Raw genomic sequence first — 288,358 nt, 5'->3', positions numbered from 1 at the left:
GATGGAGAGCAGGAAAGATTGATTGTAAAAGTGTGACGATTATGGAGTGGAAGGTAAGGGTTAAGGTTTGGGTCATTGAAATCTCTCCACATCAGCTGTCTGGTCTGCAGAGCAATTTTATCGCTGCTTCGTATTTCCAGGATCTGCAGTATTTTGCTTTTCGAAGGCAGACGACAGTGGGGCAGGTAGAACAATAAAGGATGGGTATCAATGTGTAAATGGAACAGAAGAATCAATACTTGACCTTGATCTCTCAGGAAGGCGACATCCATCATCAGGGACCCCCACCATCCGGGCCGTGCCCTCTTCTCGATGCTGCCCTCAGGCAGGAGGTACACGAGCCTGAAGACCCCACACCTCAAGGTTCAACAACAGCTTCTTGCTCTGACCTAAAAAAACTGATCTGAAAACCCTAACACTACCTTAGACTATATTTCTTTTTCTCTCTCTCAACTAGTGTTGTTATTTTTATTTTGTTCTTTATTTTGCACACCTGTAAGTAATGCACAGTTTATGTTAATTTAAGTTTATGTTAACTTATGTTTGTCATGCTTGTAATGTACTGTGCTGCTGCAAAAATCTAATTCTCATGGCATTTATACACTGGGTATGTATGCCTGTGACAATAAACTTGAAGTTGAATTTGAGCTTGAACTTGAACTCATTGCTGAGCCCAGAAGACTGTCATGTGCCTGGCTGAAAGTCAAAGTGCTGTTCCTTGAAGTTCAGATGAATTAACTGGAATGGAGTCGGGAGAGGAAGGACGGAGAGAGAGCGGATCAGTGAGTTAAAATAACAGTGACTGGAAACTCGGGAACACACTTGCGGAGAGAATGAAAATGTTTTGCAAAGTGTTAACCCTATCTGCAATGTAAAAGAGACGACATTGCAATCCATATATTGATTCAGCATAGTCAAAATATTCTTCTATCTTGGTGTTAAATATAACTTTATTTATTATGGAACAACCTTTACTGAAACAATTTCTCAAGCTCAATCAAGCTTGTTTCACAATTAACTAGTTTAAATTTCCAGCAATTACCGATATATTCACTATCTCAATCTTTGTCTATTATTTATTGAAATAGTCAATGACTGAGCTGACATTATGATAGATGGTTGATTTTTCTTGACTGTGCCCACAGATCAGGAATCCATGGCTTTCAGATCTAGCTCTCTCTTGTTCCCTTCACATAATTATTTGTGTTCCTCTGTCGAGTTCTGCCTTTGTGTTTTTTGTTATTCGTACTCTCTCACTGACTTTCAGATAGTTCCCCTGGAGGTTTAGGTACCCTGGTGTTTACTTTTGATTGTAGTTCTTGTTTCTGTGAACCTCTCCTTCCACTCTGCACTGCAATGTATCTCTGTGAGTTCTGTTACTATTCTTTGCTCATTTTCTACCACCAAATGTGGTGGGTAAGCTGGATAATTAGTCATAGAATCATTAATGCATGTGAACAGGCCCTTCGGCCCACCGAGTCTGTGCTGACCATTGAACACCGATTTACACCAATTCCATTCTATTATCCTCACATTCTCTTCAATTCCCCTCTCCCCCTGCCTCATATTCTACCATCCACCTGCACACCAGGGACAATTTATGGTGGCTAATTAACCTACCAACCCACACGTCTTTGGGATGTGGAAGGAAACCGGATCACCCGAAGGAAATCCACACGGTCGCAGGGAGAACGTGCAAACTCCACACAGACAGACAGCACCTGAGGTCAGAATTGAACCTGGGTTTCTGGTGCTCTGAAGCAACAGTTCTACTAGGTGAGATGGGCACGGGGAGCTGGGAGGCTGCAGAACCCCAGGGGTCATCACCCATAGCTCAATGTTTAGCATTTTGAGTCAGGTTGTAGGTTCAAGCCTGACTGCAGGCACTTGAGGATAAACTCTAGTTTGGCATCTCTGAGGGAGTGCTACACGGTCAGAGTTACCATTTTTCAAAAAAACCTTGCACTCAACATCAGCAAGACCAAGGAACTGATTGTAGACTTCAGGAAGGTGAATTTGGGAGAACACACACCAGTTCTCATTAAGGAGTCAGCTGTGGAAAGGGTGTGCAGTTTCAAGTTCCTAGGCTTCCACATCTTGGAGGATCTATCCTGGGCCCGACACACTAATGCGATCATGAAGGCGACACACCAGCAGCTCTACTTCATGAGGAGTTTGAGGAGATTCAGTATATCACCAAAGACTCTTACAAATTTCTATAGATGTACAGTGGAGAGCATTCTGACTGGTTACATCACCGCTTGGTGTGGAGGCTCCATTGCACAGAATCGCAAGAGGCTGCGGAGGGTTGTGGACTCAGCCAGCTCCATCACGGGCGCAACCCTCCCCACCATCGAGAAGATCTTTAAGAGGCAGTGCCTCAAGATGGCGGCATCCATCACTAAGGATCTCACTATCCGGGACATGCCTGCTTCTCATTACTACCATCGGGCAGGAGGTACAGGAGCCTGAAGACCCACACTCAATGATTCAAAAATAGCTTCTTCTCCTCCGCCAACAGATTTCTGTATGATTCATGAACCTCGTTATTCCTTTTTTTTGCACTATTTATTTTTGTGTCTTTTATATAGTACTTTTATGTCTTTGCACTGTACTGCTGCTGTAAAACAACAGATTTTACATCATCTAAGTCAGTGATAATAAATCTGATTCTGATGACAGATGAAACTCCTAAAGTAAATATCTTGGACTTTTCATGAAAGCATTAGCTTAACTCTACTATAACAATATGAATAGGAGTAGAACTATCCTAATAAACCCAGATTTATTTTGAAAGTTCAGTAGTCTGAAACACTAACTCTGTTTTTCCCTCCACAGATGCTGACTGACTTGCTGAGTGTCTCCAGCATTTGCTAGATTCTTTACAAATCTGATTTTGTCCGTAAGCAGTTGGTTAGGGCTTTGGTTAGAGTTAAAGCCCATCAGATTTTTAGGAAATATTAATCAGATCTGACATATCAGATGGGCTGTAATGTTGGTTATGTTCTGTCAAGAATTAACATAAAAATATGTTGATTTTGAAATTCCGAACATTATCCCACAGCCTCTCACTTCTGCCCCACCCAGGGTAAGTGAGGGCAAATTACTACAGATATGTGAAGCCTAAGATAAAAACAGACAATACTACAAACACTCAACAGGTCAGGCAGCATCTGTGCAGAGAGAAACAGAGTTAATATTTCAGATGACTGAACTTTCAAACGAACTTTGGGTTTATTCTGATAGTCCTATTCTACTGTTGGAGTCCAGCTAATGCTTCTGTGGAAAGTCCAAGATATTTACTTTAAAAGTTTAATATGTCATTTGAAAAATGGTAACTCTGACAGTGCAGCACTCCCTCAGAGATACCAAGCTAGTGTTTATCCTCAAGTGCCTGTAGTCAGGCTTGAACCTACAACCTGACTCAAAATGCTAAATGTTGAGCTATGGGTGATGACCCCTTTGGTTCTGTCACCTTCTCGCTTCCTGTGCCCATCTGACCTAACAGAGCAACACACAAAGTGCTTGAGGAACTCAGCGAGTCAGGCAGTATCTATGGAAGGAAATGGACACTTGACGTTTTGAATCGAACTCCTTCATCTGGACTTGCGTGTTGCTCCAGATTTCCAGCATCTGCAGTCTCTTGTGTCTTCATCTAGTAGAGCCGCTGCTTCACAGCACCAAAGACCCAGGTTCGATCCTAATCTCGGGTACTGTCTGTCTTTGTTGAGCTTGCACATTCTTCTTGTGACTGTAGGTGCTCCAGTTTCCTCCCACATCCCAAAGATGTGTGGGTTAGTAGGTTAATTGGCCACAAAATTGCCCCTAGTGTGTAGGTGAGAATGTGAGGAGAATCAAATAGAATTAAAAAGAAATTAGTAATTGTATTAGAAAGAAGTAATGTTCTGGACAATGCAAGGAGACCAATGCAATAGACTGAAGTGTCTGGGGAGTAATGTCAAGCTCCCGATGCACTATAAGTACATACATGGGACCAATGAGCTTCTGAAGGCAATGAGGTGTGGCCTTAATGCAATGACCAGTCAGAATTCCAGCTTTAAAAGAAACCTAATCTTCTTCCAGATGCAAAGCATGAGGCAGATCTCTGCAGGTGAGGCAGTGATTCATTCACACTTCTTCCAGTTTAGTTGTCCTGCGTTCGATGGTCACGGTAGGGTGAAGGAGGTCTGGAAAGATTCCCTTGATGGTGGAAAGGAAAGAGCAATGGGGAAACCAAATACAGATGTGGTGCACTAGACACCGAGGGTCTGGGTCCTGTGTAACTGCCCCACCAACACCAGAGAGGACTATTATCCAAAGAGGCCACATGAATGGCATTTGTGCTTTGTACATAGAATGTATTAACTTGATGACACTGCAAATGTGCAGACCAAACAACACTATGAGTGTATAGACTGGACAAGACTGTAAATGGAAAGAAATCTATGCATATCTGATGCTCTGTGCCTGTGACGCTGCTGCAAGTAAGTTTTTCATTGCACCTGTGCACACATGGACTTGTGCATCTGACAATATACTTGAATTTGACTATATTCTACATTCTGTTATTGCTTTTCCTTTGTACTACCTCAATATACTGATGTGATGGATGGCATGCAAACAAAGCTTTTCTCTGCATCTTGGTACATGTGACAATAATAAACCAATTTTCAATAAGTCTTAGTGTCCACCCATCTCTCCTAGTATCCACCTCTCACAGAATTTTCCTTTCATTTTCTCCACCGCTCCTCCCTTTTTCAGCAACTTTTCTATTTCGTGATGAAAGGTCATCGACCGGAAACCTTAACTTATTTTTCTCTCTAACAGATGCCACCTTACCTGAAACTTCTGTGCAGATGCTTCTGACTTTTGCTGAATTGTTTGCATGCTCCTTTTTATTCAAACTGTGGACATTGGGATGTGAGTCCATAGATGATCAAAAGACATGGGATAAAACAGCCTGGCTGGTTGGTTTCATGGTGGCTCTGAGTTTGCTTGTGGTTGTCTTGAGGACTTTGCTGATTGGTTAAAGCAGGTGGCTGGTCGTGATGATGACTCACCTCCCATAACTCCTGTGTCACAGGCACTGATTAATAGGATACTTTATCCATTCAGCATAGTTTCCATTTAGTTAATGAGACATTTGAGCCAAACAGCACATTAACCTAACAGACTGTGGTAAACTGAGCTAATCATTATTTCATTTTATCCTGCTGACATCCTTAAACTTTAATACCCTTTAAAATGTAACACATCACTCATGTGCTGAATGCAAAGCCTTCATTTATATACTTAACTGCTTCCAGAAGCTTGAATATATTGCTATACTTGATCCATACTTATAAATATTTTTACGAGTGAACCTATTAGGTTTGAAACACAGGAAAATATGTTAAAGACAGAAAAGCATCACCTTCATCTTCTCCATGCCTCTCCTCAGAATATTCAGAGTTTTTTAAAAAGACAAATTTTGCTGAGATTTCAAATTTTACAATATTTCCATCCCAAGTTATCGTCATGTGAAATGGATGCAGTGAATAAAACAATAGGTAAAATAAGTAAATAAAAATCCAATTCATCTCCTAACTGTTATGAGAAGACCAGATATGTTGATGTATGCAGTTTATTGCAGTGATGATGCCTAACTCATAACTGAATGACAAACTGCAATAGAGGTAAATTAAGTTCTGTCATTTTACACTCACTGCTCCTTTGAATTGGTATCTGGTAGATTAAATTATTAGCACTTCATATGCTCTTTGGGACAAGCTAAGAATCTGAAGGGCACTTTGGAAACGTAGATCTGTGTTCTTATTTCTATTGGTGCCTCCGTTAGCAATTTCCTCTGTACCACTGGCAGAAATTCTGCTCTAAATGCACCCGTTCCTTTTTTTTGTGCATCTCCCAGATGGAGCACATTCTGCACAGCTCCAGGAGTTCTGTCCCTGTGACTCTGAACAGCTGGAACAATAAGCAGTAATTGAATGTACGTTAAAATCCAATTTGGGTACTGAACAGATTTCTGTCTGTAGTTTGCTTAAGGTCCACTGAATTGTAAAATGGTTGGTGCAGTCACACAGACGTTAATGCCTCCAGGCTCTTTCACTGCCTTTATTACTCTACATTTACATATTTGCAGGAGATTTTCTGTGCACGGAACGAGATGGCACAAGTTGTCATTTTTGTCATTGTGTCATTAGCCTTTCTCAATAAAAATACTTCAGCACTGCAATTACAGCTCATTAATGTTTGAGCAGAAAAGTATTATAGAGGAACCTTCATTGGACTTTATTCTTCCTGCTGTTTAAATGCAACACTAATATTTAAAACTACAGTTATGAATCTTTAATGGTATTCAAAAGTATTATTGTTAACTTCCATCAACTCTATGTAGCTTGTGTTCTCAGAAATTCACCTCTGATTCTTGCAATGTAGTCACATCAATGGGTTTGACACTGCTTCCAAAATTCATTCCATTGACTTCAGTGGAATGACTTTCAGCAGGAAACCACGGTGCACCATTGAGTTTCTATTGCACTTAGAAGGCACCTTGGTAGCTAACATCCAACTCATATGGAATAGGTTAAAAAAGCTAATATCATTAACAGTGATGAATTAAGCAGACTATCATAAAAACTCAGTTGGCTTTCTTGTGCCTTTTGGGGAAGGAAATCTTTTTGAATTGAATTGGTTTATTATTGTCACATGTTCCAAGGTACAGTGAAAACTTGTTTTGTATGCCATCCATACAGATCATTTCATTACATCAGTGCATTGAGGTAGTACAAAGGAAAACAATAACAGAATGCAGAATAAGGTGTTACAGTGACAGAGAACATGCAGTGCAGGTAGACAATAAGGTGCAAGGTCATAACGAGGTAGATTGTAAGGCCAGGACTCGATTTTATCATACAGGGGAACCGTTCAATAGTCTTATAACAGTGGGATAGAAGCTGTCCTTGAGCCTTGTGGTGCGTGCTTTCAGGCTTTTGTATCTTCTGCCCGATGGGGGGGGAGGGGTGAGAAGAGAGAATGTCCAGGGTGGGTGGGGTCTTTGATTATGCTGTCTGCTTTACCGATGCAGCGAGAAGTGTAGACAGAGTCCATGGAGGGGAGCCTGGTTTCCATGACGAGCTGAGCTGTGTCCACAACTCTCTGCAGTTTCTTGCGGTCTTGGGCAGTGCAGTTGCTGTGCCAAGCCGTGATGCATCCTGATAGGATGCTTTCTGTGGTGCACCAGTAAAAATTGGTGAGGGTCAAAGGGGATATGCCGAATTTCTTTAGCCTCCTGAGGAAGTAGAGGTGCTGGTGAGCTTTCTTGGCCGTGGTAATAATGTGGTTGGACCAGGACAGGCAGTTAGTGATGTTCACTCCTAGAAACTTGAAGCTCTCAGCCCTCTCGACCTCAGCACCGTTGTGTGGCTCCCGACTCCTTGGCATAGTTAATGTTATAACATGCTGCAGTTGTGCAGCACAGGAACAAGTCAGTGGCAGCTGTCAAGTACCCGTCTATACTAATCCCATTACTTCGTTCATGAATTACTTTGTCATGGTCCTACTAGCGCTCATCATACTGATCTTTGCCTCACTTGCCCTCTGAAATTCCCCCTGTAAACCACTACGTTCAGGACAATTTAAGAACAGAAAATCCTTAAAACACTCGGGATCCTGGTCTCAGATGAACTGTTAACTCTGATTCCTATTGCACAGATGCTGCCTGATCTGCTGGGTGTTTACATCATTTTCTGTATTTATTTCAGATTTCCAGCATCTGCAGAAACAAAGGACTGCATATGCTGGAATCTAGATGAAAAACACGATGATGCTGGTGGAACTCAGCAGGCCAGGCAGCATCCGTGGAGAAAAGCAGGTGGTCAATGTTTCAGGTCAGGACCCTTCTCCAGGACTCAAGAAGGGTACTGACCTGAAACGTTGACCACCTGCTTTTCTCCACGGATGCTGCCTGGCCTGCCGAGTTTCTCCAGCATCATCGTGTTTGTCTTCCTGCATCTGCAGTTTGTTTTGATTCTCAAGAAGAACTAAGGTGTAAGATAAATGTTGGCTTTGCCAGTGACATCCACATCTGAATTAAAACAGTTTATCTGTTCTCTTGTACTTTGTGTGTGGGAGATTTCTGTGCTGAGCCTGGCTATCAGATGTCCTACATTACAACAGAGATTGCACAGCAATATAACTTAATTGGCTGGAAGTTGTTTGGACATCCTGAGGTTATGAAAAATGCTGCAGAGTTGGAATTTTTTCCCCTGTTTTAACAGCTAAATGTGCACATAGGCATTGTTATGGAATATGTCAATGCTTTTAACAACGGCGAATTGGCCATGTGTACAACATAATATTGTCTAAAACACAAATGATACCCTGACTGAGCTAAGATCATTTTTATAATTAAACACACACAATGGATATATGCTCTAATTTCAGGATAATGTTCACAGCCAGAAGTATACATTTGCCCATCAAACGATCTCTAGTGGAATACAATTGTGCTTTTCAAAATATTTATCTTGTCATACAGAGGTAAGTTCAACTTGATTTACACAAGTGTACAGACAACATTGTTGCAGCAGAATATCAATTATATCAAATGAATTTCTGAGCACTCATGGATTTGGCTGGATATAAAGAAATAAAACAGCTTTTACTCGGAGATGAACTTAAACTTTCTGGGCTTGGTGCCTTTGTCAGAATTTAGCCTGCCCTTCTTCCTGATTTATTACAAAGTTTCCATTACTGAAATTGGTAACTGGCAATTGGTTTATTATTATCACGCACCCAGATACAGTGAAACACTTTTGATTTGCATGGAATCTGTACAGATCATTCCAAACATAAGTACATTGAGGTAGTAGAAAAGGAAAAAAAAAGCAGAATGCAGAATATAGTGTTACAGTTACAGAGAAAGTGCAGTGCAGGTCGGCAAACAAAGGGCAAGGGCCACAATGAGGTAGATTGAGAGATCGAGAGTTCAGCTTTATCGTACAAGGGGTCAGTTCAAGAGTGTTATAACAGTGGGATAGAAGCTGCCCTTGAGCCTGGTGGTATGTTTCCTTAAGCTTTTTTATCTTCTGCCTGATGGAAGGGGAGAGAAGAGAGAATGACCAGGGTGGGAGGGGTCTTTGATTATGTTGGCTGCTTTCCCGAGGCGGCGAGGTATAGGCGCAGATAATGGATGGGAGCTGGTTTTCGTGATGGACTCTTTGGTGAAGTTGACTCTTCAGATGCCTGAGAACCAGCCCATTGGACCACTGTGTTAGTTGCATGGTCATTAGATGCTGTAGGGTTGCCTCTTCCAGAGAGTGGGAACTTGGAAACAGATGGAGATGGAAGCCTAGACTGCTGATGAGGTAGGTAAACCATACACCTCAATGCATTGGAGAGCTACCAGTAATGTTGTCTTGCAAAATCCTCCACGTTCACTGGCAGGAGAAACAAACCAATCCCAGGGTCCTCTCCCAGGCCAACACTCACAGCATCATGGTCCTAATTACACCCGGCCATCTTCAATTGGTGGATCAGATCACTTGCATGCCTGATACCAGTTTCCACCACCCGGACCTAGGAGCCACTCTTTGACCACTCTGCCTCATGAAACTGTCATAGCAGTGAACCCATCCAATGCCCCATCTCTGGAAGGGTCTACCATTTGCACATTGGACTCATCAGCCATGTCAGGGCCCAGGGAATTGAAGTGTAAGGTAGTCATTGCCCATCCAGAGCAAGTGAGGAGCAACGTTTAACGTTTTACAGTTTGGCGGCTGTCAAAGATTCGTGCAATTGGGACAACTCAAGGGTAGAGCAGGACAATCTTGATCAGGCCCAATAGATTGTCAATGTGATGGATGGACCTCGGTTGTTGGTAGAGCTACCTCTTGTTATACACAAAGGTACAACCTTGGGAGAGGTCTGAGGTGTGTGTGGATAAGACGTAGAACTGAAACTGATGTACTAAGTACTGGTCACCCAGAAACACCACCTTTGCTGGTATGTTGGCAATGTAATCTCAAATGATCCTTATCCTCCTATATACTTCTGAGGCTTACATCAGGCACCTGAAGACACTGGGGAGATACCACCAACACCATCTCTTCAAAATTCTCCAAATCCTTTGCTGGGATTAGTGTCCTATACAAGGCCTGGAACACCTTCCTCAGGAGGCTAAAGAAATTTGGTTTGTCCAATTTGGCACTCACCAAATTCTATCGATGCACCATAGAAAGCATCCTATCTGGATGCATCACAGCTTGGTATGGCAACTGCTCTGCCCAGGACTGCAAGGAACTGCAGAGAGTTGTAGACACAGCCCAGCGCATCACGGACACCAGCCTCCCCTCCTTGGACTCTGTCTTTACCTCTTGCTGTCTTGGTGAAGCAGCCAGAATAATCAAAGACCCCACCCACCCGGGTCATTCTCACTTCTCTCCTCTCCCATCAGGCAGAAGATACAGGAGCATGAAGACACATACCACCAGACTTAAGGACAGCTTATACCCCACTGTGATAAGACTATTGAATGGTTCCCTTATATGATGAGGTGGATTCTAACCTCACAATCTACCTTGTTGTGACCTTGTACCTTATTGCACTGCACTTTCTTTGTAGCTGTGATACTTTACCCTGTACTGTTATTGTTTTTACCTGTACTACATCAATGCACTCTGTACTAACTCAATGTAGCTGCACTGTGTGATGAATTGACTTGAACGATCCGTATGCAAGACAAATTTTTCACTGTACCTCTGTACAAGTGACAATAATAAACCAATACCAATAGTGCACTAATTGCACTCAGCCAACACTGTAGAGCAGACCAAATCACTTGCATTCCCTTCACCATTCTCCCGAAACAGATACTCTATTCTGTGCTCTGTCATGGACAAAGATGACCTGGGTGACAAAGGTAAAGGTTCAAGCATGTTCTCAAAAACAACTTGGGACCATGTAATATCTCTGGCCCATGGCTGCTCAAAGTGGAGAAGGAGTGTTCGGGATGGCAGTGAAAACCTTGAGTTCATATGTCAGGAGTACATAGAGGAAGGAATGCAACACCCCACAAGCTATCCGACCATCCATCCATCAACCACCTTGTGACTGTCTATGGAAGAGACTACCGTTCCCAGGCTGGTCTCCTCACCTACCCTGGAGCCCACAGAACTGGAGTGGAAGGAAGTCACCCTCCAGCCAGAGGCGTTGCCCAAGAAGAAGTGTATTCAATGATTTACAGACTTTGTAAGCCTGGTGGGTAACATCCTTGCCTTCTGCATAAGACAATGTGCTTGCGGTCTCACTCCACAGGCTTGAGGACGTACTCCAGGCTGACGTTCCCAGCACAGTACTGAAGGAGTGTTTACACTGGCATTGAGTTTCAGATAAGGTGATAAGTCAATGGTCCCATCTGGACACAAAATAACCCACAGCACTGTTTGAGGAAAAGGAAGGCAACCAGTATTTATCTCTCTGCCAACACGTTGAACCAGATGGTCAATACCTCTTTGCTGTATCAGTGCACAGTATGGAAATGTTGCAATAGAAACTAAGCTGGAAAAACACTCGGAGACATAAGAGACTGCACACTTTGTTGCTTCCACCTATCACCTCCTAGCCCCTGTCGCTATCTCCACTCTTCCCTCCTCCATCTATCTATCACCCCTCCTCACCTCGACCACCTATCACCTCCCAACCCTTGCTCCACCCCTCCCCCTCACCTCTTTATACTGGCCATCTCCCCTCTATCTTTCAGTCCAGATGAAGAGTCTCGACACAAAATGTTGACTGTCCATCTCCCTCCACAGATGCTGCCTGACCCGCTGTCTCTATTTACCAGCAGTTTGTTTGTTGGAAGAATACTTGGGAGGCTGAACATTACTTTAGATTGTCTCGAGCTCTGAAAAGGGCGATGGAAACACAAGATTTCCTTTCATTAACTGGGCTTCATTGCTTTCCATTAATTTCATGCTGCACATCAGCACGTGCATGAATTTAAAATCAAGGCGTAATTCCAATAATAACCAAAGGTCAGGGTCTGGAAATCAGAAAGTAATTAGCAGCTTTCCATCACTGGGCAGAGGCTGACATTAGTATGGATGTGATTTAAACTCAGAAGGCAGGAAGAATGGAAATCAAAAGTGCTCAAAGAATGTGCAGAACATGGAATATCATTAAAGATTACATTACCACCCACATCAACAAAGCTAGTGTTAAGATTCCCAGGGGCTGTTCATGGGTGATCCTCTACTTCGAATTTCAGTGCAAACTTTAGACACATCAGACTTCTCTTTAAGCTCAATGGTCTTGTGTAGCTTGAAGTTGGATTACAATCACAACAAAGCAAATTTTACTTTCTTGATCCTTTGACCAGTCTCTTAGGAACCTCAAGGGAGTAGAAATTATGGACCTAACTATCCCCAAAACAAAGATTCAAAGTCCACAATAAAGGTAAAGAAAAAGGAACAATCCTACATTGGCAACTGAAGCAAGCTGTTTTGTTATGTCTATACTGTGACCTGTCTCTATTTACCAACCATTTCCTCATTGCTTTTTATACTCTTGGTTAACAAATACCTATCCAAATCAGAAATAAATTTAATAATGGACTTAGAATCAAATTTCAACATCCTTCGTGTGCAGAAGTGTTTCCTAACTACACTTCTGAGAGACTTAGCTTGACGTTTTCCACTCTGTCTCTCACAGTGGACTCCCTAAGCACCAGAATTTCTCTTTGAGTGTGATTTGTTCCTCTTAACATGACGGAAAATTCAAACAACCTCTTAACCAAATAACCTCCAGGGAATGCAACACTAATTTACGTGTAATTTAATCCTTAAAGCATAGGTCTGATCCTGATTAATATACCATAGAACCATAGAACCATAGAACCATACAGCACAAAACAGGCCTTTCGGCCCACCACGTTGTGCATTCCACCAAACCACCCTCACGCTACCTAACCCCTTCCTCCCGCATATTCCCCCATCCCACACTCCTCCATATGCCTATTCAACAAGCTCTTGAACCTGTTCAATGTATCTGCCTCCACCACCACCCCAGGCAGTGCATTCCATGAACCAACCACTCTCTGGGTGAAAAACCTCCCCCTGACATCTCCCCTGAACCTCCCACCCATGACCTTAAAGCCACGCCCTCTCGTCTTGAGTATTGGTGCCCTGGGAAGGAGGCGCTGACTGTCTACTATATCTATTCCTCTCAATATCTTATATACCTCTATCATGTCTCCTCTCATCCTCCTCCTTTCCAGTGAATAAAGCCCTAGCACCTTAAGCCTCTCCTCATATTCAATACTCTCTAATCCAGGCAGCATCCTGGTAAATCTCCTCTGCACCCTTTCCAACGCCTCCACATCCTTCCTATGATGAGGCGACCAGAACTGAACACAGTACTCTAAGTGTGGCCTAACTAGAGTTTTGTAAAGCTGCATCATCACCTCGCGGCTCTTAAACTCAATCCCGCGACTTATGAAAGCCAACATCCCCTTGGCCTTCTTAACTGCTTTTTCCACCTGTGAGGCAACTTTCAAAGAACTGTGAATATGAACCCTCAGATCCCTCTGCTCCTCCACACTGCCAAGTACCTTGCCATTCACCCAGTACTCTGCCCTGGAGTTTGTCCTTCCAAAGTGTACCACCTCACACTTCTCCAGATTGAACTCCATCTGCCACTTGTCAGCCCAGCTCTGCATCCTATCAATATCCCTCTGTAAGCTCCGACAGCCCTCCACACTATCCACAACACCACCTATCTTAGTGTCGTCAGCAAACTTACTAACCCAGCCCTCCACCCCCTCATCTAAGTCATCGATAAATATCATAAAAAGTAGAGGTACCAGAACCGATCCCTGCGAGACACCACTAGTCACTGCCTTCCAATCCGAGGGCACTCCTTCCACCACAACCCTCTGCTTTCTACATGCAAGCCAATTCCTAATCCACACAGCCAAGTTTCCTTGGATCCCTTGGCCTCTGACCTTCTGAAGAAGCCTACCATGAGGAACCTTATCAAACGCCTTACTAAAATCCATGTAGACCACATCCACTGCACTGCCCTCATCAATCTTCCTGGTCACCTCCTCAAAGAACTCTATCAGGCTTGTGAGGCAAGATCTTCCTTTCACAAAGCCATGCTGGCTGTCCCTAATCAGTCCATGATTCTCTAGGTGTTCATAAATCCTATCCCTTAGAATCCTTTCTAACAGCTTACCCACCACAGCCGTGAGACTCACTGGTCTATAATTCCCTGGCCTATCCCTATTACCTTTTTTGAACAAGGGGACAACATTCGCAACCCTCCCATCCTCTGGCACCATCCCCGTGGACAACGAGGACTCAAAGATCCTTACCAGCGGTTCAACAATCTCCTCCCTAGCCTCTCGAAGCAGGCCCTGGAGATTTATCTGTCTTAATATTATTTAACAGCTTCAACACATCCTCTCTCTTGATATCTACAACCTCGAGAACATTACCCCTACCAGCACTCCCTTCCGCATCATCAAGACCCCTCTCCCTGGTGAATACTGAAGAGAAGTACTCATTGAGAACTTCTCCCACTTCCGCCGCCTCCAGGCAAATTCTCCCACCTTTGTCCTTAATCGGACCTACCTTTACCCTAGCCATCCTCCTACCCTTCATGTACTTGAAAAAGGCCTTGGGATTTTCCTTAACCCTACTAGCCAAAGCCTTTTCATGTCCCCTTCTAGCTCTCCTCAGCCCTTTCTTAAGTTCCTTCCTCACTACCCTATATTCCTCACAGGCCCTGTCTGAACCTTGCTGCTTATACTTCACGTATGCTACCTTCTTCTCCCTAACAAGTCGTTCCACCTCTCTCGTCACCCACGGTTCCTTCACCCTGCCATTCCTTCTCTGCCTCACTGGGACATATTTATCCCTAACATCCTGCATAAGATCCCTGAACATCGACCACATCTCCATGGTACATTTTCCTTCAAAAAGGACATCCCAATTTACACTCCCAAGTTCTCTCCTTATAGCCTCATAATTCGTCCTTCCCCAATTGAAAATGCTCTAGTCCTCTCTGCACCTGTCCCTGTCCATGACAATTTTAAAGGTTATGGAGCAATGGTCACTGTCCCCCAGATGCTCACCCACCAATAGATCCTTCACCTGTCCCGGTTCATTTCCTAAAACTAGATCTAACATGGCATTCCCTCTAGTCGGCCTGTCAACATACTGCGTCAGGAATCCCTCCTGGACACATTTAACAAATTCCGTCCCATCTAAACCTTTAGCACTAAGCAGGTTCCAGTCTATATTTGGGAAGTTGAAGTCTCCCATTATAACAACTCCTTTCAAGACCAGTATAGCTTTTCCCAAGTGTCATTTCTAGAACTGTTTGCAGTAACCTTGATTCCCTTTTAAACTGATTTTTGTGCAAAGGACAAGCAATATTTCAATGCACTAGCTCACTCAAGGTAAGGAATGGAACTTCCAAGTGGACTGGGATCCCTGTGTGTATCTGTGGACCCATGGAACTAGAGCAAGTGCCTAGAGCTTGATTAACTTCGAATTAATATGGTCCAGGGGCAGCAGAGCAGTGCAGCATTTAGTGCTGTTGTCACCCCTTCAGTGACCCAAGTTCAATCCTGACCTCTGGTGCTGTCTATGTGGAGTTTGCATGTTCTCTTTGTACCCAAATGAGTTTCTTCTAAGTGCTCCAGTTTCCTCCCACATTCCCAAGATGTGTTGGTTGGTTAGCTGGCCACTGTAACTTACCTCTGAGTGTAGTAGGTGGGTCCAATCAATTAGACTGAAGTCATCCATGACAATAGAGTGGTGAACCCTGTTGTAAGAAAGGCGTGGTTAAACCAGAAAGAGTGCAGAAAGGTTGTTGCAGTACTAGAGGGCCTGAGTTATACAGAGAGGTTGGCCAGGCTAGGTCTTTATTTCTTGGAATGTAGGGGCGACCATATAGAAGTGTTTAAAATTATGAGAGGCATAGAAAAGGTGGACAGTAACAGACTTTTCCCCAGGGTAGGGGGGTCCAAAACTAGGGGGAATAGTTTGAGGGTGAGAGGGGAAAGATTTAAAAGGGACCCGAGGGAATACTCTTTCACGCAGAGGGTGGTGAGTATATGGAACGAGCTGCCAGAGGAAGTGGTTGAGGCAGGTAAACTAATGTCATTTAAGAAGCACTTGGATAAGTACATGAAGGGGCAGGGCTTGGAGGGATATGGGCTGAACACAGGAAATTGGGACTAGCTGGGTGGGTACTGTGGTCGGCATGGACCAGTTCGGCTGAAGGGCCTGTATCCAGGTAGTATTGCTCTATGATTCTATGACTCTATAACTACTGACAATGCAGTCAATGTTTGGCATTGCACCAGTCAATAAAACAGATAATTTGATCATTTCTTGACTTTGCTGAGCGCAAGTTGACAGCCAGTTTTCCTATATTGCAAGAATGTCTCTGCAGCTGGTAGAGCCACCGCCTCTCAGCTCCAGCAACTCAGGTCCGATCCCGACCTCTGGCGCTGTCTGTGTGTGGAGTTTGCATGTTCTCCCTATGACCGCGTGGGTTTCTTCCAGGTGCTCCTGTTTCCCACATCCCAAAAATGTGATGGTAGGTTAATTAGCAGCTGTAAATTGCCCCCGGCGTGCAGGCGAGTGGTAGGATATGGGGCAGGGGGAGAGGGGAGTCAGAGATCAATGCAATAGACAGAAGTGACTGGGGAGTAACGTCAAGCACCTGATGCACCAGAAGTATATACATGGGACCAATGAGCTTCTGAAATTCAGTTCCACTGAAGGCAATGAGGCGTGGCCTTAATGCAAATGACCAGTCAAAATTCCAGCTTTAAAAGAAACCTAAATTGCTTCCAGATGCAAAGCCTGAGGCAGGTCTCTGCAGGTGAAGCAGTGATTCATTCACACTTCTTCCAGTTTAGTTGTCCTGCATTCGATGATCACGGTAGGGTGAAGGAGATCTGGAAAGATTCCCTTGATGGTGGAAAGGAAAGAGCAATGGGGAAGCCAAATACACATGCGGTGCACTAGACACCGAGGAGCTGGGTCCTGTGTAACTGCCCCACAAACACTGGTCACAAAAAAGTGGTCTATTATCCAAAGAGACCATACGAATGGCATTGGTGTTTTGTATATAGATTGTTGGGGGCGGGGGGCGTGGTTGACAGGAATGTGGGGGGAGAATGAAATGAAATTAGTGTAAGTGGGTGTTTGATGGTCAGCATTGAGGGTCTGTTTCCAAGAACACAACAACATCTGTGCTGTATGACTCTATGATTCTTTGTTCTTTTTTCCCTTTTCCAAAGGTGGTTTATCCAGTCATCACAGAATTACATTAATACAATATTATGGTACTTCATGACACACACTGTTTATAGTTTCAAATTACAACACAGTCATCACTATTCAGAATGCACTTGAGCCCCTGCGGTGTCCACCAGTCCTGGAAATCCCCCATTGTACCTTTGGATATCGCGTGCTCCTTCCCCAGGGACACATGGACACGGACTCATTTTGTTCTTGGCTTAACCTGACGTCCCACTGCCCAACTTATTCTGCACAACTGTGTAGTCACTGGAAAAAGAAATAAATTCTCATATTTGTGCAGAATTTTTCACGTTACCCCAAAGTGTTCGCACAAACTAACCCATTACCCAATGAAACTTTCAACCATGTCCCTATCCCAACGCAGTGATCCTTATAATCCCAACTTGACAGCTACTGGTTAATCAACAATGACAGTCAATCGGATGCAAAACAAAATGTTGTGCAGTTCAGTTCAGGCATCTTCTGTGGAAAGAGAAAGAGAGTGAAAGCTTTAGGTTGAAGACTCTTAATCTAAACTTTGTTAACTCTCTTTCTTTTTGCACAGATGCTGCCTGACCTGCTGACTGTTTCTGGCACTCTCTGTTTCTGTTTCCCATTTTCAGATCTGAAATTTTTTGATTCTCGTTTCCGGTTAATCCTTAGTTGAGCCAGGTGTCCCTCAGTGTTATCCCAACTTTGGCCCAGTCAATCCCTCAACCCTAACTAGAAATCAGCCCAGCCGTTCCCTCACTCCTGCCCTGTTCTCCCTGTGACTGCGTGGGTTTCCTCCGGGTGCTCAGGTTTCCTCTCAAGACATGCTGGTAGGTTTCTTGGCCACTGTAAATCACCCCAAGTGTGTGGGCGACTGGTAGAATCTGGGAGGAAAGTTGATGATACTGAAGTTACTTCAGGCTTGTTACAATATTGGCCTGGATCTTCCTTCAACATAGTCCCAATGTCAGTGTGGTCATTCCCTCAACACTGTCCAGATGTTGACCCTGCCTCTCCTTCAGACCATCCAGATGTTGACATGGCCTTTCCCTCAGAGCTGTCTAGATGTTGCACTGGGTGTTCCCTCAGAGCTGTCCTGATTTTAGTCTGGGTACTCCCAACGTCCAGATGTTGGTCTGGATGCTCCCTCAGCACTCTTCACATGTTGACCCGAATGGACACTAAGCATTGACCAGATGTTGGTCCATCCATTCCCTCAGCACTCTCCAAGTATTTTCCCAACAGTCCCCTCAGTATTGCCCAGATGTTGGCTGAGCCGTTTCCTCAATGCTTTCCAGATTTTGGTGTAGCCACTCCCTCCAAAGTGTTGGTTGCTGTAATGTGCTAGCTGGTGAAATACCTGGGAACTAGGTTTTCACTATTCTGCTTCTCCTGTATAAGTGAGCCATGGTTCAAACAGAAACAACTTGTATTTATGTAGCATTTTCAACATGCCCCACAGTGCTGCACAGAAAAGTTATCTAGAAAATGTTAACAAGTCTAGATAGTATAAATTCGATTAATGTAGTTGGTTTTAGGGAGGGTTTTCAGACAGTAGAGAGAGATGAAAAAACAGAGGTTCAGCAAGGGAGTTAATAGCTTGATGAAGGCACAACATCAATAGTGAACCATTAAATCCAGTGATGACCAAGAGGTCAGAATTGGAAGGGAGTGGAGATCTTGGAAGATTGTAGAGCTGGTGGTGATGACAGGGATAGGAAGGGTGCGGTAATGGGAGTATTGAAGAAAGGTACGAACAACAACTCGTGACCTTGCCCTTTCCCTACCCTCCCACATTCTCGCTTATTCACCAAACCACTGATCCTGCACAAAACACATTAAAACATATCCATCAAAACCAAAACAAAATTCACAAAATTCTTCAATCAATGTTTGGATAACTTTGAACTATCTTAAAGAAAACACGAGCAATTTCTGAGGGTGAACAGCAGATAAGAGCATAAGAATAATGTTGTTTACTTTACAGTCTGGTATAATTTATGTATAATTCATGTATATTTATGTTCTGTGTGTTGTCTGAACCTACATATTGGTATTGGTTTATTACTTTCACATGTACCAAGATACAGTGAAAAACTTTGCATTGCATTCATACAGATTATTTCAAAAACTTAAGTACTTTGAGGTAGTACAAGTGAAAAGCAATAACAGAATGCAGAATATAGTGTTACAGTTACAGGGAAAGTGCAAAGCAGGTAGACAATAAGGTGCAAGGGCCATGACAAGGTAGATTGTGAAGTCAGGAGTTCATCTTCAACGTACAAGATGCAACAAACATGCTGCTGTGTGAGTTTTTCATTGTACCTGTACCTCACTGTACTTGTGCACATGGCAATAAACTTGACCTGAGAAACAGAAGTAGCAGTAGACATTCAGCCCCACATGTCTGTACTATTATACATTCAGATCGTGGCCAATCTTTTCCCTCAACATCACTTCACTGCACCAACCTCAAATCACTTGGTTTCCTGAATATCCAAAAGTCTATCAATCTCCTTCACTTCAGCGTGAGCAACTGGCTCTGTTTGCAGACACTGGAGACTGCAGGCACAGGAATCTGGAACAACACGTGAGATGCTGGAGGAACTCAGCAGGTCGGGCAGCATCTGTGGAGGGAAATGGACAGTCGATGTTTTCAATCGAGACCCTACATCTGGACTGAAGATGTTTTCCCCTCGTCCACCCACTCCAGCTGCCCATCACCCACTCCCCCCACTGGATCCCCTTCCCCACTACTCCCCTCTGCCCTCCCCACCTCCCTCCCCTTTATTCCATGTTCCACCTTCCTCTCCTATCAGGCTCCATCATCTTCAACCCTTTGTCACTTCCACCTATCACCTCCCAGCTTCTGGCACCGTTTCCACTCCCCCTTCCTTCATCTGTCTATCATTCCTCCTCACATGGATCCACCTATCACCTGCCAGCTCTTACTCCATCTCTTCTCGCCACCTTTTTATATCTCCCGTCCATCTTTCAGTTCTGATGAAGGGTCTCGACCCGAAATGACGATTGTCCATTTCCCTCCACAGATGCTGCCTGACCCGCTGAGTCCCTCCAGCATCTCGTGTGCGGCTCTGTGTGCAGTTTTTCCTGTTATTCAATGTGTGAGCCAACAGTTATTATCCTGAAGACTCAGCATGACTGATGCACAGCACTTGGATGTAGTGAAACTTGTGTAATTGGACATGTATAGCAATCACTAAAAGGCAATGAAATCTAATTAAACATGTCTGAAACAAGCATGCTAATAAACATTATTCAGCTGTGGGGAATCATTTCTATTAAATGCTTGTGCTCTTTTGCACAAGGGAAAATCAAAAGACTGTCTCATAAGCAACCAAGGCTCTCGTAAGTCGAGAGCTGATGTTAAAATTACTGCATCCCATTTTAGAGTATCCTTGTGTCTTTAATAACCTTTCTGAGCCAATTATCTGGTCACTGGGGCAAAAGCTGCTTATTTGCAATATTAACATCACTGCATGGCAACAGATGGTTGTCCCAGAGAGCAAGGGGAGTTATGACAAACTAAAATTCAGCTAAAGGGAAAGCAAAGATTTGCAATTATGTGGCACCTTTCAAATGTGACAACGTGCTCCACAGTCAGTAAAATAATTTTTGAAGTGTAGTCTTGGCTGACAACGCAGCACCAAATCCATGGACAGCAAGCTCCAGCAGTCATTAGTGACCACATAACTTCATTGAGAGTTGAATTTTAAAGTCAACCTCCAAGTTGAGTTTATTGTCATACGCACAAGTACATGTGTACACAGGTGCAATGAAAAACTTACTTGCAGCAGCATCACAGGCACATAGCATCAGTGACACAACCTTACCAAGAAAACTATAAATTAAACATAAATTGTACAAAATTATACAAGAAAGAATACAATTAGAACAAAAAAGAAATCCCTGTGTTGCAAAGTGGTCATAGTGTTGTTATAGTGAGGCTGTGATTAGGGTTGTGCTGGTTGGTTCAAGAACCGAATGGTTGAAGGGAAGTAGCTGTTCCTGGCTTCAGGCTTCTGTACCTCCTGCCCGATGGTAGCTGTGAGAAGATGGCATGGCCTGGATGGTGGGGTTCTTTGATGATAGAAGTTGCCTTCTTGAGGCAGGGCCTCCTGTAGATGGTGGGGAGGGATGTGCCCGTGATGTATTGGGCTGAGTCCACTGCTCTCTGCAGCTTCTTATATTCCTGTGTATTCACATTGCTGTACCAGACCATGATGCAACCAGTCAGGATATTTTCAACAGTACATCTGTAGAGGTTTGTTAGAATGTTTGGTGACAAGCCGAGACTCCTTATCATTCTAAGAAAGTAAAAATTCTGGCACACTTTCCTTGTGATTGCATCTGTGTGCTGGGCCCAGGACAGGTCATCCCACATGTTAACGCCCAGGAGTATAAAGCTGCTGACACTCTCCGCCGCCGATCCCCCAATGTAGTCTAGTGCATGAAAATGCCAGGAGGCCAGGGACATCCCTTCTGTTCTTCAAACAAGTGTCATGGGTTACGGTACACATCCTTTAGAGTTCACCAGCTACTGCTAATGTTCCTGCTACAGTTATCTACATCTCCTTTTGTTTCTTTGGTGACCCCATTACTCAGGCTTTGCACTTTGATCAGTGTTATCATTCAATCATAAGTGCCCTCCAAATCATCTCTGACATTTCATGTTGTTCCTGCCTCCCTTCCCTCTTCCCCTGTAATTACTTCAGACCTGCTACAACTTCAGCTCCATTTCACAGCTCCAGTGACCCGGAGCAGTTGTATGTTCTCCCTGTCACTACACAAGTTTACGTTGGGTGCTCCGGTTTCCTCCCACATCCCAAAGATGGGCAGGTTGGTTGGTTAATTGGCCACTTAAATTGCCCTTAGTTTAAGTGAAAAATTCTGGATGGGTGGCGGTGGGGGGGGTGGGGGGGAGGATGTGCGGATGGGGATACAGGGAGCACACAAAATGGGATTAATGTAGGATTAGTGCAAATGGGTGGTTGATGGTTGGCATGGGCTCAGTGGGCCAAAGGGCTTGTTTCCATGCTATATCTGTCTGACTCCATGACTCTGTTGTTGGCAGTGTTGTCTGCTCATAAAACATGCAAAATGGGCCATGTTATTCTCAATATTAGCAAATATCTCCAACTTCTTCCATTTCTTTGCAAGATAATTCCAGCAATTTAAAAAGAATATTTCAGACCTCCAGCAACTGTGGTTGTGCTCCTGAAACCCATGCTGAGCCCCAAATCCTTAGTGCCATTGCATTGGAAGTCATTAAGGTCGAGGGCAATAGGGTCAAGCTAAGAGTGGATTGGAGAATTAAAATGTTAGTCCCACTCTGGTGTAGATTCTGGAGGTGCTGAGGCCACTTTAGATACCATTAATGTCCTTCTATTTAATCTGTCAAGCACTCCCTTCAATCCTTGACTCAAACCCACAGGAAGGATGAATTCTACACGTTCCTGGGGAGATTAATGGGATGAGGTAAAGTCCGATTGGGTAGACTTGTCTGTAGCAGGAACAGCAAAGTGGACCAGTCAGGCAGAGAGGTTTGTTACTGTGCTGTAGGTTTTATATATCTGAGTCATGGTGTCGAAAACACAAACTAACACTTTATTTGACTGCTAAAATTTTGCACTTCAAACCAAGTCAACTCAATCCTAATGTCTAGTTTATGATATTTCTGTAATATTAGTGAAAGATATGGGAAATAATAATGCCAATTTAATGAATTGTTTTTCTCTCTGGTGAAGAGAAATAAGAGTATAAACTGATAATAATGAACTTGTGATGTTCCCTAATTTTGTTCATATTGCCATCCGCCATTTGAAAGGCGTGCAGTATCCTTGGGCATGTAGTTCCATGAATATAAGTTCAATTACATTCACACATCTAATCCTTGCAGACATCTCTGATATAATTCTTGCAGCATTATTCAAAACTGGAAGACATGAATCTCTGAGCCAGTTTCCTACATGATTACATTTAAACAGAAAAGATTTGGAAACTTTTAAAAATCTTTGTAAAGAGAAGACGCTAATGAATTTTTATGGCATCTTTCAAAACTACAGTATATCCCAAAAGTCACTATATCACAAGGGTGGCACAGTGGCACAGCTGATAGGGCCACTGTCTCCGAGATCTGGGTTCTATCCTGACATTGGTCACTGTCTGTGTGGAGTTTGTACGTCCTCCCTGTGACCGCGTGGGTTCTCTAGTTTCCTCCCACATCCCAAAGACGTGGGTTGGTAGGTTAAATAACCACTGAAGTTACTGCAAGTGTGTAGGTGTGTGGTGGAATCTGGGGGGAGTTGATGAGAATGTGAGGAGAATAAAACATGGGATTCACATAGGATTAGTGTAACCAGGTGGTCAGCATGGACTCAGTGCACTGAAGGGCCTGTTTCCGTGCTGTATGACTCCATCATCAGAGTATTATAGGAAATACAGCAGCTTCTTTAAGCACAGCAAGCTCCCACAGACAATTAAAAGATTAATGACCAGATAACTTGTTTTTACTGATGCTGGATGATAAACATTGACCTGAACTCTGGGAAGAACTCCCTTGCTTTTCTTTTAATTAATAGCTTCTCCTGGAGAGAGCAGAGAGCCTTGTTTTAATGTCCCAACCAGAAGATGAAGACGAGAACAAATGCAATGGAAAAAATATCATAACTCATGTTCTTACAAGATAACGTAAGAAGTTAGGTGGTCAAACCAAACATAAATATTTGAATCCTTTAAGTATCTTCCTCATAGTGAGTGACCATGGCTATTGACTCCAGATCAATAAATGTTAGTCAACGTGAGTTACCACTGGGCATAACATACCCAGAAATCACTGTAACAATAATCACAATAAGCATGTACCAGACTCAAGGAAGCTTCTATCTCACCATTAGCAGACCCTTGAATAGACCTCTCATATGCTAAAGATGAACTCTTGATCTCCCAACCTATTTAGTCGTAGCCCTTTCACCTTATTTGTCGACCGGCACTGTACTTTCTCTGTAACTGTAACACTATATTCTGTATTTTGTTTTCTTTTTACTTGCTCAATGTACTTATATATGGCATGATCTGCCTGGATAGCACGTTAAGAAAAGTTTTTCACTGTACCTCGGTGCATGTGATAATAATAAATCAATGTTACCAATGCTACCAAAACCATGCAGATTCTAAAACAAACGTCAGGCAAGGTCTATGTACTGCTCTTCACCAGGCTTGCTTCACATATCTTAGGAAATATTTGATCAAGTGGTCTGAGTGAGTGAATACTGATTATGACCCCCATGTAAAACCTTCTAGGGACTCTTCACTGTACAAACAGAGTAGATGGACTGGAAGTACGGAGCTTGCATTCAGAGGTGTTGGTTGAGAGTCAGCCATGAGGAAGTGGGTTGGGAGTATGTTGAGAAAAGGTTGCAGTGAGAAGTTGAATCAGAGCTTCTGTTGACGTGTTGGAGATTGTCTTTCGCATAGGGACTGTTGTTGACAGGAAAAATAAACACTTACCTTGCACTGTCACATTTCAATAACAACCCAATCAGAGACTGGTGTTAAAAATACAGCAGTCAAAACTCTCTTGGTAATTGCTGTTCAGCTACAAAACTACTCTCGGTATCTTCCGGACTGAAATTTTATGATAGACTTTTAACTCAATTTCTGCACAGCGGGAATAATATTGCCAGAAAATGGAGCACTTTCTTGCTTTTGACACTTCATCAGAATTAAGAACTCCAAGATCAAGTCAACAGTTGCTAGATACAGAACAATATCATCTCCCCCTTCAACAGTATGCCTCCAGGATATATTTATATTGTACACAAGAACACAAAAAAAATTGAAACAGGAGTAGGCCACCTGTCACTCAACCTGCCCTACCATTTGATAAGATCATGTTGATTTACCCCAGGCATTAATTCTTCCTCTGCACCAGATTCCCATAGCCCCCAATCCCGCGATCTTCCAAAAAATTATCTGCTCCTCTTTAACTTCTCAAGTTTAAAGTTTCACATCAAGTTTATTGTCATGTCCACTAGTACGGTGAGGCACAGGTACACTGTAAAACTTGCACATAGGTACAGACAACACACAGAATATAAATGATACATAAATTATACATAAAATTATACCATACAGTGAAAAAAAGACTGTGTAGAAGCAAGAACTTAGTGCAAAAAAACCCAAAGACACGATCAGAGTCCATAGTAGTGCAAGAGGTGGTCCGCAGTGTTCTGTTACTGAGGTAGGGTTAGGGTTGTGCAGGTCAGTTCAAGAACCTGTTGGTTGTAGGAAAGTATCTGTTCCTGAACCTGCTGGTGTGGGACTTCAGGCTTCGGTACCTCCTGCCTGACAATAGCAGTGAGAAGAGGGCATGACCCTGATGGTGGGGATCCTTGATGCCACCTTCTTGAGGCAGCGCCTCCTGTAGATGCTGTCAGTGGTGGGGAGGGCTATGCCCATGATGGACCAGGCTACCCTCTCCAGCCTCTTGCGTTCCTGTGTGTTGGGATTGCCATACCAGGCTGGGATTCAGTCTGTCAAGATACTTTCAACAGTTATAGTATTTGGTGACATGCTGAATCTATTAAACTACCCTCCACAGCTCTCAGGGGCTGAGAATTCCAGAGATTCCTTATCCCCTGCAAGAAGAACAGGATAATAAATGCATGAAAACCATCTGAAGGAGCTTAGCATCAAACAAATTTGTCACTGAATTTGAATATGTTGTATCTGGTTAAACCTAGTGCAGGAATCAAGTTGGCTTCACTCCTTAAAAAACTGGGAGCAGGGGTGGGGTTCAATACTTATCCTGTCATTCAAACTGTTCATTCACAATCAGTGTGCACACCCTGAACCTCGTCATGGTAACTACAGCCTCCTGTCAGTAGAAGTGCTGCTGTACCACCAAGTTGTCAGGATCCAAGGGTTGTGAGAAAGGTTGACTTAAGCAGCTCCCATTAAAGAAATTATAATGGAAAAGATGACCCGAGATGCAATGAGCCAGAAGATTTTTAATATGTTAACTGATCTCATGTAGATTTATCAGGTGACATGGGATTAGTGAATGGAGAATAATTGGACCAGGGAATAACAATGTAATTTAGTATCAATTTTCAATTTGCTTATTCTGTCCTTAATCTTATGTAATACCTTGGAGATATTTTTTGACCCAATCAATCAGTGGAAACCCAATTTAATATATATATCATCAAAAATAATCAGACCAACAGATGTGTACAGGCGTTCATGCTCCACACAAACTTCCCTCTGCTCATCTTATTTGAACTTCTTCTAATCCTTCCCACTTCTGTTTATTCAACCTCCCCTTGAATGTATCTCTGTGATCTGTGTCAAATACTCCCTGTGGTAATGAATTCCACTTTCTAATGTAGGAGGCTATCCCAATCTTCTGCTGGATATCAGTGCCGACTTACATTGGTGACTTCCAGATTGGGGCCTTATTCATGACCGTATCTAGGCTCTGTAATCCTCTTCTCAAAACCCTCCACCTCTCCACCACTTTCTCTTGTCTTCAGAAGCTACATCTTTGAACAAGATTTAGGTCAGCTCTTTCTGTAGTACCTTGTCAACTTTAGTCATACTTTTGTTTAGTGAAACTCTTCTGAGCATTTGAGACAATCCATTACATTAGAAGTGCTACACAAATGCAATTTGTCACTCTTCACTTAACTGAACACCTTCAGAATGTAAAAGACATGTCAGGACATCTCTTAGTTTTTTCCATTCTGAAGAAATAACCTCCAGCTGCCTAACTCTTTCCAAACCTTTTCTATCTTTTGGTTCATTAACAAGAGATTGATGATGATTTTGAATATCTCAGAATGTCCACGGCCACAGAGATTGCTCATAAGTAGATAGCCAGGTAGAGTTACACAGTGACTTTGCAATGACTAGTACTTTCCCTGACTTAGAGTCATAGAGGTTTACAGCACGGAAACAGGCCCTTCTATGCAGTCTAAGATGCCCATCTGAGCTAATCCCATTTGTCCGTGTTGGGCCCATATCCCCCTGGATCTTTCCTATCCATGTACCTGTCCAAGTTCCTTTTAAGTGTTGTTATTGTACCTACCTCAACGACTTCCTCTGGCAGCTCATTCCATATACGGACCACCCTCTAGGTGAAAAAGTTGCCCCTCAGGTTCCTATTAAATCTCTCCCCGCTCACTATAAACCTTTGTCCTCTTGTTCTTGATTCCCCAACCCTGGGAAAAAGACTGTGCACATTCACCCTATCGATGCCCCTCATGGTTTTATATACCTCTGCAAGATCATCCCTCATTCTCCTATGCTCCCATGAATAAAGTTCCAGCATGTTGAACCTCTCTCCCTAATTTAGTCCCTCAAGTCCCAGCCACATCCTCATAAATCTTCTCTGCACTCTCTTTCCAGCTTAATGGCATCTTTGCTGTAGCAGGCTGACCAAAACTGAACACAATGTCCCAAATGCAGCCTCACCAACATCATGAACTTACTTTCAATCTTTCTAGGGTGCTGCTTTGTGGGTATTGTGTAGTAGCTTCTTGAGGTGGATTTGAGATTCTCTTTTAGAAAGGAGACTGAAGAGCAAAAGCCATTCATCCACTGGCAGAAGGTGAGAATATCATAGACCTCTTTAACAGCGACAATAACCTACCCAAAGTTTAGTAGAGTAGGGTAGTATTAGAGTGCAAGAACGCACAGGGAGTCTGGTAAAATGGCAAACACAGTGCCGATGAAATATATAGAGAAATCTACAGTGGCATAAAGAATGAGTGCCAAAATTGAGTAAGACACACATTTCTGATGGGTCTGCAGATACAAGGAACCTGGGTGTACATCGACACATGGTCTTGAAAGTGGTGAGGCATGTTGAGCAAACAGTTGTGAAAGCATAGAGATCCTGGGCCTCATAGAGTACAAGAGCAGTGAAATTAATTTCAAATTGTGTAAAGTACTGGTGAGATCAGAGCTGGGGTATTGCATTCAGTTTGGTCACCTAAGGACCGTCAGCGTCCGGGACAAGCCCTCTTCTCATTATTACATTGGGGAGCAGGTACAGGAGCCTGAAGACCCACACTCAGTGATTCAGGAACAGCATCTTTCCCTCCACCAGCAGATTTCTGAACGGTCCATGAACCCGCGAACATGACTTCATTCGTTTTTGTTTGCAATTTATAATAATTTTATGTCTTTACATTGCACTGCTGCCGCAAAACAACAAATTTCATGATATATGTCAGTGATAATAAACCTGATTCTGATTCTCACATTAAGTAGGATGTGAAGGTCCTGGACAGTGTAAAGATTTCCCAGAATGGTTCCGGAGAGGAAGAATTCCAGTTCCAAGGTTGGATTGGAGTAGCTGAGGTTGTTTTCCTTGAAGCAAAGAAAAACTGAGAGGAAATTTATTAGAACTGTACACAATCATGACAGGTTTAGATTGGGAAATAGATGGAGGTTTTTCCTGTTAATGGAGGATTCAGAACACCAGTGGATGCAGAATCAAAGTGTTACCCAAAAGATACAACCAAGATGAGAGTATTTCTTTTAACACAGAGAAAACTTGGATTCACTGCTTTTGGGGGGGAGCAAAATCAATCAGGGTCTTCAAAAGGGAACAAGGTCTTCAAAAAGGAATTGGATAGGCACTTGGGAGAGGATACCTTACACGATTATGGGGAAAGACCAAGTAAATGGGACTGATGAAACTTTTCCACTAGGAGCTGTCCGAGACTCGGCCGACATCCTTCTCTGTGGCAAGGGATTCTATAATTCCATGGAATTACAAGAAACCCGACCGTGGAATTACTTGTCTACCAGTTAATAGAACAACATGGGCAACTTAGTCAGCAAAAGTGAGTTGGGCAGAAGGGCCTGTTTCCATGCTGTATGGTTCTATGACTCTAGGACTCTAGGACTCTGTGCGTTGTGGTCCCAACCCTGAATCTAAGCTTCAACCCACTAATCCCTGCTCCACATGTTTCTTTTCCTTCAACCTTTTCACCATATCCTTCTCGTCCTTTCCCTTGTATGTTTATCCAGTTTCTCCTTTTGAAATCTGTCTGAAACCCGAGCTGGGAGTGAATTCCCCCATTGCTCTCCTCTCTGGGTGAGGAATTCTCTCCTTTGTCACCTTTTGCATTTATTGATGACCATCTTATGTCAATGGACCCTCGTTTCAGTCCCCCGCTTGAATACATCAAACCTACCCCATCAAACCTCTCCATAATCTTGAACAGAGAACAGCACAACACAGGAACAGGCCCTTCAGCCCACCATGTCTGTGCTGACCATGATGCCAAATTAAACGAAACCTATCTGCCTGAAGATGATCCATATCCTTCCACATTCATGTGATTGTCTAAATGCCTCTGAAACACCCCTGCCTTGTCTGCTTCCACCACCTCCCCTGGCAGTGTTTTCCAGGCACCCACCACTCTCTGTGTAAAAACTTACCCTGCACATCTCTTTTAAACTTTCCCCCTCTCAACTTAAAGCTATGTCTACTGGTATTTGACATCTCTACCCTGGGAAAAAGACTCTGTCTATCCTATCTATGCCACTCATAATTTTATAAACCTCTATCAGGTCTCCCCTCAGCCTCTGTCACTCCAGAGAAAACAACTCAAGTTTGTCCAACTTCTCCTTATAGCTAATTCTCTCTAATCCAGGCAACATCCTAGTGAACCTTTTCTGCACCCTAACACCTGTGTTAGCCTTGCAGTCTTCATGTTTCGGGTCGAGAACAAGACAGGCAAAGATAAACCTTTCCCCAAAATCATAACAGGAAGAAGAAGACAATAGTTTTGACATTAACAAAAATGATGTCATCTTTATTAGAACTATCCTGCAGTGTTCTGGCCAGATGAGGAAGTGGAATTAAAATGGGAATGTTGGAGGAGCTCAGTCAGTGCCTGTGGAAAGAGAAACCTGTCAACATCTCAGGTTGAAGCCTCTTCATCAGAACTGAGGAAGAAAGAAAGAAAGTTCGTCTCAGTAGTAGAGAAGGTGGGGAGGTCAATGATTCAAACAAAGGGAATGTCTATAATGGGGAGAAATAATGTAGCCATTGAACGGACAGTTAAACTCAACATTGACGAAGGATCTTTGACCTGAAACATTGACTGGTTTCTCTCTCCGCAGATGCTGTCTGACTGGCTGAGTTCTTCCAGTATTCCTGTTTTTGTTTCAGATTCCAAATTCTGCAGCTTTATTCATTTTCCAAAGAAGTGGAAGATCCAGTTCAAGCGGCAAGAGATGCTTGAATCTGGAGCCACACACACAAAATGCTGGAGGAACTCAGCAGGTCAGGCAACATCCATGGAGGGAAATAAACTGTCGACGTATTTCCCTCCATAGATGCTGCCTAACCTGCTGAGTTCCTCCAACATTTTGTGCATTATTGCAGCAACAATGGTGTCAAGGACTGGATAAAAATAAAACTGACCGATAGTGACACACAAGAAAATAGGAGCAGGAGTTGGCAACCTGATCCCTCAAGCCCTCACCTCCATTCACTGTGATCGTGCCTCATCCACCCCAGGTCTCAACTCTTCATGGATGCCAAAAGATGGAATGAGCCAGTGGAAGTTACCACCACACCAAAGGTACCTCACTGACCAACTGTAGACAAGGAAGCAAGTAAAAATTTCTGTGCCAAATACCATTCCATGATGATGGGTTAGGTTTAGGCTCCAGAATGAGAGGCGTAGAGGTGTAGGGAAGGAGTTCTCCGGAGCATGGCTCGAGGCAGCCACAATTTTTTCATCACATGCCAAATTCACATGTCTAGTTTGGGTTGAGTATCGTCAGCTGCACTCCAGACACTTCATCATCACAAGCTCTCATACCTCACATTGTGATTGCTCCCCACTCAGTTACAAACAGTGAATGGTGCTTCAATACATAGTGAGAGAGGTAATGCATTTATCTCTGCATGCTTTTTGCTTCAACCTTGAGGTCCACGGTGTGTGTGTTTCCTTATTAACATTTTAATGAAGGTTTGCAAGAATAGATGTAAAATTCTTCAGGCATATATAATTACAAAATAAAGTGATGAGTACTGTATATTTCAATAGGAATATAGAGAAGCCACCTTAATTTGCAATGAACTGCTGGAACACTGTATATAAAATTATTCAACATGTATGTAATTAAAAATGCATTTCAGTGTTCTTCCCTTGAAACTGCTAAACTTAAGGTTTAGCATCCTCATAGTTATGTTCCTGGAACTAGGAAGTCTAGATGATAGGTGATTCTAGACCAAGAAAATATGGTTCACTCTTAACTGAACAATTTATCTCAGGAGGTAGGAAGTACTCCCACCATCAGTACAGGAGGCGCTGCCTCAAGAAGGCAACATCCATTATCAAAGATCCCCACCATTCGGGCCATGTCATCTTCTCACAGCTACCATCAGGCAGGAGGTACAGAAGCCTGAAGTCCCACACCACCAGGTTCAGGAACAACTATTACCCTTCAATTATTCAGTTCTTGAACCAACCTGCACAACCCTAATCACCACTACAGTTTAGGAGCACTATTTATGACTACTCTGATCACTTTACATTAAAATGGACTTTTTTTTGCTCTAATTGTGTTTTTGTTTCTTGTAAAAATTGTGCACAATTTAAGTTTAACTTCTGTTTTTCTTGTGAATGCTTCCATATGATGCTATGTGCCTGTGATGCTACTGCAAGTAAGTTTTTCATTGCACCTGTGCACACATGTACTTGTGCACATGACAATAAACTCAACTTTGACATTGACTTTTAGGTTAGTGATTAAATTAGTGGGCTTGCATTCAGCATTCTGGATTCTTTGTTCAACTCAAAGAGTACAATTCCAAATCCGACCACAGCAACTGGTCAACCTATATTCAAACAAATAATTACGTCCAGAATATTTTTAACAAAAATTGGGAAAGATCATATGAAACTACTGAATTATCAGAAAAATACATTTGGTTAACTGATGTATTTCAGGGAAGCAAATCTGACATCCTTCACTGGCTTGGCTTGTAGTAACTCCAGGCTCATAATGTGGTTGACTCTTAAGCAACTAGCAATTTTCTGGAGGAACTCAGCAGGTCGAGCAGCATCTGTAGGGGGAAAAGAATTGTTGATGTTTCAGGTCGAAACACTGCATCAGAACTGACTCTTAACTAACTTAACTTGAAATAAGATACAAGATATCTTTATTAGTCACATGTACATCGAAACACACAGTGAAATACATCTTTTTGTGTAGTGATTTGGGGGGCAGCCCGCAAGTGTCACCACGCTTCTGGCGCCAACATAGCATGCCCACAACTTCCTAACCCGTACGTCTTTGGAATGTGGGAGGAAACCGGAGCACCCGGAGGAAACCCACACAGACACAGGGAGGACGTACAAACTCCTTACAGACAGCGGCCAGAATTGAACTCGGGTTGCTGGCGCTGTAAAGCATTACGCTAACTGCTACACTACCATTCCTGTCTGGCAAGTAGCAATTCAGGGTGTGCCTGTGATATCTACATCTTGTAAACCAATAATAGAACAATTTACAGATGTGTAATAACCTCTGGACTGGTGGGTGACTCCTACATCCTCTGAATAAACAAGAAAAAAATGATTTAATATCAAGTTTTCAACATTGGCTTTCCCTAAAATATTACAGCACTTCCAATTTGTATTACTTGCTTTCTTTTTCCCATAACTAACAATGTTATAATTTAATTTTACTGATCCGATAATCAGCAAGCTATCTTTATGTAATCTTTCATTCCCAAAAATGTGGGTTGGATTCTTTTAATTTTAGATTTGGTGTCATTAAGCTTGTGTGACGAATTGGAAAAGAATGGAGATCTTTAATTTAAGATCTTGGCCTATTTAAAACATTCACATATGGTTATTTCTGATTTTGACAGACTCAGGATGCTCTCACTTGCAACTTAATTCAATATGCTGATGAAACCCTGGTAACACCAATTAAAGAAGGGACAAGCTTTTATTTGGTACTTTCTATGACCTCCAGGCATGCCTTAGTCACAGAAGTAATATAGGAAGCTATCCACAAATGACAACAGATAGCTAATTCCCATGAAGTTGAGTGAGTGATAATTAGTGGCTCTGAGAAGAAATTCCCAAGCTTTTCTTCAAAATGGCATGGATTTTAATGTATGACAAAGAAACTAGTCCAAGCCTCAGAGTCAGCAGTGTTGGATGACATGACAATGTTCTGAAGGGTCTTCTGATAATGCACATTCTTTGTTGTGAAGGAGGCGTGCCACATCAAGAGAAGTAGAACTGATACCAACAGGGAGGTAGGAAGATAAATCAGAGCATTTGGTGCACAAATAAAGAAATATGCTCAAAGGGAATCCTCACACTCCCACTCAAGGGAATGGACCCAAAATCACATTGCCCTCTTCCCTGAGGACTGGTGGATTAACGAGGTTCTCCACTGAAGCTGTCACAGAGTTGAGTATAGCCCCTAGGAACAGGTTACTGCAGCTGGTTCTAGTTAAAGCTACTGCAGTTTTTAGCTCCTTTGCCTCTGGCCCCTTCCAATCTGTCAGAGGATATTAGGTGCAGTGCTGAAATGTGGCAGAGACATGGCGGTTTTCTTCTGCAGCATAACTTTTTTCTACAAAGGTAACAGCATGGGGATCTAACCCTGGTCGTGGTTCCTGAGGATGGAGGCATATGGGACACATCTTTATTGGCAGAAGCATAGTGTTCTGAATGTTTCAGGTCAGTGACCTATCAGCAGAACGAGGAGGTCAGATCTCAGAGTCCATATTGCCAACTCCAGATGGAGGAACGTCGACCCGAAACATTGACTGTCCATTTCCCTCCACAAATGCTGATTGACCCATTGAAACCCTCAAATATTTTGTTTGTTGCTCTGGATTCCAGCATCTACAGTCTCTTGTGTCTCTGTTTTAAGATATCTTTATTAGTCACATGTACATCGAAACACACAGTGAAATGCACCTTTGCGTAGAGTGTTCTGGGAGCAGCTCGCATGTGTTGCCACGCTTCCGGCGCCAACATATTACGCCCACAACTCCCTAACCCGTATGTCTTTTTTTGGAATGTGGGAGGAAACCGGACCACCCGGAGGAAGCCCACGCAGACACGGGGAGAACGTACAAATTGAACCCTGGCCACTGGCACTGTAATAGCGTTATGATAACCGCTACATACTCCACTGTAAAGTCTCTTCAAGGTATGCCCACTTTGAAGAAGCTTTCCTCCAGTCCAGATGAAGGGTCTCAACCTGAAACATCGACTGTCCATTGCCTGACCTGCTGAGTTCCTCCCAGCATTTTGTTCGTTGCTCCAGATTCCAGCATCTGTAGTCTCTTGTGTCTCCAACTCCTGTTAACACAATAGAGCTATAAAATGCTAGTTAGACCACAGCTACAGCATTATGTACAGTCCTGGTCACCACATTGCAGAAAGGATGTGACAGCATTAGAGAGGATGCCAGGAAGGTTTATAAAGTTGTTGCAGGGATGGCGGGTTATAGTAATGAGAAGAGACTGATCAGACTGTGGCTGTCTGTCCTGAACAAAGGGGACTGAGTGAAGAGGAGGTATATATAATTATGAAAGTCCTGTACAGGATATGCAGAAAAGATCTTCCCTCAGTGGAGTGGACAGTGACTTGGGGAGCATAGGTTGAAGTTATAAATGCAGGAAACACTCAACGGGTCAAGCAGCATCTGTGGGGAGAGAAACAGAGTTAATGTTTCAGGTCAATGACCTATCAGCAGACAGTTCTTCCAGCAGCTCGTGTGTTGCTCCATCTGCAGTCTCTTGTGTCTCCACTTATCAGCAGATCCAGGAGAGATCTCAGAGTCCATATGCCAGCTCTTGTTATGTATAGAACATAGAACAGTACAGCAGAGGAACAGGCCCTTCAGCCCACTATGTTGTGAAGAACTAATTGAACTAGTAATTAAATGCCTAACTAAGCTAATCCTTCTACCTACGCCATGTCCATATCCTTCCATTCCTTGCACATCTATCTATCTAAGAGCCTCTTAAATGCCTCTAATGTGTTTGCTTCCACCAGCAATCCTGGCAGCACATTCCAAGCACCCACCACTCTCTGTGTAAAAAAAACTTGCCCCGCACATCTCCTTTGAACTTTCCCCCTCTCACCTTAAGTGCATGTCCTCTAGTATTAGACATTTCAACCCTGGGATAAAGATATTGGTTGTCTACTCTGTCTATGTCTCTCATAATGTTATAAACTTCTTATCAGGTCTCCCCTCAGCTTCCCCTGTTCCAGAGAAAACAGCCCTAATTTGTCCAACCTCTCCTTATAGCACCTGCCCTCTAATCCAGGCAGCATCCCCGTAATTCTCCTCTGCACCCTCTCTAAAGCCTCCACATCCTTCCTATAATGGGGCAACCAGATCTTTAGCTAAGATCCTACACAAGTAAAGGGAATTAGGTCAGCTGATCAAATATAATCTTAACGAATGCTGGAACAGATCTAAGGGCTGAATGGCCTTGTCTTTTTCCTAGAGTGATGTCAGGAAGGGATCCAAAGAACGGTTGAAATTTGGAATTCTCTCTTCCAAAAGGATGATGAGGTTAGGGAATGATTGAAAAATTCAAAGCAGAGTTTGGTGCTTTTTGGATAGGCAAGGGTATTGAGGGTGAAGAAACCAATGTGAGTAAATGGAACTAAGATACAGATTAGCCATGGATTCATTGAATGCAGAATGGCCTCCTCTTTCCCCCCGTCCAAGAAAATTTGGAAATAAAAAATCTCTTTACTCAATCACTACTTCAATCTCTTCTTCCTTAATTTGCTGTTTTATCTCCAATGTCTTTACCCAGCCTGTAAGTATCAACACTTCACCATCACAATCAAGTAATTGTATAGGTTCAGAACACGTCAAATCCAAAGAGCCTGTCTGGTTGAAGCTTGGAGCTGCAGGCTACCAGTCTCCATCCGTACAGATATAATGGCTCAAGAATAGAAGATACCCTTTCTGCCTCACTGGAAAGTGTGCAGAGAAGATTTACGAGGATGTTGCCGAAACTCGAGGGACTGAGTTATGGGGAGAGATTGAGCAGGTTGGGACTTTTTTCATAGGAGCGTAGGAGAATGAGGGGTGATCTTATAGAGGTATATAAAATTATGAGGGGCATAGACAGGGTGAATGCCCTCAGTCTTTTTCCCAGGGTCGGGGAATCAAGAACTAGAGGGCATAGGTTTAAGGTGAGAGGGGAAAGATTTAATAGGAACCTGAAGGTCAACTTTTTCACCCAGAGGGTGATCCATGTATGGAACAAGCTGCCATAGGAAGCAGCTGAGGCAGGTACATTAACAACATTTTAAGGACATTTAGACAGGAACATGGATAGGATATGGGCCATATGCTGGCAAATGGGACTGTCTTAGATCGGAATCTTGGTTGGCATGGACCACTTGGGCCAGAGGGCCTGTTTCCATGCTGTATGACTCTATGACACAATGGTTCACACCTGAATCCTCACTCTGCAAAGTACAACTAATTCTTTCCCAAACCTCACAGCAAGACAACAGCATAATTTAAATCTTATCCTTATTGTGCAATATATTTCTCTTGAAATAAAGTTGCATTCTTGGATCTTGAATTAATACAGGTTTTAAAAGTCAAACTGAGTGATCTTATATGCAAAGCAAAGAATGCAACTTAAACATTCCTTGGTAAAATATTCATGCATGATTCCAATTTCAAGGATAATATATATTTGCTAACAGATTCACAGTTGGCAATAACAGTTGATGCAACACTTTACACTGGAATTAGTTTTAAAAAATGGTCTGCATAACAATGGCACTGCAAATTCAAGGAGGTGTGTGTTCTCAATGGGGAGCAGTTCTGTAATGGTGGATGGGCCAATGTGAGTTCAACCTTGCATTATTATCTTGGTTCCAAATGCTGAACTCCTGCTGAGTAATACGGATTACTGAATTTACCACAGTTGACCCCAGTTTAATGGGCCATAATTTGCAGGAGAAGAGAACTTAATGGCACTTGTTATTAGTTAGATTTGCGCTTGCTGGTTCAGCTTTTATTTTTTGCTATTCAAGTTGCTGAAGTTGAGACCTGATAATGTCAGTTAGTTGAAACCAAGCAGCTGAAACCGTAATGAACAGGACGAGCCTTAACCCCATAGGCTAAAGAACCACTCAACAAATGGTTCAAGGGCTGTGAAGGAAATATAATGAAAATGGGAATGGGAGAACTCAATTTCCACAAAGGTATATAACAGAAATAAGGAGGAAAAGAAAGGTTGGATGAAGAGAGCAAGAGAAAGTGCCAGATTTTTAAAAAATATTGCATATTTTAAGTCTTCAACAATTGAATGAGGCTCATTGCTTGTTAATTTTCAGTGGCAAATAAATTACCTGATTGTAATTAACTTATTTGGCTGTGATTAAGTTCCTTAGGTTGAAATACCTGTGGCAGATTTGGTTTGTATCCACTATGCAAGTACAGGAACACATGCTATGTGCCTGTGATGCTGCTGCAAGTAAGTTTTCCATCGCACCTGTGCACACATGCACGTGTGCGTATGACAATAACTTTGACTTTGATTTTGACATGTCACTCATAATGAGGTAAAAATTATGTTGTCATGCCTGTAATGTACTGTGCTGCTGCTGCAATAAGCTAATTTTCATGGCACTTATGAGATAGGGTATCTTTATTAGTCACATGTACATTGAAACACACAGTGAAATGCATCTTTTGTGTAGAGTGTGCTGGGGGCAGCCCGCAAGTCTCGCCATGCTTCCAGCGCCAACATAGCACGTCCACAACTACGTCTTTGGAATGTGGGAGAAAACTGGAGGAAACCCACGCAGACACAGGGAGAACGTACAAACTCCTTACAGACAGCAGCGAAAATTGAACCCGGGTCGCTGGCGCTGTAAAGCGTTACGCTAACCACCACACTACCATGCCTGCCCCTTATACCCTGGGTATATATGCCCATGACAACAATAAACTTGAAACCTGAACTTGAAAAGAACGAGATGCCATCTCAATGCATCTAGCAGTAGAGTGATTCATATTTTGTGCACTTGGCTATGCATGGACCCTTCAGCAGAAGTTACTGTAGCATTTCTGCAAAATTGAACCATGACTACCATTATCTTGATGGCAAATTACGGGTCAATAAATTCCTGGGGCAGAAATCCCAACTTAAATTCCAGAAAGGAAAATCAAACAGTGTGAATAGCAGTAACTTTCTCCAGTTTTGTGCCTCAGCCAATATTGAAAGATCCTTCATTTTCTGCAATCCATTAATGGGATTTTGGTATCTGTGACAAGACCAGCATTTATTGCCCATCCCTGACTGTTCTTCAGAAGGCGGCAATGAGCTGTCTTCGTAAACTGCTGCAGTCCATGTGGTGAATTTTCTCCCACAGTGCTGTCAGGAACTGAGTTCCAGAATACTGATCTGGCAATGATGTAGAACCAGTCAGGAAGCTGTGTGACTTGGAGGGTAAGATAGAAGTGGCAGTTTTCCCTTATGGCCACTGTCCTTGTTCTTATAGGTGGCAGAGATAGACGTGAAGTGTTTTAAAACAATTCTCAGAGACACCAGCAGGCAAACTGGAGTTGAAAACACCTTGACCAGTGGGACTACAATTAAATTGCATTCTCTCTGCATAAGAACGCACAGATGACTTTTCAGGAGCAACACACACAAAATGCTGGAGGAACTCAGCAGGTCAGGCAGCATCTAAGGAGGAAAATGAACAGTCGATATCTCGGGTCGAGACGATTTTTCATGTCTTCCCTATGGGGTGTTTTGGAGTATTCCAAGATAGCCTGTGTCGGTATGTGAAGTAAAGGAGATGTGAAAATCAAGTTTAAAACTTTAAGTTAAATGCTCATACATAAATCTTATGGTAAAAGTTCATCAGTGCACGACGACAGATTAACTCAGTGGGTCTTGTAATCCACCTATTTCTGGTTCCTCACAATACATAGCAGAATATTATTGAGCAAGAGCTTAGCACATTTCTTGAAATTGCATTCTTTGAAGGTTCAGTCAGAGTTTGAAACTATTTATCCCAAAGTGAGCTTGTTATGCGATTGGAGAAGGGAATTTTATTCCGATATATTGAATGCCTATTCCTTAGCATTGTTCTTCAGTGGCCTACTGAATAGGTGCTGGCTGCATTGACCCAGAACTTGGTGCAGTCCAGTGATTCCACTTTAGTTAGATGTACAAATGTATGAATAAAAACAGAACTGAGCCTCTCGAGCCAGCACCACCATTTATAAAGCTCGTGACTGATTCGATTGTAACCTCAACTCTGCATCCCCCCTACCTGCAGTAACCTTTCACCCCCTTAATTACCAAGATTCCATCTAGCTCTGCCTTTAAAAAAAAATTAAAGACACTGTTTCCACTGCTTTTTGGGAAGAAAGTTAAAAAAAATCATATGACCCTCTCAGAGAAAAAAATTGATCATTACAATCTTAAATAGGCACTCCTCCTCCCCCCCTCTCCTATTTTTGAACACTGACCCCCTACTTCTAGATTCTCCCACAAGAGAAAACATCCTCTCCGCATCCACCCTGTCAAAACCTCTCAGGATCATAGAAGTTTTAATCATGGCCCCTCTTGATCTTCAAAGTTTTAGCAACTGGAAGCCAAGACTGCCCGATCTTTTCCCATCTGACAAACCCTCATTCTAGGTATCAGTCTAATAAACCTTCTCTGAATCCTTTTTTTTAAGCATTAATATCCTTCCTTAAACAAGTAGACCAGTGTTCTGCACAATACTCCAGAAGTGGTCTCACCAATGTACTATATAACTCAAGTGTAATCCCCTACTTTTGTATTTATTTCCCCAGCAATAAATGGTAATATACTCCTGTTATTTAGATAATATGCATCCTTTTTAATTTTCCTGCCAAGATGCACTTGTCCGTTTAATCTCCATCTTAGTTTGTGTTGAACATTGATGGAAAGGCCTGATGGAAACCATATACCCTCCTCTGTACAACACTTGCAGCGTGGGTGACTGCAGCAAGTAACTGTTAACAAATCAGATTAATGGATGGTATAGAACATGGACCAAGATGGTTCAGTTGAGAGTAACTTCAATGCCAAATTGGTATTGGTATTGGTTTATTATTGTCACTTGTACTGAGGTACAGTGAAAAACTTGTCTTGCAGACGGTTTGTACAGATCAATTCATTACACAGTGCATTGAGGTAGTAGTTGGATAAGAAAAATAATAAGGAACTACAACTTGGACTAAGAAAGAGCAACAAGGAGATGGAATCAAATATTAGAAACAAAGAGAGAGAGGGAGAAAAGTTAAAGAATATATACATATTTTAAAACCTAAGGGACTAATTTAGATGGGCATCTTGGTTGGCATGGACCTAGGGGCCTTTTTCCATGCTGCGTAACTCAATACCCCTATGACTCGAAAGATGCTGAAAAATTTATATACATATACATATCTTATTTTTAAAATTAAAACTTGAAGTCTTTGGAATCCCTACTTATAATGGAAACGTTCAGCGCAAAAGAGATTGGTCAGCCACATTTAACACTCATTAAGCCACCAAAATGGGATTAAGACTGAAATTATGACTTTCCACAGTGAGTTTAGTTTGTATTCGCAGTGTAAGTACAACACATTCCTCCCACTCAAATGTATTTCATTGCTGAGCAGGCAGGAGCGTTCAGATTTTTCAAAGCTAATGCCAGAGAGAAACATCTTAGCAGCATTCCTCAAATTTGCATACTTCATCACTTACCTGCCCCTCACCATATTGGAATTGGTTTGTTGGTTTAATATTGTCACTTGTAACGAGGTACAGTGAAAAATTTGTCTTGATACAGATCAATTCATTACACAGTGCATTGAGGGAGTATAGGGTGAAATAATAACAGAATACAGAGTAAAGTGTCACAGCTACAGGGAAGTGCATTGCAGGTAGACAATAAGGTGCAAGGTCATAATGAGGTAGATTTTAAGGTCAAGACTCCATATTATCATACTAAGGAACCATTCAGTAGTCTTATAACAGCGGGATAGAAGCTGTCCTTGAGCCTGGTGATATGTGCCCTCAGAGTCCTGCCTGTTGGGAGACAGGAGAAGAGAGAATGTCCAGGGTGGGTGGGGTCTTTGATTATGCTGGCTGCTTCACCAAGGCAGCAAGAAGTACAGACAGAGTCCAGGGAGGGAAGGTTGGTTTCCATGATGTGCTGGGCTATGTTCACAACTCTCTGCAGTTTCTTGCAGTCCCGGGCAAAGCAGTTGCCATCCCAAGCCGTGATGCATCCAGATAGGATGCTTTCTATGGTGCATCAATAAAAGTTGGTGAGTGTCAAAGGGGACATGCCAAATTTCTTTAGCCTCCTGAAGAAGTAGAGGAGCTGGTGAGCTTCTCTGGCCGTGGTGTCTACGTGGTTGGACCAGGACAGGTTATTGGTGATGTTCACTCCTAGGAACTTGAAACTCTCAACCCTCTTGACCTCAGCGTCATTGATGTGGACAGATGTATGTGCACCGCGCCCCTTCCTGAAGTCAATGACCAGCTCTTTAGTTTTGCTGACATTGAGGGAGAGGTTGTTGTCATGACACCATGTCACGAAGCTCTCTATCTCCTTCCTGTACACCGACTCATCATTATTTGAGATACGGCCTACAACGGTGGTATCATCTGCAAACTTGTAGATGGAGTTAGAGCAGAATCTGGCCACGCAGTCATGAGTATGTAGGGAGTAGAGTAGAGGGCTGAGGATGCAGCCTTGTGGGGCGCCAGTGTTGAGAATAATCGTGCTGGAGGTATTGCTGCCTATCCTCACTGATTGCAGGCTGTTGGTCAGAAAGTCAAGGATCCAGTTGCAGAGGGAGGTATTGAGTCCCAGATCTCAGAGTTTGGTGATGAGCTTGCTTGGAAGTATAGTATTGAAATTATAATATGTTATTGCATTGTATGTGAATAAATAATGATGAGAATCATTAGCTTCATTATTATTTTGTCATCTAATTATAGGTCAACATTCCAGATGAACTGTTCAACTGGAACACCGTCTAAATTCCAGGTTGTACTTAAAATTTTCAGTATCTTTTGAGTCACTGAGTCATAGAGTCATACAGCACGGAAACAGGCCCTCTGGCCCAACTGGTCTATGCTGACCAAGATGCCTATCCAAGCAAGTCCCATTTGTCCATATTTGGCCCATATCCCTTGAAACCCTTCCTATCCATGGACCTGTCCAAGTGCTTTTTAAATGCTGTTGATGTACCTGCCTCAACTACTTCCTCCGGCAGGTCCTTCCAGATATGGACCACCCTCTGGGTGAAAAAATTGCCCCTCAGTTTCCTATTGAATCTCACCCCTCTCACTTTAACCCTATGCCCTCAAGTTTTTGATTCCACAACCCTGGAAAAAAGACTGTGCGCATTCACCCTATCGATGCCCCTTATGAGTTTATACATCTCTATAAGATCACCCCTCATTCTCCTGTGCTCCAAGGAATAAATTCCCAGCCTGCTCCATCTCTCTCTCTCTCTTTCTCTCTCTCTCTCTCTCTCTCTCTCTCGCTCTCTCTCTCTCTCTCTCTCTCTCTCTGTGTGTATATATATATATATATATATGTTTATTTGAACATTGTATATCATTGCAGGGAAACTTATTTGATACATTGGACATTGTTCAACCTCAACCACACTGCTAAAAATAGACCATTTAATCAGTTATCCATTTGTGTTTGTTGGATCTTGCTGTGCCACAAACCAGCTGCTTCATTTCCTATTTTACACCTCTTCAACAGAAAAAATTGCTTCACAGATTGAATAGCTTTGAGATATCCTGAGGTTATGTAATAGTTTAGCATTGTGCAAAAGCTGAAATCTTTATAGTATTCTTACAGAATTTTTCTTGCGTAATAGAGCTATGGAGTCCATGTGTTGATCTCATGCGTTATGACTTCTAATGAAGAAAGATTTGAACCCTAGGGCTATTATTTTAAGGTCTTTACAGCAAAGACATCTTTTTTTCCACTGGCTTCTGTGATTGACATGCAAGCGCTCCATTCAGCTCACACTGGGAATTATGCTAGTTTAATTTTCCAAGCAGTGCACATTTTCCAGTATGTACAGATAGCATACTGAAGTCTCTGAGGGTGTTTCAGTACTAATGAGCACCACCTTCACCATCAAAAGGAGGGAACAAACAAGTTACACCAATATTTTAGTCAAGAAGAGATCTCAGAAGTATAAAAGCAGATATGATAGGTATGTTCTCAGGTTATGAAGTATCTGATCAGTATGGAACTAATTATAATATAATTCACTATGTTTCTCTGATCATTTCCTCACTGATGTGCGGTCCTGACATCTCCCAATATGTTACAATGCTGTGAAGTGCTGTGGGTTTGATGGTCACTGATAATTATGTAAACTTGGCCAGGACTACAGGGAGTGAAATTGTGCTGCTCCAAAAATGGAAAATATCCTCTTTGCTGATTTTTTTCTGATGATTTTATCTTCTACCAGGGAAGCCAAGAATGTTTTCACCAATTTTCTTTGAATCCAGTTCTCAAATACTCAATGAAGTACTTTTTTTTCCCTTGAAACGTAACGAGGGAAATGTGTCTGTAAAACTGTGGCACCGACATAGAATTAATGCAGTTCCAAAGATATAAGAGCATAAGAGGCATAGAACAGCTAATTATGTCTGAAAATTATTGAGTTCACATGCACCTGAAGCCAAGTACTACAAAGGTGTATGAATGGCTACACTGCAACAACAACTCAAATTTATATAGCATCTTAACACAGCAAAATGTGCTGATGCTTGTGCTGGAATTTTCTCAACCAAATTTGGCGCCAAGCCCCAGAAGGAGGTCAGGTCAGGTTTGAAGTATATCTTAAAGAGAGCTGTAAAGGTGGAGAGAGAGGCAGGGGGGTGTAGGGAGGGATTCCGGTGGTTCGGGCCCAGCAGTGTGAAGGCACAGCCACCAATGGCGGGACGATCAATGTCAACAGAAGTACATGTGTGCACAGGTGCAATGGAAAACTTACTTGCAGCAGCATCAGATAAGCAGCATTCACAATAAAAAAACAGAAATTAAACATAAATTATGCACAATTTTTTACAAGAAAGGACACAATTAGAACAAAGAAAAGTCTATTGTCGTGCAAAGTGATCAAAGTGGTCACAGTGTTGCTATACTGGGGTAGTGATTAGGATTGTGCAGGTCAGTTCAAGAACCGAATGGTTGAAGGGAAGTAACTGTTCCTGAACCTGGTGGTGTGGGACTTCAGGCTTCTGTACCTCCTGCCCGATGGTAGCTGCAAGAAAATGGCATGGCCCGGATGGTGGGGATCTTTAATGATGGATGTTGCCTTCTTGAGGCAGCGCCTCCTGTAGATACTACTGATGGTGGGGAGGGATGTACCTGTGCTGTCCGCTACTTTCTGCAGCTTCTTATGTTTCTGCACGTTCAAATTGCCGTACCAGACCATGACACAACCAGTCAGGACGCTCTCAACAGTACATCTGTAGAAGTTTGTTAGAGCGTTCGGTGACAAGCTGAACCTCCTTAACCTCCTAAGAAAGTAAAGACACTGGCACGCCTTCCTTGTGATTGCAACTGTGTGCTGGGCCCAGGACAGGGTCATCTGATATGTTAATGCGGGGAATTTAAAGCGGTTGACTCTCTCCCTGCCGATCCTTCAATGTAGACATGTTCACCTCCTTCTCTTTCCTGAAGTTATCAATCAGCTCTAGTTTTATTTGCAATGAGTGAGAGGTTTTTATTGCGGCACCACTCAACCAGGTATCTCACTACTGTACGCTATCCCAGAACTTTAGATTCTGACCTGCCCTTACACTTGTGAATTTGCTCTGAAGCAGACTGAATTTCCAAATATGCAACCCAAGCTGTTTCTCTTACTTTGCAAATATATAAACTACTGTCACATTCTATAATCAAGCATTGCCTCCATCCATGTACTGTTTAAAATCTTCTGCCTGCACCCTCATGTGGAAATATAATTCCCATTTATCAGCCAAACCCATAATTTCTAATCCAGAAATAGCAGATGCATAACAGTTCTAGAATTATCCCAGATTTCCCTTGCATTCCACTATATGATAAGACTTTAAGATTTTAAGATATTTATTTATTAGTCACATGTACATCGAAACACACAGTGAAATGCGTCTTTTTGCTTCACTGATTATGTTCTGAGGGGCAGCCCGCAAGTGTCGCTGCTCTTCCGGTGCCAACATAGAATGCCCACAACTTCCTAACCCGTACGTCTTTGGAATGTGGGAGGAAACCGGAGCACCCGGAGGAAACCCACGCAGAAACGGGGAGAACGTATAAACTCCTTACAGACAGCGGTGGAATTTAACTTGGGTTGCTGGCGCTGTAATAGTGTTACACTAACCGCTACACTACTTATGATGAAGTTCCATCAAATCTCTCTGTAATTCAAAATCCAGGATTCTGGAGTTCAAAGTATACAAACTTGTTGTGTCCCATGAGATTTATCTCAGCGTATCACGGACATTCACTCTGCTCTCTCCATCTCCTCCCTTCCTGCCACTTAAAACAGTCTTGTTTCCCAGTTTTGCAGTTCCAATGAAGGTTCCTTAGCCTTGGATGGTAACCTCTGATGCTTCTCTCCCCACAGACACTGACTGATCTGCTGAGTGCTTCCAGCCTCCAATTTCCAGCCTCCGTAGTTTTTTTAACTCTTTTGGTCACCAAATCTCCGGCACATGGAAGATGACTCCAACACATATTAAAATCTTTCCCAAATGTAAGGACAGAAGTGGAAATAACTGTGATCCCACATGGACTCTCCCTATAATCTTATACATGTCGAAAGTCTCGAATGTGGAGCCTTCGAGATTATGAATTGCAATGGAGCAAGAGAAAATTCTAAAATTGGCCGCATACTCTGAGATATCAGTGCTCATTTATAAGACAATAACTCTATTAGTCATATATACATCGAAACACACAGTGAAATACATCTTTAGTGTAGAATGTTCTGGGGGGCAGCCCGCACGTTTCCTCAGTTTCCTCAGCCACGTTTCTGGCACCAACATAGCATGCCCACAACTTCCCAACCTGTACCTCTTTGGAATGTGGGAGCAAACTGGAGCACCCGAAGGAAACCCATGCAGATACGGGGAGAACATATTAGCTCCTTACAGACAGTGGCCAGAATTGAACCCGGGTTGTTGGCGCTGTAATACGGTTATACTAACCGCTACACTACCGTGCCTGTCTATTTAATTGTGGATCATCCCCAAAATTAATCACACCAAAATTGGCAGCTGGATTTCACCTCCTAGTTCCCTAAGCACGGGAAGTTTCTCCTTAAATCTGTCTCCTTCATTGTTTTCTTCTTCATTAAGACCCTCATTAAAACCAACCTCTTTGTCAGACTATAGAGCATCTGCCCTTATGTCACTCAGCAGCAGATTCTCTTGGACATTACTCCTGTGAGACACTCTTGGGGTTCCTTTATAGTAAAGGCACCATATAAATGCATGTTGATGCTGCTATAAGCACAAAACTCAATTCTCCTGTGGAAAAAAAAATGTTTGTAAATTCAAGGTAGAATAATCACCTATCGGAATTTTTCACTTTGTTCAAAGCTCACAGAGTTGTTCTCAGCCATAGACTAATTAGAGCCTGTTTGTTGTGTGCTTCATATTGCAAGTATATAAGGAAACACAATGACAAGAAGCAGAACATGTCAAGACATTATTGTTCTCCCATTATTACAGTACTGAATCACAAATGCATTTGAATCCATCACCTCTACTTGGATGTGGAGTGTACTAATTAATTTTTGTGGTGAATACAAACAAGGTAAGAGTTATACTACAGCTGTACAAGTGCTGTTAGACAACACACGGAGCACTGCAAACTGTTCTGGGCACTACATCTAAGAACAATAAGATGACTATGAAGGCAGTTCAGAGAAGATTCATCTTACTGAATCCTGTGTGCCAAAGGTTAGATTAAGAGAGGAGATTACATAAACTGGAATTGTACTCCTTGGAATTTAATAGGTTGAGCAAAGGTTTGATTGAAGTTTTCTAGAGTAACTGATAAGATTTATCATATCATTTCTTGTATTTTCTTACAACATAAAAGGCTATTCAGCCCATTGAGTCTGTGCCAATCTTAGACATTACTCCTGTGAGACACCTCTTGGGGTTCCTTTATAGTAAAGGCACCATATAAATGCATGCTGATGCTGCTATAATCACATAAGTCAATTCTCCAGTAGAAAAAAAATGTTTGTAAATTCAAGGTAGTATAATCACATCTGAATTTTTCATTTTGTTAAAAGCTCACTGAGTTGTCCCATCAGTCCAATTCCCCCACTCATTTCCCTGTAACCTATTCTCTCTCACAAGCTCATCAATTCCCCCATGATGTTTTGGGTCCAGACCCTTCATCAGGACTGGAAACGAAGAGGGCAGAAGCCAGAATAAGAAGGTCGGGGGAGGGGGAGGAATACATGCAGGCAGATGAGAGGTGAGTCCAGGTGAGAGGTGGATGGTGGAAAGGTGTTTCTCAGACTGGAGACCTGTGACGAGTGGTGTGCAATGGGGTTCAGTGCTGGGACCTTTGTTGTTCATTATTTATATAAATGATTTGGATGAGAATGTACAAGACATGGTTAGTAAATTTATGGATGTTACTAAAATAGGTGGTACCGTAGACAGTGAAGAAGGTCATCAAAAATTTCAGGGGGAATCTTGATCAGTTAGGTAAGTAGGCCAAAGATTGGCAAATGGTGTACGATCCAGATGAGTGTGAGGTCTTGCATTTTGGGAAGTTAAATTGTGTTAGGACTTGTACAGTGAATGGTAACACTCTGGGGAGTGTTTTGGAACAGAGGAACCTAGGAGTACAGGTATAAAGTTCACTGAAAGTGGTGTTACAGGTAGATAGGTTGGTGAAGAATGCGTCTGGCACACTAGCCTTCATCAGTAAGTACATTGAGTATAAGAGTTGAGACATTGTGTTGCAGTTTTACAAGACATTGGTGAGGCTGCACCTGGAGCACTGTGTACAGTTTTGATAACCCAGTTGTATGGAAGATTTCATTAATCTGGAAAGAGTTCAAAGAAGATTTACAAGAATGTTGTGGGGACTCGAGGGCCTGAGTTATAGGGAGACGTTGGGTAGGCTGGGACTTTATTCCTTGGAGCGTAGGAGACTAAGGGGTGACCATATAGAGCTGTATAAAATCATGAGGGGCATAGATAGGGTGAATACACTCAGTCTTTTTCCCAGGGAAAGAGACTCAAAAACTAGAGGACATAGGTTTAAGGTGAGAGGGGAAAGATATAAAAGGGACCTGACGGGTAACTTCATTCAGAGGGTGGTGCGTATATGGAATGAGCTGCCAGAGAAAGTAGTTCAGGCAGGTACAATAACAACCTTTAAGAGATATTTGGATAAGTATATGGATAGGAAAGGTTTAGAGGAATCCAGGCCAAATGTGGGCAAATGGGACTAACTTAGGTAGCACCTTGGTTGGCATGGACGAGTTGGGCTGAAGGGCCTGTTTCTGTGCTGTATTACTCTATGACACTATTAGCTCTATGTCCCAGTACGATAAGATGGACTCTTGATCTCACAATCTACCTCACTATGGCCTTGCACGTTATTGTCTACCTGCATTGCACTTTCTCTGAAACTGTAACACTTTATTCTGCATTCTGTTATTGTTTTCCTTTGTACTACCTCAATGCACTGTTGTAATGAAATGATCTGTATGGATGGCATGCAAAACAAGTTTTTTCCACTGTATCTCGGTTCATGCGTCAATGATAATAAACTATGAAACCAATATCCCTTTACGCTCGGGGCAGTAACCGATTAACCTACCAACCCACGCATCTTTGTGATCAAGGAAGAAAATGAAGCACCAAGAGCAAATCCATGCAGTCACAAGGAAAATGTGCAAACTCCACACAAACAGCACCCAAGGTCAATATTGAACCCTGATCACTGGAGTTGTGAGGTTGCAGCACTAACTGCTGCACCACTGTGTCAGGGAGAAACCATTTCCATTCGTTGGGGAGTTCAGCGACTGGAGGCAGAGCCTAAGAAGTATAGCCAGGTGCGAAATTAGGAAATATTGCCTCATTACCTGATGGGGGAGGTGGATGGCTTACCATTTACACTGGACCTCTGTTCTCCCAATGCTCTGAGACCTCAATCCCACACCGAATGCTCCTGCTCCGATTTATGGAGTCAGTGGGAATTGAGTTCAAGAGCCACAAGGTGATGTTGCAGCTCTATAGAACTCTGGTCAGACCACACTTGGAGTATTGTGTTCAGTTCTGGTCGCCTCATATAGGAAGGATGTGGAAGCTTTAGAGAGGGTGTAGAGGAGATTTACCAGGATGCTGCCTGGATTGGATAGCATGTCTTATGAGGATAGGTTGAGTGAGCTCGGGCTTTTTTCTTTGGAGAGAAGGAGGATGAAAGGTGACTTGATAGAGGTGCACAAGATGATAAGAGGCATAGATCGAGTGGACAGTCAGAGACTTTTTCCCAGGGCGACAATGACTAACACAAGGGGGCATAATTTTAAGGTAATTGTAGGAAGGTTTGGGGGGGATGTCAGAAGTAGATTTTTTTTACACAGAGAGTGGTGGGTGCGTGGAACGCACTGCCGGCAGAGGTTGTGGGAGCAGATACATTAGGGACAGTTAAGAGACTCTTAGATAGTCACATGAATGATGGAGAAATGGAGGACTATGTGGGAGGGAATGGTTAGATAGATATTACAGCAGGATAAAATGTCGGCACAACATCGTGGGCCGAAGAGCCTGTACTGTGCTGTAACGTTCTATGTTCTATATAAAATCTTTTCAAGAGGGTCCGTCCTCCCTTCTCATGCCTGAACTTGAAATAGGGTGTCTATTTGGGGAATCTGGTGTGGGTCTGAGAATGGCGTGTCCTGCCCAATGAAGTTGACTGAGTGCAGTTACGGGCACAGTGCTGGGGATCTTCTGAGAGAGGACACTGACGTTATTTTGGTCGACCTGGCATTGAACTTGGAGGACAGATTGCCTGTATGAGAATGTGGTTTCATCACTGCCCTCTTCAAGCCTTGTAATCAAGAGCAGTTAGGAATGGGTAATAAATACTCACCCTGTTAACTATACCCACAACCCACGTGAGAATAACTAAAATTTGATGAATAAAATCCAAAAGAGAAACAAAGGACCTGCGGATGCTGGGATCTAGATTAAGAACACTACGATGCTGGAGGAACTCAGCAGGCAGCCCATGGGGCACCTGCCTCCATACCTTTGACCCATCTCCCGGTGGATCTGCTCTCCCCTCCCCCACACCTGCCCATCACCATCTCTTACCTGCATCTATCTATCACCACCTTGTGCCCACCCCGCCTCCCCTCTTTTGTCCACCTCTCACTACTGTTTTTCCCCTGATATATTGGGCTTCCCTTTTTCCTATTTTCAGTCCTGAAGAAGGGTCCCTACCCAAAACGTTGACCGCCTGTTTTTCTCCACGGATGCTGCCTGGCCTGCTGAGCTCCTCCAGCATCTTGTTGTTTTTTTCAATAAAATCCAATATCTGTGTTATGACGAAGGTAACTCTTTGTACTGTTTGGCTAATGAAAAAGAAACGGGCGTTGACAAAATTGTACTGTCAGTGTCATGAAGATTACTTCTAATAAGTGGCACAGAAACTGGCTGCTTGCTCCAACTCGTCCATGCCGGCCTTTAGGAAGATATGAACGTGCAAACTAGGAGAAGAGTAGAATACTCAGACACTCAAGCCTGCTCTGTCATTCAATAAGATCACAGCTGGTTTAATTGTAACCTGAATTCGACATTCCCGCCTGTTTATGGTAACCTTTCACTTGCTCATCATTTACCTTTGCCTGAAAAATATTCAAAGACTCTGCTTCCGCCATCCATTGAGGAAGGAAATTTCCAAGGATTCATGATACACAAAGTAAACAGATTTTGCTTCATCTGTCTTTAATGGGCAACCCCTCACCTTTAAACAGTGACCCCTGGTTCCAGATCCTCCCACACACCCACAAGAGGAAACATCCTCTCCACATCTGTTCTTCAATCTTACATGTTTCAATCAAGTTGCCTCTCAGTCTTCTAAACTCCAGTGGATACAAGCCTCACCTGTCCAACCATTCCTCATGAGAGTGTCCATTTCAGATATTAGTCTGATAAATCCCTTCTGCACTGTTTTCAATGAATTATCATGCTTCCTTAAATAAGGAGACCAACATTGTACACGGAACTCCAGTGGTTTTACCAATGCTCTCTATAACTGAAGTATAAACTCTCCACTTTTGTATTCAACTCTCCTTGCAATAAATAACATTCTGTTAGCTTCCAAATGGATTATGTTAGTCTGCAACTGGATCCTTGACTTTCTGACCAACAGACCACAATCAGTGAGGATAGGCAGCAATACCTCCAGCATGATTATTCTCAACACTGGTGCCCCACAAGGCTGCATCCTCAGCCCCGTACTCTGATTCCTATATACTCATGACGGTGTGGCCAGATTCTGCTCTAACTCCATCTACAAGTTTGCAGATGATACCACCGTTGTAGGCCGTATCTCAAATAACAATGAGTCGGTGTACAAGAAGGAGCTAGAGAGCTTTGTGACATGGTGTCATGACAACAAGCTCTCCCTCAATGTCAGCAAAACTAAAGAGCTGGTCATTGACTTCAGGAAGGGGGGCGGTGTACATGCACCTGTCTACATCAATGGTGTTGAGGTTGAGAGGGTTGAGAGCTTCAAGTTCCTGGGAGTGAACATCACCAATAACCTGTCCTGGTCAAATCACGTAGATGCCACGGCCAAGAAAGCTCACCAGCGCCTCTACTTCCTCAGGAGGCTAAAGAAATTTGGCATGTCCCTTTTGACACTCACCAACTTTTATCAATGCACCATAGAAAGCATCCTATCTGGATGCATCATGGCTTGGTACAGCAACTGCTCTGCCCAGGAGGGCAAGAAACTGCAGAGGGTTGTGGACACAGCCCAGCACCTCACGGAAACCAGCCTCCCCTCCATGGCTTCTGTTTATACCTCGCACTGCCTTGGTGAAGCAGCCAGCATAATCCAAGACCCCAACCACCCGGGTCATTCTCTCTTCTCCCCTCACCCATCAGGCAGAAGATACAGGAGCCTGAGGACACATGCCACCAGGCTCAAGGACAGCTTCTATCCCACTGTGATAAGACTATTGAAGGGTTCCCCTATATGATGAAATGGACTCTTGATCTCACAATCTACCTTGTTTGACCTTGTACCTGATTGTCTACTTGCACTGCACCTCCCTGTGGTTGTGACACTTTACTCTGTATTCTGTTATAGTTTTTACCCTGTACTATCTCAATGCACTGTGTAATGAATTGACCTGTACGATCGGTATGTAAGACAAGTTTTTCACTGTACCTTGGTACGTGACAATAATAAAGCAATACCAATACCATATTCCTTGCTATACCTGCATACTAGTCTTACGCAAATCATGCACAGATCCTTCTACATCTCCGAGCTCTCTAATCTCTCACTATTCAGACAATATTTGTTATTTGCTCTGCCAAAATAGACAATTTTGCATTTTCTCACATTGTACTCCATCTGCTTGCTCTTTGTCCTCGCACCTAATTCATCTGTATTCCTCTGTAACCTCTTTCTGTTTTCTTCGCAATTTACTATCTTTGCCTGATGAACAAACTTCGCAACCATTCACCAATGCCTTCATATACATCGTTTATATAGATTGATAAAAGTTGAGGTCTCAGCATCAATCTCGTGCCACACCCCGCATCACATCATGACCAGCTGATGGCCCATTCATGCCAACTCACTGTTTCCTGTTCTCCAGCTGAATCTTCTGGCTACACCAATGTGTTACCTCCTGCACCATGACTTTCATTTTCCACAATACCCTTCGATATGGCACCTTATCAAATACCACCAGTTCCCCTTTATCTATAGTGCACGCAGCACTCAAGCTTTCTACTGTCTTTTCTCATCTAACCCATCAACACAGCCCTCTCCTCTCTGTCCTGCTCCCCTTCAGTTTTCCCTTATCCCTCTTTCCCCTCCCCACCCTCACGATCTGCCCATCACCCACACCTTCCTCCCTCTGGTTCCCCACCTCCTTCCCTTTATTCCATGGTCCACTGTCCTCTCCGATCAGATTCCATCTTGTTTAGCCCTTTGTTTCTTCCACCTCCCAGCTCCTCACATCATTCCCACTTCCCCCCTCGCCCACCTACCTATCTTCCCCCTCTCAGCTGGACTCACCTATCACCTGCCAGCTTGTGCTCCACCCCCTCCCCCCTCCCTTTTATTCTGGCTTCTGCCCTCTTTCTTTCCAGTCCTGATGAAGGATCTCAGCCCGAAATGTTGACTGTTCATTTCCCTCCATAGATGCTACCTGACCCGCTGAGTTCCTCCAGCATTTTCTGTGTGTCACTCCTCTGTTCTCTTCTCCCTGACGTGCTTGTCCAGCCTCCCCTTCAATCTATCATTATTTCAACCTTGAGAGTGAGATCCACCTTCTCACCTCTCTCTGGGTCAGGAGGAAGTTTCTTCTGAATTCTCACCTGGATTTCTTGAGAATGATCTTATATTGATGACCTGCAGTTATGCTAGTTAGGAGGCTGTTAGCATTCAGGCCTTAAGCTTTGTGCCATCATTAATAAATTAAATTAAGAGTTAAGATTAGTTTGCCTATAGATAGATAATATAAGTAGAGCACAGTATTAATTAGCTAGCTAGAAAGAACTGTTTAATTATTTATATGTTCATATGAAGGTTTAAGTGTGGCATAAACCCAGAAAACTGTGAGTTCATAAAGTCAAGTTTATTCACAATAATTACAACCTTATTCAGGTTATTCCATTTACATGGTAAACAAAATTGTCAAATCTATTGATCGAGGCAGGATTTGATGTTTCTCACTGTTCATACAACATTTTGCTCCCTAAAGCCATGTTTATCGTGTGTTATTTTAAATTAATTTGACTCCTGTTCTGTACTTGGGAGAGAATGAGATAATCCATTGAGAGTTAGATTACAAACTAATGAGTCTATTCGATTACAGGTGGTATAATCCTGACAAGTGCGAGGCATTCATTTTAATACTAATTAAAAACCAGAGCAAATTAACTTTCCCCATCTATATACTGGATTTCACTTTGGAAGTTTAAATTTAGCAGAAAACCAAATTAGTTTTTCTCATGTTGATAGAACAACACTAATTTCATTTTGCTTCCCATCACAAACCATCAGGAGTGTCATACAGTAGACTCAGGAAAAGACATAACAGCTACAAGGTGACTATTGGGAAATGACTGAGTTGCTGGATACTTCCATTATTTTCTGTTTTATCTCCGGTGTCTGGTTTTGCTTTTGATTATTTGATTAAATTAGTTATTACTAAAAAAAAAACCTAGTAATTGTCTTTGACTGGGTGAACCTCAATTCCTGAGCTTCAGATGTATTTAAAAAGACTCAAAGGCAATATATTTGAAACTCCATTTGAGACTTAAAATTAATGCGGGGGTTACAAGTTACAAAGTGATACGTCTTCATAGATTTGAAAAGTTATAATTTACCAGAAGTTATAATAACATCTGGATAAGGCAATGACTGTCTCTGACAAGAAAGGGTTGAGCTACAACCTCCTGAATTTCAATGGCATTACATGATAATGTAAGAACATAAGGAAATAGAAGGAGGAGTAGCCCATTCAGCCTCTCATGCCTGCTCCATCATTCAATAAGATCGTGGCTGATCTTTTACCTAAGCAATACTTCCTTGCACTAACCTCAGATCCTTTGATATCCTTAATGTCTACCTATTGCTGTCTTGAATATATTCAGCAACTGAGCTCCAACTGCCTTCCAACCTTGATGATAAAGTTATTATTGCCAATTCACCATTGACAACTTCCTGGGTTCACGAATGACCAGAAATATAACTGAACTGGTTACACCTCTGTAACTGTAACGTTATATTCTGTATTCTGTTTTTCTTTGTACTACCTCAATGTGCTTGTGTTTGGAACGATCTGACTGGATGGCACGCAAAACAAAGCTTTTCACTGTATCCCGGTAAGTGTGGCAATAATAAACCAATGACCAATTAAACACTGTGTCTGCAAGACTCAGAGGTGGGGTATCCTATGGCAAGGGACTCATCTCCTGCCTCAAACTACAAGGCACAAGTCAGAAGACCTCCACCTGCTTGGCTGACTGCTGCTCCAGCTGCATGTTCAACACAATCCAGGACAAAGCAGCCCACTTGACTGGAACCCCAAGCATTCCTTCCTTCCACTGCTGTAGCATAGCTGTGGCAATATGTACCATTTACAAAATGTAATGCAGTTACCAGCCTAGACCTATCTGACAGCACCTCCCAAACCCGCTGACCTGAAGTGTTAACAATCCCTTTCCTCCCGCAGATGCTGCTCGACCCGCTGAGTTCCTCCAGCAGATTGGTTTTTGCTCCAGGTTCCAGCACCCGCAGTCTCTTGCGTCTCCATTGTACTACTCCGCTGCAAAGTATCTTCAAGGTGTGCCCACTTTGAAGGCGGCTTCCTCTGTCCTGATGCAGGGTTTTGATCTGAAACATCAATAGTTCGTTCCCTCCCACAGCTGCTGCTCGACCCACTGAGTTCCTCCAGCAGATTTTTGTCCCAAGCCTGCTACCCCTGCCACCAAAGAGGATGAGAATGGAAGGTGAAGGGGAACTCCACCACCTGCAGATTCCCCTCTAAGTTGCACACGACCCTGACTGGGAAATATATTGCTGTTCCTTCACTGTTGCCGACTTTATTGGAATTGGAATTGGTTTATTGTTGTCACATGTACCGAGGTGCAGTGAAAAACTTGTCTTACATATTGTTCAAACAGATCATTTCATTACAACAGAGTATTGAGGTAACACAATAACAGAATGCGGAATAAAGTGTAACAGTTACAGAGAAAGTGCAGTGTAGGTAGACAATAGAGTGCAAGGTCATACCGAGGTAGATTGTGAGTACTTCGTCCTGGAGCTCGCTCCCCACTAGCAGTGTGGGAGAACCTTGATCAGACAAGCCTGCAGTGGTGCATGAAGATGCCTCTTCACCAGCTTCCCAAGGGCAATTAGGGATGGACAATAAATGTTGGCCTCGATGGCAATGCTCAGATCCCTTGAATGAATATAAAACAATAACCTTATTGAGAGTATGGCTGAGGTGATCCATTACTGTCACCTGTGACACTCACTTAGTGCAAAAGATGCATGGATGTGAAAAAACAGTGTGTTCAGTGCAGAAGATGAGCAAGAAAGAAATGCAGGGAATAGTTTAAACTCTCATCCATCAATTAAGTTCTCAAAATGATTTATTGATCTTATCTGCCAGAATTCCATGATTATTTTAACCTTATCAGAGCCGAAAACTCCGAATTATTCCATATCTCTGTGCAAGTGCAAACTGGAAGAACATTTTGATTAAATCTTTAGCCAGTTTACTAATTAATGCTAGCGGGTCTGTATAATCTGCTGCAACAAACAATCTGTTGGAGGAACTCAGCAGCTCCAGCAGCATCTGGGGTAGGGTGAAGAATTGTCGACAGATGCTGCTCGACCCGTTGAGTTCTTCCAGCAGATTGTTTGTTGCTCCAGATTCCAGCATCAACAGTCTCTTGAATAATCTGCTGTTGTTATAATGGCAGATGTTAGAATCAGAGGCCTCAATCCCAAATAAGGGGTTGGGCATTCCCCATCAAAGAGGGTGATGGAATTTCAGACACAGAATATTCAAGGCAAATCAATAGATCTTTGCAGGCACGGTGGTGTAGTAGTTAGAATAATGCTATTAAAGTGCCAGCGACCCCGGTTCAATTCCGGCCGCTGTCTGTAAGGAGTTTGTACGTTCTCCCCATGTCTGTGTGGGTTTCCTCCGAGTGCTCCAGTTTTCTCCCACATTCCAAAGACGTACGGGTTAGGAAGTTATGTTGGCGCCGGAAGCATGGTGACAATTGTGGGCTGCCCCCAGAACACTCTATGCAATAGATGCACTTCAATGTACATGTGACTAATAAAGATATCTAACCTTATCTTATCTTAATCAAGGGGTATGGGGTTAGTACAGGAAAATGGTCCTGAGGTGAAAGATCAGCCATGATCTTATTAAACGGTGGAATTGTCACGAGGCCACAAGTGACTTACTCCTGTTTCTATTTCTTACGTTTTAATGTTCTGATTTACACTAACTTTGTTGTGTTGGTATGAGATGAGATGATGAAATAGCTTTATTAGTTACATGTACATCGAAACACACAGTGAAATACATCTTTTTGCAGTGTTCTGGGAGCAGCCTGCAAGTGTCGCCACGCTTCCGGCGCCAACATAGCGTGCCCACAACTTCCTAACCTGTACGTCTTTGGAATGTGGGAGAAAACCGGAGCACCCAGAGGAAACCCACGCAGACACGGGGAGAACGTACAAACCCCTTACAGACAGTGGCCAGAATTGAACCCCGGTCGCTGGCATTGTAAAGCGTTACGCTAACTGCTACACTACCATGTTTTCCTGAGAGAATACTTGCTGCATGTTTTTTCAAGCAAGGCATTATTCTGAAGCTCCCTCTGCTTTTGGCTGTGAAAGCTGATGATAGCATGACTTAATGGCAATCTTGGAGGGGAGGGAATGGTTCCAGTAACGTGCTTTCTCTGAATGAACAACTCTCCAGTGCTTTGGCAGCTAAGGAGAATGTTTTTGTTGGCCCACTTGCTCTTGCTCCTGCTCCACTTGTTGCTGTGCAGATGGGTGCAAAGTTGGTCTCGGATGATGGAGAATGCCGCAAATAATCCCCACCCCACAGCCACTTGGGTTAGACACACAACTCTGATACTGTCTAGACAGCAAAAGCTTTGCTGGAGCATCTGCTGTGTGCTGTGTAGCTCCTGTTGTGAATAAACTCTGATGGTTTAGCCCTTGTACTGGTTATTAAACATCCGCCACACTGCTATGCAACTTACTGTGCATGGTTCTTAAAAGGGAACTATTTGGTGTTCTCAAGGTGGATATAATGACATTAAGACTTTAACTTGTGGACCAGACTGATCTCTTTCCATAGCTGTTTTAAAATAGAATTATGGTCACTGGGCCCAATGTGCTCCCCCACTGACACACCAGCCACTTGTCCTGCCTCATTTCCCAAGAGGATATCGAGTGTTGTCCCCTCTCTAGTAGGACCATCTACGTATCGCTTGAGAACACCTTCCTGGACACATATCCTGCACCAATATCCTCGTGGCCAGTCTTGTTACATTTGGAGGTGTTCTGTGATTCAGTGCTGTGCAGCTGGCAATGCCCATCTACAATCATCTCCAGGAGATGGGGAGCTGCAGAACATACAAGTATAGAACACAGAACATAGAACATGGAACATAGAACACAGAACAGTACAGCACAGGAACAGATTCTTCGGCCCACCATGATGCCAATCCGAACTAATCCAAACATCACTGGCCACTCCAAACAAAGTTTCTTTCAGAAGTCTTGTTGCCAGTACTGCCCAGTAGCTCGAGATGTGAATGGATGTCCCTGTTGAAAGAAAAGCAGCATAGAGGGCAAGATGAATCAGTCAGGAAACCTGTCAGGAATGGGAATCAGACTCACAGGCCCAGCTGCTGGTGGTCAGTGACTGGAATCACCATTGGATTGACACAGGCAGGCACAGTAGTGTAGCGGTTAGCATAATGCTATTAAAGCGCCAGCGACCAGGGTTCAATTCCCGCCGCTGTCTGTAAGGAGTTTGTACGTTCCCTCCGTATCTGCGTGGGTTTCCTCCGGGTGTTCCGGTTTCTTCCCACATTTCAAAGATGTACGGGTTAGGAAGTTGTGGGCATGCTACTTTGGCACTGGAAGTGTGGCGACACTTGCGGGCTGCCCCCAGAACACTCTACGCAAAAGATGCATTTCACTGAGTGTTTCGATATACATGTGACTAATAAAGAAATCTTATCTCTTAGGTGCCAGGCAGGTAGAAAGGAAAATACAATGAAACATGGTTGCAGTTCATTTTATCTTGAACCCTGGGAATCTCCACCAAGCAGGTGAAACCTCCATTTCCCTTATCCTGCTTCGTCCTGCCTGGGGATGAGTTGTCAGATACCACCTACTCAAGAGAACATTCTGACTGTCTGAGGCAAACTGGAAAATTTCAATCAGAATGTTGTTCCATTTTTAAGAAAAGAAACAGATGCAATGTTTTTTATGATTTTTGCAATCCAGAGCAAGGATACAGTTCCCTTTAACCTCCTCTTCCGTACTATCAGCCTTCAGTTCCAGAATCATCATCACTGGGTCACATTCCTCATCAATGGCACTGCAAGGCATGTGCATCAGACACACAGAGTGGCTCACTACCATCTTATCAAGGGCAATTAAATTTGGCCAATAAATGATGGTCTTGCCAGCAACACTCCTATTTCAAGAACAAATCTTAAAAATATATCAGATACAGGATGGAAACAAGGCCGATGTCCCACCAAGTCCACACCAACCATCAACCACCATATTTACACTAATCTTACACTAGTTCATAGAGTCATACAGCATGGAAACAGGCCCTTCGGCCCATTGAGTCCATGATGTCCATCAACCTCCCATTTACAATCTTACATTAATCCTATTTTATTCTCCCTACCTTCTCATCATCTCCCTCCCACCCCAGATTCTATACCTCCCTACACATTTGGGGCAGTTTACGGTGGTCAAATGACCCTTCTTTCACAAAAAATCAAATACCACTCACTCACAAGACATGAAGTTCCAATTGTTCTTTAAACTTAATCTCCTTCTATCCTCTCCTCTTCTCCCTTGCTCCTGATGCCTGAAAAACTGAGAAGACTCAGCTTTTTAAAATTCCCAAATTTGGAGGAATGACAAGTTTGACACCCAGTTTATCAGCAGTCAGGAAACGGTCTTTCTCAAGATCTCAAGACTAGGAATTTTTAAAAGCTAATGTTCAAAACTGCTGAATTAACTGTACACAACCGTCAAGAGCTGACATCTGCTTAAAAGTTATCCCCTAATTATCTGTTTGCTGTTTGCTCTTTACACCAATTTATTTCTCCAAATTTCTTCTATTTTCGGCAACATTTGAGTTACATTGGGTTTACTGAATATAATTATCATCTCTTATTTTTCACAGTTCTATTTATCTTCAGATTAAACAGTTTGTGTTTAACTTATGTACTTTGAACAGTCTTTACTTACAGTTGAATCAAAGAACCTTTGAGAGAGAGAGGCATTCAGCCCCTTGTATATGTACTGGCTTTTTAACAAAATGATCCAGAAGGTCCAAGTGCTCTCCTTGTAGCCCTGCAAGTTTCTAAATTATTTTTGTGCTGTCAATTAAGATAGATAAAGGACACTTTGAGAACTGAGAGCCACCCAAGCAGCTGAAAAGAAGGAAGGAGTCACCCATTAAAACTGAAGTCACAGATTTGTGACCACATGTTTGCCCATAATTTACGAAGAGATTTGGTGAAATGTTTGGAGAAAGGGGGCAAATCTCCATGAAAGATACAACATTTTGTGCAGTGGCTGAACAGGGAGCATGCTTCCCCTGCTGGGGAGTCTGGATCCAGGAGTCACAGCCTCAGAATAAGGGATGGGATGTTTGGGACTGATAATTACATTTAGCAATTCAACTGACTCCTTGCATCCTCCACACAGCTCACCTTCTCAATGTGATTGGTTAATTTAAATTTTGATTGTAAATTATAAGGACAAAATATGCCATATTAACAGAACAAACCTGAAGGGAAATGTGATGGCTCGGTAGAAAAAAAACTTTTCCTCACATTTCAGGCACATTGGAGGTTCGGAAGTACTTTGGAAATGTGGGCATTAGTTTAATGTAGGAAGTGCAGGAGCCATCTTTAAGCATTCTGCAACATCGTTTCAATTTAAGTAATATCAAGTGATCATTGGCCAAGATATTGGGGAAAACTAACCTGCTAGCTCACTTGGTCAGCATGGATGAGTTAGGCCAAAGGGCCTGTTTTCTGCACTCTATCTATAGCTCTATCTATGATTATAATCCCAATATAAGTCAAATATTGCAATAAATAGAAGCTTGGAGAAATAAATTGGGGGTAAAGACCAAATAGCAAACCAATAATTAGGAGATAACTTTTAAGCAGATATCAGCTCTTGAATTGAAATTTGGTGAATCTTTGGATTGTAGATGCTTAGTCATTGAATCCATTTCTGAACAGAGATCAATCAGTTTCTGGCTATTAAGGGATAGAGCAAGAAAATTGTGCCAGGGTAGAACATCAGCCAATGTCTTGTTTAATGGTTGTTAAGTCCCAAAGGACCAGATGGGTTTCTCCTGCTCCTGATGGTTAGGTCCTTATGTTCATTTGTTAATGGGATATCCCAGCATTACACTGAGGAATTGCCACTCATACTCTGTCCCAGTTCAGACCTGACACTTTACCAATTTCAATGGAGTTCTTGGCCTGCAGATTAGGAGCAAAAGACATGTTTTTTTTCCACAATTATATTGTTCTACTTTAGTGGTTTTGAACATCTTCGCATGCGCTTCTTCAAGAAGGCAACATCCATCATCAAAGATCCCCACCATCCGGGCCATGCCATCTTCTCACAGCTACCATCGGACAGGAGGTACAGAAGCCTGAAGTCCCACACCACCAGGTTCAAGAACAGCTACTTCCCTCCAACCATTTGGTTCGTGAACCAACCTGCACAACCCTAATCACTCCCTCGGTATAGCAACACTATGACCACTTTGAATTGCCATGGACTTTGTTTCTTTTTGTTCTAATTGTGTTCTTTCTTGTATAAATTATGTTGTTAATTTATGTTTTTCTTGTGAAGGTTGTGTTTCTAATGCTATGTGCCTGTGATGCTGCAGCAAGTAAGGTTTTCATTGCACCTGGGCATACATGTACTTGTGCGTGTGACAATAAACTCGACTTTGACTTTCTATTTTATTAATTAACTTTTGAAAATGGAAATTTATAAAGTGCAATAAAATGTAATTATTTTTAGCTTTTATAATTATTTGCTTCAATTTTAATACCTACAGTGTAGCGGTTGCTACCGCGGAATAAAACAAGACACTAGTCGGAGGATTGCCAAACAAGAACTGGTTTATTTTCCCGCCTTGCACGGGCCCTTTAAGGGAGAATGTTCCCGCCCAAAGCAACCGGCAATGACGTAAGTACTACGTCATCAAGATTTTCCCGCGCGCGGGTTCTCCCCGTCGCTCGGAAAGACGAGGCCCGCCGCCATCTTGGGCCTCGTCGCTCCGACGCCGCGCGACCCGACTGCCGAGCCGGTTCGCCCAACTAAACGGTGAGTCTCCACAAGAGACATTTAAAAAGAGTTAAGGTCTGTGACTGCTTTGGCAGGAGGTGAAACTCTGTTTTCAACCTCATCTTCAGTCAGAAACTGTCAGCATTGCTCCAGGGTATGGTCCCTTCTCCAGATCACCTGAAGACTAGTCACCGTTCAGACCGCATCAGTGGACTTGAAGGAGGGAGCCCAATGAGATTGACCCTTCACATCCAACCCAGGTAGGTGTGATTCTGGACAGTGGGCCAGGTCCATCACAAACCAGCTCATGGAGTTTGGAACCACAGTCATAAAGTCATAGTCCCATACAGCATGGAAACAGGACCTTCAGCCCAATTCATCCATGCCGACCAAGTTGCCTATGTGAGGTAGTCACATTTGGCCGCATTTGGCCCACATCCCTCTGAACCTTTCCTATCCATGAACCTGTCGAAATGTATTTTAAATATCATAATTTTAACCTGCATCTACCACTTCCTCTGGCAGCTTGTTCCATATATGCACCACCCTCTGTGTGAAAAAGTTGCCCCTTGGGTCCCTTTTAAATCTTTCTCTTCTCACCCTAAACCTATACCCCCCAGTTTTAGACCTCCTTTTCCCTGGGAAAAAGACAGTGACCGTTCAACTTATCTCTGCCCTTCATGATTTTATACACCTCTATAAAGTCATTCCTCACCCATCTACGCTCAGGGGAAAAAAAAGCCCCAGCCTATTCAATCTCCCTTAAAAACTCAAGCCCTCCAGTCTTGGTAACATCCCTTGTGAATCTTTTATGTACCTTTTCCAAGCTATAGCTGGGTAACCAGACTCACCAATGTGAAAGTCGACCCACGCTGTAATAAAGCAGACAACAGCAGAACCAAGGAGTGTATAATTAATGTTTTATTATTTTAATGCAAGCGGGAGTGGGGGATACAGAGAAAGAGTAAACAGGGTAACCCGAGCTCTGTACTGATCCCCACTCAGAGATTTACAGGTTAGTGTCCCTCCTTTTATACTTAATCTACATGGGAAACTGCACATACTAGGGCAGTTGCTTACAGCAAACTTTTAGCAAAACAAGATATGCCTTAATTACTACTTTTTTGTTTCTCACCAGCACCTGCACAACTTGTAGCCATAACTATAGTCATCCCATGGTTGAAGCAATATCACACCATGATGGAAGAACAGCTGCACACCATTAACCCTTACACTTCCAGTCATTAACCCTTACATCTCCAGTCATCTTTTACACCAGTGTCTTGTACAGTTGCTAACATGACATCCCAGCAATTGTACTCACAGTGTGAAGTTACTCTGAAGGGAGATGGAGAGAGAGAACTACAGTGTATGAGGTACAACACTGAGATCTGTGCTATACTTGAACTGAAAGGAACACACACGTGCAAGATATCACAAAGCTTTCAATCTATTTTCAAAGTCCAATTTAGGCTCCTATGATAACAAGGTCCCACATGCAACAAATTAGATGAGATGTGGAGTACTTCTTATGTTATTGACCAAGAGGGAAATACTTAATCTATTGCTCATACATTTCTTTGGTTGCAGTACCTTGTGGGAACTATGTTGTACCTCAGGACTTTGTCCACTGTAAGCTAAGCCAATTCAAGAGGTAATGATGATGAGTAAACGCAAGGTCAAGAGGTTCATGAGTGCTGGATTGGCATGGACAATTTGGGCTGAAGGTCCTGTTTCCATGCTGTATTACTGCATGACTCTTTAATTTTTGGAGGGAACGAGGGGAAGGTTGTGAATTTTCCTTCCCTCAACTAAGTTGAAATGTGTTTTCTATTAGTGATGTTATTTTCAGCAGCTTTTAATGGGGTTTACAAGGTGCTGGCTTGGATCAATGTCTCTTTGTCCTATTTCCCTGGATTCAATTGTTTCTTATGGAATATAACGGATGTGACTTCTTTAGCAGAACGGGACTGAGAGTACATGATGTGAGGAAGGTAGCTATTGCTGAATAAAACTAGAAAAAAAGACGTTGAAAGGGTGAGAAAGTTGACTGAAGAGGGTTTAGTCAATTCATCATTGATTCAACATCTACAGTGTCATACTTGATGTACACAGCAAAGAAGACAAATGTTATCGACAAAAAGGAACTAGCTAGACAAAAGGATTCACAGCGGGGCCACTAACTTCACAGATTGGAAAAATGTTATCCTGACATGATGCATCTGAATTCCTAACAGATTGACATTGCCTTGGTTACAATCATTCAACTATAGAGACTTTGCATAAGGGACATTTCTTAGATGACAATTTGCATAAATTGTGTCTTAACTTGAGTTAATTTGGAGTTTTTTTTTAATTTGACCTTTCACTGCAGAACCTCTAATACCTGGAGTCTTTGCTATTGGCATATTTTCTATGCCATCAGTCAGAATGTAAAAATTGCAGGATGTACATCACAGTCCTGAAATTAAAAGAGCATTGCAGATTAATTCATGTTTTATGTTATGCATCTGCAAGAGATAACTAGTGTCATGCCAGTTCCTCACTCATTGACTGTGACCTATAATAACAATCGAATTCTTATTTTAAGATTAATTCACGGTAGCACCTTCCATGGGTAGTGGTCAGTCCAGGCATTCTCTTGATTTAGATAACCTCTTCTGAAAGCTGACCAGAATCCTCTGCATTCCTAGCTCTGTTGTGTGTGTGTGTGTGTGTGTGTGTGTGTGTGTGTACGCACGCGCGCTCTTGTTAACCGGCCTACAGACTGATAGAGTCATGAATTCAAATCCCATGCAGGGAAGGTAGGGATTTGAATGCAAGTAATTAAATGAACTTGGAATTAAAAAATAAACTATTATCAGCAGCAACAAACATGGAAGATCATCTTGTTCAGTTTTGCCTTTAGGGAAGGAAGTCAACAATCCTTTCCTGGTCAGGTCCACAGGTGATCCGAGACTCACCAAGTTGTAACTGAAATTGTTTAACAACCTACTCGGTCAAAGGGCATTAGAAATGTTGAGCTTACCAGTAATCTTCATGTCTGATGTTTGTGTAAAAAGCATCTCTATTTAATGAGGAGATCTTGCATCCTGCAATACTGATCAAATTCTTTGGCCCCAAAGAAGAACAATTCAAACTGCAAAGCCTCATTCCTGCAGGTAATAAGTTGTTCTTAGAGGTGTTTTTCAGATTCAGATTCAGATTCAGATTGGTTTATTGTCATATACACCAGGGTGCAATGAAATTCCTTGTTCGCATGAAGCTCACAGAGTAACAGGACTAACAAATACAACAATAAATACAGCAACAAGCACAAGACAAAAGAATGGTGCAAAGACTGCAGTGCAAACTGAGGTAGTGCAAAAAGAAATGCTAAAGTGACAATAACAGAAGAGGTAGAGTTAAAGGTTCAAGAACGTGGCAGCATCACCGGGAAGGGGGTGTGAGAGAGGTGATTGGTTCGGGAGTATGACAGGAGTGGGGAAGAAGCTGTTCTTGAGTCTGGATGTCCAGGTGTTCAAGCTCCTGTATCTTCTCCCAGAGGGTAGAAGAGAGAAAAGGGAATGGCCAAGGTGGCAGGCATCTTTGACAATACTACTATTCTTCATGAAGCAACACACCTTTCTCTTACCTTCTTTTTATTTCCCTCTCTAAATTTAACTTTGTTCCAGTTTCAGTACCTGGCTGTCTCTCCTTCCTGCTCTCATTCCTGTTTGTTTGGTTCGGGAGATGGACTGCCGGTTCCAACACTCACTCTATATAATATCTCTGAATTTTGCAGATGAGTGCACAATGATGTCTAACTGACCCGCCACACTGCCAGAAATCCTCACCTAGCAACACCTCGCTACATCATACAGAGCAACGTGGAATGATATGAAAATCTGAACTTGCAATGTTTAAAATGTCAGCTGAATGTTCCAGATTCTAAAAACGTAGCAAGTCCCTTGTACCTCAATAATTAGTACCTGTATGTTAGATTTTCTCAGTGGGAGCATCCATTGCTGTCTGAGTCTTGCTGGTGTTTCAGACACCCCTCCAGGATTTATGTTGCTAATTTTTGTCAGAACCACAGGGCTGAAGCTGTTTATTGTTGTGGATGAAATGTTCAGAGAAGGTCTGGACTCCTCCTCTATTCAGATGGGATATAAATTCCAAAGATATTTCTCAGTAGTTAGATAACGTCTAACCATCACTTCCACCTTAATTAACACTGCACAAAAATAAATGAACAGCTCATTTATCTTATTGCTTTTTGGGAATTTGTGGTTATCCCATTTGTTTACACGTGGATCAGAGCATTTAATGCCACGAATTCTGGTGACATTACCTATCTGATTTAGACATACATAACTCTGGCCAAGCATCCTATCCGGATGCACCACAGCTTGATATGGCAACTGCTCTGCCCAAGACCATGAGAAATTGCAGAGAAATGTGAACACAGCCCAGTCTATCACAAAAATCAGCCTCCCCTCTATTGACTCTGTCTACACTTCCTGCTGCCTCGGGAAAGCAGCCGACATAATCAAAGACCCCTCCCACCCCGGTCATTCTCTCTTCTCCCCCCTCCCATCGGGCAGAAGATTCAAAAGTTTAAGAACATGTACCACCAGGCTCAAGGACAGCTTCTATCCCGCTGTTATCAGACTCTTGAATGGACCTCTTATACGATAAGGCTGTACTCTTGGTCTCACTATCCACCTCGTCATGGTCCTTGTCTACCTGCACTGCACTTTCTCTGTAACTGTAACACTATATTCTACATTCTGTTTTCCTTTTGTACTACCTCGATGTACTTATGCATGGATGTCTGGATGCCAAACAAAATCTTTACACTGTATCTTGGTACATGTGACAATAATAAACCAATTACCAATTACCAATTACTAATTACCAGCCGATTCTTAAAGAACCTCCCAACTATAAGTTCCTGCTCACCAGGACATTTCTGACTTCCTCACCTGGGTGTTGCAAGGTGGAAGGCAGAGAGGAGCTGGAGGTCAGGTGTTGGTGCATCTCCCCTCCTCTTTGTACCTCTCCTCCTCCTTAATATCTTATCTTATCTCTTATCTCCTCTATCACTGGAGTCATTGCTGAGTCAAGTGACACAGCGCTCAATACTTGAGCAGAGAGATTGGTTTCACCAACCTTGAGTAAAGAGGTGAATGGCAGAAAGTGATTTGTTTATTGTAGTTCACCTGTTTTTAATTAGTTTCTAATAATTTTAATTCATTTTTAATTTGTTTTAATTATTCAAGATACTTTGAACTCTTTTTAAAATCATTTGACTCCAGAGACATTGGGAAATAGTTCAAAAGATCTTTGACAGCAGCGAGTTGTCAAAAGGACGTCAGGGTCGTCACTGGGGAACAGGACTCTGGACACTCCAGCTGAGGTCTAGACACTGTAGGTGAACCACTCTACCTTAGCTGAGGTACAGAGGATCAGCTCAGCTGGCCCTCGATATTGGGATCCGGTTAATGTGAGCAGAAAGTGAGTTCAGGTAACTGGGTGGATCCTGGGTTGATAGGAAAATTGGAAGATAAGAAAAAAATGAGATTACTGTAGGATTAGTGTAAATGGGGGGATTAATAGTCAGTGTGGACTCAGTGGGCTGAAGGACCTGCTTGCATGCTGTACTGCTCAATGACTCCAAGGCAAAAAAAAATTCAAAGTTGAGTTTATTGTCATAGGCACAAGTGTGTGCACAGGTGCAATGAAAAACTTACTTGCAGCAGCATCACAGGCACAGAGCATCAGATAAAGTAGCATTCACAAGAAAAACATAAACTAAACAGAAATTATACACAATTTTTACAAGAAACAACACAATTAAAATGAGAAAAACAAAGTCCATTTTAGTGCAATGTGGTTAAAGTGGGCATGGTGTTGCTATACTGAGGTAGTGATTAAGGTTGTGCAGGTTGGTTCAAGAACTGAATGGTTGAAGGGAAGTAGCTTTTCTTGAACCAGGTGGTGTGGGACTTCAGGCTTCTGTACCTCCTGCCCGATGGTAGCTACGAGAAGATAGCATGGTCCGGATGGTGGGGAACTTTGATGATGGATGTTGCTTTCTTTAGGAAGCACCTCCTGTAGATAGTACCGATGGTGGGGAGGGATGTGCCTGTCACTCTATGACTGTGACAACCCCCCTTTTAAACCAACATCTCAACCATGTTATTCGGCTAGAAGTAAATCTCCAATGAGATTTCTCAGTGATTTCTCCTTAAGTTTTGACCATCAAGTCCCCCTCAATCAACATCACTCGACGGTAAATGAACTGCTCATTTGTCCCTTTGTTACTTTTGTGAGCTTGTTGTTCACCTAACAACAGTGACAACACTTCAGGGAGTTCCTTGCTCTGGACTATGTTGACATGGACTATATTTGGAAACATGAGCACATACAACACAACAATTTCTGCATCAGCAAAACCATTCCACCATCTACAAGTCAGGAGTGTGATGGTATACTCTCCACTTGCCTGGATTAATGCAGCTCTAACGACATGGGAGAAGCTCGACACCCCATTTACCATCCTAAATATTCATTCCCTCTACCACTGATGCACAGCGGCTTCAATGTGTGCCATCATCAAAATACCCTTCAGTTTCCCACTCAAATTCTTCTGATAACACTTCCCAAACTTATGAACTTTAGTCTTATTATAAAGGACATTTGAGCATAGAAGAACAAGGGTTGACATTATAAGTGTTCAAAATTATGAGAGGCAGAGACAAGGTGGATGGTAACAGTCTTTTCCCCAGGGTAAGGGAGTCCAAAACCAGGGGGCATAGATTTAGGGTGAGGGGGGAAAGATTTAAAAGGGACCTGAGGGGCAACTTTTCATGCAGAGAGTAGTGACTATATGGAACGAGCTGCCAGAGGAAGTGGTTGAGGCAGGTACAATTGTATAATTTTAGAAGCACTTGGATAGGTACATGGAGGGTGGGGCTTGGAGGGATATGGGCCAAACAATGGAAATTAGGACTAGCTGGGTGGGCACCGTGGTTGGCATGGACTGGTTGGGCTGAAGGGCCTGTATCTGTGCTGTATTGCTCTATGACTCTATGACAACAGAGCAGATGCATAAGATAAGATAAGACATCTTTATTAGTCACTTGTACATCGAAACGCACAGTGAAATGCACGTTTTGCGTAGAGTGTTCTGGGGGCAGCCCGCAAGTGTCGCCACGCTTCCGGCGCCAACATTGCATACCCACAACTTCCTAACCCGTACGTCTTTGGAATATGGGAGGAAACCAGAGCACCCGGAGGAAACCCACGCAGACACGGGGAGAATGTACAGCTCCTTACAGACAGTGGTCGGAATTGAACTCGGGTCACTGGTGCTGTAATAGCATTACCCTAACCGCTGCCCATGGGAGCACCACCACTTGCAGGTTCCCCTCCAAATATCGCACCATTTTGACATGGAACATATCTCCATCCTGCATAATTGCTGGGTCTAAACCCTGGAGCGCCCTCTCCAACAGCGCTGTGAAGCACCATGTTTCCTAATTTTCCTTAGGAAGAGGCCATTTTGGCCCATCAAGTCAATGCTGGCTTACAGAGCAATCCCACTCCTCACTAATTTCCCCCGTAAACTATTCTTTCCACATTCTCATCAATTCGCCTCAGATTCTCCCACTCATCTGCACACCCGGGGAAATTTACAGTGGGGCAATTAACCTACCAATCCACACGTCTTTGGGATGTGGGAGGAAACCGGAGCACCTGGAGAGGAAACCCACGCACTCACAGCGAGAGCGTGCAAATTCCACACAGACAGCACCAGAGGTGAGGATCAAACACAGGGTTGCTGGGGCTGTGAAGTACATCTCTACCAACTGTGTCTCTTGTGCTGCCCTTCACCAGAAGGGGTGCATCAGTTCAAGAAAGCAGCTCACTACCACTTAACGTATGAGGAGCATTTGATATCTCTGGGTCTGTACACGATGGTGTTCAGAAGGATGAGGGAGGATCTCATTGAAATCTACCAGATACCGAAAGGCCTGGATGGAGTGGATGTGGAGAGGATGTTTCCATCAGTGGGAGAGTCTAGGATCTGAGGACACAATCTCAGAATAAAGGGACGTCCCTTTAGAACTGAGACGAGGAGGAATTTATTCGGCCAGAGGGTGCTGAATCTATGGAATTTGTTGCCACCGAGGGCGGTGGAGGTCAAGTCATTGGGTGTATTTAAGGCAGAAGTTGATAGGTTCTTGATTGGTAAGGGGGTTAAGGGTTACGGGGAGAAAATCAGGAAAATGATTGAAGAAATGGATCAGCCCTGAATGAGTGTCAGAGCAGACTCAATGGGCTGAATGGCCTAACTCTGCTCCTGTATCTTATGGTCTTCTCAAAGGGTGATTAGAGATGGGCACTGAATTTTGGCCTTGCCAATGAAACCCACATCCTATAGAATGCAAAAAAAAGTAAAAAAAAAAACAAAAATAGGCCCAAAAGCCCTTGAAACCACTCCACCTTCCAATTCATTGATCTTCTAGTTCATTCCCAGATCCTTTGATCACCTGGCGCCCTAGGAATTTATGGAGATAAATTGTGAATGTTCTCAATGATTGAGCATCTGCAGCCCTCTGGGATAGAAAATCCCAAAGAAATTAAAGAGTTTGACATCACCTTAGAGAGGTGTATAAAATCATGAGGGGCATAGATAGGGTGAATGCACTCAGTCTTTTTCCCAGGGTTGGGGAATCAAGAACTAGAGGGCATAGGTTTAAGGTGAGAGGAGAAAGATTTAAAAGAGACCTGAGGGGTAACTTCTTTACGGCGGTTGGCATATGGAAGTGGTTCAGGCAGGTACAATAATAATATTTAAAAGACACTTGAACAGGTACTTGGATAGGAAAGGTTGAGAGGGATATGGGTCAAACGTGGACAAATGGGACTAGTTCAGATAGGCATCTTGGTCAGCATGGACGAGTTGTGTAAAGGGGCTGTTTCTGTGCTATATTACTCTATGACTTTATGTATTTGTACCTTTTTCATTTATGTCCATGAGCACATAGCAAAAGGAAGTTAACAGTTGAACTTTCACATTTGTCAATTGATTCGAGCTTTATTAAACTGTCATCAGCTAAACTCGAGTGAAAATTTTGCCGTTAACTCAGCGCTGTGCTACCTCCAGATAGTACGCTGTGATTTTAATTGAGTTTTGAATCAGTTGACACAAAGAGTAATGGTCTAGTGGACTGATCTCCTCATATGAATAGCAGAGCTTTGTAATTCTGTTGTTGTGTGGAAAAGTTTGAAGGTTCCTGATTGAGCAAGCGGCAATCTGTTTATCTCATCCTGTCACTGCGTTCCACTGCAGGTGCCTTTAATCAAAGTGCGCTGATTAACAGAGACACTGGCTGAGTTGCACACTCCAGGTAGTCATCTTTCTGGAATGCTTTGGGCTGTGGCTCTCCTGAGATTTATAACCTGTTTAAGACAAGCCATATTGAGATTCCCAGCAGTGTTAATAGTCAGATCTGAGGCAATGAATTGCTGCTTCAGTCGAAAGACAGCTCATTGATCAAGAGCTTCACCACATCCTTCACCCTTCCATGAAGGGTACTTGCTCCCTGTAAACTAATCTAAGATGAACTATGCACCAAATCTAAAAAAATAAACAGCAAAAAGAAGATTCTTTTCAAATTTCCAACATACATGGATTGGTGAAAGGTGAAAAATTCTTCAGTAGACCCCACAACATTGAAGTTGTTATCCTGCCTGTGTCCCATCCGTTACATGGGAAATAGGAACAGACTGGGTGAATGGATGAACCCATGAACACTGCCTTATTGTTCCTTTTTTTTTGCACTATTTATTTATTCTGTAATTTATAGTTTTTTATGTCTTTGCACTGTACTGCTGCCGCAGAACAAAAAATTTCACGTCGTATAAGACGGTGATAATAAATTCTGATTCTGAGTTATCCAGAAACCTGGCATACTGGCCCTAGATTTATGTTCAAATCCCAACACAGCAACTGGGAAATTTAAATACCGTTAGTTAAATAAATGCAGAATTTTAAAAAAAATCTGGAACAAATATAGTGACAGAGAAACTGCCAGTTGTTGTGATAGTTCAGACAGTTCATAAACTTTCTTTAAAGAAGAAACTCTTTGTCTTTTCCTGGGTGTGGCCTGTAGTTAGCACTAGACACACTGAAGTTGACTTTCAGCAAGCTCAGGGGTATTTAGAGATGGTTGTTTAATGCTGGCCTTATCAGTGGCATGTATGACACATGAATAAATATACACAGCAGGGGAGAGGTAAAGAAATAAATCTTCATGTATATTTATCTTTGCTTTTTTCCACATTCTGCCTCATCTCCTTCTTGGACCTTTACAACCCAGGACATTTTTTTTTAATGTGTCCCTTTTTTAAAACAACTTTATTTGAAGCAACAAAGCAAAACAATGTGAATTCATTGATGTCCCAGTCGAGGCAGTGCTTCACATGTGAATCTATCAGTATCTCACTACCATTCAGGGCCCTAAACAGTCCTTCCAGGTGAGGTAGTCCTTGATCTGTGAATCCATCGGTGTCAACAGCACCGAGCTTGCTCCTGAGCAGAGAATGAGTGAACCGACTGGGATGGATGCATTCAAACAGTAACTAGATCGGTACGGGGGGGAGCAACATATTAAAAGACGATGATGGGGGAAGGTGAAGCAAATCGACTGGGAGGAGGTTTGCGCGGGCGTGAATATTCACATAGAACCGTCTAGCTCAATGGGGTGTTTCAATGCTTTAAAATGCAATGTAACTCTAATGCAACGTAAGGCACGGTAGTCTAGCGGTTAGTGTAACACTACTACAGCGCCAGCGAGCCGGGTTCAATTCCCGCCACTGCCTGTAAAGAGTTTATACACTCTCCCCATGTCTGCGTGGGTTTCCTCCGGGTGCTCCGGTTTCCTCCCACATTCCAAAGACGTACGGGTTAGGAAGCTGTGGGCGTGCTATGTTGGCGCCGGAAGCGTGGCGACACTTGCGGGCTGCCCCCAGAACACCCTACGCAAAAGATGCATTTCACTGTGTGTTTCGATGTATATGTGACTAATAAAGAAACCTTATCTTATCCAAAAATAATGCAAAACTTGAATGGAGTAGTGGTGCAATAATATTTTCCCCACCCTCCCCATCTGCCCATCACCCACACACTCCTCCTACTGGTTCCCTTCCCCACCTCCTTTCCTTTATTCCATGATCCACTGTCCTCTCCTATAAGATTCCATCTCCTTCAGCCCTTTGTCACTTCCACCTCTCACCTCCCAGCTTCTCACACCATTCCCGCTCTCCCCCCTCCCTCACCTATCACCTGCCCCTCACCTGGATCCACCTGTCACCTGCCAATTCTTTCTTGGCCCCTTCCCCCCATATTTTTATAGCGGCTATCTCCCCTCTTTCTTCCCAGTCCTGATGAAATGTCTTGACCCAAAACGTCGACTGTCCATTTCCCTTCATAGATGCTGCCCGACCCGCTGAGTACCTCCAGCGCTTTGTGTGTTGTTAAAGCAAAACAAGACTTCAATTAAAATGCTCCTAGGTCCAGGAAACACTGTCACCTCTGCCCTGCCCAACTGTACCAGTGGACACCCTGGCATGAACCAACCCTGGAAGCTAAAGGGCATTTTCTTCCTCCGTTGATATTACATCCTCCAAACAATGCCATGAAAACACAACTTGTGACATGGATATCCCTCCTCCCTCCAGCATTGACATTTAAATCAGGTGTGTACCCATTGTTTGGGTACATCAGCCAACTGACTAAAGATAATATCCAAAAAGTGAGTGAGCATTTATATAACTCTACCTAAGGATATGCAGCATATTAACGTCTGACAAAGTATTCAATCATTGCAAAAGCAACAGGGAATGATAAACAGTATTTTTGCAAGCTTATAATGATACTGTAAAGGGCAGAACATATATTGTCTCACCCTCCTTTCTAATAGTTCATTCATCCTGAACTTCATTTTGTTCTAATTAAGATAAGGTCATTCTGAAATCTTTCACTCCTCTATTCTTTATACTTTCTTTCTTCAAGGTTATACGATTAACTGCTACCTATCCCTTTTCTTGAACATCTTGTCTATTTTTCAGGGAAGGTTGCATATGTTTTGACTGGTTAATCTCTCTGGTGGTCTTGGAGATGGTTTACGATTACGGGATCTACCTCCACATCGAGCAATTCTCAACTGCTCCTTGTTATATTTTCAATCGACCCTTCACCTCTTCCCTCACTGATCCTGGTTGAGCAATGCCTGCAAGTCGCATTCTTATTTTCACCCCCTCCGAGACATCATCCCTTCCTTTATCGGCAATCTCTTTCTGAGAACTTTGCCCTCCTTCAATCATGGCTTTTTGCTCATCTCATAATTGGTAGCCATGTCTTCAACTGCCAGCATTCTGAGTTCTGGGATTCACGTGCTTCACCCTCTTTGTCGCTGTACCACTCTATGCTACTTGCAGATATGTCATAAACCTACCACTTTGACCAAACATTTGGCCACTAAAACTCCCATCTTCTTATTCCGTTCTAGAACATTGAACCTAGAACAGTACAGCACAGGAACAGGCCCTTTGGCCCACAACATTATGCCAAACTAACAAAGCCAATTATACCTTATCCCTTCTGCCTGCACCACGTCCAGATCCCTCCATTCTCTGCATATTCATCCATTTATCCAGAGGCCTCTTAAACACCTCTATCATATCTGCCTCCACCACCACCCCTGGCAGCACATTCCAGACACCCACCACTCTCTGTGTTAAAATCTTGCCCCGCACATTTCCTTTGAACTTTCCCCCTCTCACCTTAAATGCATGCCCTCTCATCTTAGACATTTTGACCCTGGGAAAAAGATACCGGCTGTCTACTCTATGCCTCTTATAGCTTTATAAACTTCTATCAGGTTTCCCCTCAGCCTCCAGCGCTCCAGAGAAATTGACCCTAGTTTATCTCTTTATAGCACATACCTTCTAATCCAGGCTGCATCCTGGTAAACCTCTTCTGAACCCTCTCCAAAGCTTCCATATCCTTCCTGTAATGGGATGACCAGAATTGAATGCAATATTCTAGATGCAGCCTCTATATAAAGTTTTCCCCCAGCAAAGCTCCTGTTTTTATCATTTATATAATTATAATTAATCTGTATAATTTATGTTTCATTTATGTTTTCTTTTTGACTGTTGTGCCTCTAATACTATGTGCCTGTGATGCTGCTGCAAGTAAGTTTTTCATTGCACCTGTGCACACAAGGACTTGTGCATATGACAATAAACTTGACTTGTCTTGTTGAGCACCTGTAGTATGAAAGGCCAGGGGTCAGATGACAGTGACAACACTACTGACCCCCATGGTCGGATGATAGCATTGCCTATCAGGTCGGAAGCTACACCACTGTCAATCAGGGGTCCGGCTCCGCCCCATTAGGTAAATACCTTTGTCTTGCTGGACCACTCGGATTAGTCTGTGCGAGCACCTTTGTTCCTGGGCACATCTACTATTGGCCCATTTAAAACACCTTTGTCCTTGCTGGGCTACTCAGCCCCCCAGCAGCATAAAAGTGCTGCATGTTTGGTTTTTCTTTCTCTTTGTATCTCCGAGGATGTTGAGGTAAGCTGTGCACTACTTCAGGGCAGTTAGGTAAGGACTCCCGAGACCAGAGTCAATGTTTGTCCAGAATCAGGGTGTCCAAACATTGTACTGTTTATTCCTTGATCATTTGTACCCAGTGATTGTGTGTGTGTGTGTGTGTGTGTGTGTGTGTGTGTGTGTGTGTGTGTGTGTGTGTGTGTGTGTGTGTGTGTGCGCGCGCGCGCACCTCACCCTCTGTAGCGATTTTCCTCCACATTCGTGATCTCCTGCTTGACAGTGTGTGAGTATGCATCTGTTCTCATTCATTCTGTCCCTGCGTTTGTCTTTGTTAATAAACCATTTTTAAATTACAAAGACTGTGTGTCCAGACCTTTATCTTTAAGATACCAAAAGAACCTTTCTCACAACAGCACCTTGAAACAAGCTAAAGTTGCTAGATAAATGCAAGTTGTCACCATTGTATGATCTAGTTTCCCAACACTCTTCAGCCCTACCCACAGTAAAGTCCAGCTATGAGCCTGCAAGCTTCACACTGTTCTATTACTGAGTTCTCAGTGCAGTTCCATCTAATATTGAATCACATCCACTTAGTACTTTGTACTCTCAGAGGAATGTGCATGACTGCACTTCTAACAGTAGAGAACACTTCAGATGAGGAATTGAATTAGCCATGGATTCATTTGATCTTGAATGTTTAGCTTTAAATCATTTGTTGGTAATTATGCAATTGTCACTAATTTGATCTGGCCCATAACTATGTTTGCTTTCCTACCAGATCTATTACATAGTTTTCAGTGCTGGTATAATTTTGTCAATGAAACGACAAAGAATAAATCAGCAACAGTGGAAGGCATGACATTCTAACTTAGATATGTATTTTTTGAAATTTTCTTTCTAGCGATTGCAAACATACTGTGAAATGCCTTGGGAATTTCGCTATGTTAGGCGCATCATGTAAATTCAATTTACTGGGTGACAGAGGGATGAAGATTCCATAAAGAAATGCCAGATAGCTGCAGAGTGTGTGCCAGAGTGCTTGGAACATCCAAGGTGCAAAGCAAAATGTACCTGGGAACACTTCCAGTAGACTGACCCTGAGATCTTACATCTGCCCAATCCAGTTAGCACAACAATGCCGAGTGCTCTCATGGGGATTGTGGCTTGTAGCTTGAAAGGTAGCAGGTCAGATGGGCACATACAGACACACACACACACACACACACACACACACACACACACACACACACACACACACACACACACACACACACACAGGACTGAGAATGGGGTGTATACATGTACAGAGCTGATATTGGGTTGTGTGCACACAAGCCTGAGGACACAGTTGCCTGAAGTCAAGGTGTCAACACAGGTCCAACATCAGGTTACACGCAAACCTGAGGTCAAGGCTGTCGATATGCAAACCCAAAGTTGTGTGTGCAGAAATGGTGTCCTGGTCTAGAATCCCAAAGGCTTTGAAAATTTCCAAGAATTCCAAGAATGACCGGAAACGTTGAATGTCCATTTTCCTCCAGCATCTTGTTTTTCGTTCCAGATTCCAGCATCTGTCGTCTCTTGTGCCTCCATTTCTTTCCATTTACTTTTTTACCTCTCAAGGTGCTTCACCAGGGATGCCTGGAGAACAAAACAACTCCCTTGCATGCCACATGCAGTTTCATTCAATCAATCACAACAGCACGACGAACATCTCTGGATAAAACCTCGAATCATCCTCTTTAACCTAGCAGAATTCCTTGAGACAGGTGTGCATTAAATCAAAGATATCAAATGAATTTGACTGCATTATAGATGGCTTCTCTATGACCGGATCCCATTTTATGTCAATCTTAAGAAAGCGACTGAATTGATTTGAGACAAGGAGTGCCACTATTAATCCTCACTGGTGTCAAATAGGACAAGCCTCGTACAGACTGAAGGCATATACTGATTTATGAAACCTCTGCTGAAATAGCAAGGGAGAGTCAATGCTTCAAGAAGCAGAAGTTAACTCCTGGTCACTTGTGCAAGGTGGTAGTGGCTTCTTGTTGAACCCTGGTTCTTTAATTTAGTGTCATCAGTATCAATGGAAAAGCATTTCAGCTGAGTACCACAATGGAAAGGGTGCAGAAGATAGAGAATTATAGCCATGAAGAGACTGTCAAGACAGGGATTGTTTTCTTTGAGCAGTGTTTTAGAGGTACTACTTTAGAGATGTTAGGTAGCATTTAGACCCAGCAACAATGAAGAAATGGCAATACATTTCCAAGTCAGGATGGCAAATTGGTAAATTGGTTTATTGTTGTCACACGTACCGAGGTTTGTTTTGCATGCCATCCACACAGATCATTTCATCACATCAGTGCATTGAGGTAGTACAAGGGAAAACAATAAAAGAATACAGAATAAAGTGTTACAGTTACAGAGAAAGTGCAGTGCAGGCAGACAATAAGGTGCAAGGCCATAACGAGGTAGATTGTGAGGTCAAGAGTCCATCTTGTTGTACTAGGGAACCATTCAATAGTCTTATAACAGTGGGATAGAAGCTGTCCTTGAGCCAAGTGCTTTCAGGCTTTTGTACCTTCTGCCTGATGGGAGAGGGGAGAAGAGAGAATGTCCGGGGTGGGAGGGGTCTTTGATTACGCTGACTACTTTACCAAGGCAGCAAGAAATAATTTGGCATGCAAATTCGAGGAGTTGATGTTGCCACACATCTGCCGCTGTTATCCTCTTTGGTGGCGGTGGAGGTCACTAATTGGGGAGGAGTTGTTGGAATTGCCTAGGTGAGCATTTTGTGTGTGGCACACATCTCATCTGCCAATCTAAGCATTCACTCAACAGGACACAGGTATATTTATTATTAAATCTTGTAATTAAATTAAAACAATATTAAGGATTCTAGTACTGAGCATCATGATTTACTTCACTTCCCTAAGCTTGTCAGATGTGTGTTTGCTTTTATTTGATTGCAGTTTTCAAACATGGCCCTCTCCCCTTCACACCACTTAGAACATAGAACAATTACAGCACAATTCAGGCCTTTTGGCCCACAAAGCTGTGCCGAACATGTCCCTACCCTAGAAATTACTAGGCTTACCCATAGCCCTCTATTTTACTCAGCTCCATATACCTATCTAACAGTCTCTTGAAAGACCCTATCGTATCAACCTCCACCACCATCTCCGGCAGCCCATTCCACACACTCACCACTCTCTGAGTAAAAAACTTACCCCTGACATCTCCTCTATATCTACTCCCCAGCATCTTAAACTTATGTCCTCTTGTGGCCACCAATTCAGCCCTGGGGAAAAGCCTCTGACTATCTACCCGAACAATACCTCTCATCATCTTATACACCTCAATCAGGTCCCTCCTCATCCTCCGTCTCTTCAAGGAGAAAAGGTTGAGTTCCCTCAACCTGCTTTCCTGATGCATATTCCGCATCCCAGGCAGCATCCTTGTAAATCTCCTCTGCACCCTCTCTATGGCTTCCACATCTTTCCTGTAGTGAGGCGACCAGAATTGAGCACAGTACTCCAAGTGGGGTCTGACCAGGGACCTATATAGCTGCAACAATACCTCCCGGCTCCTAAATTCAATTCCCCGATTGAAGGACAGTACACCATATGCCTTCTCAACCACAGAGTCAACCTGCACAGCCACTTTTAACATCCTATGGACTTGGACCCCAAGATCCCTCTGATCCTCCACACTGCCAAGAGTTCTACCATTAAGACTATATTCCGCCAACATATTTGACCTACCAAAATGAACGACTTCACACTTATCTGGGTTGAACTGCATCTGCCACTTCTCAGCCCAACTCTGCATCCTATCTATGTCCCTCTGTAACCTCTGACAGCCCTCCAAACTATCCACAACACCCCCAACCTTCATGTCTTGGTCAAGATGTATCTCTGTTCCACCTGTGACTTGTTCTTAAGAATAATCCTCAGCACCTTGGAGGCTCAAGAGAATGCAGATGCTGGAATCTGAAGCAACACACAAGATGCTGGAGAAACTCAATGGGTCAGACAGCATCTGTGGAGGGAAATTGACAGTCGGCATTTCGGGTCGAGACCCTTCATGTGAACACTTAGCATCTTGGACTACCATGGCACTAGTTTTAAAATTATCATCCTGTTTCCTAATCCATCAATAGTTTTTCCCTCAATGTCTTTCACAAAGATCTCTGCATTCCTCCAATTCCGGCCTGTTGCACATTGTGGAACTTAATCACTCAAACATGGTAGGGTTTCATCTCACGGGACCCCAAGTTCCCTCCCTAATCCATTCCATGTCCCTGCCTGCTCCTTAAAGAAGTTCCATGAAACCTACTTCTTTAGGTCACCAGTCCGAAACTCTCAAAAGCAGAATTCCACAGATACTGAAAATCTGAAATAAAATCAGAAAATATACTGGAAATATTCATCAGGTCAGGCAGTGTCCAAGAAGAGAGAAACAGAATTAACACTTCAAGAGCAAAAAACAAACTGCTGGAGGAACTCAGCGGGTCAGGCAGCATCTGTGGAGGGAAATGGATAGTTGACGTTTCGGGTTGAGACTCTTCATCTGGATTGGGTCTCCATTAACACTTCAGGTGAATGGCCTTTCGTCAGAGGGACAGAGGGGGGTAATGAGACAGAAAGCACTTAACAGAAGAAGGGAAGATCACTTCAACATTGCAGGCCATTTATCTGAAATAAAATGTTCTGTTTAATGAGAGGAAGCTCTCTGACTTGAAACATTGAGTCTGTTTCTCTTTCCGCAAGTACTGTCTGACACATTGAATATTTCCAACATTCTCACTTATATCTCCTGCTTCATGGCCTATTGTGTACAGTTCTGGTCGCCCTTTTACAGGAAGGATGTGGAGGCTTTAGAGAGGGTGCAGAAGAAGTTCACCAGGATGCTGCCTGGATCGGAGAGTATTAGCCATAAGGAGAGGCTGGACAAATTTTGGTTGTTTCCTCCAGAACGTCAGAGGCTAAGGGGAGACCTGATAGAGGTTTATAAGATTATGGGAGGCATAGACAGGATAGACAGTGAGAGACTTTTCCCCAGGGTGGAAATTTCAAATACTAGATGGCATGCATTTAAGATGAGAGGGGAAAGTTTAAAGGAAATTTGTGAAGCAAGTTTTTTACACAGAGACTGCTTGGTGACTAGAATGCGCTGCTAGGGGAAGTGGTGGAGGCAGATGCGATAGAGGTGTTTGAGGTTGTTGGATAGACACATGAATATGCAGGGAATGGAGGGATGTGGATCATGTGCAGGCAGATAGACTTAGTTTAATTTGACATCGTGTTCGGCACAGACGTGTTGGGCTGAAGGGCCTGTTCCTGTGCTGTACTGTTCTATGTTCTAAGAGATATCATCTTCCCTGATAATGCTCCTGTGAAACATCTTGGGATGAAAAACATGACTGGTCCTGAAGAAGGGTCCTGATCCAAAACGTTGACCGCCTGCTTCTCTCCACGGACGCTGCCTGGCCTGCTGAGTCCCTCCAGCATCACTGTGTTTTTCACCTAGATTCTAGCATTTGCAGTTTCTCTAAACATCTTGGAATGTTTTTCCCGATAAATAGCTACATAAATGAAAGCTGCCATTGTGTCTCTTCATAACTGTATTCTCCCAATATCTCCTGCGGTTCCTTAATTACCTTTCATGTCCAACATTTTGTACTTATGATGCCATTTTATATCTAACCACACCGACACTTAATACTTGCAGAAGAGAAATGTGCTTAATATGCAGGATAGTGATGCAATTTGCATACAGTTTGCAGTCAAACCATGTCTGTTTCAAGACAAAATAAACTATTTGCAATGCAACAAACTGATAAAGAGAAAATGTAAGCTGCAGATACAGAAGACTGCCAGCGCTGGAATCTGGAGCAAGAAACAAGGTGCTGGAGGAACTCAGCGGGTCAGGCAGAATCTGTGGAGGGAAATGGACAGTCAAGGTTTCGGGTCAAGACCCTCCATCTAGACTGAAAGATCGAGGGGATATAGCCAGCTGAAAGGGGTGAGGTGAAGAGGTGGGGTAAGAGCTGGCAGGTGACAGGTGGATCCAGATGAGGCAGGTGTGATAGGCAGATGGAGGAGGATCGTGGAAATAGCGAAAGGGGCTGGGAGGCAAGGAAATCTTCTTCCAAGTTGGGATACCTTGAAGAGACTTTGCAGCGTAGCAGTGTAATCAAGACATGAGAGACTACAGATGCTGGAATTTGGAACAAAATAACTAAAGCTGTTTTGGCTAGTTCAGTCTTGGGAGAAATGACGTTTTCATTCCAAAAAGCTTGCAGTGCTGAATATCCATCAGCTCATACAGAGATCCTGATAGGTGTCATTCACAAGGCAAACCTCACCGGGCGTGACTTACATTCCATTCGCTCATTGCAGGCTTGTGTATATCGGCTTTGCTTCAGTGTGTAAACCACTCACCAAAGAGTTAGCAGGCTGTATCTCAGCACCTCACTCTCTCTACCGCACTGGAAAATAGTGGATGATTCAAACCAACAAGGATAACTGAAGGGGAACCTGTAAGTAAAAAAGGACAGGAATCGACCAATCTGCTAAAGCTGCTCCACCGTTCAATAAGATCACGGTTGATCCAACGTTCTTGAAATCCATATTCCCTATAACCCTTGATTGCCTCATTGATTGAATAAGGATTGAACCCTCACAGTTTTCTAGGTCAAGGAATTCCAAAGATCCACAATCCTTTGAGAGCAGAAATTCCTCCTTATCTCAGTTTTAAATCGTGACACCTTTCTTCTGAAACTATTCCCTCTGGTTCTGAATTCCCCCACAAGGGCAAACATCATCCCTGCATTTATCTTGTCAAGTCCTATATTTTAACAAGATTGCCTCTCATTCTTCTAAAGACTGAGTAGAGTCCCAGCTCAATCTTCCGTCATTGGGACAATCCCTCCATTCTGGACATCATCCTGGTGAACTAACTCCAAGGATAATATACCTTTCCTTAAACTAGAGACTAAAACTGTTCACAGTACTTTACATGTGGTCTCATCGCAGCTGTACAAAGCCTTGTACAGCTGTGATAAGACTTCTCCACTCTTATACTCCTACTCCCTTGAATCTAAAGCCAGTATTCAATTAGCTGCTGCATCTGTATGCCAGGTTCCTTTGACTTCATTAAGTATGGGAAAAGCTTGTAGTGATAGATTAGCATTTTCTTACTGTGGCTTTCTTCCACAGAGACAGACGAATGCTGGTAGGTTCAACAGACGTCAGTGTTGCAAACCAAAGAGCAGTCAATCCTCAAAGTGATACAGCCTTAAAATAACAATGGGTCTTTGCAGCCAATATTGCACATGACAGACATGCCACTGGTTATGGGTTCAAGCACCAATTCAGAGACATGTTGCTTTTTAATCACGGGTTGCACAAGATCTGCTGGGAGGTGAATGCGAATGAGTGTGCCAATTGAAGTGTGTGTCACTGAGAGTGTGTATCAATGGGGTGTGTGGTGTTTGGCAGTGAGAGTGTGTCTGTTGAAGTGCTTCAGTGTTAGTGTATCAGTGGATGTGTTTGATTAAATATGTGTCAGTGAGATTATGAATCAAGGGGAATGTGGCAGTGTGAGTGTGTCACTGGAATGTCTCAGTGGAATTGTGCGTCAGTGGGAGTGTGTGTCACTAACACTGTGTCAGTGGGTATGTCTTTGAGAGTGCTTCAGTGGGAGTTTGTCGGTGAATCCGTGTCTGGTGACTGGGTGACAGTGGGATTATATGTCAGTAGGGTCTCTCAGTGAGTTTGTTGAAAACTCTGTCTTGTGTGTGTTAGTGAGATTGTGTCAGTGGAACTGTGTGTCAGAGAGGGTGTGTCACAGAGAGCATGTGACAGTGAGAGCCAGTGGGCTGCGCATCAATGGGTGTGCAGGTTTATTTGTCAATGAGCTTGCTCATCAGTGTGTCAGTGACTCGTGTGTGTGTGTGTGTGTCTGTGTGTGTGAGTGAGTGCGTGTGTGTGTGTGTGTGTGTGCGTGTGTGTGTGTGTGTGTGTGTGTATGGTGTGTGTGTGTGTGTGTCTGTGTGTGTGAGTCTGTGTGTGTGGTGTGTGCATGCGTGTGTGTGTGCACGCCAATGAGATTATGTCCGTGGATGTTTCCCCCAAACCTACGTTCACATTTTCAGGTTTGGTGGATTTGGCCCTGCCTGCCTTGTGCTGTTGAATGTTTCATTAGCTCTGAGCTAAGTTGCTGACAATGGATTTCACTGAAGGCAGGAGCATTCATCCTTGAAGATTTCACTCAATCATAAAATCCATCGAGGACGTAGCACAGAAAGCTGGAAGCAGCTCTTGGTCTACACATTCTTTAACCATTTTCTAAACAGTCATGCACAAAATGAGAAATTAGGGAGGAAATAAAGCAAGAACAAAAACAAAGATGCACTCATATAACACCTTTTACATCACTTTCATCACTGCCCCAAGCATTTTACACTCAGTTTCCAGCCCTGGCATTGATGGTGGTGGTATCTTCTGCACACGCTGTGTAGCTGTGGCTGCTCTGGGCCTGCTCTGGGCCTGCCCTGGGCCTGGTCTGACGGGTTCCTCATGCAGTCCAATGGCTCAGCAGGCTCCTCCACCCTGTTCTCAGTCTGGGAACACACTGCTAATGTCTGATGGCTCAGATCAGTGGACGGGAGAGATGGGCTTCTGCGAGGTAAATAATTGGAATTTTTATTACTTATTTCAACATTTTTAGTGCATGAGTGTGTACATTTTGGTGCTATAAACGTGATTTATTTTTACCTCAAAATCTTTGAACGCTCTTTTTGTTTTCTGACAGGTTCTGAGTGGTATTACGTACAGCCAGTGAGTCTTGGGAGTTGGGCATCTCTGGCTGTTGGGAGCCATTGTGTGCCTGTGCTGAGAGAGTTCTCCACTGGGCTCAGCTACACTGTGGTCTTGGGAAATGGAGTCCCTATGAGAGGCCAAGGGGAACACACAGGAACACAAGAAAATGGCATCAGGAGTAGGCTACCAGGCCCCTCAAGCCTGCCCCACATTCATGGCTGATCTATGCTGGACTCAACTCTCCTTCTGTGTCAGTTTCCTGTAACACTCAATACCCAGATCTTTCAAAAATATTTCTACCTCCATTGCAAATACTTCTAACAATCTAGCCTCCACAGCTCTGTGGTGGTGAATTCAAGAGATTCATTACTGTCTGTGAGAAGAAATTTCTATGCATCTTGATTTTAAGTCTCTATGTATCTTGAAACTTTGTCCCCTCATTCAAGACCCTTCCGTTGGTGAAAACATCACTGAAACAGGCAGACTGAGCAAGAGCAGGCAGCCAACACAAGAACTGTCCCCTTATCCCCTTGAAAGCCCAGACATTCAAACTCAAGAACAGCTTCTTCCCCACTGCTATCAGACTCCTGAACCAATCACTTCTCTCACACCCCCTTCCCCGTGGTACTGCCACATTCAGGACTCTTAATTCTACCTCTTCTGTTATTGTCACTTTAACATTTCTTTTTGCATTACATCAGTTTGCACTACAATATTTGCACAATTGTAGAGAGTTGTGGACACGGCCCAACACAGCGTCCCCTCCATGGACTCTGTCTATACCTCTCGGTGCCTCAGTAAAGCTGCCAACATAATCAAAGACCCCACCCACCCCGGACATTCTCTCTTCTCCCCTCTCCCATCAGGCAGAAGATACAGGAGCCTGAGGGCACGTACCACCAGGCTCAAGGACAGCTTCTATCCCACTGTTATAAGACTATTGAACGATTCCCTTATACAATAAAATGGACTCTTGACCTCACAATCTACCTTGTTATGACCTTGCACCTTATTGTCTGCCTCCACTACATTTCCTCGGTAGCTGTGACACTTTAATCTGTATTCTGTTATTGTTTTTACCCTGTACTACCTCAATGCACTGGGTATGAATGTAGTGAATTGGTCTGCACGAACGGTACGCAAGACAAGTTTTTCACTGTACCTCGGTACAAGTGACAATAATAAACCAATACAAATACCAATACCAATACCATTCTGCTGTTTTGCACTTGTCGCTGTACTTCTTGTTGTATTTATTATTACTGTGTACATGTTTACTCTGTGAGCTTCATGCAAACAAGGAATTTCATTGCACCCTGGTGTATATGACAATAAACTAACCTAATCTAATCTAATCTGATCTAATCTAATCTCACCACCGTCAAATTTAGAGGAAACATCCCCAGGGATATTTCACTGGGTTAAAGGAACTGGATAAATGTAAGCAGCAGGTAGGACCTGCTATAGGCAGATCTTTGACCTAAGGAACCTTACTTTGCTTAATTATAACAAATAAATTCTCTGAAGAGGGGGTCCCTTTCCTGTCCTTGTTTCACTCAACATCTCAATATCAACTGTGTCAAGCCTTTTGACTTCTGTCTTAACCTATTGCCATTGTTTATTTTGTCATTTATTTAGCACAATAAATTCTGTATAATTTACGTTAATTTAAGTTTACGTTAACTTCTGTTCGCTATGTTTATAATGCACTGTATTGCTGCGGCAAACAGTTAAATTTCACGGCATTGCCTGTGACACTGAACTTAAGCTTGAGCCCGGCAACACCGTTTTCTCCCACAGACAAAGCTCTGCAAAACCTACCCCCCTGATGAACGTTAAACTTTATTGTGCAACGGACTTGCGTGCCAGATGTTTCTTCAGGGAACCAGCACACTGACAATGAAAAATTTGTGTCTTTTGGCGAGAGGCTGAGAGTTCTCTTTCTTTTGCATCTTCTCCCACTCTGCTGGGTGTGCACTGCATGAGTGAGAACAGTGACACACCACTCATAAATTAGCTGCTTTCGTGACTGAAGGGAATTGACAGTGCTATAAATGATATATCCCACTGTTTTTTTTTCAGAGCGGCAATGACAGTCTTCATCCAGAAAACCTTCAAAGAAGATTATTAAAATTATTTTTTACTTTCTTGCCATGGTTGTATGCTGGTTTCAGCCATACATCACGTCTCAGCTAAGCACCTTAATTTTTGCATAATTTAATGGTGGATGGTGCAAGTTATTACTTGAAGCAATAAATTATTATGAGGAATTGATGAATGAGATGCTCACTAACAAGCAGGCAATAAATAAGGGGAGATAAAGGAAATGTCACTATCATTCATTCAGTTTTGTTGAAATGCCAGCATACAAAATTATTCCATGGTGATTTTTGCTGCATTTGTGCAGGGCACAATGATAGTTTGACATGCTTACTGTGGCTATGTTAATGAAGAAGGCTAGCACTGCGTTGCAAATATCTTGCAAATTAAGAACAGAGTATTCAGCAAGTCAGGCAGCCACTAAAGAGAGAGAAAGAGTTAATATTTGGGGCCATCAGTTCATTAACCTGTGTAATCTGGATTAAGAAGGAGGAATCAGTTATAAGAAGGGGTTGGGCAAACTTGCATTGTTTTCTCTACCGCGCCAGGGGCTGCGGGGTGATCCGATAGAAGTTTATAAAACTATGAGAGTTGTAGACAGGGTAGATTGTCATTTTCCCGTGGTGGAAATGTCAAATACAAGAGTTGGTTTAAGGTGAGAGGGGGAAAGTTTAAAGGAGATGTGCAGGGCAAGTGTTTTTACACAAATAGTGGCAGGTGCCTGGAACACACTGCCAAGGGAAGTGGTGGAAGCAGATACGATGATAACGTTTAATAGACACATGAATAGGCAGGGGATGGAGGTGTATAGACAATATGCAGGCAGTTGGGATTATCTTAAATTGACATCATGATCGGCAGAGAATGGTGGGCCAAAGTGCCCATTCCTGTACTTTACTGTTCTCTGTTCTATGGTCTATGTTTTGTAGGGTATGCTGATAAGGTTAGATACAAGGATGGGAAGAGGCTTGTGTGGAACCTTGCCACCAGTGCAGGACAGAGTCAAAGGGCACACTTCCATCTTGTAAATTCTGTTCTGTGTATCATTCAGACGGAGCTCAGACAGAATAATACATGTTAGCTAACCATGTGAGTAAGATAGCATGAAAACAGAAAAAAAGGAGAATTAAAGCTGGTAATACACAGCAGGCCAGTCAGCATCTGTTGTTATATTTGTTGGAACAGGGATGTTGACTGTTCTACTGTCTTTACACAAGTGGACTGAGCAGCTGAGCAGTTCCAGAGCTCTATTTTCCTCAGATGAGGGTCTGCACATCTCCATTATTCCGAAGTATTTTTCCATCAGGCAGGAGGTACAGAAGCTCGAAGTCCCACCAGTTCAGGAACAGCTACTTTCCTACAACCATCAGGTTCTTGAACCAACCTGTACAACCCTAACCCTACCTCGGCAATGGAACACTACGGACCACCGCTTGCACCACCATACACTTGTTTCTGATTATGTGTTTTTTGCACTAATATCAGAGTCTGTTCCTACACTGTCTTGTGTAATTTATGTATAATTTATATTCTGTGTTCTCTGAAGCTATGTGCCTGTGATGCTGCTGCAAGCAAGGTTTTCATTGTACCTGTACCTCACTGTACTCATGCACATGACAATAAACTCGGCTTGATTTGAAGTTAACAAGTACTGCTTCCCGATAGCTATAATGGACACGTATGGTAGTGTAGCATTTAGCATAACGCTATTACAGTGCCAGCAACCCAGGTTCAATTCCGGCCGCTGTCTGTGAGGAGTTTGTACATTCTTCCCGTGTCTGCGTGGGTTTCCTCCGGGTGCTCCGATTTCCTCCCACATTCCAAAGATAAGATTGGATAAGATCTCTTTATTAGTCACATGTACATCGAAACACACAGTGAAATGCATCTTTTGCGCAGAGTGTTCTGGGGGCAGCCCGCAAGTGTCGCCACGCTTCCGGCGCCAACACAGCATGCCCACAACTTCCTAACCCGTACGTGTCTGGAATGTGGGAGGAAACCACTGTATTGTTCTATGTTCTGTGTTCTATACAACCTACCACATTCCTTTAGATATCTTATTTTATGCAGTCATATTTCCTTTGAACATATCAAGAGGCCATTCAGCTCATTGACGCTATGCTGGCTCACAGAACAATCACATTCCCCAGTAATTCTCCCTGTAACAATTTTCTCCCCACATACAACCACCTAGCTACACACTAGGTGACAATTTACAATGGACAACTAACCTACCAGCATGTACTTAGGATATGGGGGGAAACCGGAGCACCCAGAGGAAACCCATGTGGTCACAAGGAGAACGTGTAAACTCCACACAGACAGCACCTGAGGTAAGGATTGAAACTGCGTCTCTGGAGCTGTGAAGTAGTGGCTCTACTGGCTGCACCAATGTGCCACACTTGTCAGTTTTTTCAGCATTTGCAAGTCCAGATATTGAGAGCTTTTGAGTCCAGCAGCATACTGAAGCACAGAACTGCTATCCAATCAGAATCAGGTTTATCATCACTGACATTTGTTGTGAAATTTGTTCTTTTGCAACAGCAGTACAGTGCGAGACATAAATATCGCTGTAAGTTACAAAAAAAAAATAAATAGTGCAGAAGAGGAATAACGAGGTAGTGTTCATGGGTTCATGGACCATTCAGACATCTGATGGTGGAGGGGAAGAAGCTGTTGCTATAACATTGAGTGTGGGTCTTCAGGCTCCTGTACCTCCTCCGCAATGGTAGTAACGAGAAGAGGCCATGTCCCGGATGGTGAGGGTTCTTAATGATGGATGCTTCCTTCTTGAGGCACCTTGATGGTGGGGAGGGTTGTGCCCCTGGTGGAGCTGGCTGAGTCTACAACCCTCTGCAGCCTCTTTCTATCCTCCACATTGATGTGATCAGTCAGAATGCTCTCCACTGTACATCTGTAGAAACCTGCAAGTCTTTGATTACATACCAAATCTCCTCAAGCTCCTAATGAAGTAGAGCCACTGGCATGCCTTCTTCGTGATTGCATCAATGTGTTTGACCCAAGATGGATCCTCTGAAATGTTGATGCCCCAGGAACTTGAAGTTGCTTCACCCTTTCCACCACTGACCCCCTCGATGAGGAGTGCACCACCTCCCAAACTTCCCTCCCAACTGTCCCATCAGACACCTCCTGCCCCATCCGTGGAAGGGTCTGTGGTTCCCACAATGGCTTCATCAGCCACCTCAGAACCCACAGAGCAGGAGCGGAAGTCAGCCATCCTCGATCCTGAGGGACTGCCTGAGAAAAAGAATTTGAGGCCTTTCAAGAAATCTCACCAAAGAGCAGATGCAACTCTTAGAAATGTTGCAGGGAAAGTGAAAGACTTTCCTTTGAGAAAAATGCAGAATTCGTAGAATCATAGAATTGTACAACACAAAATCGTACCCCTTCCACCCACCTGGTCCATGCCGACCACGATGCCCATCTATGCTCATCCCATTTGCCTGCATTAGGCCCGTATTCCTCTCCTCTTTTCCTATCCAGATACCTGGACAAATGACTTTTAAATGTTGTAATTGTATCTGCCTCCAGCACCTCCTCTGGCAGCTTGTTCCAGATATTCAGGACTTCAATAATACTCTGAGCTTCAATTCATGCCACACAACTCTTACCGACAGACAAGCTGCTGGAGGAACTCAGCGGGTCAGGCAGCATCTGTTGGGGGACAAACGTTACGTTCACCTGGACCCGGAGTATCTACGATTGTGACCTTTGTTAAGATCGATAGAGCGATGAACTGATAACTGCAGCTCCAAGACCAACTTGATCGCATTGAATGCTGCCATTCAATATGGTCTTAAGTTTAGAACTGGGACATTGAGAATGTAATATACATCGCCTACATGATGTTGGGTGTTTGTAAGTATTGACCTGGCTCTACTGGCGCCTTTATGGGAGTAGGCACACACGGAACGGTGTATAATGTATGTTTAGTTTATGTTTTTCTTGTGAATGTTGCTTATCTGATGCTATGTGCCTGTGATGTTGCTGCAAGTAAGTTTTTCATTGCACCTGTACATACATGTACTTGTGCACATGACAATAAACTCGACTTTGACTTTGCTCTGTTGGCCCACAGATGCTGCTCAACCCGCTGACTTCCTCCAGCAGATTGTTTGCTGCTCTGGATTCCAGCATCTGTAGTCTCTCGTGTTTCCGTTCCTCTGTTTTTATCACTAATTTTGAATTAATTTGTTTAATAAAGCACTTAATTTACTGTACTGATCATCCTTCAGTGCCTTGGAGAGGTAGTTTCTTTGTCATAGGATTATGCAGCACAAATACAGGTCCTTTGGCCCAACTCATCCATGTTGACCAAGATGCTTTCTGGAGCTAGTCCCACTTGGCTGCCCTTTCCCTATCCATGAAAGATGCTCATACGCAGTGTCAGAAGTGCTAGTTAATAAAAGTATGAACTTTAACTCTGTATTTGGAAATAAAGTTCAGAATCAGAATCAGGCTTATTATCACCGACACATGTCGTGAAATTTGTTGTTTTGCAGCAGCAGTACAGTGCAAGACATAAAGACATAAAAATTACTATAAATTACAGAAATAAATAAACAGTGCAAAAGAGGAATAATGAGGTAGTGTTCATGGGCTCATGGACCGTTCAGAAATCTGATGGTGGAGGGGAAGAAGCTTTTCCTGAAATATTGAATGTGGGTCTTCAGGCTCCTGTACCTCCTCCCCGATGGTAGTAATGAGAAGAGGGCGTGTCCCGGTGGTGAGGGGTCCTCAGTGATGAATGGATGGAAACATGTGTCCAGACACTGAAAGCAAGCTGTGTGATACAAGTAAAATACTGCACCATAAGATAAATAAAGCCACCCGTACCACTGGATTCCCAGGCAAGTCACTCTTCTGGAGAGTGGAGACAGTAGAGACAAAGCCTTGCACTATATATTGAGTCAGCTATGCGAGATAAACGAGAACGGACAAAAATAAAGATGCTATTTTGTCTTAGTGGCCACAGGAGCAGAGAACTGTACCATACATAAAGTTCTGAAAGGAAACCCTGGAGAATGCATTAGATACATTACAAGCACATCCCAACTTGTCTCAAAATGGAACTATCAACTGTCACTTGTTTTTTACTCACAACCAGGAGAAGAAAAAACCCTTTGATACTTTCTTCGTGCAGCTGAGGTTAAGACACACAAAGGGAAGTACAAGTTTGGATATTTGCCCACTCTCTGCCCAACGTCCACTCCCCCCACCTCCAACACCCCCCAGAGCAAGGACTGTTGGCACTCAGGGTTAGTTAACGTTTCTCAGTTTTAATTGATGGATTTTTGTTAGGTTCAGGTTATTAACAGGAATGGAACCGAGGCAGGTAGATGAAGCAAGATGGATCGGATATAGTGGAAATAACAGGTGGCATAGACTTGCGGGAGATCAATAGTGTCTCCTTGTTCCCATGTTGCCCTGCTCCAATGTTTGTTACTTATATCCACTTCTTCTTTCTCAATAATGATGCATCTTTCACACAAATAGCAAAAAAAAGATAAGATTTCTTTATTAGTCACATGTACATAGAAACACACAGTGAAATACATCTTTTGCGTAGAGTGTTCAGGGGGCAGCCTGCTAGTGTCGCCACGCTTCCGGCGCCAACACAGCATGCCCGCAACTTGCTAACCCGTACGTCTTTGGAATGTGGGAAGAAACCGGACCACCCGGAGGAAACCCACGCAGACACGGGGAGAATGTACAAGCTCCTTACAGACAGTGGCCGGATTTGAACCCGGGTCGCTGGCGCTGTAAAGTGTTAAGCTAACCGCTACACTACCGTGCAGCAATGAAGAATGAAGAGTGTAGTAAAGAGGAGACATTTTAAGCAACAGTTGAGGTGACTCATTGATAATTACAGAGGAAGAAGTCAGCTGTCTTTTGGTGATGGAATGGTTACTTTGTGGAGCCTCATCTTTTTGGAGGTAGCTGGTTCCAAATTAGGGAATTGCCAAGGAATGGGATGGAGCCAAAATATAGGAAATTTCTAATGGAATCCAAAGACGATGACTTCAATCCTCCCCAGTATTCCGGGCCATGCCACCTTCTCGAAGCTACCATCGGGCAGGAGGTATAGAAGCCTGAAGTCCCACACCACCAGGTTCAAGAACAGCTATTTCCCTTCAACCATTCAGTTCTTGAACCAACGTGCATAACCCTAACCTCTGCCTCAGTATAGCAACATTATGATCACTTTGCACTACAATGAACTTTGTTTTTTTTGTTCTAATTTTGTTCTATATTGTATGATTCTTGTATAATTTATGTTTTTTCTTCTGAATGTTGTTTAATGCTATTTCTTTACGATGCTGCTGCAAGTAAGTTTTTCATTGCCCCTGTGCACACATGTACTTGTGTATACGACAATAAACTTGACTTGTCTTAATTGGTGGGAACAAGACAGCAGACAAGGTGTGAGAGATATCTACGTGATAGAGAGAGTTAGTCAACACATTCAATGCTCCACCGTACCACCTTTGCTCACTCCCTGCATTAGCCTCCCTCAAGACCTTATTTCTGTAGCTGTTCTGCAAGTGGATTGGGCTGTGAATGTTGACCGGGCTTCTGGACATCGCATCCCGAGGCCCTCCTCCCCCAACATGGCCCTGACAACCTGCAACATCACCCGCTGACTGTAACCTGCTTCACTAAGTTCAAATGTGCTTGATGACCCGGACACTTATAAATGTTTGAAATTGATTTCTATAATTGAAACACAAACTAATCAAGAATTTAAAAACATTTTAAACCACAGTTAATGAATGAAAAATATAACTAAAGAGCAAGTTAGAATATCTGTCTCATTTATCGTTTTAATGAGGGTTAGAGACCCCACTGAAATTAATAGACTCACAAAATACATGTCACTTTTGGTTGGTATTTAGCTGGGGATCCTGATACAAAGTGGTCTCACCTCTCAGCTCAGGTCAGTGCTTGTCACTGAGCCCAGGGTCAGAGGGAGAGGTCAGTTGCAACCTCCATTTCATTCTGTACTTGCATGTTGCAGTGCACATGCATGGTAGTTCAGAACACACTGACTGATGCACTACAGCTGACTAGTACTGATATAGTCACCATCAGTGTAATCCAGCCCAATGTAATGGGGTCAGAGAGAAATCAAGTTAATGTTTTCAGGTCAAAGACCATTTATCAGTCTTTCATCTGCAGTGTTAACCTTGATTCTCTCACCACAGATGCTGCCTGACCTGCTGAGTATTTCCAGCATTCTCTGTTACATTAAAGGATAAATTTTCCACTGCTAGCTTTTTAAAGGAAATTCTGCAACTTCAAAGCATGATTTTCTTTCCATGAATGTTAATGAATGGCAATAGACAGGTTGGCGCTGTTTAATTTTTTTCCAAGATCTTTCAGGAGTGCTGAATTGAAAGATTTCCCCTTTAGTGTTTTGTGCTTGTTAAGCCAAGGCTTAAGTGAATAGCAGGTCTATCTTTGATAAATTCTCTGCTTGAAGTCCAATGAAAAAAAAAACAGTAAAACTTATTGCAGGCCTTAAGACTTGTTTCCATGACAGCCAGTTCCTAGCTGATGATTAGATTATGGTGATCAATGAAGTGGTACTGTATGTAACGTGAATGACACCAGCTGTGTATTTCCAGGAGCACATTAGGCTTATCTTCCAAGCTTAACATCAGTGTTTCTGCCCTGCTTTTCAGATCAATGTACCAGACCTCTCTCAATTCCTATTCTAGCTTGTGACTCACACATTTGTAAAGCATTTCTGTCTGAAATTCACATGCACATGGGAAATTATGTGTGCATTAGTGTTTACCTTTCTCATTTTGGTTAAATATTTAGTTCAGAATTTTGTTTGATAACAGTCCAATGTGGTATGATGTTTCATTAATTAATGGTGCTCCGTAAATGTAAGTTGTATTTGTTCTTGAGTGCCAATAATTGCTTTCTTAATTATTTACCATGATTATAGACACGAGAATAGGGGTGGTAAAATCTCAACATGCTCCCAAACCCACAAAATGTGCAAAAAATGTACTGTGAATTAATCATCCTGTTGTATAACAATCCAATAAGTCCATCGGTCGCATTTCCCCAGCAAGAAATAAACTGCTGGAGGAGCTCACCAGGTCAAGCAGCATCTGTGGAGGCAAATAGATGGTCAAAGTTTTGGGTCAAAATCCTGTATCAGAACAGCACTGAAGAGAATCCCAGTGGAGTAGTAAAATGGAGACACAAGAGACTGCTGTAATTTGGAGAAAAAAACTATTGGGAAAAACTCAGTTGGTCAAGCAGCATCTGTGGAGGCAAAATGATGGTCAACATGGTAGGACTTTCACAGTGAACAGTTGGGGAGTGTTGTAGAACAGGGGAACGGAGAAGTACAAGTATATGGTTCCCTGAAAATGGTATTTCGGGTAGACAGGATGGTGAAGAAGGCTTCTGGCACGCTGGCCTTCATCGGTCAGGGCACTGAGTATAGAAGTTGGAATGTTAAGTTGCAGTTGTACAAGACATTGGTGAGGCCGCATTTGGAATATTATGTTTGGTTTTGGTCACTCTGCTATAGGAAAGATGCCATTAAGCTGGAAAGAGTGCAGGCGAGGTTTACGAGAATGTTGCTGGGACTCGAGGGAATTATGGAGAGAGGTGGAGTAGGTTGGGACTTTTTGAATTGGAGCATAGGAGTATGAAGGATTATCTTATAGAGGTGCATAAAATTACGAGGGGTATAGATAGGGTGAATGTGTGCAGTCTTTTCCCCAGGGTTGGGGAATCAAGAACTAGAGGGCATACGTTTAAGGTGAGAAGGAAGAGATTTAATAGGAACCTGAGGGGTAACATTTTCACCCAGGGAGTGGCCAGTATATGGAATGAGCTGCCAGAGGAAATTATTGAGGCCGGTACGTTAACAACATTTAAGAGGTACTTGGTCAAGTACATGGATAGGAAAGGCTTCGAGGGATATGGGCCAAACAAATAGCACTGGCTTAGATGGGAATCTTGGTCGGCATGGACTAGTTGGGCTGAAGGGCCTGTTTCCGTGCTGTGTGACTCCATGATTATGATATTTCAGCTTGTGCTTCTGTGCCTTGCCTGGAAACTGAAACACACCATACAATTGAATGGAAGCATCTTTCCACCAAGCAAGTGGTTTTGCGGTGTTGTTACGGTCAGAATGCTCACTAATAATTATGCAATTTAGTAAATAACCTTTCCAATTGTTTCTTAGATCTGTGTTATACTCAGATGTTTTGCATTGTTAGGACCAGTTCCTGTTATTGCTTTTTAAAAAAAAATTGTGATCTCGAGTCCTTTAGAAGATCTGCTACAGATGTCATATCTGACCATTGCACATCCATCCTACTAGAGGCAATTATTATCCATCTACAGTACTTACACCATGGTGGTCTTTGTAGGTTGCAACTCTGATGCTCTTTAGCAGAGACTGCTGTACTTTGAAATCTTGCAGTTATCATTGTTGAATGTAAATCATTTGGCCTCAGTGATAAAATCATGATCACCTAATGTAGAGTCAGCATCAAAAACTCCAAATGAATTTTTCAAAGCTTGTCTGGTGCACCATTAATGATTTGCAGCAATGAAACTATGCAAAAAAGGGCAGAAATAAATGCAAGTTTCCACCTGAGAGGAGCTGTTGAAGAGATTCACTGCATCTGAAAGTCTGAACCTGTTTGAATTTTACGATTCAAGTAGCATTGAAAAGATGCAAATGTTAGTCTGTAAGGGATTGCAGAGCATATTGTAGAAAGACAACTAGGGTCTTTTTTTGGGATATATTCCACAACATTGTAACTCCCACCACTGAAACATTGGGAGAGGTAATGAAGAGATCCTATCTATTAACCTAGAGGGATTAAAACAACCATAAATACAAAACCCAATATTATCATATCTCACCTTGAGTCTTAAAGCAATACCATCATAGGAATTTTAACTGGCCACATTATTTCATCATATTAATATATTAAGTTTGGGCACCATGATGGCAGGGGGAAGTCATTAACAACTTGTGATTTACATCCTAACTTAGTACAAAAGCCCCTCTGAAAACTCCACCAATTCTTCCCAGCCTTTTTAACATCCCCAGTTCTTCGCCGACCTCAACTGGTGCCCTATCTACGGATGACAAGGTTCGAGGATCTGAAATTCCCACTTGAAATCCCATTAACCTTTCTCTCTTCCTTTAAGATGTTACTGACAACCTGATTCTTTGACAAAGCTTTCGTTCACTTGTCAATATCTTCTGCTGTGGTTTGGTATCAAATTTTATTGACCTGTTTACTATGTTAAAGCTGCTATGCAAATGCAGTTGTTAATTGAAGCACCTCAGTATTCTTGATTTATGGTGATTGAATATGGCTTAATTTTACTTAATTTATTCACCATGGAATGAAGACTTCACTGGTGATGCCAGCACTTATTGTCCATCCCTAGCTGACTATGAACTGAGGAGGTAGTTAAGAGTTAACTGTGTTGTACAGGGCAGGTGAAATAATTTACCAGGTCATTTGTCTGGGACCATGGAAAAAAGCAGCTTAGCATGCTTTATGTCGTACTTAAAGATATATTTCAGACAACAAGAAGAAGCTAATGTTTTTTTACTACTTTCTGCATAACTGCTCTTTTGAGCTGTAGTTCATTTAGAAATCAAGAGGAGCCATGAAGTCTATGTATTGAAATAAATTGGCTTTTATAATGTGCCATTACTCATGAGTGCGACTTATGAAATTCCATTTCGTACAACTTTGATGAAACAGACTAATATCAGTGGGCTGTAGGATCTGTGAACATTGATGCAGAACATTAGCAGTAGCTATGGGTTGCTAAAGGGCCTGTCATTCACAATGATAGTTATTGCCACATACTAAATTTACTCTAAATCATTTGTGATACACGGTTTGTGAATCTTACAAAATTAAGTTGCTGAGCTGGTGTGAAATATGCTTGGTTGTGTTGACTGCAAAAATCTAGTCTTAACTGAAACTGTTAGCATCATTTGTCTGCATCAATAAGATGGGCCATTAGCATTCCCCAGACTCTCTCTTTCCCACTAGAGTAAAGATAACATTTCAACATCGTGGGGGCCAGCTCAAGATGGCATGAGGGGGTTAATCATTCAGAAGCTGCCCTTTGGACAAGATAAAAGTGCATGGAAACAGCTCAGAGGTCCATTTCTAAACCAGCGGCTGCAAGTGTTGGGACTGGTGAATCCAGGAGTGCAGGAGTTGGGATGTTTATGTCGAAGTTGTACAAGATGTTGGTGAAGCCAAATTTAGAGTGTTGTGTGCAGTTCTTGGTCACCTTCCTACAGGGAAGATATCAATAAGCTTGGAAGAGTGCAGAGAAAAATTTACACGGGTATTGCCGGGACTTGAGGACCTGAGTTATCGGGAAAGGTTGAATAGGTTAGGACTTTATTCCCTGGAATGCAGTAGAATGAGGGGAGATCTGATAGAGCTATACAAAATTATGAGGGGTATAGATAGGGTGAATACATGCAGGCTTTTTCCCCCAGGTTGGGTGAGACTAGAACAAGAGGACATAGGTTTAGGGTGAAGGTGAAATACATAAGGGGAAGCTGAGGGGAACATCTTCAGTCAGAGGGTAGGTGTGAGTGTGGAACGAGCTGCCAGCGGAAGTGGTAGGTGCAGGTTCAATTGTAACATTTAAGAGAGTTTGGATAGATACATGGATGGAAGGGGTTTAAAACATAAAAACATAAGAAATAGGAGCAGGATTAAGCCATCTAGCCCATCAAAGCTTTCTCCGTCATTCAGTAAGATCATGGCGGATCTGAGCTGTGGACATCAGATCCACCTCCTGCCTTTTCCCCATAATCCTTAATTCCCTACTATGCAAAAATCTATCTGACGTATCTTAAATATATTTAATGAGGTAGCCTTCACTGCTTCCTGGCAGAGAATTACACAGATTCACTACTTTCTGGGAAAGCAATTTCTTCTCATCTCCGTCCTAAATCTACTCCCCTGAATCTTGAGGCTATGTCCCCTAGTTCTAGTCTCACCTACCAGTGGAAACACCTTCAATGCTTCTATCTTATCTATCCCTTTCATAATTTTATATGTTTCTATAAAATGCCCCCTCATTCTTCTGAATTCCAGTGAGTATAGTCCCAGATGACTCAATCTCTCCTCATAGGCTAACTCCCTCATCTCCGGAATCAACCTGGTGAACGTCCTCTGCGCCGCCTCCAAAGCCAGTATATCTTTCCTCAAGTAAGGAGACCAGAACCACATGCAGTACTCCAGGTGCGGCCTCACCAGTACCCTGTACAGTTGCAGCATAACCTCCCTGCTCTTAACTTCAATCCCTCTAACAATGAAAGCCAGCATTCCATTTGTCTTCTTGATAACCTGTTGCACCTGCAAACCAACCTTTTGCGATTCATGCACAAGCCCTCCCAAGTCCCTCTGCACAACAGCATGCTGCAATCTTTTAAATAATACAAAAACACCATTTAAATAATAACCTGATCTTCTATTTTTCCTTCCAAAGTGGATGACCTTGCATTTACCAACATTGTATTCCATCTGCCAAACCCTTGCCCACTCACTTAACCTATCTATATCTCTCTGCCGACTCTCCGCATCCTCTGAACAATGTGCTTTTCCATGCAATTTAGTGTCATCAGCAAACTTAGATATGCTACACTCGGGCCCCCTCTTCCAAATCGTTAATATATATCGATTGGAGGAATATGGTCTGGGTGCAGGTAGGTGGGACTAGGCAGAAGATCAGGCCAGCATGGACTAGATGGGCTGAAGGGCCTGTTTCTGTGTTGTAGTGCTCTACGACTCTATGACTCTAAGATTTGTGATATGCCTACTTACAGCTGCCTCTGCATAACCAGGCTGGGATTTCACTGTGTATCACTGCCTTATACTGAACGATAGACCTCTTGCTACAGTGAGGTCATCACTTATTATTTTCAATTCAATCACTAAGTCATGGTCAGACAGCAGAGAAACAGTACCTTTGGCCCACGAAGTCTTCACCGACCATCAGGCACATATTTATACTCATCCCAGTTTATTCTCCCCACATTCCGATTAGATCTCCCCAGATTCCACTGCTCACCTACACAGTGGGGACAATCTACAGTGGCCAATTAACCCATCGACCTGCACGCCTTTGGAATGTGGGAGGAAACTGGAGCACCCGGGGGAAACCCACGTAGTCGCAGTGCTGTGTGCAAACTTCACACAGACAGCGCCCTAGGTCAGGATCAAACCCGGGTCACTGGAGATGTGAGGTGACAGTTTCACTTGCTTTCCCCACTGTGTCGTCCAGCTTATTGGTTCACTCACAGCATGGATAGAAGAACTGCTGGATTAATGCAAAAATGATGCACATACAAGGCAATTTTATGTGATTAAAAAGCAAAATATAGACTGTGCTAAGGTTTTATACATGTTATGTTAATAAGTTGTAAAACTGTAATTAAGTACATATGTACATAAATGCCCTCTTCTCATTACTACCATCGGGGATGAGGTACAGGAGCCTGAAGGCCCACACTCAATGATTCAGAAATAACTTCTTCCCCTCCGCCATCAGATTTATGAATGGTCCATGAACTATTTATTTTTGTAATTTATAGATTTTTATGCCTTGCACTGTACTGCTGCCACAAAATAACAAATTTCATAACATATGTCAGTGATAATAAATCTGATTCTGACTGACGTTTTGAGATTATTATGTAGGCATGCAGTGTAATGAAATTATCTTACGTAAAGTGTCAGCATATATACTAATTGTTGTCAATCTGCAATAAAGTATTCTTGTATGTTCTGCAGCTCCCCATCTCCTGAAGATGATTGTGGATAGGGATTACCAGCTGCACAGCACTGAATCACAGAACACCTCCAAATATTACCAATGCTGGCCATGGGTATATTGGTCCAGAATATGTGTCCAGGAAGCTTTTGTCAAGCGATATGTAGATGGCCCTAGAGAGGGGGCAATATTTGACCTCCTCTTGGGAAATGAGGCAGGGCAAGTGGCTGATGTGTCAGTGGGGGAGCACTTTGTGACCAGCGATCATGATTCTATTAGCTTTAAAATGGAAATTTTATGGAAAGAGGTCGGTCTGGTCCACAAGTTGAAGTCTGAAATGGGGCAAGGTTAATTTTGATGGCTTGAGACAGGAACTTGTAAAGGTTGATTGGGAAGGCAGAGGTTGAAGTTGAGAGGGGAAGGATTTAAAGTGGATGTGAGAGAAGGTGGTAGGTATGCGGAACGGGCTGCCAGAAGTAGCCGTAGAAATAGGCACAATTACAATGTTTAAAAGATGTTGGGACAGGGTATTTGGAGAGGAAAGGTTTAGAGGGATACGGGCCAAATGCAGGCAAATGGGACTAGCATTTGGTAGGCAACTTGGTCGGCATGGACGAGTTGGGCTGAAGGGCCTGTTTCCATGCTGTATAATTCTATGACTCTCTGATCATCACAAACAGGTGTGCATTGGCACAAAGAAGAAGAAACAGTTCAAAGAATCTCTTAGAAATAGCTATAGAGCATCAATGATGGGTGGTTCTGATTGCAGAAGCCCAAAGGTTCCAGAGTTAGGGAAGTTAAAATGGTTTCAGTCACCAGATCACTGGAACCAACATCTTGCACAGTCAGTGGGCAAACCTGTGCAGGCAAAACCAAAGATCAGTAGGGAAGATGTGTTCAGGTCAATGCAGATACTCTGAAATCACATTTGCAAATGCTGTAACACAAATAAAATTAAACTGGCATTGTTTACTACAAGGTACACGTGCACATCAATCCTGCAGTCCAACCAGTGCATTGTAAATATTACAACGTAGAGCATTGAACAGTACAACACAGGAACAGGCCCTTCAGCCCACGATGTCTGTGCCGAACATGATGCTAAATTAAACTAATCCCTTCTGCCTGCACCTGATCCGCATCCCTCCATTCCCTGGTGTTGCTCTTGTTAAAATCAGAATCAGAATCAAGTTTATTATCACTGATATATGTCGTGAAATTTGTTGTTTTGCGGCAGCAGTACAGTGCAAGACATAAAGACATAAAAATTACTATAAGTTACAAAAATAAATAATAGTGCAAAAGAGGAATAATGAGGTAATGTTCATGGGTTCATGGAACTTTCATAAATCTGATGGCGGAGGGGAAGAAGCTTTTCCTGAATCTTTGAGTGTGGGTCTTCAGGGTCCTGTACCTCCTCCCCGATGGTAGTAACGTAAAGAGGGCATGTCCCAGGTGGTGAATGTCCTCAATGCTGGATGCTGCCTTTTTAGGCACTGCCTCTTGAAGATATCCTTGATGGTGGGGAGGGTTGTGTCTGTGATGGAGCTGGCTGAGTCTACAACCCTCTGCAGCCTCTTGCGATCCTGTGCATTGGAGCCTCCATACCAGGCGGTGATGCAACCAGTCAGAATGCTCTCCACCGTACATCTGTAGAAATTTGCAAGAGTCTTTGGTGACAGACCAAATCTCCTCAAATTCCTAATGAAGCAGAGCCGCTGGCGTGCCTTCTTCGTGATTGCATCAATGTGTTGGGCCCAGGATAGATCCTCCAAGATGTTGACGCCCAGGAACTTGAAGCTGCTCACCCTTTCCACCGCTAACCCCTCAATGAAGACTGGTGTGTGTTCTCCCGACTTCCCCTTCCTGAAGTCCACCACCAATTCCTTGGTCTTGCTGACATTGAGTGTGAGGTTGTTGTTGCGACACCACCCAACCAGCCGATCTATCTCACTCCTGTATGCCTCCCCGTCACCACCTGAGATTCTGCCAACAACAGTGGTGTCATTGGCAAATTTATAGATGGCATTTGAGCTGTGCTGAGCCACACAGTCATGAGTGTGGAGAGAGTAGAGCAGGGGACTAAGCACGCATCCTTGAGGTGCACCTGTGTTGATTGTCAGCGAGGAGGAGATGCTATTACGGATCCGCACTGACTGTGGTCTCCTGATTAGGAAGTCAAGAAAAAGGAAGATGGAAGAACTAATAACAAGTTAATCAGTTTTAGTGACTTTAACCGAGTGACTTAACTATTGGTCAGGGGGTGAACCTTGTTCTTTTTCAGAATAATGTCTTTGGATTATTTTTATCCATCAAAAGTGAGAGTTGGAGGTCTTGGCTGAAAGTTTCAACTGAACCTGTGACATGTCCTTCAGTGCAACACTGCCTTGGCACCCGAATGGAGAGCTCAGCCAGAGTTATAAACTCACCCCTGGAGAATGGGACCCAGAACATTCTAATATTCTTACCAACTAAAAATCAGCTAACACTCAGCGAAGAATACCTTCAACTATAATGGTATTGACTCCTCCATAAGTTAAAACCATCCAAATTGAACAAATTACTCAGCAAAACTCATCCCTTTATAAAAAGTTTTCATGAGGAAAATCCAGGATTAAATATGTTATTTTGCCTCTGGACTTCAGGTGAAAGTCAAAGGATTGGTCTCCACATAAAAGCTGAAAATCGAAAGTGTTGTTTAACTAAGAGCGTAGCAATATTGTTTGGACAGTCTTTTCATCACAAGCTAACAGTACTCATTTATCATATTCATTGCTGACCTATATCTGCAGAAATTAGCACTGCAGCCCATGCCTTACTGCAGGATCACATCTTTCTCCAGGAATCTCTGCCTCTGAGGAACACTCCATTTGTTCAGCAACTGTTGGAATAGTTTTTTTTCTTGCAAAGTCCTTGACTTGCTTGGCAAACGCTACCTCTGAAGATATTGCTGAGTGTGTGCAATAAGTTGATCATTATACTACTGAGTACAAATAGGTCATCTTACAAGAATTGAAATCAAGATGTTGGCAATCCATAAAGAATAGAATGCTGCTGTAATAAGTCTACTTTCTGCTACTGAGTCCTCTTTGTTCTTCTTCTCACCTTTGGAAGAATCTCAGACCGGGAAGTGACCACCTTTTGGTCTGAACACCACTATTAAACGCTACAGCTTTTAAAATGTCACTTGTTTGACTGCGACAATGTGGATTTTAATAAAATCCAGTGGTGGTGGGATGGGGGTAAATAAAATATTTTCACTGACACTTTTTCTTCCCTCCCCTCAGAATGAAAAGAGAGATTTTCAGAAAGAAACCTTTGGAGGCTTTTGCCTGGGTGTATTCTAAAGATAGTGTTGATTTGCCAAAAGGCTATCTTTACATGTTGCTTATGTAGGTCATCCGAAATGGGACGCTTCATCTTTCAAGTTACAATCTGCTGATACAGCAGTTTTTAATTGTATTTTCTTTCCAGTTAACAGCAATTGAATAATCTTGGTTGTGTACACACAATGTGTGTTAACGGGTATTAGTGCTGGTGGAGTGTTAAAACTCTTGCAAAAATTATAAAATCATGAATAATCAGAGTCTTGAAATTATACTATGTGAATACTAATGTTTAATAATCTTTATATTTTACTGGGATCGTTATTCTAAATGGGGAAGGACCCCCTTCAGAGTCGCATTCAGAGAAATTTCATAGCAATATGTGAAGTATTGTTAATGATAGCGCAGTACCTGGAGGGAACACTTCTTTTCATTGTGAAGTTTCTGCTGAAAAGTCCAGCAGGAAGAGTCTTGATGTTCTACTTACCTTGACACAGAGATATGAAATAAGATAGACTGAACACTTGCAAAGGCGAGTTACCTCTTCTCATGGAGTCATAGAGGTATACAGCACAGAAACAGGCCCTTTGGCCCAACTAGTCCCTGCTGACCAAAATGCCCAATCCAAGCTAGTCCCATTTGCCAGCATTTGGCCCATAACCTTCTAAACCTTTCTGATCCATGTGCTGGTCCAAATGTCTCTTGAAAGTTGTTATTGTACCTGTCTCAACCACTTCCTCTGGCAGCTCGTTCCACATTGATATTACCTATAATGTAAAAAAAAATTGCCCCTCAAGTTCCTATTAAATCTTTCCCCTCAAACCCTGACCTTATGCCCTCGAGTCCTCATTGAAAATGGGGGAGTCTTGCCCTGGAACTGTTGGCAACAGGTTGGTTTTGAAAGACGTCAACTGTCCCCAGATCAAGGAGATAAGGAAGCACATCGTTTATGTTATTCAGCTGCTAATCTAAAGACCTGAACTGTGATCTAATGAGTTCAATCCACATCTTAGAACTTGCGATTAAATTAAATTCAGTTAAATACATAAATTTGCAATCAAAAATTTACTGTGCATAATGATAACCACAGAAGTGCATGAGAACATAACATTCACTAATGTTCTTCAAGGAAGGAGATTCACTATTTTTACAGAAATGAAAATGAAAAATGTTGGAAGCACTTAGCAGGTCACTCTCAGGAGGCGAAAGAAAGTTGGCATGTCCACTTTGACCACTTTTGACCCCTACCAATTTTTATCGATGCACCATAGAAAACATCCTATTCGGATGCATCACGGCTTGGTGTGGCAACTGCTCTGCCCAAGACCTGAAGAAACTGCAGAGAGTTGTGGACACAGCTCAGCTCCACGGAAACCAGCCTCCCCTTCACAGACTTTGTCTACACTTCTCGCTGCCTCGGTAAAACAGCTAACATAATCAAAGATCCCTCCCACCCTGGGCATTCTCTCTTCTCCCCCCTCCCATTGGGCAGATAATATAAAAGCCTGAAGCATGTACCACCAGGCTCAAGGACAGTTATGATCCTGCTGCTATAAGACTATTGAATGGACCTCTTGATACTCTTGACTTCACAAACTACCTCGTCATGGCCTTGCACCTTATTGTCTGCCTGCACTATGCTTTCCCTGTAACTGTATCACTTTATTCTGCATTCTGTTATTGTTTTCCCTTGCATTACCTCAATGCACTGTTGTATGAGTTGATCTGTATGGATGGCAGGCAAAACAGAGTTAACACAGAGTTGTTTGTTTCAGGACTGACACTTCCCCTCAGCACTGCTCTTGAGTGTCAATCTCTGATGACGTTCTTGTTTTGACCAACAATTATCTGGCTCAGCCATTGATATTACACTTGTTCTCTACACCTAGACGCCTTCTTTGTTACTCAACAGTGTGCAATAGTGCACAGAAAAAACCTATAACCCAATGAATACTGAGGTCAATGTTCAGGAAGATTAAGGGGATGTATAATAGAATAAAAACATAGGATCACTGCATCACAGAAGTTTAAGGTGAGGAATGAGGCCATTCAGCTCCTTATGTCCAAATGCCTCATTCAGCTTCATCCTATGTTCCAGCACTTTGTCTGCAGCCCTGCTGATTACAGAACATAGTTATCAAGAACATAAAATTAGAAGCAGTGGGGAGGCTATAAGGGTCCTTGGCAATGGCTCTGCCATTCAAGCAGCTCAGGCAAATCTTGCGCCTCAAGGCCACTCTGCCATTGATTACTGTAATTCTTTGTCATAGGACACAAACACACATACAACACACGTGCATGCATACACACACACGCGTACATGTGCGTGCATACACACAAGCACAAATACTATACATGCACACAAACATGCACAGTACAAATAGACTCACTCACATATGTGCACAAGCATGAATGCACACATACACGTGTACAAGCACAAACAAGCATGCATAAATCACAAACATGCATACACGCAGAAAAATGCGTCCATACACACTCAGGTGGGCATGCACACATGTACATGGTGGGCCAAAGGGCCTGTTTTGTGCTGTATGGTTTTGGTTCTATGCACCCACCACTCCTATTTTGTTTTCAGTAGGCTAAACTTACAACAATTCCACCCAAAGGAAAATAGACCATAATATCAGAGAACTCTGAATTAAGAGTATGTTAATTATCACTAATTAACCTTTGGCCTATGTCAGGCCAGATAAAGTGTGAATTATTTTTTGTGATGAACATTTTCAGTTCTATAAATTTATCAGGGAATATTTGTTACAGCAAAATCTCTTTTCAAAACCTTATTCAGTGTGCTGTCCTCTGACAGATTTTACACCTGCCATGCTCCAAATAGGGTTGAGCATAAACTTGAGAAACAATTTCTCAAAACTGCCTGTCCCGTTGCGTGACTGGTGGTGTTCCCCAGGGGTCGGTGTTGGGTCCGCTACTTCTCACATTATATGTTAATGATCTGGGGTGATGGAATTGATGGCTTTGTGGCCAAGTTTGTGGATGATATAAAGATAGTTGGAGGGGTAGGTTAGTGTTGAGGAAGCAGGGAGTCTGCAGAAGGACTTGGACAGGTTGGGGAGAATGGGCAAAGGAAGTGACAGATGGAATAGCAGTGCAGGGGAGTGTTACGGTCATGCACTTTGGTAGAAGGAATAAAGGCGTAGACTATTTTCTAAAAGGAGAGCGACTTCATAAATTAGAGGTGCAAAGGGGAATTAGGCGTCCTAGTGCAGGATTCACTGAAGGTTAACTTGCAGGTTGAGTCCAGTAGTAGTAAGGAAGGCAAATGCATGTTAGCATTTATTTTCGAGAGGACTAGAATATAAAAGCAGGACTGTAATGCTGAGGGCTTTTATAAGGCATTGGTCAGACTACATTTGAGGTATTGTGAGCAGTTTTGGGCCCCATATCTGAGGAAGAACGTGCTGGCATTGGAGAGGGTCCAGAGGAGGTTTATGAGAATGATCCTGGAGATGAAAGGGTTAACATATGAGGACCGTTTGATGTCTCTGGGCCTGTAACTCAACTGGAGTTTAGAAGGATGAGGGGGATCTCATTGAAATCTACTGAATATTCAGAGGCCTGGATAGAGTGGACGTGGAGAGGATGTTTCTGCTTAGTGGGATGAGTCCAGGACCAGAGGGCACAGCCTCAGAATAAAAGGACATTTCTTTGGAACAGACATGAGGAGGTAGTTCTTTAGCCAGAGGGTGGTGAATCTGTGGAATTCATTGCCACAGACGACCGTGGAGGCCAAGTCATTGGGTATATTTAAAGCGGAGATTGATAGGTTCGTGATTAGTAAGGGCGTCAAAGGTTAGAGGGAGAAGGCAGGAGAATGGGGTTGGAGAGGGAGGTAATAAATCAGCCATGATTGAATGGCGGAGCAGACTCCGATGGGCCAAATGGCCTAATTCTGCCCCCATAGTCATTATGCTCTTTTAGTCTCATGGAGTTCCTCCGGCATCTTGTGCATTGCTTCCAGATTCCAGCAGCTGCAGTCTTCTAGGTCTCCACCATGTAACATGTTTGTCTGATGTTATATTTGTGTACTATTTCAAACATAGTGTCCACTGGACATTGCCTGCAAATCTTTCAGTGTGGAACAGCTTGTGTGCTAATAGGTCTACAGAAGAGAATGCTCTCTCTCTCTCCCTCTATTTCTCTCTCTATTCTCTCTCTCTACTGAGTATCCTTCTGTATCTGAGAAAAATATCCCAAGGTGAGTTCTCTCTCTATATTCTCCCAACAATTCTCGTCTCTCGCTCATCCCCAGTATTGGTGCTTCACCTTCGTGACCTCTTCTTCATTTGCCAAGGCCTTAGTCCTCATTTCCCTCTCTAACACTCTCTAGATCTCTTTCCTCATTTATAAAGCTCCTTAAACCAACTTTTGACAGGCATTTAGTAATTTGTCTTAATTCCCTCATGTGTCAAATTTGTTTGATGATGCACTCCCGGGACAGTGTGGAAACAAAAGGTGCAATATAAATGGAAGTTGTTGTTGATTGTGACCAAAGGGGCAAAGGACTCTAACTCATGATGCCTGACAAAATGAGATCTACGTTCTCCCCTTTCTACATTAGAAATGTTTGACATTTGTTTTATAACCCTCAGTCCCACACAATAGATGACAAGGAGTAAAAATAGTTACATTGAAAGGCAGCATTACAAATGTATTTTGCTTCTCTCGAGACATCACAAGTGCATGTAAAGTCATCAACCTTGCTGAACGAGTCCTTGTTAAAATCTGGGATAAAAAATTATGGAATGCAATCTAAGGAGGTGATAAATAACTATGCATATTCACACAGAACTTTGCATAACAGTAAATGAGAATTTATTAAGCAGTATCAAAAAATTGAAAATTAATTAAATATGCAACGATTAGTGATCAGTATTCCAAAGACTACTTTGGAATTCATTTCCACAGAAGTGGACAAGAGGGTTAAGGAGGCTATGATATTGGCCAAGGTATGGAATGCAAGAGAGAGAGATGATAGATAAGATAAGATATCTTTATTAGAGTTCTGGGGGCAGCCAGCAAGTGTCACCACGCTTCTGGCGCCAACGTAGCATGCCCACAACATCCTAACCTGTACATCTTTGGAATGTGGGAGGAAACCCACGCAGACACGGGAGAACGTACAAACTCCTTACAGACAGTGGCCGGATTTGAACCTGGGTCACTGGCGCCGTAAAGCGTTACGCTAACCTTTACAACAGACAAGCATCTCCTCTTCCATATGCAAAGATCCATGAGTCAGGTGCTGGTGAACTGAATGACACAGCAGATCTGATGTGATGTTCCCTTCCCACACACAAATCCTGCTGCTTATTCTACCCTGCAAAAAAGAGTTTACAAAAATCGTCAACAATCCAGAAGAGAGAATTTTAGTTTCTTTTGTGAGCTTCACTTGAGAGACACAAAATGAGTCCAGAGACCAGGAAGACTTTAGTTACACAGATGTGAGAAGATCTTCTCACTAAGGAGGAGGTTGAGATGAAATCTGCCAGATGTATTAGATATCACTATGTGTCCTGAGTAATGAGGAGAACGTGTTGGCAGAGGGACCTGGAACCAGAGAACACGGAGCAAAGGGGTTTTTTAAAACCACCAAAAGACAATATCTTTTAACACTGGATGATGCCAGGGTTTCAGGCAACAAACAATCTGCTGGAGGAATCTCAACGGTCGAGCAGCATCTGTGGGAGGAAAGGAACTGTTGACGTTTCAGGTCGAAACCCTGCATCAGGGCAAAGAGATGATGGTGGGACTGCGTAGGACATGAGATAGCTTGCAACAGGACAACTGTGTACCACATTGCAGGAAGAGAACATGTCAGAGAGGGTGCAGAGGAGATTCACAAGGGTGTTGCCAGGGCTAGTATCTACTAACCATGAGGAAAGGTTGGCTAGGCTGCAAGAGGATTGAACCAGTCAGAATAAGTGTGGGGTAAGGGATGGCAGGAGGTCATGTGATACCTCTGGGAAACGATCAAACCAGAGCTGGTAAAACTTAGCTTCGCTCAGATTCATCACCGCGTGTTGAATGGCCTTAATGCCTTAGTAACTGGTCCGAATAACTGAGAGGCTTTACTATTGAAATACTTACAGATGTTTTATTGTTACAGGACTGAGTTTTGCAAGGCCTAAACATCAGAGATGTTCACTATTGAACAGTTTTTTTCTTTACTAACAGGGGAGGTTGAGGAGAGATTTAATGAAGTGTATCAAATTGTAAGAGGCTGTAACAGAAATGGTTGGAAGATTCTATTTCTTTTAGTAGAAAGATCAATAATCAGGGCTGTTAATTTAAGGGAACTGGTGGAAAGAGAATGGACGGTGCTGAGGGTCTGGAACGCAACTGCATGAAAGTTTACAGACAAAGAAATACCATAGTGAACTTCATTACACTTTGATCATATGAAGAGCTAAATCAACGCAAAAGTGAGATTAGGCTAAGTATCACTTTTTTGCCTTTTTTTCTGTCTAAATTTCAATAGTGAACATCTCTGAATGTTTAGGCCTTGCAAAACTAAGTCCTGTAGCAATGAAACATCTGTAAGTATTTCAACAGTAAAGCCCGTCAGTTATTCAGACCAGTTACTAAGGCGTTAAGGCCATTAAACACACGGTGATGAATCTGAGCGAAGCTAAGTTTTGCCAGCTCTGGTTCGATCTCTTCCCAGAGGTATCACATGACCTCCTGCCATCCCTTACCCCACATTTATTCTGACTGGTTCAATCTTCTCGCAGCTATCATCAGGCAGGAGGTACAGAAGCCTGAAGCCCCACACCACCAGCTTCAAGAACAGCTACTTCCCTTCAACCATTCGGTTCTTGAACCAACCGGCACAACCCTAATCACTACCTCAGTATAACAACACTGTGACCACTTTGATCACTTTACACGAAAATAGACTTTGTTTTTTTTTTTGTTCTAATTGTGTTCTTTCTTTTAAAAATTGTGTATAATTTATGTTTAATTTATGATTTTCTTGTGAATGCTGTTTATCTGATGCTATGTGCCTGTGATGCTGCTACAGGTAAGTTTTTCATTGCACCTGTGCGCACATGGACTTGTGCACAATGACAATAAACTCAACTTTGACTTTTGACTTTACATCATGGGCTGATATGGGAACTCCAGTGCAAGAGGCTACAGAGAGTGGTGGACTCAGGCAGCACAATCACGGGAACAATCCTCCCCACCATCGAGGACATCTTCAAGAGGGTGGTGCCTTCAAGAAGGTGGCATCCATCACTAAGGACCCTCACCACCCGGGTCATGCCCTCTTCGTGTTACTACCATCAGGGAGGAAGTACAGAAGTCTGAAGACCCACGCTCAACGTTTCAGGAACAGCTTCTTCCCCTCCACCGTCAGATTTCTGAACGGTCCACGAACCCCATGAACACTACCTCGTTATTCCTATTTTGCACTATTTATTTATTTTTGTAAACTTATAGCAATTTTTATGTCTTTGTGCTGTGCTGCTGCAGCAAAACAACAAATTTCACGACATACCTGTATGTCAGTGATAATAAACCTGATTCTGATTCTGATTCTGAAGAGGCGATGTCTCAGGAAGGTGACCCCCACCATCTGGGCTGTGCCCTCTTCTCGATGCTGCCATCAGGCAGGAGGTACAGGAGCCTGAAGACCCCACACCTCCAGGTTCAACAACAGCTTCTTCCCACTGCCCTCAGGTTCTTGAACTGACCTGGAAAACCTAATTCTACCTTGGAATGTATTGTTGTTTAACTTGCACTGATGTTGTTATGTTTAGTTTTGTTTATTATGTTGTGTAAATTATGTATAATTTATGTTAATTTAAAGTTATGTAATTTATGTTTGTCACATTTGTAATGCACTGTGCTGCTGCTGCAAAAAAACCTAATTTTCATGGCATTTATACCCTGGGTATGTCTGCCCATGACAATAAACTTTAAACTTGAAACTCTTATTGGTTGCCATGGTTGTCCAGGCTGAGATTGTCCCACTCTCCCATGTCAATTGGAAACCCAATACCTATATCTGATTGGGGTCTTGATCATTGGAACAGATGTGAGGTCCCTGTTTTATAGATTCAAGAAGCCAAATGCTATACATCCAGAGTAATCATTGTAGATGCAATAAAAATGGCTGCAGAGATCAAGAGATTGGGCTGGTTTGTGTGGTTGACTTTAGGGTAAACGTTTAGCTGAGAAACGAAATTCCTGACCCTTCTTCGGATGAGTGCAAGGTTCGAATCCCTGCCCCAGTCGGATTTTGGCATTGTTCCAAGTTCTTGGGCAGCATCCAATTGGATACTCATCTCAGGTCTGGGAGTCCTTAAAACTCCTGCCACCCCCACCCCTCATATCCTATTGACTGACAGGGAGACAGTTACCACATTGGATAACAGCTATATGAGAACACCCACACCTCAGGATTTGCACTGGAGCAAGCAGACAGCTCTGCTACCATGTTCCCAACAGCACAGGACACTGGTCTCAACAGCAACACCCACATTCTGGGAGGAAAATTTTTAAGAAATTAGAGCACCTTTCTACTCAGTCCTTTATTCCTTTCTCTACCAAAGGTTCAGTTTAGAGAAACCCAAACCTAAAACCTTTCTAAATATGCTCAAGATTACCTTGCAGTTTTGAACATATTTTAAGCCTTTCTTATTACTTTTTAGGGCAAGGACAATATTTACTGCCCATCCCCGATTACCCTTGAGAAGGTGGTGGTGAGATCCCTCTTGAATCCCACCATCCTTCAGAGAAGATGTTGACATCACATGGGAGGAGATTCCAGAATTTAGGCTCATTGACAATGAAAGAGCTGACTGTGTCCAAATTCGATTACGAGGTTGATGATGGGTACTTCATCTGGATTTACACTTATCCCATTTGAACATAGCGGCCTTGACGTAACTGACTGATTCCTTGAGCCATTTCAGAGGGCTTCAGGAAGATGAAGTTTGGAGAACACACACCAGTCCTCAGTGAGAGGTCAGCAGTGGAAAGGGTGAGCAACTTCAAGTTCCTGGGCGTTAACATCTCGGAGGATCTATCCTGGGCCCAACACATTGATGCAATCACGAAGAAAGGTGCCCCAGTGGCTCTACTTTGTTATGGGTTTGAGAAGATTTGGTCTGACTGGTTGTATCGCCGCCTGGTATGGAGGCTCCAATGCAACAGGATTGCAAGATGCTGCAAAGGGTTGTAGACTCAGCCACCTCCATCACAGGCACAATCTTCCCCACCATCGAGGACATCTTCAAGAGACGGTACCTCAGGAAGGTGATATCCATCGGTAAGGATCCTCCCCTTCAGGGACATGCCCCTTTTCTCCTTACCACCATCGAGAAGGAGGTATGGGAGCCTGAAGACCCACACTCAATGATCCAGAAACAGCTTCCTTCCCCTCCGCCATCAGATTTCAAAATGGTCCATCAACACTTTGTTATTCCTTTTTGTTGCACTATTTATTTTGTAATTTTTTAGTAATTTTATATCTTTGCTCTGTACTGCTGCCACAAAACAACAAATTTCATAACATATAAGTCGGTGATAAACAGATTCTGATTCTGATTCTGAATCAATAGTCAACTGCGTTGGTGGGTCTGGCTTACTTACTGGCCAGACTGGGTAAGGATGGCAGATTGCCTTTCCTGAGACACACAAGAGACTGCAAATGCTGGAATCTGGGGCAACAAACAATCTGCTGGAGGAACTCAACAGGTCGAGCAGCATCTGTTGGAGAGGTTGGGGAGGAATTGTCGGCGTTTCAGGTCGAAACCTGCATCAGTTGGAGAGGGGAGATAGCCAATATAAGAGGAGAGGGGGGAGTGAGAGACAGGGGCCAGTAGGTGATTGGTGGACGTAGGAGGGGTGAAGGATGATGGACAGATGGAGCCAGGTGAGGGAGGGGGTGGGCTGATGTTGGGAGAACAGTAGCGGGTGTGTCATAGGTGATGGGTGGAGGCAGATGGATGGAGTCAGGAGGAAGGGAGGGTAAAGGTGGAGCCAGAGGTTGGAGGGTGATAAGTAGGAACGCAAAGACTACCAGTGGTGGAATCTGATAAGTAAATGAGGTGAGAATTGGACCATTAGGGGAGAGGCGTATGGCAGATGGAAGCGAATGGGGGAGGGGGTATCAAGTGGGTAAAATGTGTGGGTAATGGTTGGAAGGAACCAGGAGAGGAAAGGGGGGCAGGAATAGATTCTGTGGGGCTGGAGAGAGAGGTCGGAAAGGGGACAAAAATGGGAGAACTGGAGGTGGATTGGAGGAGAGTGGGGGTGGTGGAACACAGGAGGTAAGGGTTGCCTGAAGTTGGAAAATTTAATGTTCATACCGTGACAGTCTAGAACTAGTTAATTTTTAACTGGCAATCTGGTCATATCATGATCACCCTTACTGAGACCACCTCCTTCTAACGCAATTCCCGATACACCCTCTGCCTATCCAATGGTCAGTCACTCCCCACATCGCAAGCTGACCTGAACAGCAAATTAGAGGAGGGAAGAGGCTGAATCCTTTCGAGGGCAGTCAGGTTGTGAGGTTTCAGGTTCTGACTACTGTCAGAAAGCATTGCGACAATGTTCACTTAAAAGTTAATCCAACTGCTGTGCCTTCAGTTCTACACGTAAACACTTTTTTGGCAGTTTGAAAAACACCTTGTGTGGTTTTTTATTGAAGACTGAAAAGGTGAAATTTTCATAGACTTTTTACAAGTCAATGGCTTATGAATTATAATTGAGTCTTTCAGGGATTTTTTTCCTCTTTATTTTTAGCTGCTCCCTGAATACATTAAGTTTGCAATCCTCAATGCCATCAGCATAAACTTGAAAAATTCTTTGCCTTGACAATGATAAATCAGCATTTGTGCAAATTAATTACCAGAATTATTCTGGAAAACTCAGATAGTAATTTTGTTACCCTGTAAATCATCCTAAATATCACATTTTTGAATTCGCTCAGTGATGAGAGCAGAATTATGAGGTGAGACATTCCAATTTAGCCAGATTATCTTTTTGATGTGTTGGTTGAGAGGATAAATTTTGACCAGATTATTGGGGGAAAATTGACTACTAGAGTACATAGAGTCATACAGCATGGAAACAGGCCCTTCGGCCCAACTGGTCCATTCCGACCAAGATGCCCCATCCAAGCTGGTCCCATTTCCAGCATTTGGCCCATAACCTTCTAACCTTCCTATCCATGTACTGTTCCAAACTGTCCTTTAAAAATATTTATTGTACCTGCCTCAACCCCTTCCTCTGGCAGCTCGTTTCCACATACATATCACCCTCCTGTGTAAAAAAGTTGCCCTTCAAGTTCCTATTAAATCTCTTCCCTCTCACCTTAAACCTATAAGATAAGATAGGATATCTTTATTAGTCACATGTACATCGAAACCACACAGTGAAATGCATCTTTTGCGTAGTAGTGGTTCTGGGTGGCAGCCCGCAAATGTCGCCACACTTCCGGTGCCAACATAGCACGCCCCACAACTTCCTAACCCGTACGTCTTTGGAATGTGGGAGGAAACCGGAGCACCCGGAGGAAGCCCACGCAGAGACAAGGAGAACGGACAAACTCCTTACAGAGAGCGGCTGGAATAGAACCTGGGTCACTGGCACTGTAATAAACGTTATGCTAATCGCTGCACTACTGTGCCCTCAGGTTCTTGATTCCACAACCCTGGGAAAAAGACTAAGTGCATTCACCCTGTGCCCCATATTCTTTCACTAAAAAAGTAGTAACATTGATATTTTAGCCCAAGGGCACAGCCTCCAGAAAACAGGATGTCCCTTTAAAAACTGCGATGAGGAGGAATTTCTTCAGCCAAAGGGTGGTGAATCTGTGGAATCCATTGCCTACAGAGGTCTGTGAAGGACAAGTCATTGGGTGCATTTAAGACAGAGATTGGTAGATTCTTGATCGGTAAGGGAGGTTAAGGGTTATGGGGGAAAATGGGGTTGAAAAAATTCAGCCATGATTGAATGGCGGTGCAGATCAATGGGCCAAATGTCCTACATTCCACTTCTATATCTGATGGTCTTATGGAAGTACGATGGAGTCTCAGGTCATGCACAAGACCTCAGCAAAATAAAGTAGTCCATGCATGCATTCAGCAAAGCCAGGTGACATCAGGCGTGGGCTGATAAGCAGCGAGTAACCATTCATGGTCACATGCATGCCAGGCAATGACCATCACCAACATGAGAGAGCCTAGCCACGTACTACTGACAACCAATGGCATTGGCCGTCATTTGTTCCCCAGTACTGTGGTCACCATTGACGGGAAAATCAACTGGGTCAGGGACATCAATGCTTCAACGCCGTGTCAAAGGCTGGGTATTCTACAGAGGCGCTTGGCACCCTAAAGCCTATCCAACTCTACAAGGTACAGGAGGTGTGATGGAAGATCTCTACTTGGCAGAAATGAGGACAGATCTGGCAGTGTTTGTGAAACTCGACACCATTCAGGACGAAGCAACCCACCTGACTGGTGTCCTGTCCACCAATGAAACAACCACTCCACCCACCACTGGTCCACTGTGGCTGAAGTGTTTGAAGTTGTGAGTATAAGATGTCAGAAAGTCATGTTGCAGCTATATAAAACTTGGAGTATAGTGTGCAATTCTGGCCACTTACTTAAGAGGAAGGATGTGAAAGCTTTGAAGAGGTTCACCAGGATGCTGCCTGGATTAGAGGGTGTGAGCTATAAGGAGAGGTTGGACAAACTTGGGTTGTTTTCCTCTGGAGCGGCAGAGGCTGAGGGGAGACCTGATAGAAGCTTATTAAATTATGAGAGGCATAGATAGGGGTGGACAGCCAGAATCTTTATCCCACGGCAGAAATAACAAATTCTAGAGGGCATGCGTTCAAGGTGAGAGGGGGAGAGTTTAAAGGAGATGTACAGGGCACGTCTTTTACACTGAGAGTGGTGGGTGCCTGGAATGTGCTGCCCAGGGTAGTGATGGAAGTAGATACAATAGCAATCTTTAAGAGGCTTTTAGATAAACACATGAATATGCAGGTAATGGAGGGATATGGGTTATGTGCAGGGAGAAGAGATTTAGTTGAATTTGGCTTCCTGTTCAACACACACATCATGGGCCGAAAGGTCTGTTCCTGTGCTGTACTGTTCTATGTTCTATGTTTACCATCTACTACATGCATTGCAATTACTTGCCGAGGTTACTGCAAAAATATTGGGTTGATAAACACTCTGATGCTGGAGGAACTCAGCAGGCCAGGCAGCATCCATGGAGAAAAGCAGGCGGTCAACGTTTCGGGTCAGGATCCTTCTTCAGCACTGAAGGGAGGAAAAGGGGAAGCCAAATGTATAGGAGGGGAAAGCAGAGCAGTGATAGGTGGACAAAAGAGGGGAGGCGGGTGGGGCACAGGGTGGTGATAGGTAGATGCAGGTAAGAGACAGTGATAGGCAGGTGCGGGGGAGGAGGGGAGAGCAGATCCACCGGGGGATGGATCAAAGGTAAGGAGAGAGAAAGGGAAAAAAAAGGTAGAAAACAAGAGAGAGGGCTAGGAAAGGGAAGAAAAGAAGATACATGGGGGGGGGGGATTGTGGGGAAGGTGGGTGGGGATGACTTAAAGTGGGGAGAATTCAATGTTCAGTGCCGGTAGGACTGCAAGGTTCCAAGATGGAAAATGAGGTGCTGCTCCTCCAGTTTTGCGCTTGGAATTCTCCTGGTAGGGGAGGAGGCCGAGGACTGACATATCAGTGATAGTGTGGGAGGGGAAGCTGAACTGACTGGCAACGGGGAGATGCAGATCGTGGTTACAGACAGAGGGCAGGTGTTCTGCAAACGGTCACCTCATCCTGTGTTTGGTTGCTGGGTCCAGATCCTGGATCTCCCTCCCAAGCAGTGTCCTCGAACAACTTCACCACACTAACTGCAACTGGTCAAGGAGATGGCTCACCGCCATCTCACTGAGAGCAATTAGGGTTGGGTAATTAGTGCTTGGCCACCTGTCATCATCAACCTACTTCAAGAAAAAATAAGTAAGCAAAAACAAAACCCAAAGTGCAATACCGCTCAGTGTTACATTGGGATTCTCAGTCCTCAAGGCGGGATTTGAACTCCTCAACCATTAGCCTCAGCAGTGTGCATGTATCCCGAGTCACAGTATCAGATTGTGCGGTTAGCTTTGCAGCCTTGGGACTTTGTTGGAATTACCCTCCTTCCTTTGCTTTCTGTGACTTTAATGTTTATAAAAAGAGTATCATTCACAGCTCAAGGATATTTGAGGAGTTTGAACCATTTATTCTGTCATTGATTTTAGAATTCAAATACATAGCAATCTTGGTGGAAGTTATTTTAGGACATCTCTTCATCCTTAACAGTGGTCTGGAATGAGTAATGTTTAACAGGCTGGGGTCACCTTGTTGCCTGAAAGTGTACATCACAAAAATATTCAGATTAGGAACAAACAGAGAATAAAAGGAGAGAGACAAACGAAATTCGGCAGAGGGTCACAGTGTAATGTGATTATTATCATGGCTCAATTTCAGTGCAATAACATTGGTCTAAAATCAACAGTCATCATTCTGAAGGAAGAGAAGTTTATCTAATCCATTCATTATTGTAAAACTTGTTTTCCATTTGCTGGTAGACAAGGGAATATTTTAATCAGTGTGAATCAGTCTAAGATTGCATCGGTGCACTTTTTGTTTAAGAATATTAGCTCTCAATTCAAATGTCGCTGCACATCCCAAATGTCTGAAGAATATGTTGATGTACATGTCTCTTTCGCGTGTATTAACTGGCTGAATGACAGAACTCATTAAACACCTTGAGCAACAATATTCTTCACAGATCTTCAATCCATTTGTTCAAGTTGGTTTCAAACTATTTTCCAAGTACTGAGCTTATGCTGTTCATCAACTTGTTCACGTGAACTTCCATTAGTTCATTTGGAGGTTTATTTATCGGCTGACAACTGTGTTTTACTGTGGAGTGGTACGTATGCTAATGCAGGCTTTCTTAACCTTGGAAATCGTTGCTTCACATTAATCATTAAGATTCATATTTGAGATTCTTGAGACATTTTCACCTTGTAGCAACTGGTAACATTTTTTTGATGTTTCCCAGTTCCTCAGGTAATTTCATTCCAATCTGAGCTGTGTGTGTTCTAACTCATATCAAGACTCAGAATCCAATCAGCCTCTGCAGGCTGCTCTCTGTTGACTCCCTATCAAACTTAGAATTCTCAGTTTGCTTTCAAATCTTGATCTCACTCTTCTGTGTGAACTCTTCAAGCCTTGCAACCTCTCACAATCTCTGTGCTGCCTCACTTCTAGCTTCTTGTACATCCCTGACTTTGATTGCTCTGCTGTTGACCTTCGGTTGCCTTGACGCCGAGCTCTGGATATCTCTCCAAGCCTCTCCACTTCCCTCTCACCCTTTGTGATCCTTAAAACCAACCACGTTAACCAAACCTCATGTCACTGTCCATTACTGTGAAAAATCCCTCAAAGATGGGGCAGGGCTTTGACAACTGTTGAGTCTCTTTGGGGGGCCTTTTGGGGCTTCCTCTTTGTCCCACTTTAAGCTGGGCCACTTGACTGGCCTCACCATGGTGAGATGACCTTCAGGAGATCAGGACAGGCATGAGGGAGAACATGGATGGTGATAAGGGGCTGAATGAAGGAACAGGCCACAAGATGCAAATTAGAATCGTAGGATAGACATAGAAGGAGGCCCTTTAGACCCATTGTGTCTATACCAGTCAAAAATAGAGCCACTGATCTGAATCCAACTTCCAGCATTCGGTTTATAGCCCTGCAGGTCACAGCTTTTCAAGCATTCATCTCAGTAACTTTCAGGGGAGGTGAGAAAGTTTTGCCTCTGCTTTGCTTTCAAGCTTTGCTTCTGGCTCAGAGTCAAGCTTCCTGCCTCTATGTACCTCCTGAGAATTACATTGGAGCTGCTGGTTGCTGTTGTCCGTGCAGTTTGACTCTGACATTTTTGGTGCCCAGCTGGGACACATTGCACAAGCAAGTGGTGGAGACAAATACTCTCATTGCATTTATGAAGCATCTAAAGCAAACACTTCAAGGTATAGAAGGTTAAGGACCAAATGCGGGTTATTGGGTTTAGTATAGATGGGTATAAAGGTCGGCATAGACGTGTTGGGCCGAAGGGTCTGTTTCTGTGCTGTACAACTCTATGCCTCATTCCCTACTCTCCATCCAGGGTCCATGAAGGAGATTCTGGTTCACCCAGCATTGAAACAATCCACTCATCAACAGGGCAGACAAACCGCTCTACAGGGGAAAGGTTGTATCTCCTACTCTCACCTTTAAACGGCACTCTGGAAAGTTTCCAACAATACAGAAATGGAGTTTTTTCTTAACTTATGGCATGATACTTCCATGTGCTCTTGACTTCTCTAACTTTGTCCGGACAAATCGGGTCACAGATTTAACGCAATTGTTTGAAGGTTTGGAGGGGAGATGAGGGAAAGGTCTTTCAGACCAAGACACAGGATCTCAGCATCTGAAAACACAGCAGAAACTCTCACCATGACTGAAGAGTACTTGGAAGAGCCATCACCACAGACCCAGTAGGATAGGGAGCTCTTCATTCAGCTGTCACAGACACGATGGGTCGAATGGCTTCCTTCTGCGTTAGAACTTCTCTATGATTCGAAACCAGATCTTGATGGTCAGGTCTCTCCGCGCATTCACACTGCCCGTGATCCCCCCTCATGCCTATACCTAGCTGAGCTTAATGCCCAGTAACAACCTCTCTGGCCCAAGTTTGTGGGGAAGCCCCACCCCAAAACGCATATGAAAGCAGTGACAGCCGGCAAAGTCCTGCTCCTACCTTTGTAGGATTTTTAGTTGTTTTGTTTCTGCTATTCAGAAAATTTAAAAGCTGTTAATACTGAATTAAAACTGTTAATACTTAATTAAAAATTTAGGCACATTAAAAGCTATTAAATATTTTAAAAAGTAAACTAAAAACATTTAAAAGTCATAGATAATTTAAAATGTTAAACTAAAGAAAATAATTTAAAAAAGAGTACAACTTGTTTCTTATCTGCAGAGCAACAATCCCCATCAGTGTCAAAGAGTCATAGAGCAATAGAGCACAGATACAGGCCCTTCGGCCCAACCAGTCCATGCTGACCACGTTGTCCAACTAGCTAGTCCCAATTTCCTGCATTCGGCCCATATCCCTCTAAGCCCCACCCCTCCATGTACCTATCCAAGTGCTTCTTAAATGATACTATTGTACTTGCCTCACCCACTTCCTCTGGCAGTTCGTTCCATATACTCACCACCCTCTGCGTGGAAAAAGTTGCCCTCAATTCCTTTTTAAATCCTTCCCCTCTCACCCTAAATCAATCCCCCATAGTTTTGCCTCCACTACCCTGAGAAAAGTCTGTTACCATCCACCTTATCTATGCCCCTCATAATTTTAAACACTTTTATAAGGTCACCCCTCATTCTTCTATGCTCCAAGGAATAAAGACCAGTCCTGGCCAACCTCTCACTATAAACTCAGGCCCTCTAGTCCTGGCCTCTTGTCTCTGCACTCCTTTCCAGTTTAATCATGTCTTTCCTGCAACAGGGTGACCAAAACTGTACACAATGCTCCAAGTGCGGCCTCACCAATGACATGTACAACTGCAACATAATGTCCCAACTCTGATGATGAAGGCCAGCATGCTAAATGCCTTTCTTTACCACCCGGTCTACCTGTGACGCTGCTTTCAATGAACTATGCATTTGTACTCCTAGGTCCCTCTGTTCCATTACACTCCCCTAGTGCCCTATCATTGACAGCATTTTTTGGAATATATTTGTTCACTATGTGTGAATGTCACTGGCAGTACTAACACTTATTGCCCATCTCATCCACTGCCCCCTGAACCAAGGAAGCAGTTAAGACTCACCACATTGGTGGGTCTGCAGTCAAATATAGGTCAGGCCAAGCAACTGGTGACACAAGAGGTTACAAATGCTGGAATCTGGAGCAAAAAAACAAACTGCTGGAAGAACTAAGTGGCTTAAACAGTGTGTGGGGAGGCAAAGAGATGGTCGACGTTCGGGTCAAGACCCGGCATCAGGATTCTGAAGGATGGAAATGAACCAAATGGGGTTCTATGACAATCTGGTAGCTTCATAGTAATTACTATTAAAACTAGTGTTCTTCTTTTAAATTCCAAATTTAAATTACTTCAATTTAAATGCACCAGGTTCCATGGTGGGATTTGAACTTGTGTGTCTGGATCAATGGGCTCAAACACTTCACTGCTCTTGTTGTAACCTAACCACAATGCCCTTGCACCCCAATGGGGTATTGCGCCCCTTGTCACCTCTGGCATTATGTGAAATCCGAGAGGAAGATCTCAGGTGGGATTGGCCTTCACTGGTAGATGGGAAAGCTCACCACAGGAGTGAAGTGACAACTTCAATGTTCAGAATCTCTCAGTAAATTTCAAGATGGCATGTGTGTGAAAGTCCCAGGATCACTATTTTGCCCCAGAGTTCCAATCAGAACCACACATAAGCAAGAGCCCACCTAATCTTCAATGTATAATATCCCAGTGCGGTTATTTCCTTCAAGCTGTTATATCTCAGAACAATAATGGAAGAAATTTTCCTCTGGTCTACTGTGTCAGAATCAGAATCAGATTTATTATCACTGACTTAGATGACGTGAAACTTGTTGTTTTGCAGCAGCAGTACAGGTGCAAGACATAAATTACTATAAATTACAAAAATAAATAAATAGTGCAAAATAAAGGAATAACGAGGCAGTGTTCGTGGGTTCATGGACGGTTTCAGAAAATCTGATGGTAGAGAGGAAGAAGCTGTTCCTTGAATCATTTGAGTGTGGTCTTCAGGCTTCTGTACCTCCTCCCCGACAGTAGCAATGTAGAAGAGGGCATGTCCCGGGTGGCGAGAGTCCTTAGTGATGGTGTTTAACACTAATGTGTTAAACAAGTGAGTATGTCTGTTGCTATAGGATTGTCCATGAGGGTCCTGCTTTTCAGGTCCTGCTCTTCATATTTGTGGAGTAGAAGTTGTCTGTGGATTTTAACATGGACCATATGGGCTTCACAGAGCAAAGTACCCATTCCCAGCCCTGCAAACTTCAGATGAGGCCAAGGAGATCTTCTATCCTGACTTTGTCACTATCTTGGTTCACATCCTAGAGGAAGATGAATCGATCCTCATGGGTAACTACAACACCAGGATGGGAAGGGATGCAACCCTCTGACAAGGTGTGATCAGCAAGGAAGGAGCAGGGGAAGGCAACTTCAACGGGGTGCTTCTCTCAACAAAATGTTTGGAGCACCATCTTTTCACAACCAATATCCTGCTTCATCAGAGAGACAAACACAAGATCTCATCACCACTGTCCTGGTGCAAACCAGTGATACAGGAATACATCGTGTGAAATGAAAGGAAATGTATTTCAGAAGTAAACTTGATGAGTATTTGTTTTACTCTGAAACATTGTATGGGGACAGGGAGAAATAAGGCCTTTCTAAAACACTTTATCTCTTTTCCTACAATGGTGTTTCCCATCAATCTTTGCAGATAAGATAGAACATAGAACATAGAACAGAACAGTACAGGAACAGGCCCCTTGGCCCACGATGTTGTGCTGAACTAATTAATCTAATGATGTCTAACTAAATTAATTCATTCTATCTGTGCATGGTCCATATCCCTCCATTTCCTGCATGTTCATGTGCCTATCTAAGAGCCTCTTAAACACCTCTATGGTATCTGTGTCCACCACCACCCATGGCAGCCCATTCCAGGCACCCACCACTCTCTGTGCAAAATCTTGCCCTGCACATCTCCTTTGAACATCCCCCCTCTCACCTTAAATGCATTCCTTCTAGTATTCAACAGTTCGACCGTGGAAAAAAGATACCAGCTGTCTACTCTACCTGTGCCTCTCATAATTTTATGAACTTCTATCAGGTCTCCCGTCAGCCTCCACCGCTCCAGAGAAAACAATCCAAGTTTGTCCAACCTCTCCTTATAGCACCTGTCCTCTATTCCAGGCATTATTCTGGTAAACCTCTTCTGCACCCTCTCCAAAGCCTCCAAATATATAGATTTCAGTAGTACCACCCACGATGAAGGTCTCTTGGCCAGAGATTGCCCAGAGTCATTCCCCATTGCCAATTTCTCAATAACTTCTTGTGGATCTTTTTGTTTCAAGTGCAATCCAACATTTCAGCCTTGCATTTCCTGGGGCTTAATTTTTTACACCATTTCATCACCTTTCCAAATTATCAGACTCTGTCAAACATGGTGCTTGAGCTGTGAAGTTATTCTTGAACAAATTGTTGATGTTGTGAGGGGTAGGCATGACAACATATGAACTAACAACACTCTGTTCCGCCACAGTGTTGCAGACACTGAGCCATGAAGCCAAACTCAGATCCAAGTTCAAGATTTCAGATCACAACCAGCCAAGGGTCACTGTTTAAGAATGCTTCTAAGACAGAGATGAGCTGCATTTTTTTCTTATAAGGATTGTAATAAAAACCAATATATCATTCACCTTCTCATTGTTTGTGTACCTATATGTTAGTTTTCAGGGATTTATATACAAGGACAACCAGGTCTTCCTGAACACCTGCACTTTCCAGTCTCGCACAACCTCTCTTTAATATTATACACATCTATGTACATGTAATATTTATTCCTATCACCACATACTGCTCTACTTCCCGAGTGTTGTGCCTATAATTCCCAAAGGTTTCCCACCTGCATTTATTTCAACGTCACTCCACATAAATAGACCCTCAGCACCAATACACCTGCAGAATGTAACAAGAATAAAATAAATGATTTTCAGTCTGTAACAGTTACATTTATTCTGCTTGGGTTCCATTTCGTGTGAAGGATTTTCCAGAAGAAGCTAATTGCTTGTTTATTTGTCAATAACACTGACCTGGTGTGGAATTTGTATGACAATTAAGCGCACTAATTTGTCAAGCAAGCAGTCAGCTAAAATTAAATCAATCCAGAGCTGCTCATTGGATAATTATTCCCTCTGGACTCTTTCTTACCAACATTACAATAAGCTGAAAGTAGGTGACAAAGGCAATTTTATCTGGAAAGGTTTTCACATAGAGGTCAAATTAAACTGCACATAAACTGCATCATCTGGTGAATGACTTGAGGTGCATTTATTTGTTCCATTAATAGACACCATTGACCAATAATTTGTCACAGGGCCGTGTGCACTTTAACAGTAATCAGCAGATTGTTTGCATTCATTAACAATATTTTCCAACTGAGGGATAATCCAGCCAAAAAGGAGACCAATTCAGCCCATCGTACTCAGTCATTTCTTTGAAAGTAGTGGCCAGGTATTGCCATTGAAAGACAAGGGTGACTGAGAGCCATGCACAGTAGTGTAGCGGGTTAGCGTAACGCTATTACAGCACAGGCGACCTGGGTTCAATTCTGGCCACTGTCTGTAAAAGAGTTCGTACGTTCTCCCGTGTCTGCTGGGTTTCCTCCGGGTGCTCCGGTTTCCTCCCACATTCCAAAGACGTACGGGTTAGGAAGTTGTGGACATGCTATGTTGGCGCCGGAAGCGTGGTGACACTTGCGGGCTGCCCTCAGAACACTCTGTGCAAAAGATGTATTTCACTGTGTGTTTTGATGTACATGTGACTAATAAAGATATCTTATCTCATGTGTTTTTCTAAGCCTCACCCTTAGTGAAAGATGTCCTGGGCACCACGGTCTCTGTGACTAAAATACTTACCCAGTGTCAGAGGCTGTTGCAATAAATCACACTGTTACATGATGTAGTTGCCACATTTCCTTTCAACAGAGAAGGAGACTATTTTGGGAAATTGGTACATTAAATTGGTAAATTGGTTTATTATTGTCACACGTACTGAAGTACAGTGAAAACTTGTTTTGTATGCCATCTATACAGATTGTTTCATCACATCAGTACATTGAGGTAGTACAAGGGAAAAGTAATAACAGAATGCAGAATACTGTTACAGAGAAAGTGCAGTGTAGGCAAACAAGGTGCAAGGCCATGATGAGTAGATTGTGAGGTGAAGAGTCCATCTTATCGTACTAGGGACTGAAGCTGTCCTTGAGCCTGGTGGTATGTGCTTTCAGGCTTTTGTATCTTCTACCTAATGGGAGGGGGGGAAGAAGAGAGAATGTCCAGGGTGGGTGGGGTTCTTTGATTATGTTGGCTAATGTCCCAGACGGTGAGAAATGCAGATAGACTCCATGGAGGGGAAGCTGGTTTCTGTGGTGTGCTGAGCTGTGTCCACAACTCTCTGCAGTTTCTTGCGGTTTCGGGCAGAACAGTTTGCATAGCAAGCCATGATGCATCTGGATAGGATACTTTCTATGGCCCATTCTTTGGCCCATTGAGTTTATGCTGGCTCACACATCAATCCCATTCCCCCACTAATTTTCCCTGTAACCTCCTCTCCCTATATTTCCACTGACTCTACACCTACACACTAGCATCAATTTACAGTGGCCAATCAACCCACTAACCCAAACATCTTTGGGATCTTTGGTGGCACAGTGATGCAGCTCGTAGAGATCCGGGTTCAACCCCAGCCTCTCGTGGTGTCCACATGGAGTCTGCATGTTCTCCGTGTGACTGCCTGGGTTTCCACCGGATTCTCTGGTTTCCTTGCACATCCCAAAGACATGTGGGTTGGTAGGTTAATTGGCCACTGTAAATTGCCCCTAGTGTGTGGGTGGAGCGTTAGAATCTGGGGGGAGTTGATGGCAAATGTGGGGAGAATGAAAAAAGGATTAATGTGGGATTAGTGTAAGTGGGTGGTTGATGGTCAGTATGAATTCAGTGGGCCAAATGACCTGTTCTGTGCAATGTATCTCCATTGCTTTATGAAACCTGGAGGAAACCCGTAAGGTCATAGGGAGAACGTGCAAACTTCACACAGACAGTATCAGAGGTCAGGAATGAATCCAAGTGACTGGAGCTCTGAAGAATTGGTATTACAAGCTGTGTCAATGTGCCACCCACAGTTTAGGTCACACACAGCCATCATAATAGGAATATCAAGATATTTGTTTCATTTAGAATCATTGAATTATTATACTAAGCCATGATTGGCCCATTGAGTACTCATAGAGCAATGATGTCAGTCCTAATGTGTTTTCATAAACATTACTGTTTAACCATCAGCCATCAGATTTCTGAATGATTCATGAACCTTACCTCATTTTTCCCTATTTTGCACTATTTATTTATTTTTGTAATTTATAGATTTTTATGTCTTTGCTGCTGCCAAACAACAAATTTCACGTCATATGTCAGTGATAATAAATCTGATTCTGATTTTGATAAATTAACTTTTATTTGTCAATTGTTTTAAAACCACTTTGAAAGTTCTTGCGAGTCCCTGTCAATCTAAGGCTCAGATTCTGACTGAAGGTGAGGCTCCACCTCCTCTTTGCCTCCTATCGGATGATATCAGTTCGGTGCCAAGACCTCAGGACACACTACCTGATGCTTTGCTCTGCCTCAGGGATCTGGAGATCCAGGACACTTGGACCAACACATCCCTACCCAGTTCAAGTTCAAGTTTATTGTTGCTGAAGACATACATACACAGGGTATACATGCCATGAAAATTAGCCTTTTGCAGCAGCAGCAGCACAGTATATTACAAGGTGAGGACAAACAGAAGTTAACATAAACTTAAATTAACATAAATTCTACATAACTTACGCATGTGCAAAAAAAGCCCAACAAAATAAACATAACGACACTCGTGCATGATTGAGAGAGAAAAATAACAGTCTGAGGTAGGGTCTTACTGGTGGGTTCAAGAACCTGACGGCAGCAGGAGAGGAGCTGTTGTTGAACTTTGAGGTGTGGGTCTTCAGGCTCCTGTACCCCCTGCAATGAGAAGAGGGCATGGGGTTCCTGATGATGGATGTCGTCTTCCTGAGACATCGCCTCTTGCAGATGTCCTTGATGGTATTGGTATTGGTTTATTATTGTCACTTGTACCAAGGTACAGTGAAAAACTTGTCTTGCATACTGATCGTACAGGTCAATTCATTACACAGTGCAGTTACATTGAGTTAATACAGAGTGCATTGAAGTAGTACAGGTAAAGACAATAACAGTATAAAGTGTCACAGCTACAGAGAAAATGCAGTGCAATAAGGTGCAAGGTTACAACAAGCCAGTGATGGAACTGGCTGAGTCCATTATCACTTTCTGTAGCCTCTTGCGTTCCTGTGCATTGGAGTTTCCATACCAGGCTGTGATGCAACCAGTCAGAACGCTCTCCGCTGTACATCTGTGGAAGTTAGCACAGGTAGCGGAGAGGAAACTGGGGGCGCACATCTGGGCGATGGGCTGCACAAAATGTAATTCAGTTCACTGTACTGTCTCCATGTCCAGAAAGGTTTGATCTCAATGTGAAAATTAGTCCAGAGAAACAAAGGACTGCAGATGCTGGAATCTAGATGAAAAACACGATGATGCTGGAGGAACTCAGCAGGCCAGGCAGCATCCGTGGAGAAAAGCAGGCGGTTAGCGTCTCGGGTCAGGACCCTTCTTCAGGACTGAAGATAGGAAAAGGGAAAGCTGGATATATAGGAGGGAAAAGCAGAGCAGTGATAGGTGGGCAAAGGAGGAGAGGTAGGTGGTCATAGGGAGGTGATAGGTAGCTGCAGGTAAGAGATATAGGTAGGTGCTGGGGAGCGGAGAGCAGATCCACCGGAGGATGGGTCAAAGGTAAGATGAGAGAGGGAAAATGCTAGGAAAGGAAAATTAGTTCATTTCTATTTGTTAATGGCCTTGTTCGAAATGTCATCACCTCATTACAGATATCCAGCACTGCAATAGCTGCAGGAATGACCATGGTTGATAATTGACCAGCCTGTTCTCTACTGAAGAAATATGCTGAAAAAAAACTGATATTTTGTGGAAGCAGAAAATCAATATCAAAGGTGTTGATTCAGAGTAAACATATTGATTTCTGTGGATAAGTTCCACCTTTTTTTCTCAGCAGAACACATCAATTTTTCATTTTAACCAAGGTTTTTTTGTAAAGCTTTTTGATTTAGTTACCCATGTGTTTTAAATTGCCTCCATTCTATTCTTCTAAATTGGCCTTGATCACATTGCAAAATTTATAAGGGAAGGGCATGTTTATCCTATCAGCCTATAAAAGGTACAATGCAACCAATATGTTAGACAAAAAAATGTCAACACATACAGTGAGTGAATTTGGATATCTATTTATTTATTTGTTTATTTATTTGCTTGCTTGCTTATTTGTACAGAAACTGACCAATGATATGGATGAATTAAAGTGTCCTGACTTGTTGCATTAGTGTCTGGTATGGCAATTCAAATGCACAGGAATGCAAGAAGCTGCAGAGAGTAGTGGATTCAGCCCGATACATCACGGGCACATCCCTCCCCACCATCGGTAGTAACTACAGGAGGTGCTATCTCAAGAAGGCAACATCCGTCATCAAAGACCCCACCACCCAGTCCATGCCATCTTCTCACAGCTACTTTTGGGCAGGAGGTACAGAAGCCTGAAGTCCCACACCACCAGGTTCAAGAGCAGCTACTTCCCTTCAACCATTCAGTTCTTGAACCACCTGGCACAACCCGAATCACTATGACCACTTTAAATACTCTGCACTAAATGGACCATTTTCTTTGTTTTATTTGTTTTCTTTCTTGTAAAAATTGTGTTTAACTTCTGTTTAATTTATGTTTTTCTTGTGGATGCTGCTTATCTGATGCTATGTGCTTGTGATGCTGCTGCAAATAAGTTTTTCATGGCACTTGTGCACACGTACTTGTACATATGACAATAAGCTCAACTTTGACTTTGATATTTGACAAGCTGTTCACCAGGATTATGTTTGACAGTAAACATCGGTATCTCCTGATAGCGCACAGTGAGCAGTTGTTGGTCACATGATGAACGCATTGTACTTCACCTCCCTGGTGATGCTTTCTCTCTCCATCTGAAGAACCACATCTACTGCACTCGACCATAGTTAACCCTGATCATTCTGTGCCAGTTGATGTCTGGTAACTCTGGTGTAGGACCTTCAGTTGCTTCAGGCAATCAACTTTGGGAACAAGATTTTGCAGTCTTCCCCACACTGAATGACATCAAAGTAGCAACTCAGGGTCCTTTTGGTCAGGAAATAATTGCAACTTGAAATGATTGCCCAGTTTTCTGACATGTAGGATGAATATCCTATTCGTATACACCCTAGGAACGTGCACACTCTCACACAGGGAGTTATATTCATTTGCATGATTTAGAGGGCCATCTTTTGTGGAATGAGAGATACTTATTCCAATCTGTGGATCTTTCAATTGGACAGACCTCCCATAAACAAACTGGTGCCCAATCATCTATCCAGGGCCTAAGGGAAGTAACTGAAGATTGAGATCAATATCTCTTCAAACATTGGGAGGTCAATGACTTCCATTATCTCATTAAATGATTGGCACAACACAATTCCCTAAGGGAGCTCCTGATTGCATTTAAGATGCTCACAATTCCCCTATGTGTAACACTGAAGACAAAGAGTGATAACATAGGCTCCATTTCTCACTTTGGACACAAAGCTACAATTTGAGGGAGATTTACAAAGATGTTACTATTAAGGAAGATTGGATGGACAGTGACTATGTTCTTTGAACTGGAAACTAAAATGAGATATATCAAACAACAAGGTGCTTTGAAAAATTGTATAGGAAGAACTGATTCTGGTCCAACCACATAGACGCCATGGCTAAGAAAGCTCACCAGTGCCTCTTGTCTCTACTTCCTCAGGAGGCTAAAGAAATTTGTCATGTCCCCGTCGACCCTCACTAATTTTTATCAATGCACCACAGAAAGCATCCTATCTGGATGCATCACGACCTGCTCTGCCCAGGACTGTAAGAAACTGCAGAGTTGTGGATACAGTTCAGCACATCACAGAAACCAGCCTCCCCTCTATGGACTCTGTCTATACTTCTCGCTGCCTCGGTAAAGTAGCCAACATAATCAACGTCCTCACCCACCTGGGACATTCTCTCTTCTCCCCTCTCCCCTCAGGTAGAAGGTACAAAAGACAGAAAGCATGTCCCACCAGGCTCAAGGACAGCTTCTGAATTTCAATTCCTTAGCAGAAGGGTCAAAAACCAAGGTAAACTTAAAGTAATTAATAGAGGATTAAAGGGGACATGAGGAAATATTTATTCAGCCAGAACATGTTAGGGATCTGGATCACTGCATGAAAGAATGACAGAGATAGAAACAGTTAGCACATTGAAGTAGTATCTGGAAGTCTATTTGAAGAGAGGTATGGAAAATGGGATAAAACTGAGTGGTTCTTTATTGACCAGTACAGACATGATGGGCTGAATGGTGTCCTTATGTGTCATTATTTTTCTGTGATTCTATGACTCTGGGAACAATGTGTCTTAATCAGTCATCTTAATATCGCAACGTAACCTGACCCACTTCACATATTAATTTTGTAAATTATTATTAATTAATTAATTTAAAATCAATACTTGGTAAAGAAGGCATATGGCATGCTTGCCTTCATTAGCCGAGGCATTGAATTCAAGATTCGAGAAGTTATGTTGCAGCTTTAGAAAACTCTAGTTAGGCTGCATCTGGAATATTACATTCAGTTCAGGTCACCCCATTATAGGGAGGATGTTGAGGCTTTGGAGAGGGCGTAGAGAGGTTTACCAGGATGCTGCCTAGATTAGAGGGCACGTGCTATGAGGAGAGGTTTGACAAACTTGGCTTGTCTTCTCTGAAGCAGTGGAGGCTGAGGGGAGACCTGATAGAAGTTTCTAAAATTATAAGAGGCATGGATAGAGTAGACAGCTGGTATCTTTTTCCCAGGGTTGAAATGTCTAATACTAAAGGGCAAGCATTTAACGTGAGAGGAGGTAAGTTCAAAGGAGACATGCAGGGCAAGTTTTTTACACAGAGAGTGGTGGGTGCCTGGAATGCGCTTCCAGGGGTGGTGGTGGAGGCAGATACGATAGAGACGGTTAAGAGGCTCTTAGATAAGGCGCATGAATGTGCAGCGAAAGGAGGGATGTGGACATTGTGTAGGTAGAAGGGATTAGTTTTGTTGGGCATTTAATTACTAGTTTAATTAGTTTGGCACACCATCGTGGGCTGAAGGGCCTGTTCCTGGTCTGTACTGTTCTGTGTTCTATGTTCTACTTCAAGCTAAGCCTCAAGGAGATAATGTACTGGATCATGTTCAGTCTGACCCAAAATCCTTTAATAACCCCATTGGGACCACCCAGCTCCCAACACCTCAGGGCTTGGTTCTGTGGCTATCCTATTTGTGGATTGGACCACAGCTGATGACCAAGGATTTAGACACTGCATCACAAGGGTCTGCCCCCAACACCAACCCAATGGTCTAACACAGCTTCTGTTACCCAAGTGAAATGAATAAAAAGAAACCACAGATGCTGGAAATCTAAAATAAAAACAGAAAATGCTGGATATACTCATCAGGTTAGACCACATCTGTAGTAAGAAAAACAGAGCTCACAGTTCAGGTCAAATACCCTTTGTCAGAACCTGTCTGACAAAGGATCTTCAACCTGAAACATTAACTCTGTTTCTCTTCCCACAGATGCAGCCTGACCTGCTGAGTATTTCTGGATATCTGAGACCTGTTTCACCAAGCTTCAATGTGTGATAATATTTTTTTAAAAATTGAAATTGATTTAAATAATTAAAAATATTTAAAATTATTTTTAAAAATCAAAAAGGTTAATAAAATCACAAATGTATTTAAAACACATTAAGCTACTGACAATTAATTAAAAACATAAATATATATAAACATAAAGAAATTATCTGAACTTACCATTTTAATTAAATTGGGTAATGCCATTCATGTAAAGCTGAGCATTCAGGTATTAAATTTCCACCACCCCTCAGCTCAGTAAGTTACAGCATACTCAATCATGAGTCTGTTCGAAGGAAGAACAGAGAACAATACAGCACAGTACAGGCCCTTCAGCCCATGATATTGTGCCGACATTTTATAAGATCTAACCCTTCCCTCCCACATAGCCTCCTATTTTTCTATCATTCGTGTGGCTATCTAAGAGTCTCTTAAATGTCCCTTCTTCATTTTTGTTCTTGCTCTTGCTCTTGTTCATTCACTTTTAGTCTCCTGTGTGCGCTATACTCCTCTGCTGACATGCATATGGAGTCACAGAGACACAGAGGAATACAGCACGGAAACAGGCCCTTTGGCCCAACTGTCCATGCCGACCAAGATGCCCATCTAAGCTAGTCCAATTTGCCCGTGTTTGGCCCATATCCTCTAAACCTTTCCTGTCCATGTGCCTGTTCAAATGTCTTTTAAATGTTGTTATTGTACCTGCCTCAACCACTTCCTCTGGCAGCTTGATCCACATATGCACCACCCTCTATGTGAAAAATTTACCCTTGAGGTCCTTTATAAACCTTGCCCCCTCTCACCTTAAACCTATGCCCGCTGGTATTCGATTCCTCTCCAGTGACCAGGCACACACATATGGAAGCCACTGGCTGGACTTTGCTGGTAAACCTCAGCAGTTCCATGCCAATGCGTGAACAATTCTCCAAGTGCGACCAAGTTTGGGATTTCGGGCAGGAGTTGCCTGCAGGCCACTATCCGCTGTGTTGTTAATAACTGAGCCCCAGTATGGAACTTGTCAAAAGAACAAGACGATAAGAGGCATAGACCAAGTGGACAGTCAGAGACTTTTTCCCAGGGCGAAAATGGCTCACACAAGGGGACATAATTTTAAGGTGATTGGAGGCAGGTATAAGGGGGATGTCAGGAGTAAGTTTTTTTTACACAGGGAGTGGTGGGTGCATGGAACGCACTGCCGGAAGAGGCTGTGGGGGCAGATACATTAGGGACACTTAAGAGACTCTTAAATAGGCACATGAAGGCAGGCACGGTAGTGTAGCGGTTAGTGTAATGCTATTACAGTGCTAGCGACCCAGGTTCAATTCTGGCCAGTGTCTGTAAGGAGTTTGTATGTTCTCCCTCTGTCTGTGTGGGTTTCTTCCGGGTGCTTACAGGTTTGGAAGTTGTGGGCATGCTATGTTGACGCTGGAAGTGTGGTGACACTTGCGGGCTGCCCCCATATGCATAAAGATGTAGTTCACTGTGTGTTTTGATGTACATGTGACTAATAAAGAAATCTTCTTGTATTTGATTATCTTTGAATTGCTGCTGACATAAAGTCCTTGATATTTTTGACAACTGGCAAAGCTTGGAAACACAGTTCAGCCAGCTGCCAAAGTTGTTCTGTCAGTGACACTCACTGCTCAAGCACCCTCTTGCCATCTAGGATCCAATCAGTCAGCCAAATCAGGGTGGTAAAGAAGTCTGTAAGTAGCTCCGCCTGTCTTTCCATTTCTACCTGCTGGTATCTGTTAGGTGTTGAAAGCTAAAATCAAGGTATTAAATCTGACATGCATTTGTAAATTGCTGCACTGTGTTTCCTGCATTGTAAAGCACTTAATGCAGGTCAAGAACCAGAGCAGTCACAGCTGGTTTATGGCTTAAAGTAAGACCTTGCATCAGCATAACTCTTGTTATAACCACAGGGTACCCCAATGCACTTTCTAACCATACGACTACAATGTAATCAGTGTTTGGATGCAAAAATACAGCAGCAAATTTGTTCAAAGCAAGATCCGATGGAGAAAGAGAAAGGCACTGCTGAGGGGGGAGCTAAACACTCCAAGATCTAGTTAATTCATGGAGATGTTGAAGATGAGAAACTGTTAAAAGATCTGAAAGTTGTATTGAACTAGCTTTAGAACACAACCAGATTGCAAAAGTTCGAGTGATTAACTGTAGATTAATTCTTGGTAAACTCTCAGGAACATGAGGTTATGGCTGTTACTATGATTATCTGCTTGGTAGGATGCATTTTGCTGGTAACACCTGTACTGATAATTTCCCATGGGATGAAAACTAGAAGAGAAGTCCAACTGCTAACACACAGACATGCAGGGTCATAGCAAAGACTATTCTTGAGTTGGACACATTGTGGGTCATCAGTCCAGGGGCTTGATATAACACTTTGAGTTCTTAGTTTGAAATTCAGACAAGCTATCCTTTTTTAATATATTGATGGGATGTGGATGTCACTGACAATGCAAGCATTCATTGTCTAACCATAATTGCCCCTATACTGAGGAGGCTGTTGAGAGTCAGCTACATTGTAGGGCCCGGAGTCACATATAGGCCAGACAGGGTAAGGATGGCAGATTTACTTCCATGAAGGGCATTAGTGAACAAGATGGGTTTTTACAACAATTCACTCAGCTCAAGGTTAGCATTTTGTTTTAATTCCAGATTTCAACTATTTACATCAATTTAAAATGCAAATTAATAACTTCCTGTGACAGTAACGTTATTCTTTCAAGGGAGTTTCAATGAGGACAGTTTTGTTCTAATGTGAACATGGGATGATAATATGGGATTTGTCCCAACGTATTTGGACTGATCTCCCATTAAGGTCCACAAGATTCTGTAGGCAGATAGTCCTATGAAGAGTTGTAGACACAGCCTAGTCCATCATGGGTACAGCCCTCCCCACCACTGACAGCATCACAGGAGGTGCTGCTGCTAGAAGGCGGCATCTATCATCAAAGATCCCCTTCCATCCGGGTCATGCCCTCATCTGGATGCTACTGTCAGGCAGGAGGTACAGAAGCCTGAAAGACCCACACCACCAGGTTCAGGAACAGCTACTTTCCCACAACCATCAGGTTTTTTGAACCGACCTGCACAACCCTAACCCTACTTCAGCAACGGAACACTACGGACCACCTCTTGCACTGCCATGGACCTGTCTTCGATTGGGTCTTTGTTTTTCTTTTGACACTATGGTCTTGCTCTTGCACAGTCTTTATTCTCACTGTATGGTATAATTTTATGTATAATTTATATTCTGTGTGTTGTCTGTACCTACATGCCTGTGATGCTGCTGCAAGTTTTTCGTTGTACCTGTACCTCACTGTACTTGTGCAAAGGACAATAAACTGGACTTGACTTGATGTCTGGACTACTCCTGAGTAGAGGTTATGGCTCAGCCTTTAGCACAGCAGAGCACCAACCCTGGGGCACCTGCACGGCACCAGTGGACCCTGCATTGATACCTGCAGATCCCCCAGCTCTCAGGGGCTTCCTGGGCCATTTCAGAGTGAACCATGTCGGTGGATCTGGAGTCTCATATAGGCCTGATGATGGAGATGGGAGAAATCCACCCTTGAAGGATATTAGTGAATTGGATGTTCATTTTTGCAACAATCCAGTAGTTTTGTTGTCACCATTATTCATGACTGGTTTGTTTTAAAATCCAAATAATTAACTAAATCTAATTTTCACGCTGCCATAGTGGGAGTTGGACTCAGAGCTGGAGAGTACAAGTGAAGTAACTGAACGATTCCACCTCCCAGTCCACCCCTGTGGCAACTAAAGTGCATAAAATTGTTAAAACATCATTTTGTTCTGGATCTGATCTAGAGTAACGTTGTAGCCAACACAACTAATAGAGCTGCTGGCTTTTAGCTCCAGGGACCCAGGTTCAATCCAGACCTGAGACTTGAGTCCAACTCACACTACGGCAGCTGTGAAATTTAGATTTAATTATCTGGAATTTAAAATAAACCAGTCATGAATAATGGTCTCTTCTGGTCTCATTGTGACTCATTCATAGAAACAGGCTCTTCAGCCCAACTCATCCACACTAACCAAGCAGCCTATCTACACTAGGCCCATTTCCCTCTAAATGTTTCCTATCCACACACCCGCCCAAATGTCTATTAAACGTGATTGTGCCCACCTCTACCACTCCCTCTGGCAGCTCGTTGCATGTATCCACCACCTTCTGTGTGAAAAACTTGTCCCTCAGATTTCCTTTAAATCTTTCCCCTCTCAGCTTAAACCTGCACCTCTAATTTTAGACTTCCCTACCCTGGGAAAAAGACTGACTGTCTATTCTATCTATGCCCCTCATAAATTTATAAGGTCACCCTTCATCGCCCATTGCTCCAGGAAAAACAGTCCCAGCCTATCCAATCTCTCCTGACAACTCAAACCCTCCAGTCCAGGTAACATACCCGTGATTTTTTTTGCACCCTCTCGTGCCTAATCAAATCCTTCTCATAGCATGGTGACCAGAACAGCAGACAGTACACCCAAGTGCAGCCTAAGAAACAATTTGTACAACTGCATGGGCTCCCCCTCCCCCCCCCCCCCAAATGCTCCAGTGTCCTCCCTCATCCCAAGCTCATGCCACTGTAAATTACCCCTCAGTGTGTGCGTGAGCAAAAGAGTCTAGAGGAAGTTGATAGGAACGTAGGGTGAATAAGATAGGATTCACATAGATGGGCACTTGATCAGCAGCATAGATTCAATGGGCCCTGATTCTCTGACTAACTTCGGTCCACATTTGACTTGTCCTTTGCTTGACCTGCCCACATGAGGACAAATTTTCATTTTCAACTAGCTGTGCTCCATTTTACCTTCAAAACTGCAAACATTTAATTGTGGCTTCAAGCTGCAGTTAGCACTGACTCCTTTCAGCTAACAAAGTCAGGAACAATGACACCAAGTCTTTCCAATTGATATAAAATACCTTCCAGGAATGGTAAGTTACTGTCATTAATGTGGTAACATATTGGAATGAAGTTTAATGGCTTTAGGCCCAATATGACCATTCTGTAACAGAGCTAATTTTTGCAAACACATAATTCATTTGAACCCATATTATCAGACCATCTGATCCAAAAGTGAAATCTTTAATTAAAATGAAATTATTGAAACACATTTCAATGTTGAATCTCAGTCTTCTATTATTCCTTCCTAGCACATTTATTGACTCTTCTGCTTTCTTATTTTTATGACATTCACAGCTATACCCATCATAATAAATCTTCATTTCGCATGATAAACAGCTTCACAATGACAGTCAATCCTGTAAGAAGTTTAAAGGGATGGAGCAGCACAGGCCGTTGGAGAATTGCTCATCGACAATTAAGCACAAAAATAAAATCAGATTTATTTGATTATTTCAGCTTTAAGACAAATAAGAGATGTTGGTGAGGCCGCACTTGGAGGATTGTGTACAATTTTGGTCGCCCTGTTATGGGAAAGATGTTATTAAACTAGAAAGAGCGCAGAAAAGATTTACCAGGATGTTGCCTGGACCTGGGGGCCTGAGTTACAAGGAGAGGTTGCGTAGGCTAGGACCTTATTACCTGGAATGTCGGAGATTGAGGGGTGACCTGATAGAGGTTTATAAGATCATGAGGGGCATAGACAGGGTGAAAGCACACAGTCTTTTTACCAGGGAGGAGGTGCTAAAAACAAGAGGCCATAGGGTTAAGATCAGAGGGGAGAGATTTAAAAGGGACATCAGGGGCAGCTTCTTCACTCAAAGGGTGGTGTGTATTTGAAATGAGCTGCCAGAAATAGTGGTTGAGGCGGCTACATTAACAATGTTTAAAAGGCGCCCAGATAAGTACATGGATAGAAGAGGTTCAGAGGGCTGTGGGCTAAACAGATGGGATGAGCTCGCTGGGCAACACAGTTGGCATGGACAAGTTGGGCCGAAGGGCCTGTTCCCGTGCTTTATAACTCTAAATGATGGAAAGCTAAAATACAAAAAATGACCAGAAAGTCAACACAACAGTGAAGGAGGCCATTCAGCCTGTCAAGTCCATACTTCCTTACTCCCTTGAACTTTCCCTTTATCATGGAAATGCTCTCTTCGTTGCTTCTCCCATTACTTTTTGGAAGCTCTGACTGACTTGGTTTCAATCATCTTATTGGACAGTGAATTCTGCATCATTATCACTCTCTCCACGAGAGTGATTCCTCAGTTGTTTCCTTACATCTCTCAGCCAGCACTTTAAACTTGGGTGCTGCCGAGCTTGAACCTGCCTCAGAAGGTTTCCACAGCTTCCCTCTTTCCACCCTGCTTAAATCCCAATGATGTTGTGCATTCGTGTTTCACATTTCATTGAGACACAAGAGACTGCAGATGCTGGAATCTGGAGTGAAAGATAAACTGCTGGAAGAACTCAGCTTGTCAGGACTTGTCATAGACAAATACAGCACGGAAACAGGCCCTTCGGCCCAACTTGTCCATTCCGACCATTGTGCCCACCAAGCAAGTCTGTCCATACCTGTCGCTACCTTGGTGAAGCAGCAAGCATATTCAAAGACCCCACCCACCTGGGTCACTCTCTCTTCTCCCCTCTCCCATCAGGCAGAAGAGACAGGAGACCGAAGGCACATACCACCAGGCTCAAGGACAGCTTCTATCCCACGGTGATAAGACTATTGAACGGTTCCCTTATATGATGAGATGGACTCTTGACCTCACAACCTACCTCGTTATGACCTTGCACCTTATTTGTCTACCTACAATGCACTTCCCTGTAGCTGTGACACTTTGTATTTTGTTATTGGTTTTACCCTATACTACCTCAATGCACTGTGTAATGAATTGATCTGTACAAACAGTATGCAAGACAAGTTTTTCCACTGTACCTCGGTACAAGTGACAATAATAAACCAATGCCCCTCTAAACCCCTCCTATCCACGTACTTATCCAAATGTCTTTTAAATATAGTCGTTGTCCGCAAGGACTCGATGCAGGGTCAAGACCCAAAACGCTGACCATTTTGTCTCCACAGATCCTGCTTGATCCATTAAGTTCATCCAGCAGTTTATCTTTTGCATGTTTCAGATTTTCTTATGACATACAAGGAGGCCATTCAGCTCATCTAGTCTGTATCAGCTCTCAGTGCAATCCTATCAGCCCATTCACTTATTTCCTTGTAACCTATCCCCTCTCACATGCACATCATGTTCCTGTTTCTCTCAGCATTCACCTCTTCAATCAAATCATGGTCATAGAATCATACAGCACAGAATGAGGCTCTTTGGCCCACTATCTCCATGCCAACCATAAAGCACTTATCATACTAATCCCATTTACCAGCACTTGGCCCATAGCATTCTATGCCTGGGTGCTGCAACTGCTTATCCAGATACTTCTGAGATGTTGAGAGAGTCCCTGCCTCCACCTTCCCCTCAGGCAGTGCATTCCAGATTCCAGCCAACCACTGGCTGAGAAAAGTCTTCCACAAGTTCCCTTCAAACCTTCTACCCCTTACCCTAATACTATGCTCTCAAGTTTTAGACACCTTAAGACTCAGGAGCAGAATTAGGCTATTCGGTCCATTGAGTCTGCTCTGCCATTCAGTCATGGCTGAGTTATTTTTCCCTCCCAACACCATTCTCCTGCCTTCTCCCCCTAGCCTTTGACGACCTATCAATCTCCACTTTATATATATCCAATGACTTGGCCTCCATAGCCATCTGTGGCAAAGAATTCCACAGATTCACCACCCTCTGGCTAAGGAAATTCCTTCTCATCTGTTCTGAAGAGACGTGCTTTTATTCTGCGATATGGCCTCTGGGACCAGACTCTCCCGCTACTGGAAACATCCTCCCTATGTCCACTCTATCCAGGCCTTTCAATATTCAGTAGGTTTCAATGAGATTTCTCCCCCCACCCCACCCATCTAAGCTCCAGCAAGTACAGGCCCAGGGCCATCAAACCCTCCTCATATGTTAACCCTTTCATCTCCAGGATAATTCTCGTAAACCTCCTCTGGACCCTCACCAACACATACTTCCTTCGATATGGGGCCCAAAACTGCTCACAATACTCCAAATGTAGTCTGACCAATGCCTTATAAAGCCTCAGCATTACATCCTTGCTTTTATATACTAGTGTGCGTGAAATGAATGCTAACATTGCATTTGCCTTCCTTACGACTGACTCAACCTGCAAGTTAACCTTCAGGGAATCCTGCATGGGGACTCCCAAGTCCCTTTGCACCTCTGATTTCTGAATTCACTGCCTGTTTAAAAAAACTATGACTTTATTCTTTCTACCAAAGTGCATGACCGTACGTTTCCCCCCATTCCATCTGCTGCTACTTTGTCCATTCTCCCAACCCATCTAAGCCCTTTTGCAAACTCCCTGCTTCCTCAACACTACCTGCCCCTCCACCTGTCTTTGTATCTTCCACAAACTTGGTTGCAAAGCCCTCAATTCCATCATCCAGATCATTAACATATAATGTGAAAACTAGTTGACCCAACACTGACTCCTGGGGAACATCACTAGTCACCGGTGGCCCCTTTTATTCCTACTCTGTCTTCTGCCAGACAGCCAATTTTCTGTCCATGCTAGTACCTTTCCTGTAATATCACAGGCTCCTATCTTATTTAGCAGCCTCATGTGCAGCACCTTGTCAAAGGCGTTCTGAAAATCCAAGTAAACAACATCCACTGACTCTTTGTCTATCCTGTTATTTTCTCAAAGAATTTCAACAGATTTGTCAGGTAAGATCTCCCCTTAAGGAAACCATGCACACTTCAGCCTATTTTATCATGTGCTTCCAAGCACACTGAAATATTATCCTTAATAATGGGCTCTAACATCTTACCAACTACTGAAGTCAGGCCATCTGGTCTACAATCTCCTGTCTTTTGCCTCCCTCCCTTCTTAGAGTGTAGTGACATTTGCAATTTTCCAGTCCTCCAGAACCATTCCTGACTCTCGTGATTTTTGAAATGATCTCTACTAATGCCTCCACCATCTGTTCAGCAGCTAATTTCAGAACGCTGGGGTGTAGTCTATCCCATCTAGGTGACTTATCTACCTTCAGTTTCCCAAGCACCTTCACCTTAAGAGGGACTACGCTCACTTTTGCCCCAACTCTTGAATTTCTGGGATGTTGCTGGTGTCTTGCACAGTGAAGACTGATGCAAAAAACTATTCAGTTCATCTATTTCATTGTTCCTCATTACTACCTTTCTAGCATCACTTTCCAGCAGCCCAATGTCCACTCTTGCCTCTTTTACTCTTTATATATCTGAAAGATTTTTTGGTATCCTCTCTGATATTATTGGCCAGCTCAGCTTCATATTTCATCTTTTCTCCCCTTATTGCTTGTCTTCTGTTGGTTTTTAGAAGCTTCCCACTAATTTTGCAATATTGTACACCCTCTTTTTTGCTGTCTCTAACTTCCCTTGTCAGCCACATTTGCCTCATCCTCCCTTTAGAATGCTGCTTCTTCTTCAGGATGAACTGATCCTGCATCTTCCAAATTACTCACAGAAACTCCTGCCATTGCTGCTGTACCATCACCCCTGCTAGGGTCCCCTGTCATGACTGTAGAGGAGGCTTGACCCAAAAGCAGAGCAGCAGAGACAATTTAGCAGTGAATGATGACTTTAATAATAGACTGCAAAATAACAAGCCACCACAAGGGGCCTCAAAACAGCAAAGAATAGAGGCTAAACACTGCAGGCACCAAGGTGCCCTCAGGCAGGGAGAGTAAAGTTAGGAGCAACTGGCTGGTTCAATGAGTGAACAAGAACTGTGGATGTGAACTGGGGTTAAATAGGCTGCAGGTGATGAGTCTGGAATGAGCAGCAGGTGAATCCTATTAGCTGGGTGGAGGCTGGGAAATTCCTGCATGTGCAGGCTGATAGGTGTCTGTGCCTGACATCCCCTTCCAATCAACTTTGACCAGCTCCTCTCTCATGCCTCTGTAGTTACCTTTACTCAACTGTAAAACTGGTACATCCAATTTTAGCTTCTCTCTCTCAAACTGCAGGGTGAATTCTATCATATTATGATCACTGCCTCCTAAGGGTTCCTTTACCTTAAGCTCCCTAATCAAATCTAGTTTATAGCACAACACCAAATCCAGACTTGCCTTTTCCCTAGTTGGCTCAACCACAAGCTGCTCTAAAAAGCCATCTCGTAGGCATTCTAAAAATTCCTTCTCTTGGAATCCAGCACCAACCTGATTTTCCCAATCTACGTGCATATTGAAATCTCCCATGACCACTGTAACTTTGCCCTTTTTACATGCCTTTTCTATCTCCTGTTGTAATTTGTACCCCACATCCTGGCTACTATTCGGAGGCCTGTATATAATTCCCACCAGTGTCTCTTTACCCTTGCAGTTTCTTAACTCTACCCACAAGGATTTTATGTCTTATGTCACTTCTTGCAAAGGATTTGATTTCATTTTTTACCAGCAGAACCACCCCACCCCCTCTGCCTACCTGCCTGTCTCTTCGATAGGATGTGTGCCCTTGGATGTTTAGCTCCCGGCTGTGATCTTCTTCCAACCATGCCTCTGTGATGCCCACAACATCATAACTGCCAATTTCTACTGTGCTATGAGTTCATCTACCTGAAGCTTTGTTTCTCTTTTTGTACAATGTGGTTTATACTTCTTGTTTTAGCCTTCAGTTTGGTTCAGTCTTATTTCATCCACCTTTCAGGTCTTTCTGATGGCTGTGGAACCTTTCTGCTACGTGACCTGCTCACAGACACATCAGGTCTCTAGTAGAGGGCACCATTTTGGATCAGACAGCCAAGTGACGCTCCTGAGGAACTGTGTATGAGGTAAGTGATGAAAACCATTCTTTACTCATTCTTGATCAATGCAGCAGCAACCATTCCTGGGATTAATGGATGATGGAGGATCAGACTGTGTAATATGGGGGGTCCCTGGGTTATACAAGGGTTCCGTTCCTTAGAAATGTCCGTACGCCAATTTTTCTGTAAGTCCATTTTCTATTGTAACCCATATCATGTCGCTCTACATACACCTGCTTTAATACTTTCATTTCATCGAATATTCACCCTAATACTATATAATTAATGGAAGGTGTACTGTATCCAGCTATTAATGATAACCTGAAACATATTATTATTACTTCCTTGAAAAATGCTTTAAAAAATGTATAGGAGAATTTGTGTAAAGTCTGATTTACATAAGTTAGGTCATTCATAACAGGGGGAGCCTCTGTACTTCCTGCCATATTCACCTTCGGGTCCTTAGAGGAACTGACCACTGCTTGTTTCTTTTGGCATGAGTATCACATGATTTAGATAAAAATTAACCCTAATTCTGAATGAAATGCCATTAATTTCTGTTCTCCAACAGAAAACTAGATGAATTTAGATTTAGTTTATAATAAAATCATAACCTTCAATTGGAATGATAACACTCATGACCATGGGTTAATAAAGACAAATTAACTGAAAATATTCTGGCTTAATTTTTAATAGAAGCAAACAAAAGAGAATTTAAAAAAAATATTTATCACCAGAAATACTTTAATACAGTTTTCAGGCCTTTTTTATAGTTTTTATAATCTTTTTTCTCAGTTAGTTTCCCCTCAGAATTTGCTTTGCTTCCCTTCCCCCTCTCTAACGTTCCTCAGATTTCTCCTGGTGCTTGAAAATCTCCTAGTTCTCTTCTTCCTCCCCTCCGTCATATTTTTTCTCCTTCTTTAGCTCTGCCTTCCCTGTGCTCAAATTCCATAAATGCAGAGCCAACCCCCCACAGTCTAACGCTGGGGCATGTCTCATTGCATCAATATCTGTGCATGTCCCAGATGAACATTAACTTCCACAGTTCTATGACTGTTGTCACCTTCTATTTGCATATTAATGGAGCAATTCCATTACTCTCAGCTCTGGGCCATCTGTGCTGCAGTGAGTATCACTCTTGTCTCTGCGTCAGAAGGTTGTAGGTTCCAGTTCCTGTGTACACACTTGAGCACAAAACCTGACATGACTCTCCAATGGAATACTGAACAAGCTGAGCACTTCCCATGTCCTGCTTGTTCTCCTGCCTCTTTCACACGTGACCCTGCCCACTCTCTCGAATAACAAGGGAGTTGCCCTGGCCAATATTTATTGTTCAACTTATTTCAGTGAAATGGAATATCTGGACCTCATCAAGTTGCTTTTTGTGGGAGCTTACTGCGCACAAACTGTCTGCTACATTTCCTGCATTACAACTGTGACTGCACCAGGAAGCTGCTTCGGTTCATTCTGAGGTCTTGAAAGGTGTCATAGAGTCATAGAAACAGGCCCTTCGGCCCAACTGGTCCATGCCGATCACGACATCCATCTAAGCTAGTCCCATTTGCCCACAATTGGCCAATATCCCTCAAAACCTTTCCTATCTATGTACCTGTCCAAGTATCTTTTAAATGTTGTTAATGCACCTCCCTCAACCACTTCCTCAGGCAGCTCATACCGAATACTGACCACTCTCTGCACTCTTTCCAGTGTAATGGCAGCTTTCCTATAGCAGGGTGACCAAAACTGAACCCAATATTAGTCATAGTCATGCACGGAAGCTTTATATTTACTAATTGGAGAGAGGACATTGACTGTAGGGGTACACATCTTCTTATTCCCATTCTATCCTTACGTTATACAGAAGTCATAAAATCAAATGAAGTGAATTGGGATGGGGAGACTTAGACTGGAATTTCCCCTTCATTGCCTATCTGTCATATGCAATCGCATTCTTTTGAAATAACTTTCATTCCTGCTCTCTTAATCACTAAATGTCCCGAAATGGTGATCAGCTTTATCCAGATCTAAATATGTCATTACCTTCATTCAAGTCCGTAGATAGTTAACATTTCACATCGAGATCCTTCAGCCCTTAAAGGAACTGACTAGTTTAGTAAATCATTTGCTTTCATCTATTAGCAAGAGCATTGCATTATTTAAATAAAAATTAACTCTGAATCTTAATGAAATCTCATTAACTTCTGTTCTCTAACATAAAACTAGATTAATGCAAATATAGTTTATAATAAAATCACAGTTGATGTTTTGGGTTGAGACCCTTTATCTCGGGTCTTGACTTGAAACACTGACTATCCATTTCTCTCTGCAGATGCTGCCTGACCCACTGAGTTTCCCCAGCTTCTTGTTTGTTGCTGCAGATTGCAACATCTGCAGTCTCTTGTATCTCCATGGTAGACGAATGGTCAGGAAAGAACAAAAGTTACTCCCGTTGTATGTTTTGAGCAGCCATTTGGAGTGTGGGCATTCTCACATTCCAGGAAATACCACAGTCAGGTTACAACAGCAAGTTGCAACAGATAGAGATGTGGGTGGAGAGCTAAATACTGGATCCCCCGTACTAGAGAGAACATCCCTGCCTGTCTTCCAAAATGTGCCATCAGACAGTTTATATTTACCTGAGAGGGCAAGCGCTCTCCAATTATTTTAACATCGACTCTGAAAGACAAACTTCTCTGACAGTGCAGCACTCCCTCAGTACAGCACTGGTGCATCAGCCTAGATCTTTGTTCTCAAGCCTCTTGATAGAAATTGAGCCTGCAGCCTTCATGATTCACAGCCAAAAGGGCAAACTACTGAAGCACAGATGATTCCGCTACTTGTACTTTAGATATACAACCTTCACTTAATTCCCAGTCAATTTATTACAGTACTGTAATCTAATTTTGTACTTAATCTGCAATGCTGGGATGATTTTGCAGATGGGGAATATACAAATGCTCCCTAATAATATCACACACAGCTACACCCCTGTGACTGACACTAACACACATCAAATCAGGTCACCTCACATCATCAACCAATTGTTGTCTGCAGCAATGTAACGTTAATAAAATGTTGAATCCGGTGTGTCCGTGCTTTAAACAGCTAGGTTCAAGGAGGACATACTCCATCTTTAGGTGACATCAAAAGTGACTGACCCAGGAACTGCTGAAACAGTAATTAGGGTGCATACCTCTGTGTGCTTAGCAAACTCTTGTCGGTTTATTATAGAATCCTTTCCAAAGATAAGAGAAGATAGATATTTCTTTATTAGTCACATGTACATCAAAACACACAGTCAAATGCATCTTCTTGCATTACTGAGAAAGTGCTGGGGGCAGCCTGCAAGACCTAAGATGTCAGCAAACAGATGGAGAATTTGTCACCAAATGCCATGTTATGTTCTTTGAAAAGTAACTTCATGAACAGAATAATCATTTGTTTAAAATCTAGTTCTTGCTGTATTAGAATTTAAAAAAAAACAATCAGGAGTAACAGATGTTATGATTTAACAATTAAGTGAATGCAGTTGAAGTTTTCTACCCATATTATCTCTTTGAATTCTGCTGTGCGCTGTTTCTAGGTTGTGATTAATGTGCTCACATTCCTCATTTGTATTATTTTAACATGCCATTAGCTCACTTAAAATAAATAGATTTTGACTGTGTATGACATAGCCCAAACAGAACTTTGCAAGGAATGCATTACCCAGAGAACTAAGAATAATATACAGGGATATTAACAGCCCATCTGCTTGCTGCTTGGTATCTTCACTATTGTGTAGTAAGACTTTATTGCACTTGATGAGTAAAAGACTAATCATCCTAGCTCTATTGACTTATCTGCTGTTAATGATAAAAGGTCCCTGGTGATGCATTGAATGAGCATTTTCAGCTTTCACCTTTGGATAGTGAGGCTTTAATTTCAGCCAAAGCCAATTGAATTGAAGTACAATTTTTCAGTTAACCACAAATTCACTCCCTAATTCTCTTCATTCCTTTCACTGACTGAAGGAAGCTCCTGAAAACTTGTATCATTGACCAAGCCTTTGGTTATCTGGCATCAAAACATCTCCTTAGATGGCTCAGTGGTTTGAAAGGTCTCATGTCAATAGCTTTGGAGCATTTGCTTCGCTCAGGGTGCTATATAAATGGAAGATGTTCAGAAGATCACAAGACAAGGGAGCAGAAGTAGGCCATTCAGCCCATCGAGTCTGCTCAAAAGAAAAAAAAATGAGAAATAGGGGGGGAGTCTGCTCCATCAGAAAAAAAGTCTATTCTAACCCCAATTTCCAGCCTTATCCCCATATCCCTTGATACCTTGACTATTTAGATATCTATCTATCTCCTCCTTAAACGCCTCCAATGATCTGGCCTCCACTGCTGTACGTGGCAAGGAATTCCATAAATTCACTACCCTCTGGCTAAAGAAATTTCTCCTCATTTCTGTTTTAAACTGGTACCCTCTATTTCTAAGATTGTGCCCTCTGGTCCTGGACTCACCCACCAGGGAAAACAGCTTGGCCACATCTACTCTGTCCAGTCCTTTCAACATTTTAAATGTTTCTATGAGGTCCTTCTCTTTCTTCTGTACTCCAGTGAGTACAGTCCAAGAGCCGACAAACGCTCATCATATGCTGTTGTTGAATGTGTTCAAAACAGAAGCTCTGGTCCACGATGCCTGACAAAATGAGGCCTATTTTCTCCCTTTCTTACATTAGAAACATTTGACGTTTGTTCTATAACCCTCAGTCCCACACAATAGATGACAAGGTGTAAAAATAGTTACATTGAAAGGCAGCATTACAAATGTATTTTGCTTCTCTTGAGACATCACAAGTGCATGTAAAGTCATCAACCTTGTTGCATGTGTCCTTGTTAGATTCTGGGATAAGAATTTATGGAATATAACCTGAGGAGGTGATAAATAACTGTGCATGTTGATACAGAAGTCTGCATAAGACGAAATTAGAATTGAATGTACAGTATTAAAAATGCTGAAAATTAATGGAATGTGCAACGATAAGAGATTGGTGTTCTTGTAAAGTTGACATTGGTATTCATTATCACAGATCCCTGAAGGCAGCAGTATAAGTGGACAAGATGGTTCAGAGGGCACATGGGATACTTTAGTAACTGAGATGCAGGACAGGTGAGTAAGGAGGTCAAGCGACATTAAAGGAAACACACACACTTTTCATTATGGGTTCTGATCCCTCTTCAATCCATGAGCTTTTAAGCTAAGCTGATACTTGAGGAAGGCAGTAAGTGAGGAGGGTTACACTATCTTTCAGATGAGATGTTAACCAATGTTCTGTCTGCCTGTTCAGGTAATCCAATGTCAATATTCAAAGAGCCTACCCGGCATCTTGGCCATTATCCAACACTCAAGCTGCTTGTGGTACTTTGCTGTATTTAAATTGATGAAGCAGATTGCCAAGAAAAAAAACAATGCCTAAAGTAATTCCTTGATTGTAAATTTGGAAAAATCCCAAGGATATGAAGTCTGTACCTTTGCAAAACTGCACTCGCTTTGAGAAGTAAAGGGTACATTTCTGGATAGTGTGGAATTTGATTTATAAGTGCAGATTCCATGCCACATTAACTCACCCCCAGCACACTTAATAAATTGCAATTCCCTACCAGAGCATAGAACAGCTATAACTGGCACAGAATCTGGAATGGACAGAGGCTGAGTTAAGAGTTTTTAATCTTTTTTCAAAATGAAATGTCATGGCTCATCATGATTACTGTGGGAAAGAGTCTCTCAATATTGATATGAAAATCTTAAAGCTCTCTTCTGCCAACAGAACTCCAGTGTATCAACCATGTCATCATAAAGTGTATTAAGTAAAGCAACTGACTACATTTAGACTTGAGAGCACTCTATTAAATAGACATGTTCAGGTTTCATAAACTGCCGTAGGCCAGCCATCATTTCTATTCTTTCCATTTCCAAGGGGAATTTTTATGAGCTGCATTTCCCTTCTTCAAGATGGCAGTCAAAGCAGCTTAATAATTTATTATTGAATTAAAAGATAAAAAGTGTCTGTCATCAAAATTTATTCCAAGTGGTCCCACTGTGTGTGTAAAACAGGTCACATCATGTGAAACTCTACCTTACTTCTACTTTGGAAGACCTGTTAATGCCACCCTGGCTATTGGGAGTGCCTATTGCCTCGCTGTAAATTTGACCTCATTGTAAACTCAACTACTTGTGTGCTATCTCCCTTCATCCCATCCACCCTACACCCCTGTATTTGATTACTGATGTTAGCTCCAATGTAACTCACTGCACGTGGTGAAAATTCTCACTCTTGCTTTCAAACCTCTTCACAGTGACCTCGCTATCTTTGTAATCCCCTCCGGCTCTACAACCCTCTGAGGTCACCATCCTAGAGTTTAATCATTCTATTCCTACACCCCTCCAAAACCTTTCCACTTCTGTCTCTCTTTCCCCATTTATCACCCTCCTAAAACATTGGAGTAGGAGTTTGAGGAGATTGAGGCTCAAATGCACAGGATTGCAAGAGGCTGCAGAGGGTTGTAGACTCAGCCAGCTCCATCATCGGCACAACACTCCCCACCATCGAGGACATCTTCAAGAGGCAGTGCTTCAAGGGGGGGGCATCCATCTCTAAGGACCCTCACCATCCAGGACATGCCCTCTTCTCGTTACCACATCAGAGAGGAGGTACAGGAGCCTGAAGACCCACACTCAACGATTCAGGAACAGCTTCTTTCCCTCCGCCATGAGATTTATGAACGATCCATGAAACCATGAACACTATCTTGTTACTCCTTTTTGCACTATTTATTTATCTTTGTAACTTATCATAATTTTACGTTTTTGCACTGTATTGTTGCTGCAAAACAACAAATTTCACGTCATCTACGTCAATGATAATAAATCTGATTCTGATTCTGCTCTTCTATCGGGCATTTCTTTGTCTATCTTAAGTGATGGGGGTAAGTGTCAATTCTTGTTTGCTAAATGTTTTGCACTATTCAGGGCAATATATGTGGAAGTTGTTGTTGCAGTTTGTCCTAGAAACATGATGATTTGTGAAATGTGTCAATCATTCCTGACTGAAATAGGTTTGGCACTGGGATCTCTTGCAAAATTGATTTCATTTCTGACTGGCTTGCTTGCTAGTTTTAACTCTGATACTGTGCCGTCGAGCACCCGAAGGCTATTTACTGCATTAAAGGCCCAACACAAAAGTTGTCGTCGTGGTCAATTACCAAGACGCATCAGCTGAGGAGCAGGACAAAGTAATGTTACTGCCTAAAATAACCTTTTTAATGTTTTCCTTTAATGAAATAAGGGCTGAATTGTTTAAAACATCATCTCAATTCTCTGCTTCCCAGCTAAGCAATTCAAAATGAGGGTTGAATTTAATGAATATATTGATGCTACTAAACTTTGCTAATGAAATTGCTTCAGTTACAGTTTGATGATTTTGAGCGGACTGTAGCTTTGCAAATCAGTGAATTGCTTTGAAGTATACAAATAAAAGTGTTAGAGCTAATAACAGTTCCATTATCTGAGAAGACAATGTACCAACTGCTGAGCATTGTTCTACTGGAGTACCTGGAAGATTCAGGACAGTTAAACACCCAATATGATACTAGTTAACTGGAACTGCTATATTTGCATATTTCCCATCTCCGTACAACATAGAATGAGGACATTTCAATCCATCAAGTTTAAACCAGTTCACATGGTAATCCCATTCCCCGCTAATTTTCCCTGTAAACCCTTCTCCTCACATTCACATCAACTATCACAAATTCTATCATTTCCATAAATCGAAATCAAATTTGTTTATTGTCAAATGCACATGTATGCACAGATGCAAGGAAAAACTTACTTGGAGCAACATCACAGGCTTATTGTATCAGATACACAACATTCACAAGAAAAACTTAAATTAAACATAAATTATTCACAATTTTTACAAGAAAGAACAAAAAAAAACAAAGTCCATTGTAGTGTAAAGTGGACATAATGTTGTTATACTGAGGTAGTGATTAGGGTTGTACAAATTGTTTCAAGAACTGAATGATTGAAGGGAAGTAGCTGTTCCTGAACCTGGTGGTGTGGGACTTCAGGCTTCTGTACCTCCTGCCCGATGGTAGCTGTGAGAAGATGGCATGGCCCGGATGGTGGGGATCTCTGATGATGGATGTTGCCTAATCTGATGATGGATGCTAGGTGTAACTTACAGTGGACAATTGACTGATCAACCAACATGGTCTTTGGATGTGGGGGGAAATTGGAATGTGCAGGCAACATCCAGGTTATAGAGTCTTAGACAGCACGGTAACAGGCCATTCGGCCTGCCACCTCCATGGCAACCAGTGGGCACCCATTCATATTAATCCCATCTTCTTGCAGCTACCATCGAGCAGGAGGTACAGAAACCTGACGTCCCACACCACCAGGTTCAAGAACAGCTACTTCCCTTCAACCACTCGGTTCTTGAACCAACCGGCACAACCTTCATTACTACCTCAGTATAGCAACACTGTGACTACTTTGACCACCTTGCACTACAACGGACTTTGTTTTTATTCTAATTGTGTTCTTTCTTGTATAATTTTGTATAATTTATGTTGTTAACATGATTTTTTTCTTGTGAATGTTGTGTCTCTGATGCTATGTGCCTGTGATGCTGCTGCAAGTAAGTTTTTCATTGCACCTACGCACACATGTACTTGCGCATATGGCAATACACTTGACTTTGACTTTGGCTTTGGTCTATAGCCTTTTCTGCTGAGGGGATTCAAGTTTTTTTCTAGACATTTAGATGCTGTCAGTGACTCTGCTTCCACTGCTCTCTGGAAGTAAAAGTTCCCCCACGGATCTCCTCTAAATATTTTACCCTTCACCCTAAATCTGTGTCCTCTAGATTTATCTGCCTCGAATATGGGGAAAAGTTTCCTGCAGTTTACCTTATCTCTACCCCTCATCATTTTATATACCTCAGTCATGTCCCCGCTTCACCTCCCCCAGTCCAGGGAGAACAGACCCAGCCTCTCCAGTCTCTCCTCATAACTGAAACACTCCATCCCAGGCAACATTCTGGTGAATCTCCTCTGCACCATTTCCAGGTGGTCAGAGGTAGAATCCGCACAGACAACACCGGAGGTCAGGATTGAAACCAGCCACTTCAGAATCAGATTTCACTGACATATGTTGTGAATTTTATGTCGTGAAATCTCCTCTGCAGAGAGAGTGCAGAGCAGATTTACCAGGATGCTGCCTGGATTACAGAACCTATCCTATGAGGAAAGGTTGAGCGAGCTCGGGCTTTCCTCTTTGGAGTGACGGAGGATGAGAGGCGACTTAATAGAGATGTATAAGATTTTGAGAGGGATAGATAGAGCAGACAGCCAGCACCTTTTTCCCAGGGCGGCAAAGGCCAATACCCGAGGACATCCATCTGAGGTAAATGGAGGAATGTTTAGGGGAGGCTTCAGATGTAGGTGTCTTACACAGAGAGTGGTGGGCGCCTGGAACACACTGCTGGGGGTGGTAGAGGCTGATACAATAGAGACATTTAAAAGACTCTTGGAAAGGCACATGGAAGTAAGAAAAATGGAGGGTTATGGGCTGTGTAGGAGGGAAAGGTTAGCTTGATTGTGGGGCGGGTTTCCATAGGTCGGCACAACACAAGGAGCCCGTACTGTGCTGTGCTGTTCTATGTTCTGTGTTCTATGAAATTTGTTGTGGTTGGTAGAACTGTACCACTGCGCCACCCTCATAACATTAAAGTTAAGACCTTAGTGCAAGAGCACATCTATGATCTTCACTCTTTCTGCAGGATGTTTCCTACAATAGAACAGTGACTGTACTCTTTGTCCCCTCTAAGTGTGGATAAAATTGGGTGTACGCCTATGTACGTGTGTGCACCAAGCCTGTGGAGCTGAGTCTGACCTCCGACTGTCTTTGACCTCCTTGCCACTGGACCAAGATCGTGCTCTCTCTATCAGGGCTGTGGAGCTGCTGGTGTGCAAAAACCACCCCATGTTGAAAGGATTCAGACATAGGCATCCTCCATAGTGAAGTCATTCTAGTTATCTTCCAAAAAGTTTTGCATGAATCCCAATCAATTGAATCTCTAACTTTCCAAAATAAATATTCATTGTTGAGCCATCATCAAGCCATAGAGGCATTGAGCACATCAACAATCCTTCAGCCCACCCTGCCCATGCTGACTATCAAGTACCCATCTATATCAATCCCATTCACCAGCTCTTGGTCTATAGCCTTCTATACCTTGGTGATTGAAGTGCTCACCTCGATATTTCTCAGATGTTGTGAGAGTCCTTGGCTCTGCTACTTCAACTTCAACTTCAGGAAGCTCTTGCTATGTTCTCATTTTTTCAAATGAATGTAATTCATTCCCGTATTCCTTTGAAGATATCCTAAAATGTTTCCACATTCCTCAGCACTCTCACTGCAAGTGTATTGGATTAAGTGGGCTTAAAAGAAATGATCTAATTGACCAAGTGATTGTGCTTATATGTTAATAACCATCCACCTTAGAATGGTACAAATTGCTGAGCTGTTGCTGTCGGCTTTGGTCTTCTGTTGTTGAGGTTATAAATGGCTATTATGATTCGTCTGCGTTCTGTCTGTAAGATGTGTGCCTCCTGCAGTACTTGGCTCCTTCCTCTTTGGCCAATCGCATGCCGATGCTCGCCATTCCGTGGGTTCTGAGGAACACAGGAGGTGAATTCAGTCACAAGGCAGCAGAAGACCTAAGTTTCAAGTATGTAAATTAGATGAAGTTGATAAGAACGTCGTACACTTGTTCCTGGATGAAGGGTAAGGCAGCTTTGGTAATCCAGACATCTGCATTAATGATTGAAAGACATGTGCTCTCATGAGGAGCAGCTAGGGTTATTTCAAATTATAAATAAACCTGGGTTTAAAAAAAATGTATGAATGATAGAAACTGTGTCCTTTAAGAAAGAAAATCTGCCATCCCTGCTTGTGTTCAGGGAAGACATCTGCAGCACCACCCTGTCATGCAAGTCCAGAGCAATAGATGCCATGGAGTAAAACCACCATCAAGTTCCCCTGTAAGTCACACAACACCCTGACTCGGAAATATGTAATTCCTTCGTCAGTGTTTAGTCTAAGTTCCGACACAGTGTACCTACCTCTGAGAAGGTGGCTCACCAGCACCTTCCCAGGAACAATTACGCAGGTGGAATAAATGGTGGCGATGCAAGAAGCCCCCTCATCTGTACCGGTATTGGTATTGGCTTATTATTGTCACTTGTACCGAGGTACAGTGAAAAACTTGTCTTACAAACCAATCGTACAGGTCAATTCCTTACACAGTGCAGTTACAAAGCTGCAGAGATTTCTTTTCGTGGTAATTCTAGATCGAATATCCATTCTTACATCGGAACCCCACTGCAAATGACTAAGAATTAATTATTAATATGTGGCTTCAGATGCACAGCTATGTGGTAGGTTCTTAACTGTCAGCTGAAAGATGGAACATAGAAGAGTGTAGCACAGGAACAGGCCTTTCAGTCCGCAATATCTGTGCTGATTGTGATGCATATCTGCCTGCACATGGTTGATATCCTGCTGCTCCCTGCCTGTTCATGTGCCTGTCTAAAATGTCTCTTAAATGTTGCTATTGAATCTGCATCCACCACCTCCCCTGGCAGCACACAGCAGGCACCTACTGCTCTCTGTGTAAAAAATTTGCCTCATAAATCTTTCAACTTTCCCCCTCTCACCCAAAAGCCATGCCTTCTGGTATTTGACATTTCCACCCTAGGAAAAAGATTCCACGCTATCTATGCCTCTCATAATTTTAAGTACTTCCATCAAAGCAAGCCATCCAGTTGAGTCGCAACCTTCTGTAGACTATGGGAGTGCCTTCACCCTATGACTGCAGCAGTTCAAGTAGGTGTTTCATCAACACTTACCAATGGCAACCTTGACGTAATCACCTGCATCCCATGAACAAAGACTATCTTCTTTGCGTGGGGTTAACAGCAGAGTTAAATAGAAAGGATGTAAAAGTCAAAATAATCCTAAACACAAGAATCAGAGGAACACTTTTTCTTCAAGTGTTTCCACATTTATCAGAACTAAATAATGGCCTTATAAAGAGCTTCCATCCACTTCACTGTTGGCAGAGAGACCCCTGATGACCTCAATTACTGAAACAGCTCATTGAATTCCTCAGAAGCTTCATTACAAGCAAGGGGATGACTTCAGACGAGCTTGAAATTCAGCCTGAAGCCTCTTAAATTTGGGGGAAAGAAACATGCTGTGGACTAGGAAATCTGCAAATAGCGCAGTTCTTCAGAGTCAGGCAATGTGCAATTGGGCCTTAGGCTGGCTTGCTGCTATGCCGTCAACAATTGAGATGTTTCTGCTCTGAGTGCTCTCTAGAACTGCCAGACGTGGCTTATCATTCACCTCAGAACCCACCGATCCAGAATGGAATCCACAGATCCATCTAAAAGGACAACCTGAGATGTACACCATGAAAACAGGCTCTTTGGCCCATTGAGTCCATGCTATCAATCACCCATTCACACTACTCCCATCTTCTTCGTTCTTCCCACATTCCTATCAACTCCCGCCAGATTCTGCCGTTCATCTACACACTAGAGGCAACTTACACTGGCTAAGTAAACTACAATCCACATGGCTTTGGTACGTGGGCCAAATCAGGAGCACCTGAGGAAATTCCAGATGGTCACAGAGATGGTGTGCAAACTCCACACAGCGTCCAAGGTCAGGATCGAACCTGGGTCTCTCGCACTGTGAAGCAGCAGCTCTGCCGGCTGTGCCGCTGTGCCACCTGTAAGTTCAAATTCAGTGTAGACAAAGGAGACTAATTAAGTTTAATATATCATTTGTAGTTTCAATAGATCAATTGTTTTACCCATTAAAAAGGTAATGCAAAGATATTATTGTATCCACTAGACTGTGCATAATTTAAAAGCGATTAGAAATAAATTCATGCAATAATGTACATTTTTCTAGTTATCTGCTTATTTCGAAGAGGGAATCACTAATTTATAAAAATTGCAATATTACTTAATTTGCCACTGCAACTATAATTGCTGAAACTGAAATGTTACAGAATGTTAACAAATCGCATAGCATGTACCATCGAGAAGGAACATATTTACACCTGTTGGTATTCCCTTTATGACAGATGAGAGTAGGAACTTCTCCCTTGGATGTAATGAACTGCACCTTACATGATTTTATTTAGAAATCATTTGACATATGTTTGGATTTACAGAACAAACAAGTAATACTGAACTACAGGGGCAAATTTCAGTGTATGTTACAGCTATGATTGAGACTAGCAAAAAGACGGTGTTTGAATAAACTGCATTTCTTCTTAAAACGCAATCCCCATCTTTAACCTGGGTGAGAAATGTTCGACTGGAGGAGCTGGGACTTAGTTGGTTGAACAACACAAGTTGAGGGGAAAACTTGATGGAGGTGTATAGGACTTAAGTGCAGTGAAGAGAGGGAAGCTGATCCCATTAGTAGATGGTTCAAAGAACAGAGGATTTAAAAATCTGAGGTAAAGATACAAGTGAGATGTGAAGAGAAACATGTTCAGGCAAAGAATAGCAACAATCTGGAACCCACTGCAAGTCAGGGTCATGGAGACAGAATTAATCAGTCTTCATTATTTGGACTCAGTTGACCGATGGGCTCATGTCCATGCTGTAACTCTCTATGACTCTTCAAAGGGGAATTGGATAGGCAATATAGAGAGAATAATTTTGAGGATAGTGTGGGAATGAGACAAGCAGCATAGACTTGAAGGGCAGAAAGAGCAGTTCAGTAACAATTCCCCGATCCTCTGATTCCACAGTAACTTGTCATGGAATTAACTTACAACTACCATTCACTGCAACAAATTGACTCTGCTCATTGCTTCTGCCTGCTCTCACCCCACTGATCTTATCTCATACCTCAACGCTATCTTGTCCCCCCTTGTCCAGTCCCTTCCCACCTACATCTGGGACACATCACACACTCTCTACCACTTTAAGAACTTTCAAGTCCTTGGCTTGCATCACCTTCACCAAGGACATCCAGTCCCTGTACTTTCCATCCCCCTCAAAAAAAAATCCCCCCAAGCTACCAATCACTTATGCATTAACTTTCCTGTTCTAACATAGAAGGCTTTCCTTTGTCTCCTGACTACAGAATTAGTTGCTCAGTCATCACGTGGCTGTTTATGGGAGCTTGCTGTGCACAGATTGACTGCCACATTCTCTTAGAACAGTGACTACTTCATTGGCTGTAAAAATCTGCAGGAAGCCATGAAAGAGATGTAAAAACACACAGAATGAAAGGAAATCTTTCTTCTTGAAACTTTTCAGGTCAGATTCAACATCAAACAACAGCGGTCCTTCCAGTGAAGGCAATATCTTTGAGGAGAAACGCAAACAAATAATTGTTTCTTCAGGCATTTGGGAATGTTAGCTCGAAGCTTGGCTTGTAAATATTTTGTTCCATGAGAACCAAGAATTTTCTCTGAGATCTGTCAATTAATCCAAGCACATTGTCATCGGATGGTGGAAGATAAAATGTAATATTATCCTGCCATGTCTCAATGATATATGTTAAGATTACAGGTCAGTCAGTAAGGTAACGATGCTCTTAAACATCATATTAAATCTCTGTTATTGTTGAGTATTACCTGTCCTCTTGAAATGTGAGACATATTTTCATTAACCTTATCTTAAGGCAATGTTTTCTTATCTTTGATCAGACTGATGATAGATTTATCTGTCACTGCCATTTATTGGAAACTGAGTACCTGTTAGCTACTTTCACTGGTAAGCAAACATCCATCAGAGAAATATTTCAAGTCTAGAATACTTGTGAAATACATTAATGTACAAGAACATTTGTGCCTATTTCACTGGGATATGGCTGTGAGTTCCCCAGCTCATACTTAAGGAGAAGGTAGTTTGAAAGTTCAGTTGGAATCTATGTTGAGATTTCATTTGGAGCTCACTAGCCAAAGGCAAAACACAAAAAATCTAATCAAAAACAAGCAGAAGTGGAAATGAGGGTTTAGCAGATGAGAGGAACAGCACCTTGTATTCCGCCTTGGTAGTCTCCAACCTGACGGATTTCTCTAACTTCCGGTAACCACTGCCCTCTGCCCCCCCCAACTTTGTTTACCCTTATCCTACCCGCTCTACCCCCCCATTTTCTTTCCTCTTCCCCACACTCTCGATCTGTCCATCACCCACACACTCCAGTTCCCCTCCGCACCTCCTTCCCATTATTTCATGGTCCACTGTCCTCTCCCATCAGATTCCATCTTCTTCAGCCCCTTTGTCACTTCCACCTCTCACCTCCCGGCTTCTGGCATCATTCCCGCTCTCCCCCCTCCCTCACCTGCCTATCACCCCCCCCCCCCCTAACTGGATCCACCTATCACCTACAAGCTCCTGCTCCACCCCCTCCCCCCACCCTTTTATACCGGCTATCTCCCCTCTTTCTTTCCAATCCTGATGAAGGATCTCAATCTGAAACGTTGACTGTCCGTTTCCCTCCATAGATGCTGCCTGACCCATTAGGTTCCTCCAGCATTTTGTGTGTTGCCTTAGACAATTAAAGCTAGCTTTTGCCAATGATATCCATTTTCCTTGAATAAACATATTAAATGGCTAAATGCTTTCAGACTGCAGGTAGACAGTGTGGTGAAGAAGGTGTTTGGCATGCTTGCCTTCATCAGTCAGGATTCTTGAGTACAGGAGTTTGGGACATCATGTTACAGCTGTACAAGACATTGGTAAGGCCACATTTGTTGTACTGTGTACAGTTCTGGTCACCCTGCTATAGGAAGGATGACATTAAACATTAAAGGATGGAAAAAAAAGATTTACGAGAATGTTACTGGGACTGGAGGGTTTGAGTTATAAGGACACACGAGAGATTCTGCAGATGCTGGAACCTGGAACAACACACAAAAAGTGCTGGAGGAACTCAACAGGTCAGGCAGCATCAATGGAGGGAAATAAACAGTGGATGTTTCAGGTTGAGATTATAAGCAGTTATGAGGAGAGACTGGATAGGCTGGGAATGTTTTCCCTGGAATGTAGGAGGCTGAGGGGTGACCTAATAGGCGTATATAAAATCATGAGGGGCATTGAGAAGGTGAAAGGCCACAGTCTTTTCCCCAGGGTAGGGGAGTCCTAAACTAGAGGGTATGGATTTAAAGTGAGAGGGGAAAAATTTAAAAGGAACCCCAGGGGCAACTTTCTCACACAGAGGGTGGTGGGTATATGGAATGAGCTGCCAGAGAAACTGGTAGATGCGGGTACAATTATAACGTTTAAAAGACATTTGGACAGATCCATGGATAGGAAAGGTTTAGAGGGATGTGGGCCAAATGTAGGTAAAAGGGACTAGCTCAGTTAGGCAACTTGGTCAGCATGGGCCAAGGGGCCTGTTTTCTGTGTAGCTTTCTGACTCAAATAACCAGAGAGAGAGATGAGAGGCACTAATCCCAAAGTAACTGCAACACTATATTCTGCATGCTGTTCTTTCTTTTTACTACCTTGATGTATTTATGTATGGTATGATCTGTTTGGATGGTATTGGTATTGGAATTGGAATTGGTTTATTATTGTCTCATGTACCGAGATACAGTGAAAGACTTTGTTTTGCATGCCATCCATACAGATCATTTCAACACGTAAGTAATTTGAGGTGGTACAAGGGAAAAGCAATAACAGAATGCAGAATACATTAGTACAGTTACAGTTACTGATACAGTTACAGAGAAAGTGCAGTGCAGGTAGACAATAAGGTGAGAAAGAGAAACAGAGGACTGCAGATGCTGGAATCAAGATGAAAAACACAATGATGCCTGAGGACCTCAGCAGGCCAGGCAGCATCCGTGGAGAAAAACAGACGGTTGACATTTAGGGCCAGGACCCTTCTTCAGGACTGAAGATAGGAAAAGGGGAAGCCCAGTATATAGGAGGGAAAAGCAGAGCAGTGATAGGTGGACTAAAGAGGGGAGGCAGGGTGGGCACAGGGTGGTGATAGGTAGATGCAGGTAAGAGATAGTGATGGGCAGGTGCGGGGGAGGAGGGGAGAGCAGATCCACTGGGGGATGGGTCAAAGGTAAGGAGAAAAAAAAATATAGAAAAAAAGATGCTAGGAAAGGGAAGAAGAGAAGATACATGGTGGGGTGGGGATAGGTGTTGTGGGGAAGTGGGGTGGGGATTACTCAAAATGGGAGAATTCAATGCTTGTGCCGTTAGGCTGCAAGATTCCAAGACAGAAAATGAGGAGCTGTTCCCCCAGTTTGTGCTTGGAATTCTCCTGGCAGTGGAGGAGGCCGAGGACTGACATGTCTGTGAAACTGCTGAGTTCCTGTAGACAATAAGGTGCAAGGACAGGCCGAGGTAGATTGTGGGGATGCCACGCAAAACGAAAGCTTTTCACTGTAGCTTGGTACATGTGACAACAGTAAACTAATCCAGACCAAAAATAGCTGCAGCATGGTTTTAAGATATAAATACAATTACCACAAACTCAATCACTTTTAAATGATAAAACAACATAATTTTTGATGTATCCAAATGTTGTGTGAAACTGACCTATGTGTAATGCATTACATAATTATAGAATTGCTCCTTTTGCCGTTTATGCTGAGCTTCGTGCACCACCTCCCAGACTTGTTTCATGACTTTCATTCATGCCCCTGATTCTGCATGGACGTATCATCTCTGAGTGTTCAGAAATAGTCAGATAGCACGAAACAGGCCCTTCAGCCCAACAGGTCCAGGCCAACCATCGTTATTTTATTCAGCTACACCCCCCCACCCCCCCATTCCCATCTACTGCCCCAGGTTCTACCATCCACCTGTACACTTGGGGCAATTTACAGAGACCAATTAACCTACCAACCCACACGTCTTTGGGATGTGGGAGGACTCGGAGGAAACTCACACAGTCACAATGAAAATGCAGAAAACTGCAGGGAGTTGTGGACACAGCTCAGCACATCATTGAAATCAGCCTTCCTTCCATGGACTCTGTCTACACTTCTCGCTGCCTCGGTAAAGTAGCCAGCATAATCAAAGACCCCATCCACCCCGGACATTCTCTCTTCTCCCCCCCCCTCCCATCGGGCAGAAGATACAAAAACCTGAAAGCACGTACCACCAGGCTCAAAGACAGCTTTGATCCCGCTGTTATAAGACTATTGAATGGTTCCTTATTACAATAAGATGGACTCTTGACCTCACAATCTACCTCGTCATGGCCCTTGTCTGCCCACACTTCACTTTCTATGTAACTGTAACATTTTATTCTGCATTCTGTTATTGCTTTTCCCTTCTACTACCTCAATGCACTGATATGATGAAATGATCTGTATGGACGGCATGCAAAACAAAGTTTTTCACTGTATCTCGGTACATGTGACAATAATCAACCAATGTATGAGCACCCTCCACACAGACAGCACAGGAGGTCAGGATCAAACCCAGGTCTTTGGCATTGTGAGGCAGTAGCTCTACTTACTGCACCACTGTGTTTTGAGACAAGGATTATAATTTAAAATATAAGTAACAAATATAATTTTGCTGCATTGTTTCTCAGTTACACATCTTGATTTTAACTGTAGAATCATAGATTGATTATAATACAGAGGGAGGCTATTTGACCATCTTTGTTTTTTAATCCCAACATGGCTTCAGGCTCTCCTATCTCCATAACTACCTCTGGTCTTTTGAGGTATCTCCCTGATTTTAATTGCTTCTCAATTGGCAGCCGTGCCTTCAGCTGCCCAGACCCTAAACTCTGAAATTCCTTTCCTAAATCTCTTTGCCTCTCAATCTCTCTGCTCCTTTCAAGATGCATCTTAAAACCCACTTCTTTGCCCAAGCCTTTGTGCTCCTTCCCTGACATCACCTTAAATGGATCATTATTAAATTTGGTTCAATAGCTCCCAAAAAAAGCACCTTGAGATATTTTTCAACACTACTGTAACAGTAACTTCCATTTATACAATATCTCTACTGTACCAAGACATCTTAAGGCACTTCAGAGGGCAGTTCCAAACAAGGGTTGACACTGTCAGGAGATAATAAAAGAAGCAACCACAAAATTAGTCCTGAAGCTCGCAAATGTCTTGGGGATAGAGTTCCAGGAGTTAGACCCTGCAATGATGAAGGGGACGTGAGGTATTTCTAAATCAGGATGTTATGAGAATAGAGTGGAATCTCAAAAATCTAGACTAGTTCAAGCTTAATAATAGGAGTCTGATTACAGCAATCTAAGTTTGCAATTTTTGTCTTGAAATGCAAGGACTATCTTTCTGTATGTTAGTGAAGGAAAAAGATAAAAGGGGTTACAGAGTGATTATTGTTACTAACCCTTATCTTGGAGACCTACTGTGCAGACTCAGCTATGATATGAGAAGACTGGTCTTTGCAAGTTCCTCTTCACAAAGGGAGTCTGTGATTGACTGTGTTAGCTAAAGCTCTGTGAGTAAACCTCTCGCCAGCACAGAAGTTCATAGACAAGATATTAACCTGAGGCCTTGTATGCTCCCTCATGTGTAGGAAATTCCATTGCATCATTTTGAAGAAGAGTGGGGAGTATTTCTCACTTACCAATGCTTAAAAAAATCTGGTGTGATGTTATTATCATATTGCTGCTTTGGGGAGCTTGCTGTGTGAACGTTGGCTGATATGTTTCTCCCTTTACAACAGCAAGTACACCTCAGATTGCTATGAGACATCTGATGGGGAATGGAGAGGTGCAAAATTAATATTATGATTCTAGAGAAACTCAGCAGGCCGGCAGCAACCGTGGAAAAAAGCAGGCGGTCAATGTTTTGGGTCAGGACCTTCAGGGCTGAAGATAGGAAAAGGGGAAGCCCAATATATAGGGGGAAAAAGCAGAGCAGTAATTGGTGGGACTAAAGAGGGAGGTGGGGTGGGCACAAGGTGGTGAGAGGTAGATGCAGGTAAGAGATAGTGATAGGCAGGTCGGGGGAGGAGGGGTGAGCAGATACACCAGGGGAGGGTGGTCAAAGGTAAGGAGGACCCCTAACCCTAACCCTACCCTTTTTTCCTCCTTACCTTTGACCCATTCCCCTGGTGGATCTGATCTCCCCTCTTTCCCCGCACCTGCCTATCACCATCTCTTACCTGCATCTACCTATCACCACCTTGTGCCCACCCCGCCTCCCTCTTTTTGTCCACCAATCACTGCTCTGCTTTTCCCTCCTGTATATCGGGCTTCCCCTTTTCCTATCTTCAGTCCTGAAGAAGGGTCCTGACCCAAAATGTTGACCGCCTGCTTTCTCCACGGATGTTGCCTGGCCTGCTGAGTTCTTGGGGCATCATTGTGTTTTACGTCTAGATTCAGCATCCGCAGTCCCTTTGTTTCTCTGGTGCAAGGACTTTTGATAGTTTTTTTCCTACCAGTGTATAGCGTGATTGAATTTATGTCCTTGAATTGTAACTGTCCAAATCAATTTCTCTTTTTTTTTTGCTTGTATGTTTCATGACCCTGGGATTGTCAATTTCAGTCACTCGAAAAAATTGCACAAAATTATGTCTGGCAATTGTCAATACAGATGCAATTATTCTGCCTTGGAGAATGTGCCGTTGTAAGTCATCCAACTTATCAGCGATATGTGACCAGTTTAATGTTAATCGTCCTTTGTTTTGAGATGTCATGATTGTTAACTCCATGCACGTGTGTGCATGAGTGCATGCGATTAGATGTGGGAGGGTTATCAACTTAATAAATATATATGCAGATGGAATTCATTTCCATCTCAGCACTGAATGAAAAAAATAACCTTTTCACAATGGTGATACAGGCACCATAACCACATCCTTATTAAAGTAAAGGTCAGCCTTTACCTAGTGGATTTCATCAGGCTAGACTCACTTGTCCTCCCTTCCTTCATAACAGCCCCTGTATAATTAAGCTATAGTCAGGGGTGTTACAGAGATATGCCGTTCATTTCCCTTGTGCCTCTCATTAACTCATGGCAATTGTTCCTAATCAGCAGAGACTTACAGGATTGCAACTTCTGACCTTTTAGGTGGTGACTTCTGACCTATTAGTACATTGCCATCATAGGGATATGGTACACTTTGCATAACATAAAGCGCAACATTTACATGTAATTTAGCAAACAAAATTTGAAAAGGACAGAAGTTAAGACAATATTATTATGAAACTTCCGTAGTATTCACACAGTTCTTCCACGTCCTGTAGAGTGGCATTAAATTCAGTAGCAAACCATAAATTTCTCATTGTATTTGATCTGTATGCAAGTGATTAGCTCAATCAATGAATGAATAAACATCATTTGACAAGACAATATACATTCCCGCTGCAGACAGACCAAGATCAGGGATGTTTCTGCTTGTCTGATATGTCAAACCATCAGTTGATTTCATCGACCATGTTTGTGTTTCTTACACAAATATTTCGAACAGACATATCTAAAAGTAAGAATACCTTCTGTCCACATTAGCTGAATGAACTATTCCAGTTTACATTGCCAATTCATCAATAATCAAATAAATAAAAGGAGATTTGAAGATTGGGATCGTCTTTGGAAAACAATCTGGGAGAGGACTACCGTTACGACAAGAATGGAACTTCTAGAACATTCCAGTTTGTAGATCAGTGAAGGCATTCCTTTAAATGTGCCATATTGCTGCATGCACTTGGACCTGTCCACCACTGACAGCTCCAATTCCTCACCTCTCCTTCCAGCATCACACTGCTCCTTATAGTCAAACCGTTTTGGTCAGGTAATGTATACCCTGATCATTCCATGCCGGGTTGTGGTTGATTCTGCTCCTTTGAGGCTGATTGGGATATCTGTACACTGCTAAACAAACCATACAAGTTCAGGCTGTTCCAGACCATCATTACATGTGGCCTTTGATCATGTCCTCCCTTGTAATGATGGCAACCTCTGACCCTAATCCTGGTGGAACCTCAGGAAAACACCCAATTCTACTGTCTCCTTCATCAGGAATCTCAATCAAACCTTCACCCTGTTTATAAGACTGAACATCTTAATGCTTTGAAGAACCGCCGGATTCAAATTAACAAAGACTGATGATCAGAGATAACTTGATTCAGTCCTGATGAAGGGTCTCGACCCAAGACTTCGACTGTTAACTTCCCTCCATAGATGCTGCCTGACCTGCTGAGTTTTGTGTGTGTTGCTCCAGATTCCAACATCTGCCGAGTCCCTTGTGTCTCATAATTCATCTGTCTTTTTTTGTGGGAAGACCATAATGCGGAAAGAGGGCTTGGCCTTATATTTTCCGATATCCTCTTCTGCTTGTGGATAATTACCTGGGTCCTGATCACCATGGTTGGGTTCCATTGGTTTCCTGGTGTCAGTCTGGTGGTGTAGGCTCCCAGCTGAGACTCATCAAGTTTTGGCTTTGTTCTTCAGTGGAGATTTGGGAAACAGCCACACTGTTAAAGAGTCTTAGCAGTGGAAAGAAGCCAGGAGGACAGTTTCAGAGTGAAGACCTGAAGGAGTTAAACCAAGAAACCATTCAGGAGTCCAGGCGGCAGGCAGTCGAGGGTTCTGCCTGAGCTGATTGCCTGTCCCTCTCCCAGGGTTATGTCCATGCCCATGCCCATGTGTCCCTGGAGAAGGAGCACACGGTATCTATGGGTACATTGGGGGCCTTCTGGGACCAGCGGGCACCACAGGGGCTTGAATGCATTCCAGATAAAGGTGACCATGTTGTAATTTGAAGCTATTGACTATAACTTGTGTAAATAGTGGAATATTATTATAATAATGTAATAATGTGATATTGTAATCAATGAATAAACCTCCTTTGAAAATGGTAAAAACAAAGGGTCAGGCTTCAAACTTCAATATTAAGAGGGTATGACAGTGAACGGAATGCAGGCTCAAGTCTTTGTACCGTACTGGGCAAAACATCCCTCTCAAGTAACTATGAGGAGGGCTGGTCACTTTGTTTTACCTCAAATTTTATGTTATACATTTGTTGCAAAAGGAATTTTCTTTGGCATCCATTGTAGGTTTTTGGGCCACTTCAGTGGGAAGTGGAAGTCAATCACCTTGGTGTGGGACAGAATCACCTGTACTTCTCTACCTGAGGGACCAGCTGGGTTTATTAGATAATCTGACATTTTTACATTCTTTTTACTGAAACTTGCCTTTTCATTTGGATTTTTTTACTTAGTTGTGCTGTGGTAGGGTTTGAACCACATCTCTGGATTAAATAGGATATATAAAGCAAAGAAACAGAGTATGGGCAAGGCTTTAAAGTAATGGTGGGAAGTTCAAGGGAGATATCAGAGGAAGGTTTTTTACCCAGAGAGTGTTTGGGGCTTGGAATGTGCTGCCTGGGGTGGTGGTGGAGGCAGGTACATTGGTCAAGTTCAAGAGATTACAAGATAGGCATATGGAGGAATTTAAAATAGAGGGATATGTGGAAGGAAGGGGTTAGATAGTCTTAGGCGAGGTTTAAAGGTCAGCACAACATTGTGGGCCGAAGGGCCTGTATTGTGTTGTACTGTTCTATGTTTTATATTCTAGTATGAAGATACAAGAGACTGCAGATGCTGGAATCCGGAGCAAAAAAAAAACTGCTGGAGGAACTCAGTGGGTCAGGCAGCGCATGTGGAGGGAAATGGACAGTCAATGCTTTTGGTCGAGAGCCTTCATCCGGACTGAAAGATAGAGGGGAGATAGCCTGTATAAAGAAGTGATAGGGAGAGGTAGGGTAAGAGCTGGCAAGCCATAAAGAGTCACATGAGGAGTGGTTGACTGGTACATGTGGCTGTGGTAGGGAGTCTGGGTGAGAACATGGTCGAAGAGCAGGACAGCAGTAGAAATAGAGTCATAGAGTCATACAGCACCGAAACAGGCCCTTTGGTCCAACTGGTCCATGCCATCCAAGCTCGGCCCATTTGCCCGCATTTGGCCCATAACCTTCTAAACCTTTCCTATCCATGTACGTGTCCGACTGTCTTGTAAAAGTTGTTATTGTACCTGCCTCAACCACTTCCTCTGGCAGTTCATTCCACATAAGTACCACCCTTTGTGTAAAAAAAAAGTTGCCCTTCATGTTCCTATTAAATCTTTCCCCCCTCACGTTAAACCTATGCCCTCTAGTTCTTGATTCCTCAACCCTGGGAAAAAGACTGTGCATTCACCCTATCTATGCCCCTTATGATTTTATACAGCTCCATGAGATCACCTCTCAGACACCTGTGCTCTAAGGAATAAAGTCCTAGCCTGTCCAACCTCTCCCTATAACTCAGTCCAAACCACAGAGGAGGAGCAGTGAGAGTGGGTCTCACAGAAATCCTGTCGAAGAGAGGAGGAAAACTTCTTCAAAGTGGGCACACCTTCCTTGAAGAGACTTTGCAGTGGAGTAGACTTTGCAGTGGAGCGTAGAAGAATGAGGGAGATTTGATAGAGGTTTACAAAATTATGAGGTGTTTAGACAGAGTAAATGTGAGTTGGATCTTTCCACCTAGATTAGGAAAGATAAGTATGAGAGGACATGGCTTTAGGGTGAAAGGGGAAAGGTTTAGTGGGAACATTAGGGGGAACTTCTTCATTCAGAGTGGTGGGAGTGTGGAATGAGCTGCCATCTAATGTGGTAAATGCAGGCTCACTCTTAAGTTATAAGAATAAATTTGATAGATACATGGACTGGAGAGGACTGGAGGGTTATGGACTGGGTGCAGGTCAATGGAACTAGCGGAATAAAGTTTCAGTACAGACTAGAAGGGCCAAATGGCCTGTTTTCTGTGCTATAGTGTTCTATGGTTCTATAGTACAATGGAGACACAAGAGACTGCAAATACTGGAATCTGAATCCTAACCAGCTCATGAAGATGATTCTGTCCACTTGTGCACCTCCTGTTCTTCCTCATCTGAGCATCTTGCCCATCCAGAAGCTCAGTGTTGGCACGAAGTTAAAGACTTTACCAGAAAGGGAAAGGTAAATGGTTATCACGCACCTTGCATGTTGGCTGCTCAGCTCAGTCACCATCTGACTCTCACATGGTATCTGAGTGCGCTGCATGAAGAGTCAATTGTCAGAGGACAACATATCAATTCATCAACACCTGATGGACAATAACATCGCTCCACAAGCCTCCCACCAAATAGTCAGCATCAGACATCTGCATCGCCAGTTCTGAAAGCTTTTCATTGTACTTGTACCTCACCATCCTTGAGCACATGACAATCAACTTAAGTTGGATTGGGGAGTGGTTCAGGAAAGCGTATGTTTCAGTGGCACAGAGCTGTGAGAAGAGCATGCAGACTCACAGAGTCACACAGCATAGTAACAGGCTCTTCGGCCCATCATGTCCATGCCGACCATTGCACCCATCTACACTGGTCCCACTTACTAGCATTAGGGGCTCCCAGGAGTTACTTCTGAATTTCTGCAGGAACAAGACAGCATGGAACATTTGACTTGTGCTTGTGATGTGTGCAGAGGCAACATAAAACACAAAGAAAGATGGAAAGAACTGCCAAATGCTCACCAGTTAACTGGCTGTAAGACATTCATCAGTATCAGATACCCAGCAGCAAAAGCAGTCAGCAATAGAGCCTTGGTGGCATAGACAGATCTGCACATGGGCATAACATCTCTGATGGGATGCGTCCCTTAGCGAGCCTGCAATGGTTGCCCTGCAGATCAGGAAGTCTGATTATTGCTGGTTGTCAAAAGGCTTGATTTTCATTTCAGTGACTCCAATGGTTATCCAGATGAGACATCGTCCATTGACGAAGTTCCACTTCCTCACCCGCACCTCTCAAACCCACAGCCTCTCCCACCTAGAAGTGCAAAGGCAGCAGAGGCATGGGAGCACCACCAACCTGGAGATCCCCACCATCCTGGCTCAGAAATATATTGCTGCAAATTCATCATCACTGGATCTAAATCCCAGAACTCCCTTCTCAACAGCACTGCAGGAGTATGTCAACCACAGGGAATGTGGCGGTTCAAGGGCAGTTACAGGTTTCGATGTTCAGTGAATTAAGGGATAAGGGGCTGGTGCCAGAAGGTAACAGTACTGATAGAGCTGGCATTCGAGGACAAATATCCTCATCCTTCTTCTATTTGTTATGTTAATTAGGGATAGGTAATATTTGCCGGCATTTCCCACTTCCTGAAAACAAATAATATAAAGATGTTGCCAAACACCATTAGATATGTACTGACAATAAATGGGCTGCTGGAGGAACTCAGAGGGTCAGGCAGCATCTGTGGAGGTAAATGGATGGCTGAGAACCCTCATGTGGACCTCATTTTCTGCCTGGGTCGTCTGCAACCCAACAGCATGAAGATCGAGTTCTCCAATGTCAGGTAACCTGCTCCCCCTTTGATCCTTTCGCTCTCTTTCTCCACACCCATGTGCTCTCCACACTCATTTCGTTCCAACCCCTTTTCTCTAGCCCCTATCACCTTGTTCCTTTCCCCTCCCCTACGCACCCCAGCTGCCCGTCACCCACACACCCCTCCCACTTGGTCCTCTCCCCCCACTGTTCCCATCCGTCCTCCCCACCACCCTTATTTGGTTCTATTCTTCACCTTCCTTTTCAGATTCTATCACCTTCACCCCTCTGTTATCTCCACCTATCACCTCCCAGCCTCTGTCTCGATCTCCACCCTTCCCTCCCCCACCAGACTCCATCTGCCAATCAACTCCTCCTCACCCGGATCCACCTATCGCTTGCCAGCTCCTGCATCACCCCTCACCCTCACCTCTCGATATTGGCTATCTCCCCTCTACACCTTGAAGGGTCTCGATCCCAAATGTCCACTGTCCATTTCCCTTCACAGATGCTGCCTGACGGCAGGCACGGTAGTGTAGCGGTTAGCCGAAAGCTTTACAGTGCCAGCGACCCGGGTTCAATTCCTGCCGCTGTCTGTAAGGAGTTTGTACGTTCTGCCCGTGTCGGCGTGGGTTTCCTCCGGGTTTCTCCAGTTTCCTCCCACATTCCAAAGACGTACGGGTTAGGAAGTTGTGGGCATGCTATGTTGGCGCCGGAAGTGTGGCAACACTTGTGGGCTGCCCCCAGAACACGCTACGCAAAAGATGCATTTCACTGTGTGTTTCGATGCACTTGTGACTACTAAAGATATCTCATCTCACCTTACCTCTGAGTTCCTCAGGCAGCTCGTTTGCTGCTCCAGATTTCAGCACCTGCCAGTCCCTCTTGTCGCCATTAGACTCATGATCATTAGTTCCGTCACCTCCAAACCCCAGACCAGGATCTGCAGAGGATATTAGGCTGGATGTCTCAGGATCACTAACATGCTGAGTTCAGATCCCCAGGGGTGGGAGGAAATTGGGGGAAATTTTGCTGAATACTGAAATGCCTGGATAGAGTGGACGTGGAGAGGACATTTCCATCAGTAGGAGAGTCCAGGATCTGAGAGCACAGCCTCAGAATAAATGGAAGAAATGCATTTCACTGTGCGTTTCAGTGTACATGTGGCTAATAAATCTTATCTTATTGAACGGCGGAGCAGGCTCAACGGGCCAGACGGCCTATGCCTGCTCCTATTTCTTGTGTTATGTTAGGAGGAATTTCTTCAGCCAAAGGGTGGTGAATCTGTGGAATTCATTGCTGTGGAGGCCAAGTCATTGGGTGTATTTAAGGCAGAGATTGACAGGTTCTTGATTAGTAAGGGGGTTAAGACAGGAGAAAGGAGTTAAAAATATCAGCCATGATTCAGTGGTGGAGCAGTCTCGATGGGCCAAATGGCCTAATTCTGCTCCTATATCTTATGGTCTTATGGAAATGAATAGGATACATCTGACCAGGGGGTCTAGAGTAGGCATGTTGCCAGATACCCATTGGGATACAATTCTCACCAGATGTGGCTTCATGTAGAAAGAAAATCAATATTAAGAAAACATCCAACTCATGCACAAATGCCATAGAACATGTCACAAAATGGGGTGTATTGGAACAGGCCACTCATGTTTGTGTGGTTCAATGGGAGAAATAACTGTGTAAAGACAGTTTGAATCAATCCTATTATGTTCTTCCATCAGCCAATTTCACTGGCAATGACGAGTATTATTTAAATCAATTGAATATTTGTTGCCAACAAAAGCTTAATTGTACTCCCTTCAAAGCTGCTTGTTTTCAGTTTTTGCAGTCCAGCTCGAATTAAGTAATAGAATCCTCAAAATCCAGAATCAAAATGAAAAATTCATCTTGTTTATTAAGAGGCAAACTGGTGCCTTGATTGCTGTAACTCTGACCTACTAATTATTAGATGTACAGAGTATTTTGTGCTCTGTAGTTTAGTTATAAATTTCTGAGCAGGGTATTGCTATACATGCTCTCTAACAAATGGGGAAATCCATCAGGAATTCTAGCAGGGATCTCTATGAACTGATACAATGGCAGTGATGACAACAATAAAGATTTCATATTCATGGCGAATGAGCTGGAAAGGCAAGAAGGTACATATCACTAGAAACAACTCTTTAATTATGAACATTCCTTTTGGGCTGGACACGCAATGGTTTGGATTCTGCTGTACTGGAGCTCATTAAGTGTTTTTCTGGATACAACTGCTGTTTGTGGGAGCTTGCTGAGTACAAAACAAGTGATCATATTTCCGACTTTGCAACAGTAACTATCCTTTAAAAGTGTTTCACTGACTCTGTGGTGCTTTCAGACATCCTGAGGATATGAAAAGCACAACACAGTTTCTCAACCAACTTTACTCATGTTCAAAGTACAACATATTCTCCACAATATCCTTTGAACCTACCAATGATCAGAATTCCCTCGTGTTCCTGTAAGTGGGAGTTTCATGATGCTAAATTAAAAATCTTCATTTTTGCCAAGTTATTGAGCGCCAAAGATTTGTGCAGGCTGCTCACTATTTATTCCTATTATCTCCAATAGATGTAAAGCACCATCACTTACAAGTGTAAATTTCATACTAAAACCAACAGTCAGAGTTATTCCCATGGTTTAAGTTTACACAGAATCCATTGAAGTGCATGAGGATGATAGACTTCCTTAAAAAGAGTGGCAAAATCAGGATGAAATATCCACATTCTTAAAAGTTTCCCTCAAAATCTCCAAAATGTGAACCTTTGATTGTCAAAGGTACAACTTTGTCCCATTTCTATACTACTGGGAAACAAATGGTTAAGAACCTGTGTAAATTTGCTTTTATTGCAAGGGTGATTGAGTACAAAAGGGAGTCTGGCCTCAAATATATAGAGCAGGTAAAACCACATCTGAAGTACTACATTCACTTTTGATCCCCTTACTTCAGGATGAATTTTATCGTCTTTGATGCAATGCAGAGAAGGTTCACCTGATTGATTCTTGGAATGAAGGGTCATCTCATGAGGTTCAGCAGGTTGGGCCTACTCTCTTGTGAGAATTTTGATTGGTTGTAAATCTCTTTGGAACATTCAGAGATCCTGAAAGATGCTATCAAAATTCAGGTTTTCCTCTCGCCTCTCCAGGACTTACTCTGGAAATGATGATAGCAAGTCAGTATCGACACCCTCCTCATCTGCCCAGACTGCTGCTGAAATGTCATCATCCTGAATTTTCAGCATTCCTGGCAACTTGCTTCCAAATTTAAAATGAAATTTGCACCAATCTTGCTATTGCCAAGTCCTGCCATAACATTCTGAGAATTTCATTTCCATGTCATAGAACTTAAACATTGATTGAAACACACCAAAATATCATACTGAGTGCAGAGGTAAGTGTGGGACTTATTTAGTTTTCCTTCTTTATCCTTCTTCTCAATGTGAATAAAATTAAGGTCAGAAACCCCCAGGCCAGCCTTTAGGCCCAGACTGTGCTGGAGAAAATGCAATCAAGGTAGCCTTTCCATTTTTAATGCAGCTCATCCTGATGCAATTCATTCAATAATGCAGAAAAGTCAAGAGATTTATAAAATTTGCTTTAAAGAAAATCATGAAATGGCAGAGACGTGACTTTCTTCCTGCAAAAAGTGATTAATACACCGAGGCCATTCTGGGCAAATATACTCTAGGAACTTCCTCACTGAATTATCCAGCAGATCCAGTATCAATCCCTTTGTAGGGGATGTTATCACCCCAAGTCAAAGCAGGTCCTGTGTTCACTTGAAAGACTTCAACAAATCACCACCCAGCTCATGTTCCAGAGGTCAGCTGTTCTCTGGGGAAAAGGACCACCTTTGATATTTATGCAAGTGAGAATAGAAAGGGTAGACAGTTGCAAACTTTTCTGCATAGCAGAGGTATCTATAACCAGAAGGCAGAAGTTTAAAATAAGGAAGAAGAAGTTTAGAGGGGAGACAAAGAAGATTTTGTTTTCACCCAGAAGGTGGTTGGAATCTGGAACGCACTGCCTGAGGGGCTGGTGAAGGCAGAGACTCTCACAACACTTAAGAAATACAAGACATTGGTGGGTGCACACTTGGAAGATAGTGCGCAATTCTGGTCACCCAGCTATAGGAAGGACGTCATTAAGCTGGAGAGGGTGCACAAATTCAACAATTCAGGAACAGCTTCTTCTCCTCCGTCATCAGATTTCTGAACGACCCATGAACCCATGAACATTACCTCACTATTCATATTTTTGCACTATTTATTTACTTTTATAATTTATAGATTTTTATGTCTTTGCAGTGCACTGCCACTGCAAAACAACACATTTCACGTCACATGTCAGTGATACTAAATCTGGTTCTGATCCGATTCTGATTCTGAAAAGGTTCGTGAGAATATCACTGGGACTGGAGGGCTGGAGTTACAAGGAGAGGCTGGGACTGTTTTCCCTGGAGCAAAGGAGGCTGAGGGGTGACCTTATGGAGGGGGGTGGGGGGGGTGGAGTAGATAAGGTGGATGACCCCAGTCTTTTTCCCTGGGTAGGGAAGTCTAAAACTAGAGGGTATAGAAGGTGAGAGGGGAAGGATTGAAAAGGGACTGAGGGGTAACTGTTTCACACAGAGGGTGGTGGGTATATGGAACGAGCTGCCAGAGGAAGTGGTAGGGGGGTACAATTACAACTTTTAAAAGACACTTGGGCAGATACATGGACAGGGCAGGATATGGATGAAATGCAGGCAAATGGGACTGCCTGAGACTTTGCTCAGCATGGATGAATTGGGCCAAAGGGCCTGTTTCTGTGCTGCATGAGTCCATGACTCTTAAACGTTGGGACACTCTTGCAGGGCTTCCTCTGATTGAAGAAACTCAGGCGGTACGCAAATGGTCGGTTCAAATTTCCTCAAACTTCAGGATTAAAAATCTGCTTTGTATATACCTATGCCATGAGTTTACAGGATATCCCAGGATGTATCTGCTGTATGAATCAAATGGATGACAGTGTGAAGGATTTCAAACAAGCTTAATCATTTTAGTCATACCCTGCCAAAAGCACAAACTGAGACCAATGTCAAAAATTGAAGAGGAACTGATACAAGTACTGAAATAACATGGGTTTAATCCTGGAAATCAGTAAAATACACTTTCACTCCATAACTGTTTTTCTGGTTGAATGCTGAATAATGGACCACCATAGCACTGGATTAGATCAATTAGATTTCAATGTGTGCAGGTTCACTTAAAATCAAGCTTTGACACAAGGTTTAAGAGTTGGTCTACAGTTATTTTTAAGCTGCATTTTACAGAATAAAGGGGTAACCAGTGACCGTGGTGCATTTGAAACTGCAAATAACCTCAATAAAGTTCCACACAAATGGTGATTAAGCAAAATAGTGCTCATGGAATTAAGGGGAAATATACGGGCATGGATTAAGAACTAGGTATAAAGGGGTCATCATCTGGTTGGGAGGTTGTGACGAAGTGGGCTACTGCAAGGATCAGTGTTGGATCTGTTCACTGCTGGTATCAATGATTTGGATGATGGGATCAAGTTGTTGCAAAATGCTGGTTTATGACAGTATGGTTCTGATCCAATCAATATGTTCAAGGAAATTGTTTTATTACATAATTAGTAACAAAGATAAACAGTATACATCATTCAAGTAAGCACAGACCCCAGTCACATTCTGCTGTTTCTGGCAACAGCAAGTGTCTGAGCCTACAATAGCCCCTAATGCCATTAGGGAACAAGTGTAGTTTGAGGTAGTCTCCTCAATCAATCCAGGAATCAAACAGTTCTCAAGAGGAAACTAAACAATACTTCCCCCACTCACAAGAAATTCACTCTGTCAATGGCAAAACAAAATCTCCTTCTTTTATACACGTCTCATGATAAATCACTGTAGTAAACAAGCTTTAATTAAGCTGTTTAACACATTAACCATTACTACACCAGTGGTTTTTAACAATGTTAGTTGCACATGCCACAAAGTGTTGATAAACCAAGAGGTACGTAAAATGTCACTATCCTAAACCAATAACAAGGTTCTTGTTGTCTTCTGCATCATACTACATGTGTAGTATATTCAATATTGCTGGATGGCAGTAGGTTATGAGAGGGATTCAGTGAGTCTTTGTGAGATATAGACAAGTGAATGGGCAAGGAAATAGCCAATGGAATAAAATGTGAAAACTGTGAGGCCATGCAGGTTAGTGAAAAAAATAGAAAAGCAGAGTATTTTTTAAATGGGAAAGATGGAAAAGTGTTGGTGTTTAGAGGGACCTGGTTGTCCTGGCACACAAATCAATCAGGTACAGCAAGCAATTAGGATGGCAAATCCCATGTTGGCCTTCATTGAAAAAAGATAGAAAACAGTTTACTGGAATCGTAAAGGACCCTGGTGAGAATGATTGCTGTGATTGGGGTGAGCGTGTCCTCCGAGGAGAGGTTAAGCAGACTACACTTGTACTCTCTCAGGTTTAGAAGAATGAGAGGTGATCTCTTCGAAATGTACAAACTTTTTTTTGGGGCTTGGTAGGGGAGATACCAGGATGATTGCTTTCTCTAGCTGAGGCATTAAGACCCAAGGATCACAATCTCAAAATGAGCGGTGGACATTTCAGGACTGAGATGAGAAGAAATGTCTTCACTCAGGAGGAAGGAATCTTTGGAACTGTCTACCCAAGGGGCTGTGGAGACCAGTCACTGAGTATATTTAAGACAGATTTAAGGATATTAGGTGAATCCATGGATATAGGGGTAGCACAGAACACTGATGCAAAAATCACACATGATCTTATTGGATGACAGAGCATGTCTGATGGGCTGAATGGCCTTCCATTTCTGTTCCTCATGTTGTTATTACATAGTGTATGCTTCATCAAATGTGGGGTAAGTATTGTAAAGACTTGGTGGGACCTTCCAGCCAAACTGAGACTCTAAATGAGGATGAGGTGACAGGCTAGGTGATTATGAACGCTGGAGCACCTCATGGTCATCCACAGAAGGCTTTGTGTTGTTTTACTGAGGTGAGGGGCTATATAAAGGAATACATTAATATTACAACTATTAAATCAATTCCTTTGCTTCTTAAAATTGGGGTACCATGAACAATTCCTGCATTCAAATGGAATCTTTCACATATGGTTGAATTTGGTTAGGAACAGGGTCAGTGCCTTTCTTGTTGAGGAAAGAAGGCTGAGAGGTAACCTGATAAGAGTCTTTAAAATAATGAAAAGTGAATGCAGGGAAGATGATTCTACTTGCAGGGAAAAGCATAATTAGAGGCAGTCAGTAAAAGATGATAACCCTCTGCACCCACAACCTAAGTTAACAAGCAGCCAGTTTAACTGCTTAACATGCACCATTTTCAGAGAGTGCAATCTTTTCGTTATTCTTCCATAGTTCTTAACTCTATCAATTTTCTGTCAGTATAGAATATAGAAACAAATTACAGATTAGCAAGGAAAATGGCATCTCTCAAATATTAACACACATTTCATTCATTACAAGTTAGCATTCCAGTCATTGTGTGTGCTTGTCATTTTAAAAGTTCGTGTGACTTCAGAAACTATGACTGCAATTCTAAGCAGCAATTAGATTCAATCGCTATTTGGATTCACTAGTCTAGCATTATTGTGCTCTAAAAATAAAGAACAGAAAATGCTGGAAATACTCAACAGGTTAGGTGGCATCTGTGTGTGGAAAGAGAGAGAGAGGGAGGGAGGGAGAGAGGGGCGGAGGGAGAGAGAGAGAGAGAGAGATTTAACATGATAGATCCCTTGTCAGAGCTGGGAAAGAGAGAAATCAATTCACTTTCCCAATCTCTCTCAATTAATTCCATAAGTAGTGAATTTAGGGAAAACTCTATTTTCAGTGTGGAATGGGTCAGGAGGACAACACTCTTTTCTCTCTTTTCCAGTTCTGATGAAGGGTCTTCTACCCGAACGTTATTTTAGGTGATATTTAGGTGTCTCTCCTGGTTACACCTGGATTTAGTTTTTGTCAGTAACACCTTGGTGAAGTTGTTTTTAGTTATGTAAGCAAGTCAGGTGACATCACTGTACACGAGTTCCTCCTTCTTGAAGCTCCTGATCTTTTAGAATATTCTTGCCAAGTCCAGTTGACAAACCATCCACAGATACAGTCGGCGACGAGGATAGTCTCCATACCAACATGGACTGGCACCAAAAGAAAGGTTGCCATTTGCAAAGCTATTGCCAACAATAAGGTTTCAGGACAAATCACAGCAAGACCAGTTCATAAGTAGATTAATGTCACCTCAGTTCAACATATTTTGCTTGATTCAGTCATAGAAGGTTACACACAGCTCAAGGGTTGGGTCACAGACAGCAACTTTGGGATTTCCTATATTTCATATTTTCTCATATTTTCTTATAACATGAAAATTTGTAATTGGTAATTGGTTTATTACCAAGGTACCGAGGTACAGTGAAAAACGCTGTTTAGCATGCCATCCAGACAGATCATTCCAAAACATAAGTACATTGGCGTATTACAAGGAAAAAGCAATAACAGAATGCAGAATATAATGTTACAATTACAGAGAAAGTGCAGTGCAGGCAGATAAATAAGGTGCAAGGGCCATGACAAGGTAGATTGTGAAGTCAAGAGTTCATCTTTATCCTACAAGAGGTCAGTTCAAGAGTCTTATAACAGCGGGATAGAAGCTGTCCTTGAGGCTGGTGGTACATGTTCTCAAGCTTTTGTATCTTCTGCCCAATGGGAGGGGGGAGAAGAGAGAATGACAGGGTGGGAGGCATCCTCGATTATGTTGGCTGCTTTCCCGAGGCAGCGGGAAGTGTAGACGGAGTCAATGGAGGGGAGGCTTGTTTTGGTGATGGACTGGGCTGTGTCCACAATTCTCTGCAATTTCCTGTGGTCTTAGACAGAGCAGTTGCCATACCAAGCTGTGATGCATCCAGATAGGATGCTTTCAATGGTGCATCTATAAAGATTGATCAGGGTCAACAGGGATATGCTGAATTTCCTGAGCCTTCTGAGAAAGTAGAGGTGCTGATGTGCTTTTTTGGCTGTAGTGTTTACATGGTTGCACCAGGACTGCTGCAACATCTGAACCAAGGTTTTGGGTATCATGCTTCAGGAGTATTGTTCCTTTTGCAGGTTCTGCTTAAAGAGTCCCTACTCACAATATCATGGCCTGCCTTTTGATTTTATACAAGCCAAATGGAGCGTTGCGTGTGTGCGGGACTTGTCATTTAGAAGTTCTCGATGCATTCACAGCAAATTTTCACAAGTCCTCTTTGCAGGTTCTGCTGTTAGTCAGAAGGAAAAGCCTTCAAGTTGTCTTCTCTGTTGTTTTATTTGCATTGGTTGGAACAGAGGCTCTAATCTTCATCAAAAGTTAGGTGTTGTGAGAGAAATAACACCAACAACAGTGCTGTCAAGACTGGAAAAGCAACAGCAGTTCTGCTGTCAGGATCTGCTGTCAGAAGAGAAGCATCTGTGATGCTTTGTAAGAGGCTGATAGTTGTAGGTGTTAAAGCACTGTCAAACTCATTAGTACAACATGGAATAATACACTGGATACAACGCCAGACATGACTAAATTTGTCTCTGTTCATCAACACCTTGCTCTGAAAATAGGTGAGGGTCATTTTCATAATTTGTGCTCCCAACATTTTACATGGACAGCACAAATTGCAAATCCAAAACCACACCGTGCCTAATTATTCAATCAGCTGGAATTCTGAATTGCATTCCCAACACAATGGCTGTGCCTTACTCATTGGGAGCAAAAAATCTGGATAATTGCAGACTGCATGGTTACTCAAAAACCAGTATTACTTGTTCCAGATACATTTATATCATGATCTGATCTTCAGCCTCAGCTTCACTTTCTTGCCTCCTCCCCCTATCCATTTAAGGTCATCCCAAACTGCTTTTGGGGGCAGGCACAGTAGTGTAGCGGTTAGCGTAACACTTTACAGTGCCAGCAACCCGGGTTCAATTCCAGCCGCTGTCTGTAAGGAGTTTGTACGTTCTCCCCATGTCTGCGTGGGTTTCCTCTGGGTGCTCCGGTTTCCTCCCATATTCCAAAGATGTACAGTTTAGGAAGTTGTGGGCATGCTATGTTGGCGCCAGAAGCGTGGTGACACTTGCGAGCTGCCCCCTGAACACTACGCAGAAGATTCATTTCATTGTGTGTTTCGATGTACATGTGACTAATAAAGAAATCTTGTCTTGTCTTGTCTTGTCACTATTGTAATGTAGGAAGAGCCAATTGGTGGATAATGGAGTTCTCTGTTTGATAGTAACCAGGTAAACTGATTTAAGTGAGGGATAACCATTGGGCCATTGTGAGAGACCTCCCCTCCCTTAGTGTTAGTTGATATAGTGCTCTGGGATCTGAAGCAGACAGAGTCTTACATCTCACTTGAATAACAGCAGCACTCCTCGACCTCACTGGAGATTCACCCTGGGTGTTCCAGCTCTTACTAAAAGCAAGAGTAGGCCATTTGGTCCCTCAAGCCTGCTCCACCCTTCACCATGACCAGGGCTGATCTTTTACCTCAGCACCACTTCCCTGTACTAACCTCATATGCCTCAAGTGGGATTTGCAGTGGGTCCCCTTTGGTGTATTATGATATGATGAGGATATTGAAGCCCATGTGTGCTGCCTCAAAATATAGAGATTGTGTTCAGTCACATTATAAATAAGGGCCAATAGGATTTCCATCTTGGACTTTAAATAAAAGCAGAAAAAGTTTATCATTTTTCCACTAGAAAGATCTTTCATAGAGTCATAGAGGTTTACAACATGGAAACAGGTCCTTTGGCCCAACTGGTCCATGCCGACCAAGATGCCCATCCAAGCTAGTCCCATTTCCCAGCGTTTGGTCCATATCCCTCTAAACCTTTCCTATCCATGTACCTGTCTTTTAAAAGTTGTTATTGTACCCATCTCAACCACTTCCTCTGGCAGCTCATTCCACATACATACCACCTTTTGTGTTAAAAATGTTGCCTTCAAGTTCCTATTAAATCTTTCCCCTCTCACATTAAACCTATGCCCTCTAGTTCTTGATTCCACAGCCCTGGGAAAAAGACTGTGCGCATTCATGCCTATCTATGCGCTTCATGATTTTATACACCTCTATAAGATCACCTCTCAGCCTCCTGTGCTCCAAGGAATAAAGTCCTAGCCTGTCCAACCTCTCCTTATGACAATAATAAACCAATTCACTAAATGATCTGTATGGATGGCATGCAAAACAAAGGTTTTTCACTGTACCTTGGTATATGTGACAATAATAAACCGATTACAACTGGAGGAGAGAAGGCTTGGGGAGGGTGGGGGGCGGGAGGGAAATCATCATTACGAGTGGCAATGCTCCACCCGGAGGGTTGAGGTCAATGGACTAGCCATCCTAGGTATAAGGTTGTAGACCTTGCAGATCCTAGGTATAAAGTTGTAGGTCTTGCAGATCCTAGGTATAATGTAGAGCTTAATCTAAACCAGTCTCTAGAATGCAGAGGTGGGTGATTTTGTGGTCCCAATACAATTATGTGATTGAATGTTGCTTGTCCAAACAAAATGTTATTGCAAATATTCTGTCCTTGAAGATCAAGATCACAAAGGTCGTCAAATATGCCTGCAACCTGTTGCTGATAATGTTCTGTTTACACTGCAGAAAGACAAGTTTCTGAAATGAGTCTACACTCAAATTCACCAAACATGGAATGATTTCGATCAGCTTCCAAATGTGGATTACAAGCATTTTACCACAGATAGGAGAGAGACGACAGTTCAAGCTGAAACAAAATGTTGATTCACAACTCACCAGCAAGAGGCAAAGAGAAGCAGTTTAGACAACATGGGAAAAAGGAAGTATCAAGGTCAATGAACAGGTACAACTCACAGCCATTGATGTTGCTGAGATCAGACTGAATGACTGTAATGGAATGTAAGCAGATTTCAAGGTTTCGGATCACTTCACTTCTATGATGTGAGGTTACATATACCAAATATATTAAAATATCAACAAAGCAACATGTTACTAAGATGTTAGCAAAGCAACGAGTCTTTACTACTGCCCGCTGGGGACTCCTTAGAATGACGGCTGGTCTGGAGAACTTGAAGGTCCTGGCACTGTTTGCGGTCCAGGTCTGAGAAATCCATTGAGTTTGCTTACAGCCCACATGTATACAGTTAAAAAACCCACGCTTCATTCCTGATTCTACAAACATCTTTCAATCATACTCAGAAACCAGCTATTCTCCCTAATACAGAAACAAAGTTTATATATTATAGAACAAAGAACATAGAACAGAACAGCACAGGACAGGCCCTTTGGCCCACCATGTTGTGCTGAACTAATTAAACCAATGACTCCTAATTAATCTAATCCCTCTTCCCCACACATTGACATATCCCTCCCTTCACTGCATATTCATGTGCCTATCTAAGAGTCTTTTAAATGCTCCCATGCTATCTGCCTCCACCACCACCCCTGGCTGTGCATTCCAGGCTCCCACCTCTCTCTATGTAAAGAGGGTATCTGTGCCTCGCACATCTCCTTTGTACTTACCCCTCACACCTTAAATACATGTCCTCTAGTACTAGACATTTCAATCCTGTACTTGGTTCTGGCTGGTCTTAAATGCCTTCCTGCCTGGAACGAGCTTATCTTATCACAACATGTTTTACAGTTACATGATCCATCGCTAGGAACCCTCACCACCCGGGGCATGTCCTCTTCTCGTTACCATCATCAGGGAGGAGGTACAGGATCCTGAAGACCCATACTTAATGATTCAGGAACAGCTTCTTCCCCTCTGCCATCAGATTCATGAACGGTCCATGAAACCATGAACACTATCTTTTACTCCTTTTTGCACTATTTATTTATTTTGTAACTTATAGTAATTTTATGTCTTTGCACTGGACTGCTGCCGCAAAACAGCAAATTTCATGACACGTAAGTCAGTGATAATAAACCAGATTCTGATTCAAAGCCTCATGATTCACTGTTTTCCAGGTGAGCATCTTTGCTCAGCTTGGGGACTGATAGAAGACAACTCCATTTGCAGACATGCTTTTAACCCTTACACTACAATGACATCTTGTGTGACCTGGAGAAATCAGAAGTATCTGTGTTGATCAAACCATTGCAGCGACAGACACGTTGGAGAAATATGTGATGATGAATCATTTCCATAAGTACTTGAGTGAAGACTCAGACAACAGTGAGTTGAGTCAGATTCTCACATACTTGTCAGAGCAAGAAATAACTAGAACATCAGAGACCCAGGCAAAGATTGTCTGAGAAAGGTAGTTGACAGACTAAACCTGCAATTACTGTACATATGTGAAACACTCTTTCAAAGACGGAAAGCAATGTGATATATTTGTATGTATGTATGTGATTGTCAAGTGAATGTATAACGTGATGGCATCATCAAACATGTGTTAACGGGTGTTGGTCTGCAATAAAATGCACACCCTTATTTTGAAGCTCCTGGTATCTCGTCAGGATGAGTATAGAAGGGAGTTATCAGCTTCTCCTCTTCTTAGGCCATCCCTTGGGGTTGAGGACGAGCTGCTCCCTCTGTGGTTCTGAGGCCTGGAAGGGTGTGAGTTCTTTAAATGTAAGGTGGACGTTGCACACCAGCTTCCACACTGTCTTGATAAAGTTAGTCTCAGTCCAACGACAAGAAGATCAAGATGACTAAAGACCAGGCTCTGCTACACATCTTAAACACACACGCATACATGAACATACACACACACACTGATTCACTCTGATACACTCGCACACACACACACACACACACACACACACACACACACACACACACACACGCAGACTCACACAAACATGCACACACAAATATACACACATAAACACGCTCACTCACACACATAAGCACACACATGCACATTCACACACACACATACACAAACTGACACACAATCACACACACACACACACACACACGCACACACACACACACACACACGTGCACATGCGCACACACACACACAAACACCCTAGGCAGATATAGATTCATCCTGACACGTAGATGGACACACACACAGATGATCCCACACACGTACAACCCCCTGATCCCTTCACTCCTTCAGTTCCACCGTTCAATCCTTGGTCTCTGCACCCCTCCCCTCCCTGCCTTCCCCAGCTCCCTCCCACATCAGTTTCCTCCCCCTCAGCTCCCTTCTCCTCTGCACCCTTTACGCTCCCAGTACCCCACTCTGTGGTCCCTGTCCTTGGCCTCCCTGCACTCTCTAGTTACTGACCACTCACTCTATCCCGTGGTTGAGGCCACCCCTTACACCCCTGCCCTTGATCAACTTCTTCAGCACCAATTCCTGATTGTCAGTCATCCTTCCTTCACCATCAGTGCCAGCGCCATGCTGACTGAAGCCTGTGGCTTTGCCCTGATGCTCTGGAATTTCCCCAGGAAACCTCAAGAGAATTTTCAGCTGGCTGTGGCCACTGGGCAGATCGTGACTGTAACGTGTGGATGTGGGGAGACAGGTAGATCCCAGTGCACCTTTTCCAAACCAATGGAAGTAGATCCATCCAGAGAGAGTGGGAACCACTCATCCACCCTCCAACATCAGCGGTAGAAGCCATCCGCACGGATCACTTCCAAACACAACATAGAAGTTACTTAACTCAGACAAGCACAATCTTTGACATTCTAACCGATACCATCCAGTAAACTCATCTGCAGTGTAAAGCTTTCATAGTCTCATAGATTAAGGGAATAAAAGCTGTTCTTGTTGTAATTTTTAATTTATGAACATAAATTTAATTTCACAAGAACTGTAAAGAAATGTCACTGTTAATCAAAGCAATCTGTCAAAACCTGTTGTACCTGCTAATCATTTTGAAGTTCTTGCAGCTAATCCTCTACCTTATATATATATAAAATTATTATTTAAATTTAGATGCCTCAGTTGTTAATAAATTCTCTTATCTTCCTCTACGTGCAGCATGGTCTTTCTCCTCCGACCAGTCTCTCCTCCATGGACTCTGTCTACACTTCTCGATGCCTTGGGAAAGCAGCCAACATAATGAAAGACCCCATCAACCCCAGACATTCTCTCTTCTCTCCCCTCCCATCAGGCAGAAGATACAAAAGCCTGAAAGCACGTACCACCGGGCTCAAGTCCAGCTTCCATCCCGCTGTTATAAGACTATTGAACGGTCCCCTAGTACGATAAGGTGGACTCTTGACCTCACAAGCTACCTCGTCAAGGCCTTGCACCTTATTATCTGCCTGCACTGCATTTTCTCTGTAACTGTAACACTATATTCTGCATTCGGTTATTGCCTTTCCCCTGTACTATGTCAATGTACTGATGTTGTGAAATTATCTGTCTGGATGATATGCAAAACAACATTTTTTGGTATATGTGACAATAATAAACCAATTTATCAATTTAACATGTAATTTGTAAACAAGTTGGTAAAGAATATAGTAGTGTTTTCATGTATTATGATGTGGGATCACTTATTGGAGAGACCAGAAAAAAAACCTCACCCTTATTTTGAAGGTCTTGGTATACCAGAGTTATTATCATTGCTAGCACTCCAGGATCTTCTAAGAACCACCCCAAAATACATTATAGTCCCAGTGCTAAATGCAACAGCAGGTCAGCACTGGCTTTACTCAGTTCCTACACATCTGGCTCCCATATAGAAGAAGACTACCTTACTAACTTATCACAACGCAGAAGGAGACATTTTGGCCCATTACATCCATGTCAGCTCCCACCAAAATAATCCCAACAGTCGTTATTTCCCTGTAGCTCTGTGACTTACTCTCATGAGCTCCCTTTTTATTCTTTTTTGCTACTTACCTTCACGAAAGGATCTTTTACAGTAGCCAGTTGCGACATTGGTAAATTGGTTTATTATTGTCACATGTACAGAGGTACAGTGAAAAACTTGTCTTGCATACTATCCATACAGATCAATTCATTATAACAGTGCATTGAGGAAGTACCAGGTAAAACAATAATGGAATGCAGAATAAAGTGTTACAGTTACAGAGAAAGTGCAGTGCAGGCAGACAATAAAGTGCAAGGTCACAACAAGGTAGGTTGTGAGGTCAGGAGTCCACTTCATTGTACTGGGGAACCGTTCAGTCATCTTATAACAGTGAGATAGAAACTGCCCTTGAGCCTGGTGGCACGTGCTTTCAGACTTTTGTATCTTCTGCCCAGTGGGAGGGGGGCAGAAGAGAGAATGTCCGGGGTGGGTGTGGTCTTTGAAGGAAACTGAAACACTCTTCTCCCCTCCCTTTTTGTTTCTCCTCTCTTCCCCTCTTTCTCTTTAAAGCTATTACTCTCTTACTTTGCTCACTCTGGTTAACACTGTTTCTCTCTCTCTGCGCAGATGCTGCCTAACCTGCTGAGCATCTCCAGCATTTTCTGATTTTTATTCCAGACTTCCAATGTCTGCAGTATTTTATTCTATGGGCACATATTAATTGTTCTCCCTCTTTAATGCTTGACTAAATCTTGATTTTTAGCATTGCCAATTTTCAATACAATTTCAATCTTCCCTTAAATGCAATTCAGAACCTATTCCCAGGGAAAGTTCTTGCCATAATCTTGAGAGGAAAAAGAATTCCATTAACAACATCAGGAAACATAAACAGAAAAAAATTGAATATCGATAATGGGCAATGATTTATTACAGTGAATGTGTCATTTATTCACATATTATGAGAACCAATCTTTCAGTTCAGAAGAGCCATTCTTATTAAAGGTCCTGTTAGATGAGAACATTTGGAAGACTGGGAACTGAAATCTGTGATAAAGGTAATGATGTCTGAAAATTTACTCTAATGAGCAATTTGTGGTTCAGTGAATTTAAGGAGATTATTAGTTTTTGAGATAAAGTTTATCTGCTGAGATTTTAATGAAAATCATTAGTGCTGTGGAAACTGCACCATCAGGTTTGGAATTCACAGAGGTGCTCTTTGAACTTCAATTTTCCACACAAATTATATGATTCATTTGATATAATTTAGAATATATCTCATAAGTAAGCTTATCATAAGAGGCACAAGGTTCTTGTGCACTTAAAGTTACATAAACACAGTGATAAAAAGGATATAACCGGGCATTAATAGTCAGAAATCCACTGAAGCCTCAAAGTACCTTGTAAAATTGCAGATCTAATTCACCGTTAATGGCCATTTCTGAGCAGTTTTAGTCAGGTTAAAGCTGAGTAAAATGGAAATATTTCATTGTATGTTAGATTATAAAATTCTAATCTTAATCAACAATTTATCACTTGATTAGCAACTTAGAAATTATTTATACTAATTATATGTGCACTGACATATCTCAGAACATGCAGTTTCATGCTCCACGTTTTCCCTGTTCCAACATCAACACTAAGTCAAGAACATCCCTGGTTCAGGGCAGGCACGGTAGTGCAGCGGTTAGTGTAACGCTTTACAGCACCAGCGACCCGTGTTCAATTCCTGCCGCTGTTTGTTGGGAGTTTGTACGTTCTCCCCGTGTCTGCGTGGGTTTCCTTCAGGTGCTCCGGTTTCCTCTCACATTCTAAAGACATACGGGTTAGGAAGTTGTGGGCGTGCTCTGTTGGCACCGGAAGCGTGGCGACACTTGTGGGCTGCCCTCAGAACACTAAGCAAAAAGATATATTTCACTGTATGTTTTAATGTACGTGTGACTAGTAAAGATACCTTATCTTATCTCAGATGAGGAGAGGCTCCTTGGAAGGTGTTCAGCACTCGTGGTTCTCTGTCAAAACTGATGGTAAACAGCAGAAGGAGCGTAGGAATAAAAACTGAAAACACTGGCAGCACTCAGCAGGGAGAAGGAGCATTTGCCAATAGGGAAACATGATTACTGTTTCAGGACAATGAACTTTAATCAGATCTAGATACACAGTGTTGCTCAAAGCACTCACCCAAGCACCAATTGCACACACCCCGCCCCATCACCTTCTCCCACCCTAATGTGGCAGATACTGCTGATTTTGCCTCCCTTTCATTGACTCTTGTCCACACTTCCCACAGCCTTGGGAAAGCAGCCAACGTAATCAAAGACCCCTCCCACCCTGGTAATTCTCCCTTCTCCCCCCTCTCATGGACAGAAGATACAAAAGCTTGAGAACACATACCACCAGGCTCAAGGACAGCTTCTATCCCGCTGTTATCAGACTCTTGAACAGACCTTATATATGATAAAGATGAACTCTTGATCTCCCAGCCTACCTTGTCATGGCCCTTGCTTCTTATTTGTCTGCCTGCACTGCACTTTCTATGTAAATGTAACACTATATTCTGCATTCTGTTTTTGCTTTTCCCTTTGTACTACCTCGATGTACTTATGTTTGGAATGATCAGTCTAGATGGCATGCAAATCAAAGTTTTTCACTATATCTCAGTACGTGCAACAATAACAAACCAATTACCAATTAGCTCTTGTCAGCTACCTCAGGAACCACAGAATTCACGTGGACTGAACCCATCCTAAAGACATGTGGGTTGGTAAGTTAATTGGCCACTGTACATTGTCCCTGACGTGTAAATGAGTGGCCGAACTTGGGGGGATTCTGGTGGGAAAGTGGGGTAAATAAGCTTGAACGCAGGATTTGTCCAAATGGAGACTTGATGGTGGGCACAGACCCAATGGCTGAAGGGCCTGTTTCCATGCTGTTTGACTGTTTGACTTTGACTCAAGTCACCTTCAACCTTAAGGTACTGCCATAGAAAGAATCAGAAGTTGCAAGTTTCCCTTCATGCTTGCTTTTTGGAAGGATTAAACCCAATACAACAAAAGGTTGCAGCTCCATTCTATAATAAATTTGACAGATATTTGTGAGGGATTCTGGGGAGTGTAGAGGAGCAGAGGGATCTGGGGGTCCATATCCACAGATCCCTGAAAGTTGCCTCACAGGTGGATAGGGTAGTTAAGAAAGCTTATGAGATGTTAGCTTTCATAAGTCATGGGATCGAGTTTAAGAGTCGCGAAGTAATGATGCAGCTTTACAAAACTCTGGTTAGACCACACTTAGAGTACTGTGTCCAATTCTGGTTGCCTCATTATAGGAAGGATGTCGAAGCATTGGAAAGGGTGCAGAGGAGATTTACCAAGATGCTGCCTGGTTTAGAGAGTATGCATTATGAGGAGAGACTAAGGGAGCTAGGGCTTTACTCTTTGGAGAGAAGGAGGATGAGAGGAGACATGATAGAGGTATACAAAATATTAAAAGGAATAGATAGAGTGGACAGCCAGTGCCTCTTTCCCAGGGCACCAATGTTCAATATAAGAGGGCATGGCTTTAAAGTAACGGGTGGGAAGTTCAAGGGAGATAGCAGAGGGAGCTTTTTACCCAGAGAGTGGTTGGTGCATGGAATGCGCTGCCTGGGGTGGTGGTGGAGGCAGGTACATTGGTCAAATTCAGGAGATTACTAGATAAGCATATGGAGGAATTTAAAATAGAGGGATATGTGGGAGGAATGGGTTAGATAGTCTTAGGCGAGATTTAAAGGTTGGCACAACATTGTGGGCCAAAGGGTCTGTATTGTGCTGTACTGTTCTATGCTCTATGATTTAGAAGATCGCCTTTCTCACAATAATTCTGAGCTTGGAGTAGCCCCAAAGATTTTGTTCTTCACAAAATTTCAGATTTTATTTCTGATTTAAATAACATTAATCTGCAACAATGTGCAGCATAATGTGAACTCTGAGACGCAAGCCCAAAGGTCTAGACAGACTGTCCGGTGCCCAGATGTTGGAGCTGCAGATTTTGGGATGTTGGTGAGGCCCCATTTATTGTCTCAGGTCGATGTGAAAAATCCATTGACTCTCTCTCAAAGGTGAACAATGGATTGCCTCATCCATTCTTTGCCTGATAATGATTGCTTAATCACCACACAGAATATGTGAATGGGATCTTGCTGTGTGAAAATTGACTGTTGTATTTCCTCCATTACAGCAGCAGCTATTTTTCAAGAGCATTTCATCAGAACAAAAAAAAAGTCATTTCATATTTGTAAATCTATCATTGAAAACAAAAATTGCACATTCTTCAAAAGTTGAAAGTCAAAGTCGGGTTTATTGTCATCTGCACAAGTACATGTATGTACAGGTGCAATGAAAAACTTACTTGCAGCAGCATCACAGGCACAGAGCATCAGATAAGCAGCATTCACAAGAAACACATAAATTAAACATAAATTATACACAATTTTTACAAGAAAGAACACAATTTGAACAAAAAAAAACAAAGTCCATTTTAGTGCAAAGTGATCAAAGTGGTCACAGTGTTGGTGGTGAAAAGAAAATTTTGAATCCTGGAAATCTGAAATAAAAGCCAAAAAAGCAGAGAAGACGATTCTTTTTCTTCAAAACATAATCCGTTAATCTTTCAAGGACAAACTTCATCTGAATTTGTTCATCCTTATGACAGTTGCCAAGAGAATGTTAATTGAATCAAAAGAACTTCTGGTAGTCCCACTGGCTAAATGTTTTGTAAACTATATTTACTGTTAAGCTGGTCATTTATTACTTTGAGTGTTGTGGGAGTGAATTCTTTAATGCGTCAGATTCCCATAAGGTTATTGAAGTATGGTCCTCCTTCACTTGGACAAACGCTCCCAACCCTTCAAGAAGCTCACAGTCCTCTCATTCGGCGCTCGTACAGAGACATAGTTTTCACAACACCATTGACGTTGTGATCTTGAGGTCACAGCTTAAGGCTTTCCGCTCTCCCAATACTGAAAGCCTATCATTTTGACTACAGAAATGGAATGGGGTCAAATAGTGTCCATTATGAGGAAAGGTGGAGCGAGCTCAGGCTTTTCTCTTTGGAGCGACGGAGCATGAGAGGCAACTTGATAGAGGTGTATAAGATTATGAGAAGGATAGACAGAGTGGACAGCCAGGGAGGCAATGACCAATACCAGAGGACATCCATTTAAGGTGAGTGGAGGAAAGTTCAGGGGAGATGTCAGAGGTAGGTTTTTTGCACAGAGAGTGGTGGGTGCCTGGAAGGCACTGCTGGGGGTGGTGGTAGAGGCTGATAGAATAGGGACATTTAAAAGACTCTTAGAGAGGCACATGGATGGAAGAAAAATGGAGGGTTACGGGCTGTGAGGAGGGAGGGGTGAGATTGATCAGAGAGTAGGTTTATATAGGTTGGCACAACATTATGGGCCAAAGGGCCCGTTCTGTGCTGTACTGTTCTATGTTTTCTATTCTATTAATTCTCCAGTTAAATCATCTGGATGTTTTATTATGTTGAAGCCATAAGAGTCGTGTAGTCTGCTGTTATTGAGACTTATCACTAAACTCGAGTCTTTGGCCTTACATTAGCTCTGGAACATGACATTTTCACATTGGTACTGTTGAAACCATGTTATCATGTGTCAGGGAATACCTAATTTTACATTGAATGTCGACAGATTAGAGAAGAACACTTGGCCAAAATGGACTCTCCCTCTGCTGCTGTTTCGAAGAGGGACACCACCGAGGTTTTCTTTGTAGGTCAGTGTGTCACTGACTTCAAAGTCAGGAACATGCCCATGTCAGGCATCGCTACACCAGACCCTCTGCTCCACCACAAGGCTCACCACTGGATCCATGGACAGAGCACAACATCCTGAGCTGAGGGGTCAGGTAGAAAGGGAATCCAGCCCCTCAGTTTTGGACCAACTGTAGTTGACGTATCCAGCATGGTCCAATTCAGTTGATAGGTGGAAAATATAAGTGTAGGTGAGAGTTTATTTATTTTCTTAACATTTAATGTTAGCTTAACATTCTCCTGGCAACTATCAGAAGGATGAACAAGTTCAGATGAAGTATGTTCTCTGAAGCATTAAGTGTCCATTTCCCTCCATAGGTGCTGCTTGACCTGCTGAGTTCTTCCAGCATTTTGTGTGTTGCTCCAGATTTCCAGCATCTGCAATCTTTCTTCTGTCTTTATTTATTTTCTTTACTTTGATTGATACTAATGTTTGAATTAATTTTCTCCAGTTAAATATATTTTAAAGTAAAATAATTGTTAATTATTTAAATCTATTTTAAAGGTTTTATATGTCCTAAATCTTCAGAGGCAATCAGAATTAGTGGAAAGCAAAAGATATCAGAAGGTCATCAGGATGATCTGTAGGTGGGGATCCACCACCTCAGGATCCACCATCTGAAGCCCAGTTGCCAATCCTATTTTGCAGGGAAACCAGGAATATTGGATCTCCAGGACCATGAGAGGTTAGTGCAGCCATGGGGATCACATGGTGGATGAACATGAGATGAGGATTGGTCAAGCAAAATCCAGTCCACTGTATAAGATTAAATGCTAGAAGTTCACAGCATTGAGGGTGTACTTGTGGCAACCTCTCTCCACTGACATGCTGAGTATCATTGGCATTTTCTCTCTACATTTGCTTAACGTATGAGCAGCGTTTGATGGCTCCGGAAGGATCTCATTGAAACCTACCAAATACTAAAAGCCTAGATAGAGTGGACGTGGAGAAGATGCTTCCATTAGTAGGAGGGTCCAGGATCTGAGGGCACAGCCTCAGAATAAAGCAACACCCACTTTGGAACTGAGATGAAGAGGAATATCTTCAGCCAGAGGCTGATGAGTATGTGGAGTTCGTTGCCACAGACGGCTGTGGAGGTCAAATGGCAGAAATTGATTGGTTCTTGATTGTTAAGGAGGTTAAGGGTTATGGGGAGAAGGCGGGAGAATGGGGTTGAGAACAAAAAAAAAATCAGCCATAATTGAATGGCAGAGCAGACTCGATGGGCCGAATGGCCTAATTCTGCTCCCATATTTTATGGTCTTACGGTGTTTGTGTTACTTTTTAAGGTGCATATGCAACAAAAATTGTATTTTAATTTTCATTAAGTAAACACAAAATATTAATATTCACTTACAAGTCTTTATCCTTCTCATGCTAAACTTGAAAGGATCCCCTTTAAATTAGTATGAAATATCCAACGTGTAAAAATTCATCAGAACAAGAAGAGGATTGTAAAGGAGTCTCTGAAGGTAAATTTTATTTTATTCGTTATCTACCCAAATTACTTCCGTGACTTCTTTGCTTAACATCTGCCAAATACCCTCCGCCATGTTACTGATAAATATTATAATGCCACCTAAATACATTTATGGGGAAGCTTGTGAAGAACGTACAGGGGACAAGGAACAGGAGCATACACAGACAGGGATAGATGCACTGTAGAAAACATCCTATCCGGATGTATTCATGGCTTGCTCTGTCCAAGACTACAGGAAACTGCAGAGAGTTGTGGACATAGCTCAGAACATCACAGAAACCGGCCTCCCCTCCATGGACTTTGTCTATATTTCTCCCTGCCTCAGTAAAGCAGGCAGCGTAATCAAAGACCCTTCCCACCCCAGACATTCTCTATTCTCCCCTCTCCCATCAGGCAGAACATGCAAAAGCCTGAAAGCACATACCACCAGGCTCACGGATAGCTTCTATCCCACTGTTATAAGACTATTGAACAGCTCCCTGGTACGATAAGATGGACTCTTGACCTCACAATCTCCCTCATTGTGACCTTGACTGTATTGTCTGCCTACACTGCACCTTCTCTGTAACTCAAACATTTTATTCTGCATTCTGTTATTGTTTTACCTTGCACTACCTTAATGCACTGATATAATGAATTGATCTGTATGGACGGTATGCAAGACAAGTTTTTCACTGTGCCTCGGTGCATATGACAATAATAAACTAATTTACCAATTAGTTAAAGGAACAAGCGCAGAGGCTTGAACAGACCAGAGATTGGTTGAGTTGAATGGTGAATATAGATGTTGTGAACTCCATGTAATACCGTGCATAGCAAGGGTCCCAGAATGCCTACCAAACAGCACTATTGATTAGTTATACCTCAGCCAAACAATTTCTATTGATGAAAACCTCATGTCATTGTGATAATTTTTGATATTTCTCTTCTAATTTTTCATCTGTTTCAGGAGCTGTGACCTTTCCTGCAATGCTCATGTGGGAAATTTAGTGAAAAACTTTTGAATTATGGGTAAACAACGTCTATTGGGTTACCTTCATCAATAACATGATTACATCCTCAAACACACTCAGTGGGATGCAATCAATTTGTAACACATATAGCATCAACAGGGCAGTACACAATTTCAAACTCCACAATGGTTGATTGCCGGATTAGGTTAACATTGTCAAACCTCCATTGTGCAGGTGGGTACCTGACTTTTATAATGCCCACTGATGTTGAATCACAGATATGTATAAAGGTAACCACTGGACCCATCACCTCCGAACTGGTTCTTTGAAACAACCACTCAGTCTGACTCATTCTCCTTTTTGTGCAGTGTCAGCTGTGATTCAATGAGAACAAACCTCTCCTTTGAGTGGTAAGGTTCCTACTTCACTGCCAACCCTCTGACCTTAGTAACATGGTGTCAGGACAACAACCTTTCCCTCACTGTCAGCAAAACAAAAGAGCTGGTCATTGACTTCAGGAAGGGGGGCGGTGTACATGCACCTGTCTACATCAATGGTGCTGAGGTCAAGAGGATTGATAGCTTCAAGTTCCTAGGAGTGAACATCACCAATAGCCTGTCCTGGTCCAAACACGTAGATGTCACGGCCAAGAAAGCTCACCGGTGTCTCTACTTCCTCAGGGGGCTAAAGAAATTTGACATCTCCCCTTTAATACTCACCAACTTTTATCGATGCACCATAGAAAGCATCCTATCTGGATGCATCACGGCTTGGTATGGCAACTGCTCTGCCCAGGACCGCAAGAAACTGCAGAGATTTGTGGACACAGCCCAGCACATCACGGACACCAGCCTCCTCTCCATGGACTCTGTCTATATCTCTTGCCACTTTGACCTCACAATCTACCTTGTTATGACCTTGCACCTTATTGTCTACTTGCAATGCACTTCCCTGTAGCTGTGATACTTTACTCAGTATTCTGTTATTGTTTTTACCCTGTACTACATCAATGCACTGTGTAATGAATTGATCTGTACGAATGGTACGCAAAACAAGATTTTCACCGTACCTAGGTACAAGTGACAATAATAAACCAACACCAATACCAGAAACATCTGGCTTAGTTCTCCAAAGGAGTCCCGGAAGGGCTGCACCATTGCTAGTGATGTCTTCTGGATGAGTTGTTACAGGCATGTCTGCCCACTCTCTAATATTGATATAAAAGATCCAGATGCAATGTTTCAACGAAGAGCATGGGAGTTTGCCCTGATATCCTGGCCAATATTTAACCCTCAACCAACCCCTGAATGTACCTGTGACCTCATTACTATTTGCAGGATCTTTCTGATCTTAAATTGGTTTCTCTCTTTAGGAGATCACAACAGTGTTGTTCACAATAGACTTGTCTGTAATTGCTTTGCAATGTCCTGAAAGATGCTTCCCCACAGCTCTGCACATCTTTTACAAGTTAACGGTTAACATAACGCTATTACAGCACCAACTACCCGGGTTCAATTCCCGCTGCTGCCTGTAAGGAGTTTGTACATTCCCCCCGTGTCTGCGTGGGTTTCCTCCAGGTGCGCTGGTTTCCCCCCACATTCCAAAAACGTACGGGTTAGGAGCTGCGGGCATGCTATGTTGACGCCGGAAGCGTGGCGACACTTGCAGGCTGCCCCCAGCACATTCTCAGTAATGCAAAAAGACGCATTTCACTGTGTGTTTTGATGTATGTGTGACTAAGAAATAAATAGTTAAATCATGGAATTTACCATTTAATCTCTTTTCACTTCCCTTTCACCTCGAAGAATCTAGCACATAATAACTTACTATGTAAAAAACTATATTCATAGAGTCATAGAGTCATACAGCATGAAAACAGGCCCTTCAGCCCAACTCGTCCATGCTGACCAAGTTGCTCGCCTAAGCCAGTCACATTTGCCTGCATTTGGCCCACGTCCCTCTTAACCTTTCCTATCCTTGCACCTGTCTAAATGTCTTTTAGACATTATAATTGTACCCATCTTCCTCAGGCAGCTTGTTCCATGTACACACCACCCATTGTATGAAAAATTTGCCCCTCAGATCCCCTTTAAATCCTTCCTCTCACACCTTAAAACATGCCCTCTAGTTTTAGGCTCCCCTACCCTGGGCAAAAGACTGACCATTCACTTTATCTATATCCCTTGTCACCCCTCAGCCTCCTACGCTCCAGGGAAAAAAAAGCTGCTCAGTCTCTCCTTATAGCTCAAGCCCTCTCGTCCCATTAACATGTCCTCCTCATCTTTTCCCCACCTCTGGGTGCCTTGCTAATTGCCTCAAGTCCGTGTCCTCCAGTTATTGGATCTGCTGCCACTGACAACAACTTCTTCCAATCTGCTCAGCCAATATGTCAATTCTTAACTGTCCCAATTCTTAAATCTTGCATCTCAATGAGTTTCAAATAGATTGGCCCACTGTTAATTGAACAGCAATCAGCTGTTGTTACATCACCAATCTCAAGTCCATCTCTTACACTAGATGGAGCTATAGAGTGTGGCAAACATTCCTGACTGGCATTATACATGATAATAAAAAACATATAATAACTCAACTTTAGTTCGTTATGGATTACATCAATCACTTTAGGCATAATCATTGGTTTCCCAAGAGGGTTTATAGATCAAGTTTCTGATCAAATTACTTTGCACGATCCCAAAAGAAAAATCTCTCAAGAGCCAACACAAAGAGACAGCATAAAATAATATGATTAGTTATTTTCTCCCCCTTTGCTTGATAAAAATATTCTTGAATATCTTCGAGAGTGGTAACTTGGTGTAACTTTTCCTACAGAGAAAAGGATGGGTTTCTCAGAACAAAACAAAAACATTTTTTAACAAGAGTGTCAAGTACATTATTTGTAATTATAAACTTGAAGGCAAAAACTAAACCATTGCCCTGTGTTGTTGGGTGTACATTAATTTATTTCTTAGTAAATTAAATCGATCTTTAAGATGTTAAAAACCTTTAACACATGGTCACTGTTTCCTGTGCACTGCAGATACAACTCAAGGACTACAAATGGGTACAAACTCCAAATTTGAACAAAATGGTTTTGGAAGTCAGAGTCAAGGACAGTGAAAACTGTTACAGTTGAGAACACTTTGGTATCTGATTCCCCAACGTATTGCACGGGCTGGGCTGTCTGATTAGAGACTCATCTGGACCAGCCAAATAAAAACTGTGGCTTCAAGTGTAGGTCAGAGGCTAGGCACCCTGCAGTGAGTGACTCACCTCTTGACACCCCAAAGCCTTTCCACCATCTACAACTCACAAGACGTGGGTGTGATGGAATACTCTCCATTTATCTGGATGAATGCAGCTCTAACAATGTTCAAAAATCTCAACAACATCATGGACAAAACAACCTGTTTGATTGGTACCCCATCAACTACCCTAGACATTCATGGAACGTAGAAAAGTATAGCACAGGAACAGGCCCTTTGGCCCACTATATCTGCGTTGAACATGATGCCTAATTAAACTAACTGTCTTCTGCCTCTACGTGATCCACATCCCTCCGTTGCCTGCATATTCATGTGTCTATCTATCAGCATCTTAAACACCACTGTTGGATCTGCTGCCACCACTACCCTTGGCAACCTGTTCCAGGCACCCAGCACTCTCAATGTAAAAAACTCGCCCCACACATCTCCTTTAAACTTTCTCCCTCTCACCTCCAATGCATGTCCTCTAGGACTCTACTACTTCATTCCCTCTACCAACATTACACAGTGGCTGCAGTGTGTGCTTGCTACAAAATGAACTGCCGTTACTCACCCAGGCTATTCCAACAACACCTCCCAAATCTACAAACCAGGGGCAGGTGCACTAGAACACCACTACCCTCAGGTTGTCCTCCAAGTCACACATCATTCTGACATGGAAGGATATCTTTGTTCTTTCATCATTACTGGGCAGGCACGGTAGTGTAGCGGTTAGCATAACACTATTACAGTGCCAGTGATCCGGGTTCGATTCCAGCCACTGTCTGTAAGGAGTTTGTACATTCTCCCTGTGTCTGCATGGGTTTCCTCCGGGTGCTCAGGTTTCCTCCCACATTCCAAAAGATGTATGGGTTAGGAAGTTGGCGCTGGAAACGTGGTGACACTTGCGGGCTGCCCCCCAGAACACTCTACGCAGAAGATGCATTTCACTGTTTGTTTGGATGTACATGTGACTAATAAAGATATCTTACCTTAAGTCCTGGAACTCTCTCCCTAACAGCACTGTGGGAGCACCTTCACCAGAAGGACTGCTTTGGTTCAAGAAGGCAGCTCACCACCACCTTCTCCTGGGCAATTAGGGATGGATAATAAGTGCTGGCTTTATCAGCAACACCAACATCTCAGAAATGAATAAAGAAAAAGATAAATGCACTGAAAATCTATCACAAGCTCTTGGAATCTCTAACCTAATCTGTCTTTTATTAAACGAGCATTTAATATCAGTTTACCCTGATTCCTTATTCTGCCATCATTCCAATATTGAGCTGGACAGCCTTCCAACTTTTCCATTGTCAATGCAGGAGATTCCACACTTTAATCTGATTCCAAATACTTCAGATACTAACTGCGACAATTATGATTTTTAACCGACTGTTAGATACATTATATTGCATCTGGTTTAATTTTTCAATATAGTGCTTCTTAAACAGAGTTCCTGATCTTATTTTTGTAGCTCAGTTAGTTTAAGAAAATTACTGCTTAATAAAACCAAATTTGCAATTTGAATTTTTAAGCCTTAACTATAAGAAGACAATTTTCTTAAATTTACTATTATAAACTTAAATAATTAAAATTTCTATCAAATCTGAATCATTCACTTTTAATTTCTCTGCCACTGCAACATTCATCCAACCCTTTATATCCAATTTAACACTTTCAGATATTAAATTGAAATATATTTTCTTTCATTCATGACCTTATTCTTTCAATGAGCACCCTTGGATGGATGAATTTTACTTGGATTTAAAATAAAGAACATAATTCTGTTTGTTTCATCAGTTAGGACATTAAATCCTGAAGATTAAATTCATTTTCTTGCTACTTCAGTTTACCACAATAGGTGATTAACCTGTATGTGTAATACTTAATGGAATAGCTTGTATCTTACAATGGAGTGAGATGAGATGCTTACAAATGAACTGGTAGGGGGTTGAATACACAATCGGTTTACCTGTATTAAGAGATTACTTATTCACTTCCCTTGGTCCACCTTTCCAAACCAGTCATTGTGTATAATTTTCATTAGCCTACTGAAGGGATACTATTTGTCAAGTGCAGCAAGTGTTTTAAAAGGAGTCCCAAATATGTGATGATAAATTCAGCCACCTAGGGTCATAGAAGTCATGGAGAGACAACACTAAAACAGACCCTTCAGCCCACTGAGTCTGTGCAAGCGATCAAGCACCCCGTTCTCCCCGTGTCTGTGTGGGTTTCTTCCGGGTGCTCCGGTTTCCTCCCACATTCCAAAGACGTATGGGTTAGGAAGCTGTGGGCATGCTATGTTGGTGCCAGAAGCATGGCGACACTTGTGGGCTGCCCCCAGAACACTCTACGCAAAAGATGCATTTCACTGTGTGTTTCGATGTGCATGTGACTAATAAAGATATCTTGTCTTATCTTATGTACGTTAATCCGACACTACTCCCATATTTCTGTCCCCATATTCCCACCTGATCCCGAGCCCGATTCTGTGCCTGGAGCCCACCTATTGCCAGGACTGACCGCAATTTCAATTGATAAAATTAGCACAGACGCTTGGATAGCAGTAAGAGTCTCTGAAGTACAATCTCTGCACTGGGCTCCATCTCATGTCTTGCTCTTGTTAGAGACAGAGGAGGGTATGATGATTTCAGGGATTCCCAGATAAAGTTGATGTTGTGACATAAAGTGGTTGTTGAGGGTGGATGGGGGAATGTGGAATAGCCAATGTTCACCCTCTGAGGTTAAAATATGAACAGCTCCACCAAAAAATTAGCCTTAATGTGTTTTCCAAACAGCCTGGAGTGCTGTGAATGGCCAGAGTTCATGAATGGGTAGCTGGCATATCCTATGTTATATTTTGCTTTACTTTTTAAACTGATTTAATGTCATTTTATTCAATGCCCACGGTTACAGTTGTCTCCTCAAGGCCATCTTGCTCCATGGATCTACTGCCATAGATCCAGTCCAGATGAAGGGTCTTGACCTGAAACACTGACTGTTCATTTTCCTCCATAAAGGCTGCCTGACCTGCTGAGTTTCTCCTGCATTTTGTGTGTGTAGCTCCAGATTCCAGCATCCGCAGAATCTCTTGTGTGTCAGAGTTTGGTTTGTTAGAGCCAGACCCTCAACAAACCCCACCCACAACAAAGCCCCACCCTCAACAAATTCAACCAACACCAAGCTCCGCCCACATCAGGCCCCACCTACAACAGGCCTGCCATGAACTCAGCCCACACTAAGACCCAACTACAACCCCCACCTACAACAGCCCCACCTATAACCTACACTTTATTGTTGGTTACAACCTTAAATAGTGTCCATTTCAGTCTAATTACCCTTCTGTAATCCACCCTGTTTTGTGGCACTAATTAAGTGAAGATTGCTATAGATTTAAGAAGAACTTTACGATTCTTGCACTTGGTCTCAAAGCGACATGTTTGTTAAGGTGTATTGGAGTATTGTGTACAGCTTTGGTCGCCCTGTTATAAGGAAGCCATTATTAAACTGGAAAATATGCAGAGAAGATTCACGAGGATGCTGCCAGGACTCGAGAGCTTATGTTATAGGGAGAGGTTGGGCAGGCTAGGACTTTATTCCTTGGATCTTAGGAGAATGAAGTGTCACCTCATAGAGATGTATAAAATCATGACGGGCATAGATAGGGTGAGTGCATTCAGTCTTTTTCCCAGGGAAGGGTAACTAAAAACTAGAGGACAGAGGTTTAAGGTGAGAGGTGAAATATTTTAAAGGGATCTGAGGGGCAACTTCTTCACACAGAGGATGGTGTGTATATGAAACGAGCTGCCAGAGGAAATGGTTGAGGCAGGTACAACAGCAACATTCGAAAGACAATTGGATAAGTACATGGATAGGAGGGGTTTAGAGGGCATGGGCCAAATACAGGCAAATGGGAGTAGTCTGCTGAGCACCATGGTCAGCATGGTCAGGTTGGGCTGAAGGGCCTGTTTCTATGCTTATTACTCTGTGGCTCTCTGTATTGTGGTCCAATGAGGGGTGGCTGCTTGACAAAAGGCCTCTAGCATCAGACCAGCCACGAAATGTCTGGAGGATTGGATGGGTGAAGGGATGAGCTTAGCTCATTTTAGAAGGAGAGTGACTTGTTCCACCTCTCTGTTGGCTGTTTATCATTTCCCATTTACTGAACAGACTGTGATTAATATGTTGCAATCTGGTGCTTCAAGATGTACATTGTAAAACAGAAGGACAATGCATAATTCAAGCTCATGAAGTAGGCAAATCCTCTGGAAAGTTCATTTTTGATTAAGCACACAAGTTAAATGTAGGATGTGAATAAAAGGAAGGTGTGCAAGAAAGCACTTTGTATTTACATGAAGATGAAGACTCCCTCCATGCCATTTTAGCATTTTGAATTTATTGTACCTGCAATATATTGTCCCTACTGCACCTGCACCTTTAATCTCGATCCCCATAACCTGAGAGTCCCTTACTCTGATGGTGGGATTTAAACTCCTGATCAACAGTCGAGAACTCTGGCTACTTGGCTAGTAAATTAACAAATGGACAGGCATATTCACTAATGAGAGGTACTGGTGGTTCTGGGGACAAGTGATAATGCAAAGGTGAAATTCATGGATTAACAATCCAGAGCTGTGAGTTCAAATCCCGCCATGGGAGCCGGGAAATTTAAATTCAGTTGGTAAGATGGTATTTTATAAATAAAAGTCAAAAGTCATGCTGATAACAAAACCATTACATTGTTCTCGAACACCATGTGGTTCACTGATATCCTTCAGGGGAAGAAATCTGCCCTCCCTCCCTGTCTGTCCTGTATGTGAGTCCAGGCTCATCAATGTAGCTGAGGTTTCAGTGGTCTTGCAAGCAACTCAGTTAAAACGTCAGTCTTGCCAGTGAAGACCAGATCTTGAGAAATAAATTAATAATTTTTTTTGCTGTACACATTCCTATAGGGAACTGCCCATCACTGATTTCTGTTTACAACTCTCCACAGTCCATCCACTGTTGCTGGGTGAAAAAGGTTGGGATTAAAGTATTCTTGAATCAGTCTGCCTCAGTTCTGTGCATGTGTACATTTAACTGCTCTGATCTAGTAGCCACTTCACTTGAACATAAGGCGTTCTCCCCTTACCTAATTTAAGAAACAAGCACGCAGCTCTGTCATGTCTGCCTCAGACCTGGACACATCAAAGTCGTTCACTGCTAATGGAATCACTCAGGAAGCGCAGTTGTCGTTCAGAGTACAGTAACAGAGTGGTTAAAATATTCTTTCCTGAGGCTTGCATAATTCATCCTGAGGCACAAGGTCAAATTCCATCAAAACAACTGCAGATTTAAATTCATGTAATTAAATAAATCTGGGATAAAACTGGTCTTTACTTAAAGGTTACCACAAAAAGGACCAGCTTCTTATAAACCAGCATTCGGTTCACTAATATTGGAAATCTGTCGTTCTAACCCAATCTGGTCTGTACGTGACTTCAACAGTGTGGTTGACTCATGATTGCCTTCTCCATTCAAGGGCTATTACGGACAGACAATAAATGATGAGAATTCCAGAGACACCCACCAATAACTAACACCTCCCATATACAACATTGGGAGCACTGTGTGCAGTTCTGGTCACCGCATTACTGAAAGGATGTGGAGGCTTTAGAGAGGGGGCAGAAGAGCTTCACTAGGACATTGCCTGAATTAGAGAGTATTAGCTGTAAGGAGAGATTGGACAAACTTGGGTTGTTTTTCCTAGAACGTTGAAGACTGAGGGGAGACCTGACAGAAGTATATAAAATTATGAGAGGCATAGATAGGGTAGATAGTCTTTTTCCCAGGGTGAAAATGTCAAATATTCATGAGTGGGGGAAAGTTTCAAGAAGATTTACCTGGAAAGTTTTTACACAGAGAGCGGTAGGTGCCTGGAGTGCGTGGCAAGGGGAAGATGGTGGATGCAGATATTTATTAGTCACATGTACATCGAAACACACAGTGAAATGCATCTTTTGCGTAGAGTGTTCTGGGGGCAGCCCACAAGTGTCGCCACGCTTCTGGCACCAACATAGCATTCCCACAACTTCCTAACCCATACGTCTTTGGAATAGCGAGAGGCATTTAGACAGAAAAACAAACAGGCAGGGAACTGATAGATATAGACTATGTGCAGGCAGATATACAGTTTATATTGGCATCATGGTTGGAACAGACATTGTGGGCCGAAGGGCCTTTTCCCATGCTGTACTGTTCTACATGATATGTTCTCTAACTAGATCATCTCTTTGACTGAAGTTTAGTGGTTAGCTCTGGTCAGTTAATGGGAAAGAGGAAAAGTGATGGATTTTTTTTAAGCAGTTACACTGGCTAAAGTGGAGAGCTGTTGAGAATGGAACATTTATTTTTGGTTGCTCCTATTTGTTTAATGGTATTTTCACAGACTATTGTTTGTGGAGGCTGCACCGTGGAAGGTTTGACTGATGAGCTGGCTTGGAGGCAAATTTGCTTTCCAGTAATCTCTAAAACAAGATTTGACTTGTTTTAATGCTGTGAATAAATTAATTGCATAGCCTACCACCTATAGAGAAGGGATCACTTTATTGAGCTTCCTCTCACAGATAAATGAATATGTTTTGGTAATATTATCCCAAGGAAATATTTTTGACTGTAATCTCTTTATGGTAGTTAGGAGACCATTTCAGTCTCAGCCTTGCTACAGTATTAAATGTCTTAATTTCCAGTTATGACGCTGAAATGTCAGAGTCATCCCCTGTGATAGCGGACAGTAGCCTTAATATTTGTAAAGGTAATGGTATGTGACCATACTCAGAAAATATATTCACTGATTATGGCACAAAATGCACAGGAAATTACACCGGTGTGCAATGAGACTAAGGTACTGTATTAATACTACAGTTGACTGGGGAAGGTCTCAAATGGGCTTTGATAGAGTAAGATGCACAGGCTAAATTTTTAACAGCTTTTAGCCTACGAGGCATCTGATGACATTGCACTCCTTCATACAACTAGACAATCAATTCTCTAGTGGTGCCCGAGGCAACAAGTATGCGAAACCACTCGCAAAATGGAATGTCATTTGGAAAAAGTCAGCTTCGAACTTACAATGCTGATAATGTTCTCAATGATTTTCAGATTTGTTAGAATAGTGGTAGCCCCGATGGACGCTACCAGTTGCCAATGCAAGACAAACACAAACTGAATGTCCTGGATGCTTTAGACAGAAAATATATAGTACCCTTCCAAACTGCATGAGCCATCTTGACAAGGAAATATATAACCATCCTTTCATCATTGCTGGGTCCAAATCCTGGAACAGAGCTCCCTCTCAGAAAAACTGCAGTGGTTCAAAAATGCGTCCCATTATCATCTTGGCAAGGGCAAATAGGGTTGGGCACTAAATGCTGGCTTTGCCAGTGATATCCATATTCCATGAAGGAATTGAAGATTATGAATTAAGGAAAAAAAAGCTTCCATTTATGTAATTGCTTCTATTTTTTGAAGTTCCCTACAATGAATAGATTATTTCTAAAATACTGAAGGTAAATGGGCAATAAAACAGTTAGTTTGTATGTGGAGCAACACGCAAAAAATGCTGGAAATCCACTTGCAGCATCTGCAATCTTTCTTGTGTCTCTAGTTCGTATATGGCAATATCGGACAGACAAGCAAACAGATGAGTGAGTGGATAATCCGTTTCTGGCGCATCTCACTGAAGAAGACAAGTTGCTCCAGATATCAGCAGAACCTGTGGCCCTTTCTCAAACTGGGCTCCTTGACATTGACCCCAAAAGGACACAAAAGGCCAAAGTGCGTTAGTTCATAAGAACACAAGAAAATAGGGGCAGGAGTAGGCCACTCGTCCTCTCAAGCCTGCCCCGCCATTCAATATGATCATGACTGATCTTTGCTTGTCTCAACTCCTCTTCTCTGCCATTTCTCCTTATCCTTCTATTCCTTGGTCTATCAAATGTTTATTCACCTCCACTTTAAATACTTCTAATGATCCAGATTTCGCCACCCTTAGAGGCAGAGAATTCTAGAGATCCACCATCCTCTGCAAGAAGAAATTTCTATGTACCTCAGTTTTAAATGACTGGTCCCTTATCCTGCTGTTATGTCCTTGTTTCTAAATCCTTTCAAGATCTCATCTCTCACTAATCCTGTGAACTCGCCTGATGCTACAACTCTCTGAGATCTCTCCACCTCTTGCACAAGACCATATCAGATAAGGTCATTCCCTTATCTACTAGTCTCTTAAATCTGGACTTGCTTTTTGACCAACTTTTCCTCCATTAAGATCATTCTTAAAGCCTACTTCATCTGCTCCAATATCTTTTCGTGTCACATATTGTAGGCACCTTTTAGAGTCACAGAGGGATACAGCGTGGAAACAGGCCCTTCAGCCCATTGTGTCTGTGCCAGCCATCAACCAGCCATTTACACTACTCCTGTATTAATTCCATTTTTCATTCTTCTCACATTCTCAATAACTCCACCCCCATTCCTTCCCCCCTCCCAATTCTACCACTCACCTACACACTAGAGAAAATCTACAGCAGCCAACTAACCCACCAAACCAAATATTATTGGGATGTGAGGGGGTGGCGGGGAGAACCTGAACACCCAGAGGAAACCTACAGGGTCACAGAGAGAACGTGCAAACTCCTCACAGATAGCACCAGAGGTCAGGATTGAACCTGGATCTTTTGCGCTGTGAGGCAACAGCTCTACCAGCTGCACCCCTGTGATGTTGGAGAATGCAGTATGTCCTCAGCACTGAAGTAGAAGGCAGCATCGATGATGTGGCCTCGGTTGACAAAGAAACCCAGTTGCTTCCAAATATTGACAAGCTGATATTTCTCCTCTTCCCATGCAACCTTTTCAAACATAATTAGGAAGGGGAACACGAGACAGCACCAAACAATCTGCTGGAGGAAATCGGAGGGTCGATCAACATCTGTGGGAGGGAAGGAATTGTTAATGTTTCAGGTTGAAACCTTCAATCAGGACTAGTACGGACTTCTCATATGCTAAAGATGAACTCTTGAACTCTGATCTTTCAAACTGCCTCGTCTTGCCCCCTTGTACTTTATTTGTCTACCTGCACTGCACTTTCTCTGTAACTGCTACACTATATTCTGCATTGTTTTCTTTTTATTACCTCACCATAAATACATACGGCATAATCTTTCTAGATGGCATGCAGGCAAAAGCTTTTCACTGTATGTTGGTATGTGTGACAATAGCAAACCAATACATTTAACAGACACAATCTGTTTCACAACACAAGCTTCCCTTGGTTATTTTAAGTGGCAAGGCCAGATGTTATTGCCCTTAAGAAGGTAGTGGTGAGCTATCATCTTGAGCCATTGCAATCCGTGTGCTGAAGTGCCATGAGAAGGTGATCCAAGGTTTTGAGTGAGTGAATTCTGAGGAGCAGCAATATATTTCCCTGTTGGGATGGTGTAAATCTTGAGGAGATGGTGCCATTTGGAAATCTTCTGACATGTTTACAGAATAAATCCATTTTGCGTCTCTAATTTCACCACACTGTCTCTTTAAATGATTTAATTTGACGTTAAAATTCCTCTCAGGGACACAGAGAGCTGCAAATCCCATAGGTCTTGACAGCCATGTTTCATTCAGTATTTAACTTAATTTAAATGTGAGCATCATTCTTTATAGTTACTTGAATATTAATACAACTGGATTAGGAGCATGTTACAAAATGTCCTCTTATTCCCTTCAGTCCCTGTAAAGGATGATTTATTGCATTTGTTCTGTTGTAGAATTAACACATTTAAACCATATGTATGTCTCATTGAACACCCTAAAGAAACCACTTTACCATTGCTGATTAAAACCTTCACAAAGCTTGCTCGGTTTCTCAGTTCATTCAGAATTAATTGTCCTCTCTCTTGGTGAATGAGTACTTCATTCCGAAATCTAATTCCCACTTCAGATGGGTACAGTTCATGGCATTACATGATCCCGCTGATGTTTGCAGTTAACGATCCCCATATGCACTTCAGCATGTAATGATCCTTATGAAGACGAAGATGTGCTCATTCGCTATGACTAAATGTTGTTAGGATTAACATCATTTATTTAGACGATGTCAGCGTCATTAGCAAGGTTGGTATTTTTTGCCCCTTCTGTCAGAAGATGATGGTGAGCCACCTTCTTGAACTGCGGCAGACCTTATTACAACAGAGAAGACGAGCTCCTGTTGATTCCTAGCACAGAAATCCCATCTGTTCCTTTCCCCTCGTTTCCCTGCTCCCCACAATGTATTCTCTTTCTCACATGCCTATCAACTTCCCTTTGATTCTTTTGCCACTCGCCTACGCCAGGACAATTTATGGCGGAAAACCAACCAGTTTTTACAGAAGCCATAGAAAGCATCCCATCCAGATGTGTCACAGCTTGGAATGGCAACTGCTCTGCCCAAGATTGCAAGAAATTGCAGAGAGTTGTGAACACATCCCAGTCCATCACAGACACCAGCCTCCCCTCCATTGCCTCTGTCTACACTTCCTGCTGCCTCAGGGAAGCAGCCAACATAATCAAGGACCCCTCCCTCCCAAATCATTCTCTCTTCTCCCCTCTCCCATCAGGCAGAAGGTACAAAAACTTGAGCACGTGTACCACCAGGCTCAAGGACAGCTTCTATCCCGCTGTTATCAGACTCTTGAATGGACCTCATATGCGATACAAGATGAACTCTTGATCTCTCAACCTACCTCGTCGTGGCCCTTGCACTTTACTTGTCTGCCTGCACTGCACTCTCTGTAACTGTAACATTATATTCTGCATTCTGTTTTTTTTTTCCTTTTGTATTACTTCGATGTAACGTATAAAATGATCTGTCTGGATGGCCTGCAAAAAAAAGCTGTTCATTGTGTCTCGGTACATGTGACAATAATAAGCCAATTACCAATTAGATCATCTTTGAGATGTGGGAGGAAACCAGAGCACTCAGGGCAAACCCACATGGCCACAGGGAGAATGTGCAAACTCCACAAGGACGCCACTGGAGGTCAAGACTGAACCTGGGACCCTGGAGCTGTGAGGCAGCAATGCTAACTGTTGTGCCACCACCAGGCCACCGAAATGTGGTGTTGGGGAGGGAGCTCAAGGGCTTAGACCTGCAGCAATGAAGGAAGAGTGACATACTTCCAGGACAGGATGGTGTATGACTTGGAGGGGAATATGCAGGTTGTGGTGTTCCTACTGGCCTTCTCTATTCTTGATAGTCAAACTTACTGGTCTCAAAGGCACTGAGAAAGAACCCTTGGCGGTTTGCTCTGGTGCATCTTGTTGATAATACACATATTGTGTATGTGTAGGCTCCACAGGCGCATCCATTGTGGAGCAAGTGAATGCTTAGCGTAGTGGATGGGGTGGCAATCAAGTGGGCTGCTTTGTCCTGGATGGCATTAAGCTTCTTGAGAGTTGCTGGAGCTGAGCTACCCAGTTTTCCAGTACACTCCTCACCTGAGCTTTGGGGTGTCTGCAGGTGACAATCAAGTATTAACCATTTCTCCAATCAGACTGCCTGGTATACTTCCTCCCTATCACCCTGTGTTGAATAATTAGTGTATCCAGCCCGGTTGGTGTGCTGTCTGTGGAAAGATAAGAAGGAAATTGCCTTTCACCAACTCAGGACGGTTCCAAACATTATATCGACAAATTGAAACATGGTACAAGAAACCTGGCAGCCAGTTTGCACAAAGCAAGCCCCAATAAAGTAACAATAATCATCAATTGACCAGTTATTGAAGTCACTCCTGTGAAACACCTTGCTCTGTTGAAGACAGTATTGGTATTGGTTTATTATTGTGACTTGTACCGAGGTACAGTGAAAAACTTGTCTTGCATACCGATTGTATAGGTCAATTCATTACACAGTGCAGTTACTTTGAGTTAGTACAGAGTGCATTGAGGTAGTACAGGTAAAAACAAAAACAGTACAGAGTAAAGTGTCAATAAATAAAGTATGGTGTTGCTGTTGTTATCAAGCTGATTGAGGGATAACTATTATCCAGGTCACCAGGGAGAACTCCCTGTTCCTCGGAGGAGTTCTGTGGGATCTTTCATGTCCACCGAACAGGCTGGAGTGTTTGACAGCTCATCTGAAGCTGGGACTTCTGACAGTGCAGTCCCTGATCACTTGGAGTACTGGCATAGAATTTTGTGCCTAAATCTCTGGAATAGGATTTGAACACACCATCTTCTGATTCAGAGTGGGTGCCTTTAATAATTGGGACCTAAATTCAGAGTCAGGGTAGCTGAAGAAGATGAGACAGAATAGAAATGTGCTTGCAATTTCTTCATACAATGTAGAATCTACAAGATAAATGGCTTTGCGCCTTTTTGTCTGCCTGCACTGCAGTTTCTCTGTAACTGTAACACTATATTCTGCATTCTGCTATTGCTTTTCCCTTTGTACTACCTCAATACTCTGATGTTTTGAAATAATCTGTACAGATGGCATGCAAAACAAAGCTTTTCACTGCACTGTGCTGCATGTGACAATAATGAAACAATTACCAAACAGGGGTGAACCAATTGAAAGACGGTGAACAAAGAAGGTGCAATCTACTGGAGCAACTCAGGGGTCAAGCAGCATCTGTGGGAGGAAAGGAATTGTCAACGCTTTGGCGTCAGTCTTGACTTGGTAGGTGTGAGATCAGTGTTCTCCTTCTGAGGTTCTAGAATCAAGGATTATTTCTCAAAATAAGCAGCTGACTGTTAGGACCAAGGTGAGAAGAGAGCTCTTCAACCAGAGGGTGGTGAACCTTTGGAATTCTCCACCCAAGATGGGCAGAAAGAGCTGAAAATATTGAAAACAGAGGTTGATATATTTGTTGATGTTAAGGTAGTCAAAGGATATTGGCGCTGTGCAGTAAAATGGCACTGAAGTCATAGATCAGCCATGAATTTATTGAATAGTAAGGCAGGCAGGAGGGGTTGAATGACTTGCTCCTGCTTCAATTTTTAACGTTCCTGTGTAACAGTTGGTGATGTTGGCACAGACTGGAACCATAAGGGATGGTGGAGACAGTATCATTCAGGGGGTTTCAAAAGAATTGGACAGGCATGTGAGAGAGAGTAACTTGCAGGGCTATGGGAAAGAGTCAGGTCATGGGGCTGATGGGATTGGTGGAGCCAGCATTGATCTGATGAACCATAGAACCATACAGTACAAAACAGGCCCTTCGGCACACCATGTTGTGCCGTCCATCAAACCACCCTCACACTATCTAACCTTTTCCTCCGCATATCCCTCTATCTCACATTCCTCCATATGTCTATCGAACAAACTCTTGAACCTGTCCAATGTATCTGCCTCCACCACCACCCCAGGCAGCTGAAAAACATCTCCCTCTGCATTACCAGAGCTATGTTTAAATAGAGCAATGACTGTGATTCAAGCTCCTTCAACAAGGATAAAGGAGGTGAGGATTTATCAATGATGTATCAATGGTGGGTGGAAAAGTAAGAGTAGAGAGGTTGTGCAATTACATGTCCAAAAACGGAGCAGATGAAGCAGACAAGAAAATGGTTTAGGTTCAAAACAAATTTAAAAAGATGCAACATGAAATGAATAAATTAGTAACTATGGGAAAGTAAAGGAGGCCAATGCTTTTTCTCCCCCCTCGATACATCCTTTCTAACGCCAGATCACAATGGCAACATCAAATGATCATCAGCATGCCTTGAGTGGGTCAGTGTGGCCCCCTCAATCTCTGCATCTGAAGCTACGAGTGTTAACTTCTAAACCAGCCCTCAAGTGCAGTACTGACGAAATGCTGCCCTGTCAGAGGTGTTGTCTTTTGCTCTTTAGTTGAAGGATGGCTGCATTTGCGTGAGGTACTGTATTTCTTTCTTTACCTTTCTTCTGTCTTCTCTCTTCCCTTCTTGGAGTAAATATTCAGACATTACAATGCCAGGAGAATAAAACTGCAGATGCCAGAAATCTAGAATAAGGCAGAAAATGTTGGAAGTTCTAAACAGGTTAAAATGTTTCTCGATTATGATGCAAGATCAGAGACCTGAAACAGTAACTCTGTTGCTCCCTCCCCAAGTACGACCAAACTGGCTGGGAATTTCAACTATTTTCTGTTTTATTTCAGACAACACAATTGGCAGGAGGAAAGTGAGGCAATCTTGAAGCTCTGTATCTTCTTTTGCGATTAATAATCTTGCTTCTCTTCCCACCTCCGATTCTGACAAAGGATAAACATTGGAAACGTTAAGTTGCCTGATTGCTTCATGTTCTTGCCGAGCCTATAATGTCTTCTCAGTACCAAGTAATCTACTTTATTCTCACCTGATGGAAATATACATCTGAGGGAATGGAACAGAATGCATTGCCTAGGGAAGTGTTCGAAACAAGACGAGCTTAAGTTATTTCAACAGCTCAGTTAGCTAATGTACTCCTTAATATAACTGAGCCACAGACCTGGATTTTATAGCTGTAGCATAGGCAAGGCAATCAACATTCAATATCATTATTCCATGAAACAAACACTAACTGAGGTTTTAGTCCAGGCACTTAATAGGAATATTCCAAAATTGCTTTTGGTGATTCATCCCATCTTTGCTGTTGCAACCTTCGCCAAAACAATCCAGGGCAATGTCAAAGGTGCATGAGTATCTCAGGCACTAAATTCTGGTGGAAATCCTTTCTGTCATGAATCTCAAATGACAGATGTTGGGAGTATTTGAGAAGTTGCCGAGTCAGGTCTTCAATGCAAGTGGAATGTTCCCTCACCTAACAGAAAAGGCAACAATCTGACATGATATGCTGCTTATATTATTGAAACTGTTTCATGGCAGTTGTAGTTTACACTTCCTACTTTAATTTTTGTCAGGAAGACCAGAAATAGGTCCTGTGTGAACGGTGGTATTCTGAGGTATCATCAATGCCGGGACAATGTCAGGCTGCTGGTGAAGATTGTATCCGAAGTTACCCAGTCCAATTTTCCAATGGGCTGATGTCAACTTGAAATGATCATGGGCAAAATTCACTCTGGATAAAACTGATCTTTGCACAATTGGTCCCTAAAATGGACACTAATCAATCCAAATTCTAGGCCACCACATTACTTTATTGAGGGCATACTGTACAGATTGCAAACATGCGATTAACTTGTAAAACAATGAAGAAGCATCATGGTGGACACCATTTTACTCAGCAGCAATGTGTGTGTCTAGTCACCAATATGGAGGTTAAATCATTGGAGTTTAAAGATTCCAGGAATCAGCAATGAATTGATGCCTAATAGCAAGCATTGAATAATGGAAAACCCACAAAAAAAGGATCACCAGATCTTTTTGAATAGCTTTGTTCCAGGTCACCTCAGCACAGACCACAAAATTTAGACTGGTGCCAAGTTTATTCTGAATTTCAATTGGGTTTGTTAAGTGAATGGATTTTCCACCAGGGAGGTGCAGGTAGGAGTTGTGGAAGTCTCTCTAGGGATGGGATCTTCTGTTGTTTCCTCCTTGACTCACTCTATGGCAATAACATTGGATCCAGTAATGGGATGCTGCCTAGGGTGTCACCAGTAAGGCAGGAATATCTCAGCTACTAAATGCTGTAGAAATAGCACCTTGAGCTGGGAATGGGATACACAACCTACTATTGGTCCCACTTTGAGTCCCATTCAAATGGCAAAAAAAATCTCAGACAAGGTGCCAGCTTTTGTGGGCTAATAAGAGAATAATTTTCTACCCATTGCAAACAAGAGGCCATAGGACATATGGACCATTAACACTGAGAAATGAAATAAAAAGATGAATATGAATCATATTTAATGCAGCGAGCCCGCTATTCATGGAAAAAAGCCTACAGATATTTGTGACTCAGAATGAAGTCCGTTGTCAAATCAGTTTCTATTTTAGTCTAGACACAGCTTCAAAGTCAAAGTCGAGTTTATTGTCATATGCATAAGTACATGTACACAGGTGCAATGAAAAACTTACTTGCAGCAGCATCACAGACACATAGCATCAGATAAACAACATTCACAAGAAAAACAAATTAAACACAACTTATACAAAATTATACAAGAATGAACAATCAGAAAGAAAAAGCAAAGTCTATTGTATTGCAAAGTGGTCATAGTGTTTCTATACTGAGGTCGTGATTAGGGTTGTGCTGGTTGGTTCAAGAACCAAATGGTTGAAGGGAAGTAGCTGTTCTTGAACCTGGTGATGTGGGACTTCAGGCTTCCGTACCTCCTGCCTAATGGTAGCTACAAGAAGATGGCATGGTCTGGATGGTGGGGATCTTTGATGATAGATGTACCCACACTGGCCATAGTAGGAGCTTTATAGATTACTCCTACTTCCCAGTTTGCTGTGTATCCTGTAAGTTATGACTCCAGGTGATCACCTCGAAACCTTTTAAACATGGTTTAAAGGTTCTGCCATCCATTCTCGCAGTGAGTTCCAGATACCCCACTATACTTTGGATGTAAAAACTTTTCCCTCACCACTTTCTAGTCTAATTAACACAAACCAATATCTCCTAGTTGCTGCCAAGGTAAATAGATCCTTCCTATGAACTCCATCAAGCTTCCATGATGTATACCTCAGTTAAATCTCTCCTGTGTCACCGATAGTCCATTGGAAGTAACACCAGCCTCACCATTTCAATCAAGATGTAGCTACAGGAGCTGCTCGCAAACATTTCTTTCCACAGGCCCATGCTGATTATAACAGTCTTATTCTACTGAGGCAAATTGGATCACTTAGCACAGACGGGTGCACAGTATGGCGCATTCTAAAGGAAAAGGTGCCAATAACGAGCATTCAGTTAATGAACCGCAAAGCTTCCAATTAGCGCTGTGAAAATGATAATTTGGATGATCAATATGGTGGTGTATTTAGCTTACCAGCCAACACATGAGGAATATCACCCCAGAAAAAAAATGATAGACAACATTACAGTGCTATTATTCTATGGGATTAATTAATTACACAAAAAATACAAATCAGGCACAGAGTTTGCACAATTGACAATTGTCCTAATTACTAGTAATTGCCTTCATTTAGATTACAGCACTGCCACTGCTGCAGTTAATAAATTATGTGAACGTTAATTTGAAACTCCACTGTCACTGCTGCATCCAAGGTTGCATATTGCAATGTTCCGCTTCCATTTCACACAGGCTTATATTGATCTCCATTAATAATTGGCTCAAGCCAAGAAATGTAATTGGGTCTGACCCATCACATATCAAGGCAGCAAATTAGAAGGGAGCCGATGCCAACTGCATTACTGAACGATGCAAGAACTGGAGCATCCTGCCAACTGAAAGCAAAATTCTTGCTTCTAATTTGGTAACTAGGGTCTGGTAGTGGAAAAAACAAGTGCCACCATGAAGGTTAAACACATTTACACCCAAATGCGATTTTCATGGATAATTTAGCAGTCCATTCTCACATGCAGGGAGATCCATACAACATCTAGGTTTGATCCAAACTTCTTCAACAAGGACGAGTCCAGTTCTTTCTTACATACTTGACTTTATATCCCCCTAAAATTCTCCAGGGCTAATAACCTTCAATCCATGCCTACTTTTGCAAGCAACAGAGTATAAATTCGTGAGCTGTATAACAAGTTACAAGTGGAATATTACAATAATGTCACTTGTAGAAGCCTTTGCAAACACTGCAATTCTGCCTGTAGGATGAACTAACACAATGTGAAATTGAAAGTTGGTGGTTACCACAGCTGCACACTTTCAAGTCAATAACTGATGACTGTAACTAAAAACAAAGGAATTCTTGGAATAAATGCATGATATTTTCCAGACAAGTTATCATTTTTTTGGCAGACAGCTCATGTTAGTTGGCTTGGCCTTTTGATTTTTGCATGAAAACACACCAAAAACAGGAAGATAGTTGTGAAAACAAAGGCACCTGCACTCTTGCAAAGATAGCAAGGAGGTGTACGAAGTTCTACACCATGTTGTTGTCAAGGAATAGAAGACTCTCAGGCCAAAGATCCAATGATCCATCTTTCCCCACCTCAACAGATGGCCAATGGTTCTAGAACACTTTTCTTATTTCTCATTGATGTGTTACTATTTTGTAACATCATTTGCTGGCACATTGCCAGTTTCCCCGTATACATTGATGACACCCAGTTCCCTCTCCCCAATCCTTCTCCACTATCTCTCAACTGGCTTACTGCTTGTCCGACATTCAAAAGTGAAGGAGCAGAAGGGTCTCAAGTCTAAGTACAGGGAAGACTGAAGCTTTTGTCTCCATCATGAACTCTGTTCCCTAGTTACTGATGCTGTACTTCTCCCCAGTAACTGCTTGAAATTGAACCGTACCGTTTGCGCCTTGCTGTCCTGCTCGATCTGTAGATGAACGTCATGCTACATATCTGTGTCACCTGTGCTTGATTTTGCCCTCGCTATGCTATTGACTATTCCAAAAAGCACACCTACCTAGACTCCCTTGTGTTACTCTCTATAAACCTGAAGTCAACCAGACTTTGCCACCCCTCCTTGCCCAGTGTTTGGCAACTTACATTGGCTCTTGGTAAGGAATGAGTCAACATAAAAATTCACAATCTTTTCTTCAAGTTCTTCCATGGTCTCATCCATCCTGATCTCTTCAATCTCCTCCAATCCTCTCTGATCTTTGTCCTCCAATTCTGATACTGACCTCATTCTGTCTTGTCAAGTTCCCGTGAGTTTATGCTGGAACTGTGTACAATACTTGTTAGACTGCTGTGTACAGTTCTGGAAAGACGCGACTCCTCTGTAACTTTTCCAGTGGAAGTTTTTGAAGAAATTGCCAGGGCTGCAAAATTACAGCCATGAGGAAAGATTGCGTAGGCTGCAGTTATTTCCTTTGGAACAGAGGGGGCTGATGGGAACATTAATTGAGGTGCATAAAATTATGAGTGACTTAGAAAAGGTAAAGAGGATGGAGTGAAAAACCAGGGGGGTCGAAGAATTAAAATAACAGAGGGATGGAGTAGAGGAGAAATGATAGAAAAAAATTACCCAGGTGATTTTAAATGCTTGATTTTAATTGCTTCTCTTTCGGTTACGAAGCCATTAACTGTCTTGTCCTTTTGCTCCGGAATTTCCTCCTTAATCTCTTCCACCTGGCTCCCACCATTTGCTCTCTTCAGACACTAAAGTAAAGCATGGCCATGTGACTCTGCTTTGATAATGCTTCTGTTAAGTGTATTTGGATATTTTCCTACAATAAGGCACAATATAAATGCAAATCATTGTGGTTTGAGGGCTTCCAAGAAACCAATATACCTCTTGCATCCTCCAGCATTGTCTTAACAGTTAGGATATCTGCCTTGTATTTACAAAACAGGATAGAATATAACATACAGCTCTTCCAATCGAGATTATGAACTTCAAGTGTACGTTGGTCTAAATAAGATCATTGAGGATTGTACTATTATTTGAACCTAATAATTAGTTGCGATTGAAAAGCAGTAAAAAAATGCTCGTACTGGAAATACTCAGCATGTCACACAGCATCTGTGGAGAGAGAAAAACAGAGTCAATGTTTCAGGTCTGATGCTGTCTGACCTGATGAGCTTTTCCTGCATCTTCTGTTTTTATCTGGTGGTGGTTCACTGCTGTTTAAGTATTCCTTAAGTGAATTAGTGAGCACGTTTTTAAACACTCAAAGTACAGGAGGCAGTGGATCAGCCATCCAATATATTCCCTTTTCCACAACTTACCACCCCTTCCTTGAATATGATAGGGCATTTACTTGCTGCCATCATTTTTTGACCAATGGTAACATTTTAATAAAGTTAAAACTTACAACAGTCAGTGAATGACAGAAAATTGCCCAGTCACAGTACACTGTGCCTTTGTAAATTGATAATCAGCACACCACACATACTTCCATAAATGTCACATCTCTGTCCCATAAAACTTTGTCTGCCAACTTTGAACTTCTTGCATCCCATTAGTGACTGTGCTTCAAATACACACCAGTGATTTAAACCAAAGGTCATGAGAGGTGTAGTTGCCCTTGACTGTCCTCTGATTTTAATACAGTGAGCATTCTGACTCACTCTAAGCAAAGCCCCTCAGTGTCTTTAAAGCACATGTTGCTCCAATATAGATAGATTCCACTGGCCTGGAATTTTCAGTGAGACTAATGGAAAGGGCATCAACGCTCAGTTTATAATGGAAAAAATCTTGCAGTGACTCCTTGAGTACTCACATTCACAATTCAACTTGGGAATCAAGTCAGTTGCTGTGATTTTCAAAATACTGAAAGTGACTTTGCCTTCCTTCTCCTTCACAAAGCACTTCTCCGTAAGAATCCACAGAAACTAATGTATCGGTAAGGCTTCCATAGTTCAACAATTACTTGACTAAAAATGACTGAAAATATCATGCATTTTTGAACAAGGTCTAACTGAGGTTCTTAATAGTGTCAACAGAGCAATACAGCATGGATACAGGCCCTTCAGCCCAACCAGTCCATGCCAACCACGGTGCCCACCCAGCTAGTCCCATTTTCCTGTATTTGGCCCATATCCCTCCATGTACCTATCCAAGTACTTCTTAAATGATACCATTGTACCCACCTCAACACTTCCTCTGGCGGCTTGTTCCATATACTCACCACCCTCTGCATGAAAAAGTTGCCCCTCAGGCCCTTTTTAAATCTTTCCCCTCTCACCCTAGATCTATTCCCTTAGTTTTGGACTCCCCTACCCTGGTAAGAAGAATGTTACCGTCCACCTTATCTATGCCTCTCATAATTTTAAACACTTCCATAAGTTTGCCCCTCATTCTCCTATGTTCCACGGAATAAAGACCGAGCCTGGTCAACCTCTCCCTATAACTCAGGCCCTCGAGTCCTGGCAACATCCTTGTAAATCTTTTCTGCACTCTTTCCAGTTTAATCACATCTTTCCTATAACAGGGTAATGGCACACAATCTCTTAATTATTGCTTATTTTAAATGTGGAGTTGAATTCCCTTGGATAATTTTCCTGTTCTTTTAAACAATAAAATGTATGACTTTTAAATTTTTATTCTGACTTTATAATATTGCTGTTTCTATCTTCAGCACCTGTGTATGTGCCTTCTTTAGTTTTGTTTTCTGCAAGGTTTAGGTTGTTTTCGTGAGTTCCTGATTTGATATCAATGAGAATTCTCCCAGGTGATTGACTATTCAGTCTACATGAAGAAGTCACTGTGGCTGGATGCTGAGAATCTGGTCGAATGGGCATGAGGAATGGAAAAGTCCATGTCAACTCTGTGCCACACCTTGTCAATCCAGTAACCCAGATCAAATAATAAGCCTTGTCAACATGTCCTACCCTCAATACAGATTCAATTGCAGTGCCTTTGAGATAAACTCCCATTCTGGAAAGGTTTACAAGCTTTGCAATCTGGTTGTCCCAGCTACATGCAAATCTCCCCACTCTAATCTGCAAACTAAGTTTCAGAATAACTCTTCAGACATCTGCTCTACATGTCTTCAGGGGCCATGTTGTTCTTCATGATAAAATCATACACGATTTTCTGCTTAAGATTGCGGATTCACATAAGAAGCAAGACAATACTTCCAGTCCCTTTACTTGAACTGGAAGTGGCAATTTAGCTTGTCGAACAGCAATCTTTCCTAACTATGCGTAAATCTGATGCCTTCAAGCAGAAGGTGATGGTAACGAGGGAGAAAGGTACAAAAGGAATGGGAGTAAGAGAGTGGGAAACTCATGCACAGCTCAAGTAACAGTGTGGATAGGTTGGGCCAAATGGCCTGTATCTGTGCAGTCAATTCGACATAATTCCAGATAGCTAATAATTACTGTTACCAAACATCCCTTCAAAACCAGTAGACGTGAGAGATAAAGAAAACAATTTGCATTTATATGTCAGATTGGTTGTTAGATAATTGGATCAATGTTTACACAGCTCAGTGACCCAGATCTTTTGATTAAAGAGGGAAAAAAATGCTAATTAAATCAAGGGGTCAGTTTAATCTAAGTTCAAAGACAGTATTTGAATATCAAAGTCAAAGAGGGAAAGAAAACTACACAGTTAGCATAATGCTGAAGGAAACAATGCATCAGAGTCAAAGCAGATGTACAACTGCTCACTGCTGACATCCATGTCGACATCAATGGTTTCCATTTATATAACATCACTAATGTACTGAGATACCCTGAGATATGGAGGAATATTAAATTGGTAAATTGATAAACTGGTTTATTATTGTCACATGTACCGAGGTACAGTGAAAATCTTTGTTTTGCATGCCATTTCAACAGTGCATTCAGGTAGTACAAGGGAAAACAATAACAGAATGCAGAATAAAGTGTTACAGTTACAGAGTAAGTGCAGTGCAGACAGACAATAAGGTGCAAGGTCATAACGAGGTAGATTGTGAGGACAAGAGTCCATCTTGTCATACTAGGGGACCATTCAACAGTCTTATAACCACAGGATAGAAACTGTCCTTGAGCCTGGTGGTACATGCTTTCAGGCTTTTGTATCTTCTGCCCAACGGGAGAGGGGAGAAGAGAGAATGTCTGGGGTGGGAGGGGTCTTTGATTATGTTGGCTGCTTTACTGAGGCTGCAAGAAGTGCAGACAGAGTCCATGGAGGGGAGGCTGGTTTCCATGATGTGCTGATCTGTGTCCACAACTCTCCGCAGTTTCTTCAGGTCTTGGGCAGAGCAGTTACCGTACCAAGCCGTGATACATCTGGATAGGATGCTTCCTATGTTTCATCGATAAAAATTGGGGAGTGTCAAAGGGGACATGCCAAATTTCTTTAGCCTCCTGAGGAAGTAGAGGCACTGGTGCACTTTCTTGGCCAAACGCGTTTTGACACTGAGCCAACATTTTACGTTTAAAGAATGCATTAAGTGGGGAGAGAAATTTAGGAAAGGAATCCCAGAATTAAGGGACCCGACAGCAGAAGGCATGGTCACCAATAGCGGACTAATTAAATCTGTGGAACTGGAGAACTGCAGAGATTTAGGAGGCAGGGGGAGTATCACATAGCAAAGGAGGAGAGAGGCCACAGACATATCTGAAAACAATGATGCGAATATTAAAACTGTGGCATTTCCAGACTTGAGTTCCCAAATAGGTAAGATATAACTTCTCTTTCAGAGATTACCAGATGATTTAGTGGATCAGCCTTGTCGAATGAATTCCCCTGCACTTTGCCCAGATAGTTCCCTCTCGAGTTGTGTCCCGAACTCACGGCTTTCCGACGCAGGAAGGACTAACACCACCCACAGCTAATGATAAGATAAATGGAAATTGGGGATGTGCATGATACCAGAGTGCAAAGATATCAGAGTGAGACGGCTGCTGGAGGCAGCAGAGATGGGGAAGGGTGACCATGGTGCTTTGGATATGACGATGGGAATTGTAAAGTCAAAGTGTATTAGATTGGGATCATTGCTAATGTGGAAACAGAGGAGTGATGGCTGAACAGACTCTGTGAGAATCAGGACACAGGGGCAGGAGTTCAGGTTCATAGGAGGTACAAGTTGGGGATGCAGAAAGTACATCCTAGGTAGCAGTGGAATAATAGTCCAAGGACTGAGGAGAGACTGCCACCTGCTCCCATTCAGCTTCTGTATCTATGCACTTGACATACGATGAGATGGTCTCTTAACCTCACAATCTACCTTGTTATGACCTTGCACCTTACTGCCTACCTGCACTGCACCTCCGCTGTAGCTGTGACACTTTTCTCTGTATTCTGCTGTTGTTTTTACCCTGTCCTACCTCAATGCACTGTGTAATGAATTGACCTGTACGAACTGTATGCAAGACAAGTTTTTCACTGTACCTCCGTGCAAGTGATAATAATAAACCAATTCCAATACCAGTATCAAAGTTACATTCTATTAAAGAGTACTCACTAACCTTCAGCAAATCTTGCTTCATTCCTCAGTGATGTATTCGTAAAGGAAACAATGCTTCTGAGATAAAAATTAAAGCAATTTATCCATGTAGTTTTAAGTAAAGCACTATTCAATGTGTAACCATAGGTTATCTGAAGGTCAAAATGCTCTGAAATGCCAATTGTCTTTTGACTATTTAGCTTGCTAAATCTTGCTTCCAACAAAATAAAATTCAAGCCCTATCAACCAACTGTATCAACCACTATCAACCACTATCAGCCACTGAAGTTGGAAGATTTTCTTCAGTCGTGCATGCACTGTGAGTGTTTGAACCGAGTTTCAATCCCATTTTTTCCACTTGATGTTAATGAGATTTGCTTTGTAAATCCGGTTTGTCAAGTTGTGTGATTCTCGTACAATTTACGTTGGTTGAAGACGAAGGTTTCATTAAATGCGGAATTAAAGGTTCAGTTAATGAAGTTTTATCTTCACTTGCTGGTGGCTCCGATAAATACAAGATGCCGTTGCTCGCTGAGTCCCTTAATAGATTCATGCAGGGTAAAAGATGACTTTTTTCCTCATAAAGAGCAGATCCTTGTAGCTTCTATTTTCCTGCGTGTTTAATTATTTAGTGGCTTGGTAGCTATAAAAACATCCATGCAAGCCAAATCATAATGTGCAGGTACAAATGAACACTATAATCTTAACAAGATTATCATAATAAAGTGTCATTGGAGAAATTAAAATTATCTGGCTTAATTACAAGATTATAACCCCATTAACTCCACCATGTGAAAAGTGGGAGACTGGGAATAGCGAGGGATCTGCAGATGCGTTTAAAATTTCTGCGCAAATTAGAGAGCAAGGAAGTGAGGTTTTGTTTGCTGGTTGCTTTTGTTACATTATTCATTGTTTTCCTTTGGTGTGTGTTTGTGGCTGTGTTTGTATCAGTACAAGCTTGGACACAGTACATAATTCTCTCATTATGTGCTTCAGGGAGAAAAAAATCGTCATTACAAGTTCATCACATTCGAGAAGCGAAGGTCAATAGAAGATTAAAATAAGAGGTGAGAGTTTCACAGATGTAACAGCTATCATGGAATGTTAGAAGTTGTAATCTAATCATTCATGTTATAAAATTGGTAAACAAAATGTCACCATCATGTTATTGGTGTGACACTTTATATTGACTTGTTGTGATATTTTCACTCTGGAATGAAGCAAAGGGTATTTTTTTAAAATGGGGTCATATCATATTACCCTAAACCAACTATTAGTTGTTAGTAACATACACGTTACAAGTTTAACACCCATTATAATGTTCGAAAGGCTTGTCAACATTACTAAACCCCAAAACTGATTGACAGTACACTACGGTACAATCCATGCTAATCTACCAGTCTACTTGCTTCTGCTGGCTGCCTTACAGCACATTTTTTGCTGCTTGTTTTTTCATGTTTTGAGTCATTATTTTTTAATCTCCTTTCTGAATGCAAACAAACAAGAGAACAATAAAGAGGTAATGAAGAATGCAGCTAAAAATAGGCAGGTCCTGTCAACAATATACAAAACAGATACAAGAGAAAGCTGTCAAAGAAATGTATGACTAATGACTGATAGAATTCCAAGAACTTTTGGGAGAAGGGTGGGAATGAACATTAATGGGAATCTAACTAACAAAACTTTTATTTTCAAAATCCTACCATGGTTCACTTTTCCTTGAAATCCCCTCCAGCCCACCAACCTCTGAGAACTCACTGCTCCCCAAATTCTAACCTCCGGATCATTTCTGAATTTAATCTCCTCAACAATGGTCACTGTGCCTTCAGTGTCTAAGCTCCAAGGTTCAGGCATTCCCTCCCTAAACCCTTCTGTCTCCCTGCAGATGCTCCTTAAAGCACAGCTCAGTACATCACGAAAAACAGCCTCCCCACCATGGACTCTGTCTGCACTTCTCGCTACCTCGGTAAAGCAGCCAGCATAATCAAAGTCCCCACCCACCCTGGACAGTCTCTCTTCTCCCCCCTCCCAACAGGCAGAAGATACAAAAGCCTGAGAGCACGTACCACCAGGCTCAAGGACAGCTTCTATACTGTGGTTATAAGACTATTGAGCGGTCCCCTAGTACGATAAAATGGACTCTTGACCTCATAATCTACCTCATCATGGGGCCTTGTACCTTTTTATCTGCCTGCACTGCACTTTCTCTGAAGCTGTGACACTTTAGACTGCATTCTGTTATTGCTTTTCCCTTGTACTATCTCGATGCACTGATGTGATGAAATGACCTGTGTGGATTGCATGCAAAATAGTTTGTCACTGTATCTCAGTACATTTGACAACAATAAAGCAATTTACTAAAATACCCCTGACTTGACCGAGCATTTGGTCATCCACTCTAACGTCATCTTAGGTGTGTGGGTATCCAATGTTGTTTAGTAACACATCTGTCTCATGGAATGTTCTGCTACATTGAAGGTGACACCTCACATAGAGCCTTACAGAACAGAAACAGAACCTTTGGCCCACCAAGGCTGTAGCCTGCTATCAAGCACTATATACACGAATCTTACACTAATTAGATTTTATGCTCGCCACATTACAATCAACCTCCCCCCACCCCCCACCCCCCAAGATTCTACCACTCACCTGCACACTAGGGGTAATTTACAGCTATTGATTAACCCACATGTCCTTGGGATGTGGGAGGAAATCGGAGCATCCGGGAGAAACCCACGCAGTCACAGGGAGAACGTGCAAACAGACAGCACCCGAGGTCAGGATTGAGCCAGGGTTGCTGGTGCTGTAAGACAACTGTTCTAGTAGCTTACACCACTCTGTCATTTTGACTGGGGTTGAACTTGAAGGATGACCACCCTCATTGTGTGGGAAAGAATAGCCAGGAAAGTGAAGGCAAATGGATCAAAGGGACAGTGCACAATGTTTGCAAAGGGAAGGGTATCAGCAGGGATCAACTTGATCAACCAGTTCCTGCTGGGCCCTGTCATTCGAACTGGCAGGAGTTGCACAACCATTTCATCTGAATAAGCACATCATGTCAAGCAATACTCCCGGGACAGAAAATCAAAGCAAAGCTGGAAGATTTTAGCCTGATTTAATCAGCGAATGCATATAACTCTCTGACTAAACCAATTTACTCAGCTCCTGGATGCAGGCAGATCACACTAGCTCATCACCATATGACTGAATTGCAATGACATGGTGCAGAGTGAAGAAGGTTAATGAGACATTTTGCGACTGTCTGCAATGAGTCTTCTGTGCAAAACTTAAGGCACTGCAGCAAGCCCAGTTCAATGTTAATCTCAATCAACCAGTCATCCAATGTCAGTACAGGTGATGTTAGTTCAGACAGAAAGCTAAAACCTGGCCTGAGCTGAATATGACCTCAGAGAGTTCGAACCCAATCAGAAGCAAGAGAATTATATATTTTTTGGATTTTTTACCCGATACAATTATCACCAAGAGCCCCATTCTACGGTGAACCGTCCTCACTTTCCCCAGCATTGCAGCAGCCATCTGTGGCCAACTTTTATAGCTTGGTTTCTGCGCAAAGCTCTCTTGCCTTTCCATCTCCATCCCTCCCCCTCCTTTCAGTGACTTTTCCCTGCACCTGGCAGGACACACGCAGCCCATCCTAAGACCACCGTTGGACAACACAGTGGTGCAGCTGGTGGAGCCGCTCCCTCACAGCACCACACAGACCCGGGTTCGATCCTGATCTCGGGTGCTGACTGTGTGGAGTTTGCACATTCTCCCCGTGACCGTGAGGGTTTCCTCAGAGTGCTCCAATTTCCTCCCACATCCCAAAGACATGCAGGTTGGTGGGTTAATTAGTGAGTGGGTGAGGGGTGGATTCTGAGGAGGAGTTGATGGGAATGTAAGATAAGATAAAATATCTTTATTAGTCACATGTACAGTACATCGAAACACACAGTGAAATGCATCTTTAGCATAGAGTGCTCTGGGGGCAGCCCACAAGTGTCGCTACACTTCCAGCACCAACAAAGCATGCACACAACTTCCTAACCTGTACGTCTTTGGAATGTGGGAGGAAACCAGAGCACCCAGAAGAATCCCATGCAGACACGGGGAGAATGTACAAACTCCTTACAGACAGCGGCCGGAATTGAACCCGGGTCGCTGGCGCTGTAATAGCGTTATGCTAACCGCTACACTACCGTGCCTGTGGGGAGAATAAAATGTGACATGTAGCATTAGAGTAAATAGGAGGTTGATGGCTAGCATTGACTCGATGGGTAGAAGGGCCTGTTTCTGTGCTGTATGACTCTATGACCAGCAACCCTTTGCCTAAAGAACATGCCTCAGAGTGGATGCTGGACAGGCTTGTGTGTTCCAGTGCCTGAAGCTTCTGCTCTTATGGGGGTTTCCTGTAAGCACAGTGATGGAGCACCCCCAGCCCCAAACCGCCACCCCCCTCACCACCCCACACACTGACCGAGGCAGCACACAGAACTAAACAAGAGTATAATCGGCAGGACTTAATTTACAAACTTTGCTTCAGATTAACAAAATATCTGTAGACTTTGTGCATTCATCTCCAAAAAGGCCCAGCATAATACAATTCAAGCCCCAGGACATGCACAGTTATTCAAAGCTGACCCCGTCTGAACCCAGCAAGTATATTCAGTTTGTGTCAGGCTCATTTTGGGGAGCAGGGCTCCATTAGCAGGCAGTGAATCAATGGCGCTAAATGAAAGAACATCTGCCAATTCTACTTCATTGTGTCAAATGTTATGCATACAACACACAGGCTCTATTAAGTCACCTTTTTAATATGATTGATTCAAGTATGTTCTCTGGTTTTGACTCTGTGTGTGTGTGTGTGTGTGTGTGTGTGTGTGTGTGTGTGTGTGTGTGTGTGTGTGTGTGTGTGTGTGTGTGTGTGTACTTGTTGAGTCGAGTTGAGCTTATGGTCGTATGCACATGTGTGCACAGGCGCATTGAAAAACTTACAGCAGTATCACAGGCACATAGCATTACAGACACAACATTCACAAGAGAAACGTAAATTAAACATAAATTATGCTAAATTATACAAGAATTAACACAATTAGAACAAAGTCCATTGTAAGTGCAAAGTGGTCATGGTGTTGCTACACTGAGGTAATGATTAGGGTTGTGCAGGTTGGCTCAAGAATCGAATGGTTGAAGGGAAGTAGCTGTTCCTGAACCTGGTGGTGTGGGACTTCAGGCTTCTGTACCTCCTGCCCGATGGTCGCTGTGAGAAGATGGCATGGCTCGGATGGTGGGGATCTTTGTGTCTGCATGTGTGAGTGTGTTTGTCTTGTACAAATTCAAATCATTTTTGACCTTCTAGTAGCACATAGTCTTCAGAATGCATTAGACATAGCAAATATATATCCAAAACAGTAACTATTTACACATTACCTCGTAGGTGTTAGTGCAAACCGTTTGCAAGCAGACTGAATGTCTATGACAGAGTTACATTGTTGAGAAGCAAGCTCACCACATGATCCTGCTTCCCAATGGATAACAACATGACCACTAATGTCAAGAAAACAGTAATTCATACCAATCAACCCTAAATTTAATCAAACCATCACTGGTGGCTGTGCCTCGGCAGCCAAATCCCTGATTTCTGGAATTTCCTTCCTGAACCTCTCCACTTTTCAACCTCGCTCTCTTTGAAGATAACTCTATGCCTTCAGAAGATACTTCTTAAACCTTCAATGCCTTTGGTCGCCTTTACCAACAACTCATGATGTGACTCAGAAACAGTTCTTTCTTTAACTGCATTATTGCATAGATTAGACAATGTTGCTCCATTAATGGTGTTGGCGTATTCCCACTTGGAATGGGTTTTGGCTGAGTCAACAGATGGAACCTCCTTCCATTGGCAGGAGGGTTGGTAATCAAAGGAAACAGCTTAAGGACATTGGTAGTAACATCAGAGTGAAGCTGAGGAGTACAAGTTGTGGTAACTTGGAATGCACTGGCTGAAAGGGAGGTGGAGGCAACTAAACAGGCAATTTCTAAAGGGAATTGTTTAAACTCTTAAAGGAGAATTGACTATAGTGAGAAAGCGAGAGAGAGGATGAAGTTGGAGAGCTCTTAAGGATCTGGGATGAGCATTAAAGAAGCTCTTTTTTCATTCATTTACAGCAAGTGTCCGCTGGTGGCAAGACCAACATTCCTATTCCGAATTGCTCTGATGGTATCGACCTGATGTCTTTCTGGTGAAGATGTTCCTGAAGTGCTGATGGGGAGGGTCTGCCAGGATTTAGACCCCTGTGACAATGAAGGATCAGCGATATATTTCCATCAAGATTTGACTCTGTCTACACCTCCCGTTTCCTTAGGAAAGCAGAAATATTTAAAAGCCATTTGGACCGGTATGTGGATAAGGTTCAGATGGATATGAGCCAAATGCGGGTAAATAGGACGACCTTAAATGGGAATCTTGGTTAGCAGGGACCAGTTGGGCTGAAGGGCCTGTTCCCATGCTGTATAACTCTATGACTATGCCCTTAATGGCCCAGATACCCCTGACCATCCATGAACCCCACCCATTCTGCAACCTTCTCACCCACGCTCCATTCCTCTCCTTGAGTTTGACACACTTTCTAACCTCTGTGATTTTAGGCCCCAAGGAGAAGTGAGGCTCCAGAGAACAGAATGGACGTTGAACATCAGGAATTTTAAGTGAGCAAGGAACAGTGACTAAAAAGCTAAGGTTAATTTTGTTTTAAGTGAAAGTGGAAACAGGTGGAGGAGGAGACGCCGGGTAACGCCTTGATACCGCTGACAGTCCCTGCCTTCTCCCACACCCCCCCCCCCCCATCTTCTGTCCTCCCCTTTCTCTGCCAGTTACTCAGAGCTTCTGCCAGCAATTGGCATCCATGTGACCAGTGCTGTAGTTTGTTACACTGTTCAACTGAGACCCATTTTCGGGTGGGATTCATGTCTTGTGTAGGCGATTGTGTTTCCTGCCCAATTCCCTGACACACAAGAGAATTTTTACCCCACCAACCCGTAAACCTTTTCTCATAATAAGACCGTCTTACTCCAGGCATCCTTTGAGAAAATAAAACATTACAAAAAAAATCTTCCAGTGGGATGTCACTGACCTGAAACACTAAAGAACGTAGAACGTTGAACAGTAGAGCACAGGAACAGGCCCCTTGGTCCACCATGTCCGTGACAACCATGATCCCAATCCAAACTAGTCCCATCTGCCTGAACATAGTCCATATCCCTCCATTCCCTGCTCGTTCATGTGCCAGTCTAAATGTCTCTTAAACATTGCTATCGTTGTTAACTTAAAATTTATCTTGATTTGCTGAGCATTTCCACCATTTTCTGTTTTTAATTTCAGATTTCCAGCTTCCAGTATTTATGTTTGGTTAAAAATATCTTACTAGCATAACTTGTTTCCTCTACTTTCTGTTCTCCCTCATCTACAATGGCTGAGAGAAGTTATTAAGAGAGATGGAAGTCATTTGTAAATAAGATGGAGATTCTGAAAAATCCTAACTTTGATGTGACAACACCTTCTTAGAGGATCTTCGTGGTCCTGCAGCAATTGGGGATTTCAAAGCTGCATTAACCACACATGCCCTGCCTTCTAAATTATAGTGTTTTCTGTCCTATCTTGCTTTCTACAGTTGCTGGGAATCAATGGGATACAACCTGTGGTGAACCATCACCATTATCAGATCTGCCGAACTTGACGTATGGTTTATAATTCATGAGGCACTCGGGCTGAACTAGTTGTGGGTACAGACCTTTATTGACAATGGATGGAATGCTACTTTTAATAGATGATGGGCAATCATGTCATTACAGTGTGGACCAATGCACAATCTGAGCAAGGGAGAAAATGAAAGTAATTTTGTGATAATTATCACGTTAGGTTAAGACAATATATGAAAATAACTGGCCTCTACTGAACTATTATTGAAATTTCAATTAAATAATCATACGATATGAATTCTTGCATGGTTTTCTGAGCTATTGTAGTATCATAGCATACCTAAAGATAATTATCTTTTATCTGTATGCACAGAATTCAGTTTTTTTCACTCATTTCATGTACATAGAGACAAGAAATATACTCACATGACCATGTCATGCTGGTTTTCTGTCACCAATTAAAGTTGGTTACCTGGTAATTACTGACAACAGTGATTAACTTGTGTCTTTGGAGTTTATGTTAACATAAATCCAGAAGACTTTTGCTAGTTTATGCTATAAAGTAATTAGGGTACTGCTCTTACAGATTACAACATTTGAGATTTTGAGAACTGGTGGAATTTTAACCGTTTTGAAGGTTGATCTCTTTCTAATACTTAGTTTTGCATTAAATATTTAACATTTAATTTAACTCTGACTTAACCTGTAGTTTCTTTCAGTGATGTTCAATGACAAAAAAGCTGCTAGTTAGTGGTGGTTTGCCAGTTAGTTATTGGGCTAGCTAGAACTGGTGTTCTGATGATAATTGTTAGCATGGATTAACTGTTCTTTGGGGCTTTCATCAGTATATGTAAAGGAGACTTTTTGATAACACAGGGATCTGGTGATTACAGAATCCAAAACTCAGGCTTTTGGTGAGTGTGAGAAGTGGGCAGCGTAAACAAAGCAGATGATATATTTACATTTCAAAGCAGAGGTAAATTAATGAGAAGAATCAACAACAATTCCTGAAATGAAAAAAAATTAAGAAACAGGAGGTAAAATAATTGAAGTGGGCATCAGAGAAAAGTAATAGTCTGCTTATCTTAAAGGGATTCACACTAATCTAGTGCATTCAATTAGATTAGTAGCAAGACTGAATTATAATTCTTACCAGAAGATATAGTGCATTTGGATTTCCAGAAGACATTTGATAAGGTGCTGCAAAATTTATTGCATAAGTTAAGAGGTCATGACTTTGGGAGTAATACGTTAAGATGAATGGAGGATTAACTACCAGAAAACAAAGCTCAGAAAATGGTCAGTTTCATCTTAGCAAGGTATAACAGTTGAGGTGCAATGGATATCAGTACATAGACCTCAAGTATTTACAATCTATATTGGTGACTTGATGTATTGTTGAAAAATATCAAAGGGAAACAAGGTTTGAAGAGATCACAAAGAGCGTGAGAAAGGATGCAAATAGTTTTTAAAAATTTGGCAGATGAACTAATTTTTTTCATTAACAGAGGAGTGTTGTGTTAACACCTCTATTTCCCCAGAAGGCTCAGCAAGTTCGGCTCGTCCCCAGTGACTCTCACCAATTTTCACAGATGCACCATAGAAAACATCCAATCTGGATGCATCAGACCTTGGTACAGCAACTGCTCTGCCCAAGACCACAAGAAATTGCAGGGAATTGTAAGCACAGCCCAGTCCATCACGCAAACGAGCCTCCCCTCCATTGACTCTGTCTACACTTCCCGCTGCCTCGGGAAAGCAGCTGACATAATCAAGGACTCCTCCCACCCTGGACATTCTCTCTTCTCCCCCTCCCATCAGGCAAAAGATACAAAAAAGTGAGAGCACGAAATCCTTGAGACTCAAGGACAGATTCTATCCCACTGTTATCAGACTCTGGAATGGACTTCTCATACACTGAAAGATGAACTTTTGAGCTCTTGATCTTCCTCGTCATGGCCCTTGCACCTTATTGTCTACCTGCACCGCACTTTCTCTGCAACTGTAACACTATATTCTGCATTCTGTTTCCTTTTAACTACCTCGGTATAACTATATCTGGCATGATCTGTCTGGATGGCACGCAAACAAAAGCTTTTTACAACATGCGTGACAATAGTAAACCAATACCAGCAATTGGTATTTGCATGGAAATTGATGGTCAAGGTTTTAAAAGTTGTTGAGAAAAAAAAAGGAAATCCATTTATCAAAAACTTGGCTCGATTTTTGATGAAAGTACAGAAATCAGATCAGCGATGAACTCATCACACTGACTGTCTTGCTGTAATGCCAAATCAGTTTTGTCATTATGTAGCTCCCGTCTGTTGACGGGACCAAGGTAGCTGATCTGGGCAGTGTGTTCAGTCATAAATTTCACTTCCTCATTAAATTGGATAAAATTAAGTTGTTCAAATCCTTACTAGTTCTTTGTTTTGAGACCAATCTTTGTGCAACGTTTACCTGTGTATCCTTTTGATTTGATGGACACTCCTGTGTTTTTGTTGAATTTATTTTTCAGGACCTGGACATGGCCGGCTTGGGCAACATTGTCTTTGGGAAAATGCAGGTGAGCCACCTCCTTGGACCACTGTAGTCTATGTGGTGAAGGAGCTCCCACAGTTCTGCAAAGTAGGGAGTTCTGGGTTTAACCCCAGCAACGATGACAGAAGTTGATATAGTTCCAAGTCAGGACAATGTCTGACTTGCCTTTCACATTGGTTTATTATTGTCACATACCGAGGTACAGTGGGAAACTTTGTTTTGCACGCCATCCATACAAATCATTTCATTACAACAGTGCATTGAGGTAGTACAAAAGAAAACAACAACAGACTGTAGAATAAAGTGTTACAGTGACAGCGAAAGTGCAGTGCAGGCAGACATTAAGGTGCAAGGCCATGGTGAGGTAGATTGTGAGGTCAAGAGTCCATCTTATCATACTAGGGGACCATTCAATGGTATTATAACAGCAGGATAGAAGCGGTCCTTGAGCCTGGTGGTACGTGCTTTCAGGCTTTTGTATCTTCTGCCCAATGGGATGGGGGAGAAGAGAGAATGTCCGGGGTGGGAGGGGTCTTTGATTATGTTGGCTGCTTTACCAAGGCAGTGTGAAGTGTAGACAGAGTCCATGGAGGGGAGGCTGGTTTCTGTAATGTGCTGAGCTGTGTCCACAACTCTCTGCAGTTTCTTTCAGTCAAGGGCAGAGCAGTTGACATACCAAGCTGTGATGCATCCGGATAGGATGCTTTCTATGGTGCATCGATAAAAATTATTGAGGTTCAAAGAGGACATGCCAAATTTCTTTAGCTTCCTGAGGAAGTAGAGGCGCTGGTGAGCTTTCTTGGTCGTGGCATCTACCTGATTGGACCAAGATAGGCTATTGGTGATGTTCACTCCTCGGAACTTGAAGCTTTCATGTTCACAAGGGATCAGCAGTTAACCTCAGCATCCCTCTCTCTGTCTCTTTTTTCTCACACCTTGCACAGTAACAAAGCCCTTGAGTCTTTCACAGCACACTGGAATATTAAGTTTTGATTCACATCTGGATTCAGTGACCATAAAAGTGCCTTTTACTGTACAGCCACCAGCCCCAGTAATATAAGCAGAGCTTGTCCAATTCTTGCTGCAGATATGATTACCAGCACCTTCCCAACAACAGACTGTATTTATCTGACACATTTAACACAATGAAACGGAACAGGAGTATCATCAAACGAGTATTGACAACAATCTGCATAAGGAGTTATTAGGGATGTGAACAAAAGCTTAGTCAGAGAGGTAGGCTTAAGGAGAACGTTTGGAAATGTGGTAAGGGAGAGAATTCTGGAGCTTGAATACATTAAATTAAAACTGAGGGTAAAGAAAATGGCTAGACTTGTAGGATCACAGAGATCCTCAAGGGTTGGAGGGTTAGGATTAGCTGGGGTAATTGCAGAGAAAAGGAGGCATGTTGTCTTGGATAGATTTGAAAACAAGACTGGACATTTTCAAATCATGAGTTCCTGAACTGAGAGCCAATGATGGACAGCAGGTGAAAGGATGTTGGATGTAAGGAGCTTCCACTATTGGACTAGAGATATTAAGAAAATGTACCTTCAACCATCAGGACTGACCTATTAACCAGCAACCTGATGGTCAGAGTCAAAGTCAAAGTCGAGTTTATTGTCACACACACAAGTACATGTGTGCACAAGTGCAATGAAAAACTTACTTGCAGCAACATCACAGGCACATAGCATTAGATACACAACATTCACAAGAAAAACATAAATTAGCAACATAAAATATACAAAATTATATAAGAAGGGGCACAATTAGAACAAAAGAAACCAAAGTCCATTGTAGTACAAAGTGGTCAAAGTGGTCATAGTGTCACAATACAGAGGTAGTGATTAGAGTTATGCCAGTTGTTTCAAGAATCAAATAGTTGAAGGGAAGTAGCTGTACTTGAACCTGGTGGTGTGGGACTTCAGGCTTCTGTACCTCCTGCCCGATGGTAGCTGCGGGAAGATGGCATGGCCCAGATGGTGGGGATCTTTGATGATAGATGCTGCCTTCGTGAGGCAGCGTCTCCTGTAGATACTACCGATGGTGGTAACATAGTTACCTATAGTTACCTACGATGGTGGGGACAGGATGCAATTGTCAACAACTATAAGTAGATTTAAGCTCTGAAAAACTTTTAAAGTCAGAGGGTGTTTGGCTGAATTAATTGGCAGTGCTCTCAAGATGCAAATTTGGAGGTTATTAACATCCTATTCATCTGCAAGCTTTGTAAAATTCTTCAGCAGAGACGTCTGGCATCTTCAAACTAAAATATTTATTCAGAGAAAGACACCCCAGGATAGTAGGTCCTTTGATCCTCAGGGAACTGTGGAGAGTTTTAGTTATACCGATAAGGAGAGGAATGTAATAGGCAGGTCTTGTGTGGATCTTGCACCACAGGGAATGGTTGAAGCAAAAGCAGAGATAGATTAAAGGAGAAGCTGAATAAACACAAAAGGGAAAAAAAGAGGAAACAGTGATGGAGTAAAATGAAGAGAGGTGTGTTGGTGGGTGGATCTGAAGCTGTATCCCAACCCTTTTGATCCCGCTGTCTTCCACTTTCAATGGATGTAGGGTCCTTGAGTCCATCAGTTAAAGGTCCTGATCAGTCCTTGAAACAGTTAATGGTCCAGTATAAACCAATGTTGGCTGGTTTACTAAAGCTCAGGAAACACTGCAGATGAAGGGAGGGAGAGGGATAGATTTTTGATTTAAGTAGCTTTGCAATATCAGCCAGTGGTCCAGAAGGAACAGAGATGTTTGTTCCAGACTCAACAAACTAACATGTAAACAAGACCCAGTCACCTCCAACTTCCCTTGAACGCCCCACTATTGGTATTGGTATTGGTTTATTATTGTCATTTGTACTGAGGTACAGTGAAAAACTTGTCTTGCATACCGTTCGTACAGATCAATTCATTACACAGTGCATTGAGGGTAAAAACAATAACAGAATACAGAGTGAAGTGTCATGGATACAGGGAAGTGCTTTGCAGGTAGACAATAAGGTGCAAGGTCATAACAAGGGAGATTGTGAGGTCAAGAGTCTATGTCATCATATAAGGGAACCGTTCAATTGTCTTATCACCATGGGATAGAAGTTGTCCTTGAGTCTGGTGGTACGTGCCCTCAGGCTCCTGCATCTTCTGCCTGATGGGAGAGGAGAGAAGAGAGAATGACCCGTCACCTCACCACAGTGGCATAGCTGGCAGAGCTGCTATCTCACAGCTCGAGTACATGGGTTCAGTCCTGATATCCGATGCTGTCTGTGTTGAGTTTGCATGCTCTCCCTGTGACCGGATGGGTTTCCTCTGGGTGCTCTAGATTCCTCCCACATCCCAAAAATGTGCTGGTTAGTCAGTTAATTGGCTGCTGCAAATTGCCCCTAGTGTGTGGGTGAGCGTTAGAATCTGGGGGCAGTTGATGGGAATGCAGGAAGAATAAAATGGGATTAGTATGGCAATAGGTGCTTGGATTAGTTTGGAGTCAGTGGGCCGAAGGTCATGTTTCCATGGTGCATGACTGCAAGGTTCTACCACCCTCCAGGATGGATGTGAAGATCTGAGGAAGAATTCAGGAATGATTTCCTTGAATGTTCCCAGGGATGAGGAATTTCAGCCACATGGTTACATTGGAGAAAATGATGTTGTTCTCCTTGGGCCAAAGGAGGTTGAGAGAGGAATTGACAAATGTGTGGAAGATCGTGACAAGTCTTGAAATGATCAATGGTGGATCAATGTTTGCATTTATGAATGGTTCAAGGACAAAGGAAAACAGATTTAAAATGAAGGACAAATAACACAGCTGAGATTTGTGGAAAATCATTTCCCCAGATTGATGATGATCTGGAACTCACTTCTTTTGAGAGGAGTGGAACCATATCAACAAAGGAACTGCATAGACATGCAAACAAAATGTTACAAGGCAGTGGGAAAGAATAGAGGAAGGTGACTCAACAGCTTGCTGTACGGGGAGCTAGCATAGAATTGATGGGATGGATGGCCTTCTGAGACTTACTATGATCTGTTATTTGTATTGGTTTATTATTGTCACATGTACCAAGATACAGTGAAAAGCTTTTGTTTGTGTGCCATCCAGACAGATCATTCTGTACATAAGTACATTGAGGAAGTACAAGAGGAAAAGCAATAACAGAATTTGGTGCACAGTTACGGAGAAAGTGCAGTGCAGGTAGACAAATAAAGTGCAAGGACCACAACGAGGTGCATTAAAAGATTAAGAGTTCATCTTTTAGTGTATGAGAGGTCTGTGCAAGAGTCTTATAACAGTGGGATAGAAACTATCCTTGAATCTGGTGGTTTGTGCTTTCAGGCTTTTGTATCTTCTACCTGACAGGAGAGGGGAGAAGATAGAATGACTGGGGTAGGAGGGGTCCTTGATTATATTTTATGCTTCTATGGTAAGAAGAGTCCAAAACAAAAATCAAGGTGCAGAATCCTAAGATTAAAATCAGGGTCTTTGTCAGGAGATATTTCATCACAGAGCAGGGTGAAAATCTGGACCCCTCTCTCAGAAAATGTTGTTGAGTCTCGGGGTGGAATGTACACTTCAAAAGTAAAGGTTTGGATCTGCTTGGGGTTCAGTAGAATGACGGGTGACATTCAAACATACGAGAACCCAATGAAACTCAGCAGGATAGATGTTGAGATGTTTCCACTAGTGGGAGACTGATGGAGAAGGGGACACAGCTGCAAGATAAAGGGCCAGTCATTTAAACCTGAGATGTGTAGAAATTTCTTCTGTCAGAGGGCAGTGAATCTCTGGAATTCTTTGCCCTCGAGGGTGACGGAGGCCAGATCATTCGATATATTTAAGTTGGAGATAGATAAATATCAAGGAATTGAGGGTGGTGGGGAGCTGGCACAGTAGAGGAGTCGAGGCCAGCTTTGATCAGCCATGATCATACCGAATGGTAGGCCAGGATGGAGGGGCCGAGTGGCCTACTCTGATTTTCTTGTGTTCTTGTGATAGGTTTTATTTGGCAAAGTAGGGTGAAAAGAGTTAAGATGGAGCAATAATCCTACTGAACGGCAGAATAAGCTTGAAGATTTCTAGCCCTGAAGCCATGCAGCTTTTTAAACACTAATCTTGAGATGTTGAAATGTGAGATTTTTCCTGAATCCTAGTTTTATTTAATTACTTGAGTTTAACTCATCCTGCTGTCATGGTGGGATCTGAACTCTTGTCCCTGTCCTCCTCTTGCCCTCTTCCCTCCGCCATCAGATTTCTGAACAGTCCATGAACCCATGAACACTACCTCGTTTTTCCTTTTTGCACTATTTATTTATTTTTGTAACTTATAGTAATTTTTACGTCTTTGCACTGTAGTGCTGCCGCAGAACAACAAATTTCATGTCATAAGTCAGTGATAATAAACCTGGTTCTGATTCTTTAGTTCTTGTGGGGCTCAAGGTATGGGACTGCTCCTGATACTGCAACAGGATGTAGGTACCACCTACACTGCTCGCTGTTAGTGCCCCTTAATTAGGGAACATTTTAGATCCAGGTAGGCCTGGAGTCACATAGACGCCAGGTTGGGTAAGGATGGCAGATTTCTAGCCCTGAAGCCATGCAGCTTTTTAAACACTAATCTTGAGATGTTGAAATCTGACGTTTTTCCTGAATCCCAGTTTTATTTAATTACTTGAATTTAACTCCTCCTGCTGCCATGGTGGGATTTGAACCCTTGTCCCTGAATCAATGGCCCAGAACTCTAGCTGCCGGGCCTTTAACATAACCATGATGCTACTATGCCATTTCCCATGAGGAGTGAGCATTAGCTTGTCTAGTGTCCCAGCTCCCATAATCATTCATTTTGCATCTGCAATTCCACACGATAACAGGTCCAGCACTGAGAAAAGGAGCAATTTAATCTAATCAGGTCTTTACTGTAAGTGCTTTTGCCTCCTTCCTTTGATCATTATCAGGATCTGCCAAACTGGAGACAGATGAGACAAACAGCATCGAACATAAATCTTCCTGGAGAACTAAAGTGAAAATCAGGAAGTCAGCAGATGTGTCAAATGGATAATTTACTGGTGGGCAGATGAGTTTGGGAACTGGCTTGAGGGCAGGAAGTCTTTCATTCGAAACCTGCAGCCATAGAAAGCATCCTACATGGATGCATCACAGCTTGGTACAGAAACTACTCTGCCCAAGACTGCAAGAAATTGCAGAGAGTTGTGAACACAACCCAGTCTATCGTGCAAGCCAGCCTCTCCTCCATTGACTCTGTCTACACTTCCTGATGCTTCGGGAAAGCAGACAGCATGATCAAAGACCCCTCCCACATCGGTCATTCTATCTTCTCCCCACTTCCATCCAGCAGAAGATAGAAAAACTTGAAAACACACACACCAGGCTCAAGGAGAGCTTCTATCCTGCTGTAATAAGACACTTGAATGGACTCCCAGTATGGTAAAGGTAAACTTTTGATCTCTCAATCTACCTTGTCGTGGCCCTTGCACCTTATATTCTACCTTCACTGCACTTTCTTTGTAACTAAATTCTGTTACTGTTTTTCCATTTTTCACTGTATCTTGGTACATGTGACAATAAAAAACCAATTATCAGTCAAGATCATGCATCTATTCTCAAAGCAGTTTGGCCTGGTATAAACTCCAGAACTCTATGCAAGGTGCATTTAGTTCTGTCCATAGAGTTTCTGTGAGCTTGAATTGGGTGATCTCAAAATAATTAGTTTGAAAACCAGTGTAAGTTACACAGGATGAAAATTGTTCTGTATTACTTGCAGTAAACATACTGATCTGGGTTGTCCTGGATCTGGCCAGTGAAGCAGGAGATCAGTTGCATTCAAGCTCCTCTTGGACTCTGCAGTTGACTGCACAGATTTGCAAGTCTTTCACGTGCTGACTACAAGCAGCCAGTGATTCTCTGTAGAGCCGTTGACTGAAAGTAAACCTTGATCTGAGCCGCATGTAGTATCATTCATTTGTTCTTAGTTTCCAAAGCTGTGGAACCAAATTTCAGAAGTAGCAGAGGAAGTGGTAATGGTGGGTACAATTACAACATGTAAAAGACATCTGAACAGGTACATGGGTATGAAAGGTTCAGAGGGATGTTGGCAAAATGCAAGCAAATGAGACCAGCTCAGGTAGGCAACTTGGTTGGTATGAAGAAGTTGGGCTAAAGGGAATGTTTTCCATAATTCTATGTATAATTCTATGACTCTATAACTGTGATTACAATAGCACGATAGTGTAGTGGTTAGCGTAATGCTATGACAGCGCCAGCGACCCGGGTTCAATTCCAGCCGCTGTCTGTAAGGAGTTTGTACATTCTTCCCGTGTCTGTGTGGGTTTCCTCCGGGTGCTCTGGTTTCCTCCCACATTCCAAAGACGTGCGGGTTAGGAAGTTATGGGCATGCTATGTTGGCGCTGGAAGTGTGGTGACACTTGCGGGCTGCCCCCAGAATCATTCTAAGCAAAAGATGCATTTCACTGTGTGTTTCGATGTACATGTGACTGATAAAGAAATCTTATCTACCCACTGTTGTGTGTTTAGTACAAGCTACTGAGGATGAATTTCTCCCAAGAATTTACATCCAGCACAAATTAAGCTTGCACCAGTTTAAAACATGTCTGCTCCTATTTCTCATGGTTTTATAAGAGGATATTCAACCCCTTGAGTTTGTTCTCCCATTTTGTAATATCATTACTGATCTCATCCCTCTGCTCAATCTATGTACCTAACTCCCACATCCCCCCAATTCCCCAGGGCTCAAAAATCTGTCAATCTCAGCTTTGAAAATCATCAACCACAATCCCAAGTTCAAGTTCAAGTTTGTTGCTGTCATAGGCAGACACACCCAGGGTGTAAATACCATGAAAATTAGCTTTTTGCAGCAGCAGTATAGTACATTACAAGACGAAGACAAGCATAGGTTAGCATAAACTTAAATTAACATAAATTATACATAATTTATATATGAGCAAATTAATAACAAATAAACATAATGACACCGGTGCAAGATTCAGAGAGAGAAAAAATATATAGGCCGAGGTAATGCTTCTCAGGTGGGTTCAAGAACCTGATGGCAGTGTGGAGGATGCTGCTGTTGAACCTTGAGGTGTGGGTCTTCAGGCTCCTGTACCTCCTGCCTGATGGCAGCATCAAGAAGGGGACATGGCCCGGATGGTGAGGGTCCCTGATGATGGATGTTGCCTTCCTGAGACATCGCCTCTTGTAGGTGTCCACGATCGTGGGGAGAGCTGTACCTGTGATGGAACTGGCTGAGTCCACCACTACTCTCTGTAGCCTCTTACGTTCCTGTGCATGAGTTTCCATACCAGGCCGTGATCTCTGCAATTGGATCAGAAAATGTGATCTAAGTGTCAGGGCTTGAAAATCTCTCTCCCTTGCATCCTCCTGACTAATGTGCTGTCATTGGAAAGCAAGATAGAAGTCTTCAGAGCAAGGTTGCTGCTTCAAAGGAATATGAGGGACTCCTGAGTACTTTGTTTCACAGAGACATGGTTCACCCCCCTGCTCTCCCTCAAAACTTACCATCAAGTGTGAGGCATTGCACTTTGGAAGGACAAACCAGGGTTGGACTTACCCAGTGAATGGTCAGGCTCTGAGGTGTGTGGTAGAATAGAGGGACCTGGGAATACAGGTCCATAGTTCCTTGAAAGTGGTGTCACAGGTAGGTAGGGTTGTAAAGAGAGATTTGGGCACTTTGGCCTTCATAAATCAGGGCACTGAGTACAGGAATTGGGATGTTATGTTGAAGTTGTACAAGACATTGGTGAGGCTGAATTTAGAGTATTGTGTGCAGTTCTGGTCACCTACCTACAGGAAAGATATCAATAAGCTTAAAGAATGCAGAGAAAATTTACACAGATGTTGTCCGGACTTGAGGACCAATAAGTTAGGACTTTATTCCCTGGAGCGCAGGAGAATGAGGGGAGATCTTATAGAGGTGGACAAAATTATGAGGGGTATGGATAGGGTGAATGCATGCAGGCTTTTACCCCTAAGGTTGTGTGAGACTAGAACTAGAGGTCATAGGTTTAGGGTGAAAGGTGAAATATATAAGGGGAATCTGAGGGGGATCTTCTTCACTCAGAGGGAGGTGCGAGTGTGGAACAAGCTGCCAGCGGAAGTGGTGGATGTGGGTTCAATTGTAACAATTAACAGAAGTTGGGATAGGTACAGTACATGGATGGGACAGGTTTGAAGGGATATGGTCCAGGTGCAAGTAGATGGGACTAGGCAGAAGATCAGGTTGGCATGGACTAGATGGGCCAAAGGGCCTGTTTCTGTGCTATGGTATTCAATAACCTTATAACTTAAGCTCCAAGACCTGGGCCTCTGTCCCTCACTCTGCAATTGTAGCCTCACAGTTCCAACCTGCTGAAGTCATGGCAACAGTCCTATATGGTAGGAAACATGAAATGTTTGAATACAACCTTGAGGAACTGCCTGAGAAGAAGAAAAGGAGGTTTGAGATATTGACTGTCAGCCACTGATAGGCATCCAAAGAGGAAAGGTTTGCATACGAGTCCTTTTATGCCTTCAGGACATTGTACAATTCTTCACAGCCAGTGAAATGCCTTTTAGAGTGAAGCCCATGCTGTGATGTAGAAAATTTATCACTGCTTGACTTTTATGAAGATTCTAACTTCATAGCATCTTTTGCTGCACACATTGTAAATTGATGCTATGTAGGAAACTCCCAAGATATTAGATCGTAGAGTTCTACATCATCCTGGTAAGAGACTGGATCTGTAAGTTAATAAATGAATAAGACAAAGACAGCTTCTGCAAAGTTATCATAATGGAAATTTCTGTTTACTTGTTCCTATTCAGGACTACAGAGAAAAAATAAGTACAATATATGAAAAAACAATGCAACAGATTCCTTTGAGAATCTTCAAATTTGGTGGACATGTCTTCAGCTGTCAAGTTCCTGAGCTCTGGAATTCCATCCATAGACTCCTTTACCTCTTCCTCATTCTTTTAATCTATCTCTCTGATCAAAATGGAAATAGTAATATAAACAAAATGACAGATCCTGGGAACCTGAAATAAGAAAACTCAGCAGACCCGTCTTCAGAACAAAGAAAGAGTCTTTGAGTGAAGCATTAACACTGCTTCTTTTTCCACTGATGCTTCCTGACCTGCTGAGTGTAACTCGTAATTGGTTTATTATTGTCACATGTACCGAGGTACAGTGAAAAACTTTGTTTTGCATGCCATCCATACAGATTTTTTCAAAGCATAAGTACCAGGCTCAAGGACAGCTTCTATCTTGCTGGTATAAGACTCTTGAACAGACCTCTTGTACCATAAAGAAGAATTTTTGATCTCACAATCTACCTCGTCATGGCCCTTGCACCTGATTGTCTGCACTACGCTTTCTCTGTAACTGTAACACTATATTCTGCATTCTGTTATTGTTTTCCCTTGTACTACCTCAGTGCACTGTGGTAATGAAATGATCTGTATGGATGGCATGCAAAACAAAGTTTTTTACTGTACCTCAGTACATGTAACAATAATAAACCAATTTACCACTGAAGTAGTACAAAGGTAAAGCAACAACAGAATGCAGAATAGAGTGTTACAGTTACATTTACAGAGAAAATACAGTGCAGGTAGACAATCAGGTGCAAGGGCCACGACGAGGTAGATAGTGAGATCAAGAGTTCGTCTTTATCGTACAATAGGTCTGTTCAATAGTCTTATAACAGCAGGATAGAAGCTGTTCTTGAGCCTGGTGGTGCATCTTTTCTAGCTTTTGTATCTTCTGCCCGATGTAGTGTTTTGGTGATTTGTTCAAAATATCACCTTAAGTGTGTGGATGTCGTTCTTTTATTTGTTAACACCTATGTGCAAACTTGGGTGATGGGCATTGTTTGCAATGTCAACATTTAGATATGATAGAAATTATTATAAAGCATTTCAAACTGCTGGAAAGTGAGAGAATAAACGACACTGAATGCATGCTCACACACTCACACTGGTTATTGCAAAGCCTACTTCCCGTTGCCACATCCAATTCTCCCAATAATTTTGCGGCACCTCTGATACACACAGAGGATGCATCATGATCAACAAGAAGATGTGATTTATATCCTGCAATGCTCCACATTATGTCCCTTGGTTCCTCATTATCTGTTCTGTTTGTGCTGTGTGGTAGGCAAGTAATTAACACTAAATTGATGAAGAATTAGAAATAAATTTCAATTCTAAATGGGAACTAAATTGAAGCCCAGATTGTAGAGTTGCATTTTTTCTTGGTACCATCTGTTCATATTTCTGATGTCATCTCAGTAAAGGACTGCCATCAGATCTTTGCACACTGTTTTTCTTTCATTTCCCAGATAGTATTTCTGCATTTCTGTTCACAGAAGTCTGGACTGACGATTCAACACAGTTCTGAGGGTGTGTTGCACTTCTGGAGGCGCTGACTTTCACCTGAGATATTAAACCAAGACCCTGCCTGCTCTTTCATGTCGCCATAAAAGATTCTGTGCTGCAGTTTTGAGGGAGACCCCCATAGCTATCTCCCATCAATATTCATTCTTCAATCAACATCCCAAAAACCAGATTATTGGATCATTATCTATCGCTGTTTGTGAGGGGTTGTTGTGCATAAACTGGCTGTCATAACATCAGTAGTAATAACCAGAATGGTTTGAGACCTCTTGAAAACGATGTGAATGGCACTACATAAATGCAAATCTTTAACTACTTTTTCCTGTGTATGCATTAGTAAGAGACCAGTCATGTTCTGCAAACTGGCCTTCATCTGTCAGGGCACTGAGTATAGGAGTTGGGACGTTATGTTGCAGTTGTAAAGATATTGGTGAGACTGCACTTGGAGTATCGTGTACAGTTTTGGCCACACTGTTATGGGAAAGACATCATTAAACTGGAAAGAGTGCAGAGAGCGTTTATGAGGATGCTGCCGGGACTCGAGGGCCAGAGTTATAGGGAGAGGTTGGGCAGGTGAGGACTTCATTCCTTGAAACGTAGGAGGTTGATCGGTGACATTATAGAGGTGCATAAAGCCATGAGGGGCATAGACAGAGTAAATGCACACAGTCTTTTTCCAAGGGAAGGGGAACCAAAAACTAGAGGGCATAGGTTTATGGTGAGAGGCAAAAGATTTAAAAGGGACCTGAGGGGCAACTTCTTCAAACAGGGTGGTGGGTATATGGAATGAGCTGCCAGAGAAAGTGGTTGAGGCAGGTACAATAACAAAATTCAAAAGACATTTGAATAAGAACATGGATAGGAGAGATTTTGAGGGATATGGGCCAAATGTGAGCAAATGGGATTAGCTTGGTGGGCACCATGGTCGGCATGTACAATTTGGGCTGAAGGCCCTGTTTCCATGCTGTATTACTCTATGACTCTATGTTTGAAACTGTGACATTGTTCCAATTTGTTCAAAAACTCAAAGGAGACTGTCAAACGACTGCCAAAACGCTTGCATTGCTTTGAAGTGTGTTGACTGTTGTCACATAGGTAAATGCAGTGGATCCTCTGCAGAGACAAGGTGCCCCACTGTGTGAATACAAGTGATCATTAATCTGTTTCTGGTGCTGTTGACTGAGGGACTGAATGTCAGTCAGGGCATTGAAGCCATCTTCTGCTTACCTTCAAACGATACTCCGACATTTTCAAATGAACAGAAGCCAAAGAACAATGGTTCAATATCTCCACAACGCCCCACATATGCCATTGCACTCCAATACTAATGGACAGGAGTATCGGTCAGCTTAAGTGCTATTTATTGCATGAATTACCTTTCATACTGAAAAAGATTATCCATACTCTAAACTGCTCCTTAAGGATTTCCCTTCTATTTTTGCAGTGTAGCCTGATTTAAAAAGGGAGTCTTCTATTTTCCAGCACTTAACAGAAAGACTTGTAGTTATACACACCTTTTCAAAATATCTCTAAACATTAACAATCAATGACCTACTTCTGAAGTCCAGTCATATTGTGGTCAGAAACATACATCAGTTCTTTTTTTACATTCTATGTGTTATTTTAGCCTAATGTATATTGTTGGTTGCTTTTATTGTGTGAAGTGGTGCAATTCTTTGCAGATACCAACTACTTGAAATCAAAAAATCAAAAACAAAATTGCCAACGCTGGAGATCTAAAATAAACACGGAAAATTCTCGACATACTCAGCAGGTGAAGCTGCATCTGTGGGAAGAGAAACAGAGGCAATGTTTCAGCTCTACGACAGATGTAGCCTGACCTACTGAGTACTTCCAGCGTTTTCTGTTTTTGTTATAATATTCTCTGTTACTTTTAGAAGGTGTGGTTCATAACGGCTGGATGCTTTCAGTCAACAAATACAGTTTGTGCAGTTGTCCTGCTGATCAGTACAAGAGTCAGAGGTCACTCACTTAAATTGACCACACCTGTTGCACTAGTGTGCTTGCAGAGTGTCCCCTGTGGCTGCTAGGTTATTCGATGAATTACATTTAAGTAGTACATCTTTGATATAAATAGCCAGGGTTCTTTCTAAATAGGAAACAATCAAAGCACTGACTATGATAAATCAATCTCAGGAGTATAATAATGAAGTGTAACATCTTCTAACGTTTGATAAATCTTGTGGTTAGAATTTAGCTTGTTCAAGGCCTGCAGACAGGGTCACTGATCAGCACAATAAACTATTGTTTTCAATTAGCCCTCTCTGTTGTATATTTCATTGATAATTTCAGGATTACAAACCAATGCTTGCAAGGTGCGATTCATTATATCCTTCATTTGGATGCCTAGCCAAGATAATTACTAAGCCTATCTAGTTAGGGCAGGCACAGTAGTGTAGCAGTTAGCGTAACGCTATCACAGCGTCAGCGACCCGGGTTCAATTCCCGCCAGTGTCACAAGATCACAAGATCACAAGATAAGGGAGCAGAAGCAGGCCATTCGGCCCATCGAGTCTGCTCCAAGGAAAAGGGAAAAAGAAATGGGGTGGGAAAAAAGAGAGAGAGAAAAAAATACTATTCTAATCCCATTTGCCAGCCTTATCCCCATATCCCTTGATACCCTGACTATTTAGATATCTGTCTATCTCCTCCTTGAATACCCCCACTGATCTGGCCTCCACTGCTGTGCGTGGCAAGGAGTTCCACAATTTCACCACCCTCTGGGTAAAGAAACTTCTCCTCATCTCTGTCTTGAAACTGTACCCTCTAATTCTAAGATTGTGCCCTCTGGTCCTGGAATTTGTACGTTCTCCCTGTGTCTGCGTGGGTTTCCTCCAGGTGCTCCCACATTCCAAAAAGACGCATGAATTAGGAAGCTGCGGGCATGCTATGTTGGCGCCAGAAGTGTGGCGACACTTGCGAGCTGCCCCCGGAACACACTATACAAAAGTTGTATTTCACTGTGCATTTCAATGTACGTGTGACTAATAAAGGTATCTTATCTACCTTATCTTAGTAAAACTGAGCTGATGAGTAAGTCTGGATTGCTTGCAAGCCAAGTGGCGTAAATTGTGGCTCTCGTTCATAAATCTGGCTAGTAGACAAGACTAACCAGTTAATAAACCTAGCTGGCTAAGTTGTATCATTAGATCGTAAATCCCAGCTAGTTTCATGGGCTAGATAGTTAGGAAGTTAGTTCATTACCGAGCTGGTTAATAAAACTGGAGACACAGGAGATTACAGATGTTGGAATCTGGAGCAACAAACAACCTGCTGGAGGAACCCAGCTAATCGAGCAGCATCTGTGGGGGGGAAAGAACTGTCAATGCTTTGGATCTGAATCTGTATCTGAAACGTCGACAATTCCTTTCCTCCCACAGATGCTGCTGAGTTCCTCCAGCAGATTGTTTGTTGGTTAATTAGACTGGCTCGTTAGTAAGTCTAGGTATTGCCTTTTGAGTGTCCATCAAATTTTCTTTGAGTCTTTTGCCACTTATCTACACTAAGAGATAATTTACAGCAGCCAATTAACCTACCAGCACATCTCTGGGATGTGGGAGGAAACTGGAGTTTTTTGAGGAAACCCATACAGTCATGGAGAGAACATGCAAACTCCATGCAGATAGTACCAGTGGTCAAGATCCAATGCAGGACCTTGAGCAGAGAGCATTTAATTAGCTCTGGCAGACAATATTTTCCAGATATGTTTTCATCCTGACCATGCTATTGCCCGATGATAAAGCTTTTCAACCTTTCACATGGTGAGAATGGCAGGACATGGGAGTGGTCCTCAGTTCTGCATCTCAGAATCTTGGAGGCTTAAGCAATCCACATTGGGAGGTTTCTTCCACAAAGGAGAACATCTCAAATGACCATATTCCTTCCTCATTATTCATACACCATAGACGCATTCATTGGATTATCACAGGTAGTAGAAAACACCCTTGACCCCAAGAATCGCAGAGAGCAGGTTTTGCACTGGAACTGCTGTCCTGGTGAGCTAAAAGAGGTCTGGTGCTGCCCTTACCATACAACGGTGTAATGATAAGGCATCATTCACATATCAATTGTTCTCTCCCAAGCCCAACAATGATGTTGGCACAGGAGATTCTACAGATGCTGAAATGAAGGGTCTTGACCCAATATGTCAACTGTTTATTTCCTTCCATGGATGCTGCCTGACCTGCTGAGTTCCTCCAGCACTTTTTGTGTGTTGCTCCAGATACATCCAGCATCTGCAGAATTTCTTGTGTCGAATATCTAGTTCCCTCCATAGATGCTGCCCGACCTGCTGAGTTCCTCCAACATTTTATGTGTGTTGTTCCAACAAAGATGTAGTTTTGTCAACGTGGAATGTGATTGCCTGGAGGATTGGAACAGTCCGCAAAACAGTGTAGAGGCTGAGGAGTGAACTTTGTGAAATTACTGCTTGTCTTGTCACTTATGAACACAACAACCATAAACATCCCTCCCAAGAACATAAAAGAGGTGTCCACGTGAGCTCACCCTTCCTTGATGTACAGGCTCACTGAAAGCACAGCAAGGCAATTGCTACTCTTGCAGCAAGTAAGTGAAGCTTGCGCTAACATACAGGACATAACAGCCCACTCGATAGGCACCCCATCCACAACCAATCACTCACACCACCACCGAAACAGTAGCAGCAGTCTGTACCATCAACGGGATGCAATGCAGCAACTCACTAAGACTCCTCAGACAGCACCTTCCAAACCCAGCAAGAAGGATGAGGGCAGGAAAAGCACGGGCAACACCACCGCCTGGAATTTGCCGTCCAACCCACACACCATCCTGACTTGGAAATATGTCGCTGTTCCTTCGCCGTCGCTGGGTCAAAATCCTGGAACTCCCTCCCTGACAGCATTGCGGGTACACCCACACCTCAAGGACTGCGGTGGTTCAAGAAGGCAGCTTCTCAAGGGCAACTAGGGATGGGCAATCAAATGCTGGCTCAGCCTGCAAAGCCCACATCCCTGGAATGGATAAAAAGAAGTGACATGCATTTTACATCATGTGATTTGATTTTTAATCTCTATTAATAAATGATTTAAGAATTCAAGAGAGAGCAGTGGGTCACTGGATAGGGACTCACTGAAGATTGTTGGTGCAATCTCCATATCAGAGACTAGACCATATCATCCAGGCTGATATTCCAGTACAGTACTGAGGCAGTGCTGCATGGGTGGAGATGTTACCTGTTGAATGAATCATCAAGGCAAAACACTTTCAATAAACCCAGGCAACTGTAAATGATGCAGTGGTGTGATTACTAAGAAGAGCAGATCCCTGGTGATCCTTGGTTCTGATGTGTGGGCATTAATCTGTAACATTAACTCAGTTTCTCTCTCTTTCTATGGATGATACCTGACCAGCTGAGTATTCCCAAGAGTAACTCAAAATAATAAAAACTGCAGATGCCAAAAATCTGAAAGAAAATCAGAAAATGCTGGAAAAATTCAGGCAGCATCTGTGGAAAGGAAACAGAGCTACCTTTTCAGGTCAGAAGCCCTTCATCAGAACTGAGAAAGAGAGATTAAAAAGGTAATTGTAAACTGCAGTGGTGGTGGAAGGGACAGATAGGACAAAGGGAATATCTGTGATAGGGTGAGACCAATGTCAATTGGGTAAATGGGGGCAGTCTGTGTTATGTGTTGCCACTAGCAGGACTGTGGTTTATGTCCAGCAGGTCAGGCTGTTTGTACTCTTTCCAACATTTCCTTTTCTTTTGCAGTTGTACAAGTCGTTGGTGAGGCCGCACAGGGCACAGTTTTGGTCGCCCTGTTATAGGAAAGGCATGGTTGAACTGGAAAGAGTATAGAAAAGATTTACGAGGATGTTGCCAGGACTCGAGGGCCTGAGTTATAGGGAGAGGTTGGCCAGGCTGGGTCTTTATTCCTGGGAGAGTAGGAGAATGAGGGGAGATCTGATAGAGGTTTATAAGATCATGAAGGGCATAGATAAGGTGGATAGTAGCAGTCTTTTTCCCAGGGTAGGGGAGTTCAAAATTAGATAGCATAGATTTAGGGCGAGAGGGGAAGATTTAAAAGGGATGAGGGGCAACTTTTTCACACAGAAAGTGGTGAGTATATGAAACGAGCTGCCAGAGGAAGTGGTTGAGGCAGGTACGATAGTATCATTTAAGAAGCACTTGGATAGGTACATAGAGGGACAGGTCTTGAAGGGATATTGGTCGAATGCAGGAAACTTGGACTAGATGAGTGAGCACAATGGTCAACGTGGACTGGTTGGGCCGAAGGGCCTGTATCCGTGCTGTATTGCTATATGACCCTATGACTCTAATTCCAGTAGTTACTGTTTCCTGTGCCTCACAGTTCCAGCATTATTTTTTCCTTTCCTATGCCCTCGTTCACCTCTTACAGACAGATCAAGTGTGATTATTAACCCTTCACAATCCTCTCTCAGACAACACCAGCATCATCTGTGTCATTTGAATTATCTTAGGCTTCATCTTATCTCACACACATTCCCTTTGCTCTCTCCACCTCTCTTCTTGTTTTCTTACATTTCCTAGTCCTGATGAATGTTAATTAACCCTAAACACTAACTTTGTTCCTTTCTCCATGGGCGCTGCCAGACTTGCTGAGAATTTGCAGCATTTCTGGTTTTATTTTCTGTTATATGACTTGCTTTTAAACCTAGTACCATTGTGACTACAAAACATCCCAAAACTCTACTATCTGTGTTGGACTTTTATCTGTAGAGCATCAATTGTACTGAAGGAGAAACAGCAGCCAATTTGTACACAGCTAGCTCCTGCAAACTGCAATATGAGAAAGACCAAATCATCTATTTTTGTACTTTTGATTGAAGGTTGAATGTTGGCCAAAACAGCAGGGAAATTCCCCTTCAAAACAGTGTCAAAGAATCTTTTCCTTCCAACAGAGAGTATCAAAGTTTAATATTTCATCCACAACTTTGAGCACAGTTTATTCTTCACATCAGAGCCACATTTCTCAATTGAGTTTGAGGTCCATGTTGTCTTTTTGAAGAGGGTTATCACAAGGATGCAGGTTCTGATGCAGAGCTTCAACCCGAAATATCAACAGTTCCTTCCCCACACAGATGTTTTCCCAACAGATTGTTTGTTGCTCTAATTCTAGCACCTGAGGCTCTTGTATCTCCATGTCACCACAAGGACATGCTTTTCGAGACAAGATGAGGTCCATTGTTAAATCCAGTTTGCTAGTCACAGCCAGAGGAGAGTTTGTTCACATGGAGCTTTTCATGAACAAAAGGCAAGCAAATTGCAAGCAAAAAGACCCAGAATATTATTTCAAAGAAGATCAGGGAAATTCTCCCACTGCAATAGCAGTATCCCTCTGCTACTGTTGGCACAGTTGAAGCAGCCATTATCATAATGTATCTGGTGTGACTTTGCAATGCATTAACTTATATACAACAGTGACAACACTTCAAGCAGTAATATGTTGGCTAAATAACACTGTGTGTTCTTGAAAGGTGCAAAATAAATGGAAGTCTTTTAGCCCTCTGAATACTCAGTGGTCAGGTCGCTGTACCTGAATCCTGCCCAACGTGTGTGTTTCAGAAACCTCGTCAGATCAAAGCGATAATCATGGACAATAATTGATGAATGACTTATGTTACAGAACCCTGGTGTGACGACTCAACAACCACCACCATGCCAGGTTGGGTTTAATGAGACGTGCTCTATGCAGTAATTCAGAATGGCCACAGGGTGGTGGAAGATACTCTTTGCATCCTCTTTACAGAGGGTACATGAACATTTCTGTTTCAGTGCTGCGATCAATCCACTGAAACTGCTCAATAACAGAGGAGCAAAATCTACAGAGCTACAACAATTTACCTTAATTTTTTGCTTCAATCTACCAGGATAACTATCTTCAAAAAGAGAAACTTTGCATCTGATTCATTTGCAGTCATCACACAAAGGTGCTGGAGGAACTCAGCGAGTCAGGCAGTATCGATGGAGGGAAATGGACAGTCAACGTTTCAAGCCCAGACCCTTCATTTATTTGTTAACAACAACTTTCATTTGTATAGCACATTTAATGAAGGAAACATGCCAAGGTGAGTTAAAGGTTGCATTTAGAGTCATAAAATTATTCAACATAGAAACAGGCTTTTGGGTCCAGTTGCCTACCTGAGCTAGTTGCATTTACCTGCATTTGACCCATATCCCCCTCAATCTTTCCTATCCATGAACCTGTTCAAATGTCTTTTGAGCATTGTAATTGTACCCTGTTATTTCCTCTGGTAGCTCATTCCATACACCCACCATTGCAGATAACATTTGACTCTGAAGCACATATTGCTTGTGAGAAGCTGAGCTTCCTTCTTGAACCACTGCAGCCCTTCTGGTGACAGTGCTCCTCAGGTACCACTGGGGAGAGATTTCCAGGAAATAGAACTGGTGATGATGGAGGAATGTTGGAAAATGAAAGCGATAGAGAGCTTAGTGTCACGGTGTCATGACAACAACCTTTCCCTCAATGTCAGCAAAACAAAAGAGCTGGTCATTGGCTTCAGGAAGGGGGACGGTGCACATGCTCCTGTCTACATCAACTGTGCTGAGGTTGAGAGGGTTGAGAGCTCCAAGTTCCTTGGAGTGAACATCACCAATAGCCTGTCCTGGTCCAACAACGCAGACACCTCGGCCAAGAAAGCTCACCAGCGCCTCTACTTCCTCAGGAGGCTAAAGAAATTTGGCATGTCCCCTTTGACACTGACCAATTTTTAGATGCACCACAGAAAGCATCCTATCCAGATGCATCACAGCTTGGTATGGCAACTGCTCTGCCTGTGGCCGCAAGAAACTGCCGAGACTTGTGGACACAGCTCAGCACATCATGGAAACCAGCCTCCCCTCCGTGGACTCTGTCTACAATTCTCACTGCCTTGGTAAAGCAACCAACATAATCAAAGACCCCACCCACCCTGGACATTCACTCTTCTCCCCTCTCCCATCAGACAGGATACAAAAGCCTGTAAGCACATACCACCAGGCTCAAGGACAGCTTCTATCCCACTGTTATAAGACTATTGAATGGTTCCCTAGTAAGATCTACCTCATTATGACCTTGCACCTTATTGTTGACCTTCCACCTTATTGTCTACCTGCACTGCACTTTCTCTGCAGCTGTTATACTTTATTCTGCATTCTGTTATTGTTTTACCCTGTACTACCTCAATGCACTGTGTAATGAATTGATCTGTACGAACGGTATGCAAGACAATTTTTTCACTGTACCTCGGTACATGTGACAATAATAAACCAATTCCAATTCCAATATTTCCAGGTCAGATGGTGTACAACTTGGATGGACACCTGAACCTGGTGGTGTTGTCATCCACCTACTGCCTCTGTCCTTCTTGGTGGCAGAGGTAGGGGATTTGGGAGGGGTTGTTAGAGTAGCCTGGGTGAGTAACTGCAGTACAGGATAGATGGGACACACTGCAGCCACTGTCCACTGGTGTTGGAGGGGATTATTGTTCAGGAGGATTGATGGGGTCAAAATTAAATGGGCTGCTTTGTCTAGGATAGTGTCAAGCTTCTTGAGAGTTGTCGAAGATGCTCTCATCCAATCATGTGGATGGTATTCCATCACACTCCTGTATTATTCCTTGCAGATGGTGGAAAGGCTTTGTGATATCAGGAGGTGAATGAGTTGCCACAGGACACCAGGCTTCTGAACTGCCTTTGTACTCATGATGCACATGTGACTGATCCACAAGTTTCTGGCCAATGGTGACTCCTATGAATATTGGTGGTGGGATATGCAGAGGTGACCAAACCATTGAATGTCAGGGGTAGATGGTTAGACTCTTCCTTTTTGGAGATTGTTATCACTGTCTCATCGATGAAGCAGTTGAAGGTACTTGTACTTAGGACACTCCCTGAGGAACTCCTGCAGTGATGTCCTACGGCTGGGCTGATTGATCTCCAACAACCACAAACATCTTCCTTTATGTGCAGTATGAGTCCAACCATTAGAATGTTTCCCTTGATGTCCATTGACTTCAGTTTTATCAGGAAGCTTCTCTCGGAGTAAGATACTGCCTCAATGTCAAAGGAATTCCCTGTTATGGCACCTTTCAACTCCTCATGGTTGGATCAAGGTTTGGAGCCAAGTGATCTCAGTGAAACTCAAATACGTATCAGTGAACATGAGCTGGTTCTGGGACAATGTTTTCAGTAGCACAGCTGGATGGTGTCTGGTCCCACAATATTACTTTATAAAGAGATCTCTGCTGTTTTTTTTTTGATGTCACATGATGTGAATCCACCTGGCTGAAGACCGGCTTCTACGATGCATGGGATCAAAGGAGGAAAGTGAGGTGAACCTTCTATGCATCTCATCTGGCTGAATCAGGCTTGTTCCTCCAATCTACCTTGTCATGGCCCTTGCACCTTATTGTCTATCTGCACTGCACTTTCTCTGCAACTGTAACACTGTATTCTGCATTCTGTTTTCCTTTTTACTAACTCGATATACTTATGTATGGAATGATCTGTCTGGATGGCACGCAAACAAAAGCTTTTCGTTGTATCTTGGTAATGTGACAGTATTGACATTGGTATTGGTATTGGTTTATTATTGTCACTTGTACTGAGGTACAGTGAAAAACTTGTCTTGCATACTGTTCATACAGATCAATTCATTACATAGTGCATTGAGGTAGTACAGGATAAAAACAATAACTGAATACAGAGTAAAGTGTCACAGCTACAGGGAAGTGCATTGCGGGTAGACAATAAGGTGCAAGGTGATAACAAGGTAGATTGTAAGGTCAAGAGTCCATCTCATCATATAAGGGAATCGTTCAATAGTCTTATCACAGTGGGATAGAATCAATTACCAATACCTTAGCATTCACATGTTGGACCCTCCATCGTTAAGGATGGGGATGCTCCTGGAGCCCTCACCTCCTGTCCCTCAACATTCACACTTGATATGGCAGGTCTACAAGGTTTTGATCTGATCAGTTGGATGAGAGACCACTTATGTTGCACACCACTTTTGCTCATTAGCGCAAGCATAACCCTGTGTTGCTGCTTTACTAGATTGGCATCCCACTTAGGGGTGTGCTCCTGGCATATCCTTCTTCAACTCTTGAACCAGGGCTGATCACCTGGCTTGAGGTTAATGACAGTCTAAGAACTGAAGGGTGTGTGGTTACAGGATGTGTTGGTTTGCCGTGTTGCTGTTGGTCCACAGTGCTTCATGGATGCCCAGCTTTTAGCTGCCAGCTCTGTTGTGAGTCTATCCCATTTAGCGTGATAACAGTGCCCCACCACAAGATGGAGGGTGTCCTTGGTGTGAAGATGGGACTTGATCTTCAGAAGGACACTTCAACCAATGCCAGCGTAGAACAGGTATCCGCCACAGGCAGAATGGTGAAACTAGGTTTATCCCCTGTGTTGGTTCACTCATTACCTGCCACAGGGCTGGTCTGGCAGCTAGATCCTTCAGGACTTGGCCAACTCAGACAGTGGTGATGAGAGAGATTACTCCAGGTGAATGGACGTAGAAGTCCCCACCACGAGTACATTCTGTGCTGTTGGCACTTTCAGGGCTTCTTCTCAATGTTGCTCAATGCAGGGAAGTAATGACTCATCAGCTGGAGGAGGACGTTAAGTGGTCATCAGCAGGTGGCTTTCTGACTCGTGTTTGATCTAATACCATGGGGTCTAGAGTCAGTTTAGGGTTCCCAGGGCCACTCCCTCCTTCTGTGCCACCATCCCTGGTGGACCCGTCCTGCTCATGGGACAGGAACTATCCGAGGATTGTGATGAGGGAGTCTGGCACGTTGTCTGTCAGGTAGGATTCTGTGAGTACATCTATTTCAGACCAGTCTGTGGGACTGATGCCACCATCGGTAGTATCTACATGAGGCATTGCCTCAACAAGACAACACCGATTATCAAAGATCCCCACCATCCGGGCCATGCCATCTTCTTGCAGCTCCCGTAGGGCAGGAGGTACAGAAGCCTGAAGTCCCACACCACCAGGTTCAAGAAACAGCTACTTCCCTTCAACCATTCAGTTCTTGAACCAACCAACACAAACCTAATCACTACCTCAGTGTAGCAACACTGTGATCACTTTGATCTAAAATGGACTTTGTTTTTGTTTGCTCTAATTGTGTTCTTTCTTGCAAAAATTGTGTATGATTTAGTTTAATTTATGTTTTTCTTGTGAATGCTGCTCAGGGAAGGCACGGTAGTGTAACGGTTAGTGTAACGCTTTTACAGCACCAGTGACCCGGGTTCGATTCCGGCCGCTGTCTGTAAGGAGCTTGTACATTCTCCCCGTGTCTGCGTGGGTTTCCTCCGGGTGCTCCAGTTTCCTCCCACATTCCAAAGATGTACGGGTTAAGAAGTTGTGGGCATGCTATGTTGCACCGGAAGCATGGCGACATTTGCAGGCTGCCCTCAGAACACTCTTCGCAAAAGATGCATTTCACTGTGTTTCTCAATGTACATGTGACTAATAAAGATATCTTATCTGATGCTATGTGCCTGTGATGCTGCTGCAAGTAAGTTTTTCATTGCACCTGTGCACACATGTACTTTGACTCGACTTTGACTTTTTAGCTCTCTCAGTTTCGAGACCAGTCCCCAGATGTTGCTGAGGAGGAGTTTACCATGTCTAAAATTGGTGCCTGGATTGTCCATCTGGTTTTATTTTTAATTTATTTGAATATAGCAACAATGGTTCAACTGAGTCATTTGTGAAGCCACTTAAGAGTTAACCACATGGGCGGCTGTGGCCCCAGATGAAGACCAGGCCGGGTATGGATGGAAGATATCGTCCCCTATAGGATAAAGGGGTTTGTACAACAAAACATTAGTTTTTGCAATCATCATTGCTAGGACTAATTACTGTTGCTGCAAATTCCAGATTATTTAAATCACACATCTGCCATGGTGGGATTTAAACTCAGGTCTATGGATTGTTAATCCAAGATTTCAGGTTAATTTAACTGCTGTGTCATCACTGAACACAAAAAGTTATCGGGGCAGATGATGTAAAATGTGGTCAGAAGCAGCTACTAAGGAGCATCTTAAAGGAGGGAGATGCAGGGAAGTGGAGACTTTTAGGGAAGGAATTCTAGAGCTAGATTTCCCGTCAGTTTATATTCAATGTGAAACTGAGTTCTTTTGGAATGGGGCTAGCGATCTGCTAGTTTTTGTTCTTTATTGTAAAATTTGTCTAACTTTTATTCTCTCTTTCCCATTTTCTGTTCCTCATTCTCTCTCTGTCTCTCTTTCTCTCTCTCTCCCTCTCTCTCTCTCTCTCTCTCCATCTCCCTCTGTCTCTCCAATCTCTCACATTACTTCAAAGTCAGTGGCAAGTTTGAGCGCTTTTTTCCCTTTACACTTGTGACAGGAGAACTCAGCAAGATGAGAAACTGACACATGGGAGAAAAGAAAAAAAGTATTAAAAGAGGACATCAAGTAGACAATTAGCTGAAGGCTACTTTAGCAATGGTTCTGAGCGGCATTAAAATTGAAGGATAGAGTTTGCATTAGAATGCCGATTTCACAAGCCGTAAAAAATGATTATTTTACAATGTGATTATAAAGTTGGATCCACAGGCAATAAAGAACGATTATCCCATGGTATGATTATAATAATCTTAATATAATATTGGCAGATTTGGAACTTTGACAAATTGAGGAGGCAAATAAAGCTAAGAGTAAGCTACAATACAGGCTTGTGCTGTTGAAACTCACTTGGTTAAAAATCTAAACCAGGATTAGGTAAAATGCGATAAAATTGACTGGAAGCCCAGTGAACTTCTCCCAAATCATTGCTCAAAGTTGAGTCACGCTTTGACACCAAAGTATCATTCATGTCCGCGTGCTAATCTAACAACCGAATATGGTGTCAAATTGTTCTACATGACTAACAAGTAACTGAACCTTGAGGTTAACTGGCATTATTAATAAAGGTAGCACATCCTACTTGTCAGAAAGATAAAATACTCAGAACTGCCTTTATTGAAACCTACTGGGGACCCTCAATGCAGCTTCTGTAGAAGATAAGGAAGGGGAGAGCATGTCCTCAATAGATGTGTTACTGTATTATTTATTACAATGGATTCTTTAATTGCTTTGGGCTGAATAAGCATAATGTACAAGACTCGGTAGTCCTCTACACACCACTTCATTCTCTTCTCAATGTTTTGAGAAGGTTTGAGAAACCTCATGGTAGACTTCAGTACTGAAACAATGTTAATCTTGGACTGTCTAACTCCCTGCCCAACCCTGACAACAGCAGTATCTTGTTCATCTGCAGCATTCCCCACCCATCTGTGAAGGTAAGCTGCTGTATTTTTTATCATCAATGTACTGTGGCATCATGGCACTTATTGCTTGTGCCTTGGTGGTAGATGTCATTAGTTTGGGAGGTGGTGTCAGAGTAGCCAGCGCATTGAACTACAGTGTATCTTGCACATGGCATACACTGCAACTACTGTGCACGGGGAGTGGAGTGGTTGTAGATTTAAGGTGATGATTTGGGTGCCAATCCAATGGACTACCTTGTCCTGAATGGTAGTGAGAGTCATGGAGTCATACAGCACAAAAACAGGTCCTTTGGCTCACTATGTCTGTGCTATCAAAATCCCATCTGCATGGATCCTACACTGATCTCATTTTTTCCCCCACATTCCCCATCAACTCCTCCAGATTCTGCCACTCACCTACACACTAGCGGCAACTTACAGCTGGAGAGTTTCTGTATTGCCACCATCCGCATGAGGGTAGCCCACGAATCGGTCTAAATATCTTATGAACAAGTTGAGGGGGGTGGACATTCCTTGTTGTGAATGAGCAGAAGGAATTCAGACAAGACAACCCACTGCATACAGACGGCTCATCCATTGCATGGGTGAGCAGAATTACCGACCTGAGGTGACCTATCTCAGTATTGAAATTAAAAGCCAACATCAAGAAATAAAAGTGGTTCTTTTAGACAAAGGTTTTATTGGCATTGGTATTGGTTTATTATTGTCACTTGTACCGAGGTACAGTGAAAAACTTGTCTTGCATACCGATCGTACAGATCAATTCATTACACAGTGTGTTGAGGTAGTACAAGGGAAAATAATAACAGAATACAGAGTAAAGTGTCACATAAATAGTGGAGAAGAGGAATAACGAGGTAGTGTTCATGGGTCATGGACCATTCAGTAATCTGATAGCAGAGGGGAAGAAACTGTTCCTGAAACATTGAATGTGGATCTTCAGGCTAGTAATGTGAAGAGGACATGTCCTGGGTGGTGAGGGTCCTTAATGATGGATGCTGCCTTCTTGAGGCACCGCCTGTTGAAGATGTCCTTGATGGAGGGGAGGATAGTGCCTGTGATGGAGCTGGCTGAGTCTACAACTCTCTGCAGCCTCTTGCAATCCTGTGAATTGGAGCCTCCATACCAGGCGGTGATGCAACCAGTCAGAATGCTCTCCACCATACATGTGTAGAAATTTGCAAGAGTCTTTGGTGACAGACCAAATCTCCTCAAACTCTTAATGGAGTAAAGCTGCTGGCATGCCTTCTTCATGATTGCATCAATGTGTTGGGCCCAGGACAGATCCTCTGAGATGTTGATGCCCAGCAACTTGAAGATGCTCATCCTTTCCATCGCCGACCCCTCAATGAGGACTGGTGTGTGTTCTCCTGACTTCCCCTTCCTGAAGTCCACAATCAATCAATCCCATCAACTCCCACCAGATTCCGCCATCCACCTGCACACCAGGGGCAAGTTACAGTGCCCAGTTAACGTGGCAACCTGCATGTCTTTGGGATATAGGAGGGGACCAATGAGGTTACAGGGAAACATACAAACTCTACATGGACAGTACCCGAGGCCTGGATTGAAGCTGAGTCACTGGAGCTCAACTCCTCTGCCACCTAAAATCCTTACTCAAAACCTTTTATAATTTTAACACCTTAATTAGGTAGCCCTTAATCTTCCCTTCACTAAAAGGAGCAAGCCCCCCCCCAAGTCATCGACACTGTCTCTGATGCCTTGGCATCCTAAAGGAGAGTGTCCAGAATTTTATACAATAGTTCAGTAGGGGCTGGACTGGTATTTAATAAACGTTTAATGTAACTTGCTTACCTTTGCATTCCTTGGGGTAGAAATTTATCCTCAGCTCCTTGCACTGAGCACACAATGTATTGATGGAGTTACAATCTATTTCACTCAGCACGGTAGCATAGCGGTTAGCGCGACGTTATTACAGCACCAGTGATCAGGGTTCAATTCCCGTCGCTGTCTGTAAGGAGTTTGTACATTCTCCCGTGTCTGCGTTGGATTCCTCCAGGTGCTCCGGTTTCCTCCCACATTCCAAAGACGTATGGGTGGGTTAATTTGGGTTTAAAGTGGGCGACGTGGACTCGTTGGGCCGGAAGGGCCTGTTACCACGCTGTGTAAAAAAATAAAAAATAAAAAAAATTTAAAAATTAAAAAATAAAAAAAAAAGAAAGCTGGATTCTAAAACATACCTCCAACTTCTTCCAGTTCTGATAAAAGGTCATTGACTTGAAACGCTCACTCTTTCTCTCTCCACAGGTGCTGCCTGACCTGCTGAGTGCTTCTGGTAGTTTCAGCACTGATATCAGATTTGCAGTATCAGTACAATCTTTGGTTCCATGTCCAAAGTTCTGATCAGGGCCCAACCTTGTGCCATGATGTAAATTGAGGTGAATGTCTGTGGTGGACAAATATAACAAAGATTAATTAGCTGGTCCAACAACACTATCCATTTATACTTGGGAGTAGTTGCTCATTCTCCCAAGCTGCAAGTCATTAGAGTCACAGGGATATACAGCGCAGTAACGGGCCCTTCATCATGCTGACTTTTTGTCTGTTTTCACTAATCCCATTTGCCCATATTCGGACTATATCTTTCTCTGCCTTGTCTATTCAGTTGCCTGTCTAAATGCCTCTTAAATGTTGTAATTATATCTGATCCCACTGTCATGGTTCCGAGGGCTGGTTCTCGATTCTGCCCCTTATCCCCATTGATGGTGCCTTGTTGAGCAGCACATGGTTTCCATGCACTACTATTTGCCTAATGACACACACCTGAGTTCCATCAGGAGACTAGTATAAGAACCCTGGTTTCACAAACACTGGTTGTCAGATTATTGGTCTATCTCTGGGTATACTTTGTCTCCAGGCTGCTTAGAGCTGTTAACTCTAGAGCAGTCACGGTTTTCCCTAGAAAACCCTGTTTCTGTGTCGAGACTCCATCTCAGAGTCCCGAGGCAAGATTCCTTTGGTTCGTCGTTCTGTGTTTGGTACCGAGGAAGCATCCCGACTCCAGTCTCATTCCGGTGTTCCGCATTTGGGTTCTCCACGATCTCGCTCTTTGTGTGACACTGTGACATCCACCATCTCCTCTGGCAGTAGATTCCAGATATTAACCCCTCTCTGTGCAAAAATTATACCCCTCAGATCCCCTTTGAAACTCCTTCCTCTCACCTTAAACCTACGCCCTCTTGTTCTTGGTACCCCTATCGTGGGAAAATGATCCTGACTATCTGTCCTATCCATGGCTCTTATAATCTTACATACTTCTATCAGTTCACCCCTCAGCCTTCGTCACTCCAGGGAAAACAAGCCCAGACTATCCAATCTCTCCCCATAACGGAAGTCCTCCAACTTGTTTATTCCTTCATAAGTCTTCAGCATACTTTGCAAATGTTAATTGTCTGCAGAGCCTCAATGTGTGTGTGTGTGCAGTTATTCACAGCTTGTACCATAGCTGAAGCCTCATTAGTTAATTGTTGTTTCTTTTGCTTGGATTTCAAAACTATTATTCCTTTTAATTAAAAGTTAGAAAACAGTGGGCAAATTTCAGAATAAAACCTTGCATTAGCCATAATGTTTTGAAACACCGTTAGTGAATCATACATCTTTGCCTTGAAATTCACCATAATCAGTTGTATAAAATGGGCTAAATAGTTGCATTAGTCAATTGTACTCTGAAGTAGGGACAATTAATTTCAGAAAAACTGAAGTAAATTTTAGAGGCAGCTTATAATGCACTGATGATACTCTATAGACAAGTTTTGGATTAGTAAACGAGAATGAACTTAGCAAAATTCTTCTTTTTGTTACCACTGCAACATTACAATGAAACCAAGCGTACATTAAGGCAGATGTAAAACACACAAGCTATTTGGACCTTAGGTAGAAAGCGAAGGAATCAATAAAGCTCGGCCTTAAAATGAAAACAGAAAATGCTGGAAATATACAATGAGTCAGGGAATACCTGAGGAGAGAGAAAAAGAGAGAGTTCATTTTTCAGGACGATAAAATTTCATTAGAACCCTAAATTATTTGAGGATTAGTTCAGTTTAGATAAGATAAGATTTCTTTATTAGTCACATGTACATTGAAACACACAGTGAAATGCATCTTTTGTGTAGAGTGTTCTGGGGGCAGCACACAAGTGTCGCCATGTTTCCGGCGCCAACATAGCATGCCCACAACTTCCTAACCCGTACGTCTTTGAAAAGTGGGAGGAAACCAGAGCACCCAGAGGAAACCCACACAGACAATGGGGGGGAGCGTACAAACTCCTTACAGACAGCAGCTGGAATTGAACCCAGGTCGCTGGCGCTGTAAAGTATTACGCTAACCGCTACACTTCCATGGTGTTTGGGAATCTAATTCGTGTTCATTAATATTTTTGATTATCAAAAGAAAAATTCAAGCAGTATCACAGTTTCAGTCTGTATAAAGAATGTAAAATGACAGTGTATGCACATTCAAAGTCACAGTATCTTGTTCAATAATGAGAATATTCCCCAATTCACTATTGTCACACCACTCACTGGATAACCCCATAACAAACAGGAGTGGTCAGTGGTCTGTGAGCATGGTGAAAGCTGTGTATGGTATTTCTGAATCAAAATGAAAGAACATTTAAAATCTGCATGATTCATTTTATTGCCAGCATAGAGTTTTATTGGTGAAAGAAGATTGATTTTTCCAAATGGGTCTTTAGGAATGTTTCCTTGTTTTAGCATCAATTAAAAATAGAAACATCAAGCCTATAGATGTCCAAACATTTCTTGGCGATAACTCAGAGTGCACTCGGTCCCTGCAAAAGTATCCATTTACTGAATTACAAGGGGAAAATGCAATATCTGAGAGAGAACATGATAACTTGTGCTTCAGCTGAAATTAAACAGAACACGAGGCGCTTCAGAGGATTACCAAGCTAAATACAGTGTCAAGCCACATTAGGAGACATTAGGACATACATCCAAAGGTTCAGTCAAAGACGTAGGTTGCATCTGAAAGGAACTAAGATGGAGGAGTTTATGGTTATGGAAGCAACTGCAGAACCATTAGCTCTGCCAGGTGAAGGCACAATATTAGTGGCGGACAGATTAAAAGTGGGGATGTTCAAAAGACCAGACAGGGGAACACTCCAATATCAAAGGGCTGTAGGATTGGAGGAGATTATGAAGATATGGAAAATGATTCCTAACAGAGATATATAATTTCTGACAATTTAGAATATATCCTTCAACATATCATGTGATCCTTAGGTGTGTCTCAGCTGATAAGGCAATACATCCAGACTTTACCTGTAGCAACTCCAAAGCTCCTAAACACTCAATTAATTCAATTATTCATCATCAACTAATATATACTGCACCTTAACCGCAAACATCTGTTCATTACCAGACTCTGTAAACTGTGAGTGCTATGAATAGTTACATTTTATGTCATGCATAATATGATCTTCATTCATTTCAGACTTAACCAGGATTAATGTCAGTGGATGCCCTAATATTGAAGTACTAGGCTGCATCTCAGATGCACTCGACTTAAATGCAAATTCAGAACAAGCTACTTTAACCTCGTTAATCTGTCAGTAAAGACACTGTTAAGATGTTACATGTAATCCTTACCGTCACAGCTGATACATGTGAGTATACACTGGGGTAATTTTTTTATGCATTCAGACTCACAACATAGTAGGGAATCGTTAAATAGATACAGGACAAAAAGAGGCCATTCAGTCTTTTTTATACATACTGGTCCCTGGTGGAGTGATCTTTACCAGATCCAATGTCCTTCTCCTTCTCCAAAGTCTGGCCAATGACTTTCCCTAATGCTTATCTAATTGTCTTTTGAAAGCTTTAATTGATTATGTTTCCACCGCCCCTTCAAGCCGTGAGCTCCAGGACACAATTATTCCCTGTGTAACGAAGTTTCTCCCAACATCTTTTGCTCCAAATCTGTAAATCTGTGTCTCTGGTCTTTAACCTTGGACAAATTCCTGTACAGAGTGCTACCCCCTGACTAAGGTCTTCATTTACCAGAGCACATGACACAGAAGGAGTCGATTTGGCCCATTAAGTCTCTGCAGGCTCTTTGAGCACATTCCACCCGCCCCATTTCCCCACTTATTTCCCTGTTCCAGGAACAGCAATTTTCCTACAACCATCAGGTTCTTGAACTGACCTGCACAACCCTAACCCTACCTCAGCAACGGAACACTATGGACCACCTCTTGCACTACCAAGCTTGTGTTTTGTTTTGCACTGTGTTTTTGTTCACTGTCTTGTATAACTGATGTAAAATTTATATATAATTTATGTTCTCTGTGTTGTCTGAATCAATGTGCCTATGATGCTGCTACAAGCAAGTTTTTCATTGTACCGGCACCTTATCGTAGTTGTGCACATGACAATAAACTGGACTTGACTTGTAGCTTTTTCTCTTTCACATGCCCATCAACTCCACCCAGATTCTACCACCCACCCATCTACACCAGGGGTAATTTACAGTGGCCAGTTAAACCTACCGACCCGCACATCCTTGGGATGTGGGAGGAAACGGGAGCGTCCAGAGAAATCCACACATTCACAGGGAAAATGCACAAACTCCACACAGACAGCATCAGAGGATAGGATAGAACCTGGGTCGCTTGAGCATCTCTTCTTAATTTTTCAGGATATGGGAATTACTGGCAAGGCCAACATTTATTTCCCACCCCTAAATGCTCCTGAGGAGATGTGATTTACCTTTGGACAGGGTTCAACTCGATAACATATTGGGTATTTTTGGGGGCAATTTAGTGGAATTGGAATTGTTTTATTATTGTCACATGTATCGATGTTTGCGTGCCATCCAGACAGATCATTCCAAACATGGACATTGAGATAGTACAGAAGGAAAAATAACAGAATGTAGAGTAGAGTGTTACAGTTACAGAGAGTGCAGTGCAGGTAGACAAATAAGGTGCAAGTGCCATAATGAAGGAGATCAAGAGATCAGGAGTTCTTTATTATACAACAGGTTAGTTCAAGAGTCTTATAACAGCAGGATAGAAGCTGTCGTTGAGCCTTGTGGTACATGTTCTCAGGCTTTTCTATCTTCTGCCTGATGGAAGGGAGGAGAAGAGAGAATGACTGGGGTGGGAGGGGTCTTTGATTATGTTGGCTGCTTTCCCAAAGCAGTGGGAAGTATAGATGGAGTCAACAGAGGGGAGGCTGGTTTTCATGATGGACTGGACTGTGTTCATAACTTTCTTTGATTTCTTGCAGCCTTGGGCAGAGCAGTTGCCATACCAAGCTGTGATGCATCCGGATAGGATGTTTTCTATGGTGCATCTGTAAAAATTGGTGAGGGTCACTGGGGACATGTCAAATCTCCTTAGCCTTCTGAGGAAGTAGAAGTGCTGGCGTGTTTCCTTGGCCATGTCTGTGTGGCTGGAGCAGGACGCTATGGACTAGGGACCCTAGTGTTAGCCACGTTGGTGGGTCTGGAGTCACATATAGTTCTGCTCAGGTAAGGACGACAGGTTCCCTCTCTACAAAGATATGAGTGAACCAGTTTGGGATTTTAGAACAATCCATTATTTTCAGCACCACCATTATTGAGGCTGATTTCAAATGTGAATCTCAGTTTTAAGCCATTCCAAGTTGATCGTGACTGTTACGGATCAGGTTGCTATTTGGTGAATGTCCCTTTAAAATATAATACAGTGGAGTAGTAATGTGTGTGGTGTCGTCACTACAGCAAGATTACAACGTGCTGATGTTTTTTGCTCAGTGAGTCAGTGAGAAGATAGAGAGAGAGAGAGACACTGATTGTTGGTCTTTGTATCAATGGATGAAGAACAATAACTGTGTCTGTCACTACAATCCACTCCAGTGGAGTCCACTTTGTCGTTAACCTGTAGAGGGAAACAGGTACTTCTGTGTATGGCCACATCTCAAATGCCTTTCGAGGTGGCAGATACTTTGGAACAAAGTAGTGGAGATCATCAGTGACTGAGGTCTCGTATGGGTTCCATCGGGGAACATTTGGATTTCGTAATTTCTCTCTATTCTCTCTCTACATTTTCTCTTCGGTCAACGGTGGTTTTGCAAAAGTCTTTGCTCACGTTTCACCTTATGACTTGCTGAACTGAACTTTGAGAACTATTCCCGGACTTGGAGTTTGGGAATTTGCCACACACACACTTCGAGTTTAGTCTTGGGGATTATGTTTGATATCTAACGTTTTTACTTTTCTTATTATTACAAGTAGGTATTAATAAAATAGTTTCTAACACTTATACATGACTCGGTGTGTTTCTTTTGTTGCTGGTACGTAACAATGACCCATTCCTTCTAGTGAAAAGATAAGTGGTCCATTTAAAAATAGTTTAATTGATATAATATTTCAGTTATACAAGTACAATGTGGCTTTGAGTGCATTTTTTTTCCTTAATGTTTTTTCATGAGGCCATGGTGTGGGATGAAGAGAGAAAAAGACAGGCAGTTTAAGAGTTAGGAGGGATTTGTACCTTTTTTATTAGGGAGCAAAGCCATGAGAGATCAGTCAGTAAAATTATTAATATTTAATTGAGATAACAATGAACAACCATTTATTGAATGCAAGATTAATAATATATTTCGTTTGCAACACAAAAGTGTGAGTCTTGCCTGAAATGAATAATGAAGGTAAAATATGGGCATATATTTTTAACACAGCAGTAAGATTGCTCGGAGTTGGGTGATTAACATTCAAGATGGCAACTGATGAGGACCTTGTGATCTTGCTTCCCAAGACCAACTAAATCTCTTGGACTCAGTTTGACACGATGGGGGTGCATTCTGATGAAAACTTTGCAATTAACTATCACTATTTCATCTCACCAGCTACATGAGCATTCAGTGCTATAGAATCATACAGCATGGAAACAGGCCTTTTGGCCGAACTGCTCCATGCAAACCAAGATGTCCCATCCAAGCTAGTCCCATTTACCCATGTTTGGCCCATAACCTTCTAAACCTTTCCAGTCCATGTACCTGTCCAAGTGTCTTTTAAATGTTGTTAATGTACCTGCCTCAACCACTTCCTCTGGCAGCTCGTTCCACATGGACACCACCCTTTTATAAAAAATAATTGCCCCTCAAGTTCCTATTAAAGTGGTTTATCGAATGACGTGCCGGGAGAAGTGTTACAACAGTCCAAAATCCCACTGCTTAGATTACCTGCAGTGTTGGCTGACATAAATGATGACACCTTCACTAGTGAGACCCTCTCCGTAATTGAGAAGCTGCGCACGCACACAGTGCCACATGTGAGCTTAAAGAGTGGAGGGGGAGGGTGTCGCTGAGTGAGTAACAAAGTTAAGCCATTGAGGGTAAAATTCCACAGGTAGCTGGGCCTCTGGACAGTAATGAGTCCAGAGGAGATTCTGCAGTGTACTGGGTTGAGGAACCAGCTCCACTTTACATCTGGCCCCACTGTTTTACCCCAATCATTGTCATTGCAGCTAAACTGACTATTTCAATATGGTCAGCAACCTTATCTGAAAAGGTAAGTGGAAAGTCTTTTTTCCCTCACTTCATTCATATTAATATTCTTAACTGATTTATATCATTTGTTTTTAAGCAATTTTTTTCAAAATTATTTACATCTACTTCAACTGCTGTTAAATGATTTTGATTATCAGACATTTAGAAGCAGTTGGAAGGACCTTTGACAGCACAAGGCATCAGGTGATGCAAGCATCCAGAAAACACTTGCAGTTCCCTGTGCCTCTCTGGACAGCTGTGGCAGTGAAAGCTGGAGCTCACAGAACCATTGATAAGGCCATGGATATAGAATGACGGTGGACACAAGGCAGGGGTCAATTCAAATATGGTCTGGGCTATTGTACAAAAACAGGCTCCTCAGAAATTTTAAAGTTATAAAGTCATATTGATATCTGATAATGTCTGATAATCAAAATCATTTAAAAGCAGATGAAGTCGATGTAAGGTTGCCAATTAGATCCTTACAAACTGACCACAGAATGAACTAATTCTACAGAACCTAACCTTATGAGGACATCATTTTTTAAACAAAAAAAGCATGAATCTGTGATTCTTAAATGACCTGTTTCTGTTGAGAACTAATAATGATTTCAGAAAAACCAATTCTGGAGAAGTGAATTCACTTCCAACGTGCAATTTCCAGCATGGTTTATCAGCATTTTATTCCATGCCGTACAGTAAATGGTTGACAGTAATTCACCTGAGCAGTCCTGGTAATGTAATGAGCAACTAGAAAGAAGCTTAAGTGGTTTACAGACGTCAGCAGAACCTTGAGATTGAATCACAAGCTTAAAGCTCACCACTGGATTATTTATTATTCCTTATAATCTACACGACATGTCTTAATTTAAATTGCTTTTTCCAACTTTTGTCACTGATACAGCACAGTGGCACTTGCCACGACCGAGACGGCACGCCGTGATTGAAAGGGCAACAAGATTATTCATGTTGCAGTTCATAAGGTTAAACAGTCTAACATTACCAGCACTATTGTAGAAGCAGAGAACTGCTGGCCAGTACAAAGCATGCACCATATCGTAAATTCATTTAGCTGCTTGTTCCAAAGCTCTGTGGCTGTTGATGTTGGAGCTCGACCCATATTATGATACTGACTTCGACCCATATTGTGCGGAAGGTGTTCGGTTCAATAACATGCATTGCAGGACTGAACAAATCAAAGAAATGCCACAGTAAAAACTGAAACTGATATGCACTGTGATTGTTAGGCGTTAAAAGAACCAAGTTTTGGAACTGGATTTCAATCCACAGTCCCGATTGTACAGAGCCTTCAGGCAAGTGGCAAGGGGCAATTGTTGGACCAGCTGTTCTCTGTCGACCCTATTTACTCCTTTATTCATTTTCACAGGCGGGACAGTGGCGCTGCTACCTCACAGCTCCAGTGGCCTGGGTTCGATACTGACCTCCAGTACTGTCTGTGCATGGAGCTTGCACATTCTCCCTGTGACTGCGTGGGCTTCCCACATCCCAAAGGTTTAGAGGTTAATTATCTGCTGTAAATTACCTTTAGTTTGCAGGTGAGCGGTAGAATCTGGAAGAAGTTGATAAGAACGTGGGAAGAACAGGGAAAATCAGTGCGGGGATGAGACTGATAGGATTGCTTTGAAGGCTGGCAGAGAATTGACGGTCTGAATGGTCTCCTTCTGTGCTGGGAGGAAAATGGTGTGAGAATAAGCTCCTCCAGCAGTTTGCTTTTTGCTCCAGATTCCAGCATCTTGTGTCTCCAGGAAATGAAACAAGGTATATCTTATTTTCTTGAGAGATAACTTTTGGTTAAAATGGACTTAATTAGTGGATCACAATTTACTCTTTTGTGGTTGTAACTTGGTACCTCCACTTGCCTCCCTACATATGAAGCAGGTGGGGGTTAACTTAAGCGAGGCAAGAGAGAAGATCACTGGGGCCTTGACAGCGATCTTTTTATCCTCTTTAGTCACAGGTGAGGTCTCACAGGACTGGAGAATAGCCAGTGTTGTTCCTCTGCTGAAGAAAGGCAAACGAGACAAACCAGGAACTTATCAGCCAGTGAGCCTTACGTCAGCGGTGGGAAATTATTGGAGAAGATTCTTGGAGATAGGATCCACTTGCATCTGGAAAAGCATAAACTTGTTGGGGATAGTCAGCATGGCTTTGTGCTGGGAAGTCATGCCTTACAAACTTGATTGAGCTTTTTGAGGAGGTGATGAAGATGATTGATGAGGCAGGGCCATGGATGTTGTATGGATGGACATAAATGATCCAGAGGTCTATTAGGGCTGTTCAGTGGAGAAGGCCTCAAAACAACTCCCCATCACGAACAGGGACTTTAAGCTGGACTCTGGGCTGTGGAAGACCAGTGATGTCACTCCATCTTGACCAACCTAGGTCAGTGTAGTCATGTGGGGACCAGTGGTGGTGATTCTGGGCTGTGGGCTCTGACCAACAAATGATGAGGGGTCTCGACCCGGAACATTGACTATCCATTTCCCTCCATAGATGCTGCCTGACCTGCTGAGTTCCTCCAGCATTTTACATGTTGCTTCAGATTCCAGCATCTGCTGTCTCTTGTATCAACAAGTACAAAAGCCCGAAAGCACGTACCACCAGGCTCAAGGACAGCTTCTATCCCACTGTTCTAAGATTACTTAAAGGTCCCCTAGTATGATAAGATGGCCTCTTGACCTCATAATCTACTTCGTTATGGCCTTGCACCTTACTGTCTGCCTGCACTGCACTTTCTCTGTAACTGTAACATTTTATTCTGCATTCTGATATTGTTTACCCTTGTACTACCTCAATGCACTGATGTAATCAAATGATCTGTATGGATGGCATGCAATGCAAAGTTTTTCACCATACCTCGGTACATGTGACAATAATAAACCAATTTACCAATTTTATCTTGTGAAGTAAGACCTCACACTGTTGCAAGAGGAAGGTCCAAGATATAAGTTCCAAGTCCCATCCCAGCATGATGTAAATGCATCTGCGTGAGAAGCTTCATTCCACAGAGGTTTCAACTGCTAGAGTACAATGTTGTAGGAGATAGAAATACGGCAGTGTTTTTGTGTGTTATTAATTTGTTATTAAACCATGGAGAATTGCCAGGAAGAGATGAGACATCTTTTGATGAAGAGGAAATCAGAATTAACCTCCCTCTAAAGTACATTCCCAGGCAACTGGCCAGGAAGGATTTTGAGTGGATCTCTGAAAACATCACTCAATTGTCCAGATATAACACTTGGGAGGAAAGTGACATTAGACAAATGAGAAGCCCCCTCTCAACAAAGCCAGCTCAAAGGAAATTGTCAGTGTATTTGCTCCAGTGCTCAGTCCACACATCACATCTGCCTCACTTCAAATGTTTGTTCTGTCTGGTGCATTTTATAATGTGCTGCAGCCATTGTCCACATAGGAGCTTGTGTAAGCAGATCCTAATGTCTGTAATTTGTCTTTCCAATTGATCTGGGAGACTGCCTGTGGTGAGGAACAGTGTCTGTTTCTTGTCCAAAGCAAATAAAGTCATTAGACACAAGAACGCCAATTAACAATGGCACCATTTCTTGTAAACACATATATGCAACATTGTGTACTATTCAAAATGAGTGTAAATTCTACAAGTTGTACAACTTGCAGAATGCACTGGACAAAATAAAGGTCTATTTAATGCAGGCACAACTACAATTGTGTGATTAAGCAGCAACTTTTAGCAGGAAGAGCTGTGCCTTGAGTTGCAATCACCTTGTGATCCTGGGGATGGTCACACCATATCCAACTGGCTGCTCACCTCCAAACTCCTGACAAGTGTCAGAGAATTACGATTACAATAACTTCAACTCACTTGGACTCACTCAGATCAACAGGAACTAGAATGGAATCAAGGCCTCCTTGAGCCTGGGCAACAGCCCAAGGAGATGGCAACTCCCTGCCCAAGACCGCAGGAAAGTGCGGAGAGTTGTGAACACGGCCCAGTCTATCACGCAAACCAGCCTCCCCTCTGTTGACTCCGTCTAAACTTCCTGCTGGCTCAGGAAAGCAGCCAACATAATACAGGACCCCTCCCACCCCAGTCGTTCTGCCTTCTACCCTCTCCCACCGGGCAGAAGATACAAAAGCTTGAGAACATGTCAAATGTAGTGGACTCAGTCCAATACAACATGGGCACATCCCTCCTCACTAGTAGTAGTATCTACAGGAGGTGCTGCCTTAAGAAGGCAACATCCATCATCAAAGATCCCCACCATCCGGGCCATGCCATCTTCGAGCAGGAAGTACAGAAGCCCAAAGTCCCACACCACCAGGTTCAAGAACAGCTACTTCCCTTCAACCATTTGGTTCTTGAACCCACCAGCACAACCCTAATCACTAGAGTTTAGCAACACTATGATCACTTGGATTACTTTGCACTAAAATGGACTTTTTTTTGTTCTAATTGTATTCTTTCTTGTAAAACCTGTGTACAATTTATGTTTAATTTATGTCTTTCTTGTGAATGCTGCCTATATGATGCTATGTGCCTGTGATACTGCTGCAAGTAAGTTTTTCATTGCACCTGTGCACACATGTACTAGTGCATATGACAATAAACTCGACTTTCACTTTGACTTTTGACACCAGACTCAAGGACAGCTTCTATCCTACTTTTATCAGACTCTTGAGTGGACCTCTCATATGCTAAAGAATCAACTCTTGATCTCCCACTCGACCTCAACGTGGCCCTTGCACTTTATTTGACTACCTGCACTGCACATTCTCTGTTCCTGTAACCTGCTGTTCTGCATTCTGTTTTCTTTTTACTACCTTGATGTACTTATGTATAGCATGATCTGTCTAGATGGCACGCAAAACAAAAGCTTTTCACTGTATCTTGGCAGATGTGACAATAATAATAAAGAAACAAAACCAAGAATGCCATTGATTGTCAAGGGGTAGGTTGTTGGAAATATGACCAGAAACTTAACTAGAACAACTATACACTTATTCTGTCTGCAAGAGCAGGTTAGAGACTGACTACCTTGTGGTGGGTAGCTCACCACCTAACTCCACTTAAACACACATGTTAGAAGCATGATGGAATCCTTTCCATTTCCTTGGATGAGTGCAGCTGAAAGAACACTCAAGAAGCTCTCCAATATCCAGTGCCCTCTACCAACAGGGCTGCAATGTGTACCAACTACAAAATGCACTGCAAACTACCTAGCGTACTCGAACTTCACCTTTCAAACCTTTGACAGCTACCGCCAACAAGTGCAATGAGCACAGGCTCATGGGAGCACCACCTCCTCCAGGTTCCCCCTCCAAGTAACATTCCATTCTGACTTGGAAATATATCAACAGTCCTTCAATGTCACTGGATCTAAATACTGGAACTCCTTCTGCAGCAGCCCCATTGGAGAACCTTCTCCAGAAGGGCTGTGTTGGTTGAAAAAGGCAGCTCTCCACCATCTTCTCAAGGGCAGTTAGGGATGGGCAATACATGCTGGCCTTGCCAACAATGCCCACATCTTATTATTGAATAGTAAGAAAGTGATATGTCAAAATGAATTGGAGCTGAAGATCAAAAAGTAAATGAACTTCCTTGAAAGGAAAGTAAATGACAAGAAACGCTGAAAGACATCTAAACTAATAAATTGTGAGATGAGGTAAGTACAAACATTTGAACTACCAAAGAAATACAGGAGAACAATGGGCCCATATTTCATCAGTAACTCAATAAAATGCAGGCAGATGACATTATTAATATTAACATCTTTTATTATAAACAACTTGCCTTTATAAAGTAGTTTTAGTTAAAAAGTGAAGCCTGATTAGTTCAGTTGGGAAATAACCCGTTAAAGTGACTGAATCTGACAGGACAAGGAGGCTGAATTATCAAATATGCTCAGAATGACTGGCAGAATTAACATTCATTCTGTGAGTGCTTGGAGCACCCTGCTGTAATGATCCATTAGGTTCCCATCTAAATTCAGCTCCTTGCCACTGTCACACTGAATAACTTTCCCACCCTGTCACTCACACAGCCACCATTAATGTCCACTGTCGGTTAAGTGCTTAAACGTCAAGATAATTTGATAAATGTAACAGTGGTAATTATTAGACCATTCTTAAATGCTTATGGTAACACACTTTGACTTAAAAAATCCAAGATTCCAACACAGGAATATTTCAGGACATTTTATTTTGCCATTGCAGTTGAAATTGACATCTGATGGCCCATTAACTCAACCTGTGACCTTGTGTGCAGTATTTAACCTCTGTTTAGCACTAAATATTATCTTCACTCTATATAATCTTCAATAGCTTTGGAAGATAATATTGGCTTGACATGAAGTGATTTTAACTTGACGTGACTTTGTATTGGCTGCATATTAATTAATATTCATTGCATATGAATTAATATAGTTTATTTTGTTATTTTGACTTTAATATTGGTTGTATATAAACAGATTGATTATGTATGAAATAATGACTTTGCAGTGATTTTGGTTTGATATGACTTGAGATTGGCTTTATTCAATGTAACATTGACTGTGAATAAATCAATATTGTCTGCATGTGAATTGTCTGTTAATGAACTGACTTTTTTTAAGAAGTTCCATCAATTATAATCTCCCTCCTTTCTTCTGCAGCCTTCCATAACCTCCAAAACACTGCTTTGTTTTTGAATCCCCGATTCATGCCTGTGTTTCCTGGAACTTCGTATCCAAGCTTCCAATTTACATCCCCGACATTGTTTTGGCACAGACTAGAAGGGCCGAATGGCCTGTTTTCTGTGCTGTTGTTTTCTATGGTTCTATGTATGGAAATGACTTTGATCAAAATCATTATTGACCCCTGATGTAATTGTGACAAAGTTAATTCATTCCAACATCCCTCAATCTTTCCCATCGGTCTGCAGCCTTTGATTCCATTGATAATAATATTATCCTTCTTCAAGGACCTTCACCAGTCACAGAGTCACAGACTCATACAACAAAGAAACAGGTTCTTCAGCCCATCATATTCATGTTCATCCCATGTCCCAGTGTTCAGATGGGATGGACCACACCCACCCCGGTTCCATTCTTCTTTGTAAGATAAGATATCTTTATTAGTCACATATACATCAAAACACACAGTGAAATGCACCTTTTGCATAGATTGTTCTGGGGGGCAGCCCGCAAGTGTTGCCATGCTTCTGGTGCCAACATAGCATGCCAATGACTTCCTAACCTGTACGTCTTTGGAATGTGGGAGGAAACCGGAGCACCAGGAGGAAGCCCATGCAGACACGGGGAGAACGTACAAACTCCCTACAGACAATGGCCGGATTTGAACCTGGATCGCTGGCACTGTAAAGTGTTACGCTAACCGCTACACTACTGTGCCTGCCCTGTCCGGTAATAACTAGAGAACCCCCCCCCCCCCTGCAGTGGATCCTGTTTCTGCAGCCACACTGCTGCCTCTGGTGTCCCCCAACAACCAATCCTTCATCCCCTCATTAGCTCATTTACTCGAGCAACATCTTATGATAAAACTCTAGCCTCTGAATTATAAATGCTCAAGTGACATCCAGTTCTTAACAGTGGGTGGACCGAAGCCACTACCTTCATCAGTGAGAAAGCAAACGAAATTCAGATGCTGGAAAAATCAAACAGAAAATGCTGGAAACACTCAGCAGGTCAGACAGCATCTGTGGACAGAGAAACAAGAGTCAAAGTTTCAGGTCAACAATTTATCATCAAATTTCCAACCGTTTTGACGAAAAGTCATCAACCTGAAACATTAATTCCACAGATGCTGCCTAGCCTACTGAGTGTTTCCAACATTTGTTTTTATTTCAGATTTCCAGTATCTGCAGTTTCTTTGATTTTCGTCCTCTATGACAAAGCTATTGGTCACTTATGCCCAATTTTCTTTGATTATGCTCTTGTAAACCACCTCGGATGTATTACTTGTCTGGATGTCATCATACATTTGTTGCTTTTGTATAAAAAATGGAACAGGTTATATTTGAACTACTTCCTGCTGTGGCTGGTAGTATTGGGTGCATGTAAGACAATAACGTCTGCATGTATTCATATTGGCTTTATTTCGCAACATTGGCTTAAAGAATATCATAATGGTCCAACATCAGTTTTAACTGTGTTATGTGTGGCTGCTACTAATATACAAAAGATGACATGAACAATATATAGTTTTATAGGAAGAACATCAGAATTTGACGATAGTGACTTTTAGTCATCTATTTAATTCTCTCGCAATATTAAAAGTTGACATGAATCACAATGCAATGGAGCTGCTTTTTTCCTTGGTGATGCAAGTCAGCCCTATACCTCCCATCCTACCACTCCTTGCCACTCATCAGACACAGAGGTTTCCCAACTGAGTTGTTTTCCAACGTTCCGAAGGGTTCAGCTTGTGGCACCTGCCGACTTGCTGCCCAGAACATGGTGGCCATCCCTTATGGATTATTCTGCATACATTTTAGGTATTATTGTTGGATCAGTACATGCAGACCCACTCTTTGCAATCTGGTAGGTTTATGGCTAAAGGGAAATGAGTGGTTCATTACTGTCTATTAGACTACTACGCTGCTTAATTTGAGCTGGTTTGCCTTGGAGTGGTTGAAATCATTATCAGTGTAGGTTAGCACGGAGGAACTGCAGGTATTGTTCACAACTGGGGAATAAATATGTTGAGTTTGCAACTCATTCCATCAAAAAGTGCATTAAGATGCACCTCTAGGCCCATCCCTCTTCTGTCTCTCCCTAAGGCACAGCATAGAACAGCCTATGAATATGTACCATTTGCTGATCTCAGATCCATGGCTCTCTTTAATCTGCTGGGAATGTGAATTGTTGCTGACTTCAAAAGTCTGAGAAGTGGAATGTAAAGCCAAATTTAACCCTTGAAATGCCGCGGCGGTTGCTTGTTAATCTTCTCGCTGTCAACCACTAGGAATTGCTGATGTGCATCTTACAGTAGTTGGTGTCGCTTAAGTGTATCAATGACTTTTCATTGTTCAGGTAACGGGTGAGATTGACAAGGCTAGCATGTATTGTCCATTGCTAATTGATAATTGGTAATTGGTTTATTACTGTCAATATTACCAAGATACAGTGGTGATTGGTTTATTATTGTCACATGTACCGAGATACAGTGAAAAGCTTTGTTTTGCATGCCATCCAGATAGATCATTCCAAAACATAAGTACATTGAGGCAGTACAAAGGGAAAAGCAATAACAGAATGCAGAATACAGTGTTACAGTTACAGAGAAAGTGCAGTGCAGGTGGACAGATAAGGTGCAAGGGCCACAACGAGGAAGACTGAAAGATCAAGAGTTCATCTTTATCATACAAGAGGTCCATTCAAGAGTCTGATAACAATGGGATAGAAGCTGTCCCTGTTTGTATACCATCCAGACAGATCATTCCATACATAAGTACATTGAAGTAGTACGAAAAGGGAAATAAAAACAGAATTCAGAATATAGTGTTACAGTTACAGAGAAAATGTATTGCCCTTGAGAAAAATTGGTAAATTGGTTTATTGTTGTGCCATGTACCAAGGTACAGTGAAAAAACTTGTCTTGTATACCATTCATACATATTTTTTCATTATAACAGCGTATTGAGGTAGTTCAAAGTGTAACCAATAAGAGAATGCAGAACAAAGTGTTACTGTTACAGTGAAAGTGCAGTGCAGGTAGAAAATAAGGTGCAAGGTCATAACGAGGTAGATTGTGAGGTCAAGAGTCCACCTTATTGTACTAGGGGACCTTGTGAGGTCAAGAGTCCACCTTATTGTACTAGGGGACCGTTCAATAGTCTTATAACAGCAGGATAGAAGCTGTCCTTGAGCCTAGTGGTACATGCTTTCAGGATTTTGTATCTTCTGCCCGATGGGAGGAGGGGAGAAGAGAGAATGTCTGGGGTGGGTTGGGTCTCTGATTATGTTGGCTGTTTTACCGAGGCAGCGAGCAGTATAGACAGAGTCCACGGAGGGGAGGCTGGTTTCCATGATGTGCTGAGCTGTGTCCACACACATGGTGGTGAGAGGCCTTCTTGAACCATTGCAGTCTTTCGGTAAAGGTGTTCTGACAGATACATCTTCAGGATTCAGCAAGCTCAGTTGTAACCTTACCAACCTTGGTGATGGATATTGAAACCTCCCACCCAGAGATCAGTGTCCTTACTACCTTCAGTGCTTCTTCCAAATGTTGTTGAATATGGAGGAGCATTGGTTCAACAGCTCAGTAATGATGGGAGGTGAACCATACGGAGAACACGGCAAACGCACATGTGCATGCCGGTCAGTCGATCGCTCAGCGAATCGATTGGGAGAACGCGGCAAGTACGCATTGTATGCATGTGCGCGCCAGCCAGTTGATTGCTCCTCAGATGTTATAAGACTTCATGGGATCTGGAGTCAATGTTGAGAACTCCCAGGACTCCCTGCTCCCACCTGTGTATCTCTGCACCACTAGATCCAATGGATTTGTCCAGCAGGTGACCCAGGTAGAGAAAATGTTGTTTGTAAGATATGATTCTGTGAATACAACTATCTGAGGCTGTTGTTTGCCAGTTCTCCCAGTTTAGACTGTAATGCTAGGGTACTTGTGGCAAGGACTTTGTAAAGTTGAATTTGCCCTGTCAGAATTCATCTCCCATGTTGATACCAGATGGTCTGTCCAGTTTTATTATCCCTGTTCTGACTTGGCAATTACGGCTTGTTTGACCATTTCAGAGACACTTTAAGAGTCAGCCACATTGGTATGTGTGGAATTACATATAGACAAAACTGGGCAGATTTCCTCCTCTGAAGGCATTGTTTTTTTCAAACAGCAATCACTAGTTTGTGCTTTAATTTCCAGATTATTAACTGAATTGAAAATCTACAGCTGCCAAGAAGGGATTTAAACTGAGATCATTGAATGAAGACACTGCAGATTCTGGAATCCGGAGCAACACACAAGATGCTGGAGGAACTCAGTGGGTCAGGCAGCATCTGTGGAGGGAAATGGGGGGAAAGGGAAAACCAATCTCTGAATTTTCAGTTCAGGCCTTGGGATTATTACTCTGGTAATTTAACCAATGCACTGCCACCATTTCCAGCACCAGTTGCAGGTTATCTGAGAGAAGGAGAAAATTGGAGAGGGTATAAATGTTTGAATTTTCCAGTAACATTAGCAAAACCTTCACAGAATATGATGGAATTTCAGGCAGAAAACTTGTCCAACCCCAACAAAATCCACAACCTGTTTCACTAGTTTCTATAAATGTTGTGCCAGAAGCGAGCCTGGCCCACAAAACTGGTTACCAGATTGAATTAATCACCTTGACAACTTTCTGCTAATTGTGCTTGTGTTCAGAACTTCAAAGCATCTCTTAAAAGCAAACCCATTTTCCTTCAGCACAGCAATCGACAACCTTTTCTTAGCAAATAAATATTGCTTTTCTTTCCCATGGAACAGAACCACTAAACACTGACAGAATTAGCATATGGTTGGAGTAGACTTTAGACATTTGCAGCTTTTAAAAATAGTGTACCCAAAGGAAGTGAATCTCACCCAGAAATTTGCCTTAGTCAGTAATCCAGATATGGAACATTGCAGCAACTGAAACAATGTTAAACTAAGTTAAAGTTAAACTTAACAAACACAAAGAAGGCAGGCCAACGTCTTTACTTTCTTAGAAATTTAAGGAGGTTCAGCATGTCACAGAATAAACTTTTACAGATGTACTGCTGAAAGTATCCTGCCTGGTTGCATCATGGTCTGGTACGGCAAATCGAATACACAGGAACTTAAGAAGCTGCAAAGAGTAGTGGGCTCAGCTCAATACATAACGGGCACATCCCTCCCCACCATCAGTAGTATCTACAGGAGGTGCTGCCTCAAGGAGACAACTTCTGTCATCAAAGATCCCCACCATCCGGGCCATGCCATCTTCTCACAGCTACCATCGGGTAGCAGTTACAGAAACCTGAAGTCCCACACCACCAGGTTCAAGAACAGCTACTTCCCTTCAACCATTCGGTTCTTGAACCAGCCGGCACAACCCTAATCACTACTTTAGTATATCAAAGCTATTACCACTTTAACCACTTTGCACTCCAATGGACTTTGATTTTCTTTGTTCTAATTGTGTTCTTTCTGGTATTATTTTGCATAATTTATGCTGTTAATTTATGTTTTTCTTGTGAATGCTATTTATATGATTCTATATAGTGTAGCGGTTAGTGTAATGCTTTACAGCACCTGCGACCCAGGATCAATTCTGGCTGCTGCCTGTAAGGAGTTTGTATGTTCTCCCCGTGTCTGCGTGGGTTTCCTCCGGGTGCTCCGGTTTCCTCCCACATTCCAAAGTCATACGGGTTGGGAAGTTGTGGGCATTCTATGTTGGCACTGGAAGCGTGTCAACACTTGCGGGCTGCCCCCCAGAACACTCTGTGCAAAAGATGCATTTCACTGTGTGCTTCAATGTACATGTGACTAATAAAGATATCTTATCTCATCTTATGTGCCTGTGAAGCTGCTGCAAGTAAGTTTTTCATTACACCTGTGCACACACATCCTTGTGCATATGACAATAAACTCGACTTTGACTCTGACTTTGGAACCAATTTTTAGAAGTTGATGTCAATGCACAGTTCACTTTTGTGGACAATGTTATTTTTTAGTTTAAGTAAAACTATAGCAGGCTACTGTATTTAACCACAACAACGAATATCTTCCAATTCAAATTCAAATAAGATGACCTTCTGTAACATTTCCTAGTTGTGATGATTCACCTTTTATGGTGACCTGCAAATGAGGTAATTGGTAATTGGTTTATTATTGTCACATGTGCCGAGATAGAGCGAAAATCTTTTGTTTTGTGTGCTATCCATACAGATCATTCCGTACATAAGTACATCGAGATAGTACAAAGGGAAAAACAATAGCAGAATGGAGAATGTAGTGTTACAGAGAAAGTGCAGGTGCAAAGGCCACAATGAGGTGGATTGAGAGATCAAGAGTTCATCTTTATTGTACAAGAGGTCTGTTCAAGAGTCTTACAACAGTGGGATAGAAGCTGTCCTTGAGCCTGGTGGTGCATGTTTTCAAGCTTTTGTATCTTCTGCCCAGTGGAAGGAGGGAGAAGGAAGAATGACTTGGGGTGAGAGGGGTCTCTGATTATGTTGGCTGCAGTCCCGAAACAGCAGGAAATGTAGACAGAGTCAATGGAATGGAGGCTGGTTCTCATGATGGACAGAACTGTGTCTACAACTCTGTGCAATTTCTTGCAGTCTTGGGCAGAGCAGTTGCCATCTCAAACTGTGATGCATCCGGATTGGATGCTTCCTATGGTGCATCTATAAAAATTGGTGCAAGTCAAAGGGGAAATGCCAAATTTCCTTAGCCTTAGATTGAGTTAAGACATAAATGCACACAGACTGGAAACAGGCCCTTCAGCTCAGCAAGTCTGCGCCACATCATCAAGCATCCATTTATGCTCGTCCTAGAGTAATGTTAATTTTTTAAATTCTCCCATATTCGTCTCATCCTTTCCCAGATTCTGCCATTCACTGACTCATTAGAGGCACTTTACAGTGACCTTTTAACCGACCAACTTGCAAATCTCAGTGATATGGGAAGAAACAAGAGCACCTGGGGGAAACTCAGGCCGTGACAGGGAGAGCACGCAGACTCCTCACAGCCGGCACTAGAGGTCAGGATTGAATCTATCTCGCTGGAGTTGTGAGACAGCGGCTCTACTGGCATCAATGTGTTGCTCAAAGTCAATGCAGTTTTAAACCCTAATGTGATAAGGCCAAAGGATATTTCCACAAAGAAAACATTGAGAGGAATGGAGTGAACGAGATGAAGCACTGTGGCAGCTAAGGTGAAAACGGATAAAGACATCAAGGAAAAAGTAATGGAAGTGTACATTGATAGGGTGAGATGAAGTAAATAAGAGTTCAACAAGGTTTGTGTTGAGCGTAATCACCAGGAGAGAATGTTTGTGCCAAGTGGCCAGTAACCATTTGCAGTAAAGTATAGAAGCATAATCCTTAAGCACTAGTCGACTGATCAAAAGGCAGGATTCAAATCCCACCATGTTAGGATTTAAAACAATTAAAGCTGGATTTTGTTCTTGCAATCATCAGCAGAGTAATGAAAGATGTTGTTAACAGAGCTATCAACCTACTCATCTGGGTATTGACAAGAGCACTCTGCTCCAGACCTTCTTGCAGCCTTGGTCCAAACATGGACCAAAGAGCTGAATTCTAAACGATGAAGGGAGAATTGGTATTTGGTTTATTATTGTCACGGTACGGTACCAAGATACGGTAAAAAGGTTTTGTTTGTGTGCCATCCAGACAGATCATTCCATACATAAGTACATCGAGGTAGGACAAAGGAATAAAAACGGGACGCAGAATATACCATTACATTTATGGAGAAAGTGCAAGGGCCATGATGAGGTGAATTAAGAGATCAAGAGCTCATCTTTAGCATATAAGAGGTCCGATCAAGAGTCTTATAACAGCGGGCTAGAAGCTGTCCTTGAGCCTGGTGGCATGTGTTCTCAGATGGAGGAGGTACAGGAGCCTGAAGACCCACACTCAATGATTCTGAAACAACTTCTTCCCCTCTGCCATCAGATTTCTGAATGGTCCATGAACTCTTGAACACTGCCTTATTATTCCCTTTTTTTCCATTATTTAGTTTTGTAATTTATAGTAATCTTATGTCTTTGCACTGTACTGCTGCCGCAAAACAATACATTTTATGTCATGTAAGTCAGTGATAATAAATATGATTCTGATTGTATCTTCTACCCAATGGAAGTGGGGAGAAGAGAGAATGACCAGGGTGAGAGAGATCCTTGATTATGTTGGCTGCTTTCCCAAGGCATCCGGAAGTGTAGACGGAGTCAATGGAGGGGAGGCTGGTTTTCGTGATGGACTGGGCTGTGTTCACAACTTTATGCAATTTCTTGCGGTCTTGGGCAGAGCAGTTGCTGTACCAAGCTGTGATACATCCAGATAGGATACTTTCTATGGTGCATCTGTAAAAATTGGTGTGTCAAAGGGGACATGTTGAATTTCCTTAGCCTTCTGAGGAGGTAGAGGTGCTGGTGTGATTTCTTTGCCATAGTGTCCACGTGACTGGACCAGGGCAAATTGTTGGTGATTTTTACACCTAGGAGCTTGAAGCTGTTAACCATCTCCACCACAGCACCAGGGATACAGACAGGGTTGTATATTCCGCCCTGCTTCCTGAATGACTGCTTGATTACAACTGAACGCAGAGAAAAAGGAACCTTATAAAGTCAGGGAGTATCAAGGGCAAACCACTCCAAAGGTTGGAAGGAAACTTCTCCGAAAGGGAGATAATTGTAATCATTGGAGATCGATTATCCAAATCCCAGGACATCGCTGCAGTCATTCCTTGGGGCAGCGTCCGAGGCCCAAGTGTCTTCAGCCGCTTCATCAATGACCTTTCTTCCACCATAAGGTCAAAAGCGTGGAGATCTGTTGATGATTGCACAATTGTCCATTCACAACTCCTCAGCAAGTGAAGCAGTCCTTGCCTGCAATGCAGCCAGGTTTAGACAAGATATAGAGACACAAGAGACTGCAGATGCTGGCATCTGAAGCAAAAACAAGCTGCTGGAGGAACTCAGCGGGTCAGGCAGCATCTGTGGAGGGAAATGGACAGTCAATGTGTTGGGACTGAGTTCCTCCAGCGACTTGTTTTCAGACAAGATTTAGGCTGATAAGTAGCAAGTAAGATTGGTGCCACAAAAGTGCCAGAAAATTATGATCTCCAACAGGAGAGACTCGAACCACCTACCCTTGACATTCACTACATATTCCATCATTGACATCCCGAGAGTCACCATTGATTAGAAACTCATTTGGAACAGCCACATCATTATCGTGGCTAAAAGAGCAAATCAGAGCATCCTGTGGTGATTGACTCACCTCCTGACATTTCAAAGCTTCTCCATCTACAAGACAAAGTCAGGAGCATGTTGGAATATTCTCCACTTGCCTGGGTAAGGTAGTCTGCTTGATTGGCACCTCATCTGCCATACTAATCAGTCACTCCCTCCACCTCCGGCACACAGTTACTGCAGTGAGCGACAAAAGAAGATAGTTAGTACAGATTATTGTGCTGACATCACTGGAGTGGAACTTGAACCCTCAACACTGAGATGTAGAGAAGGAATGTTCCCCACTGAGACACAGTTGACATACGGTGAAGGCATGACATGAATGCATTTGATCTACCGTTCCTTTATTCCCTGGAATTACCGTACAAAACACTACAGTGTTTTGGCAATTCGTGATAAATAAAAGATTGGAACTTATCTTGTAAAAGGAAAGTGAACCAGTACCTGGAACAGGCTGATTGCCTGATCAATGGAAACAGTTTGTCTGATATACATTTATAAAGGCACCTTAGTGTTGAGAACATCCCTCCAATGCTTGCTCTTAGTTTGTTAGTTCCCCCTTCAGTGAAAATCAGAAAAATTGCAGAAGCTGGAAATCAGAAATAAAAAGTGCTCTTTTACAACATCTTGAAGGAGCAGATAGGTATTCAGTCATTGAAGGCCTTGGACCTGAAAACATCACTCTGTTTCTCTCTCTGCAGATGCTGTCTGACCTGCTGAGTGTTTCCAACACTTTTTGTTTCCACTTGCTTAAGAACACAAGAAAACGTGGTTGTCCTGGTCCCATCTGGATTCATCACGACTTGGTACGGCAACTGCTCTGCCCATGACCGCAAGAAACTGCAGAGAATTGTGGACACAGCTCAGCACATCAGGGAAACCAGCCTCCCCTCCATGGACTCTGTCTACACCTCTCACTGCCTTGCTAAAGCAGCCAGCATAATCAAAGACCCCACCCACCCAGGTCATTTTCTCTTCTCGCCTCTCCCATTGGGCAGAAGACACAAAAGCCTGAAAGCACGTACCACCAGGCTCAAGGATAGCTTCTATCCAGCTATTGTTAGACAATTGAACAGTTCCCTAGTACGATAAAATGGACCCTTGATCTCACAATCTACCTCGTTATGACCTTGCTCCTTATTGTCTACCTGCACTGCACTTTCTCTGCAGCTGTGACACTTTACTCTGCATTCTGTATTGTTTTACCTTCTACTAGCTCAATGCACTGTGTAATGAATTGATATGTATGGACGGTATGCAAGACTATCTTTTCGCTGTACCTCGGTACAAGTGACAATAATAAACCAATACGATTTCTAAGTAGGAGCAGGAGTAGGTCACCAGACCCCTCAGGCCTGCCCCACCACTTAATACGATCATGGCTGGTCTATGCTGGCCTCAACTCCTCTTCTGTGCCAGTTCACCATCACCCTTAATTCCTTGACCTTTCAAAAATGTATCTGCCTCTACCTTAAATACTTCTAATGACCTGCCTGCCACAATCCTCTGGGGTAGAGGTCTGGCCCAAACTAAATTCTGGTTATCATCTTAAAGAAATTCTTCTGCACCATATCTTCGACCCTAGAATCATTCCTCAGAAAAACAGAACCTTTATTTTAAACAGTGATTAATGATGATGTATTCCCCTTGAACTGAGGAAAAATCTGCTCTTTCAAGTGGATTTTCTAAAAGAGCAGTTGAGTTATCCCCAAAGTCCCACTCAATATTTTTCCTTCAATCTCCGTCATTAAAACAGATGATCGATTCATTAGCTTGTTGCAACTCGTGGGAGCTTGCTGTGCGCAAAATTGGCTGCACTGTTTATTCCATCGCTACACGTTTGATGTCTCTACACGATGGAGTTCAGAAGGATGAGGTGGGGGATGGAATCTCATTGAAACCTACCGAATACTCGATAGAGTGGATGTGGAGAGGATGTTTCCATTAGTAGGAAAGTCTAGGAATTAGCAAGTCTAGAAATTAGAGTCTAGGATCCAAGGGCACAGCACAGAATAAAAGGACGTCCCTTTAGAGTTGAGATGAGGAGGCATTTCTTCAGCCAGAGGGTGGTGAATCTGTGAAATTCGTTGCTACAGAGGGCTGTGAAGGCAAAGTCACTGGATGTATTTAAGGCAGAGATTGATGGGTTCTTGATTGAAGTGGTTAAGAATGAGATTGAGTAAAAAAATCAGACGATTGAATGGCAGAGCAGACTCGATGGGCCAAATGGCCTAATTCTGCTCATGGTCTTATGTGAAAAAGTAGTTTATTGGCTGTGAAGTGACTCCCAAGGTTCTGGAAGTAGAATTTGAAGTATTTCCTTTCATTCCACAGCATAGATGCCTTCAATATTTTCCCCAAATGACTGCATCAGGCTGAAGTGAAGAAATGAGCACTATCTCCTGAGATCCTTCACTCCAGCCCAGAGTTTTCACATCTGCACGATGGGCCTGGTTCAGAAACTAAATGCAGGATGGTTAAACTTGCAGAAGGTACAAATCCAGAGGGACTGCTGAATCAGCCAAAAATCTATGCAGGGATCGGCAGAGACTTTGAAAACAAGCAGAACGATGGGAGTTAAAATTCAGTAAAGATGCAGACCGCAGGAGAAATCTGAGAGGCACCTCTGCTCAGGGAAACTATCAAATGAATGAGGGGAGAGCCTGAAAGAAATCTGCAGATATTAACACTGCGGCAGATCGTTGAGAAAAAAATGAACCAAGCAAAGAATTTGCTGAGTTATTATTGTCAAAATAACAGTTTAGGGACCAGCCTTGAATACAGAATGCACAGAGCCCTCAGTTCCCAGAGGAGGAAGGAGAAGTTAATCTTGCATTCCTATACAAAAAACACAAGAATCACCAGTCAGGGCACTGTTGGGACATTGTGTTGTACTGTACAAGGTGTTGGTGAGACCGCACTTGGAGTAATGTGTACATTTGGTCACCCTGTTATAGGAAAGACATCATTAAACTGGAAAGAGCACAGAGAAGATTTACGAGGATGCTGCCAGGACTCAAGAGCCCAAGTCATAGGGAGAGGTTGGGCAGGCTAGGACTTTGTTCCTTGGAATGTAGGGGATTGAGAGGTGACCTTGTAGAGGTTATAAAATCATAAGGGGTTTAGATGGAGGGAACGCACATCATTTTTCCAAGGGAAGGGGAACTAACAATGACAGGGCATAGGTTTAATGTCAGAGATGAAAGATTTAAAAGGGACCTGTGGGCCAACTTCTTCACACAGAGGGTGGTGGGTAAATGGAACAAGCTGCCAGAGGAAGTGGTTGAGGCAGGTACAATAACAACATTTAAAAGACGTTTGAACAGGTACATGGACAGGAAAGGTTTAGAGGGATACAGGCCAAACACCAGCAAATAGATCAAGCTTGGTGGGTACCATGGATGAGTTGGGCCAAAGGGCCTGTTTCATGCTTTATGACTCCATCAAATAGCAGGAACAGGCCATTCAGCCCCTCAATTCTGCCCTGCTGTTCAATATCGTCATGGTTGATCTGCCCCAAGCCTCAACTACTCTACTGTGCCAGTTCTCCACAGCCCTCAATACCCCGACCTACCTCCTCTTTAAATACCTCCAGTGACCCCATCTCCACAACCCTCCAGGTGTAGGGAATTCAAGACATTCACCACCCTCGGTGAGGAGCATTTCCTAAACACATAAGTGACAGCTCCCTAATCTTATAACCATGTTCCTTCATTCGATTCTCTCCACTCACTCTTCATGTCAATTTTAGAAAGTTCTGGAGTACATAGAACAGGAACAGGCCCTTCTGTCCAGGATGTTGTGCCAAACTAATTAAGCTAATGATGCCTAATTAAACTAATCCCTTCTGCCTGCACGTGGTCCACATCCCTCCATCCTCTGCACATTTATGTGCCTATCTAAGAGCCTCTTAAATACCTCTATTGTATCTGCCTCCACCCCCACCCAAGGCAGCACATTCCTGGCACCCACCACTCTGTGTGTAAAAAAACTTGCCACACACATCTCCTCTGAACTTTCCCCCTCTCATCTTAAATGTATGCCCCCTAGAATTAGAGCATTTCGACCCTAGGGCAAAAATACCACCCATCTACTCTATCAGTGCCTCACACAATTTTGTAAACTTCTATCAGGTCTCCCCTCAACCTCCATCACTCCAGAGAAAACAACCCAAGTTTGTCCAACCTCTCGTTATAACACCTGCCCTCTAATCCAGGCAGCATCCTGGTAAACCTCTTCTGCACCCTCTCCAAAGCCTCCACATCCTTCTTGTAATGGGGCAATCAGAATTGAATGCAATACTCCAGATGAGGCTTAGCCAGCATTTTATAAAGCTGCAACATAACCTCCTGACTCTTGAACCCAGTGCCTCAACTAATAAAGGCAAGCATGCCACACACTTTCTCGAGCAACCAATCAACTTGTGTAGCCACTTTCAGGGAGCTATGGACTTGCATCCCAGGTACTTTATAGTCAATGAGGTGGTCAGTGGTGATTGATGCTGTTAATTTATAACATGTCAAATTGTGCTGACTGATTTCCAATAGCTGATGTGGTTAGCTTGTGACTCAGGAAGTCTCAGACTCCCTTTATGGGTGTCAAAAACTGAAGTCCAGGACCTTTCAAAAATGAGATGCCAATGGATTTGGCTATCCCCTCCAGCGATGGCTCATTAATGCCCCACTAGCTGAGTACTGACTCTCTGAGGCGTGAGTCCAGGCACACTTCATGTCTGGCAATCAGCTTTACCACAAGAAGGCTCCATAGAGACACTGACCTCGTTCATAGAGTCATTGGAACATACAGCACAGAGACAGCTCCCTTTGACCCACCTCGTCCATCCCAACTATGACGCCTGTCTACGTTAATCCCATTTGCCTGTATGAGGCATGTATCCCTCTACACCTCCAAGCATCTGTCCAAACACCTTTTAAACATTGTAATTGTTCCTGCCTCCACCAACTTCTCTGACAGCTCGTTCCAGATATCCACCACCCTCCGTGTGAAAAACTTACCCCTCAGGTCTCCTTTAACTTTCTTCCCCTCACTTTAAAACTCTGCCTTCTAGTTCTAGACTCCCCTGCCCCAAGAAAAAAAGGATTGACTGTCTATCCCGTCTATGCCCTTCATAATTTTATAAATTTCTCCATGGATTGTCACCTTGTTGTGGCAGAGAAACTTGTGTGGTCCTGAGATCCCAAGAGTGATGCTGTCTGGAGCTATGCTCCTGGTAGGGTCACCCATGGCGGGAAGGTCGATGGTGAGGTCCCTGACAAAGAACAATCCAACCAAGACCTC

The sequence above is a fragment of the Pristis pectinata genome, chromosome 11, assembly GCF_009764475.1.
Source record: "Pristis pectinata isolate sPriPec2 chromosome 11, sPriPec2.1.pri, whole genome shotgun sequence".
NCBI lineage: Eukaryota > Metazoa > Chordata > Chondrichthyes > Rhinopristiformes > Pristidae > Pristis > Pristis pectinata.
The sequence above is the reverse complement of the archived record's forward strand: the minus strand, read 5'-3'. Positions refer to the sequence as shown.